Source organism: Cnephaeus nilssonii, assembly GCF_951640355.1.
Source record: "Cnephaeus nilssonii genome assembly, chromosome: 15".
Classification (NCBI taxonomy): Eukaryota; Metazoa; Chordata; class Mammalia; order Chiroptera; family Vespertilionidae; genus Cnephaeus; species Cnephaeus nilssonii.
This window is the reverse complement of record NC_137086.1, coordinates 45,518,495-45,806,852: the sequence shown is the minus strand read 5'-3', so window position 1 is coordinate 45,806,852 and position 288,358 is coordinate 45,518,495. Positions and strand designations below refer to the sequence as shown.

Below are 288,358 nucleotides of genomic sequence, written 5' to 3'. Positions count from 1 at the left end.
CAGAGAACTTGTGAGGCAGAGGGGAGAAGGCCCGTCTCAGGCCCGAAGAGCACCTTTGGGAGACTTCTGGCCACGCCCAAGAATTTGGGCCAGGAGCAGTACCTGTCAAAGTTGCCTGTAAATCCACTGGAAGAGGGGAACTTCCAGCACCCTGGGGCTAGGTACCTCCTAAACCAGGGGTCCTCAAACTACGGCCCGCGGGCCACATGCGGCCCGCCGAGGACATTTATCCGGCCCGCCGGGTGTTTTTGCCACCGCTGCCTGCCCTGCTTAACAGCCAACTTAGCAGTGTGCATAGGAATTTGTTCATAGTTTTTTTTTTTAAACTATAGTCCGGCCCTCCAACAGTGAACTGGCCCCCTGTTTAAAAAGTTTGAGGACCCCTGTCCTAAACAATGCCCTGTAAAATTCTGTGGATAGATATCAGGCCTGGATAGCTCCTCCTTAAAGCACTGGTTAACTAAAAAGTAATGATATGATATGATATGATATGATATGATATGATATGATAAAATTAGCCAACAAAGGCCCCAAAGATAAAGAGAATAATTTGAAGACTCAGAAAGAATAAATATTTGCAAATTAGTTGCTATAGGAAACAGAACTTAAAAAATAAAAAACCTCTGTTTGCGTGTTCATTGACACACCAGAAGCTCCCTGGGGTCAGAGGTCGAACATTGTGATCAGCCGCTAAGCACTGTCAGTTTAACACTGTGAGGGAACTCGGCGGCCCCTGCTGGGCGCCTGTGAGTGGGACCTGTCTGTGCTGAGGCGGCAGAGAAAAGGCAGCAGGCAGCAGGGTGATCAGGTGCAGCTTCTGGAAGCTGGGGAGGGGGTGGGGGAGCTATAAAAGCAGAGGAAAGGAGGCAATTGCTTTTTACCCAGGAAGCAATTTCTTTTCTTACCTCCTCACACTTGTCATACCTCTGACACATTTGTATTGACTTTACACTGCACAGAATATTAAACTTCCTGAATTTATTTGTATAGGGTTTCCTATCTGGAGATCCTTTATGCTACTACACGGGACTGTTGAGCAGTATTTCTTCAGTCCTTCTTGGCTTTTGCCCCAGCCTGGATTTAAGAGAAAACTAACACACAATCATCTCTAGCACTGAGGGTGAGACAACAGTGTTGCTATTTCCTTATGGTATGTGAAGCATTGCACTAGGCTTTTCAAATAAGAATTCACAAGTAATTATCACAACAACCCACAAGGCAGGTGTGAAAATCCCCACTTTGTATGTTGGGCAGCTGGCTCCCAGGAAGGAAGCGTGATTTGCTGAAGGTCACATGAGAAGGGGATGTGAACCCAGGTCTGCTTTACCCCAAAGCTCTTTTCTGTCAGAACCCAACTCCGTCAGTACAACACACACTCAGGAGTTGATGGTATTCTCTACAACTTCCCCATCTTCTGGTTAAATTGGTCTCTTAGGCAGAATTACAGTCCTTAATGATCCCTTAATAGCTCCCTTCCCTAAGTCCCTTGGGTCAGTTTGCTGCGCCTCTTTGAGCCTGCACTCTGAAATTTACTTTTACATTGGAGTACGTTTTCTCTCCTTGCCATCTGCAATTGACTGGTGGTTACTAGGCAATTATGAGCCCATTTTCATTAGCCCATTAACAATTCACTAGGCAGAGAGGGGAAACATTAGGTAACATTAAGGAGAGAATAATATGCCCCTACTTCCCGGTCTCTGTCACAAAGGAAACTTAAAAAAAATTATTACTCAAATCAGCATTACTCACCTTGATAAGTAACCACATTCACTAGATGTGATTTCAAATGATTTTCAAAGAAAATCAAATCCACTTTCAAAGGGCAAAAATTTGGCATAATACAGATATTCAAAAAATGCAATATAGGTTCTGAAAGCAATTCAAAGTTAGTTCAAAAATAAAGTCTGAGCCATGATGGTGTGGTTGGAATAAACAAAGTCTTTCAAAATGAACAGGTTAAAATGCAACATTTTTAATACAAATTTTCTGGCATGTTATTTAAAACTTAGAGTCATTTTCTTATTTTTTTTTACTCCCTGAGAGCTAGTATCTTTCCAATAAATGTTATTTAATGTCTAAATTGGACAGAGTTGGCATATGTTACTTCCAATTAAAAACACTAATTAATACAAAATTTCAAACCTAAACATGAGGTGTTCAAGTGACCTTAAAATATGACCTTGAGCCCCGGCTGGAGTGGCTCAGTTGGTTAAGAATCCTGCACACCAAAAGGTTGCCAGTTTGATTCCTGGTCAGGGCACCCACGTGGGGGTGCATGCAGGAGGCAACAAATTGATGTTTCTCTCTCATATCGATGTTTCTCTCTCTCTTTCTCTCTCTCTAAAAAAAAAAAAAAAAAAATGACCTTCAGTATAAAACTTGTCTTACTTGAGGTGTGGAAGGAAGCCAGACACTGTGGGTCACTTTATTGTGGCTCAGCTCCATTTAGCACACTATAGAAAAAAATGGGTGATACTGTTAACTGTTTATTGGGATTCAGACCATACTCTTCTCACATGGAACTTAAGGGCACTTGGCAGAAAATGTCAGATGTTGGCAGCTACTTGCGGTTTTCAGCAAGCATGATATTCAAAATGTGGTTTTAGTAGCTGGTGTATCCCTGGGCCCACCAATCTGAATGGCTGCCAGGTGTGGAGCTGGACCCTGAGGCCCTTCCGGACCCCCACACTGAACCTTCATGTTGGCTGTAGTGTCCTCTAGGAGGTCTTGAGAAGGGGCCAGGGCACCAGGGAAGGGTGGACGGCAGTGAAGGTGATGCCGTTGTAATAGCCTGGTTATTATTTAACAAGAAAGGAGGAAAGGGGAGACCAAATAATATAGGCATGCCATTTACACAGCTTTGCCAAAAATCTGCATTTTGCCCTAGCCGGTTTGGCTCAGTGGATAGAGCATCTGTCTTCGAACTGAAAGGTCCCAGGTTCGATTCTGGCCAAAGGCACATGCCCAGGTTGTGGGCTCGATCCCCAGTGGGGGACTTGCAGGAGGCAGCCAATCCATGATTCTCTCTCATCATGGATGTTTCTATCTCCCTCTCCCTCTCCCTTCCTCTCTGAAATCAATAAAACTATATTTAAAAAACAAACAAATAAAAACATCACAAATGTATTTAAAAAAATCTGCATTTCACATTCTCTAAGTCTGTTCCCCACTGATTGATGAGGGAGGAGACTGGACCACAGCATTTTAGACACATGCCCAGTAAAGGTCTGAGTGACGTGGGAAGGTGTATGCCTGTCAATCACACCTGGAAACAGGTCATTGGCCAGAATAGGTGTGGCCACTGCAAGCTGCCGAAACCTGACTATTTAAACTTCCAAACAAAGGAAGTTCTGTCTCTCCTCTCTCTGGTGTACCGGGTTCCTGTCTCTCCTGTGGCAAGGGGATGCGCTCCCCTGCGCCCATGTGGCTCATGGCCATGTGGGGCTCACACATGGACTGATGGACTTTAATCTGGCCTGAATGCTGACCCACGCCCGGCCGCAGGACAGAGCGGACACTCTGGACACTGGCCTTGCTTCTGGCTCTGCTGGGACCCCGGCTGCACCTTTTCCAGGCTTGAGGGGCCGGGGACCTTGGAACCGGAGGAATGTCACTTCACACAAATGAAGCCTTTTCCCACATCCCATCCTCCCGTGGGGGCTTCTGAACATGCTTACTTCAGCGGTACCCCAAGAACCTCAATCCCACTCGTGCCTAGGAAATCTGGCCCACTAATTCCTCCTGCAACAAAGGGACTGGAAAGGGACTTAAGGCTGTTGCTCTTTCCATGTTTTAACAACAGTGTTGGTCCTACAGGTAAACTGGTTGCATATCACGTGTGGCCTTCAGGAAGATCCTGCCATTATATTGAAAAAGGTTATGCACAGAAAGCCGAGACAGTAAAAGCTGCTGTAATGCATGTGACACTACCATATATAAAACGCAGGAAAATGCCATTCCTCCCTTAATTTTCACCAAAAAAGAAACAATATAAATCAGCCGGCGATGGTAATGGCAATCATCTATTAAGCACCTACCGGAGTTCCCTCTTATTCATGGTTTTCCAGTTACCTGTGGTGAGCCGTGGTCTGAAAATATTAAATGAAAAATTCCAAAATAAACAATTCGTAAGTTTTAAAGTGTTTCCATTCTGACCAGTGTGATGAAATTTCACACACTTCCACCTGTCCCTTCTGGGGTGAAAGCCATCCTTTTATCCAGCGTCTCTACGCTGTATACACCCACTTAGTAGTGGCTGGGTTATCAGATTGGGTTAAAGCAGGCGTCCTCAAACTACGGCCCGCGGGCCACATGCGGGTGTTTTTGCCGTTTTGTTTTTTTACTTCAAAATAAGATATGTGCAGTGTGCATAGGAATTTGTTCATAGTTTTTTTTTAAACTATAGTCCGGCCCTCCAACGGTCTGAGGGACAGTGAACTGGCCCCCTGTTTAAAAAGTTTGAGGACCCCTGAGTTAAAGTAACCCTTAATAATGGCCCCAAAGCCATTCACATAACTATTATCACAGCATACTGTTATAATTGTTCTATTTTATTATTAGTTTTTGCTGTTAATCTCCTACCTTGCCTAATTTATAAATTAAGCTTGATCATAGGTATGTATGTATAGGAAAATGCATAGTATACATAGGGTTTGGTACTATCTGTGGTTTCAGGCAGCCACTGGGGCTCTTGGAACAGATCCCCTGTGGATGAGGGGGGACTACTTCCACTAAGTGCCAGATGTTAGCAAGCACTTTTCATGCATGATGTCTAATTCAAGACCCTTCACTGTGTCCAGTTTACACATAGGACACTGGGGTTCAGAGAGGTTCAATAACTACCAAATTCCCAGGCAGTGGATGGCAGAGCCAGGTCTGAAGTCCAGGACTGATGAAAATGTGTGGCTTTACCCCATACCACACATTTCCTCTCTACAGGGTGGGATTTCCATCTTTCCAATCAATAGCCAAGGCGACTGGCTCATCTACTGGCCCCAGCACTTTAGGAGCAGATCTGGAAAGAGAAGGCAGTTGAGATGGAACGCAGGACAGTAGCAAGGATGGCACGTTGTTAAGGAAAACATTGATCCCTATGGCGTGCCGCTTTCAGTTTCCAAAGGCCATCTGTGCAGTCTCAGTACAACGGCATCTGACAACAGGCTGCAACTAGCAAGGAGAGTTTTCTCTAATAATCAAGAGAAAGTAAAACTGCAGAGTGCTGAGGGCCAGAGAGGGCCAGTGCATACACACAGCAAGCACGGGGCTGGGTAGGAATGAGCAGCATGTTCTTGGGACCTACCTGGACTAGGGTGGTTCAAAGGTAGATGCCTCTCATCCTTAGCAGGAGCATTGATTGCATGGATTAGTGCTACGGAAGGCTCGGGTGCTAGGAGGACTACCCTTCGGCCTGCCTGAGGGTGTTTTCCATCACCTGCTGAGTGGTCTTCCTGGCTGGCTGCAGAGTGAGGGAGGCTGGGAGGCTGCAGGGAGGCTGAGGGAGGCAGGCAGCTTCCCCTTTCCATTCACAGCACGCACAGAAATGCAAATGTCTTAGGCTGGGGCAAGCTGCAAATTTTCCTTTGCTGATTTCTTTACACCGCTCCCTATTCCTGCTCAGAGCTAATCTTAGAAGTAACATATTTGTGTTTTTAGCAGCCTGATCACACCCCCATGGCCAGGGAAATCAGGGTCCCCAAGAAAAGGAGGCCTGTCCCTTTCTTCTGGGGTTACACCCAGAGTGTTATTAAGGCACTTGGCTATCTCTTGCTTTTAGGAACAAGATGCACTTCAGATATTTATTTTTACCTTACGAAACCGGCTGCTCCAACGAGGCTCATTTCCCCCAGGGGTTCTGGTCTTTCTAGAAAATAAAGGGAAACCTTGACATTTTTCTCTTTGCACAGGTTGGAGACAAATTTATTTTGCAGGTTGACACAAAGGGACCTTTTGTGACATTCTTGTTTGAGGAGACATTTCCCGATCTAACCTTGCCATTAGTCGCACCTATTGGACTATTAGTAGCACATTAGCAGGAAGGGAATGAGAACACTAATTCAACAAGCTGACCTCAGAGACCAGGACAGAGTCAGACATGAGAATGTGCCTTGTCAGGCTCCTAACAAGATTAAGGAGAGAGGCTGCTAAACCAAAGGGAAATCTCACATTTTTGTCAGACCAGACCAGCTCCTTCATGTCCCCTTTGCAGCCTCTGACATCAGGGCTGAGCCCCAAGAAATGGGTGGCTTCACTGAGTATTGCTGAGTCAGTTCAGTTAAAAAATCCCAGTGGCCTCAACTTCCAGTTCAAAATGGCAGCGAACAGTAGTCCCTCTGTGGCTCTTTTGAACTTTGCCTTCAAAGACCCAAGGAGGCAATTTAAAGAAATAGACAACAGCAGAAAATTCAAAGCAACAGGCCGATCCTTTACACGGATCCACCCTAACGCACCATCAGTCCGTGATGTCCCACCCCAGGGGACCCCTGGAGCAGCCTTCACCCCTGGAGCAGCCTTCACCCCTGGATCGGACCTTGATGACTGTGGAGAGAGCCGAAAGACTCCCGGAGTTGAGTGGATTTTTTCAAGTCACTGACTCCGGAATTCCAGTGCATACTTTTCTTGTTACACCCCATCCCTGAGCTGAATTTAGCCGTCAAGATCGTATTTCCACTAGTGGTTGAAAACATCATCTTGCCAGCTCAAGGTAGTTCAGATACTTCTAGTTTGAAGACAATTCAAGATTTAGTCCTTCCTTTTGTTTGTGTCCGCCTTGGGACAAGGTGTGGGGTAGGGAGGCTGAGCTGTCATCCTGTCACGGGGGAGGGAACCTCTGTTTCACAAAGCGTCCTCTCTCCTTGCTGGCCCACCCACACTCATTTCCATGGAAGTTCTCTTGTCAGTGTCTGTGCTTCTGTTTTGGCCTCTGGCCCTAAGGACCACGCGAACTTCACCTTCCTCACCCCCAGCACGGAGCCCTGGGGACCCAGCCCTCTCAGAACGCTGCAGCCTCTTTGGGGCTCAGGAACTCTAGGTTGGAAATGGATACATTTTGGTTTCCTGGGGCCTGCAAGCTACATAATTTGAAAGAACCCTTTGGAGGGGGAAAAAACCCAACATACAGAACTAGAAACAAATGTGAAATTTTACTTAAAATGAGAAGAGAAATAACAAACTGCTCATTAGTAAAAGCTGACATACCATCATCATAAAAATCTAGAAAAATACTTTTAATTAATTATCTTCGTTCAGTAATGTTTTTGTCCTTTATTTCTTTTTTGGCATATCCTTTGATTGCCTCTTATATGACAATAATTTTAGAATACTGTTTTTTGAAATAGATGGAATGGTAATTCATTTGATCTTTAACATGGTTGATAAAACACAGAGCTTCCTATACAGACACACTCTCTCTTGGTAGTATTAATACAAGCTTGTATTTTATCAACACCGAAATTCTGCTAAATTCAATTTTGTATAATTTCCATAGACACAGGGAGAGAGAGAGAGAAAAAGAAAGAGAGAGAGAGAGAAAGAAAGGGAACTGAATATGTTTCTAAAAGGAGAAGACTTCCATGTTGAAAATTTTGGAATTTGGCAATGAGAACCAAATTCTCAGTTTACAATTTTACACATCTGTTGCTTTGGAAAAAATTTTCCACAGGCTAGCTTCTGGTAGCATACATTTCATTTACGATTCCTTTTCCACTACCCACATTTTTCCCCAGGAGTTCTGGGTACCACAGGGCACATTCATATTACAATATGTCCTTTGACTCTGCACCTTCCTATCCTGATGCCAGAGAAGATGGCACAGTTTAAGGTAACACGAGTATTTCTGGGAGCTATTCCCACACCAGGTGGCCGTACATGGAAGCGCCTGCCAGCCACAGCACAGATTCCAGAGTCTGTGGCCACTCCACAGGAGGGAATTGTGACAAAGGGACAGACGGAGAAGAAAAAGACAGTGGTCTGCACTGATGGCAGCTGAGATGCCTTACTCGTGAACACGTTGTTGGGTCCCTCCCAGACTTTGCAAGTGGAAGGCCCAGAACCCAAGCTTCCTTAGCTTCACAGTAACCCTGTGCTGGGGAGTGCTGACTGGGTGAGGCTGCCCTCGGGCACATCTACCCCAACCCTCCCGGGGGCATTGCTTCTGTCATTCAGCAACAATGTTGGATGAGGCTAGCATCTCCTGACTCCGCTCTGACAAGTGAGTTCCAAAGACGCACCCTCTGCTCTCAGATTGGCCCTAAATATTTGCCTTGGATTCCTATCACATGTGCAGCACCTGGAGCTTCAGGCAAGGGCCTGCGTCCATTCTTGGGGAACCTGGCAGCATCCCAGTTCACACTGAACCCCCTCTAGTCTTCCCTTGCTGCGGACTGAGTTTACCTCACTTAGAGGAGAAAACCTTTGCCAGCATACATTTTTTTTAAAATGGTGTATTTTATGTTATAAAGTCTATACTTTTGATTCTCAAGGCTTGGTCTTATTTCCTGTTGAACCAACCCTTTTTTTTTTAAAGAATTCAAAATAAAAATAATCTCTCTCTTATGCACCCAGTTCTTAAAAATCAATAGTACATTGGCTTTCAAGAATATACTCTTTATGGAAGATTTCCAAGTCTATTAAAAAAACGCAAAAGTCAAGAAAGTGGCTCTTCATTGTCTAAGTATTTGCCTCCTTGGAGTGCTGTTTGAAAAGAAAGCTGCCTCTGTAGCATGAAGTGGGGGAGGGTGGAGAATGGGACAGGGAAAAGCAACCTGGTAATAAGTCAGCTTTTGTTTCTGTTCTAGCGCCAGGCACTAGAAAGATTGGCTGGAATTATCGGGCAAATGGGAAAGCAGTAGTATGAGTCAGGGTTTCATTGCACATAAACAGAAAAACATTTAATATAGGAAATGAGATGCTTCCAAATTTTTGGTAAGGTTAGAGAAGCAGGTTCTAGACTGGGTCTCCAGGAGTGAGTTTTGGAATAAAACTGATGAAAAGAACTGCTACTTGTGCCATGATTTGAAAATAGGTGGATCAGGAAGCCACTGTACCCCATGCTGCCTCCAGGCTCGCACACCACTCGGACTCTAACTGGGGATCATGAAGCCGCCTCCAGAGAAGTTGGGAGCAAGCCATTGCATGCTAGTTAGAACGACACCAGCAACATGGGTGCCGTGCATGCTGCCACCTTCCTCCCCTGCAGAACCCCATTCTAAGTTCAGGTCTCACAAGAGTGCATCTGATGATCATCCTAATGTAGGGAAGTCTGGGACATATAATTTTTAGCTTCCCAGCCCCTGTAATAGAGGAAGTCACATGAGGAGGAAGTGGGAAGAGACATTAGTGCCCCAATCTGCCATCTGTCTGCTGGAACTGTGTACAATAGCCCACGTTAGCCCATGATTGTCTCTGGGAGCCTAAGTTCCTTCGCAGACCAGCTCCTGTTCCAGCAAGACGCCCAGGGCACACATAAAAGGAGCATCCATCACAGGCTTAGTTTGTGAATTTAGATTCTAAGCTGCCTCACAGAACCATCACATATCACTGCTTCTGCCATCGATATTTCTGCCTCATCCCTTCTGATTGGCTTATAATCCATCACGCCTTGGTTCTTGTCCCAGGCAAGTGTATGTCTTCTTTCACCTGATGGAAATTTTACAGATGACCCTGTGACTGAGCATCCCATTGAGATGTTCCCGAATATAGGCGTCTTCTTTCATTTCCAACCAATTTGTCTTCACTTCTAGAGCGTGATTTGTTTACAACAAAATCTTGATGTTGGAAACAATTTAGTTTTATTTGTTCAACAATACGCTGAAAAGAAATTTCATTTTGACACCACTTCATAAAATAATGCTCTCCTGGTAGGGTTCTAACCTCAGTGATTGAAAATCTGATTTCTTGAAGACACAACAGGAGAGATTCAGGCCTATTGGTGGTTCGCCCTGTGTGAATCACTTTTCTCAACAAACATGCATCTTGGATACAAAATATGGTGTGGGGTCATGACCCCATCAATTTCTGGAAATTTCAATTCGGTTTATTATGTTATACTAAATGATGTCAGACCAAGATTAAATAAGTCTGTGGAAACAATCATCCTTTAATCATGAAGAAATTGAAAGCTGCATTTTATTCATGACTGAGCATAAATGACATGTTTAGACTTCATTGTTTAGTAAAATTTGGTGCATAAATTAGCTCTTCTCCTAATTTTAGTTTCATTCAGGCATCCCATTTTAATTCCTTCTAATTTACTGATTCTTAGAATCAGTAAAAAAAAGTATAAAGAACATTAATCTTAATCTCACAATAATTTTAGTAAAGGTCCCTTTGAATTTACATGTCTAGGTAGTATTTTCCTTCCTTCCATTGTGATGAGAAATTAAACTCAATGTTGGTGGGGCATGTGGTGGGAGAAATAGACAAAGATTATACCAATGCATGTGGGTACCTGCGGTCCTCCAACAGGGCAGTTAGGTGTCCTTTCTGGGACATTACCCTATTTCTGTCACCTTCCACCACCTGGCCCCAGCATTCAGTGAGGGCTGTGCTCATATGAACTTATCTCACATCCCCCTTCTGACTTCCACATTGACCACACAGAAAACTCTTGTGGCTGTGCTGCCACCTCCTGCACTCCTGCTATTGCCCAGATCAATCTACCGCTCAGCTCCTGCCCTCTGATCTTTGAGGGTGTTCTTGGGGAGTGGGGGTCGGGGGGGGGTTTCACCTGAGAAACTATAGCTGTACTCCTTGGGACAGAGCATCCTACCTCCCTCTGGGTCACAACTGTTACCCACTTTCATCCCCTCTGACTAGAGCATAGCAGAGTGTCCAATTTCCCACTAGAATTCCCTTTCTTGCATGTCCATGTCCACAGGTCCCTTGCATATCAACAAGAACATGGAAACAAGGTGTTATAGGGCAAAGAAATGCTAAAGTTTCCCATATCAGAGTGAAGGGGTGAAGGGTGGGAATCAAACATTTACCCACTTATTTACTTTGGAGGCTCTGTATTTTTCTGCTATAGTTTCTCAGAGTACTGGAGTGATTTGGGAGAAGACGAAGGGTACTGGAGTGCCCTAGGAGACAACAGTGCTGCTAGTCTTGTCCTGACAGTGGATAGGACGGGGAGTTCTAGAATTAGAACCTGGAGCCCGAGCCTCCAATGTTAAGTCCCCCCTACTGATCTGTTCGCTCGCCCCAGTGGCAGGCAGGGAGAGCATGTAGTGGGCTCATCTGCTGCTGGGCAGCAGCTGGGAGATGAGGGGTGGGGATCTGAGCCTGGGAGAGGGTGACTCCAGCGGGTGTTCCTCCTGCAGCATCACTGGCTGGCTCAGTGTCCTCACCTTGTTGGTGCTGTGCCTCCCTGGTGTAGACACACCTGTCTTGGAGGAGGATCTCCCATGCTGCCCCCTTCCAGTCAGTCTCCTGCTTTGCTGGCAGATGTTCCTGATGTCTCAGCTGCAGCAGCTTCCATAAATTAGCAGTGTCCCAGCCATTCATTTCCAGGGGCCAGCTCATCAATGAGAGGCAGAGGACTGGGACCCCCAGGGCAATGCTCAGTAGAGCAGGAAGGCAGAACTCAGCCATAAGCCAAGTGCCTTCCAATGGAATCTCCCTTGGTTGTTGTTTTTATTTTTAACTAGAGACTCGGTGCACGAATTCATGCACTGATGGGGTCCTTTGGCCTGGCTGGCAATTGGGGCCATTGGGGCTGGCCGGTGGGGGAAGAGGGGTGGGTGGGTGTTTAGGGTCCACAGGAGGTTGACTGTGGGAGTGCACTGACCACCAGGGGGCAGCTCCTGCATTGAGCATCTGCCCCCTGGTGGTCACTGAGCATTATAGCAACTGGTTGTTTGGTCATTTGGTCATTCGGTCACTTAGGCTTTTATATATAGAGAATATTGAATAAAAAGTAGGTTTCCCTAAAGCTCCAAGTCATAATTTCTGCTCATTTGGGCCATTCAGAATACATCTTTATCTCTTCCAGAAGGCCATTGTAGCTATTATTATTCCTTTCTGGAATCTCATCCTTAAAGATTTAGAATTTGTTTCCTCTGGTAGCTCCAATGCCCATGAGAGTGCCTGATACAAACTAATTACAGAGCCAAATCTTAGTTGAATGAATTAAGCAGAATTCAGATCGTCCATATCTTAAATGTGGTTTTCAGTCTCTCTTGGTTAAATTCTTTTATTCCCATTAAGTTGTGGCTTTTAAGAGACCAAATGTGGTCTGACTAATATCTCTCTTTGGGTATCATATCATGAATACCACTTGAGATTGTGTTAATTTCTTTGGCAATCTCATCACTCCGCAGACAAATATTGATCTCTCTGCTAAAACCTCAATGTCTTTTTATAGATGTGTCTGCCGGTCCTGACTCCCCACACTTGCATTTGTTCAGTTGCTCTTTTGGGACCCAGGTATAAGACCTTACATGAAACTTCATTAAATTAATCTTGTTAGATACAAATGCAACTGGTTTGGGATCCTGATTTAGTCTTTTTATGTATTTATGTCTCTATGCAGCTTTATGTCATAGACAAATTTAATCAGCAAGCTCTCTATTTCTTTATCTCAGCGATGGGCAGGTTTCTATGGCTATACGAAATATCCTTCCAAGCTGAAGTTAAGCCAGTTGACATTTGGGGCACATTCTCTCATTAAATTACAAATTCCTTTATTATTACCCAATACTTTTCCATTTTATACACTAGATTATCATATATCTTATGGGGCTTAAATATATATTGGCTGTATAGCTATGGAGGATGTAATTGAATTTACTCCAGCAGCCAGTCTCCCTCCCTTCAAGAATAAAATATAATGGGAAAATCACATTCATATTAAGGATGACAACTATTTTCCTAATTGCTCCACAATCTGCCCAGTGGCCATGGTCTTCAGCCCTGTCTTTGGTGGAAGTGGACCTCTGCATTATGGTCTCCTTTAGGTATCTCCTGCCCAATCAGCTCTTAAAATGTTGGGGTTCTCTAGGACTATTTCCCCAAGTATGATTTCTTTTCCCTCTTCACACCCCAAATCTGATACAGCAAAAAGTCCCATCAGAATCACCTCCAAAATACATCACAAATATGACTTTTTAATATGATTGCACTGCTATGACTCTGGTTCAAACCACCTCTTCTCTCACAGTCTCCTTCTTACCTCTTACCTCTCCACCCAGAGTTGATCTGCCACATGGTGGCAAAGAGATAAAATTGAATCACTTCTCTGCTTAAAGTAACATTCAAATCCTTGTTAGGACCTACAAAGCCCCAAATGATCCTTGCCTGGTTATTACTTAAAATTTTTCTCCCAGCCTCCTTTTTGTCCCCATGTTCCAGTTAGTTGGCTCTTCTTTCTGCTCCTCAACTATGCTAAGCATGTTCCTCTTCTCAGGACTTCTGCATATGCTATACCTTCTGCTTGTAGGACTCTTACTTGAAGATCACTTAAAAATTATTACTTTTCAAATACTAAACCTCTTAATGACTACAATCCTATATAATAAAAAGCTAATATGCAAATTGACCGGATGGTGGAACAACTGGTCACCATGATGCAACTGACCACCAGGGGGCAGACGCTCAATGCAGGAACTGCCCCCTGATGGTCAGTGTTCTCCCACAGGGAGAGCGCCACTCAGCCAGAAGCCGAGCTCACAGCTGGCGAGCAGGGAGCAGGTCTAAGCCATCAGTAGGACATCCCCTGAGGGCTCCTGGACTGCGAGAGGGCACAGGCCGGGCTGACGGACCATCCCACCCCCTACCCCCGAGTGCACAAATTTCATGCTCCGGGCCTCTAGTTTAGCTATAAAAAGCCTGGATTTTAGAATTATCCTCTCTCTCTCCTAGACCAAATCAAATTTTCAGCAATACATCATCTTGCCACTAATGTTATCAAGAGAAAGATGGCATTGTGGCATTGATCTTCTAGTTCACATAACTTTTGTCCCTTATTTTAGAGGCATGATACTGCTCTTTAATTTAAATAGGTAGGCAGGTAGACAGATAGAGGTAGATAGTTATATGTTTTAAAGAACTGAAGTTATTGTCCATGCTCTCAATGCACTTCATCTAGTCTTTGGTGATCTCCAAACATAGGCCCTTACCTCTTGAGGAAAGAGTTCTCCACTGTAATATTTAAACTTAGATTCTACCTGGAAATTAAAAATTATTAAACATAAATGATGTTTATATTACTAAACAGAAAATTTTACGAAACAAAAATTTCAGCCTTTCCCCATTGGAGGAAGAGACACTATGTATAGCTTGGTCTACCATCTGTTAAGTCTGTTAGTGACTTGGGCGCAATGAAAGTAAATCATAGAACCCTGAAGCTAAAACCATTAGGACCATGAACACACATACTGGACTGTTCTGAGATGTGCCTGGTATCTGTCTTCCTTTGTCATTTTTAGGCCAAGTTAGTCCTACGTAAATGTTCAGCAGCCAGACTATGCATGCTGGTTTTGAGTTATGCCTTCTCTTTATCATATATTCTGTTTTGGGGACCTTCTCTTCCAACCCCACACCTACCACAATGTTATCTAATATATACTACAAGCACCAGGTGCAGTGTCTGAAGTATTGTCATATCTGGCATATTCTGATACTTAGCTAAAGGTTCTGGTCACTAATTCCACCATGTATGTGTGTGGGGTTGGGGATCCCCACACCAATAAGCTATTCTTCAACACCAGGTGGGTGTCATACAGTTCAACTCAATTCTGACACTATCTACCTGGACAGAGCAGCAGATCCAATAGGTTAAGTGCTCAGTCCTACAAAACTGCCCTCCCCTCCAAATTTAGGCACTAGTCATAAGCCCATGTTATCACCTGTGCTTTTGACCTACCGGCTATAGATTGAAGGTTCCCACACCCCCCTCCTTGGGTTTAATTAATTTGTTAGAGTGGCTCACAGAACTCAGGAAACTTGTTTACTTAGGTCAATGTAAAAACTGTCCAAACCTGTATAGAATTTTTATAAAAGCCAAATTGATGATATATGCCAGGAGTAAGATCTCAAATGCTCAGGAGAATAACAATTTTTTTAGTTTCTTTTATGCTTTTGAAATTAAGGAGAAGACCTAAGAAGATTACATGAAGTGGGAAGAAAGCAAGGCAGTGATTGGATTACACAAGAGTTAAGATTATTTGCTCTGGCTCTGGCCCGTGTAGCTCAGCTGGTTAGAGGGTCATCCTGATATGCCAAGGTTGTGGGCCCGATCTTCAGTCAGAACACAGACAAGAAGCAACCAATGAGTGCATAAATAAGTGGAACAATAAATCAATGATTCTCTCTCGTCCTTCCTCTATAAATAAGTAAATAAATACATCAATAAATGTTATGTGCTTTCTTGCACACTTTAGAAGGAGGGATCTGAAAGCGCGGTATTAGAAGATAGGGTCTGAAAGGGGTCATTTCAAAGTTGTATTAACCTAGATGCACAGGAACAAAAGACAGGGATTACTTAAAGCAAAGATAAGCCTTTGGGGTGGGAGCGGGTCAAGGGGTGTAAAAGGGGACATCTGTAATACTTTCAACAATAAAGATACATTTTAAAAAACAATTGAAAAGAAAGTTAATATGCCTGGGGCAGGACTCACCATGACCTGCCCTATGAGGTTGCTTTTCATAGAATCCCTTTACAACATCCACATTTACTTGATCAGCTATCTATCTATATATATATAAAAGGCTAATATGCAAAGTGTCCCCTTGGGAGCTCGACCAAGAGACCAGGAGTTTGATTGCTCACTATGACATGCGCTGATCATCAAGGGGCGGTGCACAGGTAGCGAGGGAAGGAGGAGGTGGGGAGGTGGGGGAACCCCGTGGTGGCAGCAGGAGAGTGGTGAGGGAAAGGGGAGGTGGGGAACCTGATCAGCCCTGATTGCAAGACAGGCCTAGGGACCCTACCCATGCACGAATTTCATGCACCGGGCCTCTAGTTTGTTATAAAAGAATATAACTCAGGAACAGCCAGGTTAAAGAGGTGCATAAGACAAGGTATGTGGGAAAGGGCAGGGGCTTCCATGTCCTCTCTGAGTGCACCACTCTCCCCACACTTGCACATGTTCACCAGCCCTGAAGCTCTCCTCTTTGTTTTTTATGGAGACTTTGTAATAATTGGCTCCAGTGATTACATCATTGGCCATCTTCAAAGGATTTAACCTCTAGCTCCTCCACCTCCCAGAGGTGGTTAGTTCCAACTTTCAAATCACTGGGTTGTTTTCTCTGGCAACCAGTCTAGTCCTTAAGTCACATAGGAGCTTCCCAAAAGTTACCTCATCAACAAAACCAAAGACACCTTCCTCTTTTTCACTACTCAGGAAATCCCAAGGGTTTCAGAAGTTCTGGGCTTCTAAATGACACTAAAACTGAACATATATTTCTTATTATAAATCACAGCATCACACTGGCCAATATATAATTTTTTATTTTAGGGTTCTTAGGGTCCAAACTTGTGCATACAATCAGAATAAACAAGTGTTATGAGAATAATTCATGGTAAAAACACACACACACACACACACACACACACACATGTTTATAAATATCAATTATATATATATACCGACAGGAAAAAACACCAAAATAGTCCCTATTCCTGAGCTTCTCTGTGAACTTTTTACCACTCTTCTAGAGTCATCAGCAGGTTGTAGATAGAAAGCTCCACCCACCATGCTGCTAGCTGTTGAAGAATGCCTTCCTACAAGTCCATGCCTAGCCATGCTTCTGTATGTCAGACTATCCAGCTGTAAACCCATGCTTGTCTCCTCACCACCTGCTGGCCTTCATTTCTGCTCTTCTTTTACTCCTAGATTGACCAGATGTGGTAGGCTGAATAATGGTCCTCCAAAGATATTAGCATCCAAAGGGGCTTTGCAGACACGATTAAATTAAGGCTTTTGAGATGAGGAGATTATTCAGGATTATTTGAGCAGGCCAATATAATATTAAGTGTTTTTGTAAAAGGGAAGCAGGAGAGTGAAAGACGAGACAATGTAAGCACAGAAAAAAAGGGGGAGAAAGAGGAAGAGAATATGCTGCTAGCTCTGAAAATGGAAGAAGGGGCCATAAACTAAGGAAGGTAAGCCGCCTCTATAGAAGGCTGATTCCCTCCCCGATCTTCCAGAAGGAATAAAGTCTTGACAGCACACTTTAAACTTCTTACCTCCAGAACTGTAAGATAATATACTTGTGCTGCTTTGAGCCACTGAGTTTGGGGTAATTTGTTAGAGCAGCATGAGGAAACTAATACACTGGCTCTCTGGGAAGCAGGATAAAGTGTCTTGGTTAGCTTTGCACCCTGCAGTTTGTGAAACATACATGCACACAAATGAGCTTTCTATTTTTGTAGTAAGAGTTTTCTGCTGGTAATTAGAGAGAACCCAACCACATATAAAATTTTGGTATTCTTGTAGTTGTGAGGAGGGGAAGATGGTGTTTCTATGACAATGCTTACTATGTCCTAACAATGCTAGAGTAAAAATTGCTAGGAATTACAGAATGCACAAAGAGCATTGTCATTAGTGATCTGTGTTTAGGTGGCATAGGTAATAATTAACTTTTCGCTCTGTCCACTTTTAGCATACCTGATGACAGGGAAGAAATAAGGACTTTGGAAAACTGCCAAGTATCATAATTAAAACCCTCACCAAAGGCAAACCCGGAAATATGTTATTCTCCTCTAATAGGAAGACTTCCTGTGGGAAAGGGACAAGGTTAGCCACCTATTCACCTATCAGGAAGGTAAAGATCTGACCCTTGTCCACTGATTTCTCCTTCAATATTTAGCTTCCAGAATATTTAGTTTCAATATTTAGGTTCCAGAACTAGGACCAAAGTGCATTGTTGAGCAGATCCAGGCAGAGTTAGGGGAAGAGTTAGCCTAGGAAGAAAGAAGTAGCAGCTAGATATGTAAAATAGCTTATCTGAAATTATTCACTCATTCAAATTAAGGTGCATTAATTTCTCCAGAGGCTGATGGGATGCTTTGTTTAGGTGGAGTGAGCTAAATGAAGCTGTTCTGTAACTCATCACTAAAATCACTGCCTATCATTTTCATTTCTCCTGGGGCCTTGCCATAAGTAAGCAGATTATGCTACTTGCTACCCAGAGGGTTGATGTGTGCTTGTTTTATTTCTATTTAAATGCAGAACTGAATCCAAATATCGTGGTGATATAATCGCCAGTGTCCTCAGTGGGGGATTTAATTCCTCAATATGTTGGAATATGTCCAAGTTGTCCTGGTGGTACTGAGCATAGATGGATGTGAATGGCATGACCAATTAAGGAACTCATCAATCAGTTAATTAATTAATAAGCACTAATTGAATAACTAAGGAACGCTGGGTTAAGCATTATGGGGATTATAAATATGCATAAGAACTGGTCCCTATTCCTTAAATTATGTAGGAAATACTGAAAGGTCATTATCAGTGCTATTGACCCCCACCTCAATCTACCAATATTAACCACCTATAGCTTTGCCAAGTTCCTGGCAGGCACGCCTATCCCTGAGGGCTCTGGAATCATTTGTTGTGGCCATGCTAACTTGAGTGACAGTTGCATAACTATATTAGCATAGAGACTCTACTTCCCCTTCTACCATTGCTTATGGATTTTTCATTCAATTGGCCTTCTGCCCCACCCAGTGCCTAATTTTTATTTTGCTTGTTTGTTCCTATTTCTAAAATTAATGAATCCCAGCCCTGAAGCCCAGCCCAATCAGTGAGAGGCCTGCTGCCCTTTTAGCCTCTTTGTGCTGGCACTAAAGTGGGGTTTTTCCACCTTGACACCAACATTTAGGGAAGGACAAGTCTTCGTTGTGGGTGGCTGTCCTGTGCATTGCTGGATGTGTGAGTAGCATCCTGGCCTTTATTCACTAGATGCAATTAGAACCTCCCCTCATGGTTATAACCCTCAAAAGGGTCTCTTCCAGACATTGCCAAATGTCTTTTGGTGGCAGGAGGGAGGGGGACAAAATCACTTAAGTTGAGAAGCCCTGCTCTGCATCTTCCCCTATATCCCTCCATTGACTCAGAATGCCTTCTTTGAGCTATGAATCCATGACTGTAATCATGAACTTCTGACCCTTTTCTTCCTCCCACCATTAGAGTAGACATTTGATATTTATTGCCTGAATGCCTGAGAGCCTGCGTACCTTCATCATTAAGTCAAGAACGCTGGGAGATAGATGCTGGCTAGAATCAGACTCAGGTGGGCAGCATCCTTTAGAGCTTGCTGTCTGGTCATGCTTCTTACACAAGTTGGCCTGTCCCTCCCACCTCTTCCATCCCCACCCCATAGAATGCACACCCCCCTGACAACTAAGAACTCTCAGTAAGCTTTGAGATAGGGCCATGCTTTTAATAGCAAACATAAAATCACAGGAAGGTTCCTAACATTATAAATTACAATAAATTCAGACTGACAGATGGCTACCATTAACTGGGACAATTGTGGAGCATTTGTAACTTGAATTGGGCTTTAAAGAAAGGGATGATTTGAAGAAGTAAAAGTGATATAGGGAATGCTTAATTTCAAACATTTAATGTGGAAAAATGTAATATGAGCGGTACAGAAAGCTAGGAAAAACATAGTACATTTTTGAGGGGCCAATGTTATGAAGGAAATGACCCAGACAGGAAGGAACAAATGAAGATGCTCAGGTGTAAAAATATATAAGGCATTTTCAACAATAGTGTGAAGAGCTGCCTATCTGGAGTGACTTATTAAGTAAAAAAAAAAAAAAAAAATGTCCCTTAAAGATGCATCTTTTCTAACAGAGAAGTTTCCTGTATTCTGGATTTCATGTCTGACTTTTTCTTGATAGGGTGACAACCCTCTCTGTTTGCCCAGGACTGTGGGGTTTCCTAGGATGTGGGACTTGTGGTGTTAAACCAGGGGCAATTGCTCATGCTAAATCTAATGTATTTCCTTTAAACAGAGTGTTGGAAATAAAGGTTGATCAGATTCAGGTTGTTTTTATGGCAAGACTATTGCATAGGGGGTATTGGGTTTTTTCATCAGAAGACATATAATTTTTGTGTGTCCTTTTGAATTCCATTGCAGTTACTGATGCTCAATATCTAGGTTCATTAATATTTAATATATTGTAATTCATTATCCTGTCTTCTTTATTAGTAAAATACTTGTACAAAGAGAAAAATCCCCCATCTAATATTTTATTCTTTCCTTTTATTTACCACTTTTCAAAATAGTATGTTGATTCCCAAGTATTCTTTAAGGTTAACTAATCAGAATTCTTTTATATGCTTATGAATTCATGATTTTAAAAATATTTGATGTGTTTTAATCCACTGCAGTTATTTTCCTTTGGATACTCAATTTGTCCCATCTTCGGCTCTAAGGGCCTTTTAAAGTGGGTTCCTAAGTCCTTTTGACATGGTATCATTAGTCATTCATGGTTTTTCTTGCTGTCTGTATGACCATTTGTTTGGGGTCAAGAATCAGCCATTTCTCTAAGTAACCCTGGTGTTTTTAATGGAAATGGTATTATAAGACTATAATCTAGCTGCTAAAGATATTTATTGCTACTGGGTTGGTCATTATGTACTTTTTCAGTAGACAGACAGGGCTAGGATTTTTATTTTTATTTTAAAAGATCACATGGTTAATGTGATCTTTACACATCATCAAAACACATGATTAATTTATAATGATACTTTCCATTTTAACTCAGGATACAGCTTTTACTTAATCTCTTCTATCTTATCCCTTCTCCCATGCTGAGAATCCTGATTTCAACAGCAGATGATAGTAGATTTTCACTTGATTAGTCATTTGTTTTATCTCAGAATATATACACTACAGTCTTAGAACACCAGTATCAATTTCTACAAACAATATGATTACTGAAAACAATTTAAACATATTTTGGAGTAGTTTTTGTTTTTAGACTATATCCCACTAAAGTTGTAGGGTCAAACTGTTGTATTTAAAAGTCATTTGGAATTGTTTCTCTCCTAATTAGTTTCTTAAATGCTTTACTCTTAAATAAAAAGGGACAAATTAAGATCACCAGTTATTTTTTTAAAAGCTTTCAAGATTAACAAAAAAGCATATTAAAACAAACGGACAAAAAAAAGTATAGACATTTTTTAAAAAGAAATTGAAGTGTTAATTGATAAAACTGAGAAAATATTTCAGAATGTGATTTTTAAAAACCCAAAAGATATGAGAGGAGAAAAAAGACAGAGGTACAATATGAGAGATTCAATCAGTAGAAATTCTAGAAAGATCAGAGAACATAAAGAGAAAATTGCTAGTGAACTTTCCAGAATCAAAGGATATATGTTTCTAGGTTCGAAGGGCTCATCAGAATGCTCAGAAGAATTTAAAAAATATATCGAGATATATCATAGTACAATTGTTACTTCAGATGCAAAGAGAAGATGATAAAAATTTGAAGAGAAGAAAAATCCTATATAATAAAAGCATAGTATACAAATTGTTCCCTTGGCCAGGAGTTTGTCCTGGAGTTCAACCAGGGGGCAGGGCCGGCCGGGGGAAGGGAGGGAGGCACCGGCCAGCAGCTGGCAGCTGCTAGGGACCCTACCAGTGCACAAATTTCATGCACTGGGCCTCTAGAAGTTTTATATAAATAATCTGCAGTCAGAATATCAGACTACTTAATAGTCACACTAGAAACTAGAAGACTATGAAATAATGCCTGCCAAATCCTGAGAAAAATTATTTCCAGCTATTCTATGCCATTTGAATTATAAACAAATGTAACAGTAGAAACAAGGATATTGTTAGACATAACTAAACATTTATCTGTTATGTACTCTTTCTTAGATACTGGAAATGTGTTTTAGAAAAATGCGGGATAAGAATAAGTAAGACAGGAAACAAGAAGTCCAACACAATGAAGAGGAAAAGGATCAATCAAAACAAGATTCAAACAGTACAATCAAGAACTCAAAGAGAGTCCCAGCCTGTTTGGATCAGTGGATACAGCTTCAGCCTGCGGACTGAAGGGTCCCAGGTTCGATTCTGGTCAAGGACACATGCCTAGATTGTGGGCTCAATCCCTAGGAAGGGGCATGCAGAAGGTAGCCGATCAATGATTCTCTCTCATCATTGATGTTTCTATCTATCTGTCCCTCTCCCTTCCTCTCTAAAATCAATAAAATATATATATATATATGTATATTTTTAAAAAAGAACTCAAAGAGATATCTAGAGAAAACATTTCACTTCTAGATTTTCAGATGTATTTAATAATTTGGATAATAATATTGATAGATATTTATCATATTTGTTAAACAGATTTATGGGATGATTTTGAAAATGGGATTTGGAACATCTTTGCATAAATAATTAAAATAAGGAAAGCATTAACTCCAGAAAAAGAAAATTAAATATTCTACTCCAAAGGAAACAGAATATGGCATACTATTTGGCTCAACAGCAAGCATATGTATATAATAATGTAAACACTGTCTTTTTCATAAACTTTATTTTAAAGACTTTATTTTTTAAGAGAAGTTTTATGTTTACAACAAAATTGAGGGGAAGATATAGAGATATCTCATATCCTCCCTGGCCCTATAAATGCATATACTTCTCCATTATCAATACATTGTATGTGTATTTGGAGCAATACCTACCACATAGTAACTACTTAAACAAGTGTTAGTGGTTATCACTATTAGAGACAGTGATTATTACCTGGGGGTCACACAGGGACAAGCTGAGACACAGGGTAGGCTGGGCTGGCTAATAATTTGGTGCTCTCTAAATATATCTTACCTAATAATAGACAAACATGTAAATTGACCATACCCCGCCTACGCCCACAGCCAATCAGAGTGAGTATGCAAATTAACCCAACAAAGATGGTGGGTTAATTTGCATATGCAGGTGCGGAGTGGCGGGGAGGGGCGGGACATCTGCTATGAGGGGGAGTGGGGGCAGCAGAGGGAGCTACAAGAGTGGTGCTCCAGACAGAAGCAAGGACTTGCTGGCTCCCGGGTGGCTGGGAGTGAAGCCAGGGGAAGGAAGGCCTATTCTTGCACAAATATTGTGCAATGAGCCTCTAGTGTGTGTGTGTGTGTGTGTGTGTGTGTGTGTGTGTGTGTGTATATATCCTATCTAATAATAGCGTACCATGTAAATTACCATCACTCCGCTACGCCCACGATTGGGCGGCGGAGGCTGGGGGGCGGGACTCAGGGTGGCCTATCCGGCCATTGAGAGGCACGGATCTGCTGCCACTGAGCGGGGCTACGCTGCCCTGTGCCTCTCAACGGCCAGATCCAGGCCGCTGAGGGGGTCCCACCCCCTGCGCCTCTCAACAGCAGGGGAGACCCCCTCAGCGGCCGCGGATCATCAAAAGTGGGGGAGCGAGCTCTGGCCTCAGTCAGCAAGCCACGGAAACCACGGAAACCCAGCAGAGGATGGAGAGCAGCGACGAGGAAGACATGGAGAAGCACCGCATCCACCTACGCCCCGTCACTCTGCGCACACACTGCACCTCCTGCCCTGTGAAGTCCGGGTTAACCGGCCGCCCCTGTGGGGCGCTTTTTCACCCCAGCCATCCGTCAGGGTCCCGATGGACTCCAAGTGTCGTTTCGGGGCCGCAGTCTGAGGGGCGAGGAGGTGGAGGTGCCGCCTGGGCTGCTGGGATACGTGATGGTGATGAAAGAGAAGTCGGTGGGGAAGCAGGACTTTTCAGCGGGATCCGACAAGGAGGAGCAGGAGCTGGTGGAACCCCTGGAGGCGCTGGAGTGGGACTTCGACCGCTTTATTCGTGCCTCCGCCAGTTTCAGCCGCTTCACCCTGTAGGGCCTGGAGAGCATCCCTGGCCCGGATGCCAAAGTGCATGCAGCCCTGACCTGGCCCAGCCTCGCCGAAGCGATCCATAAACAGGTGCCGCAGGACTGAGAACCAGCGCTTGAAACTGGAAGCCACCGATCCCTTCACCAGCTCTCCACTTTGGATCCACTGAGTCCACCACCCCAATAAATGAGCTCTTTCACAGCAAAAACAAAAACAAAAACAAAAAAACAAAAGTGGGGGACCTGGGTGCCTGTCTGCTCCGGCACCAGGCCTTTCAGAAGCCTCCACCAAGCCGGAGGCTTCTGAAAGGCCTGGTGCATGAGTGGACAGGCACCCAGCTCCACCGTGAAAAGCGAAAGCGTGTAGGGGACCCTACACGTGCATGATTCAATCATGCACTGGGCCTCTAGTATATATATATATATATAATTATTTAGTAAAGATGAAAGAAAATGGAATTTTTAAAAAAATATATTTTATTGATTTTTTACAGAGAGGAAGGGAGAGGGAGAGAGTGTTAGAAACATCGATGAGAGAGAAACATCGATCAGCTGCCTCCTGCACACCTCCCACTGGGGATGTGCCCACAACCCAAGTACATGCCCTTGACTGGAATCGAACCTGGGACCCTTCAGTCCGCAGGCCAACGCTCTATCCACTGAGCCAAACCAGTCAGGGCGAAAATGGAATTTTTTAAACAATGAGTGTATACAAAACTGATTGATTTACTTATTTGGCCATTTCCACTAACTGAAACAGACCTGACGTTCTAGGGGAGTAAGAATGCCAAAACATTTCTGTCCATTTTATCTCTAGTGTTCTTTCTGGTTTCCAAATGAGGAAACATCTGAGGAAGTATATTGAGGGTTATAAAACTCAGAAAATACAAAAATCTATCATTTCCAGTAAATGACACTCTGCAATGCATTATTTAGTTTTGGAATTTCAGTTGAACCAGACTTCTAACTGTTTGCTGACTGATTCCATGCTGAGTCATAAAAATACTTGACAGAAATAGGAAGCACTTACCAGGAGGGGTTCTTTCTCTTCTTGTTTTGTTATTTCCACAAGAAATCAAGGCCTGCCTCTGCAGAAGCAATGCATATTTCTTCAGCCTATTGCAGTGGAGGTTTAATGTCCCTTAGACTAAACAAGTGTCCTAGACACCCTTACAATGACCCCACTCCTTGCTTAGCTTTGAGGCCATCTTACTGAGAGGACACAGCATAATCAATGTGCCTTTTCTAATGGCATCTGCATATGCCGGCATAGAACTCAGGGGCAGCCATGTGGCACATCATGTCAGCATCTTGCTTTAGTTGTAAAAGATTACCTGGCCCGGAATGGAAGATATAAAAACATGTTTTGTTAAACCAAAGAGTAAGAACTCTCTAAAAGCCAGCCCCCATTTTTTTGTCCCGGCCTTTCTTTCAATCGTTAATTGAAATAAAGCACCAGGAGGTTATTAACTATTCCTGGAGCAATGAATCTTAAAAGCAATCAGCAAACCACACTTCAGGAGCCTATACCCCAACATGTTCAAACCAATTATCCAATAAACTTTCCTCCCTTTCAGGGTCCCACTGAAAAGGTCCCTGGAAGTTGAAGTCCTTTGCCATTGTCCCAGCGTGGGGAGTGGAGAGTCTCTCTTTGGTAAGTCTCTCACTGTGCTTCACTTGGTTCAAATCCCAGCTCTACCACATATTAGCTGTGTGACCTTGGGCAACTTACTTAAGCTTTCTATGCTCCTGTTTTCTTATCAGTAAAATGAGAATGGTAATAACACTTTGTGATGGTTTTATGAAGACTTAATCCAATAATCCATGTAAAGTGGTTAGTGTGACTGTACCTGCCACATATCCAGTGCTCGTGTATTTATTCAACAGATACTGAACCAACTATGTGCCAGACACTGCTCTAGGCACTCAACAAGACAGACCAAGAATGTCATGAATCTTATCTTCCAGTGAGGGAGATCACCAATGAACCACAAACAGATTAAATGGAGAAATGTTAGAGTGTGTTAGGAGAAATGTTAGAGTGTGTTAGACAATGATAAGTGATATAAAACAAGAGGGAAAAGGGAGGAAAAGTAGTGCAAGGTGAGGAAACCAGAGGGCTGAGATGGAAGGAGGGAAAGTTGTACTGTTGAATAGGAATGGAGACACCTCAACAAGATAGAAATGAAGCAAAGACTCCAAGGAGCTGATGGAAGAGTTGAATGGATGGCCAGGGGGAGAATATTCCAAGCTCCAACCCAGGCCCGAAGGCAAGGGGGCAGTGTGATGAGAAGGAGTCAGAGGAGAATGGTAGGAGATAAAGTCAGAGCAGTGAGAGGGTCTGATCACTTGGGGCCTTGGAGGCCACTCTCAGCTTCAGCTTTCACTCTGAGTGAGATGGAGAACTGCGGCAGGATTTGGGATGAAGGAGAGGCATGATCTCACTTACATTTTAAAGAAATAACTCTGGCTCTCTGTTGGGAATAGATTACAGGAGAGAAAGGTAAAGTCAAGGACACCTGTTGTTACTGCTGCGTCTCAGGTGAGAGATGATGGAGGCTCTAGCTAGGATTTGGGGTTTAGGGGAGAGGGAGAAAAAGTAAAAGGAGACTAGCCATGGAGGTGGTGAGAAGTGGTTGGATTTGGAATGCACTTTAAAAGCAAACCTAACTGCATTTCCTGAGAGAGTCAAGTCATTCAGCCTGAGCAACTGGAGAGATGGAGTTGCCATCGATTGGAAGGGAGAAGGTTATGAGCCACAAAGAGCAACAGTTCAGTCTTGTTATCCAAGGAATCTTAGCTACTTTTGTTGGTATCACACGCTGCCTCCTCATAGTGTTGCAAATGCGTGTACCCATCTTATCTCTTTCTCCAGATGACAAACTACTTGAGATTAGGGACCATATCATGCTCTTCTTTTAAACCGACCACAGTGCCATTCCAGTGTAGCTGATATGGCTGTATTCCAAATTTGCAACTCACGGCAGCAGCATTCCTGGTACTTGCCAAATAAGCAAAAACAACTACTGTCCAGCCTTTAAAGTCTGATTAGGAAGAAAAGGAAAATCAATGGAGGATGACCTGAATGTATAGAGAACATCCCTTCACGGGCATATAAATAGCACCCCGAGGTTAAACTAGGGCACCTGGAAGCCAGATCCCTAAGGTGCAGCACACTGGAGTTGCTAAAATACTCCTTTGGCAGTATTTTGAAGTGTTGCCTTTGGCCAATGTGGAGAAATGTTATAAGAAGCACCTTTGCTTTTTGTGAAGCTCACATTTCATTCAGAGTAAATACCAAAAGTCTGTACGATGACAAAAAAAAGACCTGAATTTGTCTTATCTCACTTTGTTCCTTGCCTTACACTGCTCAGTGTGCCTCAGACTCCTCAGGCCCCTCCCAACTGAGAGACTTTGTCCCTCTGTTACCTCCATCCATCCCCAGATACTCACTCTCTTTTGCCCTTCAAGACTTTTCTCAAGTATCTTCTAATCACTACCCTTGCTACCCTGTTTGAAATTGTAGTTCCCCCTTTCCCCAGAAGCTCCCATCTTCTGTACCCTGATTTCCTTTTTCTATAGCATCTATCTCCTTCTAATGAATATCTCCCTGGAATGGGAGGCCTACAGGGGCAGAGGTTCCATTTGTTTTGTTCACTGTCGTATCCCCAGCACCTAGAACTATGTCTCTCCATAGTAAGCACTCATTAAATATTTACCGAGTTAATGAATGGCCTTAGGACTAGAGATAACTGTGCTCCTGATAATTGTTTATTTTGTGGGTAATGCAAATTTTGTAACCGATCATGTATCTTCCTCTTCACTTAGACCTACTAGGAAACTTAGAACCGAATTTATAGCACCTGCATAGGGCCTTGCATGCATTTTATGGCTTGCAGTAAAGAACCTCAGCTCTAGATCTGGGGGTCCTGGCTTTGAACCCCAACCCCACAATTTAATATATGTGTGACTTTAGACAGGTTTACTTAACCTCTTTGTGCTTCAGTTTCTCTTGTAAAATGGTAGTGAAAATAGTAACTTACCTCAAAAGAGTTGTCGTGAGGAAAAAATTAGATAGTAAATGTCAAGTGCTTAGAACAGGGCTCAGTATATGGAAAACAATGGTTTGCTGGTATCATTAAGATGGCCAACCATCTCAGTTGGCCTGAAACTCATGGGTTTCCTGGATGTAGGATTTTCAATGCTATGAACAGGACAGTCCCAGGAATGCTATGTTACCTTTTTACACTGATATTTCCCTTTGTGTCTTTTTGTTTCTTGTTTTTATTTACTTTATCTTGCTATACAGATTTCTTAAAGGTGCCTTACATTCTTTATGAAACAAAGTACAGTATGAGCAAATCATACATGCAGTCACATGCAATGCTGTGCACATTATATGCCTCTAACTAATATTAATAAACCATTTGCTTTATAAAATAAAAATGAATGAATGAAGACCCAATCATTTCTTCTCCAACAGGGTTTAATTTCACTCTTCTCAATACTGTATGCAAAGCAGAGGCAGAGATAACAAAGCCTGAAAGACTCCACCATGAACAAGTTCAGTGTCATACAGCAGCCATGAGATTATGTAAATGAAAAGACCAACACCCTTAAGTGACACACAAATGTTGGTTGATGTTATTATAGCAATCTGGTCTTATGATACCCCAAGGCTTCTTGAATAATCAAGAAGTGTTAATGAAATGAGACCACGCATTGTAGAAATACAATGTAAAGTGAGCGTCTGCAATCCTCCACAATTTTCCCATGTAATTAGCTTCTTTATGATTGCCTTTGTTGGCATTTTCTCCTCCTACATCTTTGTGAACATCTGAAATTTGAAACATGTGTCAACATCTTTCTTAACACAAGGTTATTAGGATTCTTAGAATGGCTATGTGAGAAGCTCTGCAGACTCTCTCCTCAGCAAAACAATTATAACTGGTGCCTGGCCAGCATGGCTCAGTGGTTGAGCATCAACCTATGGGCCAGGAGGTCACAGTTCGATTCCCAGTCAGGGCACATGCCTGGGTTACGGGCTCGATCCCCAGTAGGGGCCTGCAGGAGGCAGCCAATCAATGATTCTTTCTCATCATTGATGTTTCTATCTCCCTCTCCCTCTCCTTTCCTCTCTGAAATTAATAAAAATGTATATATTTTTTAAATATTATAACTGGTGAAAACTATTTAAAATACTTTTAAGTCCCTGAAATTGTCTTAAGGGCATATGGAAATGGAGAAATATTTATTTAAGAAAATCTAGTATCTTCATAGGAAGAGTGGGAGTCTGTGCCATTTGGGCCATGGTCTGCTGCTTTCTCTGTCCCCCAGCTCGGCATGATGGAAGCTCTACGATGGGCAGGTGAAGCCAGGAGCACAGGCTGCCTCTTCCCTAGCTCCAAACCGAGTGCTATGGTATCAGCTCAGGAGGAGCAAGCCGCAAGAAATTCTCATCCCCACCCCAAGCCCAGGCTTCCTGTTGCAGGCTGTATTTCAGGCAAGAGCAGCTGTGAGATCTGGGGCTCCCTTCTTTCACTTAGTCCCTACTCATAGGGAACTTCACTGTGTAGGAAGAAGAGAATAATGGCCCAATTGACGCCCACCACAGCTTGCTCATAGGATGGAAGTTTTATGCCAGGAGAGGTAAGCCAAGGAGACCAGAGACTAATGCCCCTACCCAAAGCCTCATTCATAAAGCACAGGTGTCACTCCAATAGCTGTGGACCCCTGTTCCCACCTCCAACCATATGATCGTCTCAATAGAATCAGAAAAAGATTTTATAAAATCTAACAACCTTTCATGATAAAAAAAAATCAACAAACATGGAATATTGGGACCTTGATCAATCTGATAAAGAGCATATATGAAAAACACCCAGTAAATATCACACTGAGTGGTAAAAGCTAAATTCTTTCCCCCAGATATCAATAACAAGACAAGAAGGTCCACTCTCACCATTTTTATTCAACTTGGTTCTAGAGGGTAATCTAGTCATGTGTGCATACACACACACACACACACACACACACACACACACACACACACAAACACACACTATAAGTCATCCAGGTATGAAAGAAAGAAGTAAAACTATCTGTTTGTAGCTAACATGTTTTTGTATATAAAAATTCTTAAGAAATCCACCATAAAACCATTAGAACTAGTTCAACAAGGTTCTATAATTTTAGTTCTATACATTAGGAATAACTAAAAAAAGCAGTTCCATTTACAATAGTATCAAGAATAATAAAACTCTTAGGAATAAATTTTAATAAAAGGTATAAAACTTGTACTCTGAAAAGTATGAAATGTTACTGAAATTAAAGAATTCCTAGATAAATGAAAAGACATTTATGTTCATTTATTAGAAGACATAATTTTGTTAAGACGGCAATATTCTCCAAAGTAATCTAAAGATTTAACACAATCCCTTCTGGGTATATATTTAAAAGGAAATGAAATCTGGATCTTGAAGAGATTAATTGTAAATATATATGCACTCAACATTGGTGCACCTAAATATATTAAGCAAATACTAACAGATTTGAATAGAATAATTGGTAGCAATACAATAATAGTAGGGGACTTCAATACAGCACTTCGAAAAAAGGAGACATTACAAGTGATTCCACGGAAATACAAAGGATCATAAGAAATTATTATGAACAATTATATAAAAAAATTGGACAACCTAGAAGAAATGGATAAATTCCTAGAAATATAAAACCTACTAAATCTAAATTATGAAGAACAGAAGATCTGAAAAGGCAAATTACTAGTCAGGAAACTGACTCAATAAAAAACCTATTGACAAAGAAAAACCTAGGACCAGATGGCTTCTCAGGTGAATGCTACTACACATTTAAAGAAGGATTATTACCAATCCTTCTCAAACTCTTAAAATTTTTCGAAGAAAAGGGGCCATTCTCAAACTCATTTTATGAGGCCAGCATTACCCTAGTAAAATAGCCAAACAAGGATACTATAAGAAAAAAAACTGCAGGCCAATATCCCTGATGAATATAGATATAAAGATTCTCAACAAAATACTAGCAAACTGAATTCAACAGCCCAATAAAGAATCATACACCATGATCAAGTGGGACTCAGTCCTGAGATACAAGGATGGTTCAACTACATAAATCAATAAACGTGATAAGAAAAATGAGTAGAATGAAAGACAAAGTCATATGATTATCACAAAGAGGCAGAAAAAGCATTTGACAAAATTCAAAATCCTTTCATGACTTAAAAAACACACCCAAAAAACCCCTCTAACAAGTTGATATAGAAGGATGTTAGCTTCCATGTAAACCGACAGCTAACATCATACTCAACAGTGAAAGGTTGAAACTTTCCTGCTATTGTCAGAGCAAGTAGACTAGAGAAAAAAATATAAAAGGTATCCAACTCAGAAAGGAAGAAGTAAAATTGTCTCTGTTTGCTGATGACATGATCTTATATAGAGAAAATCTTTAAAATTCCACCAAAAAACCTGTTAGACTTAATAAACTAATTCAGTAAAATTTCAGGATAGTAAATCAACATATAAAAATCACTTGTGCCCAGTCGATGTGGCTCAGGTGTTGAGTGTTGACCTATAAACCAGGAGGTCACAGTTTGATTCCTGGTCAGGGCACATGCCTGGGTTTCGGCCTAGATCCCCAGTGTGGGTTGTGCAGGATGTAGCCAATCAATGATTCGCTGTCATCATTGATGTTTCTCTCTTTCTCTCCCTCTCTTAAATCAATAAAAATATTTTTTAAAAATTTTAAATCACTTGCATTTCCATACACTAACACAAAATATCTGAAAAAAAATAGGGAAAACAATCCCATTAACAATAGTATCAAAAACAATAAAAAACTTAGAAATAAATTTAACCAAGGAAGTAAAAGACCTATCTACACCAAAAGCTATAAGAAACTGACAAAAGAAATTGAAGAATATAAAAATAAATTAAAATATATCCTGTGTTCATGTATCAGAAGATTTAGTATTGTTAAAATGTCCATACTACTCAAAGCCATTTATAGATTCAATGCAATCCCTATAAAAATTCTGATAGCATTTTCTACAAAAATAAAAAAATACTAAAATTTATATAGAACCACAAATAACCCAAATAGCTGAAGCAATCTTTAAGAAAGGACAAAGCTGGAAGCATCACATTTTCTGATTTCAAACTATATTACAAAGCTATAGTAATCAAAACGGCACTGGAATAAAAACAGGTACGTAGACCCATGGGACAGAATCAGGAGCCGAGAAATAAACCTTTAAATAAACAGTAAATTAATATTTGGCAAGAGAGCCAAGAATATTCAGTGGGGAAAAATAGTCTCTTCAATAAATGACACTAGGAAAACTAAACTTCCACATGTAAAAGAATGAAATTGGACCCCTATCTTGTGCCATTCACAAAAATTAATTGAAATTGATAAAGGACTTAAACATAAGACCTGATACTGTAAAATTCCTAGGAGAAAACAAAGAATAAAAGTCCTTGACATGAAAAGGTGATCAACATCTCCAATCATCAGGGAAACAAATCAAAACCATCTTACACCTGTTAGAATGGTATTATCAAAAAGACAAGAGATAACAAATGCTGGCCAGGATGTGGAGAAAAGAGAACCCCTGTGCATTGTTGATAAGAATATAAATTGGTACAGCCACTACAGAAAAAAGTATGAAGGTCCCTAAAAAAATTAATAGAACTGCCATATGATCCAGCAATCCCCCTTCTGGGGGACATAGTAGTAAACAAAATAGACATAGATCTCTGTCCTCATAGAGTGGACATGTTAGGAGAGGAGACAGGCACTAAACATACAAGAAGAATACATTTTAAACATATAGTGTTGCAAATTTTTCAGTGAGTAAAGTCCTTGCCCTTTTTTTTCATCAAGTATTGTCTTTGTCATCAAGTATTTCTATCTTTGTATCTCTGGTGCCTAGAGATCCTAATAGAAACGGGCTGAACGTAAATGGGCTTACAGATATTGCAAATACTCATGCTACCCACGTCATTCATTTTGGAAGTCTTTCTTCATCTCACATGCAGAGTGACTAGACAGAGAGATTTCCTGGTCTAGCAGCAGTTTCTCCTCTTCCTCTCACCTATTCTGGGTTTTCAGAACTCAGAATCAGCATTGCAACACAGGAACATCCTTACCTGTGTGCTCAGTACCTTGGACTCCCCTGAAATTTGCTACAGCTCTGTCTTTCTGGGTGAAAGGGAAAACACCCTCATGCTTTCTCTCTGAATTTCCATAATTTATTTAACGTTGAAAACGTGACATAATTTTGTGACTTCTGATACTTCATCACAGGATGTACCATAATGTATTCAACTAATTCCCTATCGTAAAACATTTAACGCCCTCCCCAATTTGGGTATTTTAGATAATGTGAGGATGCCTCACAGCATAAAGTCTTCCTTTTGCCTTTGCAAACCAGCTGGAGTCCCTTTCAGGTGAGTTTCCCAGAGGTGGGGAATGATTTGCCCTGAGGTCTTCAGTCTACATTTCTGTAAATTACAGAATTACTATAAGCTTTGCAACTACATTTAAAAAGAAAGAAAGAAAGAAAGTTGTAGAGTCCCTTTACCAGACAGCCCTGACAGAAAACAGGGCAAACTGAGGAGTGTTTAAAAAGTGGGAACAGAGTTTAAGGAAACATGTCAGACTAGGACAATTCCCTAGGGGTAGTAGCATTGAGGAACCATTATCAGCCTTTCATCTTAAGAGGCAAGGAGAGGAAACAGTTATTAGATTTCATTCATTCAGCAAATATTTATTGAACGCATACTATGCGCCATGGAAAATGTACTAGTAGATGTTTAGGTAGGCAGTGTTACATTGCTAGTACCACCATTTTTGTGATCAATGCAATGATCAAAACATACACTTTATCTCCTTTAATCCTCCAAACTGTCCCTGAGGAAGGTAATATTAATATGCTTCTCATTTTATGGATGAGTAAATCAAGAATCAGAGTGGTTAAGTAACTTGCTCAAGTTTATAGAGCTTGTATTTGGCAGAGCTAAAATGTACGTTTGGCTCTAAAACTTTAAGCCGCCACATATATTTCTTCTTCCACATGAACCACTGCTAAGAAAGCGGGAGTGTGGTGACCCCTACCTTTGAGAAATAAATGTGGCCTTAGAAAGGGAAGGCCTGCGTGAAATCTTTATAGATTAGCTGTACTTTATTTAGCAGGTTGTGAAATTGTTTTTTAATCCTCTGCTGGTAAGCACACATGCACTCCTAGTTGTAGCTGGATTTTCTTGATCTTCTCAACCATTTATTTATTAAAGATCACCCTGCCACAAGCAAATGCAGCCATCCCTGCATTCTTTTCTCTAAAGTGTTGGAAATACACAGGCACACAGAAGGGCCCCACTAAGTCCCTGTTTAATTCAGCTACTCATCAAATTCCAGCATCTTTGAAACTAAGCTCAACCATTAAGTAGCAATCCCAGAGATACCAGAGATCTCATGAAAACCACACAATTAGACAATCCTAAAATCCTAATGAAAGGAATGGAATGGACTCGCCTATTTAGCCATTAGTTTTCACCTTAACCCCAAATATTACAAATAGAACATGTTTCTAGGCAGTGATTTTCCTCAACTCCCAGGAAATTTTAAATGTTATTGAAAACGTTTGCATAAATCTTTTCAGAAATCAGCTAGGAATATTTATTTGGCAAAATGGTATCTGAGCAAACTATTTCTAATAGTGTGGTGTGTGTGTGTGTGTGTGTGTGTGTGTGTGTGTGTGTGTGTGTTTACAAGACTTTATGGTTTTAAAAATAACATGCAATCTAATTTATAAATTATAGATGTCTATTATGATAGTTTTAACTATATTTAGAAAATAAACAAATCATCCAGGGTTACACAGCTTAATATTAGAAACACTGATGTAGAGCCTACTGCATCTGAACCTTAGAACAATCATCTCTCCAGTCCACTACAAACCTAGGAAAGCAGACTGGGACCCGTCATGTATTTTACTTGGGGCTAATGAATCTGTTAATAGGAAAGCCCTGAAGCTAGATAAGCTGATCAGGCTCATGATAGATGATAGACACACAATTACAGAGGCTAAAGAAAATAAATTTGCCAATAAAAAGATAAAAGGGCTGAAGAAGAGTGTGAGCTTTATGTTGTTTGGTAATTGCCTGGAAATTTTTTTAAAGACTTTATTGTTTGAGAGCAGTTTTGGTTCACAGCAAAATTAAGAGGAAGGTACAGAGATTTCTCATATGCGCCCTGTCCCCACACATAAATGCCTCCCCATTATTAATATCTCCCACCAGAGTGAAACATTTGTTACAATTGATGAACCTACATCGACACATCATCATCACCCAAAGCCCATATTTTATCTCCTCTTTTCCAACATTCAACTTCATTTCAGGTTCATTGGATAGGGTTTCTAGAACAACATTAAATAAAAATAACATTGGCTACATTCTTAATTTTGTTTTCTTTTCATAAAAATTTTTCTTTGGAAGTTACTTTTTGCACTGAACTCTTTAATCCAGTTGGGATTTGTTTTGTTCTGTAATTTAGGTAAAGGTATCATTTGATTTTTCCCTAATAGTTAATCCATTGCCCCAGAGCCATTTATTGAATTATTCTTCCCTTTCTCATTAATTTGTGATTTAACTTGTATCATTCTCACTTCCCATAGACAATAAAAATTATCAAATTAATCCTATTTCATTACCTTTTATCTATTGCTGTAAAACTTTCTTTCACAAAGAACTAGAAAAAGAAGAACAAATTAAACGCAAAGTTAGCAGAAGAAAGGAAATGATAAATATTAGGGCAGAAATAAATTAAATAATGAAAAAGATAGCAAAAAATCCATGACATGAAGAGTTAATAATAAAAAAAAGATAAACAAAATCATGAAACCTTTAGCTAGACATCAAGGCAAAAAGAAAGACCCATAACAAAAAACAGAAATCAAAGAGGAAACATTACAACTGATGCTATAGAAATGAAAAGGTCATAAGAGTCAACTATTCACAATTATGTTATCAAGTTGGATAACCTAAAATAAATTAATAAATTTCTAGAAACATACAACATACTAAGACTGAATCATGAAGAAATTTTAAAAAATCTGACACACATTTGTTTTGTTTGTTGTTGAAAGAGTTTGAGATGATGAGTGTTAATTTTTCTTTAAATTTCTGGTAGAATTCAACAGTAAAGTCATCATCTGAAACTCTTTTAAAAAATTGAAGAGAAGGTGCCACTTCCAGTATTATTACCCTGATACTAAAATTAGACAGATATCACAAAAAAGAAAACTACAGATCAATATGGATGGTTCAACATATGAAACTCAACTAATCAATGTAATACATCATATTAACAGAATGAAGAAATAAACCACATGATCATCTAAAGTAATGCAGAAAAAAGCATTTGACAAACTTCAGCACCCTTTCATGAGAAAAACATCAAAAGCGAAGAACAGAGTGAAATTACCTCAACACAATAAGCTATATATATAAAACTCACAGCTAACATCACACACAATGGTAAAGAAGTGAAAGCTTTTCTCTGAGATCACAAACAAAGCAAGGATTCATCTTCTTGCCACTTCCATGCAGCATGGTACTGGAAGTCCTAGCCAGAGCAATCAGGCAAGAAAAATAAACAAAGACATTCAAATAGGAAAGGAAGAAGTAATATTGTCTATTCACAGATGAAAAGATTCTATATGTATGTAGAAAATACTAGTAATATTCTACACAAAAACCTGTTAGAACTAATAAAAAATTCAGCAAAGATGCAGGATACAAAATCAACATTAAAAACCAGTTGCATTTCTATAAACAAATAATAAACAATTTGGAAAGAAAACTTTTTAAAAATTAGCTAGACATCAAAAGGAATAAAATATTTAGGAATAAACTGGAAGCAAAGATCTTATATATTGAAACTATAAAATATTGGTGAAAAAAAAGAAAAGAAGACACAAATAATGGAAAGAAACATGTTTATGGATTGGAAGATTTAATACTATCAAAATACCTATATTACCCAAGATGATCTACAGATTCAATGCAACTACTATCAAAATCCCAGTAATATTCTGTACAGAACAAAACATCCTGAAATGCATATGGAATATCAGAGGCCCCTGAATAGTCAAAATAATCTAGATAAAGAAAAGCAAAGCTGGAGGCTTCACACATCCTGATTTCAAAACATATTACAAAGATACAATAATTAAGACAATATATGCTGGCATAAAGACAGACATATAGACCAATAGAACAGAATAGAGAAACCAGAAATAAAGCCTCATGTGTATGGGCAAATGACCTTTCAAAAAGATGCCAAGCCTACCCAGTGGGGAAAGGACACTCTTTCCCACAAATGAGGTCAGAAACACTGGATATCCACATGCAAAAGGAAAAAAAAAGGACCTTTACTTTATACCTTATACAAAAACTAACTCAAAATAGATGAAATGTGAGACCTGAAACTATTAAACTCTTAGAAAGCTTCAGAACATTGAAATTGGCAATGACACCAAAACACAGGCAAAAAGAGCAAAAAACAGACAAATGAGACTACATCAAACTTTAAAACTTCTGTGCAGCAAAAAATAAAAAACACCAAAGCACCGATATGTATAGTGCAAAGGCAATGTATAAAACAGGAAAAAATATTTGCAAAACTATACCTGATAAGGGGTCAATATCCAGAATACCTAAAAAAACTGCTATAATTGACAAAAAAAAATCCAATTTAAACAATAGATAAAGGACTTAAATAGACATTTCTCCAAAGAAGATACACAAATGACCAATAAGCATCCTATATAATAAAACCCTAATATGCAAATTGACCGAACAGCAGAATGACTGGCGGAACGACCAGTCACTATGACAGGCACTGACCAGGGGCAGCTCCTGTGTTGAGCATCTGCCCCCCGAAGAGGGAGATGACTGGTGGTGGTAGCGATCAGGGGACAGGGCCAGCCAGTGGGTGGTGCCAGCCAAGGCGGGTGGCAACAGGGGCACCCCAATCGCCCTGCCCACCGGTTGCCCCACAGATCAGCCCTGATCGCCAGCCAGGCCTAGGGACCCTACCCTATATATTTGGAACAGTCTCTTAGATTTAAAAATTAAAACTTGGCAAGGCTACTCTAACACTGAAAAAACAGGATGATGCAGCGATGACATGCATGAACTCTGGCTTGCACATTTTGTGGTCAGCCCTGATTCTGACACTTATAACTGTGTGACAAAGTCAATTACTTAACTTCTCTCTGCTTCAGTTTTCCACCCATAAAATGGGGAAAATGATACTACTGCCTCAGAAGGATCATGTTATGTACTATTTTTTATAATCAGGGCAAAAAAATGTAGCTGCTCATACAACAGCAAGATGTCTTTCACCTGTATGAAAAGTATGGTCACTGGTGCATGCAGCAGGCCTGGGCCTAAACCAGCAGTTGGATATCCCCCGAGGGTGCAGGTCAGGCTGAGGGACTCCCCGACCCCGTACACAGATTTTGTGCACCGGGCCTCTAGTCTGAAAGGATGCTCAACATCATTGATCATTGGGGAAATGCAAATCAAAACCACAGTGGGACATCACCTTATACCCATTAGGATGACAATTATTAAAAACACAAAAGCTGTGAAAAAATTGAAACCCTTGTGTACTATTGCTGGGAATGTAAAATAGATGTAGCTGCTACAGCAAACAATATGGAGTTTTCTCAGAAAATTAATAATAGAATTAATATATGATCTAGCAATCCCATTTCTGGGTATTTATCAAAAATAGATAAAAACAGAATTTTGAAGAGATATTTGTATAATCATATTCACTACAACATTATTTGCAATAGCTAAGACATGGAAACTACCCAAATGTCCATCAACATGTGAATGGATAAAGAAAATGTGAGATATATATATATATATATATATATATATAAATTATTATACTTAAAAAAGAAGTAAATACTAATCACATACTATAACATGGATAAACCTTGAGGATATGATGTGAAGTGAAATAAGCCAGTCGCAAAAAGACAAATACTGCACAATTATAAGAGATCTAAAACAGTCAAACTTCTAGAAACAAAGTAGAATGGTGGTTGCCAGAGTATTGAGGGAGGGGGAAAGAAAAAGAATTCTTCAATGGATATAGAATTTAAGCTCTGAAAAATAAAATAGTTCTAGATATCTGTTGTGCAATAATGTCCATATAGTTAACTTTACTGTATACTTAAATGGCTAAGGTGGTGAATTTTATGTTATGTGTTTTTTACTTCAATAGAAAGATGCTATATCATTGTACACATATATGTTATATCCATAAATGTATCTAAATTTACATATATATCTATGACAAGTTAGCATGAAGAAGCAAGAACACCCTAGCCAGTTTGGCTCAGTGGATAGAGTGTCAGCCTGCAGACCAAAGAGTCCCAGGTTTGATTCTGGTCAAGGGCATGTACCTTGGTTGCAGGCTCTTTCCTGGCCCAGGTCCTGGTCAGGAATCCTGTAGGAGGCAACCAATCAATGTGTTTCACATCAATGTTTCTCTCTGTCTTTCCCTCTCTCTTCCACTCTCCCTAAAAATCAATGGAAAAATATCTTCAAGTGAGGACTAACAACAACAACAAAAAAAAAAGAAGCAAGAAAAACATGAAACCTCTAGCAGAATATGAACAAGTGACATAAACTTGCAATTTAACCCTTTGCACTCGCTTGCTTTTTTTCTCGAGCTGCTACCGATGCTAACCATGTCAAGTCACACTCGACATCCAAGTGCAAAAAGTTAACTCCTGAAGTGGTAAAAATAAAATCTGTCTTAACTTGTAATCAATAATGCCAATTAAAACTATTTTAAAAATCAGAAATCCTGGAGTGATCTTAGACTTTGCCTTTTCTTTCATCATTCTACCCCTTGTGCAACCATTGTGAGTGAATTTATAATACTATATATAATAAATATATATAATACTATATATATAATAAATATATAATATTATATGGTAATATTATATACACATATATTCACCCAAAATGACTGTACATGAGGGAGAATGGTGAAAAGAAATTATATATATGTGTACATATATGCCATTTGAAAATATCTCCTTCCATAATTTCTTCAATGAATTAAATTTTTTTAAATATATTTTATTGATTTTTTACAAGAGAGGAAGGGAGAGGGATAGAGTTAGAAACATCGATGAGAGAGAAACATCGATCAGCTGCCTCCTGCACATCTCCTACTGGGGATGTGCCCACAACCAAGGTACATGTCCTTGACCGGAATCGAACCTGGGACCTTTCAGTCTGCAGGCCGATGTTCTATCCACTGAACCAAACTGATTATGGCATATTAGATTTTTTTTTGCTAGTGATTTTATATTAACTAGAGGCCTGATACACAAAGATTCGTGCAAGAATGGGCCTTCCTTCCCCTGGATGCCAGCACTGCCTATGCTCTGGCTGAAGCCGCCTTTTTGCTCGGGCCCGGAGCCGTCTTTCCACTTCCCACACTGCCCAGAGGCCTGGAGCGGCTGTGGCACTCAGCACCTGCATATGCAAATTAACCTGCCATCTTTGTTGGGTTGATTTGCATACTCACTCCTGATTGGCTAGTGGGCATCGTGAAGGTATGGTCAAGTTGCATCTTACTCTTTTATTAGTGTAGATTAGAGGCCCAGTGCATGAGATTCGTGCATGGGTAGGGTCCCTAGTGGCTGCCGGCTGCCAGCCAGGGCCTCCCTTCTACAAAGTGGCAGTGCTGATGCTCATATGCTCCTGTTGGTTATGTAAAACAGTCTTAACCCTTGTGATGTGTGTGTCTCTGTGTGCATATGTGTGTGAATGTAGCATAAGGCAGATGTTTGCATAAGCTTTGACTGCCTATTGCTTACATGTCTATGATATGTATGTATATATAATATACATGTAATATATGCGACCTATAAAACGCAAAGCAATAAGACTTTAACATCCTACCTAATAATAGACAAATATGCAAATTGACCGTACTTTTGCTATGCCCACAATTGGCCAGGAGGCGCAGGGGGGGGGGGGCGGGACTTGGGGTGGCCGGGGTGGCCGATTGGGCCAGCGGGACACTGAGCTCGCGTCACTGCTGGCGACGCGAGCTCAGCATCTGTGCCATGGCTGTGCTGCGGCACAGAACGGGCCTCTGAGGCAGCAAGCCCATGTCCCGCCGTGGACCATCAAAAGTGGGGGAGCTGGGTGCCTGTCTGCTCCGGCACCAGGCCTTTCAGAAGCCTCCCCCATGCCGGAGGCTTCTGAAAGGCCTGGTGCACCAGCGGACAGGCACCCAGCTCCCCCGCGATCGAAAGCAAAAGTGGGGAGCAGGCTGCTAGCAGTGTCCGCGGAGCGTGGTAGGCTTTGCAGGGCAGTGGATATGGCCTGGATGGCAGGTTAGGCCTAGAGAACCCTACATGTGCATGATTTAATCATGCACTGGGCCTCTAGTAATATCCTCTCTAATAAAATGGTAATATGCAAATTAACCATCACTCCACTACATAAGCCACACCCACCAGCCAAGCCACGCCCACCGGCCAATCAGGGCGAGTATGCAAATTAACCCCAATCCAAGATGGCTACACCCACAGAGAGCAAGGTTTCCCAGGTAACAGAGCAAGCCAAGCTTTCCTTAGCCGTTGCAGGCCTAAGCCTCCACTCAAGCTACAAAGTTTCAATTATAGAAGGTAAACAAATTGAAACAAATGGCGGCAGAATGGAGCTTGAGAGAGCAGGCCAGGGTTGCTGGCGGCAACAGGGGAAGCAAAGCTTTCTGCACACCCTGGCCGGGCTCACCCACTTAAGGCTACAAAGTTTCAATTGTAGAAGGTGAATTAACTGCCACAGAAATGGCTGCCGCCCCGGAGGGAACAGCAGGCTTGGCTCCGCTCCAGGCTACAAAGTTTCAATTGTAGAAGGAAAATAAATCCCAGATACCAGGGCCTCTGCTTGGGTTGCCAGGGGGCTTGGCCGGCCTGCAAACCACCACAGGCCCCTCACTCAGGCCGCCCCACGCCCCAAGGGAACCCCACTCTGATCAGGGACACCCTTCAGGGCAAACCAGCTGGCCCCCACCCGTGCACCAGGCCTCTATCCTATCTAATAAAAGAGTAATATACAGATTGATCATCACTGCAACACACAATATAGCTGCCCCCATGTGGTCAAAGATCCTGCCCCCATGTGGAAACAAGATGGCCACTACAAGATGACCAGCAGGAGAGGGCAGTTGGGAGGCACCCGGCCTGCAAGGGAGGACAGTTGTGAGGGAACAGGCCTGCAAGGGAGGGCAGTTGGAGGTGATCAACCCTGCAGGAGAGGGCAGTTAGGGGTGACCAGGCTGGCAGAGGAGGGAAGTTGGGGGCAAACAGGCTGGCAGGGGAGCAGTTAAGCATCAACCAGGCTGGCAGCGGAGTGGTTAGGGGGTGATCAGGCTGGCAGGCAGAAGTGGTTAGGGGCAATCAGGAAGGCAGGCAGGCAAGCAGTTGGGAGCCAGCAGTCCTGGATTGTGAGAGGGATGTCCGACTGCCCGTTTAGGCCCAATCCCACCAGGATCGGGCCTAAATGGGCAGTCGGACATCCCTCCAGGAGTCCCAGATTGGAGAGGGTACAGGCTGGGCTGAGGGACAACCCCCCGCCGTGCACGAATTTCGTGCACCGGGCTTCTAGTATAAAATAAAAATTGTGAAAATGCAAGCATATATCAAATATTTAGTAAACATTTCATTATTAAATAAGAATGCCTGGGTACTAACAAATACAACTACTAGAATATCAAGTTGGTCTTTCCAACAGGAAATGGATCAATTTCAGATGACCCTCTTGTCTGCAAGTATGGTGTTCATTTCCCAAGTGTCTTAGGTAGATAAAATAAACATAAATTTAAAAAAGAAAGTCTAAAATATGTTGTTGTAAGTTTCCACCTAAATGATAACGCATGGTAATGTTACCTCATAGAAATTTTGATCTCGAACTCATTTCAAAGGAATTCTTTCTCTACTAAGATGTACTGGGAATAGCAGCTTTATAAGGTGATACAGTTCATCTAAGCCATGGCAACAGATCAACAAAACTTTGTCTCAGGACTGAGCATCTGGGATTTGGAAACAAATGAAAGAACACTGGACTTAAAATAACCTAACTCTGTTCTAGAGCTGTATCCACTACTAATCTGTTTGCTTCCTCGGTCTCACTCAGTTTTTCACAATAAAAAAAGAGGCCAGATGCCACAGTTCCTCCCAGTAATAAAAAAGTAAAGGCTGTAAGAATCACTGGGTCAAGAAGCATCACCTTTACTTTAGTTCTTTTCAGTTTAATGAAGAAATGATGCTTTGTCACAGTGACTTACTACTGAGCCTCAATTTTCCAGGAAATTAGTTCAGAAGCCAAGTGTGCTCTCACCTTTATCCATTACCCCTTCCCCATCCCAACCACAACATCTTGTAAACATATCTAAGAATCCTCATGCTTGTTCAGTGGAGTAAATATTTTATCAGTGATAAACAGTCTGTCTTTTTCACTTTTGTTCTGCTTAGTAATTCAGGATTACGTAGCTTCAGCCTGGGGTCACTTTTGAGTGAAGAGCCAGATGTTTCTGAAAGGTTGAGCCTTATGTGGCTTATCACTAGTTGTAAATATTAATATATCATGTCCTCAGTGAACACGGCCAGAGCAGAGGATGCTTCCTTGAGGAAATTGCCACTAAAAGCCAATTCAAAAATATTCTCAGAGAGGAATTGCGGTGGCAGGGCTGTGCGATTTAAGCATTAATCAGCTCATGAGAGTGTGTGTGACTAAGTCAGCTCCCCATCGTGCTCTCTCAGACTCCCACCCCAGACTTTTCCTTCCAAGCAGATATCAAGATTCATAATTATGAATCTATTTATGGGATCCTTTGTTTAATGTCTGTCTAACCCACCAGCTTCCTTACAGGCAGGCATCATGCTTGTTTTGCTCAGCACCATGTTTCCATTGTCTAGCTGAGTGCCTGGAACATAGTAGGTTCTCAGTAAATATTTAGTGAATAAATAAATAAAAATCCTGTAAATAGGGAGCTCTGACCATAATTTCCTTTCTTTCCCAATTTTCCAACTCTACGCTATTTGCTTCTCTAAAGCCCAAGGGGCTTCTCAGACTGATGGGCTCTAAGTATAACGATTTAGACTCTTTTGGAGTCTCCACAGAGAGAACAGCTATGGGTCTCTTTCCTCTTGAGAAGGACGTGTGTCAGGAGAAGAGCATCACAGCCTAGAGATGAGACTCAAAAAGCAGGGAGAACTTGATGCTCAGAAATCGGAAGTAGAGAGATTTAACATTGTCCTCACGTGAGCATACAAGTTGCTTGAAAAGGGGATATGCATGGACTGAGTCTTTCTTGTCTTGCAAACTTCAAGAGCACACGTTCTTGCACAGGGAAAGTGGCCTCAGGTTCCTCCACAAAGGACTGACAGTTTGCCTCTACAGACCCCTCTGAGCCATGGCGAGCAAACAAAGAAAGTAACTACCAACCTAATGGGATAGAGAAGCCAAAGAGAAGAAAGAAGAAGAAAAAGACATGCTAGTGGAGTTTTCACATTCAACCATGACAAAGTAATCACACCACAGAGTAGGGTTTGGCAAACTTTTTTCATAAAGGGTTTGATCGCAAAGAAACAGTTGGAAAAAAGGCAATCATTAAAGAGAAGCTAGGAGAAAATTCCCCGGTGATAAGAAACTCATGAGTCTGCAAACGAAAAGGACTCACCAAGTTCCAGGCATGAATGGGGTGAAGGGGTGGAAGGGGATGGGGGTGGGGGGAGAAATCTCATGCCTAGGCATATCCTGATAAATTTTTCAAACATTATGTATTCGGAGAAAATCTTCCAGGCTTCCAGGCAGAAAGAACAAGTTGCCCTTCAAGAGAAAATAATGCTGTTGGCATTGAACTTCTCATCTGCAACACTAAAAGCTAGAAGATAGTGGACCAATACTGAGAGAAAATGCTTTTAATCTGAGAATCTTTAACAAGCCAGGGTATCATGGATCTTTTGGGGATAAGGGAGATATCTAAGGCCTGTCATAGGAAGGAGAATATGTAAGAATTGAAAGAGCATATCATCTAAGTATCCTTGTACCCCACAAATGGAACCTGCCGGAAACCAAACATTGTCACTAATAGAGAAATGTGAAAAGGGAATCCGGAAAGCTGGTCAACCTTAATCGCTCTGAATGGTCGGAGCTAGTCACTCATTGTTTAGTTGAGACATTGGTAGTTAAAGCAACTCTCACCTGTTAATCATATGTAAATTCTTGCTGATTGTCTATTATTGGAATTTCCTGCCTAAAGGATATGGGTGTATCTCAGAACCTCAATAAAAGGGATGGCAAAGGCCAGAGCAGAGTAGTCCTCCCCCTAGAGGTGGACTCCCACCTGGCCCCCCATTTTCCCAAATTAACTCTTTTCCAGTCTCTTTTCATTTTGTTTGTGGCCTTCTCCAGAAACCGGAACCTGAACAGGAACCCTGAAACACGCAGGACATGAAAGGGGATCCCACAGGAACCTATTTGACATAAAACTCCAAAGAAATAGAAAACAAACAAAGGCAAAGACCCCAAGATGTAGTAAGAAAAACAGAAGAAGAAACAATGATTGACCATAAATCACTCTCCATTCCTCTCCCTCCTTCTCTCCTTCACTCTCTTCCTCCATGTCATCTCATCTCATGTTATCTCATGCCATCTCATGTCATCTTATGGAAGTGGAATTTTTGGACTGGAACCCGGATTCTTTGTCCGCCAGAGTCTAAGAATGAATCCACGGACAGAAGGTGGTATAGCAAAGGTGGAAATTTATTAAAGAACAAGTACAGACTCCCACTTGGGGAGGGGGAAAGAGTCCCCCAGAACAGACTCCCACGTAGGGATGGGGAAAGGGTCCTACTGAGTTCCTTTTCCCTATGGCTTATAAAGGCTGCAGATCCTGGTGCCTTGATAGCCCCTCTGATTGGTCACTATTCCCCTAGACTGGTTACTATAGTAACTCCTGGGCTCAAAGGTCAAACCTCACAAGGAACATGTGAGGTTCTCCCCCAACTCCTTCCTTATTGTTTTCCTATTCCCTTTGGGCTTTCTTCTCCTTCTCCTTCTCCTTCTCCTTCTCCTTCTCCTTCTCCTTCTCCTTCTCCTTCTCCTTCTCCTTCTCCTTCTCCTTCTCCTTCTCCTTCTCCTTCTCCTTCTCCTTCTCCTTCTCCTTCTCCTTCTCCTTCTCCTTCTCCTTCTCCTTCTCCTTCTCCTTCTCCTTCTCCTTCTCCTTCTCCTTCTCCTTCTCCTTCTCCTTCTCCTTCTCCTTCTCCTTCTCCTTCTCCTTCTCCTTCTCCTTCTCCTTCTCCTTCTCCTTCTCCTTCTCCTTCTCCTTCTCCTTCTCCTTCTCCTTCTCCTTCTCCTTCTCCTTCTCCTTCTCCTTCTCCTTCTCCTTCTCCTTCTCCTTCTCCTTCTCCTTCTCCTTCTCCTTCTCCTTCTCCTTCTCCTTCTCCTTCTCCTTCTCCTTCTCCTTCTCCTTCTCCTTCTCCTTCTCCTTCTCCTTCTCCTTCTCCTTCTCCTTCTCCTTCTCCTTCTCCTTCTCCTTCTCCTTCTCCTTCTCCTTCTCCTTCTCCTTCTCCTTCTCCTTCTCCTTCTCCTTCTCCTTCTCCTTCTCCTTCTCCTTCTCCTTCTCCTTCTCCTTCTCCTTCTCCTTCTCCTTCTCCTCCTCCTCCTCCTTCTCCTCCTCCTCCTCCTCCTCCTCCTCCTCCTCCTCCTCCTCCTCCTCCTTTCTTCTTCTTCTTCTTCTTCTTCTTCTTCTTCTTCTTCTTCTTCTTCTTCTTCTGGATGAAGGGCTTCCTTCTCTTTATTTTGTAAATATAGACCTTTTGTTGTTCCCAGCTCCCTCATTCTATGGAAATGTACCTATTGCAGCTTTTCAGCTTCCCTAGTCTATGGAAATATACCTTCTGCTGCTCTTGGGCCCTGTGCTTCTTTCATGGTCCTCTTAATTCCTAAAATTTCTAAAATTTCCTAAAACCTGTCTTTTTTCACCCCTAAAAATTCCTGTTTCATTATGTCATGTCTTGTCATTTATGTTCCCCATCAATCTCACCTCATCTATCACAGGTAAGGATGGACTTGTGTAATATGAGTGCTAAATAAGAACTCTTAAATCAACAGAGAAATCTAATAAATGAATGTTAAATAATATCAGCAAACTTAAAAGTTGGGGGTGGATGTAGAAAGAGAGTAGCCATAGCAGAAGCATTTTAAATGATTTACCTAAGGAAAGGTTAGCAGTAGGAGATTAGGGGAGGAAGTAAAATTATTTAAAGTATTTCATGCTGTTTGAGTTATGTGGGAGACAGTAAACAACTTGATAGGACAAATGGGCATTTGGGTGGAGGGGATAGTTGATGTGCAGGAAAGAGTTAACATAGCAAGTCTGACTGCTAGCCTTTGAAAGGCATGCTTACAAAAATTGGCCCTTGGGGGCATCTGATAACTTGAATTTCAGAAGGGTTCCCGTTACCCTTACTAATAAGAGTGTCTCACTGTTTATAAACTGTACAAATTATCTGGTTTATGCTGACCACCTGCTTTTTCTGTGGGAGTCTAAAATTTTGGTGTGTACTAGACAAAAGGTGATTACATGACCAGTCCCCAATAAAACCCTGTGTGCTGAGTCTCTAGTCTCCCTGGTAGACAACATTTCATATGTGTTGTCACAACTTTTGGGGAGGAATTAAGTATATCCTGTGTGACTCCACTGGAAGAGAGTTCTAGAAGCTTGTTTCCTCTCCACTCCACCCCAGGCACCTTTCCCTTTTCTGATTTTACTTTGTATCCATTTGCTGTAATAAGTGATAGCCATGAGAAGCACCTAGCAAACTATTAAACCTGGGGGTGGTCGTGGTGTTATATTGTAAATCAGAAGACGCCTTAATCAATAAGCCAAATTTATTTGGAGTCCTGTTCATTTCACTACGGCTAGCAGGCCCAGAGGAAATCTTGCTTCTCAAATTCTGGGGCCCAATATGGTGGAAGTCTCCCTTATTTATATGTTTTTCAGCTTTTTGTTTTCCAAATTTGGAATGAAACTTCTGGACCTTCTGAGAAAAAGACCTGTGTGCTGGGACAGGCTGTGAGACCATATCTCAAGGTCTGGCCTGGCGCCAGCACTGACAACTCTCTCTGGAGCATAGTTTATGGCCTCTCTGGAATGGGAGTAGTCTTATTTTTCCCTATTATTTAAGCAAGCAAATGTTTACAGAAGCCAGAATAGCAGGGTTAAAATTTTAAACAGCAGTTTTTACCCAACATGGAGGTTACTATGCTTCAGTGGGACCCCCAATCCAGTTGATATCTTCTTGGCTGTATAAAAATATAGAAAAATATAGAGGCCATTTATAAAATAAACACAAAAATATGCTCACTTGTGTGCACATGTCATGGCAGAGACTAAGTACATCTTGTTGACCTCTGAACCCCCAGTGACAAGCACAGGAACTGGCATGTGTCTGGTGAAGACACATATTTGCTAAATAAGCGAATCAGCAATGGTTTCTCTAATGACAAAAGTCAATTCAAATATCTAACAGAATGTACCATACCATCCTATTTTTAATGTACTAATGGGTCTTTCTGATATTCATAAACATATTTAAGCTTATATTCTCTAATTATCAATATCAAAAATTAACCAGTGTCTTTGTAAGTTGGGAATTTAACAACAGAATTATTTCTTCTTCTCAGGACAAAAGAAGAAAAGTTGTGCTAGCATAAGTCTTATCCTTTGCCACACAAAAGGGAAAAGGAGCTTTGAAAAAAAAAATTGTGACCCAATAACTTTTCACTTAGTCAGATTCTTAATAAGGGATGATAAAAGTGTTTTAAATTCTCACTTATGAAATAAATCAGTATATATTAATATCACCTTGATTGCATTAGACAGGACAAAATGAACAATGCAGTAATGGTATTGTATTATTAAAAAACTAATGGTGACTAGAAAATTAGTTAAACAATTATATGTAATAATTTTATATTTTGATAAATTGTAAATGTAAAATAAATTATTAAAAAATTAGATATATTTGCCGAAGCCGGTTTGGCTCAGTGGATGGAGCGTCGGCCTGCGGACTCAAGGGTCCCGGGTTCGATTCCGCTTGGGGGCATGTACCTTGGTTGCGGGCACATCCCCAGTGGGGGGTGTGCGGAAGGCAGCTGATCGATGTTTCTCTCTCATCGATGTTTCTAACTCTCTATCCCTCTCTCTTCCTCTCTGTAAAAAATCAATAAAATATATTTTAAAAAAATTAGATATATTAACCTAAATTAATAAGATTAATTTGGATTAATATTCCAGACAACATAAATGAAAACTTCATACTTGAGAGAAGAGCAAATGGGAATAAAAACATTAAACTTTCTAAATTTTACAAAACAAAGAATAGATTTAATTTATCTTTAATGTTTAAAATATGATAAAATAAGGCTAATAATATTTTTTACTTCAAGGTATTCATTAATCAAATAGCAATAGAAGGTGAATATTTCACATAATTGGAAGAAAAGACAAAGAATAAATAAAAGAGTCAATGTAAAAAAAAAACTCAGGGGGGAAATAGCATGAAATAAAATGACAGGGTTATTAGTATTAGTAATAGTCAGCTTATTGAGAATTTATTACATTTAAGAAACTAAAATCTATATATGTTAATTCATTTAATCCTCACAATAATCCTATGAGTAAATTAGCATCTTAAGTGACTTAATATTAACAAAGGCAACGAAATTATTAAAATATAAAATAACAATAAATTGTATTTCTCTATTTAAAATAAACAAACAACCCTTATATATATGTAGATATATATTTCAAAAAAACTGTATAGGCAGTGCAATAAAATGAAAAAAATGTAGCTCAGTTGGTTAGAGCAGTGGTCAGCAAACTCAGTCAACAGAGCCAAATATCAATAGTACAACAATTGAAATTTCTTTTGAGAGCCGAAAACTGACTTCTGCGCATGGGCCACGAAGTTTCAATCGTGCTTTACGTGCGCGCCTGCACGTGGTATTTTGTGGAAGAGCCACACTCAAGGGGCCAAAGAGCCGCATGTGGCTCACGAGTCACAGTTTGCTGACCACTGGGTTAGAGCATCATCCCAATATGCCAAGGTTGTGGGGTCGAGCCCTGGTCAGGGAACATACAAGAAGCAACCAATAAATGCATAAATAAGTGGAACAACAAATTGATGTTTCTCTCTCTCTCTCTCTCTCTCTCTCTCTCTCTCTCAAATCAATTAATAAAAATTAAAACAAATGTAGACAAATCCTACACATTTATTACAAAGATGTGGTCTGAAATTGCTATTATGGGCCATTTAGAAAACTACAAGAATACTTTCTTATAAAGTGATATGTGCAGTAAGAACTTCAATAAGTCAAAACTTTGGTTTAATTGTTTAACATAAAAAATTAAATGAAGTTAAATGAAATAAGCATTCAAATGAACAAGCCAGAAAATAAACTAAAAATTATGAAAAGATGAAAAATGGATTAATAAACACAGAACCCAGAAAAAGTTTATTAAAAAATAATAAAACAATTGAATAGGTAGATAGATAGATTGAGCTGTCTCTCAGAAAGTCAATAAAAATGAAAACCCCCAGCATGTCTAATCAATAAAAATGAGACCACCCTAGCTGGTTTGGCTCAGTGGATAGAGCGTCAGCCTGTGGACTGAAGGGTCCCAGGTTCGATTCTGGTCAAGGGCACATGCCCGGGTTGCGGGCTCGATCCCCAGTAGGGGGCATGCAAGAGGTAGCCAATCAATGATTCTTGCTCATCATTGATGTTTCTCTCTCTCTCTCTCTCTCTCTCTCTCTCTCTCTCTCTCTCTCTCTCTCCCTTCCTCTCTAAAATCAATAAAAATATATATTTTAAAAAATAAAAAATAAAAAAATTGAAATGAGACAGAAAAGTCAATAAACAATATTAATAATGGCCAGGGATGAAAGCTATAGAAAGTGTAAGTGTTAATATCTTAAACATATTAATGTGCTTCTAGAACAAATATAATCATAATTTGCTAATTAAGGAAGGAAACATCTAAATTGACTAATATATATGAAATCATTTATAAATATTTAAACCATCAGTAAATTGTCTCCAAAAAAGCTGATGGACCAAGGTGCTTTTTTAAAGGTGAGCTCAAAAGTCCAAGGACCCAAAATTGTCTTGTCTCAGAAACTATTCCAAGAACATTTTAAAAAAAGGATAATTTCTCAGTTATTTTTACATAACTTTAGCATAAAAGTAAGACTAAAATAGAACTTTAAAAAATAGTTCCAAATATAGATAACAAAATCCAAAATAAATAGTTGTAAATCAAATACAGCAAAAAATTTAAGAGTATTTATTCTATCAGTTCCAAAGTAGCTTCAAATTTTACAATATATTAACATAATATTGTCATATCAATAGCCCAATGAAAGATAATATTCCACATAATCTTTTCTAAAAATGTTTTTATTGATTTCAGAGAGAGGAAGGGAGAGGGGAGAAAGATAGAAACATCAATGATGAGAGAGAATCATTGATAGCCTGCCTCCTGCACACACCCTACTGGGGATCAAACCTACAACCCAGGCATGTGCCCTGACCTGAAATCAAACCATGACCTCCTGGTTCATGGGTCAATGCTCAACCACTGAGCCACACCAGCTGGGCAATATTCCATATAATCTTGATGACAAAAGTTTAGTAAGCTGGGAATAATTTCCTTAGCATGTTAAAAAATTCCATATGATATATGAATTAATATACAATTATTTAAATATTTATGATATATTATAAATGCATTCATATATACCTATATACTCATGTATGTGAAACATATTATTCACATATGAATAATACTTGAATTAATGTAGAAAAAATTCATCTAATAATATCTAAACATTCTGATGTTTTCTTTCCAATCTCCATTGCGATGAAAAGAAAAACACACCAGATTTTTTTCCATTGAAAACAAGAATAATCTCTAAAGTGATTTAACAGAATTATGGACATTCAGATAAATGAACTAAGACATGATAGAGATAAGTACCAGTACATAATTAGGAAGGAGACAAAATATGTCATTATTAGATATTATGTAAACATATGCCCCAAAACACAAAAGCATCAACTTTGAAAACCCCTTTGAACTGAGCATTCAGTAGGCCTGTTGTATGCAGTATACTAGTAGGTCAGCAAACTTGTTCTATCAAGGGCCGAAGAGCAAATACCCCAGGCTTGCCAACCAGCCCACTACTGCCACAACTTCTTAACTCTGCCTTTGTAGCACAAAATCAGCCACAGACAATATGTAAACAAATAGACATGGCTGTGTTTTGATAAAACTTTATTTACAGCCCTAGCCAGCTTGGCTCAGTGGATAGAGCTTTGGCCTGTGAACTGAAAGGTCTGGGGTTCGATTCTGGTCAAGGGCACATGCCTGGGTTGTGGGCTCGATCCCCAGTGTGGGACGTGCAGGAGGCAGCCGATCAATGATTCTCTCTCATCATTGATGTTTCTATCTCTCTCTCCTTCTCCCTTCCTCTCTGAAATCAATCAATCAAAATAAAACAACTTTATTTACAAAAACTTTATTTGAACATACAAAACACAGTTATATTTGCCCTCAGGTTGTACTTTGCCAATCCCTGGTCTATAGTATACAATATTGATTATTTTTTATTCAAAGATATTTTTTAGTATCTAAGACCAACTTAAAAATAGAAGAAAATGACCCCAATTGAAGCAATAACTACACATATGAATTCTCAATAATAACCTTAATAAGAAGTGTGGGAGACCTGTATGAAGAAAATTACCCAAAAATGTATTTAAATTACATAAAGAATGACTTGAACAGAGAATAACAGGACAGTTACAGTCTGGAAGAGAGGAGGCAGTATTATAAAGATGCTAATTCTTCCCAAATGAGTATTGTGTTCAACGTTAATTCTAATAAAAACTCCAAGAAGGGTGGAATCTGAAAAAAAATTATATTAAATTTTGACTAAAGAATGAAAATAGCAACATCTAAAAAATAATAATAATAGTAAAGGGGAGAGAACAACTTGCTCTGCCATATAGTAAAACAGATTTTAAACACTGTAACATTTGAGACAGTATACTTCTGGCAATAAATCAGATGTCTAAACAGAATAGAAACTGAAAATGCCCAGGCAAGCTGAAATTATGCAAAGTAATCTCAATAATCAATGGTGAAAATTACAATTTTTCTGTGAAGTCTAAAGAATTTTGTAAAAAAAAATTTTGTCAAAACGTGAAAAACTCTCTTTTCAATTATAACTGCATAGAAAAATTAAGGGGGGGGGGGAAACACTGATCTTTATCTAGCACACTGAAACTTAGAACATTAGCAACATTGTGAATCCGTGTTTTATTTCTCTGTAAAAAACTTTTCAAAAGTCATTTGAACACTGCTTGCCATCTTCCCATGGTTCATCTTATGATACCAAGCAAGCATCTTTTCTCTACCTTGCCAACCTTTCACGCTCCTTCCTAAGTTTGGATCCGTTAGCACTACTTTATCCCTTACCCTTTCAATGTTGTGAAATATCTTCGAGTTCATCTGATGTGGAGTTGTATGGCTAGCATCACTTTCTCCGGGGCATCTCATCTTTTTGTCACACCCTTTCTTCCTCTATGCCATTAAATTGGCATTCACCAAGTTCCTCTGGCTGCTTATCTCATTTCTCCAATGGTAGCAGCGTCAGCGTTCCTCTGATTCCTTTTATAACGTTGCTATGTTCAATTCAAACCCCACTTCTAGTGTTATCACTTCTTATTTCTTTGTTGCACTTTCATCTTTGTTGGTTAATTCCCTCTTTTGACTGTTCAGTTTTATCAAATGTCACAGGTGCTTATCGCTTGGAGCTAAGGAGGCAATATAAGTACATACTTTACAGTCTGTGCATGAGCTGAGTAACAAGTGCACAGTGACTAGGCAGGGAAGGCTTTGAAGGAGTGTATGTGGTCGGTCACTGATAATGATGCGCCTCTGTTTTTTACCTGGTAATTTATAGACGGAAGAGCTAGCTTGTACTTCATACAATTACTCACACTTTGTATACCATGGGAGCTGGATTATAATCGTGTTGTTAGAGGGTTAGTGTAATTTCACCAAACCTAGTAACTAAAATCCATGCATATCAGAACTGTGCAAAGCAAATCCAGTGTCTGTGTCTGTCTATGTGATTATCATAATTCAGGATGGGAAGGAAAAGGAGAAAAATTATATAAGAGATGCTGGAACAAGTGATAACTTATTTGGAATAAAGTAATACTTATATCTGCTACACTATACTCCAAAATCAATGTCATGATGTTTGAAAGGTTAAAAATAAAATAATCAAGCTATAAGAAAATTATAAGTGAGATTAAATATACTTAGAGATTATATAAATTGAGGTATAAAAAGCTCAGAATAATGTTGTTTGTAATGGTTGAGCTCCTAACCAGTAAAATTTATTAAAAAGTACTTTTTTATATATCATCTTAAATTATCCTTTCAACCATCTTGAAATATAGCTAGCAGAGAGCACATGTGTGAGAATGTCTTTGTTCTTATGAGATACAAGTTGAAGTGTTTAAGTGTGAAGTATCTTTTTTTAAATATATTGTTATTGATATCAGAGAGGAAGGGAGAAGGAGAGAGAGTTAGAAACATCAATAATGAGAGAGAATCATTGATTGGCTGCCTCTCCCATACCCCCTACTGGGGATCAGCCCGCAACTGGGGCATGTGCACTTGACCAGAATCGAACCCAGGACCTTTGAGTCCACAGGCCAACGCTCTATCCACTAAGCCAAACCGGCTAGGGCAGGTGTGAAGTATCTTGATGTCTGTACCCAACTTTCAAAGTTTAGCCAAAAGAGATGTACATCTACATATATTAGTAGATGATATATAGACAGTGAGATAAATAGCAAATAACAACATATTAACAGCTGACAAAATTTGGAAAAATATAGGATCTGTAGTGTATTGTATTAATGAATACTTAATCAAAATTTTGTTTGTAAATTCTGTATTTTATTGCTTTCTTTAATGAGATCCGGCGGGGGTGGGTAGGGGGAATACATCCATGTGAACATTAGTTTATTTTGTGCTATTAGCGTTAAATATTTACTATAGTCCAGCTGTCTTTTAGAGGGACAAATGCTTTTAAGGGTTCATGCTGGAAGCTCTTTCTCTTAGTTAAGAGCTAAAGGAAATAGCTCTGCTCCTGAGAATGAGAGTGCTCATGAGTTTTTAGTAGTTTGGTGGGGGCTAAAGCATCATTTCCCAGTGTATAATCTCTTACCAATTAGGAAGTCTAATACCCCTGCTGGTATGCATAGCTCAGATACTATTCAGGGCCACACTCTGTCCTGGCATCAGAACAACTTTAACCAAAATTCCATTTTGATTCTCAAGATCAGATAATTCCATCAACTCATCCTCCTATCTGACTAGAGACAGTTACTTCCTGTTTGAAAATTCATTGTCTACTCTCTGTGCCCTGCTCTGATGGCAAGGGGAGCTGAATCTATGGATTGCATCACCTGGTGTCCTTTGCCCACTGGTGTCCTTTGCCCGCTGGAGGGAAGAAGGGGAAAGGAATCGGGTATTTATTTCCCACTAACTCCCTACTTGGAGTTGCATTTCTGGCAGAAGCATTATCCTTCCACACTACATTAGGCACCCTCAGCCCCACTTCCATGGGCAATTCTCACCACCCTCCTCATGGTCCTTTAAGCCTGGGAGTACAATGGCTGTATCTGTTGCTTGTTTCGGGTGCTTTGACATTCTTTGTTGGTTCCCATAATCCTGCCCACACCTCAGTGAATATTCCTTTCACTCAAGTCTCTTCAATTGACTGATTTGTATCAAATTATATTGCCTGTCAAGACCCTGGCTGATACATTGGTCATCTTTCCTTTCCTTTACCATAAAACCATACCATGCTCAATTTCCTATACTTGATATATACCTTGCACCATTCACCTAACTCTTTATTTTAAAATATATTTTTATTGATTTCAGAGAGGAAGGGAGAGGGAGAGAGAGAGAGAGAGATAGAAACATCAATGGTGAGAGAGAATCATTGATCAGCTGCCTCCTGCACACCCCCCACTGGGGATTGAGCCCAAAACCCTGGCATGTGCCTGACCAGGAATCAAACTATGACCTCCTGGCTCATTGGGTTGATCCTTAACCCCAGCCGGGCTACCTACTGATAACTCTTACACTTTCCATTGTGCATGCTAGAGAATCAGGCAATGGTTAACAAATCTTTCTCTATCTTCATTTTCATTACAGAATGCGTACTCCCCGCCCCTCAGCTCAATTAAAAATGACATCTCCCCTGATGGTACTTCTTTCCTTATAGATTTCTGTGAGAAACAGCTCATCACCCCCACACCTGATATACAAGAACAGGATTCCCAGTTATCTCTTTCTCCCCACAGCTGTTTGTAAACCAGCACCCCCACCACCATCATATAAAACTCATTTTTACTTTAAGACTCCTTGCAGTTCCATAGTAGCCTATTTTCCTTTTCCTCTATCATTTACCTGTCCCTTTATTCTTTGAGAATATTGCCGTTTCGGTCAAAATCATTCTCTGCTGTCGTTACCCTAGATGACTGGAAAGTTCTTTGATCCAACCAATGTCATTCAAGTTCACCCCCATTTAACGGCCTTCCTGGCCCTTCCTCACTCCTTTCTCGAGTCACTACAATCTTTGTTTCCGTTGTCACTTCTCCTTACTCTGGCTTTGTTCCCTCTGCCTTCCTCTTACACTGGGCCCAAGTGAATAATCCAGGATAATCCCCATATGAAGATCCTTATCTTAATCATATTTGCAAAGTCCTTTTACCACATAAGGTAACATATTCACAGATTCCAGGGGTCTGGACATGGACACCTTTGGGGGGAAGTGATTGTATTCAACCTCCCACAGTGACCTTTCCTCCTCCTTCACAGACAGACTACAGGCACCAGGGAGGAGCTTCCCCAGTACCATCCCCTCTTCCCTGGGGACACATTCATTTATTTTTCAGACTCATCCTGGCCTCTCTCTTTCCAGTTTCAATGGAGAAGGTGTTCTTCCACCAGACGCTGACCTCCCATCTTTTTCTGTAACCCAAACTCCTCTACTCTATTAAAGTGTTTCACCTTAAATTCTTCCTTGTTTGATATTAATATTGCTACCTCAGCTTTCTTTTCATTTACTTTTTGCTAGTGCAGCTCATTCTTTTATATATTAAACTTTTTATGCCATCATACTGTAGCAGTTAATTCTGTAAATACCTGGATGTTCAAAAATATACTAAGGCCTGTATCACATGACATAGGCGTCCCTAAAAGTCACCAACCACACTGTGTGAAACTGGGCCATAAAATAATCACAGGGCGTAGGAGAACAATGGGGTTAGAGATACAAATACTCAAAAACTCCATCAGTAGCGTATTTTTTTTTAAAGATAGAAAAGAAGAGTAGTACAGTTTTGTACATTTTAAACCAGGCATAGGGAACCTTATTTTTCTGCCAAGGGCCATTTGGATATTTATAACATCATTTGCAGGCCATGCAAAATTATCAACTCAAAAATTAGCCTGCTATGTTTGGTCAAACATTTCATTAACACACCCCTCATGCCTTGGCAAGGCCAGACCTTACAAAAGGTCTGGGCTGGATGTTCCCCACCCTCTGTCAAGAAATACAGAAATAGTGCAATAGATTCGGCATTGTGCCTTGAAAAACACCTGAAGCTTGCATGTGGAAGTGGCTGCCAGAAGGGTTGCAGCTTGCCAGTTATAAGCAGGGTTACCTGGAATCAGAAGGAAAGTTGTAACATCACTGTGGGTGGGTGTGGCTGGTGACACGGGTGGTGGTGAGTCCAGGAGCTGACGATGTTTGAAGCCTGTGCCTTCTCTGGGTTCCCTACACAGCTTGGTCCAGCTGGGTGACGTTTTCTAGTATTTTTCACCAACAAAATCACACAAAAAGCAAGTGTGAAACGTGCGCTATGCTCCAGATGCCCCACAATATGTCAATCATGTTGGAATAAATTCCAATTTCTAAAACAGGCATTATAGCAAAATTATCTGTATGTTCTGCATGCCTCTATATTCTTTTTTAATCATACATCTATATTCCAATCGGCAAGTTTAAATGTGCATTTTGTGTGACTACTGATATATTTAAGTTAATTCTACCATTTCACTTTGTGTTTTCTATGATGTTATTTTTCCTTTTTCTCCCTGGCATCTGTTACATTTATTGAATTACTTTCTTTCCCTTTTCCTTTACTGTTTTGTTTATATTCTTTTGTTGCCACCCTTGAATTTAAAAATCCATTCTGTACTTCAAAGTTAGTATGCCTACCACCCTCTTGCACAAGTACCTTAGAGCATTTTAACAACCCCATCTTCCATATTATTGTTTAAAATGTAATTTCACTTTGTTTTTAAACTCTCTTCATTTTTGTTATATTTCCTGGTCCATCATTACCAGACTTCCCACTGCTTTTTACAGGTGTCTTTGTTCAACTATTATTTCTTGCCTCTCAATCTCTTTTTCTGAGTTCAATTTCCTTCTTACTGAAATATATCCTTTAGCAACTATTTCAGGATGGGCTTGTGGGCAACAAACTTCATTATGACAATATTTGGACTTAGCCCTTCCTCTTAGTGGTCATTCAACTTGACATAGAGTTCTGGATTTCCTTTCCCCCCTCAACACTTAGAAGATGGGTTTTGTTTTTTTTTGTCCGTGACATCTGCTGTTGATAAGAAACCTGCAGTCAGTCTGATAGTCGTTTCTTTATAAATAACCCGTGTTCTCTCTTTTGTAGCTTTTAAGAGTTTATCAATATCCATGATGTCTGCAATTTTATTAAAAATTGTCTAAGCATAGATTTCTTTGACATATCCTGCTAATGGTTTGGTGTATCATTTCTCTCTAAAGATTCACACACACATTGGAAAACTGTTCACCACTATTCCTTTCAACATTCTCTCTCCCCCGCCCTCTCTAGTCCTTCTTTGAATTCCTTTCAGGCGTTTACAGAAGCTTCTCACGAGGTTTCCTTATCTCTTCATTTCTCTTTCCGATTGCCCATTTCTTTATCTCCCTGTGCTGCATTCTGTGTCATGTCTGCAGATATTCAGTTTACTAATTCCCTATTTAGCTATCTAGTCTTATGTTGAACCTATTTAGACAGTTTTTTATACAGTTATTTTCCATTCTTAATGTTTACTTTATCTACTTGTTCCTTATTCATAATGTTCTACACTAACCTTAGTATTTTTAATCCTTCTTTCATTTATTTAAATCTTTAAACAGATTTATTCTAAGCCTCTTTCATAATGCTCCACTACCTGTGCGTTCTGTCATTCCTGCCCTCTCCCATTGTCATGTAGGGACTGCCCACCCTCCTGTGGTCGCCTCCTGTTTCCTGCTGTCCAGCAGCGATGTTTCCCACAGGACACCTGTCACAGAGACACCTACGCAGCACTGGCGTGAGATGCTGATTTCTTAGGAGTTACTCTTTTCCCAGCACAGTTCAGAGCTTCATGCTCATTCAGAGATATGCTCATTCTTGATGCCCAGGTTTATACAGGGTCCCATTTCAGCACGTAACAACTTTAGATCTGACATTAAATAAATTAGCCTCCAGCCCTAGCTGATTTGGCTCAGTGGATAGAGTGTCAGCCTGCAGACTGAAGGGTCCCGGATTTTATTCTGGTCAAGGGCACATACCTGGGCTGCAGGCTTGATCCCCAATAGGGGGCATGCAGAAGGCAGCTGATCAATGGTTCTCTTTCATCATTGATGTCTCTATCTCTCTCTCCCTGTCCCTTCCTCTCTGAAATCAATAAAAATATGTTTTAAAAACAATTAGCCTCCAGAGGATTCCTTTACCCCTCTAGGCCCTTTGGTGTTGTTGACTCCGCACAGTGGTTTAGGGTTTTCTCTTCCTTCTGACCCCTGAAATTTTACCTTCTTTTAAAGCTTGATCATGTATTTAAAATAAACTTATTCCAAATTATCTAGCATATAGTCCTTTAGATAGGTAGATGATAGATAGATAAGTAGGTAGATGATAGATAGATAGATGATAGATGATAGATAGATAGATAGATAGATAGATAGATAGATAGATAGACAGATAGATAGGAATAGAGATCTTCCTGTGTCTTCTTTGTTTGCCACATTCACCAGAAGTCTTTTCAAATACCATTTATCTGTGGCTGATCCCCAAGTCTCTATCTCCAACCCAGATCTGCTGACTGAGCTCTAGAACCATATCCCACCACCTGCAAATCTCCACCTGGACATGGCATAATCACCTAAACCTGGCATGTCCAACATTATTTTTTTATATTCCCCAAGTACCAGCTCTGAAACTCTTGTCCCCATTTTCCTATATCCATAAGTGACACCACCCCTGGCCAAGGTGCCAAATCTAAAACCCTGGAAGTCATCTTTTCCTCTCTCTCTCTCTCTCTCTCTCTCTCTCTCTCTCTCTCTCTCTCCAGGGTCAATTTCACTGAGGATGACTGACCATCTCAGTTTTACCAAGACTGAGGGGTTCCCAGCATTTTGGACTCAGTGCTAAAATCAGGAAGGTCCCAGGCCAACCTGGCCAACCTGCCCACCTTAATTTTACCCCTAAATATTTCTCAAAACCCTTCACTTTCCTTGTTTCCACTGCTGTGCTTCAGACAACCTCAAGCAATAGGATTCCTTCAGCGGCTCTTCCTCTCATCTCCCTGCCTCTAATCTTAGCCTTGCCCATACAGTCTTCATATTTTTGATAAAATGGTCTTTTATGGACAAATAAGTCTTCATATTTTTGATAAAATGGTCTTTTAGTCTCAAGTTAAGTCATCCACTGGCTCTCATTGTCTCAAGGACAATAGCTAACTTTATAACATAATCCACTGCAAATCTCTCTAGAATCTGACTCCTGCCTGCCTCCCCAGTCCCATTGCTTGGTCTCCTTCCTGCCCCATGCACACACTCCAGTCATATTGAATGACTCACACTTCCTCAAATATGCCATGGGATTGGGTGCTTCTGGGCCTTCCCAACAGGCTGCCCTTTTAACCTGGACTACTTACTCTTCTTAGACATTTTACCTGGTGATCACTTAATTTTCATTCAAAAATTCAGCTTCAAAGTCACCTCTTCAGGACAGCTGTTTCTGATCCCCTTCTCTACCCTTGCTTGAATAAAATGTCACCTTTGCATGCATCATAAATTCCCTGTGCGTGCAGCTCCCAAAGTATTTATCTCATCATGTTGCAATTATTTTTGTACTTCTCTATTAGACCATGGAATTATTGAAGAAAAGGGGTGTCATTTCTCCTTTGTAATTCTACCGCTTAGGATATACCCACCACATGTTCCGTGAATGAATAGGAACTAGGAGCTAGAGGGTTTGAGAAACGGGCTTGGCCTTCCATGAACAAGCCACTTAATTTCTCTGGTTTCAGTTTCCTGACCTCACTTTGCTTGGCTGCTCCTTCTCACCCTTCAGGTCTCAGCTCATATGTCATTGGCTCTAAGAAACCTTTCCTGATTCCCCCCCAAGGCAAGGCTAAGGGTTGCTCTAATGAAATCCCATAGCACTCTATGCTGCCCTGTCTGTCTGTAAATCCCATTAGTGGAGGAGTCACTCCTGTCTTGTCTATCTCTGTATCCCAGCTTTGAGCATAGTGCCTGGCACATTGCGGATGGTCAATAAATAACTGTTGGGCTAATAAACTATAAATGACAGGGCATCAAACAGAAGAAGATGATCTCTGAGATTCCTTCAGGCTCTAACCATCTGTGATGCAGAGATGAAGCTCTGTATTTCTCCAGTGACCAAGAGGCATTTCATGATGTTCGCTGCTTTTGAAAACTACACTCAGTGTCATGGTGTTAGCCATTGCCGAGGCCAACACACATTCTCTCAGGTTCTGGCTAAAAGTGGGGACATTGAGAGATACTGGGTAAACAGAAACATGGTTGTCTAACAGTGAAACAGAGAGAAGGAACCCTAACAGCAGATTATGTGTTTCTCATGAGTATAGACGATGATGTATCTGGAAGACCTGCTGCCAGCCCACAACAGGCCACCTAAGCATGGGGAAGGCCACAGATAGTCTGAGCTTGTTCACTCCGGCTCCTCTGCCACAAGGGACAGGGCAAGCCCACAGGTCAGCTCCCACAGGCAGAGCAAGCTCTCTGTGTGCTCAGCCCCTGCTCCTGCCATTGCTGACCTGGAGAACCTCGCTGTCTCACTCCACAGGCACCCCCACTCCCACCCCCAAGCCTCCCTGGAGCTCTAGACTTCAATCTCCTCACTCACTTCTCACTTCCAAAAAGCTCTGCAGCTTCTGCCTCTCTACCCTACTTTCCCTCTGGCAGCACACTCTTCCATATTGGAAAATGGAGACAATTCAGTTATAATCGATGGCAGAGCCATCTTGTTTTTTCTATTCCGATATTAATTTTATCCTTCCTTAAAGAGTCACTTCCTGTGCCCACCAGTTATCACCAGGGCTTCCTGCCCCCTTTCCTCCAGAATACAGCTCCTTGTCAGAGTAATTTTGTATCTGAAGAGAATATGGGTGATTAAGCCTTTGCTAAATATTTTTCTTATTCACCAAAAATCATTTTCAGGCCAGAACTCAAATTTTCAAATGGCCAGACAAGATTACCCTTTTTTTTTTGGGGGGGGGGGAGGATTCCGTGGATCTTAGAGATTTTTCTACTTATTATTATTGCCATCGTATTTGATTTCTTACACTTACAAAGAAGTATGTTAATGTAGAATACGTGTTACAATAAATCTGTGTCAAAAGGGCTAATTTTGGAACTCCTGGGGATAGGTGAATGATGAAAACGAAGAAAGCATTGAGGAAAAATAGAAATTACTCCTGTGGAGGCTCATGTGTGAATCTTGATGAAAGAGTGAAAACAAATGGAAGGAGCTATTTTCACTGACACATTGTGAGACATTGGCTTGCAAAGGAGTGTCACACAAAGGGACAATGCCTCGGCTTCTGCATAGACTTGCAGTCAATGTGGCATGTTGGAGTGAGGGACCTTTGAGGCTGACTGCTCACTGGTGGGCAGCAGAGACCGAGGACTGTGGCAACCCTCATTAAGGAGGGCAGGAGTGAAGAAAGACACAGCAAGCACTATGTGGGAGCTGACAGGATTTGTTAATAAGCACCCATGAGATAGTCTCTGGAATTTTCTAGAAATAATTGCAGAAGAGTTGGCTGGGCTAGTGGTCTTTTTAATAATGGTTGAGGCCAAGAACCATTGTAATGAGGTTTATTGTAGTTAATACGACCGTGCAGTCAAGTGCGGCCTCTGTAAACAGAGGTTATATTTTGGAGGATCTAGTCCATGGTTATTGAATTCTGATGGAATGGTCATCTCTATAACAAAATAATCATGATCCAGAGAATAGAGCCAGGAAGGCATCTGCATCATGACTGCCCAACCACTGGCACAGTCATGCCTTAAAATATGTGCCAACTCCCTAGGATGAGGTTAGTCTCATTCAAGAAATAGAAACAATGTTGAAGCTACTTAATTTCCCAGAAAAAAACCAACACTGTTTATATCTTGATATATCCAATTTAGAGTAGGGCGCTCACAAATTTGCATGAATGGCTTTAGATGAAAGAAGTGTCAAATGAAGAGAGGTCCTAGAAGCTATGTGTAAGCCAGCATCAACAGAAACCAAATTTGTTCATTTCTTTTAATGGAGTCTTTCCTGTAGCTGAAAGAAAGACACATAAGAGCAAATAAGTCTAGATTGATCCAAATCCCCTGCTCTATCTCTCTGGGCAGAATTCCCTGGAGGAACCTCTGCAACAGGCAAGAAGGAAAGCCTTGGAGAAAAGCAAATAGCACACCAAATCTGCATGTTTGCGGACTCAGTGACACCCAGTTCATACAGAAGAAGGTTTTGGAATTGTGCCTACAACACCCTACCGAGATGATGCCTTGGTGGCAGATCCCTGAGGCAGGAAGAGAAAAAAAAATGATGGAAAGTCAATGTTTTCTGCGCTAGAGGTCATACATACATAGCCTCAAGGTTACTGCAGCCTTTGTGTGACTGTTAAAAAAGCAAGTGGGGATTTAACACTGAACCAAGATACAGGCAATACCACCCACCGACTAGATCTATACCAAAAGTACTAAAAAATAAAGTCAGTGAAGAAAGGCCAGTAATTGGAGACTGGCCAAAGCAGGTTTATTTGGAACCTGTGACAACAGAGGCTATGAATGCTGGCTTGCTATTGGGGACACTGAGATTCTATTAAAGTCTTGAGGCCTCTTAAGATTTTCACTGTCACTGTTAATTAGGAAGAGCAAATGAAGAAATGGAAAAGCATAAGAACAAAGAAGCCCTGCTTCAGGCTTCAGTGGTTGAAGTTAAAGTGAATGTCCCAGCAATTCGATATCACACTGGGTTATTACTCTTCTTGGGGAATAGGATCAATCAAGCCCATCCTTATTAAGAGGGAGCCTCCCAAAATACACACCCATGGGCACACGTGCACGCGCGCGCGCACACACACACACACACACACACACACACACCAGCACACTAGCAGGTTAGAGATCCAGAAAAGAAATGATGTTGCAGTTCAAAGCCAAAGGCCATCAGCTGCAGAATTCCCCCTTGCTTAGGAGAGATCAAGCTTTTATTTTATTGCTTTCAGCTGATTGAATGAGGCCCACCCATATTATGGAGGACAATCTGTTTTACTCAGAATCCACTGATCTAAATAAATCTCACCCAGAAACATCCCAAATAATATTTAACCACATATCTGAGTACCATGGCCCAACCAAGTTGACACATAAAATTAACCATGATAGTATATATACTCAATTTGTGTAGGTAACCTTAAACTATTTTCCAAAGTGGCTGTACTACCACAGGGTCATTATGGATGGAGGCCTTTAGCTTCTCATTAAGACGGAGTTGATACTGATAAACAGCTTATTTTTTCCCCTCTAAGTTGAATAGCTCCCCACACACAACACCCAGAGAAGTGCAAGCTAAATTAAAAGAAGGCCTTGCCTGTTAATACTCAGTGTCCAGTGTAATTTTCAAGTATTTTCTTGAAAACATCAGGCCAGGCTTCTACTATAAAACATTGAAAGAATGAGGTATCTGTGACAGAGTGTTGGGGTTCCTACCCATGTTTCCCATCAGTGAATGAGACCACAGTCCACACAGTTGCTGACCAGAAACTTGTGTTTTATCCTCGACTCCTCCATCTGTTTATGCTGATGAACCATTAATTCTTGTTGACTTTGCCTCCTCTGACTCTCTCAAAGACATCTGTGTCATTCTATCCTCTCTGAAACTACACAAGTTCAGGCACTCCCTTGCTGGGTCTACTGCAAGAACATCCTAACTGGACCCCTGCCTCAGGTCTTACCCAATCCAACACCTTCTGGACTCAGAAACCAGAATAACTTTCTAATAAATATCTATTAAATTATCACTCCCTTGGTTAAATACTCTACTTTGACATAGAATAAATCCTGCCTCCAGGATGTGTTTTATAAGGTTTAGCATGATGACAACCTCTACCTGGTTTTTCTTTTTTAATATATTTTTTATTGATTTCAGAGAGGAAGGAAGATGAAGGGAGAGATAGGAACATCAATGATGAGAGAGAATCGTTTATCAGCTGCCTCCTGCACACTCCCCATTGGAGATCAAACCCACAACCCAGGCATGTGTCCTGACTAGGAATCAAACCTTGACCTCCTGGTTCATAGGTCAGTGCTCAACCACTGAGCCACCATGGCTGGGCATACCTGGTTTTTCTTTATTTCCTTCTCTTACTTACTTCTTCCCATGTGGCCCTCAGAAAGGTTCAACCACAGAACACTTTGTCAATACCACAGATGATTCACTTTTTTCTAGCCTCCAGGCTTTCACACAAGTAATCCCCTCTACCAGGAAAAATCCTTGCTCTCTCCATACTCTTCATATGACTTGTTCCTCCTAATCCTTCAAGTTCTCAGCTAAGCAGAGACAATACTTTGTGTTCTCCAAGTTCAGTTGTATATTCCTTCTTCTTGGGCACACTGAAACGTAAACTTCTCAGCCCTAGTGATGTTAGGTGGAGCCAAATTGCTAGCTTTTACCAATAAAATGTGATCATAAGTGATAGGTGCCATTTCCAGCCTGAAGCAGTAAAATCTTCTGCCCAATTCTTGCATCTCCTGGTTTCTCTTGTCCTGTCAAACTCAAAGGCCTCATATTGAGAGGGCAGATCCATAGATTGAAGAAGCAAGATCTCTGAGTGGCCATAAGGGAGCTACCCAAGCATTCAGCAGGCTTTGTGAGCAAAAGTCAAGAGGCATTTTGTTGCACACTAAGTTTTAGGGATGTTTGTCATCATAGTATGGTCTAGTATCCTCTGACTAATACAGATAATGGTGTCAGGAGTTGGGTATTACCATAGCAAAAACAATATATATGTGTCACTGGCTTAGCAGATGGGTGGCAAAAGTAAGAAAATTGACATTCAAGGCTGGAAGAAATGTTAATCCATGCTATAAAGTAGAAAAATATTTAGTAAAATTGTTGTCTGTGATTACTTGGTAACAACTCCCTTAATGAAGTTTTGGCTCTTGCAGAAAATGTTGAAAAGAAAAGAAACTTAGTAATGTGTGTTCTTTATCATTTGGCTGCATTTGGCAAATATTATAAAAGGAGATGAAGTCAGGAAAGGATTAAACAGCAATGAAAGAAAATAGATAGCTCAAAAATTCTTGACTTTGAAGAACTAGAAAAGCCTAATTCTTTTATACCCAAACAGGAATACACGATGTTAAGAAAGTCTTTGAGTGGCAAAAGTCCACTAAAATTCAGTCTCGTCGGAGGTCAGATTAAGTGTGAAGCCTTTCCACAGAAGTTTAAGACAGTCTCCATTAAGAGAGTTTGGGGGATGATAAAGAAAAATAGCAGATATGAAAACTCTGTCTTGCATAGAACCATGAGTACAGGTACAGACACAAGGAACTAATTAGAATAAAAGAAATACGTTTCTGAAAGAGATGAACTATCAAAGAAACAAATGATAAAGAAAAACAAAATCATGAATGTTCAAGACTTAAAATGACACTTGAGTTCCCATCTTACAGGAGTGACAGCTGTGTAGTACTCGAGGAGGGTATACTCCTCAACACTCAGTTCAGATGTGGCCACAAAGGTAAATGAAAAAGGAGACACTCCAAGAAGATAGGAACTAGGAGTCACAGGGTGCAATGAACCACGGAGCAGGATCAGGGTCTCATCAAAGAATCCTCCTTATCCTCCGGTCAGGGTTTCTCAGCCTTGGCACTACTGATCTCTTGGGCTCTTAATTTTGTGTGATGCGGAGATGTCCTGTGCATTGTAGCAGCATCCCTGATCTCTACTCACTAAATGCCAGTAGCATCTCTTCCCCAGTTCTGAAAACCAAAAATGTCTCCAGATATTGCCAAATGTCCCCTAGGGGCAAAATTGCCCCTGGTTGTGAATCACTGCCCTAGGTTAAGGGAACCCTTAAGTCTGGCCAGCAGGATTTCAGAATTGCCATGGACTAATGACTGCTGTGTGTTTCCTATTCTTCTCTTTTCCAAATGAGAATGTTGCAATTTTGGTTTCTCTATCCTATTTTACTATCACATATGGGTATAGGGTGAAAGTATAGACACTTGCCTATTTTTAGTTTCAAACCAAGAGCATCCACACGCATACCTGATTTTCCAGAGTTCCTAGACTCTTGCATTTGATGCATTAACTGGATGAGATACTAAATTAATATCCCCTGGGGAGTTTATTCTATGTGTGGAAAGAAGAATAAATGAATATCTGGTGTCCTGGATATTGTGGAGAACATAATGAAATATCTATCGCCTGCCACAACCTTTAAAGACAATGTTGTGCACTCAAAATTCTGTCTCACATTTCTCCTTCCTGGGCACATAGTAACTACACTTCTTCTCCATCTCCTTGCAGCTTAATGGGGCCATGTAATTAGTTTTGACCAGTGAAATGTGGTTAGAAATGCTTCTTGCAAAAGCAAGATATAAACTTTTATTGGGTTAAGCCACTGGGATACAGGGGCTGTTTGTTACTGCAGCATGGCCTAGCTAGCACAGATCTCACTCCCTTTGTGAAGTCTGCCCTGACTCCCCCGCTCTGGGCCAGGGCCCCTTTTATTCACTCCATGCTTCCTCTCTCATGGCATTTATCATGCTATATTATATTTGCCAATTTACTTGTCTTTTTTTATTGAAAACAAGGACTACACATCTTATTTACCGTAATATTAGTATAATTACTAATTTTATGTTGGTGAGCAGATTATAGAGAAGTAAAGCCAGTTGTTTGAAGTGTTCATATTCATGGAAATAGTAGGAGATAAAAAGCCTTGATTCTGGCAAACACTAACCCTTTTAAAAGTTGTGGCAGGTGACAGATATTTCATTATGTTCTCCATCAATCACAGTAGTCTTTCTACTAGAACATGGAGACAAGTAGGAAATAAAATAGTACCCACACCACTTTCATTCCAAGTACCGTTCTAAAAAATTCCATGATCTGAGTTCAGACAGGTTTAACTTTGATGACCTTTCAGCTTCTGAGACGTGAAGGGAAGTACTCAAGGTTGGAGCAAAACAATTTTCTCCACAAGAATGTGACCTGGGGCGTGTTCAAGTCAACCTGCACTCCATAAAGCTAAATGACTCAAGAGCATTAAAGAAAGGATGCACTGACAATTAATGATCTGAGGAATCATATTAAAAAAAAACGGAGCTTAACTGGATCATTACCGAAATCCACAGACCATATGCTTTTTCAACTGTGATTGTGAGAAAGATTCTAGAACTATGTGAATATGGGTGGAGTACCACACTCGTAATGATCTGATTAAATTGATGATTACACAGCACCCTGTGTACGAGATGCATTGGATTACTTGATCGGAAGCCAGCAGTTCCCTGTGATACTCTTTCAGAGCCGATATATCAGATGCATATGGCTCTTGAAGATAAGCACAAAATAACCTTTATTTGCCTGGAAAGCTTTTATCCATTTAAGAGGGTGACTCAAGATTTTCACAGTCCCTCTTAATTTTAATGCCAAATGGAGAAGGTGGCACATGAAAAAGACTACTCGAAGACACACACACAGAAATGCACTCGACGGGCAAAGTCTTAAATCACCTGGTTGAATCTTTTTTGAAATGTCTGTGGCCAATGCCAGTTTTCTCTAGACTGTAAAATACATAGTCGGTATTTAGTCGTCCAGGTGAGAGTGGGAACTGATCCAGCAAAGATGTCTGCTGTTACCTTCTGGCCATGTCACAAGTGCTACTGAGAATTAAAGGCCTCTGTAAAGTTCTATGAGAGAATGAAAGGGCTTTGTGGAATTTTAGCTCTAAGAATTGTGAGGCAATATTTCAACATGAGAAAGTTCTTTTAAAAATCTAACTCAGAGGTATCAGATCCAAGCTGGGTAAATAGCTAGGAAATGAGGTCAGAAATGTTTTCGTGGGTTTTTTTTTTTTAACACTGTGAGAGTAGGAAGAGGAATCTGAGGGCTTTTAATGCTTCGCTGGCCTGCTGGCTCCGAAGCCTCTTTTTTTGTAAAACTGTATTAGGAAGATGGAAGGAGTCAAAAGCTCCTGGTTTTGCCAGCAGGTGTCTGTCAGATAGCATGATTTGATACTTTGTCTATAGGATAGACATTTTGGCTCTGAAGTGGGTGATCCATTCTCTTTATAAATACAGACTGACAAAATATTCCTATCTATGTGCTGAGTAGTGCCAGCTTGTCACATCAGAGAGCCAGTTAGAGTCTAAAGGTCATCAAGGTGGGAACAGATCAAGACCATTAAATCTGAAGCATCTCCCGGCTCATCTTCCATGAGCTATGGGGGGCTGGAAGTAAACTCAAGCAGTTTTTCAGCCAGTATGCACTGCTAAGCCCAGCTAATAAAGCTGGTGGTGGAGGGAGTATACTTGTATAGGTAATTTCTGTACTTTATGCTAATTTTTTATATAAACTGAAAACTTTTCTGAAAATAAAGTCTATTAATTTGAAAAATTGCCATACTTATTAATAAACAGGCACTGTCCACTGCCCAATAACTGCTTCCCATTCCAGCCAATCACCTTGACACCTCTTCCCTCAATGCTTTTACCTTTTCTTAAGCAGTGGCTAAGAGGCTGAGAAAATGAGCAGAGTTCCATTCAGTTTCGTGGGGTTGAAAAGATAAAAAATGGAGTCCAGTGCCCACAAAGAAGAAAGGGTTTTTGTCAATGTCCAAGGTATAGTTTAGATTCCCAATGAACATTATCCTAGGAGTAATGTTGAACTGAAAATAACCAGCCCTCACAAAGATTAAACTGTCATTTCCAATTAGCTCAAGCCCTGATTGGATTAAAGTCATCCTAACCACATGCCAGGAGCAGAAGTAACTCCTTCTTGGGGGAATAAAACATGGTCCAATGCCTCAAATCATCTCTATGATTTCTCAGACACATTTCCTGTTACACAATGAAAATAACTAAGCAAAAGTCAAGAATTGACCAAAAATCAAGAGAAAGATAGACAATGCAAACAGACCCACAGGATATTCAGATATTGGAATTATCAAACATGAATATTAAAGAAGCCATGATAAAGTTTTTAAGAAATCAAGTAACAAGATGGAAAATTTCAGTGGAGAACTGAAAACTGTTTTTAAAGAATTAAAAATTAAATATGTTTCACAAATACTAACCAAAATTAACCTGGAATAGTAATATCAGTATTAGACAATAGAGAGTAGGAGGTAGAAAATGTTACTGGAGGCAAAGTGTATATATATAATCTTAAATTCATATACAACTAGTGATATGGCCATGATGAAATATACACTGAGTGGCCAGATTATTATGACCACCTGACATTTGTAGGCAAATTAGCCGTACACTGCATCGTATGGGATATGGAAGCCAAAGGCCTGTTCGAACACCTTTGCTGTCTGCAGTTACAAAGATAAAACATCTCCAATTCGCACAAAAACACAAGGATTGGATAGTCGAGCATTGGAAAAAAGTCATGTGGTCCGATGAATCACGTTTCCAGTTGGCAGAGTGAGAATTTCGCGGAAACAGCATGAAAGTATGCACCCCACATGCATGAGTACAACCCTTCAAGCTGGTGGGGGCAATGATATGGTTTGGGGCATGTTTTCCTGGCATGATTTGGGCCCTTTAATTCATGTGGAACACCGTCTGAATAGCACAACATACTTAAGTATCGTTGCTGATCAACTTCATCCTACTATGTTGATGGCGTATCCCAATGGAGATAGCTTCTTCCAGCAAGACAATGCGCCATGCCACGGTGCTCGTATTGTGTAGGAGTGGTTTCAAGAACATGAGGGAGACTTTACCTTGTTTAGGTGGCCCCCTCAATCACCAGATCTCAATCCAATTAAGCATTTGTAGGAAGAAGTTAAAAGAGCCATCAGGCAGCTAGTTCCACAATCATCAAATCTCACAGAACTGGACAGTGCCTCACATCACCTTTCAACATCTCCTGGAGTCAATGCCAAGAAAAATCACCACAGTATTGAAGGCAAAAGGTAGCCCAACGAAGTACTGATGGGGTGGTCATAATAATCTGGCCACTCAGTGTACACTAGTAAAGCAAAACCTGATAAGATTAAAAATGTCTTTTTCTTTTTCACCCCAACAACTGTATACATTGAAATTCAGAGGAATCTAAAATTAAACCATTAAAATTAACCGTTGAATTTGCCAAAGTCACAAATACAAGGTCAAAATACAAAGATCAATTATATATCTGTATGTAGCAACATTTAGAAAGTAAAATTTGAAAAATTACCACTTACAATAGCATCAAAATGATCAAACACCTAGCAATATATCTAATAAAAGATGTGCAAACCTTCTATACTAAAAATCATAAAACTTAATTGAGAAACATTAAGATCTAGATAAGTAGAGCTATACTTCATTATTGGATTAAAATATTTAATATTGTAAAGATATAAATCCTTTCCAAGTTAATCTATAGATTCAAAATAATCCTAATTTAAATTGCAGCAGAGTTGGACTCTTTGGTAAAAATTGATAAATTCTAAAATTTGTGTGGAAATGCAAATGGCTAAGACTAGCCAAGAAAATGTTGAAGAAAAAATTGGAGAATTTATACTACTAGATTATAAGACAGCTTACTATAGAGAGCTTTAGTGGTATTGGGTCAAGGATATCTAAAAGGCCAATGAAACAATCCAAAAATAGACCTTCACATACAGGGATACTGGATTTATGGCAGAAGTGGCACTGAAGAAAATAGAGAAAGAACATTCTTTTAATTAAATTGTTCTAGAATAATTGAATATAAATAAAGATGAAAATGAATCTTAGCCCTCTAGTTCATTCCATTCATTTATAAGTAGTTTATAAATCTAGATGTAAAAATTAAAACAACCAAGTTAATAGAAGATAATAAGAGAACATCTTTATGATCTTGGGATAAGCAAAGATTTCTTAAAGCACAATAATCATTTACTAAATAAGAAAAAAAAGGTAATAAATTGAGATACATTAAAATTAAGAATTTCTGACCACCAAAAGACAAACCACATGATAAGATTTTAATACATTAACTGACAAAGGATCCATTTCCATAATATATAAGGAACTCTCACAAATCAGTAAGGAAAATGAACCTTCTTCTTCTTCTTCTTCTTCTTCTTCTTCTTCTTCTTCTTCTTCTTCTTCTTCTTCTTCTTCTTCTTCTTCTTCTCTTTCTTCTTCTTCTTCTTCTTAATGAGCAAACAACTGGAAGAAACACTTCACAAATTTATATGAAAAGATGCTCCACCACAATTCTTTCATTCATCAGTGAAATACAAAGTAAAACCGCAATGGGATACCAGTCATGCATACTTCACTGGTCAGAATGGCAGAAATTAAGACTAACAATACCACTCATTAGTAAGAATGTGAAGCAGCTGGAAAACTTAACTGTTGTGTGTTACTGTGGGATGTAATTGTCACAAACAATGACATGCTTATAAGTATTTCAGAAAGCTGAGAATTTAAAAACCCTATGACCCAGTAATTGTATTCCTAGGCATGAACAATGTGATTGAAAAGAGTAATATTTTTCTTATTGTTAAAAGTGAAAACTGATCAACTGTTCATTAACAACAAATGAATAAACTAGTATTTTTGAATAATGATTGCTATATGGCAATGAAAATGAATAAACTCCTGTTACAAACAACATTAATGAATCACACAATTATAATATGGGGTGAAAGAAGCTAGACAGGTATAATTCCATTAATTTAAAGTTCAAAAACATGCAAATGGAATCTATTGTTTACAGTGGTTCTCAACCTTCCTAATGCCACGACCCTTTAATACAGTTCCTCATGTTGTGGTGACCCCCAACCATAACATTATTTTCGTTGCTACTTCATAACTGTAATTTTGCAACTGTTATGAATCGTAATGTAAATATCTGTGTTTGAGAACCGCTAGCAGGGTCGCCTAAGACCATCGGAAAACACAGATATTTACATTACGATTCATAACAGTAGCAAAATTACAGTTATGAAGTAGCAACGAAAATAATTTTATGGTTGGGGGTCACCACAACATGAGGAACTGTATTAAAGGGTGGCGGCATTAGGAAGGTTGAGAACCACTGTTTTAGAAGCTAAGATAGTGGCTACCTTTGGAGATGACTGAGAGAGGGCTCAAGGGGGGTCTCTGGCATTCTGGTAATGCTCTATTTCCTTTTCCTAGGCTCTGTTTATGCAGATATGTTTAATCTCTGTGATTTATGGAGTTTTACACTTATGATGTGGACCCTTTTCTGTATAGATATCATACTTCAATAAAATTTTATTTCAAAAGATATTCATTTTCATTTCAAATATGTCAGAGATGGTCATTAACTTTTCTCCTAAAATATTTTCCAGTAATGGGGCAGAACTACTTAAATAGTTAAAACAATGTCAAAGGTCTGAAAATGTTCTTCAATAATTGAAAGTAGTGGTTTCCTTGAAGAAATGAGAGGCATACAAAACCTCATAAAAATGTTGTGTCTGTAAAATCATAGAAGTCTATGAAAGATGCCAAATAGCATATGTAGTTTCAGCATTTATTTTTAAAATAAAAGAATATACATATACATGCTGAAGCTAACCTTCAAGTACAAAGCCTATAGGAAACTGTTCATAAAAAATGCAAAACTCTCCATAGAAGCACTTCCTGAAGAATCTACTAAATGAGCTTCTTTAACTAAAAGGTCAATGCAGAAAGTTCAGCAAAAGGACTGATGGTAACCATTAAATACATTTTATTCTAGATCTAAGAGCAACACAAGATATATGTGGAAGAATAATGAGTAAATGTTCAATATTTTGTCAAAGTAGAAATAATGCAACTTTAAAAATGAGAGAAGGCAAGAAATGAAAAGGAAAACATATTATCTGAATATGTTAATTAAACAAAAAAAATTACTGATAATTATTCATTTTGTACCTACAAACACAGCATGTTAGAATGGTTTAATGTAAGAGGAAAAGCTCATCGATTGCTACTGGGTAATGATAGATGGAAGACTCAGGGTATCATTTAAAGTGCGTAAACCAAATACAGTAAGCCCTTCCTCAATGTTATCAATAGGTTCTTGGAAGCTGTGACTTTAGGCAAAACAATGTAAAGAAAACCGATTTTACTGTAGGCTAATTGATATAAACAAGAGTTAAGTTCCTACTGCCTATTTCTGGTCACAAAAACATCTCCAAACTTCTAAATATAGACCCCAAACACTTCTGATATCAACATTGAAACAAATGTGAGCCACATATACATTTAAGAAAGATTAATAAAAACAAGTCGCGTGATTAATTCCCCCTCCATTCTCCTTTTCCGTATTTCTAACTTTAAAAATTATTATAAATTACTTTGATATAAAAGAAATGGATAAATTTTTTAAATTAAATATCTTTCCAGGTCATGTTATGGAGCCACAGCTGAACCAGGTGAACCTAATCCCCATTCTTTCTCATCATAAACTGGTGCCAAGAATGGGTAGAAGAGTAAGGAGAGCCTTTTCACAGTTGTTCCTGAGCAGGAGCTAATGCTGTCTGTTGAGTTTCAGTGTCTTCCCAGATTCTGGCATGATGCCTCCAGTGCTGAGAGATGAATGAGTTTCACAGTAATGCCCTATAAATAAATAGCTGCCTATGCAGAGTTTAAGGGGATGGCAAGGCCCCCAAACAACCAGCCATCAGAAGAGTCTCAGTTACCCCAGGACTGAGAAATCATTCTGACTGGGGAAGGCTGAGGAGCTGGCTCCATGTGACAAGGTGAGCCACTTCCATGAGCTGCTAACTGCATAAAACAACCTGCCCCTGAGAAGGAAGAAGCCATGATGCTTAGGTTGGCATGCCATTAGGCATGTTCAGGAGCCAAAACAAAGGAACAAACATTTATCACCAACAAAATGAATTTTGTTGAGAAGGCTTATTGGTTCACAACTTCAGGAGAACCCCGAGTGAAATTCAAAACTGGTCCCTGTGAGGAGAGGGGAGAACAAAGACAATGGCAGGCCACTCCAGATTGGCAAGTGGCAGGTTCAGTAAGAAAGGGAACTCACATACAAGGCTTGTCATGAGTGGGCCCAAGGTGAGTAGATCTCCACACGCTCATCGGAAATTTAAGAGTTTACATAGAGGCCTTAACTGGGTCAGTCACATATTCAGCCCAGATGGTCTCAACAAAACATTACCCTCTCAAGGCTACGTCCTTGAAAGAGCTCCTAGAGTCAAAATAGTGAGCAACATACATTCCAAGGACAGGAAGTCTCTGATTTCCCGAGTCCTACTTAAGGGTCAATGGGCAGTCATGTCCTCCCAATGACCTCCTCCATCAAGGGTTTTGCAACATGATAGTTTTGTCATTTTCTGGGAAAAACTAGTTTTCATAATTTAAGGGAATCACTTCAACCACATTGATGTTATAGTACAGGTCTCTAGAAGTATCCCTGATTTCCCAATTTTATAGTTTCCCTTTTAAACATTTATTTTTAGTAAGCATTAAAGGACAATGCATTTATCATAGAAGACTTGGAAAATAATAAAGAAAACCTTAGTTGTCTCTATGCTACCACTGTGAATATTGTGATGGGTCACTCTCCAGCCTTTTCATATGTAATATATGTAATAATCTTTACAGAATTCGCATCAAATTATAGACACTGTGTGGTATTTTGTTGCTTTCAAAAAATCTGCCATAAGCCCTTTCCCACATCATTAAAGTAATGCTGAGAATATGATTTTAACTGCTGGTTCACATATGGATGTGTAACGAATTATTTAACCAAACTTTTGGTGTTGAACATTTAATTTGTTTACATGATTTGCTGTTACGTACAAAGTTGCAGCAAACCGTCCTAAACAAAACCCTTATTTCTTTAGAATAGAAACTTAGAACTAAAATCACTGGATCAAAAGGATAGATATTGCTTTAAGGCTTCTAAAACCTCATTCAAATTGTCCCCCAGAGAGAGATTATACCAACTTACACTTTTACCCACAAGGATTTGCTACCAAAGCCCTAGTAATAATGAATGTTCAATTCCATGGGATAAACTAGAAGACTGGTTCAGGATTTGAAAGTTTTGGATTCCATCCATCAATTTATATGGATCAGGAGAGCAAATACAAGGAGGCAAGACCAACAATGAAGTATTTAAAATCTACCAGCATAAGTTATACTTGGTATCACAGTTTTCTCTCATTTTTTAAATCTCTGTATGCTACTATTCTATTTTGATTTTCACTTATTTTCCTGAAATTTTAATCAGAAGTTTTATTTCATAAGTTTAATTCTTTATATAATAAATTATATTTTCCAAAAGAGTCATTTTGGGGGGGTAAATTTTAATGTTCTATTGTCTTTAAAAGGAAGAATAGTTTTGAGTTAATAAGATATGATTAAAAACCTTTTCTAATTGAATCCATTTCATTCATGACCTAGGGAATTCTTAAACACTCACTGTTTAGGAAGTTCTGAACCCCATGCCCTAGTCCTGGGAACCCAATAAAGAAAATGGCAACCTATTCAAAGGTGCCTGGTATCCAGAAAATACAAAACTGGACAATCAGGAAATGTGCTCAGCTAAGAGAGAGGCTGAAACAGGTTAAGCCCTGAAAAAAAACTACAATAACAGTAAGTGTCCTTAAGGAGATTCCGGTGCTGAAAGGGGGAAACATGATCTTCAGAAGCTAAACAAAAACATTTTACCTAAAATAGTCAGCATCTGTATTAAAAGACCTAAAGGAATGGCTTAGAAAACAGCAATTTTTAACAGGTGTGCTGCAAGAATTTTTTTTTTCTGCAAGAATTTTTAAAACATGAAATACCTAACTATTTAGTGAGGGCGCTGACCTCTTTTCCCTTAGATTGTCAAACAAAAATCTTACTTCAGCCAACACAACAATAGTTGTCCAGTATGAATGAACCAAATTATAACTAATTTTTCATCAGATTGGCAAAAAAAAATATCTCTTTTGGTGTGTGGAAGAATTTCAGTAATTAGTTTATGTGTGCCATGAGATGAAAAAGGTTGAAAATCACTGGCTTGGAAGATCAAGTGCAAGAAACATATCTGAGCACAAAGCAAAAATATGAAAAAGTAACCATGAGGAAAATTTTAAGAAGCTTATAGAACTGGTTTTGAACACTTTTTGTTTTTTTACTACAATCCATGGGGGGCTGGAGGGTTACATTAAAAACCTGTTTACATAGAGTTGTAATGAGAATAAAAGTTTCACAAAATAATACTTACCCTTGCTCTATGTGTTACGCATGCTGACATTTTCTGTTCTGTTATTTCTGTTTTCAAAATACTAGTCACCACCCAGGGGTCAAGGGTCATTTTTAAACATTTAGAGGATGGGTCCAGGAGTCCTAGCACGTCAACAATAGGAGTACCAAAAGGAGAAAAAGGACTGATGGAGAAGAGGTAATAATTTCAAAAAATACTAGAAGATAATTAACTAGTTTCATGTTGGAATTAAAACCTACATATTTCCAAAACTTGCTGAAGAGAAGACTGACCTCAAGGTATCCGGTAAAAACACAGATCACTGAGCCCCAACCCAAACCTTCCAAATCAGGATTTTCAGAGGAATATGATCATATGTTTATATAACAAGCAACTCAAGAGATTCTTGTCATCTAAGAAATTTGGAAAACACTAGACTGATTTTAAGCTCCTAAAACTTTAAAATGCATGCAAGTCACCTAGGGTCTTATTAAAACACAGATTCTAGTTTAGTAGTTAAGTATTGGCCCAAGAGTTTGCATTTCCAACTGGCTGCTGGGTGATGCTAAGACCACTGTTCAGGGACTAGGGCTAATATTTCTGGCCATAGTTAAAGATAAGATGCTTCCAAATTCATTGTTGATGCATAACACTAATACCAAAACCTGAACAAGATAGAAACAGGAAAAAAATCTATACATCAATTTCACTTAGGAAAGTAGTTGCAAAAATGTTAAATAAAACATTTTTAGCAAATTGAATCCAGCAATATATCAAAGTAATAAAACAGCCTCTGACCCAGCAGAATTTATGCCAAGAATGCTAGAGGGGGTCAATGTTTGGGTCAGTGTTGGTAATTCTATCCACTTAATCCATTATGTCAACAAATTAGTGAAAAAAATTAAACAAGCATATCAACAAGTTCTAAAAAAAGGCATTTTAAAATTTAAAAAAAAAATAGCCCTAACTGGTTTGGCTCAGAGGATAGAGCGTCGGCCTGCGGACTGAAAGGTCCCAGGTTCGATTCTGGTCAAGGTCATGTACCTTGGTTGCAGGCACATAGCCAGTAGGGAGTGTGCAGGAGGCAGCTGATCAATTTTCTCTCCCATCGATGCTTCTAACTCTCTATTTCTCTCCCTTCCTCTCTGTAAAAAATCAATAAAATATATTTTTTAAATAAATAAAATAAAATAATTACAAGACATTCCTATTAAAACTTCAAGGTAAAGTAAAGTAGAAGGAGACTATTTAAACATAAAGGGCTATTTAACAAATTTAATATCCAATATTACCCTAAATGATAAAAACCAAAGCCATCTTAACTAAATTGAAAAACTATATGGAAATACCTGCTATGATCATTTTTAATTTAATATTGTATTGGAAGGTAAAGGAAATTCAATGAGACAATAAAATGCTAATGATGTGATGATAACTAAGGAAACTCAAGTAAAAAACACTAGAATGAGTAAGAAATTTAGCAAAATGGCTAGAATACACACACACACACATACACATACACTCACAGAGACATACACACAAATATATATACATAGAAGTGAATAGGTTTTCTTTGATCTAAGATATAAAAGGAAACATATTTTACATACAATAGAAACAAAAACTATAAAATACATAGAAATAAATGTAATGAAAAGGCTGGATCTATTTTAACCAAAATCATAAAATCTTTTTGAAAGGCATAAAACAAGACTTGAAGAAATGAAAAGTCACACCATGTTCTTGAATTTTACAAAAACTTAATATAAAAAATGTCAATTTTGTGAAAATTAAATTCCAGTCAGTTCCAATGAGAATACTAATGCAGTTTGGTTTTCTAAAAATTGAATCAAAGTTTAAATGTGATGTCCCAAAATAGATAAGAAAGGCATGAAATGAGCACTGGGGTGAACTTGTCTTAGCAGATATCAGAATATTTTATTCTTGTATTAGACAAAATAAACTATATCATGGTAGGTAACACATTAACCTCAAACCTTGACACAACAAAAATTTACTTTTGCTCATGTTGTATGTCCATAATGATTTAGTAAGGGCCCATGTTATGTAGCCACTCAGGAATTCAAGATGACCAAGACCTCTCATCTTGTAGCTGCATCATTTCAGATTTAGCAGGAAAGGAGACAGAGAGAATTCTCTCTCTCTCTGTCTCTCTCTCTCTCTCTCTCTCTCTCTCTCTCTCTCTCTCTCTGTCTCTCTCTCTCTCTCTCTCTCTCTCTCTCTCTCTCTCTCTCACACACACACACACACACACACACACACACACACACACACACACTTCTATGCTTCTGCCTGGAAGTGACACATCCTATTGACTTATTGGCTGAACTAGTCACAAGGCTCTGCCTGACTGCAAAGGGGGCTCGGAAAAGTAAGGCTATATATATAGTGTTGCTATAGGAATAGACAAATGGATCAGTGGGAAATACTGGAGAACATAAATATTAGATCACACATATTTAAAAATTTAATCTATGACAAAGATAATGGAAAATGGATGGAGCTGTGAAAACTAGCTAACTAAAAAAGAAAAGTAAAATTTTACACAATATAAAATAATGAACTCCGGGTGAATTAAAGACCTAAAGGCAAAAAAAAAAAAAAGAAAAAAGAAAAAAGAAAAAGAAAAAGAAAGAAAGAAAGAAAGAAAGAAAGAAAGAAAGAAAGAAAGAAAGAAAGAGAAAGAAAAGGAAAGGAAAGGAAAGAAAAGAAAAGAAAAGAAAAGAAAAGAAAAGAAAAGAAAAGAAAAGAAAAGAAAAGAAAAAAGAAAAGAAAGAATAAAAAGCTGTCAAGAAAATATAGGAGACTATGCAAAGAATTTGGGGAGACTTTTAAAAACCAAAATGCTATTAAAACCCAAATGCTAAACATAAAAATTTGGTTAAGTTTTTAGGGCAGATATATAAATCAAGGGATAAATAATAATATTAGAAAAACATTTGAAATGTTCATGATGGGCCAAGTGTTAGTACCTATAATATACAAAGAGTACTTATTTTTAAAAAGTGACTGGGAGATACCCAACAGGAAAAGGGACAAGAGATGTGAGTAGGCAATTTATAGAAGGGAAAATCCATATAGCCAAAAAAATCTTAAAAGAAGTTCAAATTCTCTAGTAGTCAGGAAAATAAACACTATTTATTAGAAATGTTATCATACTTTACATATTTTAGACTGACAAAACTAAAAAGACCTTTAATACTTATTACTGGAGTAGATATGGGGGAAAGGGGTAATTTAATTCCTAGTGAAATGTAGCCATGTTACACCCTTTGGGGAGGCCAACTGGCAACATTAAATAAAAATAGAAATATATAACACATATATGTGCACATGAATATAAATATAAATAAATATAAACATAAACATAAATATAAATATAATTCATTACCTAGCAATTCCACTTGAAATCTATCCCATATATACAAAACATCAGACTGTGGAGACACATGTAAAGATGCTTATTGTAGCATTGTCTTTAGTAGCAAAAACTGGAAGCAAAGTGATTTTCATGATTAGGAAATGGAGTGTATGGTGCACCCATAACATCCTATCTAATAAAAGGATAATATGCAAATTGACCATCACCCCAACACACAAGATGGCTGCCCCCATGTGGTCAAAGATGACTGCCCCCATGTGGACACAAGATGGCCGCCACAAGATGGCCAGCAGGGAAGGGCAATTGGGAGGGACCAGGCCTGCAAGGGAGGGCAGTTAGGGACCATCAAGCCTGCAGGGGAGGGCAGTTAGGGGTGACCAGGCCAGCAGAGGAAGGAAGTTGGGGGTGACCGGGCCTGCAGGGAAGGGCAGTTGGGAGGGACCCAGGCCTGCAGGGGAGAGCAGTTGGGGGGGACCAGGTCTGCAGGGGAGGGCAGTTAGGGGTGACCAGGCCTGCAGGGGAGGGCAGTTAAGGGTGACCAGGCCTGCAGGGGAGGGCAGTTAGGGGCAAACAGGCTGGCAGGGGAGCAGTTAAGCATCAATCAGGCTGGCAAGGGAGTGGTTAGGTGGTGATCAGGATGGCAGGCAGAAGTGGTTAGGGGCAATCAGGAAGGCAGGCAGGCGAGTAGTTGGGAGCCAGCAGTCCTGGATTGTGAGAGGGATGTCCAACTGCCCGTTTAGGCCCAATCCTAAACGGGCAGTCGGACATCCCTTGAGGGGTCTCATATTGGAGACAGTGCAGGCTGGGCTGAGAGACAGCCCCCCCCCCCCCCATGCACGAATTTCATGCACCGGGCTTCTAGTAAGAATATAAAAGAACTAGAGGCCCAGGGCACAAAATTCGTGCACGGGTAGGGTCCCTGGGCTGTCTGCCTGCCGCCAGCTGGGGTGGGGCAGGTCAGGGGGAGGAGTCCTGGGTGGTTGGCCAGCAGGGCCCACCCCCTGGTCAAACTCCTGGTTAAATTCCTGGTCGAGGGGACAATTTGCATATTAGGCTTTTATTATATAGGATGAGTTAAATATCTATTTATTGACCCTGAAGCATCCAGTTTGGAGTGAGAAAAACAAAATTCAGACAATAGTGAAAGTCCTATATTTGTATAGGCTTGCATGCATGGATATTGTGTGTGTTTGCATTTCTTTTACATGGTATGAAAGAGCCTGAACAAATTAGGAAAGTCTCATCAGGATTTCCTTTGAGACTGGTGGGCCTGTGTTGTGTGCCAAGGAGGGAAGTCAATAGAAAGGATAAGGGAAAAAACATTAATTCATGGTGGAAAAAACTCTCGTATAGTATCTTATCTAAGGAGCAATGCTAGAGAAGGTTTCCCCTCAGAGCATGTGTCTAAACCAAGGGATACCTTCTGCTACTCTTTGACGGAGGCTTTTTTTCTTTATGTGAACCCATCATAAACATGCCTTGGTGTGTGTGTGTGTGTGTGTGTGTGTGTGTGTGTGTGTGTGTGTAAGAAATTAATTTTAGCAAATCATACATATTTCTAAGACATGGCTGCTTGCCATGGAGAACCAGGAACAGGGAGGAAAGTCACCCAGGCTAGCCTCATCACATGTCAGGGTGGAGGATATGGACTGTTGAAGGCCACAGTAAGAAATGTTGGCATTCCTCTACGTGAGCTGGGCAGTCCCTGAGATGTTAAGCAGAGTGACATGGTTTTACATCTAAAACATCTATCTGGAATATTCTCCTTTTCACCCTCAGCCTTAACACATTCTCCAGGCTTCTCCACAGACGTAATTTTCTGCCCTCCTCCCTGATTCCCTTCATTATCCAGGTTAGGTGCCCCCACCCCATCTTCTCCTCTTATGCAGTGCCTAGAACCTTTACTCATTGTAATACCACCAGAAAGGGAGTGGGACTGAGGGGGGTCTGGCCCAGCACAGTCGGAAATGTGTGGGTTCTAGATTCCGTGTGGAAAAGATTTCACAACATGAGTCCAGATGATTTTGAGAGTACATTTATTAAAGCTGGGGGCAATGAAACAAAGGGCTTAGGGTAGAAGAGGCAAGATAACAGGAGTGAGCCTACACTGAGCTGCCTAGATTCAAGAATGGAAATCAGAGTAACAAGCGAGCCACACTGGGCTGTGTGGACTCAGGAAACAAGTTACAGAGGCAAAAGGAGAGTCCTTAGCGACAGATTCAGAAGGTTAGCCCAGGACAAGCTGCTGTTACCCACTGCGCCCCTAGTTGCAAGTCTTATGGGCACCCTTGGAGCTCAGGAGAAAGAAAGTTAAAGTATGCGCCTAAGGAGAGGAGGGGCATGGGGTGTGCTCAGAAGAGAGTATGCACTGGATTCTTTGCCTTACGGGTTCTTATTTGTTTTCTAAAGGTGGGAGTTTTAGGGGCGTCTCAGGGGAAGGTCTCAACAGAACACTCAATAGCTTTTCAGGTGTGTCCTTTAATGTGCTGGTGCTTCAAAAGGAGTTTGGGATCATTCTCTGGTCAGCCTCGCTGTTTTACTTTTATCTTGGATTTGTCTGGCTATAACTGGGTTTTTGTTATTTATTCCCTTGACCTCATCCGTTCTGGGGCTTGGCTGGCACTAATGGCATTAACTGGGTCTCTGTTATCTCTCTCCCTGACCAGGGTGATTTAAGTTACTCGCTCTCTGATTGAGGAGAACAGGTATAAACCATTTGCTCCTAAGTGTCTCTGGTTAGGGAAGATAAGATCTAGAAATTTATTAGCAGGTTGTCAATTGCTCTGCCTTGTTTAACGATTTTGTTTCAGTTTCCCTCATTCCGCTTGCCAGGGAATTTTCCTAACTTCTTTTTATCCTGCCTCAGTAATACTGTGCGTTTGTGTAGTCGCCTCTTTTTCTTCCCAGATTGTAAGTGCTTGCGGGCGGGACTATCACCTGCACAGCATCTGGGTCAAGATAGCAACTTGCTATACTGATGGAGGGTAAATGAAAAAATCCTTTTTTTTTTTTTTTAGTTTATGTTTTCTTTCTTTCTTTCTCTCCCCCGCCCATTCCCTTCCCCCCCCCCCCCCCCCCCCCCCGGCCAAGCATTGAGTAATGTTCCGTTAGAAAATGTCAGCCTGCCTCCACTGAACAGGGAGAAAAAAAAGAGAAAAGCCGCTTTATACAACTTGGGAGGAAACAGTAAAGGTGGACAGGGACATGCACCCTCTCTCTGTGAAAGGCCCAGCGTGGCAGGGGAGGCGTTCCCTTCGCCGTCCCCCTAAATAAGGGGGCGCCTTCTCTTCAAGGCCTCACCGGAGTTTTCTCCTCAGGGTTAGGGGCTCTTGGAGGAGCGAGCAGTGTCAGACACAATTCCTATAATGCTGAAATTCCAGGCTTCAACAAAACCAGAGTGAGCTTGCCGATTTCCCGCCCCGAGAGCGGATCCGATTTTAGTTCGAAATCTGGGCAATACGTTTCTAAGCTTTAAAAAGCTTCCCGAGGCGTGCCGTATGCGCTCGGTGGAGACGGGCGCAAGCAGGCGGGACTAGCTCCTAAACCAGAGTGCGGGCTTGCCCCGACCGGAGCCTGGTGCCCGCGTCCCACAGCGCCGCGTCCCCGCCTAGCGGTAGACGGCCCCCAGGGAACCGCACGTCTCTGCCAGTCTGGCCGGGACGCGCTCCAAACCTCAGCCCATCTCGGCTTCTCCAAACCCGGTTCGCGCCGACTGGCAAGCCCTTCCCACCTCCTCCCAGTGCCCAGTACCAGCTCTTGTACTGGGAGACCAGGCTTCCTTCGAAGCCCGCCAGGGAGGGGTGCTAAGGGTGGCAGGGGTTGCGGGAAGGGGTTGGGGGGTGGGGGGAGGCGGGCAGACCTGCCCTTCCGTCCCTATGCAGACCTGGGAGTGGGAAGAACCTCACCCCCTCCCCACGCCACCCAGGTCCCCGCGGTGGTCTGCAGGCCCGGAGGCGTGGAGGCTGAGGCGGCCAGGTCCCCAGGCGCCGAACCCGAGCCGCAGTGGGTGCTGGCAGAGAGCCCAGAGCCGCGCTTCTGGGCGACACGCTGCGTGTGGGTGGCTCCTGCGCTCACCACGCTTCGCAGGGAGCTGAACTCAGTCCCGCCGGCCTGCGTGTGGAGGCTCAGCTGGCGGGCTCAGCTGGAGTTTTTCATGGAGCGAGGGGCCAAGCTGCAAGGAGGCTGGGGAGGTGTCCCCAAAGCTTAGAGCCGATCTCTGCTTCCCAGGAGAATCGGCCCGCCAGGGAAAGGACCTACGTATTTTGGAGGTGATTTCTAAACAGGACCTCAGGAAAGTTTTTTTCCTTCGGAAACCCGGAACCAGGCATCCCCCCCCCCCCCCCCCCCCCTCGCTTCTCCGTAGCCGCCAGAGCCAGCGCGCGGCGCACTCAGGCTGGTGCGCGAGCTGGAGCGCGGCCGGGGGCTCAGCACGGGCACGTCGCCCGCACACTTGCCCAACTCCCACAGCCACAGACAGGCGCCTCTGCAGAGCTGTCTCAGCGCCCCGGGCTGCCCTCCCTGGAAGTTGAGTGTCGGTCATTGCAGCTCTTTTGCAAATCCTTCCTTTTCCTCTTAGGTTCCAGCTGCAGACATCACCCTCTCCCCCCCCCCCCCCCCCGCCCCCGCGCGCGCAATTACTCCGATGACACCGTGCGCCCCCTGGCGGAGGGTGTGGGGCGCTCGGCTTGCAGACTCCCACAGCAGGTAGCTGCAAAAGGCGTGGTGGCTGCGACGCCGGAGTGAGGCAGTTGCCAACAGCTGGTGCAGCTGCCGCGCTGCGCACGGGGACTGGCGAGTACGCAGCCCAGGTCCTGCCCCTTCCCGGTGACGTCTCTGCAGCGGGCTATAAAAACCTCGCGCGCAGCCTGCCGAGGTTCTGCTAACTCCCTAGCCCAGCAGGACCCGAGCCAAGAAGAGCCTGCGAAGCTGCAGGAGGTGGTGGTGGCGACGCTGCAGGAGGCGGTGGCGGCGGCGGCGGCGGCGGCCGCAGAAGCAAAGGGAAAATGTCCAGCTGCACACGGAGCTCCAGAATGCCAGCCATACACTCAGAACTTTTATGGGTCGCACTGTGAGGGGCACCCTCTAAGCCCCAAGTCCTCACGAAGCACAGAGCGTTGCCTACCCCGCTGCAGGCAGGCAGGGGGAATACGAGTTGTAAGCAGCAGCAGGTGCAGAAAGGCGGGGTCTCCAGCTTCCCGGAACCGGGACCCACAGAATTGCTTTCCCATTTCCAGCCCAGCGCAGAAGGTACGCTGTCTCCAGATTGCCGAACTCAAATGCCTCCTGAAGCTTGAAAGTGGAGGCATTCCGTGCCAGCAGGGGCAGCCAGACAGCTCGCCAGAAGCATTCTTCTCCACAGCGCCAAGGGTCCTGCTTGCAAGGAAAGAGCCTGCAGCTTTCCCGTCTGGGTCTGGGTTCAGCAGGACCCTGTCCCCTGGCGCTGGCCTCAGCACCCCGCTGCCAAGGGGGTGCGTGTACGGAGAGGACAGCTTAACCACCCAGCCACGGGATGGATAACGTCCTCCCGGTTGACTCGGACCTCTTCCCAAACATCTCCACCAACACCTCGGAGCCCAACCAGTTCGTGCAGCCAACCTGGCAGATTGTCCTTTGGGCAGCTGCCTACACGGCCATCGTGGTGACCTCTGTGGTGGGCAACGTGGTGGTGATGTGGATCATCTTGGCCCACAAGAGAATGAGGACAGTCACCAACTATTTCCTGGTGAACTTGGCCTTCGCGGAGGCCTCCATGGCCGCGTTCAACACGGTGGTGAACTTCACCTACGCTGTCCACAACGAGTGGTACTACGGCCTGTTCTACTGCAAGTTCCACAACTTCTTCCCCATCGCCTCGGTCTTTGCCAGCATCTACTCCATGACGGCCGTGGCCTTGGACAGGTGAGCTTGCCCTTCGTGGGAAGGGGAGAAAGTGTCCACAGAGGGCGATGGCTTTGCTATGGGGCTGCCGGGGTGGGTGGTGCCTGGTTCAAGGTGGAGGGTCACCTGTCCTGGGGTTTTTACTGACGGCCAGTTGTTGATGGGGGCACTTTGTCTTATCTCACCATTTTCTTCTCTAGTTCCTCTTTCCTCCCCCGCCCCCTTCACCCATCACCAGTCTCCTCTCCTTTCTTCACAAAACTCCCTTTTCTCTTCCCTCTTTTCTTCATCCCTTCCCTACTCATCTCCTGGACACTTTCCTTTCAACTTCTGCTTTGCTTCTTTCCATATATTTCTTCTCTCGTTTGCCCTGAAAGCTTGCAGGGGCTAGCCACGCTTGGCCAAGGTGTGTGTTCCTGCCTGTCACTCTGCATACCCCTGCAGGCCTGCTTCGGGGACAGAGGGGGCGCAGCCTCTGGTGCCTTCCAGTTTTAAGTATGCCTAGCCAGAATTTCTCATTTTTCACTTTTTCCTGAAGATTCAGGAACTTGCTTCTCCCACCTCAACTTTCCAATGTTATTTGGATGTGAAGAGCATTTCATTGAGTCAGAAATACTTAGAATTCTAATTCAGCTTCCTCTATTCAGTTCCCACTCAGAAATAAGAGGCAGCACTCTGTTCTTAAGGCGCTCCACAGATAGGGAGCTTACCCAGGAGTTTTTCTAAATTTATCTCGTAATGTGAGGTCAATGTTGTTAGCCTGTCTGTATCCACAGAGAACTGTGCTTGGCAAAGGCAACTGCGAACTCTGTCTTTCATGCAGCCAACAGGTTAGGATTGCAGGAGCGGATAGAACGTGATAAGGTTGGCATCTTCGAATACAGGGGCTAGTGCTCTGGAATGAATGGCCCCCAGGTGGCATGATGGAAAATTGATTATTAGAACACAGCTCTGTTTGTATTGACTTTTTTTTGTGGGTGTCCTACGTATCTCTGTGTGTATCTCTGTGTGCAGCCGTGCTAAATGTTTACGGGGGATGTGGAGGTATGTTTCAAACACCTGGCACCGTGATTTTAAAACGGGTTCTTTGATGGCCTTGCTGAGATAAATGAATGTGAGAAACCCAAAGAAGGAACTAGGAGAAAAACTTTTTTAAAAATTCCCAAACTGTTAAACCTTTTGCATAAAGATTGTTTACGATTTGCAATCAATTTGAAGTTGTTTTTTCCAGCTTGTATAGTGAATGAACACTTTTAGGATCAGAGAAGGCTGTGTGTCCTTGGCGGTGGGGTCCAAATGCTGCCTTCTAAGTCCCACAGACACCTCCCTCCCCTTGTGCAGCTCGTATGTGCCCGATAGGTTGTGTGTAAGACAATCTGTGGTGAGTCAATTTTATTTTAAATGTGGAGGAGAAACCAATTACTCAAAGTGGGAGTGAAGTGAATTCTTTTGTGAATGTACCTTTTATGCCACTCTGGTTTTCAGTTATTCAGTTTGCTGGGAGTGAGGTATACTTGTACATCTTTCTGCACCAATTTACTCCTGCACCTCAAGCAGCCCCCCCTTAAACTTAGAAAACCCATAGCGTGATATATGACCGCATATAGAAGCAGTGAAAACTGGTACCTTATACACACTCTCTGGATGCTCCCTAAATTAGAGGGGAAGTTGGTATTTTTACTGCGTTGGGACCTGTGTGAGCTCAGGAGACCTGTCAACCAGTGTGAGCACCCGTGGGCAGCTCTTCTGCTTTGACTTCCATAGAAATGACACGTTCCACAGCCCTGCTCTTTCCCTTGGAACTTGGAAGGTTAGGGCAGGAGTCAGGGTCAACGTCTTCACAGTGGACTGGGCATGAAGCTACCTCGACTCTGGCATCTCAAGCTCCACTGTTTTATCTAGATGGCAAATCACAGACAGGACCCCGACCCTGCGTGACCCCTGCTCAGTGAGGCCAGAGGGTCTCTGGTGCCAGAGCTGAGGGAAATGACAGCACCGAGAAATGTCTCCATGTCCCTAATGTACAGATACAGTCCAGGGAGATTATCAACGACACGCTCAAGGTTAGAGTTCAAGGTAGAGTTAGGGAGGAGGTGTCAGGGTTGTGTCTCCAAGTCTCCTCCCCCAACTATCTCCCCTCCCACTATGTTCCTTCTATTTTTCCTTGCTCACCTCCTGAGCACACAGCGAATCAACCCCCTCAGGCCCTCTGGAGGATGTAGCTCCCCAGCATTTGTGGTCATCCCTTCTCTCCCGAGAATGTTTTAGAAAGGAAGGGCCTTAAGCCCTCTCCATGAGTGCTCGCTCCCTTCTCCAGCAAGGCAATGCTGGCTGTGAGAAAATGCTAAGCTACTTTTTGTGTGTTCCTTGAATCTGTCACAGATAATCTTTGAATCAAGCCTTAAAAAATGAAAGCAACATGTTTTTTTCAGATTACAAAATTGAACCTCATTCACTGCAGAAAACTGGAGAATGATGAGACACAAAAATACAAATCAACCACTACATCCTTATGCAAAAAATAACACTTGTTAGCATTTGGATTTCTCTTATGACTATTACACTACGTAACTGAGGTCAGATTCTATATAATTTCATAGCTTGCTTTTTTCTGTTGATATTAATGGAAAATATTAATAACATTTCCCATGTTATTAAAACATCTTCAGTAACATAATCATAATGGCTTTCTATTATTCCATTATATGAATGTGCTATCATTACTTTAAGAATCCCTCTACTGTTGGGTATTTAGGTGATTTCTAGATTTTTTGCTATTATGATTAATACACTACTATACATTTCTGCATGATAATTTTGTTGTTGTTGTTATTTAATTTTCTTAGGATAGAGTCCCAGAAGTGGAACCATTGGGTCAAATGAAATTAATTTTTAAAAAAAGTTTCCTCCTAATTTTAAAGGATTATAAACTCTGAGCAGAGCAAGGAACATGTCTGTCCTCTCTTGTTTAGTTTATCTCCTCAGCACAAAGCAGAGTACTTGGCACCTCACAGTTACTACATGTTTATTGAATAAATGAATGAATAAGATAATACAGGTTTCTAGAACATTTGAAAAAATGCATACAATTATAAAGAATATGTAAAAATTATTTATAATCCCTCTCTGACAGATAAGCAGTCAAAATTCTGGAATGGTAGTTTATACTTACTTTTTTTGTGTTGTTTACCACATACGGTCACTCACACTTTAAGGATAAATCTGGGGCCATAATAAAAATAGTTTCAACAGTTGTTTGTTTTGTTTCTGAACATCATATCCTGGGCATTTTTCATGTCATGAAGTAGATTTAATGGTAGGATTTTTAATGGATGCATTCTATTGCCTGGCTATAATAATTTCTTTAAGCATTCCTCTATTTTTAGATGTAATTTGTTTCCATTTGTAATGATTACAAGTAACTTTGAAATGAACATCCTGGGTATAAATCTTTGAGAACATCCCTTGTTCTTAGAAGAATCTCATTGAAGTGGAGTTGCTGGGTCCAACTGTCTTGATAAACTTTGCCAAATTTCCTTCTGGGTCCAAAATATATGCACAGAAAAAACACATCAGCAGCAGATTTTAGTACTAATTTAAATCTTTTCTATAATATTTCTATAGAATGGGTAAGAGAAAGAGATCCCCTTTAGAAGAATACTTTTTTGTTTGTTTGTTTGTTTAAAATACATTTATATTGATTTCAGAGAGGAAAAGAGAGGGAGAGAGAAATAGAAACATCAATGATGAGAGAGAACCATTGATCAGCTGCCTCCTGCATGCCTCACACTGGGGATCAAGCTTGCAACCTGGGCATGTGCCCTGACTGGGAATCAAACCACCGCCTCCTGATTCATAGGTTGGTGCTCAACCGCTGAGCCATGCCAGCTGGACGGAAGAATACTTACTTATTAGAGACAATGGTTACATAGAATAAAAAAGTTGCAGAGACAAATATACCTAAGTAAGATGAGGTCTACCTCTAATTAAGCTCTAACATCAAGGATTGTACTTTTTTTTTTTGGCCAATACCGGTTTGGCTCAGTGGATAGAGCATCGGCCTGCGGACTCAAGGGTCCCAGGTTCGATTCTGGTCAAGGGCATGTACCTTGGTTGCGGGCACATCCCCAGTAGGGGGTGTGCAAGAGGCAGCTGATCGATGTTTCTCTCTCATCGATGTTTCTAACTCTCTATCCCTCTCTCTTCCTCTCTGTAGAAAATCAATAAAATATATTTTTTTAAAAAAAGGATTGTACTTTTTGAAACTCTACAATTCTCCCACTTTAAAATAAAATGTAACTTTTTTTTCCTATTATAAAAACCAAAAGGTGTGCGTGGTGTTTCATAAAATTAGAAGTTGGAGGACACTGAGAGGTGACACATGCATTTTGCAGGGGCTGGTGATAGTAGCCAGTTTTACTATTATGGGGCGGCACCTAAGAACAGAGGAGGGGGACTAATCCCTAAGCCCCTTAAGAGGGGCTATAGGAACAAAAGGTAAACTGGCTTAGCACCACGCACACAGCAACAAAAGGCTCAGAAAAGCACCGGCCTGGTATCATTGCTTCTGCACCTGGTAAGGAGCAAGTATAATTTCAGTGACATGAAAGGGGAAGGTTGCTCATTACTGAGACCGATTCTGGGTGTGTTGTGCTTGAGTGAAAGGAAACATCCACACAATGATGGCCTCTGGACAATATGAAACATGGTCAGGACCAAACATATCATTGCTCAGACAGGGAGAATGGTGAAGGCAGAAGGAATGGACTCTCTTAGAAAGTAAAAGAGGAACCAAGAGCAAAGAAATGCATATATGACATTTGTTTGAAAAATGCCCAGGATATGATGTTAAGAAACAAACAAAGAAATGCATATATGAAATTCTGCACTCTGATACCTGGAATCCATCCCACTCTGCCCCCATCATACTCAGCTACAAGTCTAAGCAGCCTGCTGCATTCTGTTCTTGAACCTCACCTTGTTGTCTAGACTTGGATCCCATTGTATAACGCAGAGCACTCCTTCCCCACCCAGAGACCAGGCTTAAATTCTAGGATCCTTTGCACTAATTTAGATGGACCTTGAGACCCATGACCAAACACTCCTGTGTTGCTGAGAATGGCCATTCCCGAGAAGCTTGTCCACCACAGCTGCCCTATCTTTTCAAATCAGGAACCTCGAATACCTGGGATGACATAGATCAAACTCGTTTGTTTCATCTTGGATGGGTCATTTAGGCTGCAGGACCTTTCCTGAAGAGGTTCTATGCCCATCTTCTCCTTGGAGCTGCACTGGTGCACTTGCCACATCCTCCCTCTATTCATGAGAGCCTTCAGTATCCTGAATGGTCAAGACCTTTCATTTTAGTTAGTTAGTTAATCTCTGTGTGTGTGTGTGTTTTTAAACTGTCAGAAACCAAAGTTAAATTTTGGGGAAATAGAGCAGTTATCAATATGAAATCACATAATACATACATAAGACTTTTTAACTATTATTGTTGTTATTATTATTATTATTATTGAATTACCAAATGATAGAATGAGAGAGAAACATTCACTGTTAAACTTAGATAAGACCTTCAGATCATCAACGGATAATGCCACCAGGTAAGGTGATATTTCCTGACTCTGGGTCTCATGTCTTTCTTCACAGGGCTTATGCTACATATTGGGGCAAATAAGACTGATTGAAAGATAACTACAATGTAAGGTGTTTCATATGGGTTGTACTGACAAATTCTATAGGAAAGGAGAGAAGGAAGTAATGTCAAGCAGTGATGATCAAGGAAGACCTCAAAAGATGGCAATTGAGTTGGGCCTTGAAGATTAGATAAGATATTTAGAGAGAACAGTAAAGAAAGGTGACATTATAGGTAGAAGAAGATATATGACACAAGTGTGGAGGTAATAAGTTGCAAAGTGTTTGGGGAGAATGACAGCCTGACTCAACTGTAGTAAATTCACAAGTGAATAAGGGAATGAATGAAGAAGTTGCTGGGAAGAAAATGAGTACAGTTTTTGTTGGATTTGATATGAAAATATAACACTTAGTTGGAAATGCCCAACAAGCAACTTGAGAGGTGGGGCTGGAGAATGAGAAGCCTGGAATCAAACTGTAGATTTAGGAGTTTTCCAAACAGAGGGGCTATTGGAATTTGGAAAGTAGAGAATATCTACATATATGTTTCCAGAGGCTAAAGATTCCCAGGAATGTCCTACCAGGCAGTAGCCGGGGTGGGGAGGGGAGGGGGGAAGGGGAGAAATAGGTAATGATTTAGTGGAGAAATCAGGATCTGTAGAATGACAAAGGTTAAGAGAGGTGACCTGTGGCTTGTCATATTCATTAGTGTCATAAGAATCCAAGGGTGATAGCCCTGGATTTGGCAATTAAAGAACATTGGTGACCTGTGAGAGATAGTGTCAGCAAAGCATAAAAGCATAGAAAGGTGGAATAAAATTAGACAGCAATGAGGGGAATGGCTCTTCCTCATCTATCTATCCATCAAACTATTACTGAGCACCTACTATGTGCCAAATGCTGAGGGTATAAAACCCTACCTTTGCTCTTTTGCTCTCAGTCTTTGGGTATTGACAAAGTCATGAACACCATTATAACCCAATGCAATTAATGCCATGCGGTTGGAGCTTGGAGACAGAGCAGAGAACTACCCTTGAAAATATAGGAAAGACTTACTGGTAAAATAAGAAAAGGGAGAAGAGGAAAAGGAGGAGGAGACGGAGAAGGGGAGGAAAGAAATAGCAAAGTACAAAGAAGACAATGTGGACTTTTAGGTGTTGTTGTTGTTTTTTAATTAACTTCAAGAACATTGGCTTGGGAATTTTCAAAATGATTTGTTAATGTTTGTCATTTGGAAACTGGACAGAAGGTTTCATGCTAATAAAATTGATAAAGACACCTTACATTGCTTGCTCTCCAATCCATTGTCTCACCTAATCCTCAATACCAATGGGGATTCGGTTTCTACCTTGGGAAGACTATTAGGCACAATTTCTTTTAGCATTGACCTCCCACTCTCCACTCCCTCATAGCTGGGAGGCCTGTGCAATTTGCTTTCATGTGCCTTAGCCAGCTGCATACATCTCCTGCTCAAGGTGGCTTTAGATGCTATGTCACCTAAGGAAAGCTGTCACTGAAGGCAGAAAAGTGATGTGAGGCCATTAGAAACCCTTTTGACAAGTTTCCACTCAAAGCAAAATCAACCCCACAAACACAAGTTAGACAGGGTCATGGTAAGCATGTCAAATTCTGCTTACATGTTTTCTCAATTTGTCTCGCTTGTTAAAGTCACTCAGTTTTGAGTCATTACAAAAGTATTCGTTTTGTTGAACTGAAATCTTCCTCTGATTTTGGGCTGCTCCTTCTCGTCTAAAGACTTCTGTGAGGCTGTCTTGCCTGTGCATCCCTCCTGAAGCTTCTCCATCCCTGGCTAACTGTCTGCTTCCTTCATCTTTCCATCCTGGTTTGTATCTACTGGCTATTTTCATTTGTTAATGGTCCTCTTCCCTGAGAGGTTAACTAAGGCCCAGAACTGAGCATTACCCCAATACCATTACTTTGTCTCTCTCAACCTGCCGTCGGGCTGCCATCCTACCTGGTAACTTTCTTGTCGTCCTAGATTTAGCTCAAATGCCACCTCCACTAAAAGCTGATCTTAACCTGTAAGTCTAGATGAGGTGCCTTCTATCTATTCCCGTGTCGTTTATCCAGTGAGGTTGTAACAGTCTGTAATGTGTTGGTCTCTCCCACACCTCCCTCCCACTAAGTTGCAAGCACCATGAAAACAGGAAAACTTCATTTGGTTCTGTTCCCAGAACCAATGAATCAGGCAGACTGCAAAGCACACCTGTGATACTATGCCTTGAAGCAAAAGGAAATTGGGCCAACTATATGCCTACTATAGAGTTTTGCTAGAAAACTCCATGTTTCTAGAAAACTACATGTTCTAATCCACACTTGCCTCTTCCACCCTCTATTTGACTGGCCCCGCTGGATTCCAGATCCACGTCCTGCTCCTGACAGGTGTTACACCCCAGGGGACACCTCTAAATGGGGAGGCGTCTATCATTCCCACCTTACTGAAGTCTATCCAGGCATGCTGGAAGCTGAGACGTTTCATAGATCCTTTTCTGGCCCAACTCTTGTCACCTCCCTGGCTTTGCCTCCAACACCCCTACTAGCTACAGGAAGTGCACTGCTTTCCTTGTCCTTTCTGAGGCAGAACCAGCAGAAGCCTACCCACCACCCCGCCCTCCAAGTCCTGTGCCCACAGTAATTATCTGAACACCTAGTTCATATATTAAAATATTACAGACACAGGAAAATCTGAGCAGAGTGGCCTGAGAAAGTCACAGACTTGGAGGACAGAATGGGGAACTGGCTTACATTGCCCAAACCTCCCCTCTTGCCACCCTAAGGCTGTGATTCCACCCCGTTCGGAGGGGAAATATGAGGCTCTATGGATGAGGAACCCCGGGGATGAATAGATGCTTTAATGATGTCCTTGAGACGCCTTTCAGCGTGAGGATTAATGCAGCATATGAACTGCTCCAGGAACTTTGTCTAAGCAGCCCTGAGCCTGATTCCTTGCTCTTCTCATAAAATTCTTTACTTGATTTATTTTCCAATTAAGCTTTTATTACTATATCTAATACTTGGGACTCTTCATAGGGTGCCTTTTATGTCCTTTGTTTAAGAGTGTCCTTTAATAACCTCACATCTAGCCTTTGACAATGCAATTTGGTGTCGGAAAGAGCTCGGACGGTGGGTTCCAGCAGTGGTTCTATCACTTACCAGCTGTGTGAACATAGATACTTCACCTCTCTGGGCCGATTTTCCCACCTGATAACAGGGATATAATAAAACTTTCCCGGTGGGGTGTTGTTTGAGGAGAAGACGGAAATGGAAAGAGATGGAAAGTTTCTGATTCATTGCTTGATAGTCAGTAAAAGCTCAATTAGGAGTAATATTATGATTGCTGATAAACCCTGACACACCATTATATTTATTATTCATATACATTCCTTATCAGCATCCTCTTGGATTCCGGTATAACATCAACAGCGTAAAACATTTATATCTCTCCCCCCTAAGATTATAGTTTAAAATCCTTGTAAGTGGGTCAGCGAACTTTGAGCTGAATGCTCTCCAGCATCCTTCCCCTCTGTGCAGATGCCCATACCCTCACCAGTAGCCCATGATTTGGATATACCATGGTCCAGAAAAATCCAATCATTTCCTTGTACACCACCTCCAAAACCATTCACTTTCCACATCCTGTATGTCCCAAAGTCACCACCCTCACAGGGAAGCACCATTTGCATGGTTAGTGTCTGAAGGAGAACTTGGCCGTAGCAAACGCTCTTACAGCTGCATGTGTTTTAGTTGATATTCAATTTGTTAAAGTTGTTTCTTTCACCTTTGAACACATCTTATAAATCTTGGACGTTTTCTTATAAATATAGTTTATGCGTGTTCAAGTGTCAAACATTCATTTTCCCTTATCTTTTGACTGATGCCCAATTGGCTCTTAAACATGAGATGGAGTCCTTCCTCCTAAGTAGTTTAACATTTTCAAGCTTCATCAATCAAATGATCTTACATATTTCCAATTACCGTAGTCACACATTTTTATAAACTTAACAAATCCAATCATCTTAAAATGTAAACAGTGCCTATAAACTTGATTATTAATCTCCCTAAATACTTTAAATTATAATCATAAATGTAATGCATCGGGTTTAAAAAATATTTTTTTGAATCCCTAACAGGATGACTTATAAAGAGGAAAAACAAGTTTTCCTCAGGACTTACATAGTTCTGGTAAATCAAAACCTCTAAATTTAGCCTATTAAATTCTCTTAGAGCATTTCAACCGCCTAAGAATTAAACTTACAGATTCAGCAAATGAGGTTCTCAGGAGCATCTAAACATTGATTACAAAATTAATTAATTAAATCCTTCTAAGTATTTCGATTCAAATTACAAATCTAGTAAGTCGAATTCTCTAATGTATCAGATTCTCACTTCCAGCATATTAAAAACAAATCACACACAAATTAACATACAACCTCATTCACCCTTCCTACATAGAAGTACCATCTTTTCCTTGTCTATTTACTTTTCAAAAAATCCCTTCCCAGGGTTACCAAGTTACACAAGCAGAGGTGGCCCAACCATCGCCCTAAGGAGCCGCCAAGGTTCTATAACCAGGGTTGAGTGGGAGATCCGAATCCAGGTGTGCCATTCAGGGGTCTTGCCCAGAGCTGTAGCCCAGTGCCCAGTGGGGGCGTTCTGCTTGCTCAGTGGCCCACAGGGCCCACCCGCACCTTGCCATTTTGAATCGATTCGTCCCAATGTGCTATGTATCTCCTTGGTTCCCTTCAAGTTTTACCCTTTCCCACTTCTCATCTTCACATTTTATCATTCGAATTACACTGATGGAATCAGGCAGCCTCACTCCACCCCTAGTTCACCTCTGACTGTTTTGCTACCTGAATAGAATTAGCTACTACTGTACTCTCTGATATTTTACCTTCTTATCAATCTCCATTTCAGACTTGATCATGGACATGGGTGAAGTGACCCCCAACATTCACCATCTGTCCTGGGTCCTTCAGTTTCTTTTCTGAGACTTTGAAGTCATATGTAACCAGCATTTGTCTGAGTGTATCCTGTTTCTCCACATGACTCATCAAAACTGGAGGGGTAGGGCCTGTGAGTTTTGACAACCCCGGGATCTCGGCATGTTTCAGATGTGTGCCCGGAGGCGCTGTGTGCCTCCTACGTAGCAGGTCTACGCAGCAGCGTCCACTCCCTTGGCATGAAGTCTTCAGAGGTGGGGCCTTTCTTCCTGGAGCGAGGAACCTACCTGGTACCCTTGCGTCCTCCAACTGGGTCATGAGATGTTCTTTCTTCAGATCAGCTGGGTTTCTCCTGTGAGGAAAGAGTCTTCATGGCTTTTTCATAGCTCGGTCCCTTCCCTTCCCTCCCTTCTCAGTGGATTTCAGATAATAATAATAATAAATGTGATGCTCTGTTCTAACAGCTCAATCCAGTGCCCTATGCTATATGTGAACTGTTGAGCAGCTGCCTTCACAACTCACACAGCTGCCTGGGCTCATGCAGGATGGGTGCTGAATGGTCACGCGAACTACCTCCAGCCCACTCTCTCTATCAGAAAATATAATTGACACAATTTTTTCCAAAATCTCATGTGCATATTTAGTGGCATGAAGGGAGATTAGGAGCATAAGCTTAAATACCCACGTTGTGTGATTTATTAATTAATTTGATTTCACTGTGGAGAAAGGTCCTCTTGAATAATTAATATGTTTTCCTAAGAGGATTTGTCTGATTCTGAAAATGTTTAAACAAAAGAAAATCCCACAGACAGCTGAAATACCCTCCTAAGTAGTCCCAAGGAGCCAGAGGGCCTTAAAAATGCCCTAATTCATGACAAGAACTAAAATAGAAATAGTCACCAGGGTGAAATACAACTAGTTTGCTCAACAGTTTAACTGGGCTCTTCAAAAAAGGAGTTAGAGATGATAACCTAGAAAACCGTGTGGCTGAATCCTCAGTGGGGGGCATCATTTAAATTTGTTCTCAAAGATGGACCAGTTCAGTTCCTTTCTCTTCCCAGCAGGAATGATGAGGGGTCTGGAAGTTAATAAAAGACTCAGAATATGAGCCAAACCACAGCCACCAGGTGTTTTTAGTGGCCCAGTTAAGGCACTGCCAGCCTAAAACTCTGCAAAATGCAAAATCAAACAAAAACTAGCAACAACAACAAAACAACTCCCAGACAGACAAAAGTATGGTGATTCCCAGAGAGAAAAGGAGGTGGGGGGAGACAGAAGGAGGTAAAGGAGGGGTAAATGGTGATGTAAGGAGACTTGACTTGGGGTGGTGAACACACAATACAATGTACAGATGATATACTAGAATTGTACCCCTGAAACCTATATAATTTTATTACCCAATGTCATACTAATCCTATGTAATAAAACCCTAACATGCAGATTGACTGAACAGCGAGTGGGACAACCAGTCACTATGATGAACACTGACCACCAGGGGGCAGACACCCAATGCAGGAGCTCAGCCAGAAGCCGGGCTCACAGATGGCGAGTGCAATGGCGGTGGCGGGAGCCTCTCCCGCCTCCGATGCAGGTGGGCGGTAAGGAGCAAGGGGTCCCAGACTGCAAAAGCCCTGGACTGCAAGAGGGATGTCTGACTGCCAGCTTAGGCCCAATCCCCAGCAGGCAGACATCCCCTGAGGGGTCCTAGACTGCGAGAGGGTGCAGGCTGGGCTGAGGGATCACCCCCGCCCCCCGTGAGTGTACGAATTTCGTGCACTAGGCCTCTAGTAAATTCAATAAAAAGGAATGCCATTTAATAGCCTTACACCTAGCCTTTGACAATGCAGTTTGGTGTAGGAAAGAGCATAGACAACGGGTTCCAGCAATGGTTCTATCACTTACTAGCTGTGTGAACATAGGCAAGATACTTCACCTCTCTGGGCCTCGATTTTCCCACCTGGTAACAGGAATATAATAAAACTTGCCTTGTAGGGTATTGTTTGGGGGAAAGAAGGAAATGGAAAGAGGTAGAGAGTTCCTGATTCATTGCTTGACATTCAGTAAGAGTTCAATTAAGACTAACATTATGTTCATTGCGAATAAACCCTGAAACACCATTATATATATATTATTCACATCCATTCATGTCTCAGCATCCACTTGTATGCGGCATAACAGCAACAAGGTAAAACTTTTATATCCACCCCCACCACTAAGATGATAGTTTAAAATCCTCCTAAGTGGGTCAGCGGACTTCATGCTAAATGCTCTCCAGTGTCCTTCCCCTCTGTGCTGATGCCCACGCCCTCCCAGAAGCCCATGATTTGGATATACCACGGTCCAGAAAAATAGAATCATTTTCTCTTACAACATCTCCATAACCACACATTCACTTTCCACATCCTGTACTAGTATATGAGGGCGGGGCATGGGGGGGGGAGGGCAGAGGCAGATGTACTATCCTCTTCCCTTTCTGGCCATTTCCCTCCAATAATGTTCTAACCAGATCAAGCCTGCATGAAGGTCCTCCCCAATCCTGCCTCACAAATGAGTCTCAAATTACTGCTCAGTACTCTTCCCAGCCCAGTCCAATTTAGTAAATTGAGTTGAACCAAGAGAAGAGTAGCTGATGAAAATCACACAAAGGTGGGAGCCATCTGAGCCCCTAAGTCCCAATTGTGTTCTAAAACGGAAATTCTAGTTACTCCTTGAGCAGGAAAGAGTTTAGAGCATCAAGACAAACTTAGCCCCGGGGTCCTGGGATTTAGGCGCCACAGCGGTGTCCAAGAGTTTGGCCCCCTGTATGCAACCACGGAGACTGCTGGGCAACATGAGGGGCTGTCTTCCCGAGCCCCTGATTGCTGCTGAAAGACCCTCTTCTGCCATAATTAGAACAGTCTCGGCCCTGAGGTGCCATTTGTGGTGAAATCTGCATTTGTGTGTCTGAGTAATGAAACAAGGTTGGGTTTGCTTATGTTCTTCATACTTCTTTGTAAGCCACTAATTCTCTGACAAATATGTCATAATTGCATAGCTTGGAAGGGTATTGTCATCAGAAAAGACTTTGGGTCACAGTCCCAGCCCGTCCTAAGGGTCTGGTCGGCTGAGTTCAGAGCAGCAGGGCAGTGCAGTCCTGTGTGGACGGCCAAGGCTGATTCTTCGTGTCTTCAGCACCTTCGTCAATGGATTTGTGCTGTTTACACATCCTGGGGCCAGGTTTCCAAGAGCTGGGCTTTCTGCCAGGGTCTGCCTGAACCCACACTTCATCTAGAAGCTTGGGAACGTTTCTTTGCTCTTTCCTCTCTCCCTTTCTCTCCACCGAATCAAAAATTTCTTGCTCCATTTTTCTCCCAACTCCTCAGCATTTTGACAGTAGTATGGCTTCAATAAATGTCACTGAGGACAAATGGGAGTTGGAGCAGACAAACTCCCAAAGCTGTTGTGTATAAAACAATTGAATAATAGATTTACACAGCAATATTTAAAATGTAAGGTGCTGCGATTCTGATTAAGCAGATGAGTCCAGATAGAACCTGAAAAGATTCTTTAAGCCTCCCTATTTAGGTATAAAACTAAGCTACTATAAAAAAATTGAATATATTTGACATAGCATTTATAAGTTTAAGGTATACTTAAGCTACTTTCTTTAGAAAAATATCTTACCATTGAAAACTATCTACACAACTGCAAATTTCCTTCTGAAAATGTTTAATGTACATATTTTAAAACTATAAAGCGTTACATTTTCATTAAGGAGAATTAAGATCTTACAAAAAAAAATTAGTATGATGAAGAACAAACACAAAATCAACCCTCATCTCACTGCCCAAATACCGCTATGTCAATTCTTAGGAATTATTTCAATACAGGACTTTTTCCCTATGCATAATATACAATTTTTAAAATTTAACACAATAAAGTACAAAACATTTCCTGTAATTCAATGCTCTGCATGATTATGCTTAATGGTTGCAAAGTATCATAATTTCAATAATCCCTCATCCTGGGACCTTGCAGGTGTTTTTAGCTTTTGCTACAAGATAGAGTTTGTGATCAATATGTTTTATGTAAACTTGCACACATGCATGATTATTTGGGTAAATCCTTAGAAGAAAAGTCTATTCAGAGTGATGGACTTTTGAAGGCTTTGGCTTTATTCTGCTAAATTGGCCTTCAGAAAGCCAGAGCGATTTAGCAGCACGAGTCAGAATATCTAGACTTGTTGTACAGGAGTGCTCCCCTCCCCACATTCCTAACAATTTTTAGAAATACCTTTTCCAATTTAAAAGCTTTAAAATGCTGCTCATGTTTGCAGTTCTTACTAGAGAGATGGAATATTTTTGTGTATTTACTATTCCTTTATATTTCACTTTGTGTGTGCAAATTACCTATTCATGACCCTAGGACATTTTTAAATTAAATCTTTATTTTAAAATTACATATTGAATTACAGAAATTATATGTTAAGTATATAGCCTTCTGACTGTAATATGCTGCAAATATTTTCCATGTTTCTAGTTGAAATTTTAATTTCCTTTTCAGTGATTATCTTAACTTTGATTATTTTTTATAGTTCCACCCACCCACCTTTTCTTTTATGGTTTCTCCCTTTCGTGTTATACTTAGCAAGGCCTTCTTCGACTCAAAAGTAAATAAATATGCACAATTCCATTTGCTCTTATACATTAGAAGTTTTACTTAAATCTTTAATTCATTAATAATTTAATTTAGATTTATGAATCTTTAATTCATAAATAATTTAATTTAATTAGGTTTTAATCTAATTTTTAAATGCTATATATGTTTATGCTGTTGTCCAAACATAATTTTCAAATAATCATTTCCCTACTGATTTGAGATGTTTCCTTTGTCGTATATTGAATTTTATTAATACTTGGGCTGTTTCTGATTTACTTTCTGACTGACTATTCTTCTAATACTACAGACATGGACTTATACACCCTGGTAAACTCCAGGTTCATTATTAAAAATCCCCCTATTGAAAAGTCCTGTTGCAATTTTTATTGGAAATGTATGTGTTAAATTTAGAAATTAACTTTAAGAGGAATTGTTAGAATATGAAGTTTTTTTAATGTATAAATATGGTGTATTTTCTATGTATGTAAGCTTATATATTTTCTTTTATATTTTTGTATTTTTCTTCACATAGTCGCTCACATTTCTTTAAATGATTTAAAATTTACCATTGTTGGTTGCTAATGAAAATGCAATAATTACCCCAGGGCTGTTTTCTAGTGGGTTATTGTTGGTGCATTAAAAAGCTATATTGATACTTTGTAAAATCTTTTTAAAACCAGCTAATGAACCTGTACAACTGAAGTTCTAATGTTTTCCCTATTTTTCCTCAGATTTCCCCAATAATTAGATATTAGTCTATAAGTCATTATCTCTTCCATTTTGTATGCAGTGTCTGTGTCCTTTTTACTATATCTTTCAGAACAATGTTAAAAACTGGTGATAGTAAGCATCTTTTCTTATCTCTGATTTTCAAAGAATGTTTCTCTTATTATTGTTGTTAAGTGTGTTGCCTGTTAGTTTACAATAGACATTACATCATCTAATTTCTAGTTTATCAAGAGAGATAATCAGATCTTGTTATTTCATTTACTGGTTCTCCCTTTGGCATTCATCAGTACCTTTTTCTTCTATTGCCTAATTGCTTAGTTTTCAGCTGTTCTAGAGCTCCTAGAATAAACAGGAGTTGGTCTTATGCTTTGTTTTATTAGCACTGCTAGATTTGCTTACTAATATTTTATTTTGTTATTTTAAATATATGTTTATTGATTTCAAAGAGGAAGAGAGAGATAGAAACATTAAGAGAAAATGAGAGAAAATCATTGATCAACTGCCTCCTGCATACCCCACACTGGGGATTGAGCCCGCAACCCAGGCATGTGCCCTATGACCGGATTTGAACCCAGGACCCTTCAATCCACAGGCTGATGCTCTATCCACTGAGCCAAACCAGCTAAGGCACTTACTAATATTGTATTTACATTTTGCATCTTTGCTCTAAAGTATAACTGCCATTTTGTGTGTGTGTGTGTGGGGGGGTCTTTTCAAGTTTGGTTTCAAGGTTCTAAGTAGAATAAATATTTTCTAAAACTTATTCTGTTTGCTGAAATAAGTGTACTTTCATGAGAAGCTTTTCTTCCAATCAATTTCCTGGAAGATATTGCTTCCCACTTGTTCTCTATTTAGTTAGCACACAGTAGTGCAGCAGGTGCTTGCATTTGTTGTTTTGTTCAGTATTATTTCATTACAATGTTGATGGGATGCATAGGAACTTAACTCTTGTTTATATCAAGTAGCCTATGGTAAATTGGTTTCATTTTACATCATTTTGCTTGAAGTTGTAGAACCTACCCATGACCATTAAGTGAGGACTTGCTGCTGTACAGGGCATACCTCAGGCCATTCAGGTGAAGCAAAAGAAAAAAAGAAATAACACAATAGGTTGATTCAGAAAACCAGTGGGAGTGAGGTCTATACAGTAGTTTGCAGATTTTACTCTCAATTGAGGAACCTCACCAGCTAATGATATAAACAAAGAGAAAGGACCCCAGCCACGCACTTGTGAGGATGATCAATGCAAATGCCAGCCCCTGGCAGAGCAGGGAAGAGCCCAGCCGTGAACCTGAGCGCACTGAGGCTCCTTAGCTAGAGAGGGAGGCTGAGCCTCCACAATCCATCTTTTGTCTGCCACAATACACAGTGTTCCAGGAAAGACACATACTTGTGGGCGGACACAGATTTTGACAAAATCCAGGAAAAATGTAGCCGGTAAGCAAAATATAGCAGTGCAGACTTTTTCAGCTTGCGTGTACTTTTTGTAGGACTTTTAGCAAGCCTGTGATTAATAAAACTATTTAAGGACCTCAGTAATTAACATTTTAGAGAAAAAATTAAACATTGCAATTTTAAAAAATTAAACTTAACTTTTAAACATTTAGTTTTAATTTTTCCAGACTCTATCTTCTATAAACAATATGAATAAGGCAAGCAAGTAAATACTATTGTAGAATAAATATAAATAAACCTCATTTTGTGGTTCAAAAAATTATTATACATACAGGCTACTGGTTTCCAATATGTTATTGTTTTTAAATTATTTATATTGAATATTAATTATGCTAATATTTATTATTTATTTTAAAAAGTATGGCGCATGCAAACAATTGATACTATTCAATTACAAAAGTATAATGAGGATATTTTCTATGTACTGTACAGACATTGAAAGGTTTCCATGATATATTTTCTTTTTAAATTTTAAAAATATTTTTATTGAATTTATTAGAGTTACATTGGTTAATAAAATTAGGTTTCAAGTGTACAATTCTATAATACATCATCTGTATATTGTATTGTGGGTTCTCCACCCCAAGTCAAGTCTCCTTCCATCACCATTTGTCCCCCCTTTATACTTTTCTACCTACCCCCACCCCTTTTTCCCTCTAATAATCGTCATACTATTTTCTGTGTCTATGAGTTTGTTTTTGGGATTAATCCCTTCACCTATTTCACCCAGCCCCCCAATCTCCCTCCACTCTAAAAGCTGTCAGTCTGTTCTCTCTATGTATGAGTCTGTTTCTATTTTGTTTTTGTTAGTTTTTGTTCATTAAATTCCACATATAAGTGGAATCATATGGTATATGTCTTTCTCTAACTGGCTTATTTCACTTGGCATAATGCTCTCCAGGTCTAGCCATGCTGTTGCAAAAGGTAAGATTTCCTTTTTTATGGCCAAGTAGTATTCCATTGTGTAAATGTACCACAGTTTTTTTATCCACTCATCTACTGATGGCCACTTAGGCTGCATCCAAATCTTGGGTATTGTAAATAACACCGCAATCAACATAGCCAGTGAGTTAAGAGAACTAGTAGGTGAGGTATCTGGAAGCTAAATAAGAAAGTGCCTACTGTGCCATAAGCTGCTGAGAGCTTAAGTAAGATGAGTACTACGACTGGACCATTGGATATGACAAGATGAGGTCAACACTGACCTTGACAAAAGTGGCTTCAATAAAGTGGTGGTAAGTGACGGGGATAAGCTTATAGGAGACTATGAGGGGAGAAGTGGAGTTATACATGGAAAAAGAGAAAAAGTTACTAGTCAGAAGGAACATTAGTTTAAGAACGGATTTTTTAAGGAGGAAGAAGTTACAGCATGTTTGTATTGTGATAAGAATGGGGCACTTGAGGGAGAGAAATTTATGATGCCGATGAGGGGAGAATGTAGGAGCAAAGCTTTTGAGTAAACAAATAGGAGTGGCTCCAGGGTTGGTTTTCAGAAGGAAATGAGACAATACATTACAGAGGAACAATGGACATATGGGTAGAGATGCAGAGAGGCTGGTAGATTTAATGATAAAATCACATAGTTCATTTTTATTGCTTCTGTGTTCCCAGAGAAATGGCAAGGTCATCAGCTGAAAGTGAGGAAAGAGGAGGTGTTAGAGGCTGAGAAGAGAGAAAACAATGTGAAATGATTGTGTTGTGGAGCTGGAGAGGAAAGTGACTAGCATTGTAAGCAATATAGAAGCGCCACTTGAGATTTATGAATTGGCCAGAGAACCTGGAGATCAGTTAATATATGTGTGTTTTTCTATAATGTAGGCTTGGAGAAGGCAGAGATTATTACAGTGGGGTTTTGACAGATGAGTGAATTAGAGAGAAGGAGGAAAGTGGAATCAAGGGCATATGCAAGGCGTGATTATAGGGATGGACCATGGAATCTAAGCTGGGTGAATAGAGAAACAAGAACATGAGGGGGTTATAGGCAATAAAAAATGGTAAGATCGATAGACTGGAGATCCTGACAAGTAAGAATTGTTGGAGTGCCAGAGGCATGAACTGAAAAGATGGGAGGTGATAGAAAGTAAGAGGTTTGAAGCATAAATTTTGGAAATTGTAAAGTTACCAGTGATAGAATCCAGGTAAGGAGTCACCACGAGAGTGGAAGACTAGCAGCAAGTGGAGGAAATAAGCCAGGAAGTGAGGCAGGGAGTTGGGTGATTATGTATGTAGATATTACGATCACCAAAAGGGAAGAGAAAAGGTTGTGGGGAGAAAGACAGTGAACCAGGTGCTAAAATTGCCAATGGATGAGGGAATGAGCAGTAGACAGGCCAGGGAATGGCTGCAACAAGAGAAGCAGGTGGTGTAGTCCGACACATGTGTTTTAAAGAGTTCGGGGTTTAAAAGTGGGAGAAGGAATGGTGGAGTGGAGGTGGAGGTAAGGAGCAGTGAGTACATCTTCCCCTGGTCCAGATTCCTTCTGTGGTGGGTGGTCTGTGGAGTAAGAGCAGCCACCACCTGTGAGGATTGCAGTGGTAGAAGTGATACCCTGAAATGGCCAAGTTTCAGGTAGCAAAAAGGTGAGGAGAGTTTTGTAGAAAAGGGTGAGGATTTTTTTTTTTTTATGACAGACTATGTGATCCATGGGGTTGGGAGAGTGGGAGGGTGCATCGGACTATGAAATTGTGTGGAGCCATATTGGAGAAAAGAGCCAGGGTGGTAATTGTTAACTGGAGAAGCTCAGACCTCTGGTGGGGGTTGCCTACACAGAGAAGTTAGGAGAGATGGGATTGATCCTGGTGGTTATTAAGAGGAAGGCCCAGTTATATTCCTAACTGGAGCTTCCTCCTTGCTACGGGACACTGAGACATCATATAGTGGCACAAAAGGGCAGAGGTCTTATCAGGAGCACTCAGACTCTGTGGAATTGCCTGGAATCCTGTTGTGAGAAGAAGGTTTTGCCAAACTTTTCTTTCAGAGAACTTCCTGGACAGTTCATGATCTTGGGAGTAGAATACTTCCCAGAACTACAGGCTAGGTCATGGGGGATTGCCTGATGCCCTTAGCAAGAAGAGATTCAGTGGAGTTTTGAAGGAGACTGAAGGCAGTGAAATCCAATGCCCAGGTGATAGTGCTGGCCAGGAGAAAAGAGATTTCTTCAACTGAGAGTAACCTCAGATGAGTCTGAGGGATACACATCAAACTCAATGGCCAACTTTTTTATAACTATTTACAATACAGAAATAAAATTCATAGATATTTTAATATACCAACACACATATTTTCAATGGAAAAAAAATCAATGTAATGTCTTAACTATATTATAAAAAGAAATAAGAAAAAAGAAATTTATAATAAAATAAAATGTATTCCAATATGGAAGTGCTCAGGCATATAGTAGGATATAGAACGAATGTGCTTACACCTTTATTTAGAATAAAGAGAATGCAACAGCAACTGATACAGGCAGATAGCAGTGGCTCAGAACCCACAGTTAAAGCCTTAAGTCACGAAGCAGGATAGGAGGGTAGGCCTGAGAGGAGAATGCTACTTGGAGCTTTGGAGGGCACTGGGCAAGGCTTCAGGCATGTGAGGCCCAAGCAGTGCTGAGTCAGCTCAGGGTTGACACTCTCAGGGCTCATCGACTGAGTCCTTTAAAAAAAAAAATAGTAATTTGTGTCTTCATGGTAAAGCATAAATTATTAAATTTGAATAATTTAAATTATTCAAGCATATCCTGTGGATATGCTAACTTATAGAGCACAAGGGACTTTGCATATGTGATTAAGTTAAAGGTCTTGAGATGGGGAGATTGTCTGGGCTATCTGGGCAGGCCTGGTGAAATTACAACCCTCATAAATGAAAGTGGGGGGCAGGAGGGCCCATATCAGAGAGAGAGATCTGAAGGAGCTATGCTTCTGGCTATGAAATTGTGGGGGGGGGGGGGGGGGGGAAATTCATGAGCCAAGCAATGCAGCAGCCCCTAGAGGCTGGAAAAGGCAAAGGAATGGATTCTCCCCTAGACTCTAGGGCCTAGAGCCTCCAGAAGGAATGCTGCCCTGCCAACACCTTGATTTTAGCCCAGCAAAACCCCCTTCAGACTTCTTACCTAGTCTAGGACCATACAATCATACATTTGTGTTGTGTTAAGTAATAGGAACTTAGTTTACTTTGTTATATAAACATCAGAACAAGGTTCTGTATTGGGGAAATAATAAGCATGTTTCTCATCTGCATGATTGTCTGGAGGGACAATCAAAACATATCGGAGTGTGGGACAGTATTCCTTTGTGCAGGACGGCACCACTCATTGCTGGACACCCAGCATTTTTGGCCCCCGTGTGTACATGCCAGTAGCTCCCCCAAATCATTGCCATAACTAACACACACCTTTATAAATATTTACTTTGCAAAAGAAAGTACCTGTCACTGAGAAGCAAGGAGAGGGAGGGCCTTCATAGCCCAGGATTTGTTTGAGCTAGAAACCCATTTCCAAAGACACTTTCATGGCCTTAGTTACTCAGCACTCAGTAGCCTCTCAGCAGACACTTTGCAGAGTAAAAGTCAATAAACTATGGGTATTATGATCAATCAATAAAGACTGCTAGTTGATCCCTTAAAAAACCTGAAACCTGTGTTTAATCCCTGCTCATCCTCTTCCCCTGAAAGTGAGACTGAGCACAGAATCTCCATTTGATTATAGAAGCCATCACAATCCATAACTTCCTAATTTCCCAGGGAGGCATCTAATGAAATCCCCAACCATTATAAAAACTCACAAGTGGGGAGAATTAATGCAATTAAAATGGAAAAGAAACAATTTTCCCTTCAGTCTCCTGGATTCAGTCTACTATGGAGTATGAGGGTGGAAAAAAGAGTCTTCTTTTATATAACACCCCCTCCCCCGCCCTCAGCAGCCATTGGGTTCTATCTGCAAAGGTGATAGGCCTCTATGTCACAGTGGATGCAATAATATCTGTGCCACTAGAGAGTCCAGTGGGGGATTCTTGATATAACACCCAGAGAAAGGACCCCAGAATTAGGGAAGGTAATGTACAGATTGGGAACCATGACACAGAAGTCCTCGGGTGGGAGTGCAGCATGGGAGTGAGTGAAGAGTCAGGCAAGAGAATTATTGCTTCATTCCTGACTCCCCAGTGCCTGAGCACAGTGTGTAATTAGCCCTCACCAGAGAGACTAGCATCAGCATATTGTTTAGCACGTCAGGCATCTGTCCTCTGGGAAGGCCGCATGGCTCAGTAGGATGCGGGAGGATAAGGCAGCTATTACAGAACTGTTCTCTGCATGGGAAGGAGAAGCTCTGATTTCTGCCTTCCTCTCTGCTTAAGAATGCAGTTTGATCATTACCAAGTCAGAGGATGTTCTTTTCAGGGAGGGAAACATATGATAAAAATTCTTTCAAGTTAAAAGAGTAGATAATTATTGTATAATTAGACCAAACATCACCTTATGATCTGCTCGCTGCTCACCTCTACGTGAAGGCTAGGAAAGGAGTTGTTTTTCTCCGTTTTGGGCTGGTTCTTTGTGGAGAAATCAGCTGCAAAATCCCCCCAGTCATTTCCATCCCTCCTTTAGTTTATCCAGATGCATTTGTCAAGGAGATCAAGAGCCAACTTCCTGAGTGGAAAATGACCCCCAGGTATTATTCAGGATTCAATAAAGTAACACAAAGAGAGCATTGAATAGAGGTGCCACGGAACAGACTGGAAGCACTCATTGATCAACAAATACTGACGACTGGCACTTAGGTTCATCCAGCAGCCAGTTAACAACCTCCGACAAAGCCTCTTCAGGATTTTAGCTTGCAATACAGGATTTAGCAAAGAAGGCAAACTTATGGAAACCTGCAGCAGCATTGGGTAGTAAAGTTAACAGCTGAATGTATGCCAATCTATGGGGAGCAATCTTCACTTGATGGCCAGAAGTTTACCAAGAACTGTGAGACAATACGTTTCTGTTGTTTAAGCCATCCCATCTGTGGTACTTTATTCTGGCAGCCCTAGCACACTAATACAAGCACTTCCTTTTTTAAAAAAAATTTTTATTGATTTTAGAGAGAAAGGAAGGAAGAGGGAGGGAGAGACAGAAACATCAATGAGAAACATCGATCGGCTACCTCCTATATGCCCCATACTGTGGAATCGAGCCCAAAACTCAGGCACGTGCCCTGATGGGATTCGAACCAATGCATGGGACTACATTCAACCAACTGAGCCACACCAACCAGACTAATACAAGCATTTTCTTATGCTACCATGAGGAAATGGGTGTTCAACCTCAGGGCAAGTCATTATTTTCTGAGGTGACCAGATAATGTATTCACCCCAACCTCCTCCTCACTTGAGAGCCTCCTGAAGGACAAGGGGAGGCTGCAGCTCCAGGGCGCAGGTAGAAGACGAAAGGGGACAGGTATTAGCACCTTAGATGTGTGTTCAGCCCTTTAGGGAAAACATGGCAGGGAGTGAGGAAGGAAGAGTGTTCAAAGAGCTGTTGTTTCTCATATTTCTCTCAGATCAAAGCACTATGTGCTCATAGAGAAATGGCCTTTTGGACAAGAGACATTTCCACTTCTGTTCAGCAAAGCTATACAAGATTAACACTTGCTTGTTCCAAAACTTGGGCAGAGACTGTTTAACCTGCCTTCCAAATTTAGATTCTAGAAGGGATTTGTACCTGCTCCCAAATACTTAATGGACATAAATACTTCATGTCAAGTCCAGATTTGGTTGGGTTTCTATTCAAGTAACCAATATAGGCTTTATAAAAAGATTCTATAGCACAAGATGATAAAACCATTCTTCTGAAGAATTAAAGAAAATGATTATTTTATTAATTTTGCACAAGAAAGAGAAAAATCAGAAAATAAACACATTAGTTTCTCTGAATATACCAAAAAAAGCCTCTAAAATGGGGACATCAGATGAGAAGAAAAATCAAAGGGTCAAGATAAAAAGGATCTGGCTGACTGAGGGGAAAACCACAAGGAGAAGAAAAATGCAATTTCAGGATTAAAATTTCACTGAAGGTCATAAAAAGCTGAACTGACACAAAAAAGTAAAATGAGTCACATAGAAGAAAAACACAATTTATTCTAGAACAAAAAGAGGAAAAAGAAGGAAAAAATGAAATTTGGAAGAGGAGTTATTAGTTATGAAAAATACAAGCCAGAAGTGCAGCTTTACATACCAGGTATTCTTGCTAAAAGAAGCTAGCTTAGCATAAGTCCTTGCTGAGCAGAATCTACTTTCCAGAATCTTCTTAGAATGGGCTCACCTATTCAAAGTAACATAAATGAAAAAAATTTATACTCATTTATAAATTTTAACTCTTTAACTCTTGGTAAGTTATTGAATTCTAAGTTAAAATTTTTAAATCCCTTTATATATTCCAGCAGGAAAAAATTAAAGAGATCTGAAATAAGACAAAAATTACACTGACCCCAGTCTTCTGGTCGATGGCAATAAATATGAGATAGCAACTGAGCAATGTCTACGTAAAATTCTTAGGAGAAAAGATTATGACAATTATTTACATACATTATAATTCATGTGTGAAAGATATTTTCAGATATGCAAGGACTTTGAAAATAAAACAGCTGTGTCCTTTTCCTAGATATAAATGAAGTCAATGCCAAGACGACCAATGAAGAAATGAATCAAAATTAAAAACTCAAAGGGGGAAGAACTGATTGATGATGAGAATTATCTGTCAAATATGATTTTCACCCAGTTGCTATCTGACAGTGAAATTGGAAGCAAAAGTTAAAATTGAAAAATATGCCTTAAAAAAGCTTTATATTTTATTGAACACAATAATACAGTAATAATTTTCAGTAGTAGAAAGCTAGGATTTAGGTAAGATTTGGAAGGTGGAAGTAGGTGTTTGTCATAAGAAGTAAAGCCCTTGTAAATTAGATTATTGCTGATTTAATAATTAAGAAATATAGCGTAAAGTGTATTTTACCTTACTCTTGTTTGATTTATTTTTCTGGGTACGAAGGAAAGATATTTTAGGGAAAAAAATCAAGTAAGAAAAAAGTCTCATAATTTCAGCACCCAGAAACAACCATTACTACTCTATTTACATTTCACCATTGGAACTAGGCTGCCAAACTTAGAATGTTATAATCTGCTTTTTACTTTAATTAAATAAATTATTAACCAATATGATTTTTAATTACTCATAACAAAGTATCCCGTTTGTATTAGTTTCCTATTGCTGCTGTAACAAATTTCCACAAACCTTAGTAGCTTGAAACAACACAAATGTATTACCTTTCAGTTCTGTAGGTTAGAAGTTGGACAGGGGCTAGAAGGAAGGTGTGGGCAGAGCTCTGTTCTTTTCCGACTCTCTAGAGGAGAATCTGTTTCCTTGCCTTTTCCAACTTCTAGAAGCAACTGCATTCTTGCTTCATTACCTCCCTCCTCCATTTTTAAAACCAGTGACATTGACTCTCTCTGACCATTCTCCTATGGTCATGCCTCCTTGGACCACAGCTGAGAAAGATTCTTCACTTTACAGGATACTCCCCCCTTTTAAGGACCTTAATTTAATCACATCTAAAAAAAGTTTATTTGCCCTGTAAGGTAACAAATTCACAGGTTCCTGGGATTAGGACTTGGACATTTTGGGGGCACAGGGAGCATTATTCTGCCTACTACACTATGTATGGCCATGATTCATTTAACCAATTCCCTTTGGTTGGAAATCAGTTTCGAGATTTTTAAAATAATAAGTAAACATTCTTTTATATAGTTGTGTACAAAATGAGTCTTTCCATGGAACAAATTTCTAAAATTGGAATTCCAAGTCGAAGAGTATTTTCTTAAATGCCAACGCTCTTGACAAGTTGTTGAATTTACTTCCTGAAAGATCTAAACTCATTTCTCTCAAGTGATGCATGAAAAATACCTGGTTTTGCACCTTGGCAACTGGGAATTATTTATCTATTTTTTTTTATATCTGGCAAATTAGTAAGTTAAAAAATGGTATCACATTATTGTAACAACTGCATTTCTTAGCTTACTAATGAACTCAAAATTTTTTTCATATTTCCATTGGCCACTTGTATTTCTTAGGTTTTGAAACTGGTTTAATTCCTCTACTTATTTTTATATTAGGGTTTGCTTGCTTAATTCTTAAACTTATTTGTACGAGTTGTTATTATACTAACTATATCAACTCTTTAATATAAGGTCCAAATATATTTCAAGTCTGTTATTTACTTCTTAAATTTTTCTAAGGTACTTTTTGACATTCAGAGGTATACGTAGTTCATCTATCAAGCATTATTTTGCTATAGGTTTTAAGTTTAGAAAGTTCTCTGTTAAGCATGGAATCTCAGAGGGAATGTGGGGAGGGGAGGTGGGCAGGAGTAATCAACTAAGGACCTTGTATGCATATATGCATAGCCCATGGACACAGACAATAGGGCGGTGAGGGCATGGGGTGAGGGGCGTGGTGGGCAGGGGCAGGCTGGAGGGAGTCTATGGGGGAAAAAAGGACATATGTAATACTTCCAACAATAAATAATTATTTTTTAAAAAGTTTTCAGTTACCCCATGATTAGATATTTATTTATATTTTCTTATAGTTTTGGTATGTGGTGAAGTAATAAAATATTTTTCACATAATTTACCAATTGTGCCATAAAGTTCTTGACAAAGCATTCCTTTTTTCATAAATTTATAATGTCAGGGGTATTTTTATACTAAATTCTTATGTATAGCAGAGTCTGTTTCTAGGTACTTTATTATAGTTATTTGATCTATCTTTCTATCCTTGTATTGATACAATACTGTTTTAATAATTAGGGCTTTATTTTGATATCTGATTAAGTTGGAAGATACCAATCACCCTATCTACAAGTCATGCTAATCTCTCTGTTTCTCACTTACTGGACGTGTGCCAGTTTATTCTCCCAGATTCATCTCTCAGATGAATCACTGAGTCATGGTCTAAGAAAAATCTTCCTATAATTTCTGTTGGAACTGCATTAAAATACAAAGTGATTAGGAGATAATTGATTTCCTTACCATGATTAGCCCTCCATTTTTAAGTTTTCTATATCACCTCTGATAAACACTAAATGCATTCATCATACAAATGTGCTGCACATTTTACTTAGATTGTTTCTGTACTTTATCTTTTTGTTGCTATTGTGGGGAAAAATTATTACCATATGTATTCTAACATATTATTATTGTAAAAAATTTTTTAAATCCATTATTTAGTATCTTTGCTATACCAGTTACCACCCTGCATTAGCTTAACTCAAAAAAACAACAACACAGAAACAAACAAAAACAAACAAACACCAAGGCATATCACATAACCCAAAGGCAGGACTGCAGCTGCATCTGAGAATGAATTAGAACTGGGCTTTCCTGTCTCTGGGCTCTGGACCTCTGTGTATGTCTGCTTCATCCTTCATTCTCTCTCCCAGCAAACAGCCTACTCGGATAACCTGAACCAAATAAAAGAGGAAATCATTGTTAATAGCATCCAAATTTTACATTTTGCAACTGTAGCCACCCTCAATCTCTAGCCACCTCACTTGCGGTGCTCTCATTTCCTCACTCCTTCTCTCTTCTAAACTTGGGAAGAGACTATGGCCAGGCTGACACTAGTGTATTTCTGGAAGAGTCAGTGATGGTCCAGAGGCCAAAGGTCAATAAGGGCATATGGGGGCAGGGTGGGGGTGCTGATCCCTTGGTCAACAGCCAAGTAAGTGTCCGTCACAATCCTCCTGAATTTTCAAATTAGGCAATTATGTTATTGTATTGAATTGCTCAAAGCATCTACTGTATAATGTTAAACCATAGTAGTAATAATAGATATTCTTAACTATAATAAGAATTATAACTTTATCATTCTGTAGGTTGTTTGCTGACTTTGGATGCTTTCTACCCTGTAAAGGAAGGATCTGCCCTAGATTCTAAATTATATCAACAATGGATATTTTAAATTTCTGAAATCCATCATTTCTGGTCTCTACCCAGATAGCCACATGTTGTTGTTTTTTTCTCCTATAACCTAATGAATGTGGCATTTTGTTATTAATGAATGTGCTAATATTAAATCATTCTTGTTTTAATTAAGCATGTGTACCTGCATGACTATGTGCTTTGGATGGCCCCAGAGTCTCATTCCTCTCTCCTCACACTGATGGGAAAAGTATACCTTCAGGGAGGGTTCATTTACATGACTCTTTAATTAAAGGACAAGGAAGAAAAGGAGATTTGTGTGCTTCTTAATAGATGTAAATTGTTTGAATTGACTCAGTAAAGTATAAAGTTTTGCTTCTGGTTAAAGTCACTCTGAAAGGGCTGAGCTTAACCGGAGAGTTCACTGTATGACTCGGGGGTACAGGAAGCATCAGGTGGGGAGTAGTTCTGCCAGAACATGGCTGTCTTCCTGCCTCCCTCTGCTCACTGTGATATCAGACGTGCTTTACGCTAAAGGACAGAGATCTGGAACTAAAGGCGCTGCCAGGGTGAGCAGCAGAGTTACCAGGGGAATGCCCATCATGAGAACGCATTCTTCAGGTGTAAAGGAGTCATAGGCCCCTCCCAGGCTACTCTGCTCTGATGTTCTGACCCAGAGAATAGACGGTGGGACACCACCCTCAAGTAAGCATTATCCCTTGACTATTCATAAAGAGTTCATAACGAACAGGCAAATCCCTCCTCCTCCTTACTCTTTCAATGTCTTTTACTCCAAAATGCCCAGAAGTGGGAGTTGTGGCCAATTTATGCTGAGACATTTTATCTTAGAGGTTTTCCTTGTAGGAATCCAATCTGAACCTCAATCTAGCTTCTCACAAGTCAAGTCCCTTTGCAACAATAATAAGACTTAACACTGATGCTCATGCAATTCATCCAGGTTCCTTCTGGTGCTGAGTCCAAGGCATCCACCCTCCTAACTCAATACACCTACCGCAAGGGGAAGAGCCATGAAATTCCTGAGCAGGACTGATGCTGGTTCAGTATCAGATTGTCATGGACCCAACCTCATGCCTGGCTTTCCCCCACAGCATCCTATGTCTAGTTTTTAAAAGAGTTGATGGAGCTTGAGACGAAGCATTTTCAAGAGCCTCTGCTAGAAGCCAAGTCAAGGCTTGAGCTGGACCAATTGGGAATTAGCATGGTGGACCAGGAGCCCAATAGATAGGGTCTTCTTGCAATTTTAGGAGCCAGATTAATTACAGTCATGGATAATTCTGCATAGACTATGATTTGTTATCTGACATTATTCTCGTGAATTGTTATTGCAAATGTTTTATTTTAGCTTTTTTGAGTTGAAGAAAAACTCATGAGGGCAGACTGATGACTCATTAAGATTGCGCCCCATGAAATGAATTTGGAGGCTTTACCGCTTTTCCTTTGTGTTTATATATCATGGGAATCATGGGATCACGATACCTAAGGAAGTATACCTATTAAACTGCCTGGGCCCAATGTCTTTTAACATATATTTATTTCCTTTTTCTCCAAGATTACTGTTCTTTTTAGATTGCCAGTTTATGCTTCAATAGGTTTTGGTCATTTGTATTTTCCCAGAAAATTATCTATCACATTTGCTGCATTCAATTTTTATGATTGTTTTAACATTTTTTTTAGATAACGTCTTTAATCCTTACAAAATGATTCATTTAGTTCTCATTATTTCTTTCTATTATACTCATTCTGTACAATGTTTACAGTCACTCCTGCCCTTTTAGTTTGTATTTGCCTGATTTGTCTTTGTACATTTATTTCTTTATTTTTTAAAGGCATGTGTTTTTATTTCAAGATTAGGGTGACAATGTTTATGTCATTTAATGAAATACTCCAAAGAAATATTTTGTACAAAATATAAACTGGTTAACTTGTACAGATAAACTTAAATGATTCATTTTATTTTATTGTTCATTTCTTTAAATTTTTTTTCCAATTACAGTTTAAATTCACCATTACGTTGTATTAGTTTCAGGTGTACAGCATAGTGGTTAGACAATCATATACTTTACAAAGTGCTCCCCCTGATAGTTCCAGTACCCAGTTGGCACCATACATCATTATTACATCAATATTAAATGGTTCATTCTAAGTTCCATTAAATAGAATGAATAAAGTCATAAAGAGTAATAATGCAATACTAGTATAAGAGTCAATATCACTCTCCCTCCTCCCCTTCCTACTAAGACATCTGAATTTTTGTACTAAATAGACTGTCTTCTTCTAAATAAATCATAAAATGATTTGAATAAAAACAAAATTTAATGTCATATTTTTAATATACTCGTGCACCAACTTTCTGAGAACAAGGCATTAGGAAGATCAGTGTTCAGTGTTCCTATCTCAATTTTCCCCCTATTTATCTGCTAAATATTTAATTAAAAAATAATAATAAACCTGGCAACATTTGCCTTTTCTCTACTAAGTAATCAATGTAGATTTGCATTGTGAACATGAAATTAGTTATTAGGACTTACATAACTGCCATTTTTTAGAGTTTGTACATTTTAGCTGCCATGAACTGATTCACATTTTTATTCAAGGCAAATATTTATAGGTCCTAAGGAACTTGAGCCCATAGTGAAGCACAAAAAGCCTGTTAGGGTAAGAAATCAATAGCAGATGCAATAGACAAACCCTGGATTCTCAGTAGTTTATTTAGCACAACAGCTCATTGCAGCACAACAGCTAATGCCTTGTTCTCCCAAAGTCTGATGTAAGTCCAAGGGGCCTCTCCCCCACCTGGTGACTCAGGAGCCAGACCTCCCTCTATCTTGTGATATTATCATTTCACCATGTGAATTCCGAGGTTTCTATGACAGAATAAGGGGTAAAGTGGAGGTGGCATATCAGTTCTTAACTGTCTTAGCCTAGAAGTGACAGGCATCACATGCACTCATTCATATTTTGTTGACTAGACTTAGTCACACAACATTGCATAGCTGCAAAGGGGCAGGAATTGTAATCTCTCATAGGACTAAAACAGAAACTAACTGGATATGGGAGCGCACCAGTAGTCTTCCACGAGTGATAAATATATAGTGCTTTAGACTGTAAATGGAACCCAGCATGGAATTTTAACAACCTTGAAACATCAACAAAATTTCTCTGAGTCATCTATCGTTAAATAAAATGGTAACATAAAATTAATGTACAAAATGATCTTAAGTTTTAAAAAAAAGTTAGCATCTTGAGTGTCATCCATACATAAACAGTGCCCCAAAATCCTAAAAATATAATCATATTGACCTTCCATTGCAGGAAACTGTATACCCAACCAAGTCATGAAATATAATTAAATATGCCTGAGCTAAAACAGAGCTCAAATAAAGCTATCCCTTTGATATATTTTTCACTTCTATCTGAAGCTCCTCAATTTCCAATGGCATCTTTTATTGTTCCAGTCCTAAGTTTTTCTTTTCTAAAATAACTTAATATTATAACTAAATATTCTTTGCAGGCACTGGCTTTATTTTGGTATTATTTGGGGATTCAGAACCATTGGACATTGATTAGTTAAGGTAAGCTACACTGTGTGCTTCATCCACATATACATACACAATTTGTCATTTTTCTTAAAGGAATAGTTAGGTAGGGTCATGAAAACATGCAATACTTTGGGATGCCTTTGACCTTTATAAATCTGATTATGTAAACAGTTCAGGGCTATCTTCTGAATGTGTAGGTGTCACAAAGGAATAACATTTTATTCTAAAGTGCACTTTCAGAACATTCTCTGGCTCATATACTGCAAAGAGACTTCCAATATACTCCTGAGTGATATTAATGGGAATATTTCCAACATTTTTTTCCTTTTTTTTTTTTTTGGGGGGGGGGGACAGTCTCTACTTGTTGGGTTGCTCTGCTTCCGTTTTGACATATCCGTCCAATATTTACTGTGAGTTAGTGATTACTTGATTCACCCACTTGCTCTTGACCCAACATTGCCATGTTTTCCTCTGCAGCTGCTGAGGAGATATGACTCAAGTCCATAGGCTAAATTTGTACACAAGGTGCCCATCTTTTTACTTGCAACTTTTCCTAGGTAATAGTTTTTTAGGAACTCTATACAGTTGTTTATATGCTGCTGATCTTTCAGGGTCATTTTCTTTTAGTAGAAGTGTTTTATCCATTAATGTTTCTTGTGATAATCAACATGTCTGGTCTGCTGCTTCTAGTTTATATGATTTTTTTTCTTGTTATTTTTTTTCAGTTTTCTTTTTTAAACCCTCTTTGCTACATGGACTATGTTTTCTTTGACTTTGTTCCCTCTAGTGATTTGAAAGTTATGTGATCTGTTATTATTTTTCTAGTGGGTAATTTTACATTTAAACAATTTACTTGAAACTATTCTTATCACTGCCAATGCCAAGAATAAAACTGTATTTATTGGCTATCTCTATGAAAGATTAGCATCTTAGCATGCATTTTTAAATCCCCTTCTTTCTCCCACTCTCCCAGGTTTTTAATTACTTTTTTCTGGGATCAAACCTTTTTATTAAGGGGCTTGGTTGGTGGGTCAAAGGGCTGGGAGGACAATGAGATCTAAAGTCTTCAGCTGGGCTGGGATCTTCCTAGCCTTGCAGTAGCCAAAAGCTAGGAATGGAATTTTAATTCATATTTTTATGCTTTATTTTATATTCTTTTCAAGAACTATTTTTAACATTTGTATCAAGCCTTATAACAATATTACAACTTATTAATTATTAAGCCTTAATTTTCTATTTAAATGGCTGCAATGTGAGCCATAATCTTTTTAATCAACAACTTTTTTTTTACTATTCTGAATTGTTGTTCTCCAATTAAATAATGTCTTTGAGTGGTCTGTTTTGGGGTTTCTGTTGTTGTTGTTGTATTTCAGGGATGGTATTACTGGTATACTTTCTGAGCTCTTATGTTCCTGAGAAGTTCTTTCTGCAGCCTTAACACATGAATAACAACTTAGGTAGACAATTCTCAAACTATAAGATTTCTCTTTTTGTAGTTTTATAAATGTGTCTCCTTTATTTTCTGGCATTATAAGAAGAGGGAATTTTGAGGCCAGCCTTGTATACTTTTTTCTATAGGCAAAATGTTTATCTTCTTGAATGGCTGATAGAATTCTTTCTTTACTCTTGAAGTAAGAAAAAAATATATCAGCTATCTCTAGATGTGTCTCCCTTCTCCCACATACATTGATTTTGTTTAAAATAAGCAGTCCTGGATCTTTATTCAATTCAGGAATATCTTCCTTCTGTTATATCTTAAATCATCACTTCTGTTCAAATTGTTCTACTATTCAAGAATCCCAATTTCCTCATTATTTTTTATCTTGTTGTTATTTTCCTTTTCATTCTGGAACAACTTATAAAACTGGTTCATTCATTGATAATTTGCTTTTCTGCAATTTACTTATTGTAATGTGGAATTTAATTTTGTAGCTGCATTTTTAAAAAATATATTTTTATTGATTTCAGAGAGGAAGTGAGAGGGAGAGAGAGATAGAAACATCAATGATGAGCCACAAATCGGGCATGTGCCCTGACCAGGAATCAAACCCTGACCTCCTGGTTCATAGGTTGACGCTCAACTGCTGAGCCACGCTGGCTGGGCGGAAGCTGCATTTTTTTACTTTAAAGGTGTTTCTCACCTCAGTCTGCTGGGGAGACTTTGTGTTTCAAAGGAAAGGATCTATATGACATAACTTTATCAAATTCCCTCTCACTCTTTTCTCCTGCACATAAGCTTCCTTGGAACTTTGGCTGATAGAAATATTTTCTGTTTCCTGGCATATCATTGAGGAATACTTAGAGTTTCCAGTATTATAGAAACTCATTTTGGGGGTTTTTCCCCATAATTTTTTCACAGTAAGTTACAGGAGAGAAAATTATGATTTATTAGATTTTTTAACAAAAAGATAATACAACAATTAACCATTATTTAGGTTTAACTGGGTTCAATGTTTACCAATTGATCTTTTATACCATACCTTTCCTATTTGAATTCGTTACTTTGATTTGTGTCTCAGTTGGCCCAAGTACTTAATACTTTAAGTGATGTAATAGGGAAAGCTTGTGTTTGAGATCTGCTTTTTCAAACCCTTATAGATCTAGAATTAGTTCATAGCCAATCTGGACTAGAAATTAGGTTTTCTATTTCTTGCCCTTTCCTACCAAATTAGCTACTTTACTTAGCCCTCTAAAAAAAGTACCAATAAAGTTGTTTTTATCAGCTTCTTGTTATTGTAGAATTAAATGAGGTAATACATCCAAAGCATTTAGTACAACACTTAGTAGAGGTTGGTGCAACTACTATCTCTGTTTTACAAATGAGGAAGCAGACGCTCAGAGATTGAGATGACTTCCTGGCAGCCACACAGCCGGTGAAGGCAGAGCCAGGGCTGGGACCCGGGACCATGTGAGTTCAGAGTTGAGGCTCCGCTCTCACTAAATAGCCACAGAGCCAGCATCTCACTGATTCCTCTTCAGTGCCGCTTCCTCTGCCATCCTGGGTATGTTCAGTTGAGGAGTACTCTGCTTTCAGGGTCCAATGGCCAAAGCAGATTATGTTGCAAACAGTCAGCTGTCTCCCAGGGCTACACCACACACTCAGCAGGCATTTCCACAAAAATTAATTGATGAAAATATATGGCAATCACCCAAAGCCTGACAAAAACAACGTTTAGCCCTGCTGTTAAAAATTAACAGATTCTGAGGTTAGAACGTTGTTTGAAGCCTGGAATAGAGATGCCCCATCCCCTGCCCCCTCTTAGGATCACTCCCATTTTTGCTATTTATCTAATTAAATCTGTATTTTATCTTGAAAAGGTAGCTGCTCTGGTGCTGCCTCTTATTATAATCCCTTTTCTTAAGCCCGCCCCTGGGGATGCACAATATGCCTGTTCTGCCCAGGAAAAGGCAGAGGAAAGGAGTCTAGAAACCTCTCAATGGCCACTTTGCCTACTTGGAATTATACTGATGAGGTAGTTACCCGGATTAATGCTTTTCCAATAAATGCCCAGGCCTTTACCCAGCTTAAAATTTCAGAGACATTAACCTGAAGTGAACTGATCCCAAAGCAGAGATGAATGTTACAGAACCAACTTGGGTCATAGTTAGAGCCTCAGATTCTCTCTGTCCTCACCTATATGATCTCAGATAAAATTTTTTAATAGCAAGGCTCCATTTTTCTCATAAGAACAAAGTTGAGACCTAATTCATGAGGTTATAATGAGAAGTGCACAAACCCATGTGTGTGTTTGCAAGTCCTTTGAGAAACAAGCTCTGATCTAAACATTTCTATGGGAACTTGGTCTCAAAATGCTTATTTCCCTGTCTCTAAGCAAAAACACTGTAAATTGCTTCGTTGTTATGAATTATTTCTCAATAATGAGATTTCTCATTCAGGCTTCTTCCCGCATCTTCCTGATAATGGTCAGTAGACAGAACTGAAAGAACAAAATGAAATGTTTAACTTGCTTAAGACCTGCCTCTTTCTGAATAATATATATATGAGGGACAGTTCCATGTGGGTGTGAGGGCAGTGCATCCCTGGTCCCCGTGCCTGGCCTCTGCCCTGGGGTGGGGGAGGGGTTCCCACTGATGCCACTTGTCATGGTCCCGGCTCTGGGCTATTTGGGGACTCCCTTCTTTGGCACATTGTACATGAATAGGTAAGGAACCAGGTGGGTGTCATTCTCCTTTTTCAGCTCTTTCCAGTACTTTCTCTCTGATCCTACCAAGCCAAATTCTTATTTAAAACACCTACAAAAGCTTTTTTTACCTTGCCTATGAAAGGCTTACTTGTGGAAACTGAGTCCTCTATTTGGGGAGTGTAGGAAAGAGAAGTGTGGGTACCTATCCAAGTCGTTGGGCGGCCCTTGCTTCCGTGTGGATGGTGAGGACTACAGTGGGAAGATGGTGCAAAGGAAAACTGGTGCAAAGGAAAACGTAAGGAACGGTGATTTGTTCAGACATGGTTGGAGCCTTCCTTCAAGGCTCGGTTACCAGTTTGCTCCAAGGTATTGTCCTTTCCTCCTTCACTTTCCTTCTTATCCTCCTAACCCCGTCCCACTACCACAAACTGGAATAAAATCTGAGGAGCCAATCCCTTCCAGGCGCTGTTTCCAACCACCCTTGATCCAAGGCAGCAGCTGGAATGCATTGGACAGATGAGTCCTTTGGAGAGATGGATGGAGCACCTAGCTCCCATTTCCACTCCCCCATGGGAGAGGGTGGGGTGTCAGCTTCACCGTATGGACATATGCAAGCTTTCTCGTTTTTTTATTCATCTTAACTTAATAGAAATGCAATGTATCCTTACCTTACACTACCTCCATACCTCCTTTAGGAAAAGACTAAATCTGAATGAGCATAACAAAATACAGTGTAGAAATACAAATGAAATAAGGGTTGGGAAACTTTCTGGAAAAGGTCAGTGTTTTTTGTGTCCTAGCAAATTACCATAAACTGGGTTGCTGAAAACAGAACACTTATTTTTCTCACAGTTTTGGCGGTCAGATGTCAAAAATCATAGTATTAGCAGCGCCACGTTCCCTCCAAAGGCTCTCGGAGAGAATCCTCATTTGCTTCTTCCAACTTCTGGTGGTTCCAGGGGTTCCTTGGCTAGTAGCTGCATAATTTCAATCTCTGGCTTCACTGTCATAGGGCCTTAGCCTCTGTGTCTGTGTCGTCTCCTCTTCTCTCTTTCATGAACACTTGTCCTTGGATTTGGGCCCCCCCCCCCCCAATAATTCAGGATGGTCTTATCTCAAGACCCTTCATTTCATCTGCAAAGACTCTTTCCAAATAAGGTAACATCATGGGGTTCAGAGAGCAGGGCAGTGACATATCTTTTGGGGGGCCACCAATCAACCCACTACAGTCAGGTAGTAAATATCTAAGGCTTTATGGGCCATAAATGTCACAACTACTTTATGTTCCAACGCCACGACTCTACCATTGTAGCTAGCATGAAAACAGCCACAGACAACACATAAATAAATGTGTGTGGCTGTCTTCCAGGACAGCTTAATTTATGGACACTGAAACTTGAATTTCATATAATTTTCACATTTTATAAAATATTCTTCATCTTTTTTTATTTTTCACCAGCCATTTAGAAGTGTAAAAACTGTGCTTGTCCACATCCACATAAAAAATAAGCCACAGGCCACATGTGGGCCACAGCCTATAATTTGCTGATCCCAGGTTAGAATTATAGAATATATTTTAAGGTATCTTGATTTCTTTTTTAAGATCTACAATAACCTCCTAATAAAACCAACGATCTTTTCTCTGCCTTCGGCATTCTAAAGGTTTCTGTGTCTTTTGACACACGTGATTGCTCTCCTTTTCAAAAGTCTCCCTCCAGCCACGTGGATATGATAAAATATAAGTGTAGCCTCACAGGAAATGCGGTGAGGGAGGGTACTATAGTGACTTCCATGGCAGGACGTTTACGTCTATCTGAGCTATGTGACCCGTTAGAACAAGATATGGTGAACTCTGTTGAAGGAATAGAATGTTGCACAGGTGAGTCAGGCCAGCTGAGCTGGTAAATGTGGGGTGGGATCAATAGGGCAGTTGTGAGGCCCTAAATTAGAGAGAGATAGAGACAGAGAGCAGAGAGAAATGGTGTAAAAGGGAATGTGAGCAATGCAGAGGGGAGGTAGGAGAAAGAACGGAGAAGAGAGAGAAAGATAAAATGAGTTTGCTTGTGGCAGGAGAGGAAGTTCAATCCAAGTAATGCTAAGTGAGCCTGAGGCTGATTAGGCCACAGGAGGAGAGAGGGCAAGTAGAGACGGCTTAGAGCTGATGGGTTAGGACAGAGATCGGCAAACTGCAGCTCGCGAGCCACATACAGCTCTTTGGCCCCTTGAGTGTGGCTCTTCCACAAGAGCCTGGGCGAGTCTATTTTGAAAAAGTGGCAGAAGAAGTTTAAGTTTAAAAAATTTACCTCTCAAAAGAAATTTCAATCGTTGTACTGTTGATATTTGGCTCTGTTGACTAATGAGTTTGCCGACCACTGGGTTAGGAGATGAAATCCCAGGAATGGAGAGAGCATCCCTGAGGGCCAAGGTTAGATGGGCAAGGATGCTGGGGCTTGGGGAGAATTTTTGAATTCTTTGGGTTTGTTTTTGTTATTTTTTAAGTGGAAGACAAGGTGTAACAATCTTCCAAAATAAAAAAGTTGTGTTGACCAGTCCTTTCTCTGGTATGGAGGGGTGGGGTCAGAGAGGATCCTGCCTGGTGTGAATGTGGGCGGGGAAAGGAGTGGGGACCGCACAGGCTGCCAGGAGCAAGGGGAGCCGCCACCTCCGTTAGAGCAGGTGGGCCAGACGTGGCCTCTGAAGTCAGCAGCCCAGCGTGGGCCCGGAGTGATGGGGATGCAGCAGGAGCCGCTCAGAGCTCGGAGAGTGCTTTAGAGGACTCCTCTGACAGTCTCAGGGATGCAGGGTGATGGACAGGGAGAGACTGCAGCAAGAAGACCAGAGAGCACAGGACCGACCCCTTAGGAGCCTCTGGTCACAGTCCAGGCAGGATACCTGAGGGCCGGCCCTCAGGCGTGAAGGGGCGGGGAGAGATGGGCAGCCTTCTCAGGGGACACCAGGGCTGGGGGCTGACAGGCTGGCATCTCTCATTCAGCTGTACTGGGTTTGGTCCTGAATCCCCCACGCGTTTTACTTGGCTGATTGTCTCCCTGGGGCCAAACTTCCAATTAGAATTCTCCCAGAGTCAGCCGCTTCAGCAATGCAGTCCTCCCCCAAGACGTGCTCCGTCTGGAGGGTCTAACTGCTCCCCTGAGGGCCCCTGGGGGGTGTTGTTGTGTGGGGTGTTCTGGGAACAGGATGTTCAGGCCTCGGCGTGAATAGTGTGACCCGATCGTTGGTTCTGAGGGGAAGCACGCGAGGAAGGCAGCAAGGGGCTGAGCCTTCCTGTGAACCTGGCACTGCCTGGGCACTAGCAGGGGGCACCGGAGGGAGCTTGTGCTCTGCACGGCAAGCCCCCACCCCCACTCTTCAATTAATTCCATAACGAGCGAGCTCAGCCTTTATCGAAACCCTACAGAGGGACTAGACCCTTCCCAAGGCTGAGGATGTTTTGATGCAGCTGAGCCTGCCCCAGTCTCTTTGTTCAACACCCTGAATAAAGCTGAACAGTGCTGTCCCCAGTCAGCGACTCCAGTAAAAAAAAAAAATAAAAATTTAATCCTCACCCGAGGATATTTTTCCATTGATTTTTAGAGAGAGTAGAAGAGAGAGGGAAAGACAGAGAGAAACATCGATGTGAAAGAAACATCAATTGGTTGCCTCTTCCCTGGCCCGGAGCCCAGGTCACCACAGGCCCATGCTCTATCCACTGAGCCAAACTGGCTAGGGCTCCAGTAAAAAGTGTAATGGGTATTTACACAGGCTGATACCCTAGAATTAGCATGAGTAGGTAGTGCGGGGAGTCAAATTCTTGCATGTAGGAGTCAAAATTGTCTCCTCCATTTTGCTTCCTGAGTTGTCCTGCCTACATCTTTTGCCCTGAAAAGGGTTAACAGCCCCGTGGACTGCAATGGCGAATGGGCAGGGGGAATTTTAGGAATCATGCTGTTGCTTCTCGCCAGGAGCCCACAGCTACTCTACAAATTAAGAGATTCGTTTTAATAGTTTTTGTTCTGACTCTAAAAATGAATCCTGGATCCTTAGATCTGCAAGAGACACCGAGGATAGCCAGCCAACATCAGTATTTGACAAATGGGATCAGTGATGCTCATAAGGGAGACCTGTCCTGGGTGAGTTACCCCATGTCAGTGTCAGGACAGTGTCTTAGCAGCCATCTTTCCCAGGGTTCCCCTGAGCTATAGATGACTTCAGAAGAGGCCTGTCACTTTCTCCTTCTATGCCATGTCATGGTGTTTCTTAGATTCAATCAAGGTGATTATGACCATGGTGGCATTTCTATCCTGCTCTCCAGCTGAGCTTTTGCCTAAAACAACCTTAGGGGACGAGGTCTTGGCCTCATCTTTGTTTGGGATTAATAGTCATCGGTCCACCTGCTGAGGACGACAGATATGGTGTGTAGTCCACTCCCCCAGAGAGCACCTGTCACTACCTCCTTAGTAATGAACTACCCACATGGGAGTAGAGTTGTGGTGATTATGAGAGCTGAGATCTAGGTCTCTGTTTAGTGGGATTTATCAATTGTTTATTGAGCACCTACTGTGTACCAACTGCTAAGCTTGCTGCTTTCAGAGTTAGAAGGAGTCAGACCCCTGACACTTCAACTCGTATCCTTTTGACTGAACTGGAAGGTTGGGTGGCCCTATTCAGGGTTCCCATAGCACTTTGAACACACATTTATTCAAGTCCTTTTCTCACTGTCCTAGAATTAAGTGCTACCCTGCTTCTCTTCTTTCCTAAACTCCCAGCTCTTCAAGGGCCACTCAATGTCATTCATCTTTGTGAACCTTTTCCCTGGGTAAGTGCCTGACATTTAATAGATGCTTAACAAATATACTTTGTAGGGATGGATAAAGGAAAGAATGAATGTGGGGCTGAGCCCATTATGTTATGACCATTTGATAGTTGTCACTGACATGTTCCCACCGAGGGTCTGGAGAAATGTCAGCTCTGTGGCCATTTGAGATCCCAACAATAGGGGGGAAGAACAATTGAAATGTCAGCTGGTTTGGGCCAGGTGCCAAGCATCTCGGGGTTATGTTTGGTGAGGGTGCTTTCCAGCTAAGTTCTGGGAAGGAACGTGGTGTTTATTTAAGGGCTGGCATCTACTTAGACAAACAGGAAGACATTCTGCCACCGAACCTGATTGAGACTGGAATTCTGCTCTCCATCCGATGCTGAAACAATGCAGGGCATTGCGAAACATTTTCAGATCCGTTGGCTTCCCTGGCAGCTGAGTTTGGGTCGGTGCAGAAGCAAACAGCAGATCATGTTTCTGTGTTAACAAGTCGGTGGCACCTGCCTTGATGAGACATTGGACAACAGAGGGGTCGATGGGGCCATTATCTCAATGCCATCCTCTCTAATACACTTCATGTTAAAATAGTGTCTGGAAGATCTCCAGAGCTAAAAATAACATGTGTCTGGACAGTGGTTTATAGTTTATTATAAAACAGTTCACCATCATTACCACACTTTTTCCAGAAACTGCAACTCTACTTTATAGGTGAGAAAATTTAGACTCATAAGGGTTTGGTGACTTCTTCACACAGTAACCGGTAGGTTCCATGCGTACTCTCTCCTCTGTGGTTATTAGCATCCTAAGAACTTCAACTAGCCTCACGTTAACTTTGGCACTCCCCAATTCTACAAAAACTATTCTTGCCATTGTAATCAGCCATCTCCTAATGTGGACTCTTCCATTTTTTTCTTGCCTGACCCTCTATAACAAATGACCCTGTGGACTACTTCCTATGCTTAAGGCTGTCTTCTTTGGCTTCTATGACGCTGCTCCTTCCCCATGTTCCTCCTTTGTCTTAAACCACACCTTCCCAATCTCATTTACTGGCTCTCTGTCAACTCATGAAGGTTGGTGTTCTCCAGGATTGGCAGTTGGCCCTTTTCTTTTTGCACTCCACATTCTCCTAGGGGATCTCATCCATGCTCATGGCTACAACCCTTAACTCTACAGTGATAACTCCCAAATCTCTGTGGCCAACCCACCTCTCTCATCTGAGTTCAAGATACATATCCTATCTGTGTTCTGCATCTCTCCATGTGGGTGTGCAATATGAGTTTCAAATTCCCACACTGGAGTGTTCTGACATTGCAGTATTAGGTATGCCCATTCAACAGACTATAATGCTTCTTCACTTATTCAAGTTTCTATTATTTCTTTCAATGAAGGAATGCTTAGTAGGTTTCTTAATATAGATTTTACATAATTCAGTAAGTGTTTATTTCTAAGTATTTATTTCATGACCATTGTAATAGGATCTTGTTTTCATTATGTTGTAGAAATGGCTATGGGGTTATATAGAAAAGCTATTGATTTTTACACATTTATTTTAAAAACATCTTCTGAAATCTCTAATTAGTTTTACCTGTTTTGCAGTTAATTAATCTTTGGTTTGGTAGATAAGCGACCATCTGCATAAAATGATAGTTTTCTCTTACTTTACAGTATTTATGCCTCTTATTCCTTTTTCTTATCTTAATTGCATTGGCTAACATGCTTGGAACAATATTACCATTGGTAATAATGGTCATTAGACTACTTCTGTTTTTCATCATTAAGTTTAAAATCCTTTCACCATTAATTTTATTAATGACATGTCATTCTATTTCTATTTTTATTAGTAAAAAAACATTTGATTCTTATTAAATGTCTTTTAGTTATCCAAAGAAATGATTATAAGTTTTTTTTATCCTTAGATCTAGTCATATGATAAATGATAAAGTTCCTAGTATTAAATTGTCTTTGTAGTAATTTTTTCTAGGAAGGACCCATTTAATTTAAGAACTTAAAATTTCACTCAGCTCAAAGGACTACATTCTAAATTTATTAATTATTACTTCTTCTAGAATTCCTATTATACTATACTTTATCTCCTAAACCTACCTCCTCATATTTCTTACATTTTTATTTATTATATATTTTTTGTCTTTTGCTTCTTGGATTTTGGAAAATTTCTCAAACTGGACTTTTGAGTCATTGTTAAGATTTTCTTGCCAAAACCGGTTTGGCTCAGTGGATAGAGCGTTGGTCTGCGGACTGAAAGGTCCCAGGTTCGATTCCGGTCAAGGGCATGTACATTGGTTGCAGGCACATAGGGGGTGTGCAGGAGGCAGCTGGTCGATGTTTCTCTCTCATCGATGTTTCTAACTCTCTATCCCTCTCCCTTCCTCTCTGTAAAAAATCAATAAAATATATATTTTTAAAAAGATTTTCTTTACTATCCAATCTGTTAATCACTATACCACCTGCAAATAAAAATTTAAAACTAAAATTTGAACTTAGAAATTTATAAGGTAAATTTACATTTAATTTTTTTTAATGTTTAAGAGCAATATTTCCTGATGTCAGGTTGTTGCTTTTAGATGGGGTGGGTGCCCAAATCTCAAGTCTCATTGAAAATGTGAATCAATTTTGTTTTATTTCTGGTTTTAACCTTACTTCTTGGAGTAAACTTCCTTTAGAGGAGAACATTTGTTCTGATTCTTCAGATGTGTTTCCTTCTTTCAAACTACTAAATAAATCATTTCATATATCTGGTGATTTTTCTGTTTGCCCATCTTTCCTGAGAAAGTCCTGTTTAGTGTTGGGAGGTACAATGGCTTGCGTCAGAGATCATGGGAATACTTATTCAAATCTTAAGTCCAAGGGAAAGAGAAAGGGAAAAGTCTGCAGCATTAGTTTGTAGCAGTGCAGTTGGCTGTGAGGATTGAGACAAGGTTACAGCCAGAGACATTTGCACAAGAGAACCTTGTGTGGGGCTGAAGGATTCCTTCCAGTCCACAGTGAATTCCACGATTTAATCAGAGCCCCACAGGCTGTGCCCACACTTTAATTAGCAAACTTATCAAGACCAGGAGGGCTCTATCAGCTTTCACTGTATTTCCTGAACACTTATGAAAGACCATGCCTTTGTCCCTTTAGTGGCCCCATGGAGTCCTATTCCAACTTAGAATTTTCTTTGACTGTGGAAACTAGGAAAGTAATTATGACCAAAAGCAGTCCCATGGCAGGGAGCTTCTCTGTTAGCCAGTGCAGACCACTAGCACCACATTTTTACAATATACTAGACAGCATGATGCTGTAAGTGCTTGGTCTCTAGAGCTAGACTCCTTGGCTTCAAATGCTAGCTCTACAACTAGCTGCAGGACTGGTGGACTTAGTTACCTCCTCGGTGCCCCGATTTCTTCATCTGTAATAGGGGAGCAATAATAGCCCATCAGTGTAGATAATGACACTACCTTGTGAAATACCATGATGCTAGCATTCCAGACAATAGATACACCCAGCAATGCTCAGTCAATATTAACTAGTGCCAAAGTGTCAACACTTCTGGTGCAAGGAAGGCATCCTTCCCTGATTACTCTCTTTTTATTTTATTTAAATATATTTTTATTGATTTCAGAGAGGAAGGAGAGGGAGAGAAAGATAGAAACATCAATGATAAGAACAAATCATTGATTGGCTGTCTTGTGCATGCCTCACACTAGGATTGAGCCCTGATCAGGAATCAAACTACGACCTCCTGGTTCATAGGTTGACACTCAACCACTAAGCCATGCCAGCCAGGTTGATGACGGGATCATCCACCTTTATCCATTGCTCTCTTTTTAAAAATATTTCTTAGGAAATTTTAGAAAGAGAAGAGTTAAATATGTAGACACAAATTTCCATCGTGTTTTAGAAATTCTAAAGTAATCTTTCTGAAACAAAAGCTAATCCTTTCACTCCCTGATTTAAACCTTTGAGTAGTTGTTCATATCAAAGATGATAAAGTTAAAACTCATTGGTGGGCCCTGGCCAGTGTGGCTCAGTTTGGGGACCGGCATCCCATGCACTAAGGGGTTGCTGGTTCAATTCCCGGGGGCAACTAATTGATGTTTCTCTCTCACATTGATGTTTCTCTCTCTCCCTCTCTCTCTAAATTAATAAAAGCATATTTTTAAAAAACTCATTGGTGGTATTAACAAGGCATCTGAGATCTAGCTCACCTTCTGGCCTTTTCTCTAACTTGGTCTTCTCCTGCACCCAGGCTCTGGCTCATCATGGTGGTCCACACCACAAGACCTCTGCTTGTTTGGAGCCTTCCACTTGGAAGCCCTTCCATCCCCCTTCGCAGCACCCCTTATTTGCCCTATTGCAATTCTGAAGGCTCAATTTAGATGTCACCTCCTCTAAGAAAGCCCAGAATTGCACCAGCAAACCTGTCCTTAGGATCCACATTGCACCCAGTGCAGGTTTCTCTATAATGTGTCTGTGACACACTATTCCTACTGCCATGATTGTTGGACTCAACTAGGGAGATTTTTAAAAATACAAATGATGGCTCTGTAAGATCCCAATTCATTAAGTTGAGGGTGGGACCCAGGAATACATATATTTATAAAAACAACTGAAATGATTCTGAGGACCAGACAGGTTTGGGTTAATAATATATCTCTCTGGTAAACATGGGTCCTCTCTGGTTTGGTCCCCCACCTACTGGTTACTGGTTAACCTGCCTTCCTCTCTGTTTAACTCACCCTCCCCTCTGATTGCTGTCCTCTCTGATTATTTTGTCTTCCCTTTTTGTTAGCATGCCCTTTTCTTTCTAATAGATAGTGATTTTTTTTCAAGAAAGTACCACATCTTATCTCTTATATCTCCAGCACCTAACACAGTTCCAGTCACTCAAAAATGTGTTGCATGAATGAACGAATAATGGAATTGACTCTTCCACAAATGTTTCAGTCTTCAGTCTCTTAGGTGTTTCTACTCTTTATTGTTTGTTGCTTTTTCTCACCCCATTTGACTTTTAGGGACTTAATTGTGGAGCTTAGAAGTGAGGCAGTAACCATTGTTTCTTGTTTGGCAAATATACATCAGACTTGTTTGCCAAACTTCTGTCTTCTTGAGAAAGGAAGCCCTGAATATCAGAGGGTACATTGTATAACAGCCTTCTCCTGAGATTTCACTAGTTGGCAACTTCAAGTTTGGCATGGGATTGGCATGAGGGATGGAAAAAAAAAACTGAGCACCTAGAAAGCAAGAGCCAGCACCTTAAATGGACTTTGTGACATGCTAGACAGGATGTGGGAACAAGGCTGGAGGCTCCAGGGCTGAGCCTCTCTTCCCTCTACTAGCCTTTGCTGGCTGAGTTACTTTAGGCAAGTCATTGGCCACTCTGAACCTCAGTGTCTTCATCCTAAAGGAAGGTTATGAGAATAATATGAAATAATATATGTGAAAGCACCAAATATGGTGCAAGCAATATTTTCTCTCTCCTTTATGTCCTATCTTGGGCAATGGAAGAGTGTAGCAGGACAACAGACAGCAGGCAGAGGGCTGGGCATGGACTCCATGATGAGTTAAGACAGACAGTGGGATAGCAGCTGCAGGAAACCAAAGAGTCCAGTCTAGCAAGCCAACCACAGTTCCAGGAGGCATGGGATAGACCAAGCAAGACGCTTTCTCATTATATCTAAGAGTCCTTATGGGTTTGCTCTAACGGGAGATGGTATGGCACAGTTCCAGCACAGATGAGTGCTCTTTGGAGAAAGGACCACACCTCATTCATCTGTGTAGTCCTCATGTCTAAGAGAGTGCCTGATAGATAGACCACCAATAAATATTGTAAACTGAACAGTGGGAGGACAAAGGTGTAGTTTGACACCGTCTCTCCATTATTCTTTTCCTAGTTCCTCCATCCTCCAGACTATACCGAATGGGAAGAAGTTGAGGTTTACTGAGGATCAGACAGGCCATTTGGTCCATACCTCTGCCTCCACGCTTGGATATAGTTGAGCCACCCCAGATAGAGTTCTGTCTTCTGTGCTGTTCTTCAAGGTGTCCCACATGATAACTTGGAGCTTCCTACTCTCAAATTAAATCATGAGTGATGCAAAGTACCCTTATTAAAGAGATTCTTGTTGAAGAGGCAACGATTGGAGCAAGTTCTGTTTAATGTAGCAAGGAAAAGTTATTATTTAAAGCTCTGACTGTTTTCTAAGGAGGATGGGGCTCATTGTGAGTTGGCTCTGTTGTCCTTAGACACTATGGATGTGGATTTGCAAACTGGAACCGCTGGATGGTTCCACATTCTATAGAGAGCATGACTTGAGGATTCAGTGGAAATCCAAGTGGAGATGGTAGAGGAAGAGAGAGCTAACAAGAAGATGTGAGTTGCTCAATGAGACCTCTCTCTCCCCACCCCCTGCTGCCCCGGTGAATTCTAAATCCTCTGTTCTCACTAGACTCACCAACTCATATGGAAAGCAGTAAAGAGTGAGTTTGCATCCAGATAAATGAGGGGGGGAAATGACAAAGTATGTATGTTTAGGAACTAGTCACAATAGGAACCATGAAAAGAAAGACCATGAGAATCCCCATATATCATGGATAGGGCTTTACCAAAATTAACAAAATTACAAAACAGAGTTTCAGCCAAATTAATCTGGACTACTGAAGAGCAAACAGTCTCAAGTGCACACCTGCATCCTCTGAACCTAGCATCATTCTAGATTCCACAAGGAATGCATCGCTAACATGCAACCAGGTCCTTGTCCTCAAGGAGCCTGCAGTCTCATTGTACAGACGAGACATAAAGCCACTGGACACGTGCTTTCAAGCTGCATTTAAGTCTCAGTTAGAGGTGATTATAGAAAGGCCTTGAGGCCCTGGCTGGTTTTTCTCAGTGGTTAGAGCATTGGCCTGCTGACCAGGAGGTCATGGGTTTGATTCCCGGTCAAGGGCAGGTACCTGGGTTGCAGGATCCCCACCGCAGTCGGGGCATGTGCTGGAGGCAACTGATGAGTCTCCCTCACATTGATGTTTCTCTCCCTCTCTCCCCTCTTCCCTCCCTTCCACTCTAAAAATCAATGGAAAAGTATCTTAGGGTGAGAATTAACAAAACAACAACAAAAGAAAGGCCTTGAGGAGGTTATCCTGAGTTGAGTCTTAGGAGGGAGATGACAGGATTTGGTTTGGCAGATAGGGGAACAGCCTTTTCAAGAGCTCTCTTTCTGGACTAAAGTCTCCTCATCTATCAGGTGAGAACAATATTAACAGACCAGCCAGGCAGTGGCCAAGAAGACTAGAGCAGTTCTGCCCACTGCTCATTTAAAGCACGTGCCTCCCATAATCTGCCTGTGTGAACCTGGCAGCCAAATCTGGCTCTGCTTCTCCTTATAATGACTTTTAAAGTCATTTCTTAGGTGGGCATTTACCTGCTTTCATTCTTTTTCTAAAACAAAACAAACAAAACAAAACCCTTTATGTCACTTCTAGCATCCCACATGTTCATCTGCCCGTGGCCTTTCTGAGTTAGCTTGAGTGGGGGGAAGGCATGCCCATACAACCATTCTGCACACAACTAAGGAAAGTAAGCTACTCTGAGAAATCCAAAGTTGTAACTTCCAAAGGCTAATGAGTGGAATTGATATTTTTATTTCCACTGGGGCCCAGAAAGGTAGAGATAATCACACAATATCCGGAAAATGTCTGCTCCATATGATGGGACTTCAATTTCCATTTTAATGGAAACATGTTGATTTGAAAGAACTAAAAGCAGATTTCTGAATTATATGTCTTCTCTCCCCATTAACAACCTGGATGTGCATCTAAATTAATGGGCTCCATTTTATTCCTGTTTTTGCTCCAAGGCATTGATGGAGCTGTTGAATTACCTGACATCTAATCTTTCTAGTGCTTAAGTCTTCGCCTCATTGTTTCCCCCTCCTGAATGAGATGTTAAAATCTTGGCTATGTCTCAAAGAAACTTACAATTCAGGGTTTTATTTCTCCCCCAATGGAGCCTCTCAAATCCCTTATCTTCAGCTCAACAGGAAGGAGATTACTTTGTTACCAGACTATTGAAAGATGATTTACTTGTTTATGTATGGGGAAAGAAAGCTCTTGAATATTCGATTTCATAGACAATAGTTCCTGCTTCTCTATGTGGGGAGCCAGTGTGGATGAAGTGGGCAGAATGATGCTGCTTTCTACAGCTTCACTGAGCAGGGAGGGAGTACACTGATGCTCGTAAGTCAGGCAGAGCTAACTGGACCCATAGTTTTGCCTTGTAGTCATGGCAGGGAAACACAAATGCTGTTCTCATTTTAGTAGAAAAATTACAGATGCTGAAGTCAGACGCCTAACTGCAGCCTAATAGGCATATTTACACACCTGCCTTGCCCTAATTCCTCACTACCAATGTGACCTTGGGCAGATAACTGAATTATTTTGTACCTCAGTTTCTTTATAGGTAAAATATGGATGATAATACCTGGGTGAGGGAGCAGTTTATAGGAAATCAAAGCCATGAAGAGCACAGCCCAATTTGTTGTGTCCTGAATTAATGGCTTAAACAAATGTTAATTTCATTTCCCTTTTCTTGAGAAGGCTAAATCAATTCTTTAATTGTTTAGTGCAGGCATGGGCAAACTATGGCCAATGGTCCAGATCTGTCCAACCACTTGTTCTTATAAATAAAGTTTCATTGCGACACAGCCATGCACGTGCATTACATGTTGCTGTGACTGTTTTCCCTCTACAATGGTGGAGTTGAGTAGTTGCAATAAGTCCATATGGCCCACAAAGTCAAAAGTATGTACTGTGGTCCTTTAAGAAAAAGTTTGCCCACCCCTAGGTTAGCAGAAGGAGCTGGGTTTTAGAGAAAGAGATTCCAATCCCAGCTCCTATGTTTAAGTATGAGTTGAACAGGAAAGTAAACTTTCTGAACTAAAGTCTCCTCATCTATCAGATGAGAATAATATTAGCAGCCTGGAAGGGCTGGGCTGAGCATCAAGCAATAGAAAATATATAAAGTGTCTTAGTACTATGTCTGGTTCTTCCTACTCCCCCTTGTAATTGATAAATTGAAGAAAAGACAAAAATCATTAATTTGGAGTAAGTAGAAGCTTTGAAAGTGATCTGCTTCAGTCTGGGAGCTCTTCAAACATACTGAATTCCAGGCTTCCTCCCGGAAATTCTGATAGGTCTAGAGAGGAGCAATGGTATATAACTTTTGTTGATGATCCCTGAGATCACTAATGACCAACCTGGTGTGGGAAGCAGTGACCTAGTCCACGCCCAACACTTTACAGGTCAGGAAGCCGGTCAGTGAGTACAGAGCCACCGCAGCCTCCGAGGCCCCTGGTCCCAGGTCAGAGGCAGTCAGAGTGGCATGGAGAGCTCAGACCACCTGCCTTCTGCTCATCACTCCCACCCGAGCAAGGAGACATGCTGAATGAGCTTTTGATGTCTGCAAGGCTTCATCCAGACCCTTAGCCACCAGTACCTTCTTTAGTAATCTTGAGGCCTGAGGACAGAGGATGCTGGGACTTCAGTTTTCTGAGCATCATTCCTACCTGCCCATAGCCACATGAGTACATGAAGAGGGAAGGCAGAGGGCCTAAGATGACCCCAAAGCTGTCATGCACCAAGCAGAGTTTACCAAGCCAGAGTGGACTCTTCAGGATGCAAAACAGGCCACCCCACTCCTCACCTCAAGAACATGCAATGGCTTCCTGTTTGCCATCTGAGTGAGGACACACCCTCAACCTGCCTACTGTTCTAGAGCTAGGCTACCTAGGGATTCAAAGTGCATAGTAGCCACATAATCATTACTTAATCTCTCTGTGGCTCAGTTTCCTCATATGTGAAATATGGGTCACAAAGCATTTACCTCTTTCCACAGGACCTCTGAACTGGGAAGGACTCTGCATACCCCTTCCAAAGCATGGGTTTTGGAATCAGAGAGAACTGAGGGTTAGGGGCTCCATCTTTATATTTTAACTTCCAGGCTGCCATCCAGTGATGGGTCTATTATAAAGACTAAATGAGTTCACATGTATAAAGCCCTTAAATAGCACCTGGCACAGAGTAAGCACCAATGGTGTTAACTCTTCATCATCTCAGCCATTCTCCCTCTGGCTCCCTGTGTTCCAGTGCCTTGAAAGTGCCAATCTCTCCCCCACCACAGGCCTCTGGACATGCTGTTCCCTCTCCTTCCCTAGTATGACTCCACTCCTCCTCCCCCTGTCACTCTTCACCTACCAGATCCAACTCCCCTTTAGGTCTCAGCTCAAATGTCACTTCCTCAGACTCTCTTTCCCTGAGCCCCAAGACTGTCCTGATCCCCTTGTTGTGTAACCTTAAGGTCCTTCTTCAGAGCACTGACCACAGTTGTAATTGGATTACCATCCGTCACCCTCATAGGATCAGAGTTCCCTGAGATCAGGGGTGGTATTTATGATCTCTGCCTCTACATCCAGTCCCTGCCATAGTGCCTGGCTCTGATAGGCAGTCAGTAAGTATTAGGATGAAAGAGTGATTTCCAGGCTGCCATCCAGTGATGGGTCAGGACCACAAAAGTGGCCAGGGGAGACAAAGCTCAGGAGAGGCAGATTTCCCACCCTTTGACATGACTATAGCCCAGAAGAAGTTTGTTTGCCACAGCATACAGTTGTGTGGTACAGTCCAAGTCTTCTTGGAACACAACCACAGCTGGTTGGCACTCCCCACCTGCCTGAAATGTGCCTGTTCAAACACCCCTCAGTTTTGAGTCAACAAAATGGAGCACCCCTTCATGGGCAAGAGACCATTCTAGTCCTATAGGCTATTCTACTTGAGTAACGACCACCTTCCTTGGGAAGAAGGCAAAGGTTCGGGCTAGGTAGCTTCAGCCATGGGTCGGAAGCAAAGATCTCATGAGCTTGTTCACTCATTGCTCTGCCCGAGGTGGAACTGTCTCATGGCACACAGCATCTGGCACATAGGAGGTGGTTCAAATAAATAAATGCTGATGTTAAAGTCTGTTACTGGGTCATTCCCAGGGGGGTAAGGGCATGAGTGGGGGGGGGTTTGAGAAGATAATGGGGGGATGAGGACACATATGTAATACTTTAATCAATAAAGAAATTAAAATGCAAAAAAAGAGAGAAAATGTTAGCAAATCAAAGAACTAATTAAACTTCTTATGGCAGCTCAAAAAAAAAAAATAAATAAAAAAACAGCCCTGTCTTTCCACAGGACCTCTGAACTGGGAAGGACTCTGCATACCCCTTCCAAAGCATGGGTTTTGGAATCAGAAAGAACTGAGGGTTAGGGGTTCCATCTTTACTTTTTAACTTCTGTGAGACCCAGTTTTCTCACACACTGTCAAGGGATTATGTGATGGTAAATGTGTTCATCTTTCCCAATATACCTCTCTGCTGGTGTTCAGAGTCAGAGCCATTTTACTTGAAGCTATTAAGTTGTCTTTGTTGTATTTATGTCCCGAGCAACATTTGTGAAAACCATCATTGTGTACTCAGTATTCTGCAGCGTCTTAGCTCAAAGATCCCATCGTGAACAAACATATTAAAGATCAGGGCTGTGGGATATAAGGACAAAGACATCCTAACATCTCAAGCTTTGGAGGCTCCTTTGAGCTAAAGTTCTCCACCTGCAGCTGGATCTCTAAGGAACATTTTCCCCTTATACCTAGAGGAGGGAGGAAATTGGAGGTAGCACCATGTGTGGCCATTCTACCTACATATCTAGGATTCTGTTTATAGAAACTCTATTTTATAAATACTAATATTAAATAACTTGTAGGAGTGGACTAAAATAAGCTGTTCCTCCTATTAGAAAATGTGGCCTTGCTATTAAGCTCTGTAAAGACGTGGCACATGTTGTTTGACATCCTAGGGATTTCAGAGATAAGAAAATGCTGGGAAAGCCAGCATTCACAGGAGACCCAGTGTCCCCCACAACACCAAAGTGGTCCATGGGGATTGGTATCCAAGCTAAGCCTTGAGCTCACCCACTTACTAGGTCAGGACAGCTGCCTTACCTCCTTCTAAGGGTGCAGTTGTACAACCATCACTTCTAATTACTTCCCTTGGGTCCAAGAGCAGTTGGTGCTTTTCAATCCAGCAATGCTCCAAATTACAAGCCTCTCATAGCAAAGCTGTATTTCTTCCAATGTCTGTGTGCAGCCTCTCTGGCTCTAGCCTGAGTTCATCACTCTCATAGGCCCTTACAAAAACAGCAATAAAGGAGCTCATAAATACCATCAGCCCTAGTTCTCCAGGCTCTAGCAGCTTGAGATCTGGCTTCCAACGTGCATATATTGACCAAATGAGTTGCCACTGCATAATGAGGGAACCTGCAATCACCGAGTCCTTAATATCTGCCCTCCCTTTCTCCAATAATCTAATGCCACATTTTAGGTTCTGTTACTTACAGTATCCACTTACAAGAGCTAAATTCTGTTGTCAGGATTCAGAGCAGATGAGGGTACCTGAGACCTGACTGCTATTTCTTAAACACAATTGATTATTCTATTATATTCAATTCACTTCCAGAGGGAAGTTGTTCGACACTCTAAGAATGCCAGAGACATGCAAATGCTGGACTTACCTGAAAGCCAGTAGCTACAGAAGGACAGGTATCCAAGAAGCCATCAGACACCTGGGTCCTTCTGTCTTTCTGCTATCCCACATGTGACTTCTATTATCAGGCCACTTCGTGGTCCAAAGTGACTGCTGAGATTTCAGTCTTTACATCCAAAGTCTAGGCAACAAAAAGTTCTAGGGAGAAGGGAAGGGAGAAAGGTTCATTCTCTCTTGGAACTCTTACACAACCTTCCACTTACATCTCTTTTGAGAACTTGAATTAGGGTTTTGTAAGTAAGGAAGAGGGGATGAACAAGGTTGTGGTGGGCCACTGCCTGGCTCTGCTCTAGAAAGTGGTTAGGTATCATATCCCAGAGGATGGTGCATGGGATATCTGAAATAAAAGGCATCATGCTCTGCATATAAGCATAACCAACAGACACAGACAGTAAGGGGGTGAGGGCATGTGTTGGAGGGTGGGAGCAACTGGGGAAAAGTCAACGGGGGGAAAAGGAGACATATGTAATACTTCAAACAATAAAGAATGTAAATTTAAAAAAACAAAATACATAAGGGGTAATTACATTTCACAGATATTTGCCAGGAAACATAAATTTAAATTTTAGTCAATATGTTAACTGAAACAATTATGTTTTGAAGTAAATATATAATTAGCACACAAAAGACAAAAAAAAAGAAAAGGAAAAGGCACCATGCTCAGAGAATAAGGTGAGTGGGATGGGCCACTGCTTTCCCAGAGGAGAATGGATGGTTGCCGACTTATTGAATGTACAGTGTGAACAATTGTAACTGGATGAGTCTTGACTACAAAGGCATCTTGATGCTACTAGAAATTGGACCATTACTATTTCAGGTGTCTTACTAGGATCCTCCATCCTCTTCCTAGGCCCCAACCCATCTCTAATCCTTTAAAAGGAGCCTGAGAGAGATAGGGATAATGAAGGGGGAAAGGCTTGAGTAAGAAATAATTTTCTGCATATGACCTGAAGTCAGAAAATATTTCTACATGTGGACCTCACCATGTTAAAAAAAAAAAAATCAAATCTGTTGGACCCAACTATCCTACTTCATTTCAAGTGGGGTTCCCATTCCGTGACATAGCTGCAGTGAGATTCCAGGAACCACTTGGAATATAAACTATCCAGATCATTGAAGACAATAGCTCTGAAAATGGCCCATAGCCATCTTTGTCAGTTGGCCGTCATCCACTGGCAACCACTCAGCGTACATAGTAAAAATAAATAAATAAACAAACAAACAAGCAAGCAAACAAACAAACAAACAAATGTAAAAAGAAAGAAGGAGAACATTGGGAGGAGAAGCAGTGAAGCCAGCCGGGTGGCCATGAAACAGAAACAAAGGCATCGAAGCTGTTCAAACAGAGTCTTTAATCTGTTTGAGACACCTGTTGCCTAGGCACAGAAAAGGCCTTGGAAGGTCAGAGCCCTTCAACACACAGTGGGAGGAGGGCTCATGCCCCCACCTTGGTCACTGTAAAACTGGGCAAAATTATGATCTTTTCTGTTTGCAGTTATTGTTATAAGTAAAATCCCATTTTAATGAATTCTGTTAGCTCTCTAAGTTGCTTTTTGGAAATAGCGGTTGGTACTAATGAGTTTGTTGCTAGAAATCACTTCCCTGAATTTTTAAATGTGGACATGGGATGGAAGTATAGATGTCTCTATATAGTGAGCATCCATTGCCAAGGCTGGACCCAACTCAGCTCCTCACCATTGCTTTCCTGTGACCCTGGCAGGGGTGGGGCTGGGCTGCCTAGTCTGGAGGATGGGGTCAATGCTGTGTGGACACAGAAGCACCTGCCCTCTTCCTCTTTCACCTAAAAATGCCTGATGGCCACATCTAGTGAGAAGAGAGAAGAGCAGAAGATAGAGTCCTTGGGCATCAAGCTGTGTTGGTAACAGGGTGACTTTAGTTTTTTCCCATCTGTATTAGCTCTTCTCCTATTTTCTGATATAGACAGTTGACACCTTTTCAATCTTATGTAAAGTCTTATGCAAAATCAGCTTCAAGATACGGTATCCCCTTCCCCTCAACTGGAATTCTTCCCTTAGCTCTTCCAATATAGAATTTCTGGACCCACCACTGGCTGTAAGCACAACTTGGCCTTACACTTGAACTTGATTGTTCATGCCACCTCTCCAGGCCTTTGTATCGTCATGTATCCAGTGAAGGGACTGGACTGTCCAACCTCTAATTATCTTCCCCATCCTAAATAGTCTGCATCACCACTGAGGTCCCATGTACCATCAGCAAAGAATTAACATGAACACACTCTCCCGATCCCTGGTCCAAGTTGCTTCTAGTATAGTGAGTTACCCTTGACCTAGCAGTTTCTCCTAAAGGACTATATAAATTGGTAGATAGGACATACTTATCTGTTGAAGTCCCTGCCCAAGTCAGGTGTGGGCACCATAAGTTCCCTAGATAGTTGGCCAGCCATTCTGCTCTGCCAGCATCCACCCCAATTGTCTATGATTTTTCTAGAGCTCTGAATGTGGCATGATGCACCTTGATGAGTTGCCTCTTTCTATTATGGAATGCCCCTACAATACCTCATATAACAATTGCAAGTCACTAGTTTTTGTCTTATTTGATCTTCACAGTAATCTCATGAGATGGAAAAATTAAAGTGCTTGTTATGGCCCAGCTGATGTGGCTCAGTGGTTGACCTACGAACCAGGATGTCACGGTTCCCAGTCAGCGCACATGCCTGGGTTATGGGCTCGATCCCCAGTAGGAGGCATGCAGGAGGCAGCCGGTCAATGATTCTCTCTCATCATTGACATTTCTATCTCTCTCTCCCTCTCCTTTTCTCTCTGAAATCCATAATAAATAAGTAAACGAACAACTGCCTGTTGTGAATCTGACCACCTCTGATGGGATTAAGGGGACTTTGAGAGGTGCCGGCTGAGAGGTCCTATAAGATGAGACAGGAATATTTTCAACAATACAGATTTTTTTAAAATAATAATAAAACAAAAATTTTAAAAAAAAAGATGGGACAGGGATCAGGGAAGGAATAGACCTCACCAGAGCTGGGAGAAGTGGCCCAGCTCCACTTTCAGGAGTGAGACTCGCAACAAAACTTGTACTCAGGCCACACAGAACATCTCTAGAGACTGCTCACCAGTGAGGAAACTAAGACTTGGAGAGAAGATGATTTGACAAAAGCTCACACCAGGTGGTGGCAGAAAAAGAAAAGAGAAGAACTCAGTTCCTTCTGCCTCGCTGTTGGAAGAGTTTTCGTTTTAGTTGTTGCACTATTCTAGTAAGCACAAATTTGGCGCCTCCTCTGCTGTGGGCTGTTATCAAAATGAAGAAGAGAGGGCCAAGCCCTCAGACGCACATCTCCCGAGGGAGCAACCACCACAGGCAGGAAGGAAGGCACAGAGGTCTCTGGAAGCTTGAGGAGGCTGTGCCCTGCCTGTCAGATGACATGTCTGGGTCCCTCTCCACAAGGCCCATGTCCCGCCAGCACCTGCCCTCCAAGTGTGCTTCCTTCTTGCCTGGGGAGGTGCTTTTCTCTGCCTGTGCATCCCCATCTGCACAGTGTACGAGCTTGGTCCTCTGACAATACCCACTAGTTCCTGCTGTCACAACAGTTCTCTGGCAAGCCTCCAACAAACATTCTCAGAAATGAGATTTATACAAAAGGCAGTGAAACAGGATGCTAAATGGAGGGGGTATCATAGGAGAGGCAGGGGAGAATAAACTGGGCTCCTCCTTCACAGAAGCTGGTCTTGGAGGGAGCCAATTCATTCCTGCAGGGAGCCAATTCATTCCAGTCATCCTTAAAGTCATCCAGTTACAATGTGTAGTTGGTCAAATTTTAGCGCCCATTTTCTAGCCTGGGACACCATGTTTTAGCAATTATCATGCTTAAATGTCTCATGGAATTCACACATGGGGACTGTGGGGATGAGAAATACTGCTCCACTTTATTTTTTCCCTTGAAATACTATTTAAGTTGTAAATTGAGAACTTCCGTCCTTGACAACAGCTATTAAGCTGACTCCACTGCGTCATTGGCCTTTTGCTATTTGAGTAACTTTGGGCGCCTGGCACTGGATCCAACCTGTCCCACTGACAGTTTAGGCTGCTATAAGCGTTTGGTACCCTGGGTTCCTGGGTTTAAGCTGGGTGTTGAGCCTCTAAGAAGACACTATGGTGCCTCTGGGCATAAAGTGTCACAAAGATGTGGAGGAGACTGGCCGTGTGTCCTGTGCCCACTGCACCAGGCACTGTCTGTTCCCTTCTGGCTTTTATCTCAGTTAGCCATCACCACCCAGTAAATAGTCCTTCTTTGCAAAGAGAAGACTGAGACTCTGAGAAATCACTTCAAGAGACATTAAGTAGCTGAAAAAGCAAAAAGTAAGAACAAAGGGAAGCGAGAAAGAGGTATGGTCTGTGTCGGAGCTCCATGGGAGGAGGAAAGGCATAACTCAGACAGGAGGGGTCTGGTGCTGGGGAAGGCAGACTGAGGCAGCCCTCCGTCACAGCAGGACGGGCCACAGGGTGGTCTGTAAACTCAAGCCTTGGGAGTGTTTACTTTCTGGAAAGTGTGTTTCTCTCTCTTGGATTCTGGCTCTGTTTGGCAGCCCTGGTCCCAGCATCCTTCATAAGTCCCCTTGGAGGCTGGCATTTTCTCTGGGCACTTTCACCAGCAGGAGCCACAAGATTCTGTCCTTCCTCACTCAACCTCTATCCTTGTTTTCCCATCAACATGTGGAGGGAGCACCTGGCCAGTGTGGCTCAATGGTTGAGCATCGACCTATGAACCAGGAGGTCACTGTTTGATCCCCAGTGAGGGGTGTGCAGGAGGCAGCCAATCAATGATTCTCTCTCAACATTGATGTTTCTATCTATCTCTCCTTCTCTGAAATCAATAAAAATATGTATTTTTAAAAAATTTAGATACTCCAAAATGGTAATCCTACCCTATTTCATACCAGTCTATTATGATACACAATATAAATTGTTTACTGAAAAATAGATCTATCAAATGATTCTTCACCCAAGGCAAAATATTCCTAAAAGCAATTTAAGAATTTCAAAATTAAATTGTGCATACCAGAGAGATTTCATTGTTTATCTTGCACAGTTCTCTTGATTTTATAAGAAGAAATTTCAGTGTCTTTATGTTTGCCAGATTTGTATTCAAAAATTGCAATTTTATAAAAGCTTCAGAAGCTAAAATTTTGGGATATTCATTGAAAAAAAAAGTACACTAATGATTTTCAACTAATTTTAAACAAGATGCATCTAAAATTTAGAGTACTCAGTTACAAAAAGTTCAGCACTATTACTTAGGTCAATTTATAAGAACATTTGTCAAAGGTTCAAACACTTGTAAAATCCTATTAAAATATGCTTTTGTATTTATCATTAAAAAATTTAGTTTAGTTACTCTACAAAAATTTTTGTAAATTTCAACAACTATAGCTTCTAAATTAACTGTTAAAATATCACAGCTTGTTTAGACTGTGGCAAATTGTATGTGTCACAACCTCTTCCAAGTACATTTCTATTTCATAAGTTTCTTAATTTAGTAAGGACATTATTTTTACCATATTGTATTCATATTAGTATCAAAACAAAACAATTTATCTTCACTATTGAAGTCTAAAATTAGTTTATGATAACATTCAAAACAATGTCAGTTGTTTCACCTTCCAAATACTTGAATCCATGAATTGGAATAAGAAAGAATTGAACCATTATTGTAATGAACTGATCTCCTATTTAAAAAAAACCAATGACACTGATATAAAATTAGAAATCATTTATCTATTTGCCAATTCTTCTGCTAACTGAGCCAATGTATTAATAGCTATCACTTGAACTTTGTTTGTGTACAAGAAAAATTGGAACTGAAAAAGAGTGAAGTTAATTAAGACCAGTCATTTAATCTAAATAAAAAGTCATGCTTCACAGAATGGTGGGCAAGCACACCATCTGCCCTGCATATAGTAAATCAACATCTTTGGGCCCAGTCTTAAAGTAACTACTAACTTTTGGGGGTAGGTGTTTCTGCTTCTTCAACAAATTTGTGTCTTCTGGTTTACACATATTCAGTTTTAACACTTGGCCCCATACAAGGTAAATGTCTAAAAATCCCTTTGTTTGGGTTATACATTCATCATTAACGTTCATGAAAAGTAGAAATCTAGTCCTTAATTTTTTATTAAACCTATAATTATTGCCAACAAAAGATTTTTAACTCAGAAAGCTCTATCAATCAATCAATTAATAAATAAAGTAAATACTATACAATAAAAGGTAAAATCACTGTAGCAAGGATACCCAAATTATTCTATACTCTGTAGAATGGGATTGCTCAACCTCCATCCTGCTCATGTTAGTAATCATTTACAAGGCTGCATGCAGACAGAGGACACCGCATGAATAACTGATAATCAAGTGGCCAACATAGTCAGCATCATCCAACAACGGTCCCACCACTACCTGAGTCTGAATATAATTCATTTTTTCATTGACTGTCTGCCCTGTGTACTTGACTGGGAGACATTACCAGGGTCAGGATGAGGATGAAGCAAGTGAGGCACTCACCTGGGGTATAAAATTTAAGAGGGAACGAAAAAAAAATCAGCAATCAAGACAATAATATTTTAATACAAAATTTAAAATAGCAAAATTAGTTCAAAAATCTATGTTGAGCTAAATATCAACATTTTCAATAAAAACAAGATCCAATGCTGCCCTTATACAGCCTTGACAGTGAATGGCCCACTCACATCACCCCAATCCCAGCCCATAGAGCCTCCTTTATGGGGTGAATAAAAGAGATCTGTGAGAGAAGAAAGACGGCCATTCTCTGAAAACCCCACCCACCCACCCTTCTGTCTTAGGTATCCCTGCTTTAAGTTTTCTGCTTTGAAATTAAAAGTCAATCCTATGGTCATCTGAAACCATGCCTGTCTCTCTAGGGAAGACGGTGGCAAGTAATCGGGGAACCAAGGCCTGAAATGGGAGTTTCAGCCCTGCAAGAAAGAAATCTTGGATATTGCTCACACATACTTCAAAATTGGTCAGAAGAAAAACATTAATTAACTTATTATCAAGGCCACACTGCATAAAAAGAGGAAAAAGTCCCATCTCAGATAATGGCCAACTACACTTTCCTACCTAGCTGACCGGAGAGGGTTATTTAATTCTCCAGTGAGAGTGAGGCAAAAAAGCAGTGCTGACAATGCCCTAAATGCGAACTTCCTCTCATTATTAAGTTGACACTAAAGCCATAAAGTTCAATCAACTCAATTATTTTTCCCCCCTTGTTAGTAATTAAAATCTCAAAGTTACATTCCAAACTCTCTTCTCTGCTTTCGACTGCCACTGGAGCAAATGTGGCCCCATCCGCACTTCCCCAGTCAAATTTCTATAAACCTGAGTCTCTCGTGTGTCACTATACTTTGGGTTTTAGTTCCAAATGTCCAAAGTGGGAATGTCACCAAAGAGTGGAGTTTGACCATGGCGTCATCTTATGGCCCAGGGTATCTGTCTCATGCATATCAGGCTCAGGAATGGTGTCTCCAATGCAAGTATGAACACCCTCTACAGGAAGAAAGCAATGGTATGTGGTGTGCCAAGCTCCTAAGTGGCTGAAGTTAATGCTTGGCAAGAACCTTCAAGATGGGAAGGAAGAGGTGTGTTCCTTCTCTTACTTTCCATCGCTCTATGGACTGGTTGTCATTTCTCCTCTCAGAAAAGTTGCATGCTCTGTCCTCCTGCTTCACCCCAGCTACTCCCACTCCCGGCCCAGCACTGCAGGTTGGGATTTCTATTGGGAATCGCAGCCTCCCCTTGATCAACTGACTGATACTCCTGGTGTTGCTCCTTCCGGGTGGTAACCAGCGCTCACCCACATCTGGCCCATCTCTGCTGGCGGAAACACTCAGGTTTAACACTTGGTTGGGTTTCCCACATCTAAGATTCATTTGATGGCAAATCTCTCACTTGAACTATTTTCAATCATTTCCAGATGGTGTTTAGAATGGCAGCGAGCTTTTCCTTAATAATGGTCACTGTAACAGAATCAGATGTATTTCTTATAACACACCTCAGTTGACTGAAAAGCAGAGGATCATTGGGCCATTGATATAGTTTTCTGTTTTAAAGGCTGAGTCATCAGGGTTTGGGGTGTTTTTTAGGTATAATTTACATTCGGTATAAGTGCAGTGAAGTTTCATAAAGGCATACCATCCAAGTTGACCATGCCCCTACAAAATACAGAACATTCTAATTTCTATCACCATGAGTTAGGTTTGCCTGTTCTAGAACTTCATGTGAGAGAAATCATGAATATATACTATGTTCTTGTCTGGCTTTTTCACTTAGCATAATGTTCTTTGATATTTGTCCTTGTTATGTGTGTGTGTCCGTATGCATTCTTTTTACTGCTAGTGGTATGCCATTGTATGAATATATTGTATTTTTTATCCATTTGCCTGTTGGTGGACATTTGGATTGTTTCCAGATCTTGGAAATTATAAATAAAGCAGCTATGAATGTTCCTGACAGGAGACTCTGTATCCGAACCATCTTTAAACCACACAGACTCTTCAACATGTGTGCGGCAGGGCAGACTGGACAGCAGTCAGCTGCATCCCTCCTTCAGTCCCTTCTAAATTGTTACAGGCTCTTGGTTCCATCTGTCTTTGCATCCATTTCTTATGATCTTACTGACTGCTCCCTTGCTGTCAGCTGGCACTTTTTTAAATGAGTCCACTGGCAATGCAGAAACCAAAAACTTATGCCTTATAGAATTGTGGATAACATTGCAACAAGGGCTTGAGGGGCTCTGCCATTACCAAGAATGCCTTGGTAGTATGTGAATGCTGGATCATCTCTGTGGGCTGCTCCAGGGCCTCTCTGGTTATAGTTTTGTGAGCTTGAGCTTAGTTGAATAGACAAAGTTGCTGCTCAAGAGATCTGGCCAAATAAAGTGCCTAGATTTTGGAGATTAAAGAAATGTCCTGGGAGAAAACCCCAACTGATGGAATGTTATTGATCTCAGGGAGAAAGGCTGTGTGGTCCCTGAGATAGAAGATAATGGGAGGGAAAAGGACAGAGTAGCCTCTTGTTCATAGGAAGAGCCAGATGGTGATACCAGAAAGACTGAATTCTGCACAGTTCCCAACATATTGGCCAATGCAGAGTTTAATCAACTGATACGTATTGAGAATTGACTCAAGGCTTTAATGTCAAGACATGGGAAATTCTGACGACTCAGGTCCAGTAAGGTCACTCCTGTAGGATGATCCTGGATGTCTGTATAACAGAAAACACAGAGCAGTAATTATTCTCACACACGTTCAGACTGAAAGGAATAAAATTATAATGTGTGTGTGTGTGTGTGTGTGTGTGTGTGTGTGTGTGTGTGTGTTTCTCCTGCTGCATTTATTTTTATTCCAAATCCATTTACAGAAACCCTGCTATGTGCCAAGAAATTTGTATATTTATTTACTCAATTAAGCTTTTGTTGAGTATTTACTACATTTACTAGGCTCAGGGAGGCCAAGGATACTGATAGGAATAAATCACAGCAACTATAAACCTCAAGGTGTCTGTGGAGGATGAAGAAAGAAGAGGCAGATATGATATGTAAATAAAGTGAAGTGTGGTTAGCACAAGGTTAGAGACCTTCACAGCAGTAAAGACAGGGCATCTAACCCAGCCACAGGACTTGATGACTGGGCCAAGCCAAGACAATAAGTAGGAGCCAGCCAGGAGATAGGAGGAAAAACATCCTGGGCTCAGAGACCACTGTACTCAGACAAGAGGCAAGACTCTGGGTTATGGCTGGTGGCTGAGCACCTTACTGACTGCTTGTGGGCTGTGAGATTAACCCCCAGGGAGCTCCAGTTTGAGTCCTCCATGTGTTAGACTATGGATTGGCAAACTAAGACCCAGGGGTCCAAGTCCAGCCCACCACCTGTTTTTTTTAAATAACATTTTATTGGCACACAATCATCCCCAATAGTTGTCTTGTCTACGGCTGCCTTAGCACAACAAAGGCAGAGTTGAGTAGCTATGACAGAAACTGTATGGGCCACACAGCTTAAAATATTCTCTATCTGGCTCTTTACAGAAAAATAAAATTGCCAACCCTTAAGCTAGACTAACTACAGCAGCCATGCTCTCAGCTGTCACCACTCCTGGTCATTTAAACCCAGGAAGATACAGTCCTTTAAAGGGAACTTGTACCAACACAGGAAGAAGTGAGTGGGGGGTAAAGGAGGGTGGGGACTGGAATGGTGGGGAACGGCTGTGGGAAAAGGGCATGGTAGGACAGATTTCCAGGTAGAGGAAAGACGTCCTCTCTCCGGAAGATGTAGGGCTAGTATAGGAGGAAGCTGAGAGGATACTGCGCTTGTCAGAAGACTGGGTTATTTTCCCCCATAAAGTTGTTTCACTCTGCCTTTAAAAAAAAAAACTGTGCAGCCTTATATTTTGCCAGATTTAGGGGACTACATGGAAAGTTCTTTTTATAAAGTATAATCATGTAAGAGGAAGACAGCACGTCAAGTTTTTCAGCTGGGAGGCCAGATACAATTCAAAACAGAGCCAATGGCCCTCCATGGGACTGGAACAACCTGCAGTGGAGAACAGAATCCACACAGCCTCCAGACCCCTGTCTCTGGCTGCCTGATGATTAATGCGTAAACTAGGAAGACGTTTCATTGACTGTCTTCCAGTCCCATGAGCACAATGCAGTCGATAAATATTTATTGAATGCATTTTCCTAGGGCTTCACAGCACTGGCTCAGTGATAACTTATAATCTAATACACGAGAATGGTTCGGCGTGGTTACAAACAAATGCATGAATGTGTAAAGGAATCCAAGCTAGAAATGGGCAGTAGGAAAGAAAAAAAAATATGCTTCCATCTGTGGACAAAGTAGCCAAACAGTCCTAGCTTTGGGGTAAATAAGAATGAAGCATGTCACACAAACCCTAGAAATAAAGATTGCAATAGAGAGAAAAAAGAAAGGGGAAAAAATAAAGAAAGGAAGGAGATTTACAAATGGCTGTGTTTCTGAACAATAAAAATATATACATTTTTTAGAAGGCAATCTTTTTTATTCTTTCTGGCTTTATGTGGGTAATACTTTCATGTGTCACTGAAATGGCTCCTACACTCATGTACCGGCAGAGAGTTAACTGAAATGGGCTCCCAAATTGCCATTTTTGCAATAGAGATAAAATATGGCTCTCTGCCACCATTTGGAGCTACAGTACCAATATACTGATGCAATCCTCCCTAAGCCCCAGTCACATTAGATTCTGAATGGTGTATTGCCAGCTTGGGCAAGGGAAGGGGTATTAGGGTATGTTTATTTAAGACTGAGCATTGCCCTGACTGGTTTGGCTCAGTGGATAGAGTGTTGGCCTGTGGACTGAAGGGTCCCAGGTTCGATTCCCATCAAGGGCATGTATCTTGGTTGCGGGCACATCCCCAGTTAGGGGGTGTGCAGGAGGCAGCTGGTCGATGTTTCTCTCTCATCGGTGTTTCTAACTCTCTATCCCTCTCCCTTCCTCTCTGTAAAAAATCAATAAAATTTATTTTAAAAAATAGACTGAGCATTTATCCTGAGTTAAAAGCAAATTAAAATATTTGAGATACTATTAAAAGCGGGCAATGTAATTAGCACGTTCTCCCCTGGGCATCCTCTTTAATTCCCTGAGAAGGCTGAGAATGCACAGCCCGCAGTGAGAGCAGGAGCCTGGGCGGTGCTGAAAAGGAAAGGCATCCTCATGGGCATGTGTCCGGCTTTGTAGGGGAAGAAAGATCTTGCCTCTGGAAAATGATCCAATAAGCAAGCCTACAAGTTTAACACAAATACTCAGAGGTTCTGGCCATGACCATCCGGGAATTGGAAAGAAGACAAGACAGTGTTTGCACAGGTCCACCTTTGTTGGCTCTGACTTTGAGGTTCCCCCATCCACTCAGCCCCACAGCTGGAGAGGAAATCAATGCTCTATTGCTGTCACATGGCAAGAAAGAGACAGATCCAAGATGGAAATGAAGACTTCTCAGGGTTCTTTTCAGGAAACCATCCCAGGAGTGGGAGGTCTTCAAGCCTACCATATACAGGACCTCCCTTGGAAGTAGCTGTGGCCCCTTGGAGAAACCTAAAGAAGACAGACAATGCTTGAGTCACAACATCATGAGGGTTGTTTTTGCCCTTTTGATGTTCTGTAGATGGAACTTGGGTCACGGGCTCTAAAGCCATCAACTCAACCAGGGAAACTTGCCCAGAACTTTATAAATTACTCCTCACCTCCAATACAATATATTTTTCAAGTCTCTTCCTAATTTCACTCTACCTTGACTTCAAGATCATCTACCTTCTTTCCAAAAGAGACAGAAGGATTCTGGAGTTCCTTTCCTGGAGGTTACCATCACTCCTGATCATCTCTGTAAAAGCTGCCCTGAGGCATCCTCATGCATTGAACACCTTCAGTTGGCATTGCTCTTAGAGACCAGAGAAGGAAAGCGTAAGTCCCTAGCAAGAAAATGTGGGCAAGGTATTCTAAAGTTTAGGATGCTAAAAGGAAGCTCAGGAAGGCCTTCGTAAAAACAAAGACATCAAGCTTCCTGGACACGAAGCGAGATCTAATCACAACATGGAGAAGGGAAGGAGGCTCTGAATGCTCCCTGCCCTCCAAGCCAGATACTCAGGCAGGCTCACCCCAAATTCAGCTACACATGCCTCTTTACTCGCCTCCAATAGTCCACCTGCCATTTCAAGGCTTGATTACCTCTGCGGCTTTCCTAAGGTTCTAAGGAATTTACCAGATTACTGCTGGAGGTTGAACATCCTACTGTCACATTGTGGCTGATTATTTATGTGCCTTTTCTCCCTGGAGAAATTAGAAGCTCAGAGCCCAGAAGGAAACGCTGTGTTCTGCATGTCTCAGGTGCCCAGTGTGAATGTGTGGCATGCATACTGATTGAAATTGCTTTACTTGTAACCCAGTTCTGTCCTTGAGATCCTAGAAGTCCAAAGAGTGTAGAGAACGAATTATGTAGAATTATGTGGAGGCAGCTGACACCTGTGCTGCTGTCTACTCATTTCTTAAGTCTCCATTGACCATTCTGTCCCTGGAAGCCAGAAACACCTGTGTGTCTGAGAATCAAATGCACCATTCTGAGGATTTACCAGATAATATTTAAAGCCCAAAGGCAGTATAAGACCTCATTCCTACTCTGAACAAAAGGCATGCATATTTTAAGGAATGGATCCATACACTTTGCAAGAAAAATACACAAAAGATTATGCCTTTTTAAATGGAGGAGGCAGCATTGATGTGATTATAACTAATATGAAATGTTTCTTATTCCTAAAAGGTACGCTGTCCCTCAGAGGCTGCACACAAATTCAAATGTTTTTTAATTGAGTGCCAGGTCCCAGGTGTGAGAGATGGAGGAAGGCATCATTCACTTGGCTTCCCCCTTCCTCTTCCTGCAAGGAGCTTTAATGGACCCTGTCCTTTCACAGGCTGTAGTGTGTCTGGCTCAGCAGGTGGAGACTTTCTTCCTTCTCCTGAAGCATGGGTTGTTATCACACACTCTCTTCTAGATGTTCAAAGAATTGATGAGGATATCTCCAGGAACTGTTGTGTTGTGTTTTGTATTGTTTTGTTTTGTTTTTGTTTTTTGTTTGTTTGTTTGTTTTGCTTTCTCACACATACATAATCACTTTCCTTCAAATTGTATGGGCTGTGGAGGATTGCTAGCCTTATAAATTGCCACTTGAGGACTTTAAAAACTACTGTTTCTATCACCATTATTCCCTACTCCAAAAAGGATAAAGATAGTCTTTATATTGAATACAGTTATGACCTTGGTTCTTGTTTTCTTCTGATTTGCTGTAAGCCACTGACCTATACTTGGACATTGTGTCCCTAACTTCAGCGTTTCTATGATGAAAACTTGTCTCCTGGAATGTTGCTCGATGGGATCTGAAATAGAAAATCTGCCTTATTTTTCTTATGAGTTTTAGTTATTTTATGTCATAAGAATCATAACGCTTATGGATAGACTATGAAAGAGGTATCAGAAAATAGTTGTAACAGTTGTGGTGATTGGGGGTGAGAGGGGTGGGTGGAGGTGGAAGAGGGGATGGGAGATAAATGGTGATGAAAAAAATACTTAATTTAATTTTAAAAAAGAAAACAGTTATAAAACTCACCTGGAGTCAAGGGTTTTGGGGAAGTTTTCCTTGGGAGGAACAATACATGATCTCATGTAGATTTTGGTGACTAAATTGTAAGTTTGTCCTTTCCTCTCTGTTCCAGGTACATGGCCATCATCCATCCCCTCAAGCCACGGCTGACGGGGACAGCCACCAAGGTGGTCATCTTTGTCATCTGGGTCCTGGCTCTCCTGCTGGCCTTCCCCCAGGGCTACTACGCAACCACGGTGGCCATGCCCAACAGAATGGTGTGCATGATCCAATGGCCAGAAGACCACAACAAGGTTTATGAGAAAGTGTGAGTAGAGATGACTCCCTGGTGCCTCTTCGCCCTTTCTTGTTCCTTCTTTCTTTTCCCCGTTCTTTTATCGGTTAGGATTTAATGTGGATCTGTAAGCACTCTTCAGTACCACTCTGGTATTGGGTCGATGTGTCCATCGGTATGAGGGGACTACTATTCTGGACTTTGAAAGAAAATCAAAATAAAAGACCTGGATACTGTTCTGGCAGACCCTTTGGGTGCCCTTCATATTCTTCCTGCCTTTTATCAGTGACTCTGCCCTGCAGTGCCTGCATTTCTTTGCCTGGGAACTTCTCCTAAGCCACAGAATGCCATCTGCCCTCTTTGCACAGTGTGAGGCAAACAGTGGGATTTAATCGACCCAGCAGTGGGAGGGTGGGGGGAGGGAGGGATCAATGCTCAGCCAAGAAGGGACATTGAAAATTATTCTTTCAAACAAAACTACAAGCCTGAGCAGGGTCTTGATGGGAGAAAGAACATAGCTTTCCAAGCCGTACAGGACCCAGGAGCACATTCAATCCAGAAGGTTCCCTCAAACATGGGGGGAACCCTCTGAATTAAAGTTTATTATATGAGCTGCTTCAAAAATTGCCATCTACTTCATGGAATGCAGTTTGATTTTTTTTAATCTTTATGGTTAAAAGTATTACATATGTTCCCCTTTATCCCCCATTGACTTCTTCTAGCCCGCCACCGTCCCCCACCCCAGGCCTTCACCTCAATATTACCTGTGTCCATGGGTTATGCATATATACATACAAGTTCTCTGGTTAATCTCCTCCCACCCATCCTCCCTCCCCTGCCTTCCCTCTGCGGTTCGACAGTCTGTTCTATGCTTCTATATCACAGTTCAGCTCTTAGTCGTCACAATTTTTTCAAAGTCACATCACCTTTCTACAAGTTTGGTTTCAAATACGCACAGTTCTTTTAGCTTCCAACAAATTCACAGTTGAACTTGGAAATAAAAGTTTACTTTCCCACAGATCTCTGGGGGGCTTGTCCAAGAAATTAGTGTTTTGCTTTTGAACATTTTGCTGCGGTATGCTTATTAATGAGTAGAAAGCCCCCTTGAGACTCAACTCAGCGTGCTGGGCTGTCCTTTTCGTTGCTCGGAGAGTGTAGGGTTGCTGCTGCTGCTGCTGCGTGTGTGGGTAGGTTTGCTATCATTGTTTATATCATGAATTTTATCCTAAAACATAAGTCCGGAGTAGGGCATGGGATTTTACCTTTTTGAGATGAATAAAATGTTTATGAATGCAGCAGTAAGTTGAAAGAATCCGTATTTGCCATTCATGTATGGGCTGTGATGCAAACGTAAGTCAAGAACGTAGGAAGCTTCAGGTAAACCTACTTTCTGTATGTCAGTACCCTTCAAAATCATCATGTTATAATTTTAAGGAATTTAAATTTTTCCAGCTCTAAACTAAGTACTTGGTTATATTCTCTTCTGTTAGAAATGATTGCCATCCCCATGGTACATGTCAATCCTGAATTTGCAACCAGAAGGAAACTTTGTGTTAAGGCAGGATAATAATGAGTATAAGTAGTTAGATGGGGGATCAACTTTCAGCCATTTCACTCTCTAGTTGAGTCATAATGGTTATTTAAGCCTCTAAGCCTAATAGAGGTACTGAGAGAGACAAATAAGATACGTGCTTTGCCCAGCACCATGCACCTGGTAAGAGTTTGGTGAATGTTAACTACTGTGGTTGGCATTATACATTGACCTGGGTGCATGGGAAGATGACTGGCAGCAGACAGGGTGGTGGGCAGATGCTTAAGCCCAAATCATCGGATTAATAATTTGGGACAGCTAATTATATAAAGAGGTATTTTCTAAAAAAATCATAAGTTGCTGCATTTGCCCTCTCTGGCTGCATGGTGAACCTCTAACCCTGATTATTCATCATTTAGACTGTTTATTAATACATGGATTAAATTAAGCACTATTAAAAGAAGGCAATCCAATAAAAGAACAGGCAAAAGTTTTGAACATCTGCTTCGCAGAAGGAAATATCCAAATGACCCATTAACATATGGGGAGGCCCACAACTTCATTCATCACCGGTGACATGCAAATTAAAACCATGAGATCTTACTGCACACCTACTAGACTAGCAAATGTTAAGAAGCCTGACTAAACTAAGCATTTAGAACTTTTGGTAACGATGAGGGACAATGAGAACCTTTGTAGACTGTTAAGAGAAGTATACATTGATAAAACCAGATTGGAAAACGTTTTGTAGTATCTAGAAAGAAAAAAAAAAGAAGAAGCTATTTATACCCTAAGACCTCCCAATTTCACTCAGGGTAATAACCTTAGAAAAACTCATGGGTGTATGCACCCAAATACACCTAGTATATTGTCCATATTATCAGCATTGTTCTTAATGCCCCAGCCTGGAAATAGTCCAAATATCCATCATCAGTAGGGTAGATTAAAAAAATTTGTGGTACAAGCATGTAACGGAAATTATATAGTTAATAGAATGAATAAAATATAACTCCATGCAACGTGGATGACTCTTATAGACAAAGTTTTAAGACAGGCAAAATGAAAGCGTATCTTTAAGAGTGCATAAGTAGGTTGTAAAACTATAAATGCAAGCAAAGAAGTCGTCGCTATGAAAGTGAGGACCGTGATTTTCTCTCGGGGGAGGGATAGGGTGAGATCAAGAAGGGACACTGAGAAGTTCTTCTGAAGGGACGGCATATTTCCTGAGCTCAGTGGTAGTCGCATGAGTGTTTGCTTAAAGGTTACTTATTATACCAGGTAATTGGATGTATGCCCTTTTTCTGAAATGTATGTTACATGTTTTTTACACTTATAATTAAATGCTATTTAAAGAATTTTGCTTTTACAAGCTGTCAGGAAACTGCTTTCATTGGGATAACCCCAACAGTTTCTCCATAAGAAATGATCTTCTGTGGGCCTTGCCTGGAATGACATTATTCATAAGTACTTACCTCTGATAAGACAGCGTGGACAGGCCCCAGCCATTCTCATGTTTACTTGACCTCTGCATTTTGCCTTGCTGACTCCTATGCTCCAGCCCGCCTGGAACTTTCCCAACTGTCCCAAGGGGGTACAGGACAAATGCTTTTCCTGGGAGGGATGTGACAAATGTTAACCAGAGAATAAGGCCCAGACAGTCTCTACAGCCCTCACCCCTTGCTTCTATATTCATAAGCATGTACCTCTGGGCTACAAAATGCTACAGATAAACTTGGTTTGTATTCTTGCAAAATCATTTAAAACATTATATTATACTTAAAACTATGCATTATGGAGTGCAGTGAAAATTCCTATAATTTCTTTAATCACCCATATTCCCATTATTTATGAAAGGCTCTAACATGTTGATGAATATCCTTCCAGTATTTTATTCCATCTCCATGGAAATATTATTCTTAGTTTCTTTTGATATGTTATATAATCTATATTAGTATTATAGAACACAAAACATAGCATATTACACAAAACATAGTGTATTATGTACATTTTTCTGGATCCTGTTTTTTATTTAATTTAATACATCTTAGAGATCTTTCCATATCAGTTCATAAAGAGTTTCTCTATTCTTTATTTCAGCTACACAGTGCTCCACTTTATAAATATACAATATTATTTAACCAGTCACTTTGGGTGGACTTTGGTTTGTCTCCAGCCTTTTGCTATTACACAGTGTTGCCATGAATAATCTTTACATATGTCATGCAAGGCTATCTGAAGCATAATACCCCCAACAATGGAATTCCTGAATCAAAGATATATGCCATTTTAACTTTAATATTTTCCCTCTATATGGGATTGTACTAATTCACATTTTCACCAGCAATGTGTGAGAGCCCCTATTTCTCCACAGCCTCACCAACAGAGTATATAATCAAGCTTTTAGATTTTGGCCCATTATAGTTAAAATTTGCATTTCTCTTATTAAGAATGGGGTTGAACATCTTTTCATAATTTAAAAGTCATTTGTATATATGTCTTATAATCTATTTGTTTATTTACCATATCATCATCAATTTCCTGGGGCATCAAATATGTTTCTACAACTTGTGAATATAGTATATATTCACATAGATGTGTATGTGTATTTGGCTAATAATCTTGTTAACTAATCCTCTCCTTGGAAAGTTGACTATTCAGTGGTTTCTCTTAGTTGACTAGTAAGATAAAGCATCACGCTTCACAGTGGGATCCTTCTAGCTACATCCATAGATACCTGAGGGGACTGGTCCAGTGTCCTCCACCATCCCCTGGTTATTTTTGCAGTCCACAGTTAGAAAATTATGCTAATGTTACAGCTCATGACAGTGAACTTGTTATTAGTGCCGTGTTGTCATATTTCGTAATTGGTTCCAGCAATAATTAGCAACCAGGCAGCTTAGCCGTGGCTGCTCTTACGAAACTGTGACACAGCTCAGGAAGTCTTATAAATGTGCAGTTGATTGACTGATGAGGAAGAAAGATTTCATGGGTAACCAAGAGTAACTCTTCCTTGTGGAGAAAAAGCACAGTAAAAGAAAGATGAAAGTATAGAGAAGAAACATTTGGCCTTGCAAAATGCGGCAACCCCCTGTTCTATTAAAACTAGGAGGAGTGTTTCCCTGTCTTGGCTGTTGTAAATAATGCTGCAATGAACATAGGGGTGCATATAGTCTTTCGAATTAATGTTTCAGGTTTCTTCAGATATATTCCCAGAAGTGGAATTGCTGAGTTATAAAGCAATTCCATTTTTAATTTTTTGAGGAACCTACACACTGTTTTTCATGGTGGCTGCACCAATTTGCATTCCCAAACAACCCAAGTGCCCATCAATAGATGACTAGATAAAAAAGCTGTGGTACGTATACACAATAGAATACTACCTAGGCATAAAGAGAAAAGAATGAAATCTTGCCTTTTGTGACAGCATGGATGTAACTAGGGGGGATTATGCTAAAAGAAATAGCTCAGATAAAGAAAGACAAATACCATATGATTTCACTTATATGTAGACTCTAGAGAACAAAATAAACAAGCGAAATAGAAACAGACTCATAGATAGAGAACAGACTGACAGTTGTTGATGATGGGACCTAACATACAAAAGACAACAAGGCCCTAATAGTGGCAATGGCATATTTTTATAGGTTTGGGGTATAACTGGTTCTTATAGAGCATTATATTAGAGTTAATACATCCACATTCAAACGTGTTGGGGGTGCTGAGTGAAAAAGGTGAAAGGTTTAAGAAATACAAATTGGCAGTTACAGAACAGTCACAGAGATGTAGATTTCAGAATAGGGAATGTAGTCAATAATCCTATATAATAATAGGGTAATATGCAAATTGACCCTAACAGCAGAATGACTGGTCACTATGATGTGCATTGACCACCAGGGGGCAGACACTCAACACAGGAGCTGCCCCCTGGTGGTCAGTGCACTCCCACAGGGGAAGCTCTGCTCAGCCACAAGCTGGGCTGATGGCTGCCAGTGCAGCAGCTGTGGTGGGAGCCTCTCCCACCTCCTCCACAGTGCTAAGGATGTCCAACTGCGACTTAGGCCTGATACCCGTAGGGAGTGGACCTAAGCCGTCAGGCAGACATACCCTGAGGTCTCCCGGGCTGCCAGCTTAGGCCTGATCTCCCAGGGAGTGGGCCTAAGCTGGCAGGTGGACATCCCCCAAGGGCTCCCGGACTGCAAGAGGGCACAGACTGGGCTGAGGGATCTCCTCCTGAGTGCACAAATTTTTGTGCACCAGGCCTCTAGTATTGTAATAACTGTGGATGAAACTAGGTGGGTGCTTGAAACATCAGGGGACCACTCTATAAAGCACATATTTTTCTAACCACTATGCTGTACATATGAAACAAATATAGAATAATATTGAATGTAAACTGTCGTTGAAGAATTTTAGGAGTGTGTAGTAGCTTTCAAAATTATTCCTAGTCAAGCCCACTCTTGAGGATGCTACACAGGCTCTCCGGCTGCAGTGATCCCGGAAAGCAGGGCAACCCCCTGAGGACAAGAAAGATGAATGAACCAACATTTTTTTTTTATCAGAGGGCCCACCACCAAGGCCAAGAAAAAGTCTGTAATGAGAGTGAAAAATGAGAAAGGCATCCAAAAGAATAAGACTTAAACAGCCTGAGGAATTTCAGCTTCCCTGATTCATTTATTAATATTGGTCATATGTCTTTCGAATTAATGTTTCAGGTTTCTTCAGATATATTCCCAGAAGTGGAACTTTCTGTTAATTAAGCTTCTGTGTGCATAACATTGTGGTGGGTTTTAGCATGAAGTAAGACGTGTCTGTTCTGAATTGCAAATATTACCAATATACTGGGAAGGGGTTTATGTCAGAGAACAGGATCATACACAGCTCTACTTGGAAGCTGTGTGGACGTGGACATGAATGTGGATGTATTAACTCTAATATAATGCTCTATAAGCACCAGTTATACCCGAAAACTATAAAAACATGTCATTGTCAATGTTAGGGCATTTTTGTCTTTCATATGTTAGGATCCACCATCAGAAATTAGCTGAAATATTTCATTTATACACAGTCTTTGCTTTTATTAATACGAATGAAAATTGAAAATCAGCTAACTGACAGAGAGTAAGAGGGAAAGGGGAAATGTTAAAAAATGTACCCTTAGTGTTACTTCTCAAATTTTCCATGTTCTTGATTATTTCACAAATGAAAAAAAAGAAGCATGGATTCTTTGCCAAGCTGCTCCAGGCCTTGGCCAAGGGGGTGTCAGCATATTTGTGTTACCGGGATTGATTATGCTAGCTATTGTAATTAATCTCCCCTGACACCCACTGCTTTTATAGGTATAGCTCAAGGCCCCCTAGTATTGACATTACTGTTGGTGAAAAAACAATTAAACCAAGAGTAAAAAGTGCTGTTGACACTTCAGGGAAAGATGATGGCATAAAACAAGCCCTTAACCCAACTCCCCAAAAGAGAGAGAAAAAAGTAAAAATAGGAGGAGGAGCCAGAGGGGAGGAGAGGAGGAAGAGGAAAAAGCAAAGAAAGGAAAGCCTATATTAATGCAGGAACTAGGAAGGTTGCCATACAATTGCCAGAAATTTCACTCCATTTATAGTAGATATTGTATAGATAGAGCTGAAGAGAGGCAGCCACCAACCGCTGTCAAGAGCAATACTTACTTGAAAGCCCTAATTAGGAGGTGAAAGTATAAGCCTGAGAAAGATGGGAACACCCAACTAGGGATTCCTTTGGGCTATGATCAACTTCCAGAGGCAACTGCCTTTAGACTTAAAGAGAAAGCACAACCGAGCCAATAGCGTAATAGTAAGATCGAATGGATGATTCTCCACAAAACTGTAAATAACTCATTTATGCAATTGGAGGGGGAGAAATGCAAATACTGCTCACGGATTGCATTTATTAAAGGCACTGGGGTCAAAATTTGTTCAGAGAAATTCTTTCAAATACCCTATCAGTTCTTCAAGTGTTCAGAACCATATGGAGGACTCAGTAATTTATTAGACACATTAGGCATGACCTAAATGTAAAAAGCTGACAAAGAGAGCTCCAAAAGCACATTTGCAAGCCAGTTAATTCCATTTACAAATAGAGATGCAAACATCGTAATTAAAAGATACAGCAAAAATATTCAAAATTGTACTAAAATAGCAAGGCTTTGTTTTTGAGCATGACTTTTTCTGGCTAATAAGGTTAGTAAGTTATCAGGATATCTGTTATTACATTTCATCAAATTAATTGGTCAAAGGGAAACATTACATATTCATCTCAATAAATGTCCAAAATAAATTTGTTAAAATGTCATATCTACTAAAGAAAAAAATATAGCTTATATCAGCAGTAATCCTTAAGAACATCAAATGAATAATGGATCTCCTTGACAACAGAAACAAAATAAAAGCAGAATAATTAAGAAATTGTCAGGAATTACATGAAGAAAATGAAAAGTATTATGCTATTTTAGACATTATTGAATGGCATAAGAGAATATTTGAGAAATATATTTCACATGATTAAAAACCTGGAAAATATCTGAGGGTATAAAGCAGTCTCCCTTCTATCTTTACGTAATTCTATGAAGCTATCAGTTTTTCTCAAACTGTTCCCACAAATATGTTTAGGTGGTTGATGAAGAAAATCATTGGAAAGAACAAGTGGATAAAAATAGCTCAAGAAAAGATTGAACAAGAAGGATTAATTTTGCTATTAGCAAAATAATGAAAAAGGATGGTAAGAAGTGACTTGCTCTTCCAGACATTAAAATACTCAGGACTGGGGGTTGAATTGGTCAATAAAAAACAGAATAGAACGCGCACACACACACAAGACTATAATATTTTGTATTTAGTATATGCTACAGATAACATGTCAAATCTATAATCTATAAAGATTATTTCATAATTTTTTCAGAAACCTGATAACCCAAAATTCTGTAGGATTCTTTACTCAATTAACTTTATTTATTTGGGGGGAGGGGTGTTAATCTTAACCCAAGGATATTTTTCCATTGACTTTTAGAGTGGGTGGAAGGGAGGGGGAGAGACAGAGAGAAACATCGATGTGTCACATCAATTGGTTGCCTCCTGCACACAGCCAGACCAGGGCTGGGAAACCTGTGACCAAGGTATGTGCCCTTGACCGGAATCGAACCCAGGAACCCGGGACTCTTCAGTTTCTAGGCCGATGCTCTATCACTGAGCCAAACTGGCTAGGACTCAAATAACTTTATAAATCACTGCATAAACAACCACTACCCTAACTGGAAGAGTCACAATATATATTAGTATATTGAAGCCTTTGAGATGCTTTCCATTATAAAAAAAAGATAGATATTTTTTACTTGCTTTTATAGGTAATATATTCACATGGTACACAAATCAGGACATATAAAAAGGTAATCAGAAAAAGATTTCTCCCTCTGACCACTGTTGTTTCTTTATGCTTATCTTTAGAAGTTTAAATATATAATCTATTGTCTCCTTTCTTAACACAAAATATATAATACATCTTATTCTAGCTTTCTTCCATTAACAATTTGTTGCAGATATCCTTCCCTATCAGTATATAGTCAGTATTCTCATTTGTTGTTTTTCTTTACAGCTATATAGCATTCCTTTGTATGGGAAAAATAATTTATTGCATTGGCCTGACATTACTGTTTAGTCAGACTGCTCCTAGTATTTAGCTTTTCAAATTATATAGCAATGAATATGTTCCATCCACACTGATAAGTTTTGCAGTAAAGAAATCTGACGTTTTTTCTTAAACCTTGTGTTTCCCCAGCTTACTTGGTCATAGAATCCGTCTTTTAATTAACCCTTGTTAAGATCCCACAGAAATATTGTAATAAAACATATTGTGGGGAACTCTGGGATAATCATGAAGCTGTATTCCTTTCCCACAATTAAAACTGGTATAAATTCCAAATAAATTGCAATGAAGTAGAGACTTTCAAAGCATAACACCCAAAGCAAAACCAAAATAAAAGACACTGTTGATTTTGAATACAGACATGGCTATAGATATATTTGTTAAATTCTTTTATCAGGAAACTCCATGAGGAAATTCTGCAAATGACAAATTGAGAAAAAATGCAATGTATGAGACAAATCATTAACTCAATTAACATAGAGGCGCTCTAACTAATCTATAATATTAAAAGCATAATATGCTAACTAGATCGGACATCATTCCAGACGACCTTCCGGACAAAGCTCCGGTCCCCGGTGCCTGCCAGCGGACAGAGGGATGCCTAGGTCCCGGCTGCCGGAGGGAAGCCTGGGTCCCAGGTGCCAGAGGGAAGCTGGTGCCAGCAGCCCGGGGAAGGAAGGCCTACTCTTGCACGAATTTCGTGTGTTGGGCCTCTAGTCAATAAGAATAAGGGAAGGATAAAAAAACTAACAGCTCTTAAAAGAATATGAAAAACTGTATTCAACAGTGGATACAATTTTCTCTTTACCTGACTGGCCCAGGTTAAGCTTAATAAATATGCTATTAATAAGGTTATGATGAAGGTGGGCCTGGGTTTTCAGGAGGATAGGTCGACAATATCTATCAAGGTTTTTAATCATACACCTGATTTGTATCAGCAATTATACTCTTAGAAAGTTATAAGAGCTGGAATGTATACTCAAGACATGTCAACATTGTTTATAAGGTTGTAGAATCAAAACCAAATGCCCAGTCATACAAGACTAATAAATCAATGGTGAGTTCTCCACACAAAGAAAAACTATGCAGTTATTAGAAGTAACATTGCACAAGCATGTTAATTAACATGAAACTATATTCGTGATATTCTGATGAGTAAGTAAAATGGGCTTCAAAAGTCTCTCTCTCTCTCTCTCTCTCTCTCTCTCTCTCTCTCTCTCTCTCTCTCTCTCTCTCTCTTTCCCTTCCACTCTCTCTAAAAGTCACTGGACAAAATATCCTCTGATGAGGATTAGCAACAACAACAAAAAAAGATAGTATGTATAGTACAGCACCATATATGTGTTTTGTAAATTGTATGCACGTACTTACAGGTTTGGGGAAAAGCCTGACAAGATATGCAGCAAAGGTTAATGCACAGTGTATTTACTTTGGAAGTGGAATTACAGATCATTTGAAATTTTTTTGCTTATCTGAAATTTAAGTTTTTCAAACTGAATATAAAGTATTACCAGAACTACATTTTAAAATTCAGTAATGTAAGGCACCCTCTTCTAGAATAAAAATACTATCCTTGGGAAAAAATCACTGGAGAAAGAAAAAAAGATGAAGTAAAAATGAACATTTTAGCACCTAAAAAATAGTTTGGCTAATGGTATAGTTATTAGGCCAGAATCGTTTTCTCTATAAATTATTTACCCATTGTTCTGTGGTCTTTCAGCATTTGGTTTTATAAAGAAATCTCAAGCCACCTGACTTTTTCCATTTTAGATAATTTGTGATTACCTTTTTTAAAAATTTTAATTACCTGCCCTCGGTACTCTGTTTCTCTGAGTTAATGCTATGTAAAAAATTGTTTTCCTCAAGTCTGGTCTCCATGCCCCTTGCTGTGTTACTCATCTCTGTCATTTCCTTCATCTTTTTCCTGGTTTCTGGGTGAATTCTCAAGCATTTCTGATGAAATTGGAAGATCAGAGATGATCTACTCTTCACTGCTTCCATCGCATGTTTATGTCTGCGATGCTGTTTTCCTTTGAAAGCAGTGTTTCCTGCCATTTACTTAGGTGCAACAGCCTCTCACATCTTATTTCAGAACCAAGTAAAGAATTACCTCCGGTTTCCACCTGTTTCTTTTTCTTTTAATATATTTTTATTGATTTTTTTTTTACAGAGAGGAAGGGAGAGGGATAGAGAGTTAGAAACATCGATGAGAGAGAAACATCGATCAGCTGCCTCCTGCACACTCCCTACTGGGTATGTGCCAGCAACTAAGGTACATGCCCTTGACCAGAATCGAACCTGGGACCCTTGAGTCCGCAGGCCGACACTCTATCCTCTGAGCCAAACTGGTTAGGGCTCCACCTGTTTCTTGAAGCAAGACATTTCACAAAGAACATTTCCTTCTTCCCAAGATCGGTTCCCATTGTCGGTTCTGCCAAATATCAAAACATTTTCTTTTTGCTCAGCCTTATGAAGTGTAGCCTGGTGTGGGGAGTTAAGATGGACTCAAAGTTGTAGGGGTCCCTCCTCAACTCTTTCAATGGCCGGTGAAAAGAGAAGGAAGTATGGGTGTGCCGTGGTTTCCTCTTCCCAGCTTCCTCCCCACTGAGGGGGGGGGGGGCGGGGGCTGGAGGGGGAGGCAGCCCAGAGATATTCAGAGCTCTGCCTCCTTGTCTAGTGATTAGGGATCATGTCCCCAGCTTCTCAGGCTAATGCAAAGCTGGGCATTGGTCCTTGAGCTGGCAGTTTCTTACCCTGATTCCTACTGTGCACTCCAAAATTGGAAGCCATTTTTTAAAGGAATCGTTTATTGATTTTTATTTTTTTTTAGAGAGAGAGATGAAAGGGGAAGAGAGAAACATTGATGTGAGAGCATAACATCGATCTGCTGCCGCCTACATAGCCCCCTACTGGGGATCGAGCCTGAAACCTGGGCATGGGCCCTGACCTGGAACTGAACCAACAACCTCTCAGTGCACAGGACAACACCCAACCACCTAAGCCACACGGGTCAGGGCTGGAAGCAGTGTTGAGGTCTAGCCTCACCCATCCCCAGCATCACCCTGAAGCCTTCTGCACTGGGACACCTTCTTTACACTTGTTTTCCCAAGGGAAGTGTATCGATGAGCTCCTGCTGAGTAACAAACCACCCCTTTAAAGTAGCAGCTATTGGCCCTGGCTGGTTTGGCTCAGTGGCTAGAGCGTCGGCCTGCGGACTGAAGGGTCCCAGGTTCGATTCCGGTCAAGGGCATGTACCTTGGTTGCGGGCACATCCCCAGTAAGAGGTGTGCAGGAGGCAGCTGATCGATGTTTCTCTCTCATCGATGTTTCTAACTCTCTATCCCTCTCCCTTCCTCTCTGTAAAAAAATCAATAAAATTTATTTTAAAGTAGCAGCTATTCGTTTTGCTCATGATTTTGTAAGTGGTTGGCTAGTCTGCTTTGTGTCAACTCTGTGTTCTCCCTCAGATGTCTTCAGTCATCTATGGATTATCTGGCTGCTGGATAACCTAGGAACCCTTACTCACATACCCGCCACCCGGAAGATTGCCAGCCGGGGTGTTGGGGGGTGACCGAACCATGTGCTCCTCATCATCCAGTGGGAGCGCTCAGGCCTCTTCACTGGTGGCTGGATTCCAAAAGCAGCAAGAGAGGACAAGCCTCACTGCGCTGGTGTGTTTAAAGTCTCTGCTTGCCCCGCATCTGCGAGTGTGCCTCTGCCCACGCTAACCACACGGCAGAAAATGTGTGCCTGCTTGCCTTTCCCTTGCTGGAGAGAGCCTGGCATCGACTTCTCAGTTCCAGTTCCAGAATGATGACGAGGATTTGCCCCATGTGGATCACTCTCTAAGTAGCCCACAGTAGGGCTACCATGCACCAGCCATGTGACTTTGGGAATAGCACTTTATCACTCTTTGGAGCCTCACTCCTTTCATCTGAAAATTGGGGATAATACTAGTACCTACATCCTGAGCTGTTGTGAGAATTAGATGAAATAGTGCATGCCGAACCCTTAGCATAGTGCCTGGTACATAGTAATCATCCAACAAATGCTAACAGCCACTAATTCTTATGTTTTATTTCATTAGTATAACAATATGATAGATCTTGCAGCACTATTGCTGCAAAAACTTGCAAAAAAAAAAGATGCAGCATTTTTGTTTATTGCTTCATCTCTATCATTCTGATTTCTTTCAAAAGCTATTTTTTCTTCTTGAGAATGAAGCTAACCCAAAGAGTAAAACAAAGCTGAAAGACAAAAAAGGCAAAGCTCAGCCATTTTTCTGACTTTCCGGATCCAGCTGTCCTCGAAGCTCCCATTTTGGTCTCTTCTTCATGTTAAACACACACAGACAGACACACACACAGACACACACACACACACACACACACACACACACACACACACACAACTTTTTTGCTTTTTAGAGTTGAGTTTCTGTTACTGGTAACTAAAAGAGACATGATCCCAACTGTTTAAGGACAGGGCAGACACTACAGTCTTATCTTCAGTGCTTCTTTATTTGTCTAAATTGTCTCTTCCAATAGGGATCATTTCCAGGCTGTGTTTGTTCCTATTTCTTTCTGAAATTGTTCCCCAAGCCCTTCAAACTTCAGTTACTTCTATCACTAGCTTCCAGTATCTTATAACAAAGACATAAACACAGTTTAAATCAAGACATCTCCTCTAGGCACCCTTAAAACTAGGCTCTGTTCTTACCTGCACAGAATGGTCTAGATCAGCAAAATCACCTGGGGTTAGAATGTGATCAAAAAATATTTTTATTAGTAGCTAGGATCGCTGAGAATCTCACTTCTACTCCTATAATAGTTATATTTATTATCAAATTGTTTTCTTTTTTCTAAATTATCCTCAAAGAATAATCAAGTCGTCCTGGGCCTGACTACAGAAGTCCTCCCTATCCCTGGGGGGATGTTCCAAGACCCCCAGTGGATGCCTGAAACCACAGATAGTACCAAACCCCATAAATATTATGATTTTTCCTATACATGCATACATTTTATGGCTTCTCTTTGTCATATCCAAATTGCCAGCATTGCAACGCTTGCTCTTTGGAGCCATTATTAAGTAAAATAAGGGATGCCTGAACATAAGCACTATGATACAAGTTTCTCTCTCTCTCTCTCTCTCTCTCTCTCTCTCTCTCTCTCTCTCTCTCTCCCCCTTCCTTGATCTCTAAAATCAATAAATATATCCTCAGGTGAGGATAAAAAACAACAACAACAAATTACTGCTGGTAACTTAGAATAATGGTGCAGAAAGAGAGAGGTGTTAGAAACTGGGAAATGGAGACATTTTAATACAATTTTCAAAAGAATGATAGATGATCAAAAGAATTCAGTGCTGGGTGAAGTTGCTCTGGAACTCAGCCTCCTGACTGTGGGTCAAACCCACAACCTAGGTACATGCCCTGACCAGGAATCAAACCTATAAAGTTTTGGTGTACGGGATAACACCTCAACCAACTGAACCAACCAGCCAGGGTCCAACAGTAGTTTTTGATGAAGATTACGATGACAATATGCAAGGGAAATAATCTTCATTATTTATAACCTTAATAACTGCCCAAAGAAAATGAATCCTGTTAATTATCAGAGACTTTGTTTTCTAAACATCATAGTGAGTTGGCAACATGAGTTTAGAGATTAAAGCTGGTGGTAGCAATCTGCAAGATTATCAGGGAAGTCTTGCTAATCATTAATGTGGTGTGTGTGTGTGTGTGTGTGTGTGTGTGTGTGTGTGTGTGTGTGTTTTCATTTATGAGAACTGGAAGGTGTGCTGAGTTTTGCGTCCAGGTTGAGTTGGAACAAAAACAAACACCATCTACAGAGTTTCCATTTTGCAAGATGAAAAGAGTTCTGGAGATGAATGGTGGTGATGGTTGCATAACAGAATGAATTTATTTAATACCACTGAATTTTACATTTAAAAATGGTTAAGGCAGTAAGTATTATGTTGTGTGTATTTTACCACAATTAAATATATTTAAACCCACACACGTATGTGACACTCATTTCCTCACTAAAATTTATCCTAACAAACCTAAGAGGCAGGTGTTACTATTCGTATTTAATGGAAGAAAATAATTTGTAAACTGAGGCTTGTAGGATGTACACTGAGTGGCCAGATTATTATGATCTCTGAATGCATAATAATCTGTCCACTCAGTGTAGATAGATAGATAGATAGATAGATAGATAGATAGATAGATAGATATTAGAGGCCCGGTGCATGGGTGGGGCCCGGCCAGCCTGACCAGGGAGAGGGGACATGGGCGGTTGGCTGGCCTGCCTGCTAGTGGAACTCCGGGTCAAGGGGACAATTTGCATATTAGCCTTTTATTATATAGGATACTAGAAGCCCGGTGCACGAAATTCATGCACGGCGGGGGGTTGTCCCTCAGCCTAGCCTGTACCCTCTCCAATCTGGGACTCCTGGAGGGATGTCCGACTGCCCGTTTAGGCCCGATCCCACCAGGATCGGGCCTAAACGGGCAGTCGGACATCCCTCTCACAATCCAGGACTGCTGGCTCCCAACTGCTTGCCTGCCTGCCTTCCTGATTGCCCCTAACCGCTTCTGCCTGCCAGCCTGATCACCCCCTAACCACTCCGCTGCCAGCCTGGTTGATGCTTAACTGCTCCCCTGCCAGCCTGTTTGCCCCCAATTTCCCTCCTCTGCCGGCCTGGTCACCCCTAACTGCCCTCTCCTGCAGGGTTGATCACCTCCAATTGCCCTCCCTTGCAAGCCTGGTTCCTCACAACTACCCTCCCTTGCAGGCCAGGTGCCTCCCAACTGCCCTCTCCTGCTGGCCATCTTGTGGTGGCCATCTTGTGTCCACATGGGGGCAGGATCTTTGACCACATGGGGGCAGCTATATTGTGTGTTGCAGTGATGATCAATCTGCATATTACTCTTTTATTAGATAGGATGCACTGAGTAGCCAGATTATTATGTGTTCAGAGATCATAATAATCTGGCCACTCAGTGTATGTAACCTGCCCACAGTCATACATTAGTGAGTGGAAGAATAACTTCTTCCCCATATGACTGCCTTCTGCCCAAGAAACAGTAACAAGGAGCCCCCAAGAGGGTCCAGCCCAGCCCACACAGCAACCGGGTATCACAGCCAAGCAAGAAAATGCAATTGGATTTCTCTTCTCTAGTTTTGGAATTCATTTCAAAGATCAGATCACCACATATCTGCCACTCATAGCCAAGGGTAACATAAAAGAAATATGAAACAAGAGACTGTTGAGAAGGGGGAAAGGGGCACAGGTTTGAAGTTAGGCAGCCTCAAGATAAAACCCCAGCCCTGTCTCCCTAAGAGCCACTTAAACAAAAATTTTGGTACAGTTCTGAGTATTAGTTTCCTCATCTGTAAAATGTAGTGCCTCCTTTATAGGATTATTAAGAGAATGGGAAATCGTGTAGTTGAAGGAGCTATCAGGCAGCTTGAATGGTAATTGTCATTGTTATTGGACATGGACCCTGCAATCAAACGGCTTGTGGTCTCTGAGAATGTAAAATCTGGGGAGGACTTGAATACCATCTAACTCAGCTCCTATTGTAAAATGAAAAAAAGTGAGGTTTAGAGTGGTTGAGTAATTTCCCAAGGTCACCATTGAGCTATGGCAGAGTGAGAAGTGGAAGCACAATGGGAAATTATTTTTCCACCACTAAGCACATAAGAAATAGAGGGCTACAGAAAGAATTATATCAATCACTGAAATGTGTGGGATAAACCAATGTGCTCCATGAGCCATCAGGAAGAGGCAGAATCAGTGCAAACCAGAGCCAAGAAAGAAGGTTGGGAGTTGATGGAACTTGAAGGGAAACTAGAATGCAATGGACAGAGGAAATGCCCGTGCCGAACTTACATTCTAGCAGAGGAGGACAAAGAATAAACAACAGGTAAACAATAAATAGGTAAGTTATATAGCATGGTAGAAAATGAAAAGTGGTATACAAAAAACAAAAAACAAACAAACAACAACAGTAGAACAAGGGAGGGGTCAGATAGGAGGAAAAGATTAGTTTGCACTTTGCTGTAGGATGGTCATGTCATTGAGAAGTGACCTTTGAGTAGACCTGAAGGTGGTGGGAAGTACATTCATTAGGAAATGCAGTGGATAAATTCTCACACTGTTCACATGGACAAAACAATGCAATGTAGACAATTAGGTGAATGGTGATGATGATGATTTTGATGATGACAATGGTAATAAGCTACCAAGTAACTCGCTGTAATTTACAGAAGTTTATTTTTTTAGTATTCATAAAACCCTCCTTATGTACTGTGGGAATGGAGGCAGACATGAAGTGGTGGTAACAAAACCAAAGCCTCTACTCCCAACTTTCCTTTCTCTGCTTCCAGCTTCCACATTAAGAATTTAACCAGCCAAAACCGGTTTGGCTCAGTGGATAGAGCGTCGGCCTGCGGACTGAAAGGTCCCAGGTTCGATTCCGGTCAAGGGCATGTACCTTGGTTGCGGGCACATCCCCGGTAGGGGGTGTGCAGGAGGCAGCTGATCGATGTTTCTCTCTCATCGATGTTTCTAGCTTTCTATCCCTCTCCCTTCCTCTCTGTAAAAAATCAATAAAATATATTTTTTTAAAAAAAAGAATTTAACCTTTCTCCCTAGCCAGCTTGGCTCAGTGGATAGAGCGTCAGCCTGCCGACTCAAGGGTCCCTGGTGTGATTCCGGCCAAGGGCACATGCCTGGGTTGCTGGTTCAATCCCCAGTAGGGGTCGTGCAGGAGGCAGCCGATCAATTATTCTCTCTCACCATTGATGTTTCTATCTCTCTCTCCTTTTCCCTTCCTCTTTGAAATCAATAAAGAAATATATTAAAAAAAAAAAAAAAAAAAAAAAAGAATGTAACCTTTCGCCCTGGCTGGTGTTTCTCGGTGGTTAGAGCATTGGCCCAGGCATGGAAGAATTGTGGGCTTCTTTGGGACCCATACAGGAGGCAACTGATTGATGTGTGTCTCTCTCAAATCAATGTTTCTCTCTCTCTCTCTCTCTCTCTCTCTCTCTCTCTCTCTCTCTCTCCTTTTTCCATTCTCTCTCTAAAAATTGATGGAAAAAATATCCTTAGGTGAGGATTAACAGAAACAAACAAAAAAGAATTTAACCTCTCTTGGTCTCGCTTTTCTAATCAAAGCAATGATAGCCTCTGCCCCGAGCAATGTGTTCAAGTGGTTAACATTTCATTCCCTTGAAACTTGCCAAAGAAGATCTCTACATATGATTCCATTTGATGAAAGGGCTCCACTTATATTTTCAAAGTTTGAAAACATTGCCCTAGTACCTATGGTCTCTCCTAAGTGAACAGATGTTTTTGAACAGGAAAAATGATCTTTTTTTAAAAAAAAAAATCTTTATTGTTGAAAGTATTACATATGTCCCTTTTTCCCCCATTGACCCCTTTAGCCCACCCCAGCAATGATTTTTAAAGAGGGTCTCAACCAGCCAGAATTTCACCTTAAGTAAGCTGGATGCCATGTCTTGCTGTTTTCAAAGAGGAAAGCCAGAGGGAGCCAAATGGAAGATTAGGGCCAAGACTCATAAGAAAATACTTTAATTGTGGTAAAATACACATAACCTTGATGTGATCTTGTAAGAAGAATCCTGGAGGAGATGAGGGCGAGCCATGTGCACATTGAAGGTGGCATTCCAGGTAGAAGAAACCAAATGCAAAGCTGAGAGGCGGGACATTCTTGGCTTGTTCAAGGAACCAGAAGGAAGCCCGTGTTGCCAGAGTGGAATGAGCAAAAGGGAAGTAGTAAGAGACAAGATTGGGACATGGGAGGGGGGCTGGAGGGGTCGGTGAAAAAGGTAAAGAAAGTAAGAAATATGAATTGCCAGTTATAAAAGCAATCATGGGGATGTAAAGTTCAGCATAGGGAACATAGTCAATAATATTGTAATAACTATATCTGGTGTCAGATGGGTACTAGGCTTACCAAGGTGATTACTTCATAAGGTACATAAACATCTAATCACTATGTTGTACATAGGAAACTAATATAACATTGTATGTCAACTTAGAACTAAATTGGCAATTTGCTGTAAAATAAGTAGTAGGGAAAAGAAAACCTACTTCTAACTTACTTGAATGGCTTTTATTTTCCCTCTTAATTAATAAGATATCCAAACTCTTTAATTAAGCTCCTCAATTGAAAACAAAAAAGAAACAAGGTTGAAGAGGGCAACTACATGGATTTCATCTTCCTTCTGAGTAATTCATTAAAGGATTTTTTCCTCCCAATTATAGTGAGATATAATTGACATAAAACATTATATTAGTTTCAGGTGTAAAACATAATGATTCGATATATGCATATATTGCAAAATGATAGCCACCTAAGTTTAGTTAACATCTATCACCTCAAACGGTTACAAAAATGTTTCTTGTGATAAGAACTTTTAGGATTGCTCTCAGCAACTTCCAAATTAGCTGGCAACATTTAAATATACAATACGGTATTTTTAACTATAGTCAACATGTTGTGCTTTGCATCTCCATGCTTTATTTATTCCATAACTGGAAGTTTGTATCTTTTGACCATCTTTACCCATTTCCCCAACTTCTGTGCCCACCTCTGGCACAGACCATTTATACTCTGTTTCTATGAGTTCCATTTTTTAAGATTTCATATGTAAGTGAGATGTATTCATACAGTATTTGTCTTTCTCTGTCTGACATTTAACCAAGGATAATGTCCTCAAGATCCACCCGTGTTGTCTCAAATGGCAAGGATTCCTTCCATTGTCGGATCTTAAGCAGAGAAGTCTCATGGTTGAATTACATTGTGACACCAGCACTTGGGATTGCAGTGTTAAAATAGGGAAGCAAAGGCAGGAGCAGGGAGGCGCTGGCAGTAATTCTGGGAAAAGATGGCAGTGACTTGGGCCAAGGCGGCTGCCCGTGGAGGTGGTGAGAAGTGGGTCTGCTTCTCGAAGGAAGAGCTAGCAGGTTTTGCTGGTGAAAAATCTTGCATTTAGGCAAAAGGCAAGTCATGATGTACCTGCTACATAAAATTGTGGCAGGTGTGATCTCTGGGGCATGAAGAACTCTCTAACCAGTGTTCTCATCTGGAACTCCGTCCCTGGCCCCCAACCCCCTGTGCTAGGCTAAAGAGGGGAGCAGGTAACGAGCCTTCCTGAGAGCTAACGGAGCCTGTGCTGGCTTACGTGGGTGTGTTAAAACTAGAAATCACTCTAATCAGATGGAAAAGTGCCTCCACATGTCCCCAAAGCTTGATGTTTTCCATGGGAAACTGCCAGACTAGCCAGAGATGGGGGAAGAGTGTGGAAAGGGAGGGAAGGACCCACAAGCAGCGGAAACGGAAGAGCTGTGGCGAAGAGGGAGAAGGCTTGAAATCTAGAGAGAAGTAGCTCAGGCCAAGGGAATGAAGAAGGGAAGAGTGATTCAAGGTTTGACTATAACTGACCTGCCTAACCCCCACATGTGGTCAGCACTCCCCCCAGTGTGGTTCTGAGCAGTCTGTGGGAGGAGCGGGACAAACACATTTATGAATTTGTCCAGCAAATATGTACTGAATCTCTAGCCCTGGAGACACAACAGTAAACAAAACAAAGATTATCCCCACCCTCCAGAGCTTAAAAATCAAATGGCAGAAACAGGTATCAAATATTCACACCATGACATGAACCATCTCTCGTCAACTGTGATGAGCACTTTGAAAGACAGGCCACCCTGAGGGCAAATAAAAAGTCTGGAGGCTTCAAGGAAGATGGCCGGAGGAGAAGCTTGAAGGATGACTTGGTCTGTGAAGAGGGAGGGAAGGAGGACTTCTCCCGAGCAGAGAGCCGTGCAAGGAAAGGCCCTGAGTCTGGAGGCAGTAGGACCTGGTCAGGGACAAGGACCAAGGCCAGCCAGGGTGGCGGGAGCAGGGTGCAGGAGAGCGTGGCCTGAGATGTGGCTGCAGAAGGGGACAGGGGCAGGCCAAACAAAGCCTTGCTGGCCATGGTGACAGTTTGGGTCTTTATCCAACCATCTGTCTACCGATTGGAGCTTCAGGTTTTGGGGCCAAACCAGGAAGCAGAGGTCAGCTAGAGAAGCAGGGACCCAGGTGTGGGGACTGCAGGTGAAGGAATTTCACTCCACCCCAGAGGAGAGCTCCCCTTGGCAGGATTCCAAAAACAATCCCTGAATGCCTGCCATCGGGGTCAAGTTCCTTCTCAATGGGTAGCTCTCTTCCTAACTCCATGTAGCACTTTGCTATGTGAAAATACTGCGAATAACGAGGCAATTAGAATTCTGAACCTGCTAGAACTGTGACAGGTGTGTAATAAGAGTACCAAAAATGTTTCAATCCCTCCAGGTGGACAGACTAAGTTACTTAAAGGACCAGGTCTCAACAGGGAAGGCGATTAGGAATGACAAGTCGCTGAACAGAAATCCAACTATTTAGTGTTTAAAATGGCCAGCGGTGGGGGTAACCTGGATATACAGCTGGGGAAGTGTTGACTAACACAAAAGGGAGTCTAATCACAGATTTCGGCTTGAAGTTGTTCGGGATGATGGAGCTTTTTTAGGCAAGGGTGTTAATTAGTTTCAATTTGAATTTATACTTCCACAGTTTTTCTCAACAGTAAACCTGTCAAATATATGTGGTGAATGATAATTGTGCTTGACAGCCATCTATTAGTGGTGTCTTCCAAATACCCCAGAGAGATAAACATTGTTTTGCAAAGAGGTGTTTGCAAAGGCTCGTCCTTGGTAGTACTTAGGGAAAAGCTACTGGGATCTCTTTTCCTGGCTCTGTGACCCAGGTCATTTAATTCATCTGTCTAAACCATCACTGCCTGATAGAAATACAGTGTGGATTACAAATGCAAGACACTTATGTCATATAAGGTATTTTAATGGCTACATTTTTAAGAAGTAGAAGAAACAGGTGAAATTAATTTTAGTAGTATATATTATTGAACCTAATATATTGATAGTATCATTTCAACATGAAATCAATATAAAAATTATCGGTGAGATATTTTGTATTTGGGAGGTGTGAGTATGGATGTGTGTATATTTGTCTTCAAAATATAGTATTTTGTACCAACAACACAGCTCGATTCCATATTTCAGCTAGCCATATTTCAAGGCTCATTAACCCCGTGCGGCCGGTGGCTACCATATTAGACAGTGATGGTTTCTTCTGTCAGACTAAGGTTTTCACATCTTCCATGTTACATTGACAATGACTTCTACAGTTGCATGTTGCATGTTGAATGGACAGTTTCCTGTCATCCTGGGAAAGATGTCTCAAGAATACCTAAATCTGCCACTGTTGTCGTAAACTCACATACCAAAGCTGAATTAAGCATTCCCTCGCTTTTGAAACTCCCCCATGTCTGATTATCTGCCTTCTTTTCGGCCCCCATGGGAGTTCAGTGTTCTACTCCAATGCTGGCATGCTTCCTCCTGGGCACATAGCACAATGGACTGGGTGTCTGAGACTCCCCAACATGTTCACTCATTTATTCATTCAGCAAATATTCACTGAGTGTCCAATATGTGCCAAGAGCTGCGCTTGGCCCTGAGGATAAGTCACACTTAATCAAACTGATAAATTATAAATCTTCCAAGAAAGTCCGTTTCACTCAGTGATGAATAATGGAAAGCTTTATTTTAACAGATAGAAAAGTGCATCATGGAGTAGAATATAAAATCCGCATATGTTATAAGATAAAATAGGAGGCTTCACATCAAAGTCTAGGCTTGACATACATAGCTTAGGGCTATACCCATGGGTTACCGGCAGGGCGTCTGTTCCCAGTTCCTCTGCTACAGGAAGAAGCTGTGATCAAAAAACCTGAAAAGAAGTAACAATCACTCCCCCTCCTCATCTTTCTCTCCTCAACCCAAACAACACAGAATTGTCTGAATGACTTTGTCGCAGCCCAGTGTCAGCCTCGCTCTGGGCTCAGGATCTCCAGGAGGTTCTAGTTTTAAGGGAGACGAAACTAACTCCAAAACTTAGTTCACAATTAAGTCCTAGACTGGGTAGTGCCAACTGGTAACGCCCATGTGCACTAGGTTCTCTAAACAATGCTGTGCCTGCTGATGGTGCAGATAAACAATTGCAGAGCTGATCAGAAAAGGGAGGTGGAAGAAACTTGAGAAGGCTCCATGGAGGAAGCAGGCCTGCCTTTGGTAAGACATGAAGAACAGGTTAGGAATGTAGCCAAATGGGGGAGTAGAGAGAGTGGCTGGGGCTGGAAGGAATCAACAATGACTGACTCCAGCCAAATCACCCTCAGGACCTCCAGGACATAGCTCAATCATTTGTGCACCTTGGAATTCTTTCCCAATCTGCACAGATACTTCAAGGCAAAATTCATCTCCCACCTCCTAGGGGAAGTCCTCCCTGATGTTTGCAGTTTGTTTCAGTAAGAATTCATTTCCTCCCCATCTTAAGATCCTGAAGTGTAAGTAATACACATGCAATAACCATGTGCAAGATTAGAGAATAACGACCTCCTCCAGTGCTGTGATCTGTGGGCAGATCAGCTGAATTCCTTCCAAACCAGCTTCCCACAGTCTTCTCTGCAGCAACGGAGCCATCATGCAGCTGCTTAGGGAATGTAGTCTCTCCCTTCTCCAATTAGAGTCGCACTCAGGCTTGCCGCTGACATTTGCAGGCCAGAGACAAGAGTGCAGCCTGAAAAGCACATCTAAATATTTAAAGTTGTAAATCAAGCTAGCACACCATTAATTAAAATCTCTATCTTCTGATCTTAAAAAAAAAAAAAAAGACCTTAATACTTACCTAAGCCTTTTGCTCCTGGGAGTTCTTTGTGGAAACAGGACCTTGCAGGACAACCAGGCCCTAGCTCTCACCCTGCCCACTTTCCTTCCCACCCTTCCCTGCCCCTTCCCAGAGAGGGCTCTCACACATGTCACACCCCGTCTCTACATCCAAGTTTTTTCCACATCCAGTCCCCAGAAGCAGCTGCCCCTTGGCCACCCCCCAGGCAAACAGGCAGCATTGTCCACCCTGGGGGAGACTGAACCAAAGGAAGAGGCCCAGACAGGCCCTAGAATTGACTCTAGAAAATTCCAGGGTCCCAAGTACAACAGTATGATGAGGGTGGAGGGGTCACCTATGGGTATGTCTTCTTGACCCCAAGAATGATATAGACACCTCACTCTATGGGGGAGGGCTTAGTCATGGAAGGGCCTAAGTGGGGCCCCTCTAGCACAGGACACAGCATAGTGACCCCTACATGCCTGGGTGTAAGAGTTGGGTTGGCAGCACTAATGCGCTTTCTCTTGACACAACTTCACATCATTTGTTATACAGTCTTATTCTGTTTCCTGAGTTTACATCATCCAGGGCAGACCTGGCTCTTTGTATTCCTTCTAGCACCTGTGGTGTGATGGACTGAAGGATTGATGCATTGGCTGGCATACCATTGTTCGCCCCAGCAATCTGCCCTGTGGCCTGGAATAATGACCATCTCCTAATTGGATTTAGGAAGATGATCCTTCCCTACCTCCTCCTGACTAATTCATCCATTGTCCTGCCATCTTCCCTATTTTCATATCTGGTTCCTACCCCATGGCTTCCCTCCTCAGAACTTTCCCATTCAGGTGTCATGGCTTCGGAAGTACAGTATGTGTGCTACCATCAGGGTTAAGGAATAATTACATCCACAACAATTACAACTGGGTGCGTTGTTCTGTTTCACTTTCCTAAATACTTTTGCATCAGTGATTTCTACTTATCTTCACAACAGCCCGAAGGGGCAGAGGGACTCCTGTTAACCCTGTCTGGAAGTATGACAGGATAAAACACTTCCGCAAGCTCACAGGCTCAGTGACTGGACGAGCCAGAATTGAAGCCCTGGTCTTCTGTCCTCTAGACTTCAGTGTTTTCTTTCTGAAACCAAGTGATGGCTCAAGACACCGCACCAGCTTCCAGAGAAGTTAATAATGCTCTTATATGGTGGGTAATTCACCATATATCCAAAGGTCTGAGTTAGAAAGACTATGAAATGTAGCTATAACTGGCTCAATGGACCAGTGATTATGTGAATATTGAAAGGCCAAATGAATAGCTATTTCTGACCACACGGATGGTGCTCAAGGGAAGAGATGACGGTTGCATGTGTGTGAGTGTTTTCTGTATGTGCTCTGTGTGTGTTCAGCCTTTTGGGGATTTATTCTTTTCCCAGGATGGAGTGTCTGAGCACTACTTTTTCCTGTGAGCACATTCAAAGAGACATTGCATGTTCCAGACATTTGAAATGTGCATTATATTCATAAATATTTATGCCAACTTAATTAGAAAGTTTTAATTGCATTTTGATATCTAATTTCAGTAAGAATTACCTTTGTCCCAATCTTTAATATCCTGAAGTGTAAGTAACAGACGAATAACAGTCTTTTGAAGATTGGAGAGTAATGACTTCCTCCCGCGCTGAGCTCTGTAGGCGGATCAGATGAGCTTAATTACTTCAAAACCAGCTTCCGACAGCCTTCTCTGCACTTTGTGATGGAGTGACTTTCTGGATGTTACAGCTGCTCAGGAAATGCGGAAGTTTCTCCATTTTCAGTCTCCCTCCCTCTAGATAACCCCAAAGGCCACCCTGGGATCATTCTTCCAGAAGGGTGCTGCAGTTGGGCCAACCTCCTGAAGAATAATCTCTCAGAAGATAGATGGAAATGACTTACTCCAAAGTGAGACCCCCAAAAATGTATTAGGTCTAGAAGCACAGGCTGGACTTTTCCTAAGATGTACATGAATCTTATGTGAACACAGAGGGTGAACACCAGGAGGTAGAAAATCACAAGGTATTCTCGGCAACAAGTTGTCCAGTGACTGGAGACCCATGGTCCAGTACCACTGGTGTAAAGATGCAGTGAGTGCCCTACCTGGATTGGCTCGGTGGAGAACAGGGGACAGGGCAGGTGGCAGCACTGGATCAAGTACAAATTAAACATTTGAACTTAAACCAGTAGAAAGGAACCCAGTTTGGGGAGGAGAAATCTGGCAAGAGTAGGGAAAATAGAAGGGAGAGACTGGACACAGAGAAACATGCTAAGGAGACTTATTATAATAGCCCTTTCGACCATGATGGACAACACTCCAGCACTGGCCATCTGTTGAGACAGAAAGAAATGTATATGAAGAGGGAGTAAAAGGCTATTGTGGGACTTACTTTGGGTCACTCCAGAGAACAAAATTAGGAGCAATGATGGAAGTGACATGAAGGCATGTCATGTGGCTTCCATCTAAAGACAACTTCAGGGATAATTACCACTGAGAAGTAATGGTATAGGTGCCTTGCATGGTGGTGGGCTCCCGGACATTGGTAGAACTTCAAGCACAGGCAGGATTTTGATGCTTTCATAGATTTGTCAGAGAGCACGTGGGTGCATGATTCAATGTCTGTTCACTTAACACTTTAGAATTATTTTGTCACATTTTCCCCTTTATAATTCTGAGAATCTCCAGGGTTTGTGACTAAACTGATAAATAGATGGTGGAGAGAGGCAGGAGACAAAGATAAAGATCTCTCATTTACCCAGAACCTCCATGGTGCTGAGCACTTTCCACACAGCATGTTATCAGAAAATGAGCAAATGAATCAAGAACATTCATGGTTTGAAAACCACTTAGACTTACTATTTGCTTTTCTGATGATCAAAGAAGATCTTTCGTTCCCCTGAGTAAAATCCCTACTGGGGCCCTGGTTGCATCATGTGCGCCATGGTGTTGGAAGTGGCATGGATTGTGTAATCAGAACATGTTGGGTAGGATGTGGGAAAGTGAACTAAGATGCCATGGGACATTTTGCCTAGTTGAGGATCTTATTAGAAAGGAGAAATGACAAAATGGAGGTAAGGGGGAACTAACAGAAATTAAATGCATTGTATTTTGAATAATATTAAGTTTTTATGACGTCCTTACATGAGCCAGGTACTCTGCTAGGCATGTTAAATGAATAAGGCCATTTATTCCTCACAACCTGTGGTAAGGATGGGAATAAAGCAATCTCCACTTTCCAGGTACATAAACCGAGATTCAGAAAGTTTGGAACATTAACCAAGATCATGCAACTTACAAAATCATGTAAAATCCATTACTCTCAATTCAAACGAGACAATGGGGAACCCACATGGAAGCTGGACAGGAATACTGGACTCCCGATTCAGTTACTGAAGATTGTACTCATGACAGCTCTGGGCCACTCTCCCACCCTCCTCCAATCTGAACAGTGCCAGTGCCCTGCTCCAATAACAGCAGTCACACCCGTAGGAAAGTTGTTCATTTGATGTCAGAAGTTCCAGATCCTCCAGAAGACATGATGCCATAGATATGAATGAGCTTTCCAACCGGAGTTAGCGGGTTCCAGTTTGATTACCAGAAAGAGATGAGCACACAGCTGGGACTGAGTAAAATGGGGAGACTGAAGGAGAAGCAAGTGGAGAAGATTATTTATGGGTTATGTTCCTGAAAGCCTTCCTTGAGCCTTCTTGTCTGGGGAGAGGCCCGACCCCACGCTCCATGATGACATGTGCTCCCCCATCACAGCACCTTTATACCATATTATATTGCATTATCCACTGACCCTCCAAATTCCCAGTCAGCTTCAGCTACTGAGACTTGCAATGCAGAAGAACTAAAGAGAGCAGGGAATTGGTCTGTGTTGCACATTGCTGTATCCCCAGCATCTCAGGCCTGCCCTACAGTAAATACTCAGGAAGTATTTGATATGTGGATGTAGGAATGAATGAATGCAGCCACTGACCTGTTGACCACAGGGTTCTGCCTCATGATAGCCTGCTAAGTATCTCTAACTGAGATATTTGTGTATTTCTGTTATTCCCATGTCAATCGTCAAATATTTGTGGATTTTTGTTGTGCCTATGTCATCCATTTACCAACAACCTCTCCTTCCTTCTAGCCCCTTCTGGAAGAGTTCCACCTTATAGGGAGAAAAATTCACAACAGAACCATCTGACCTCTTACTAGAGATGTGCTAGCCACTGTAGGCTGGGTGTAGTAGATAAAGCACAGTCTCTGATGTCAAAAGACCTGAGTTTGAATCCTGTTAATACTATTATCTGAAGTATTCCCTCTCTGAGCCTCAGTTGTCATCAATAAAATTAAAATAATAATAGGAGTGTATTGAGAATAGTATGAAATTACTTGTATAAGAGCATCAGGAACCTGGTAGGCACCTGGTAAATGTTAATTCACCACCCCCTTCCTACAGAGTAAAAGAGTCAATTAATGAAAGAATTATCTCACCAAAACTTAAGAGTACTCAGTTTCTACCAGAGCTGGGAGGTCTCAGAGGTTAGAACCCAGTCCCATCACTTGATAGATGAGAAAGAGATGCAGCAACTAACCCAACATTGCACCAGCGAGTGACTGTCAAGGCCAACAAACCCAGCTCCTATTACCACACCGCTGCTGCTCAATTTGTCCCTTTATGCTGCACTTGGAATTGCCACTTAGGGAAGCCGCACTCCCAGCTTTCACAGATGGCCTCTTCCATGTTTCCAGGGCCACTTGCCCTGTGTTAATGCCAGCCTCCCAGCAGTCAGCTTGGACTGACTTCCTCACTCTGTCACCTCCTAATTGACTTCAAGAGGCAAACCAGACATGCAATTCCCAGAAGCTGGACCTACCAGACTGTGCTTTTGCTCTGTTAGCCCTTCAGCTGACCAAGAGGTTTAGAAGTCTCTGTATATTACGTGTAAAGCTTCCTAGAATGAGAAGGCGGGGGTGGGGGGGGGCGTTGTGAAGTGGCATGGTCAGCTAAGACGGGGCTCAGAAGCGTCCATCATGTGACAAGACACTGCCTGGCATGGATTGTGGGTATTTCATGGAATTCTTACTCATCTGGTCCAGTGCCTTCTCTTCAGATATGAGAAATGTACATCTAACAAGAGAAAAAGACTAACTCAAGGTCACATAGGAAATTAGGAGGGACAGAATAGCAGCAGATTTAAGCACAAACCTACATCTACCACTCACTTGCTGTGTTAAAATATCTTACCCACCCATGTTATGAATTTATCCATCTCTCCTAGTAAACCTGTTGAGTTTTGCTGGATACCTAATGAAGTTATATTATACAGATTCAAGATAATCTCTTGATTCCTAATGTTGGATATAGGATATTAGATATTTCTAATTTTTGCCTTAATGTCTGTTTGTTTGATGTGAACAGTTACCTCTTTTTTGGAATATCTTCTTCTGTCCTTTTACTTTCAATCTTTCTGTGTTCTTGTGTTTTATGTATGTCTTTTATAATGAGTATTTAGCTGGATTAGTTGTTGTTTGTTTTTAAAATACAATTTTACCAGCCCTGTCATTTAACCAGTGAATTTAGTCTTTTTACATATATTGTGATCATTGACATATTTTGATTTATTTCTACCTTCTTATTTTCCTAAAGCATTTATTATATATTTTTGCTTTTACAAATGGATGTATATGACATATATAGAAGTAATGGGGCATAGTAATAATTTTAAACACGTGAATCTAACAATCATCTTGTGAATTAGATCGTTATTAAGCCATAGAAACTCTCTCTGCTTCCTGCTTCCTTCCCATAGGTGGTCTGTATACATTTCTAAGCAATAGATTGTTTCATTTTGCTTGGTGAATCAAGCAAAATATACTGCATGTAGTGCATGTAGTTTTTATGATTAATTTAACATTTTTGCTCAACACTTTGTTGCTGAGATTCCTGATGTTTTGTATGCAGCTGTGGTTTATTGGTTTTAACTGCTGCACATTATTTCATGTGTAAGTACTCCATAGTTTATTCATCCATTCTCAACATTGTCATCACTTGGGTCATTTCCAATTTCTTGCTGTTATGAACTTTTGTGTATAATTCCTGAGGACCAAATAGAAGAGTTTCTCTAGGGCATATAGCTTAAAATGCAATTAACTTGGGTTTGCACAGGTTCAACCCTATAAATTAATGTCTATAAGATAACTGTTTCCCAAAGTGGGTACACATTCCAATTTATACAATGACCAGCAGTAAATAAGAGCTCCTGTTGTTCCATGTCCTTACCAATACTTGGTGTTGCCAGACTTCTTTTATGCCTGTCTAATAAATGTAAAATTCTATCTTGTGTGGTCGTAATTTGCATTTCTCTGAGGCAAGAGACAGTTGTTTTGAGCAGGAGGGAGTGATCAGCTGTGCGCAGCACTGCTTCCAGCTGTGTGATTAAATGGGTCACCCCTCCTCAAGATATCTGCCTTTCACTATGGGACAGTGTGTTGACTTAAAGAAATGACTCTTAAATAGTGTCCAATCAGCCCTCTCACAGGCCAGTGGAAAAGGAATGGCTGCGAAGAGGAACAGGCTCACAGCACTCCCACATCCAGGGTGATCAGCCATCTGGTCTGCCTGGAATCGAGGGGTTTCCCTGGATGTGGGGTTTTCATTTTAAAACCAGGAAAATCCCAGGCAAACCAAGACAAGTTGGTCACTTACGCACACTGCACCCATTGATGCTCCCCTACCCTGTTAATCCTGCAATATTTTATTCCATGAGAGGAGCCTCATCTCTGTGCAAACACAGCCCATAACAGACCCGGCAGATGGCATTTTATCGGCTGCCATCCGAAGCCGCATTCTCACCTGAAATACTGCCCCACGGGACCATTTCTGTTCTTGGTGGATAAAGTGAGTGAAAGAATTTTATTTCTCATTTTAAAAGAAAAATGTGGATCACATTGCATTTTATGTCAGTGCATTCCTCAGTAAGTGTGTTCCTAAAAGTCCCTATTTCCCCAGGCTGGGGAAATGTGGTGTCTGCAAAAGACATCTCAGAAATGATACAGGCCTCGGGGCCAACCTGCTGGGAAAGTCCGCCACATGCTGCAGAGCCACAATATGCGAGCCTGCCCCTTCCCTACGAGGCCTGGGTACACCCAGGAGCTCCTGATGGATCCCTCAGTCTAAAAGCAGAGCTCTTGCTAGAGGTGGAGTTTCAGGGAACAAAGACAACAGGGACACACACACACACACACACACACACACCCCGCTGTCAGTCTTTCTCCTCTGCAACAAGTTAGAACAGCACCAGCCAACGCTGGTGTGGGTGGTTTCTCACCTAGCAAATAAGCTTGGTGCTCCTGGTGAGCTGGGCTGGCATCAGCAGGAGCCCATGGTACAGCCGCACTAATTGTGAAAATATTTTATACTTCCCTCCATTTGGTAAATAGTATAACACAATAAGTGGTCAAAAAAGAAATCTATGATAATAAAAACGTAATATGCTAATTAGACCGGACAGCCGAACGACCTTCCAGACAACCTTCGGACGAAGCTGGGGCTGCGAGGGCTGAGCCCCTTGCACGAATTTCGTGCATCGGGCCTCTAGTAAATAATAATAACGAATTAATAATATAAAATCTAGTATGTGTAGTTTATCTCAGACACTGAACTTGCTCTATGACTTCAAGACATGGTTTTGATTTGGGCAGAGCGCAGAATGGCAGGTGGGAGCTGCTATGGGTGACCTTTATTTCTTTCAGGGCTTGTAATCTTGGCTTCAGGTTGGGGAGAAAAGGGCCACCAACCTAGATACAGAATACGTTCTCCTTGGCTCCCCGTGTCCAGCAGAAAGGGCTCTTTGTGAGGTTTGGGAGCTTTGCTGTGTTTAGTCGTGTGCCTCTGGGTGAGGCGACCATTCCTATGTGAAGCTGTGGGAAAGGAATCTGCCTAGAATCCCATTAAATGGTCCGAGAATGAGTATCTCAAGAAGTGGCAGGAGGATGCCTTGTCCGGTACCCCTACATCCCTTGTGACTGGTCTCCAAACAGAGAAGCCTGTGTGAGCCCGAGCTCCCCCAGGTCAACGGCTCCCTCCTGCCAGACCAGCCTCAGTGGGCGCCCCCCGGCTGCAGACAGGGAAAGCACCTCACCTGTGTGCAGCCCCATGCCCTCATCCTTTATTTCCTCTTGTTTCTTCCCCTTGTTGGTCTTGGCCCCACTTAGAAACGGGGCTTAGAAACTTTGCCGCTTACTGGCCAACGTCATCATTGTGTGTGGCCCCCTTCTCAGAGGGGAGGTCAGACGGGTGAGGCGGCTACAAGCCCTGGTGAGCAGCATTAGCCAATCACCACCTTCTCACCCCTCATTCTCCGCCTCTTCTTGGAACAAGTCTGAGGTTCACTCTGGGAGCTTCCACACACAGGACGCGGGAGTGGGCTTTCCCTGGGGAGCTGGGCTGTCACAGTGAGCACCTGACCCAACCGGGGTGGTCTGAGAGATGGAGCTCACTGCACTGTGAGCAGCTAGAAATGAAATCAATTGGATCAAAGCTCATCTGGAGGGTGGCTGCAGGCAAGGAAGCAGAATGATGGCCCTGGGGCAGTGGTCCAGAGCCTCTGCGGTTCCAAACCACCAGTCTGTGCGCCTGCGGGTAGTGAGGCTTCTCTTTTACTGTAGTGAGGTCTTTGCATTGAAGGTCTGCCTTTTAGGGTGAGATTTTGCCCTCACTTCTCTCTTGTTAAAATACGCTATTGTTGAATGTGGTGGTGGTGACAGTAGTCAGTAGCTTCGTTTCATTGAGCTTAGCTGAGGTTAGTTTTACTGTCTTTTCTTGGCACAATAAGTGACTGGGGAAGCGTAGCCTACATCAGTCCCCAAATTTGGTTTAAAAATTTCCATGAAATGCAGAAGTCTGGCAACCATAGATCTTGAGGATTTGGGTGAAAGAGTCCTGAAGTTGGGCTAAAGCCATCTTCAGGTCACCAGCTGTGTGCCTGGCGTGTGCAAGGGCGGGGCAGGCATGCGCATCCTCTGACGGACAGGGCCTCACTGTGGAGCGGAGTGCCCCCTCCTTCCAGGCTCTCGGAGTTTGATGTTAGGAGGCCCTGCATTCAGCCAACCAACCCTCCTGGAGCCAAATCTGATTACGGGAGCTGCAGCCTATTGATTTGACCAGCACCAACATCCAGTTTGCTTAGCAGTCGTATTTCTCCCTTAAAATTATTTACAAATCAAGTTCCCGAGAATGTGGTTAGCATGCCAGTGCTTCCCAGACTGTGCACACTGACAAAGGAAGGTTCTGGGGCTCAAGGACTGGGGCACCCCCTGTGCTGGAGAAAACTTAATAAGGTAAATGCCCTTTGGGGAGTCTCTTTGGGGTCCCAACCAGCCAGCTATCCCCAGAGACATCTTTGAGCACCAGAGACACCCATTTTTTTTCAAGCTGCAGCAAAATTCACTGGCGAGTCTGTCTCTGAGAAGGAATTTGGACGGCTGCCCTAAATGAGTCGCCATCCAAACTTCAGCTGTTGTAAGCAGTGAATTTTGGTTCCCTCTTAGAGCACTGTTTTCTCCACATGTAGGAGGGGCCACCTGCCTCAGAATCATTGAGGCACTTGTTAAAATCCATGTTCCCAGGCCCTCTCTCCGAATCTCTGTGGTAGGACCCAGGAATCAGTATTTTAAAAGCATGCCTGCAGTTAGAAGGAGGGGGATGGGCCTGGGTGGAAAAGATGAAAAGTAATAAGAGAGTCAAACTTCCAGTTATGAAACAAGTAAGTCACAGGGATGTAATGTACAGCCTGAACATAAATATAGTCAATAATGCCGTAATAACTTTGTGCGCTGGCAGTTGGTTACTAGACTTATTGGGTGATCACACTGTAAGGTAGATGTTGAATCATTCTGTGGTACACCCAAAAATAATATAATATTGTATGTCAGCTATAGTTCAATTCTATAAAACATCATGCCCACGGTGATTTTTTTTTTTTTTTTTTTACAAACCATGTTCTGTTTGAGAAAAACTGCCACGGAGACGGAAGGCAGCAGATAGGTTTTCATATGGCGGGAGAAAAATCTCTCATCCGTCTCCTTCTAGACCCAGGAAGCTGCCTTCTTTTTTATCCTTCAAAACATTTTTTGTTGTTATTGTCAAGTTGGCAACAAAATAGGTTTTCATCAGAAAATTGTACTCAGGGTCTGGAGTAAACCTGGCTTCTTAATCAGTTCAGGCTGCTGTAACAAAATACCTCAGCCTGGGTGGCTTAAAAAAGAACATTTAGTTCTCACGGTTCTGGAGGCTGGGAAGTCCAACGTTAAGGTACCAGCCGATTCCGTGCCTGGTGAGAACTCTCTCCCTGGTTTGCAGGTGGCCGCCATCTTGCTGTGTCCTCGCGTGTCAGAGAGAAATCATCTCCCGTGATGCTTCTTATAAGGGCACTAATCCCATTGTAAGGGCTCCACCCTTGTGACCTAATTACTTCTTAAAGGCCCCATCTCCTAGTACCATCCTATTAGGGGTTAGAGTTTTAACATGAATTTGGACACAAACGTTCAGTCCATAGCAGGGTTCTTTCTGGAGCCACAGTGAAGAGCAAAGGGCTCTTGAGATTGGACCCTCACTGATCCCTTTTCTGTCCTGATATCCTGGGACTGGACAGAGGGGAAAGCAAAGAATGGTCTGCTCCGTCCACCTTCCCAAGGTTCCCTCAGGTGGGCACCCTCAGGCCTCTGCTGTATGAAGACATTCAGCAGAGCACAAGCACCAGCCACATGACTGGGCACACCAGGAGGGGTTACCTGAATGGTGTCACAATGAGGGAGGATATGTAATTTGATAGAAATGGGGGTGCTAAACAGTCTCTGAGCCCTTCAAGGCTTCACTTACCCCCCTAATCTGTGGTACCCTGGGGCCTCCTGGGAGACCATTTCCATAGTATAAAGCAGAATGGTAGAATGAAAAAAAAAATTAAGGATCAGGATTTAAATCCCAGCTCTAATCACATCAGTCAAGGAATTTCTGAACCTCAAATTTAATTGCAGAGTTGAGATCAGGAAACCCCACCTTACCATTAAGCAGGGTAACACACGATAATTGCCTAGACTTCAGTTGGTGCCAAATGAAAGGTTGCTGAAGAAATGTGTTCACCAAGGTGTTGTTCCCGTGGCTTTCAATGGTCTCCATGGCCCATGTCCAACCTCAGCTTTCCCACCTCATATTCCCCTTGTATTTTTTCCCCTCTTACACCTGGATCTCCCAGGAATACTAGCAAAAGTCAGGACACCATGCTAATGTGGCCATCTTAGTTCATGCTACTTGGCAACCTTCCAGAACTTCTCTTACTGATGTCATCAGCTGCCTTCCTGTGGTCGGTCTCCTCAGTTCTCTAATCCTGTCCTGTGTCCTTGACTCAGCAGATGACTCATGACAACCTCACTGAAAAAACAGAAAGTCGACCCTTTCTTTCCTCCCTTCCCTCTCTCTCCCCCTCTGCTCTTGAGTGCTCTCCCTGCCCCTTCTGAGTTATCCTTGGCTAACCCCCTCTTTACATTGCCATTGAGTTTTTGTCTCTCACCCACAAATCCATGCAGTGCTCTCCACAGCCTAAACAGTGGATGCACCCCTCCTCAGCACAAATATCTATGCTCTGCTTGCTGTAGTTATTATTTTCATTGACATACTCCTTTGTTCCTACTTTCTGGTTTTTGTCCCCATCCTGACACTGCAATTGCTCATGAGTGACGTCATTATTGTCAAATCCATTGATCTGTTCCCAGTTCTCTTCCAATGTGGTAAGAGCGTAAGAGAAAGCTAAGTAGGGAGAATAGGAGGGAACATTTCCTGAGCAGCCACTATGTTCCCAACATGAATCTGGGCACTAGTTAGGTAGTAGGAATGGAGGGTGAGGATTATATAACAGAGGGCTTGAAATGTCGTGTGAAGGAGTTTGTGCTTCTTCTGGTAGGCAGTTGGAAGCCTAAACAGGGAGGGCATTTGTATCAATGGTCAGAGCTGGGTTTGGCAAAACTTAATCTGTGGTTGCTCATGTAGGGAGTGGAGAAGAGAGATACTCCTGGTCTCTGCATTCAAGGAGCTTGCAGATGACTTGGAAGATAAAGCTAATGTGCATGAAATGAAGAACTGTACAAGGCACCAAGTAATCAAAAACTAAGTAGCCCTAGCTGGTTTGGCTCAGTGGATAGAGCATCAGCCTGCAGACTGAAGGGTCCCAGGTTTGATTCAGGTCAAGGGCAGATGCCCAGGTTGTGGGCTAGATCCCCCATAAGGGGCAGGCAAGAGGCAGCTGAACAATGATTCTATCTCATCATTGATGTTTCTATCTTTCTCTCCTTCTCTCTTCCTCGCTGAACTAAAAATACATATTTTAAAACAAACAAATAAAAACCTAAGAGATGTTAAGTGGTCTGGGAGATCCACTGGAAGGATTATGAGGACCAGACTGGCCCAGAGAAGCTCATAGCATCAGGAGACAACCCTTGAAGAAGGGTAGGAGCTGGGTTGGCGCCAGAAGAAGGGAGAACATCCCATTGGCATAAGTAAGTCCACTGAAGGCACAGCATTGGCCCCCCTGCTCTCCTCTGTAATAGTTGTAACTCATCCCCTTCCCTTTGCAGTGCAATGGAGTGGGGGCTAACAAGTTTCAAAAGCCAGGGAGTAAATATTTTTTTAAGTTTTCCAGGTCCTGCAGTCTCTGTCACAACTATTACACTCAGCCATTGAAGCAGCAAAGCAGCCACAGACAATACTTACATGAATGGGCATAGCTGTTCTAAGATAATTTTATTTATGAACACTGAAATTTGAATGACATAATTTTCTCATACCATGAAATAATATTCTCCTTTTGATTTTTTCACTCATCTAAAAATTTGAAAACCATTCTTAACTCATAAATCATATAGAAACAGCTGGTGAGCTCATTTAACCTGTGGATGACAGTTTGTGGTCCCCGCAGTGGAACCTTTGGAGTCAGGGGACCCAGGTCCGTGTGTGACACCAGCACCCCCACTCACCGGATGTGCAGCTATGCACAAACTACCTGCCTCCCCTTGTCTCAGCTTCCTCACCTGCACAGTGGAGATAAGATAGCAGCATCCATCTTCACTGGTTGTTGTGAGGATTAAATGAGTGGTAAGTCTTGAACTGATGAAACTTACCCAGAGGCATGGAGGAGACAGAGTGCAGAACACAAGTGTGGTTGGAAAAAAACTTGAAGTTTGTAGTTGTGAGACTTGGGGTCCAGTTCAAGGTCTGCTGCATGACCTTTGCAGGGCAATCTCATCTTATGTAGAGTAGGATGATTTTACTCACTCTGTGGGGTACGTGTGTGTGTTGGTGGGGGAATGACATCATAAATATGATTGCATTGGTAAAAGTTAACCAGGCTCTCTGTCACCCACTGCCCAGATCTTGATTTCGTATACTATTCTCCACTAAAAGGAACCAGGGCTCCTGGGGAAATGGCTGATTCAAGGACAGAGCCGGTGAATTTACAGAATAAGCCTGGAGCACCTTATATTTCTAGAAAGGAAAAAAAGAGCTCAAAATATATATATACACACACACACAGGCAGCAATCAAAACAGCTTCCAATGGCCAAAGCTGGAGCAATGAAAGTAAATGTATTGCATTATGACCCGCAGTATATAATAAATATACATGAGTCTATATTGATCCATATATAAAGGATTGAATAAATAAATAAACAATGAAGAACAGGCAAATCTCGCATGCAAAGGAATTCCAAGTAATTTATATAGAAACTCCACCTTCAAGGAGGGGAGCATAACTCCCTAATCCTTAAGTGTGGACCACGCATATGACTTTCTTCCAAAGAGCGCAGTGTGGAATGCTGGATGGGAGTGGGGGAGGGGGGGACGGGGCAGAGGAGTAGCTTTAGAGTGGATAAGTCTGATAAATGCTACTGCAGTCAGGTGATAAAGGTCAACACCAACAGTGATAAGCTATACTGATAGCATGGAACCTTTATATGATGTGATGAGAATGACACTTTACCTCTGTGGTCTCCCCCCACCCCCCCCCCCAAAAAAAACATATCCCAGACTAATCATGAGGAAAACTTTAGACAATTCACAGCTAAGGGTCACTCTGCAAAGTCCCCAACCAGTAGCCGCATAACTATCATGGAAAATCTGAGAAACTGTGGTTGGGATCCTGGAGCTGTAAAAGAACATTAGCTAAATCCTAAGGAAAGCTGAATAAGATATGAACTTGAGTTAATAATAATGTAACTGATATTGGTTCATTAATTGTGACAAATGTACCATACTAATAAGATGTTAATAGCAGGAGAAACTGGCTGTGAAGTACATGGGCACTCTCTGTATCATCTTTGCAACTATTCCTTAAATCTCCTACTATTCTAAAATAATATGGTTTTTTAACTCTATATTAATAAATACTTATATATTCAAAATTAACATATGTTTACCATACACGTGGCATCCCGTATAGTTTTACAATCCTTTCCACCCAAGACAATGCTAATCTCTGCAACATGGGATTCTTGGGCCCATTACTTATGCTCTGGCAGGGTGAGCTGCCTTACACAGCTCCGGGGTTGTTCATGAGTCAATAGTCTCTGTGAATGGTGTCCTGAAATTGTGCTGAGTACCATAGTGACAGTCACTTTGTAATCTTTGTACCTGAGTTTTATCATCCACAAAACAGAGATTGCTGTTGGGAGACGTGACTCAGTAGATATGTGTGAATAAAGCATTTAGAATGGTGCCTGGCATATATGAGCACTATATCAGGGTTAGCTATTAATAAGGTGGTGGTGGTGGTGGTGGTAATGATGATTTGGAGGCCCATCAGTAGTAAGTATCTATCTAACCCCTTTAAGGACCATCACAAGGGCTATTTAGTTACCTAATAAAAGGCACATGTACACTCCTTATACCATATTCAGCCTGGATCCTCTTGGACCAGGATCATCACCACAGTGGATTACCATTTTAACCAAGATGCTATCTCCACTAAGTCCCTACTCTTCCTAAATACAGTGATTGTGTTGGGACTGGGGGTCCTTACTAAGAGAAGGGGCTGCAAGACTGGGTCTGACACTGTGGCTGGGGGGCATCCCTTACCTTCACACCCACTTCTATTTGCATGCCCTGCCTATTATGTCTCCAAATCATACCCTGAATTTTCCTAGCTCTCTCCAACCAAGCTGTGCCTGGTGGGGTGACCTTTATGTGTCAGCTTGGCTGGGCTACTAGTCAAACACTGTGAAGGTATTTTGTAGACGTGATTAGCATTTACAATGAGTTGACTTTAAGGAAAGCAGATTACCCTCTATGACGTGGGTGAGCTTCATCCAATCAGTTGAAGGCCTTAAGAGCAAAAGCTGAGGTTTTCTGAAGAGGAAAGAATTCTGCCTCAAGACTGCAACATCAACACCTACTTGAGTTTCCAGTCTGCCTCCTGCCCTACAGGTTCTAGACTCACTAACTGCCACAATATTGGGAGTCAACTCCTTAAAATGAATCTAGTCTATCTACACACACACGCACACACACACACACACACACACACACACACACACACACACACACACAACACTATCCTGTTGATGCTCCTTCTGTGTGTCCAGCTTATTCAGACCACAGAGCCTTGTGTCTGCTCTTGTCTCTGCACAGGCCACCTACCCTACACCCTTCATGTGGCTGCCTTGACCTTCAGGAGAAGAGTCTTGGAGTGTGAGCCCCAGATTCCCTACCACCACTTTCCTTTGTTGCTTTATGTGCATAACTCATTTATGGTTTTATATTTATTTGCTGGTATATTTCTTTATAATCTGTCTTCCCCACTATACTTTAAGCTTATCAATGGCAGGTTTCATGTCTTCTTTATTCACCACTATATCCCCAGAATCTAGTACAAAGTTGGGGTTCATGAACAATTCAGTGGCTGAATTGGTGGGGCCTGGAGGCAACTATACAGCTCTTTCTTCCGCATGTCCCTCACCCATGACTGAAGGTACTGCCTCGACAGAGGGCTGGCCTCCAGGCGGAAAAGCTAACTTTGCTAATAATGCAACCCTCATAAAGCTGAAACTTACTTGATTCATCATCTAAGCAGAGTCAAGTTCATGAAGCCTAGTTTAATAGGCAAAAGTAATAAAATAGAAACTCCATTAAAGATACCCATAACAATTGTCCACAGCATAACTACAAAAAAAATCTGCCTCTGCTTATTTCCTACTTACTGCTGTTCCCCTCCCACCATCCCCAGTGAAAACCTCCTTTCCACGTCCAGCCACGTGGACTTTCTGTCTCTATTGTATAGAACAGCTTAGCTTTTCTCCCATCAATAAAGACACCTTTCTAGTAAGAGAAGATTGCATGAAAGATGGTTCAGACATTACAAGATTCAATTTGGCCAGCTCGGGGGAGGTTCGGAAAACTGTCAACACTCCCACATTAACAATGTTTGTCTTCTTACACACAACTCATAGCAGATTTCACATTGATTAATGAAGTCTCCATGATAATTTCTTGTGAGATGTAAATTGCATTGCACAATTTGTTAATGGAAGCTTTAGATTGGCAGCCTGTGTACCTCACGGCATAATGGTCTATTGTTCGTGGTGAAACTATTGGCTGAGAACAAAGAGTGGGGTGTTTGTCTTTCTCACATATTTCAGCTAAGCAAGGGTTTCTTTGGGCTCAGGGTTGAAGAGAGGAAAAGGCTGTGGAAATACAATAATGAATCCAGACATAAACTGGAATCCAAGACTTGGCCACATTCCAAGTCACGCTTGTAGACAAAATTGAATTCTGGGTCTGGTGGTTTAAGCGATGCTATTTTTCAGTAAATTATCTGCCATTATTAAAAGCCATGGACAATTTTGGGGCTTGGTATATGTGTTCATTCTTGAAAACCTGTGGTTTCCCCACTCGTGGCATTCTTCTTTCTGAGTTCATCTGAGCAGAAAGACAAAGAAATGCGAAGGGTTTAAAGAGTAAAGGAGAGATCTGTTTTCTATTCTTATTTCAACCCTGAGTGACTCCAACAAGGCAATTACCTTTTCTGTACCTTAATTTTTCAATTTAAAATGAGGTTAGCAATCTCTATCTCTTACCTCAAGTCCCAGAGGTGATGAGATGAAGTCAGATCCACTTTCCAGAAATACCTTTATAATGAAACTACAGCACATAGAAAATGTGCAATTTCTACATATTCTGCAAGTCAGTGGCTGTTTCAGTTGTACCACACTTGATACCAGATTTCTTCTGAAGAAGATTTAATCAAAAGGGAAAAAAACGGGCCATTATCTGGCCATTTACTAGTATTAGTAGATGTTGAGCTAAGATGTGCCTTGTGTGGAGGAATTACCTTCAGGGCATGAGCGCCATGAGTCTGGGCACTTCGTCCAGACTGGGGGACGTGAATGGTTAGTAGTCACAGGCTATTGTGACTAGAATTGTTTTGATTATTTGAAGTGCTTTTTCAGACCTCAGGGACTAGAAGAAGTATAAAACCAACCAACACTCACATTTATGCTTCAACGTATATCAGAAAATGCTTACTGATATCAGTTGGCACTGATAGAAGCAGTTGTTAAACAATGCCTCACCAAAAAGAACCATATTTTATTTTATTTTTAATATATTTTTATTGATTTCAGAGGGGAAGGGAGGCAGAGGGAGAGATAGAAACATCAATGATGAGAGAGCATCAGTGGGAATTGAGCTCCCAACCCGGGCATGTGCCCTGACTGGGGATTGAACTGTACCTCCTCGTTCATGGGTCGATGCTCAACCACGGAGCCATGTTGGCCAGCCCAAAATAACCATATTTTAAATGCTCAGGAGAATGATAGAGTATGAACGTCAGTTCTGTGCGTGTCTGAGCTCTCCTCGGCTCAGTGTTCATCACAGGCTGCAGCAGCTCCTCCAGATCTGTCCCCGGCTGCTCTCCCCGCAAGGAGTATCCCACTGCAGTGATAGTCTGCTACCCCAACCTCAGCAGAGGAGCCTAACACAATAGAGTTAAGAACTATCTGGAGGGGATGAGTATGAGTGTGTTTTATCAGCAAAACACTTCTCAGTGCCCACTGAAAATCAGGAAAACATGTCACAGGCAATATGCAGTCTTATTCTCAATGGATTGTAATAATCCAAGGAGGTTTGCAAAGCTCATGCTACGTTGGTAAGGACTGGACCAAGGTACATATTGGAAAATAGCAGTATGAAACCGGAAGGGTTTGGGGTGGGTGTGCAGTGTGCAATGCATGTAAGCATATAAAATACATGCTGCTTTATTGGTGGGGTACTGAAGTGCCAGCAACCTAAATGAAATAATACATTCTGATGGGGCCAGGTGCCAGCTGCAGTTTGGCGCCACCTGGTGGCGGTTGTCTGTTCAGACTTCAATATCTGGCCCTGTGGCTGGTTGGAGCGTCCAGAACCACATGGGGATGATGATGTGATGTCATCTGCCAGACTGGAAACATTGACCAGGGAGCAGAGTGCAGATTCAGGGGCTCCCTCACTGTCTCCCTGCTTCTTGAGACAAGGTCTCCCTCTTCACCACAGCCCCTATGCAACCCAAGGTAAGAACTTTAACCCACCACGGGAACTTTGTGGTCACCACCATCTCTGGCCGGCCCACTTGGCTCCACTCAGGAAACCAGTCCTCCTCCTTCATGTCCTCAAAGCCCCACTGACATGGAGTTGTTGCCTGAGGTACGTCCTACAGACGATTTGGGGTGTGATTAGAGAAATTACACAAAGGATAGGATCGTATGGTCTTTGAATTTACTCTCAGGCACCACGGTTCCTTACAGTATATTGAGCAGTCCTCATCACAGGAAGTTTCTTACTGGCTGTGTTCTTTTACAAGTCCCTGCTTTCAACCCTGGGGAGTCAGGATCTCTCTCTCTCTCTCTCTCTCTCTCTCTCTCTCTCTCTCTCTCTCCTCTTTCTAGCTCTCTTTCTTGTTACCTGGTACTCTTAATTCTTTTTTCCTTATAGAGACCAATTTAGCATTTTTACCCCACCCCAAATTATGCTTCTAGCCTATCTTCCCTTATCCCAAAACACAATAATGTCCTCAGCCAAGCCAACCCGCCATCTAATTATTCTTCTGTCTCGGTAATGCAACGCCTGCAGAAGCTTTACACTTCAGAGTTTGTTTTTCTCTTAACACATCCATCAAATAAATACTTCAGTGTTGGTCCAGCCACCTGCCTCCACCACCATCCCTGCCCTGCCCTAAGCAACCTGGAGGAAGAGGGGTGTAGGTGAGGGAGTTGAGTGTCTTCTACTGGAGTCCAGGGTTTAAAGACCTCTTATTAGAGCATTTCCAAACTCTGGGGCCATTCCTGGCAGCACATCCTTCTGAGGGCCTTTGTCTTTGCCTGAGCATGCTGATCAAGAAAGAATCTAAAGCAGGGACATAAGGCTCTGGGCAGATCAATGGCATCCACAGCTAAACGTCAGCATGAGCGTCGCTGCTGGGGTGGGCCAGTGAATTTTCCATCTGATATCTTCTGGGGAGCCAGCTCCACAGCCTGGCTGCAAATAACTAAATCCATCCCCTGACCCTTTTCTTAAGAAATGTGCAGGTCTGGAGATATTTTATTCTATGGAATTGAGTAAAATAATAAGACATTTATACTGCCATAGATAAAAGATGTACTACTAAGCCACAACAACGGAAATGTGCAGATCTGGCACCAGAAAGGAAGAACAGATCAAAGAAACAGAACAAAGGCTGAGAAGCAGAGCCAAGTATACTAGTGTATGTGACTATATAAGGTACCAGTGCAACTTCAAACCAACAAGGAAAGGATGGTGCATCCAGCAGTGGTGCTGGGAAATTTGTAAACAATTGTTGGAGGAAAATAATGTGGAGCATTTTCTCATGAGTCTCACCCAGTAAATCCCTGAGAGACTGAACAGTTAAATGCAAATAATCAAATAAATAAACAGGGGCTTCTAGGCTCCTGTTTTTGTGATTTGGGCATGGAAAGGGCCATTCTAAGTATAATAAGATAGAAGGCACAAATAGTCCTTACAAATCAGTAAGGGCAACATGAACACTCCCAATGTAAATTGAGTCAGTTATCCAAGCAGGCAAATCACAAAAGACATGACAATGGCTAAACAACATAATTGCAAACTTTTGATTTACAGTGGATCGAGAATATTAAATGTAAAGTAAGGAACCATGCATAAATGATCATGCTGTCAAAGACTAAAGACATGCTGATGCCCAGAGCAGCCATGCAGAGGAAAGAGAAACTGCATACAGCGCTGGACGTGGTAGAAATTGGCATATATTTTCTGAAAAGTGACAGTACACACCAAACATTAAATACACTTCATTACAACCGATTAATTCTTGGCAAATAAGAATGAGAGCAAAGACATATATTTGATTTTAATGATAGCATTAATTAAATATCAAAACATAGTAAATAATTCAAATGTCCAAATTAAGAGACTGGCCAAATAACCTCCATAAAACAGAATATTACAGTCATTAGAAATTTTGTCATAGAAATGTATTTATTGACCTAAAAAAAAAAGTTGTGACATAATGCTAAGTTTGTAAAGTAATCAAAAGTATGCTTGTGCATGTACAAATATAAGTGTGTGCATAATGATAGAGGAAGATGTTAATCAATTTCATTAGAATTTTATTTCTAAGTGATTGGATTATAGGACATTTTGAAGGTTTCCTCTTCATGCTTGTCTATCATTTCAAATCCACAGTGAGTAGATAGAATTTGTAGTGAGAAAACTATCGATTAAAAAATGAAGTAGTCCTTGGCTCAGTGGATAGGGCATCAGCCCGTAGACTAAAGAGTCTCGGGTTCGATTCTGGTCAAGGGCATGTACCTCGGTTGCAAGCTCCATCCCCAACCTCGGCCAGGTTGGGGCACCTTCAGGAGGCAACCAGTCAATGTGTCTCTCTCACATCGATGTTTCTCTCTCTGTCTCTCCCCCTCCCTTCCACTCTTTCTGAAAATCAATGGAAAAATACCCTGAGGTGATAGATGATAGATAGATGATAGATAGATAGATAGATAGATAGATAGATAGATAGATAGATGATAGATAGATAGATTTAAAATGAAGAAGTAAGAAGTGCTCAGGCCTCCAGGCTGTCTGCCTGCAGGGCCTGCATTCAAGCAGGTGCCGGCACACTCCCCTGGAGAAGCCCGCAGGGAGACTGCTTGCTTGGCTGGGGGATGGACCAGGGGAGAATCCTAATGTCCTTCGAAGCCTGAGATGATGTCTTTCCATGAAGTGTTTCCTTGGTGCCAGCTCTGTAAGGCGGATTAAAGAGGAACACCGCCAGGCTCTGCCTCCAAGGACGATATCATCCAACCAAGCAGGGACAGTAGAGAGGAGCCTGGAGAAGAACACAACCGCGTTCTGACAGTGACTGCAGAAAGCTGTGTGCTTTATTTCCCGTCTTATTCACCTGAGGGAGCCCTGTCGACCGCCAGGGGGCAGCACTAAGTGGGGTGGGGATTTTGTGAACCCAGTATTTCCATGAATTAAATAATGCGCCTGAGCAGTCTGTCTTGATTGGCCACCCGTCCTGAGGGAGGCCGGCTAGGGCGGGAGGCGGGGCATTACTGCCCAGCGTTTATGGCTGGATGCAGTTGGCAGAGGTGTGATCCTGACCCATCGCTGAAGAACAGAGCGAAGGGCATGTGCTGCTCGGTAAAATGGGTGAGGAGCTGGGAAGGGCTCATTCCCCACCTTTTCACACAGACACATGTCCTCCTTTAACTGTGGCTCTCCCCCTCCCTTTCATCTGCCTCTGCTTCCTCACTTCCCACCTGCCAGCCACCCTGCTCTAGCCTCTGACCACCCATTTAAACTGAATCCACTCCTGACCTCCCATTTCCAAAATCATGGAGCACGCTCCAGTTATCCTCCTTCCCCTTGGACAGCTCCACAGCCTGGACTCTTCCCCGCTCCTGCCCCAGCCATGACCATCCTTCTTCCCTCCTGCCCTGGGCTTGCCACCTCCCTGCCATGAGCCGGGCCTCCCCCTCACCATCCTGCATCTCCTTGTCTTCTGATGATGTGGGGACACCTGAGGGCTCTCATCTAAATCTAATCTCCAGCCTAGGTCTGTTGTCCCAGCTCCAGCCATCCAACCGCCTGCCCTAAGGTCAGCATGGCCAGAAGTCCAACAGGCCTGCTCCTCCTCCCAAGTCCCCACACCAGCAGCAGTCAGCCTCACTGATGGGGTAAACTCTCCCATCAGCAGCCAGCATTTCCTCAAGTTACAGCACCCCTTGAGGCCCTTCTCCCCCTCCCCATGTATCCATTCTGTCTTGGCCCGGGATTGGGTCATTGCCACTTCCTGTCTCAATCCCTACACAACATCCTAAAGGCTCAAGCCTTGCCCACCTCCATCCATGCCCCACCATGGCCAGAGCACACGTGTCTGATCAGGTCACTTCCCTGTTTAAAACTACTTCATTGCCCTGGCCGGTGTGGCTCAGTTGATTGGAGCATCGTTCTGTGCACCAAAAGGTACAGGCTTGATCCTCGGTCGGGTGAGTGTAGGAGGCAGCTGATCGTTGTTTCTCTCTCACATCAATGTTTCTCTCTCTCTCCCTCTCCCTTCTTCTCTCTCTAAACTAAATATCAATAAAAACATTTTTTTTTAAATACCTGCTTCATGGTTTCCCATAAACTTTGGAATAAACTACAAACTCTCCAGCCTTTCTTGATTTGGCTTCTGTCCACCTTTCTGGCCAAGACTCCTGACACTTCCTCACAGCCATACTTCCTCCGTCTGAGCCACACCACAGCACGCTCGCATGCCAAGGCCCCCACTTGTGCCTTTGCACTTGCTGTTCTCCTTACCAGTAGCACCGGCCTCCTGCTTACATACAGGGGCCTGGCCTAGCAGCACCTCCTCCAGGAAGCTGCCCTCATCAGCTTGAATGAGGGACTTCTGCATGCTCATTACTCTCTCTTCACGTAGTAACAAAACACCTATTGTATTTCAGGGTAGTTTTTAAATTTTTATATGTTTATATATTTTTTATATTTTATATATACTAATAAAGGCCCCTGACATCCCCCTCCTCAATGTCTCCACTCCCTTTGAGGAGATACCTACTGTCAATCACTTCTCTGTCTCCACCACAGACTAAACTCCTGGGGAAAGGCCAGGGGATGCTCCTCTGCATCCCCAGCCCCAGCACAAGGTCAGGCATATAATTATTAATTAGCAGGTCACCTCCAACCGCCCTGCCAGGGGTTTGGGATTGGGCTCTAAAGTCTGGAAGTAAAAGTGAACTAAGAAATATATGGGTTTTGCTTTCCTTTACTACAAAGAAACCCTGTTTACCAGCAGAGAAGATAATTTTTTGGCTGGAAGTAAAAAGTCAAGCAGGTATCTAGCACCATGCTTGAAGAAGACACAGCCTGGGGGTTGCTGGAGGAAGAGTAGGAGGATGAGGCTTCTCAGAGCGTGTCGAAGGAGGGATGGCAGAGAAGGCCAAGATGGAAAGAGGGCTCTGAGGAAGGGCGTGGTCCCTTGAGTTTGCAGGACCAGGAGGTGGATTCAGCTTGTTGCTCGTGGCCACGGATGAAGTAGTGAGCGCTACAGGGCCACAGGTTTTCACTCAGTTTAAGGAGGAAGGTGTCAGTCACAGCCAGCATCAGGAGGCTCAATGACAGTGGCTCAGCCCTGCTGCACAGAGAATCCCCGGGGGAGCTTCTATAACTCTGATGCCCAATCTGTGCTGCGGACCGATTCTAAATGAGAAGCTCTGTTGTGGGATCCACACATTGGAATTTTTCAGTGCTCCCAGGTGATTCCAATGTGCAGCCACGATTGAGAGTACCAAGCTACAAACTTGAACTTGCACACAAATCATCAGGTAGTCTTGTTAAAATGCCCACTCTGATTTGGGGCCATCAGGGTGGGGCCCGAGAGCATGCATCGCTAACAAGCTGCAGGGTACCCCTAATGGAGCTGGCTTTATGGCTAGTAATAGCGTGTCACAGGTGTAGGAAATAGGCCCCTGTGATCCATCTTCAAAATAGTCAACTTTTAATGGAAACGGTTACTGAATTTCCCCAGGGCAAACAGAATGTAGGGAGGAGGGAAGAGGATATAAGAAAGAAGAAGCGTGTACGTGAGCTAGCATCATGATGGAAACCCCTGAGGCACCCAGGATGAAACACCTCGTGCCAGCCTCAACTAGACAGAGGGAGGTAGAGACAACTAGAAAAGGCCTTAGCCCATTTTTTTAAATGGCCCAATAGGAGACAATAAGACCTAGGTGGCATATGAGGAAACTATTAACCCCATAGTACTCAGCCAGTGAGGAACTGGAGGAGGGACTCTCGCACCCTAGGGGATAAATAGCCTGTGATTGCTGTTCTGTGTGTGCCTGTACAACCAGACACCCACTCATGCAAGAGCGTATTAAAAGTCTCGTTTTTGCCATACTTCTGTCTCCGAGTCCGTTATTTGAATTCAGACAGGTGAGCATTTCTCACAACAGGGAGTGTTCAAGAAAAGATAGAAAATTATGACATACTAGAGGCTGGGTGCACGAATTCATGCACTGGTGGGGTCCAGCCAGCCCACCCCGATGGGGGCCAGCAGGGGTGGGTCAGCTGGGGCGAGGGGCTGCAGGCATTCCGGTCGTTCCGCCATTCAGTCATTTTGCATATTACCCTTTTATTATATAGGATGGATATTGCAGAGAGGGCTTATGCATTGAATGCGGGCTGGAATTACATCAACGACCTTCAACCTCTCTGTAACAGCTGAAATCTCCCAGCACCACCCCCAAACAAAATTACCCACAGAAAGTCAATATATAAACCCAGCAAAGCAGAGCTGTCTCATAGAATGAAGGTAGGGAACCCAGATCCCTGCCCTCTTGGCCTCCCCACCCCACGGCACTTACTGTAGAGTCTCCAGTTCATTAGAAGACACCCCAGGTACTATTTAATAAGCATATCTATCTTCATGCCAAATGCTGAGGATTATTTCAGAAACTGGAACTGCTGCTTCAACGATGAGGCGTCTCCAGCCTTGTGAGCCCTAAGTGAACCTGGATTAGTGAGCATGAAGGTATTAAGGCGTTGAGGACAGGAGACTCTGCAGGATTTGGGGCTGTGTTCAGCAAGTCTATCCTGTAAAATGTGTCAAGCCCCACTTGCTGCTTAGAGGAGTAAGCTGGAGGGAACAAAGACACACAGCTGTTGCATGCACATTCCTTCTGAAAGCCCTGGTAAGTCCATTGGCAGGACTTACCGATCAAAATCAATGCACGTCTCATCAAGTGGGAACCTAGCGGTCCCGTCTGTCACTGCCTCTTGCATTCACTCCTGACGCTTCCTCTGGCTCACTTCTGGCGCATCCCTGACCCCTCGTCCCTTCCCCCAAGACACATATTAATCCTGAGAACTGAGAAAATACTGCCTGGCAGGAACCTAGGGAATATCAGATTCAAGAGCCCAAAATGCATGGAGCTGCACAAAATAAGATTACACTGGGTTCACTGAGCAGCCCTCCAAAATACTAATTTCAGCAAGAAATAAAAGAACAGAATTACTTCCAATTATCTACAAGGATATGGTAAAATTTATCCAGAAAGGTGTCAAGGGGGGAATAAATGTATTCATTTTCATATTTTTAAATTATGGAATGTCATTCATTTGGCCTACAGTCGGTTAGAATTTTTTATGACTTAGACATCTTTTGGATAGAGTATTTTCTTTGTAAAAGGAGTTTATCTGAGCACGATTTAGGAGGCTCCGAAGGAAGTGACAATACAGGGGGGCTTTGAGCTCCTGCACAGAATGGATGCGCTCAGCTCGCTGCGTTGCTGAATCTGTGGTTTGTTACTTAAAAACTCCTAAAGTGTCTTCAGGTTGCAAATTTTAATATTCAGAGAACTGGCTTTGAATATTAAAGTGTGGGGCTTTGCCGAGAAGTGGTTGAAAATGAACGGAGTGTCAGTAAAGGAGAAATTGAGTGAATAAGTGAGTTATTTTTATTGGAAAAATTTCACTGTAGAGAATAAACATAAACAGAATGGAAGAAAATATCCTTGGGTTAATTTTCTTCAGTGACAAGAAGCTGGTTCTGGCGTCTGTATTCTAATCCTAACTCCTCTTTTTACCAGCTATGAACTTACACAATTTAATTAACTCAGCTTTTCTCCTCTACAAAATGGGATCCTGATAGTACCCACCCCATCGTTTGTTCTCAGGATTAATAAGATAAGGCTAGCAAAGTGCTTGACATTGTGCTGGTCACTCAGTGAGGTCAAACTCCCATTTGTATGAATGCTGTGAATATTGTCATTGACATTATTAGCACAGAGTAAGCCCCCCAAAGTATTAGCAATTATTGTTATTGCTATTAGAAATGTTGAGCCTCTTCATTAAACTCTCATCAGGGGAACGGGCTATAACTAGCCAGACATGCCAATGACCCCCTGAGGAAAATATCTTTTCTCAAAATTCAAAAAACTTATGTGAACATCTTACTTAGAAGGAGTCTTGTCTGAAACAGAAAAGGATAAATTATGCTGTTGTAGCAAACCCCCAAAATCTCAGTGATTTAACACAGCAAAGGGTCATTTCTTGCTCATGACTAGTCAAACTCAAGTCAGTTGCCTTCTAAACTCCAAGCGATGACTCAGAGACCCAGGCAGCTTCCATCTGAAAATATATTTTTAAGAACCAGACTTAGAAATAGCTTACACTTTGTGGCTTTTTCCTACCAATCCTAAGCTAGGATAAGTCTTCTCTTTCTCCTCCAAGCTAATTATTCTTATATCTGTGACTCCATTTGTCAAATAGAATGAATTAGGGTGGTTCTCCTCTGAGGGTATTAGCTGGTCTGCATCCCTGCACCAAAATCGAGCCTAAATGTAATCTGAAAAGTATGGACAGCGTGGGACAATCACCTCCTCCTTTCTAGAGCATATACTTATATGAATGATGCCTGGGGTTGCATACTTGTTTTTGTTTTGTTTTGTTTTTTGAGGGAGAATGTCAGCAAGATTGAACTTTATGTTAACTAAAATTGCCATGGGTATACAAGGGATTCAGTTCTCTTTAATCAATATTTGTTCTTCTTTTTTCAACCTGAACAGGAACCATCACTTTGGAAAAAGTCCACTAGAAAAACAAAGTTGAAGAGATACGCTTTCCCTCGATTATCCATTAACATATCATCTACTCACCCACTGTAGGTGGCAAGCCTCCCTCGGGTGTGTCTTATCATCCAAACTTACCAATGGCAAATGCTGAGAAAGGCAGCTGTCAAGCCTCCACCACCCCTGTTGTTTCTTAGAATGACCCCTCCCATCCGCCTTGTTGCAGGTACCACATTTGCGTGCCTGTGCTGATCTACTTCCTCCCCCTGCTGGTGATCGGCTATGCGTACACCATAGTAGGAATCACGCTGTGGGCCAGCGAGATCCCCGGGGACTCCTCTGACCGTTATCATGAGCAAGTCTCTGCTAAACGTAAGGTGAGCAAGGGGCAGGAAGCACCTAACCCACGCCGGCACAGGCAACAGGCTCACAAGCAAATGGGCCCCAGAGCCTCAGGAGGCTCAGGAGGCTCAGGCTCAGCAGGCACAAAACATCCTTGAATCCAGGGAACAGCTATGGAGGAAGAGGGAAGGCATCCTTTTTCAATGTATTGGAAACTTAGGTCTGCCTGTACAGGCATGACCTTGCTTGCACCTTAAGAGAATTGCAGCCTGTCAAGCCATTCACACACACAGACATACACACACACACACACACACACACACACACACACACACACAATATTTAACTACAAAAGCATTAAAGAGTTATTCAGTCCTCTTATTATTATTTATTTAAAGTTTGGCACAATAATACATTTACTTGGTGCAAACATCAAAAAGTATTAAAAGGAACAACATAATGATGGTAGAGAGCAGATCAGGGGTTAGGAGGGTTCCTATGGGGGAGGGGCTGCCTATAAAGGCACAGCATGAGCTTCTTTGTGGTGATGGAGCGACAGAGCAGCTCTGTATCCTGATTATGGCCGGGTTTCAGCTCATCTGTACATGTGATAAAATTTCATAGAACTATACACCCCCAAAAGGAGCGTGTGTAAAAACAGGCAAAATCCAAACACCGTCTGTAGTTTAGTTTCTAGCCTGGCACGAACGCCCGTGTCCTGGTTTTGATCACGTGGTATAGTTAAGTAAGATGACATCACAGGAGGAACCTGGGAACTCTTGTACTGTTTTTGCACTTCTTGGGAGTCGTAAATTATTTCAAAATGAAAAGTAAAAAAATATATTAAGAGTTTTACCATGAAAAGGATCCCACCCGGTTCCCATGTGCATGCACACACTCACTGCGGTAGCCATTGGTATTTATTTCTCATTAATCCTTCCAGATATTATAATGCATTTATAAGGCAAATAAATGTAAATTATTTTCTTTCTTCTTTCTTACGCAAATAGTAAACACACACTTTCTATCCTTCACTTTTTTTTACTTAATATCCAAAAGACCTTCAAAAATCAATACATAAAGAGCTTTCTCATTCTTTTTTTTTTTCTTTTAGTGCATCTTTGCATAGCATTTCATTATGTGGAGGCTAGAAAGTTCTCACTGAGTTTGGGGGGAAAGAGGGGAAGGTCACATCACCCCGTGTTCATAAAACCTTGTAAGTCCCCTTTAAACAATAGATGCTCTCTTGGGGCAGCTGTCCAAGTCCTATCCCTTATCCTTCCTTCCCGCTGAGACTCCAAGCAAGAAGCCTGCCCTAACTCACTGCTCTCACTTTTGGTGCTTCCCACTTCCTGGGTCTTTCCCTCTTGAACACCCGTTCCCCTTGGCTCATTAATCTGGTCTCCCTTGGCTTCTCCAGCCATTGTCCAAAGGATGATATAACACGGTGATTCTGGACCATGAGTGTGCATCAGAATCATTGGAAGGAAGGACTTGTCAATCACAGAATCCTGGGTCCCACCCCCAGAGTTTCTTATTTGGTAAGTCTGGGTGGGGTCCAAGAATTTGTGTTTCTGACAAGGTCTCAGTGATGGTACTGACACTGGTCCTGGGGCCACACTCTGAGAACCACTGATATAACCCAAGTCCTTTGGTGCCACATAGAAAAGGTCCTTCTTCTTCCTCAAAAAGGGTTTATTATAAATACTTCTCCCCCTAGACTGCACTGTGTGCAGTGAGACAGGGAGGAGGAGAGAGAAAGTAGCCATGAGAAAAGGATTATGTGCTGCTGGTCTCACCTGCCTTGCCCTCTTGCCAGGTGGTCAAGATGATGATCGTTGTGGTGTGCACTTTCGCCGTCTGCTGGCTGCCCTTCCACATCTTCTTCCTCCTTCCCTACATCAACCCAGATATCTACCTGGAGAAGTTTATTCAGCAGTTCTACCTGGCTATCATGTGGTTGGCCATGAGCTCCACCATGTATAACCCAATCATCTACTGCTGCCTCAATGACAGGTGAGGACCCCATCCCCCAGACTCTTTCCAGGGGCCACAAAACCATCTGTCTATATAACCACCAAACAACCAACCTAAATGAGCAAACCTGGCTGTGAGACAAGAGAGGGTGGTGGGGACTGCAGCAAACTAATCACCACAGTACTCAGTCCCTGCTGATTATCACCATTGCAAGAATGTAAGACCAGAGTGCACATATTTTTCTTTCCCAAGAGGAAACAGAAATCCATATTGTTGTGTGGTATCTTCTTACTTTTAAACACTGGCATCTAAGTCAATGGGGGAGGGAGAGGGTGCAGGTAAGAAAAAACCCTCTGTGGTCTCTGTGTACAAAGCAGGTCCACAAGTTGAATCCAGTTTGTGGGCAATGAGTTTGCTCACACTGCCCAATGGAATCATTACACAACGGGGCTGTGCATGGAGACAGAGAGACAGAGTCAGTGTGGGACTCAGATCATATGAGGCAAACTACAGGAACTTGACTGGCAGAAAGTCATCTTTCAGACGGTGAACTACTTGAAGGAAGGGACTGACTCTTGTCGTGTTTTTACTGCACAGTGACTAGCACAGCATCGTTCACATAGTAAACCCTGGTGAATGTTTTACTTTGATGTTGAGTTGACCAAAGTTGGCTGCCCCGCGCCAGTGGAAGCAGCATAGTTCAGTGGCTGTCCTCAGAAAAGACATATGTCACCTGAACCTGGGTTCTAGTACTGGGTTTGACTTTAATGACCAACCTTTACACCTTCTGGGCCTTACTGTCTTCAGTTCTCAATTAATTTAAAAAATAATAGCACAGTATCAGGCCTGGGTGCATCCATGTGTTAAGGAGCTGACGCAAAGCTGGGAAGGTGTTCTGAAAGCAGACTGCCCTCCCCAGGGTCACCTCTCCACCTCTTTCCCTCCAGGTTCCGGCTGGGCTTCAAGCATGCCTTCCGGTGCTGCCCTTTCATCAGTGCGGGCGACTACGAGGGGCTGGAGATGAAATCCACCCGGTATCTCCAGGCCCAGGGCAGTGTGTATAAAGTCAGCCGCCTGGAAACTACCGTCTCCACAGTGGTGGGGAACCATGAGGAAGAACTGGAGGAGGGCCCCAAGGCCACGCCCTCGCCCCTGGACCTGACCTCCAATGGCTCCTCTCGCAGTGAGTCCAAGACCATGACGGAGAGCTTCAGCTTCTACTCCAACATGCTCTCCTAGACCCTGGGCCTCCAGCAGAGGCAGCCACCGTCGTGTTTGTCTTGCTTCACTTCATGCATGGATAAGTCCTCGATCTGGAAACCATCAGAAACACCCTAACACTTGTGAAAGGGGTCAGAATGGTTTAGGAAAAACATTCCATCCTGGAGTCCGAAAACCTGGATTCTTCCATGTCGTTGCCAACCCCATGCTGTGTGACCCAAGGCAAATCACCAAACTTCTCTGAGCCTGTAAAACGGGAAGGTTAGACTTGATGTTCTCTACAGTCCATTCTATGGTTCTAGAATAAAGTTTGGCTGCGAATGAGCACTCATTTCAAGATGAATCCTGCAATGGAGCAACAGACCCAACTGATCTGTTTACCTGGAGTCTCTGTCTTACTTCAATAAAGCCATTCTCAGTCCTGCTCAGATTACCCTCCTTTCGCTGGTGGATGTCTTCATTTGATAGCGTGAACAAAAGAAGGACCCACAGAAAATCTGAAAGAGAAATTTAACCCCGTTTTCCGAGCATCCATGAAAAGAAGACAAAGTCTGCCCCTTTTTTGGCATCTCAATATTTTAGGGCATTTAAACATCATGGGATTGAGAGCCTCAGATTCATCTGCATCGTGTCCCCAGTAACTGCCCTGAGCCACTAACTGATGCAGGCAGAAGGTGTCCACCGATACTAGCCAATGTCTGTCAGGACCAAGAGTCAGGAGAGCTGTGCCATAGTTCACCTGTCTGAGCCTCTCTTTCCTTATTTGTAAAACTATGGGACTGAACTAGATCATCTAAGTGTCCCTTCAAATTTCCAGTGGTTTAATGAGCGTATGAGTTTTTTGTTTGTTTCGCACACACAAAAAATGGTGGTCCCAGAAAGAATAGGAGAAGAGAGTGAAGTGACTTAATACTCCTGGAAAGTAGCAACTGCTGCGACCATGTGTCCACACCCACATCAGACATTCTCTGATTTATCCTAAAATGTGAGTACTTTTTTCTCCCGGAAGGTTGTAGCCTTTAACACAGCTGAGGACTTGGTGTCAAAGCCTGCATCTCCCCACCAGGTTTTAGCAGACTGAGCCTGCAGCCGGAGACAACATCAGGGAAACGAATTCATGGGCTCCCTGCTCTGGCCTTTTGGTGGTCTTGGGACAGAGGCACTAGCTTTGCAGTAACATCCCACATGTGCTCAGATGCTCAAGGAGCAAAGGGGCTGCAGCAGCACCTCAGGGAAGAGGACACCTTCCATTTTCCCTTTAGACTCTCTGAATCTCCCCTCTTGACCCCAGGGCTTTGCTGGCCTCCTGCCTATAAGAAGTGGGAAAGCACACTGACCCTACAGGACGGTTCATCTACCAAGAGCCATGAACTTAAGGCTTCCTATCCCAGTATAGCTTAGCAGTGATGGCGAACCTCTGACACGCGTGTCAGTGCCATTTCTGATGACACGCGGCCGCTCAGGCGGCCGCATGCCGGGGATGAAATATTTATGTTATTTAAACTATAAATATCGCGAAATAATGTTTTTTCCTCAAAGGGACACACTACCCGAGTTATGCTCAGTTTTTTGGCGAAGTTTGAAACACCAAGCTCAAAAGGTTGCCCATCACTGGCTTAGGGATTTCCATCAAGTGAGCATGCAGCGCCTTCCTGTCTTCCAGATTCGTGCTTTGTCCCATTGTGGCTGAAAGCAGAAGCCTCATGTCACATCTGTGAATGGCCTCCTTATTGTATGAAGAATGGAGGCACGTGTGCTGCATCTGTGGTATGGAAGGAAAACAGCACTGCCCACAGGGTTTACAGCCTCACCAGCCCTGCTGGCTCTAACTCTACCAGGCCATGGCAGGCCTTGGGGGTTGGGGAGGGGGAAGGAAAGAGTGGGGTTTAGCAACAGTATAAGCCAGAAAGACCCAAGAACTATACTCTTCTAAGCCTCATGGGAAGGATCAAATAAATTGAGTAAAGCCAGCTCGGTGCAGATATATGAACGGAAGACATAATTTACAGGCTACAGAAGTCAGTGATGAAAGCATTAGTCAGACTTCCAATAAACAATTGTGCCGTGTGTGGATAATTCTCTTCCAAGGGTCATAGAGAACCAGCATGATTATGAGAAGAACTTAAGAAGAAAGTGTCAAGGACTTGGGGACATCCTCTTTATGGAAGAGGTTGGAATTGAATTCAACAAGAATTATTGAGTACCTGCTCTGGACTTGGCCCTGAGCTGGGAACACATGGCTCCTTCCACTCTTGAGAGCCATGGCTAGCCCACCAGTCCTAGGCGGTCGAGGCCACCCAGCAGACGTGGAGGCAGCTGTGAAGCCAACTCTCTCCAGGATTCTAAAGACTTAATATGTGTAATTGAGCCAAGGACTGAGACCTTCAGAGAGCCTTTTGCAGTGAGAGTTCTCTGAGATCACTTGAAGGAAAGCCACCAGGCAGTCCAGGGGACCTAGCGAGACATGGTTGGACAACATCGTCACTGCACATAGAGGGAGGGTGGGATGGTGCTGAGCAGTTTCAAATATGGCAAAACATCCCCTCTGAACCAGCCCAGCAGGCCTTCCTCAGACCCACTCTCCACACCTATGTAACTTGTAAAAAATGTCATCAGCTCCCACACGTAAGAAACACCATGATTGCATGGGCTCGTTCTTATAGAAATGTGTCACCCTATGTTTATCTTCTAAGTGTTTCTCTGCGGCGTACTGTTCAGTAGTAATAGAATATAAGACATCATGGGGCCAGTCTTTGTTATGTTACTTCCAAAATATGGGATTCAGTTGCTGTCAATGTGTTCTTTGTATTGTGCCAACCTCTCCTCCTCACTCTTTCACAGAGAGGAGCTGATGTACACCGTGAACTCACAGTCAAACCATAGTGACTAGGCGGAGAGGGGGGGCGCGGTGGAGAGGGGGCAGGCCTCTATGGGAGGAACTAAAGGGCAGGAGTTTTTGTCCTCTCCCCCCACACACACCATAATGCTGAGACATGCTGGAAAGTCCTTTCTCTTGGAAGGACTGGGGGACTTCTGCGAAAAGGGGACTTGGGAGCTGACCTCTCTGATTTGGCTTTCGGGGAGAATCCTGTATGTGGAACAGAGTCATTCCTGAAGTTCCCATTTTCCAGCCTGGGATCCTGGAAAGAATTTCCATGCAGAAATAAAGTATGTGTTTGACTATCTCATGCCTCTGCCTCATCTCCAGGGACCCTCAGTGCTCTACAGGAGATTGAATGGGGTGGTACTCTGAACCCTAATAATTTGCATAGTCAGAAGGAAGGAACCCAACATCCAGCGATCTCCTAACCACGCAGCAAAATGAGTTGACAAAATGTGGGAACTCTTTCCAAGTGGGGGTCTGGGAAGATAAAGTGGGATGGTCTGAAGTGACAATGACGTCACCTGTGAGAAGAGCTGTGTCAGTTCAGGTCCTCCAAGAAGCAGACCCAAGGCAGAGTTAGAAGTGCAGGAGACGATGGGTAGAACTACCTGGGAAAGATAAAGGCGGGGAGGAAGCTGGAGTAGGCAGCGGAAGCTTGAGACCACTGTGCAGATCTAACACCTGTGGGAAAGGGGGAGGGGAGGAGTGGGCAGGAAGAGCCTCAGATGCAGGACAGCTCTAAGAAAGTCTCAGCGTGCCAAAGGGTGCCCATCGAGAAGGCCTGCATTGGCAGAAATGGCTAGGCCTGGTACTTCCCCTTGCTCGGTCACTGTTGGACGCTCTCTGGGGAGGGAGTGGTGTGTGTTTGAACACCGTGGTGGGTCCTGAAGGTGCAGCAGCTGGCAGCCATCAGCCAGCTGCACTCCCACTGCCAGTTCTCTCCTGAAAGGAGATCTGGGCCGGACCCCCCACCCCTCTCCCAACTGCCACTAGAGCTTTGGTTAAGGCCCCTGTGTTTGGAGACCCTTGGTAGGATTTAAAACTTCAGTGATACCCGTTGTCAGCCCTGACAACCTGCATCCAACCTCCCAGGGAAACCCCGTCCCACCTTACCTCTCAAGCCCACTGCCTCAAAGAAGAGAGAAGCAGCTGATAGCGGACTTGCAATGACGAAGACTGTAGAGGCATTGAAAGAGGGAGTTGTGAGGAGACCATACTCAGCTACCCAATGTATTCTGTGTTAGAAACAAATAGGTAAAGATGTTTCTATTTAAACTAAGGCAGATTACACTGGGTGCCTGGATAAGCTTCAATGAATCCACAAATCCCCTTCAAAATCCCTATAAATCATATGTTAAACAGTGTGTGTGTGTGTGTGTGTGTGTGTGTGTGTGTGTGTGCGCGCGCGCGCGCGCGCAGTAAGGGGTGCAAAACCTGAGTCTTCTCAGAACTCATTCACCCTTGGCTCTCCAGAGAAGGAGAGAAACTAAGCTATTTATAGGAGAGGGGTGAGGAACCAGGAGTCCGTCAGAGCACGGTGAGAGGTAGATGAGCCCCAGGAGAACTGGAGTGGCTGTCAGGAAACTGGAAACAGCTTTGGAACAAAATCATAATTCACCTCAGGCTCCCAGAGGAGTTAAAGCTGTAGAATGTCATTACAGATGTTGGTGGCGATAAAAATACCAAACTCATGATTAAGAGGTGTGTTCACTCTTCTCCATGGAAAGATGAGTACTCGTCAGTGGAGGAAAGACTAAGCTTAGTTATAGGTCAAAATATAATCTCAGCTGTGGATATAGACACTCCTGTGAAAATGCAAGGATGTTCCACTTACTTCTGTGTAGGTAGACTACACACCGTGGACACTTGGCCTGAGGAGCCACCCTGGCTTTGGTGATAACTCCCCCAGTGGCTCCTTGAATCCCTTTCATCGGGTGTTCATCCCTTTCAGCTCTGGAACCCAAGAGTGAGGATTTCAGTCAAGGCCCCAAGCCAAGGTGAGCCAGGTAGAACACACCAAGAATGTTCCTCTGCTCCATCTTCAAGGGTGAAGGGAACATCTAACTGCAGGAGGTACTTTCCTAAACTCCTCAGGCCAAGTTCTGAGGTGCCCTCATGTATTTCTACCCAGTTCAGGAAAAGAGGGAGGAGGAGAATGAGGCCTTGGAAGGGCTTCCTCATGAGCTACAAATTCAATATACAGTGGTTGTCATCTTCTATCCTGGCCACTCTCTCAAGCAGAGCAGCTAGCTGAGAACAGGCTGCTGATTAAAAACAAGTGACTAAAGGACATCAACACTGACATGAGTCTGGTGGGCAGGCTGCCCTGGCCCTGGACTCTAGGATGGCACCCTAGCAGCGTACATCCTGCCAGCTTCGAACATTTTCATACAGACAAGTCCGAAGCCAGGTCCTCTGCACTGTGTACGCACGTGTCTTCTCTCTCTTCTCTCTTCTTTTTGTGTCCAGTTTCCTTTTGTTCTCCACTCGTTAGTCCAACATTGTTCCCATCCTTGGAAGCCTCTCCTAACCCTGTCCCTGCTGAGACCTCTAGGCTTTCTCTCCACTACGCTGGATGTGCTCATTCATAATGGCAGGATTTGGTATGCAAGTTAGAGGACACCATCCCTAGCACATCCCCTTTTTCCATCTCCCCAAAGCCCTCATTGCCCACTTCTGGTTTATACCCACCCATACTTTCTCTTCACTCCCTAGTCCCCACCTCCCACTCACCCACTTTCCCAAGTTGAGATGGCTCTCAGAGAAGGGTTCTTGACTTAGTTCCGTAAGAATCAGTGTCAGATTCAGCCTCTAGACTGAGCAAGGAGAATAGCAAATCAGAACAATGCCAGGTTCCAGTGCTGTTGTCTCCTAAACATGCCAACATAGGGATTTGAAGAACAATGTTAGTGCATGAAGAGGCCATAGACAGCGTGGAGGAAGCAGGGTGCTCACACTGCCTGTGAAGCACTTTCTAGGTTTGATTTCTCTTCTGCTCTTTGCTGACTCATTGATCCATGCCCCTTGCCCTCTTGTTCCATCACCACCACCAGTACCTGTTTAGGTAGAAGTGTCTGATAGGGCAATCACTACTCCTCAAAGGTGGCAGCCACAGTGGCCTAATCCAACTAATAAAAAACAGATGCTGTTAGCCCGGCCAGTGTTGCTCAGTGGTTGAGCATTGACCTGTGAACCAGGAGTTCATGGTTTGATTCCCAGTCAGGGCACATGCCCAGGTTTCGGATTTGATTCCCAGTAAGGGTCATGCAGGAGATGGCTGATCAATGATTCTCTCTCATATTGATGTTTCTATCTCTCTCTCCCTCTCTTCTTCTATGAAGTCAATAAAAATATATATATTTTTAAAAATAGATGCTGTTAGGGACCATTATGAACATGGTTTTGTTTATTTGTTTGTTTTTAATTCTCACCCAAGGATATGTTTTTCATTGATTTTAGAGAGAGGAAGGAAGAGAGAGAGCAAAAGAGAGAGACATCGATGTGAGAGAGAAATACCCATCAGTTGCCTACCCTACATGACCTGACTGGGGATCGAACCCACAACCTGGGTATGTGCCCAGACCAGGATTTGAACCCACCACCTTTCAGTGTACAGGACACTCCAACGGAGTCACACCAGAAATTTGAGGATAATCCAAACACTTGCACAAGAAGAGACACAGACCTTTTCAATTATTTTATACCTATGAGGATATGGGAGCTGACAATTCAGCTTCATCCACTGAATATTCGCCTGGAACCCATGTTACAGCAGGCACTCTGTGAGGGATGTGTAAAATTCCAATAGCACATGGTCCTTGACCTCAGAAAGTTCACAGTCCAGAGGGGTGGACAGACGTTCCATATCCCAGTGGGAGGAATGTCACAGCAACAACAAATGTTGTTAAGAGACAATGAGGTCTTAAGCCCCATGTTTTCTGCATGGCAATGCACACACGCTCACTCACAGAAAATGTTTCCCATCCATTGAGTTACTTCCAAAACCTTCTAAGTTCTCATATCTGATGGACCTATGCTTTTTTCAGGGTTGTGAAGTTCTAAATTCCTTAACCATGCATCCCCCTATTGATGATTTTTTTAATTGATTTTAAATCCTCCCAAATTAAAATCCAGTCCCTAAGCAGTCCCAGTAGAATGTGACCACCACCTCTACTGCCACCTTTCTCTGGGTTCTACCTTAGGGCCGCAGGACTGCTCTCTGCTGCCCTCTGGAGGAATCTCTTTATAAAAGTGCACAGGTTAAGCATTCAAATGAAGCACCAAACACTGAAGCCACATGCACTTTGTCAGCAGGTGGGGAACTCCCTTGGAAGTGGCCAGGAGTCAGTGCTGTGACCATGATTTTCCTGTACCTGGGCACTGTTTGGGTTATAGATTCAAAGAAAGGAAGATGCACAATAGAACATGCAGGACCTGGAAATAGGGATTTGTCGTCATCCTATCTAATAAAGAGGGAATATGCTAATTGACTGTCACACCCTCACAAAGATGGCGGCACCCACAGCCACAAGATGGCAGCGCCCAGTCCCCTCAGCCCTGCCAGGGCAGGAGGCATGTGGCACGGCTGGGCCTGCCCTCAGGTGAGTCTGACCACTCTGCACGCCTGCCTCTGGAGTCCCCCAGTCCCTTCAGCCCCCCAGGACGGCCCGAGGCACAGGCAAGCCTTGGATGGCAGCTGCCCAGCCGAGCCTCAGGTAACCAGGGCTGACTGAGGCTTGTGCTGCTGGCAGTGGCAGCAGCAGAGGTGTGATGGGGGCTTCGCCTTCCCCTGATCACCGGGTCACCTCCCACCCCTGAGGGCTCCCAGACTATGAGAGGGGGCAGGCTAGGCAGAGGGACTCCCCCTCCAGTGCATGAATTTTCATGCACCATGCCTCTCGTGTACATATAATCACTTCTGCTTCTGTTCTCACCAGAACTCCTGATCCAATCATGAGAGCTAATCATGAGGCTCCACAATGGACCCCTCATGCACTTCCCCCATTGTCAGAATTAAAGTACAAAATTTACACTTTCCAGATTTCTAGTCATGTGCCATAGCTGCCAACTCTCAGGAGGCCCCATTGAATTATGTTCAGCCCAGGATGGAATAGTTTGTTTTCCCTGAGTTCCAAAACAATTCTCAGAGTATTTTATGGGAAAGCACTTTGTTTTTATACAATCTTAACACTGAATCCAATTTTTTTTTTACTTTTCTTTAATTATTTACAACTTTCCTCTTATGTTCAACTCAGATTCATATCCAAGCAAAGGAAGTTATATATGCCAGAGGAGTGTTTTGATGTACACAATGAAAGAGGAGAAAGAAGGTCAAAACACAATGAAGGCAAAAGCAGAAGGAGTTGGATATGTTTTCTTTTTACCATGAGTAAAGAAACTGTAAACCACAACTATCTCTAATTTTATCCCTCTTTAGATCACAGATGTGGTGATATTCCATTAGACATTGTGATGATGAGACAGGACCTGGGGTGTGGTGGGCAGAATCTTGGGATGTTCTTTCTTGGCTACAATAACAGAGCAGGGCTAATGGAGAGGTTCCCAGAAGCTCACTTTCAATCAACATGTACTGAATCCCAAGAAATGTTCCCTCACAGATGATGAGTAATTTCCACAGAAGTGACCTTGATGCTCTGGTACTCTAGAGATAATCTCCAGTGGTCCTCATGACAAGAAATATGAAGCTTCCTCCAGGCCCTCATTCATTCACTCTTTGATCTCCGACAATACATCATGACCTGTGCCAGGCATCAGGGATGCATAAGAATGAAAATACATGGTTCCCACTTGTAAGAAGCTTTCAGGTTAGTTGTGAATCAAATAATCCCACAAAGGAGGGTATAATTAAACCTGAGATAAGGATGATTAGAGGGGATCTTTTGTGAATGCCTGCTACAAAGGAACTGGACCCAGCATTTGAAACCAGAGAAGTCTTCTCTGAGAAGGTGAGGCTCTGAGGAGCAGTGAGACAAAAGGAGGGAAGAGCATTCCAAGCATTGGGAATGGCATAGAGAAAAGCCTGTGACGTGTGGAAATATGGCATATTCAAGGTATTGAAAAACAAGACCAGTGTACTTGTTTTTCCTGGATGGAGGTGGGAGGGAAAGTAGTGGAGGATGAGGATGGAAAAGAGGGAGGCAGGGAACTTTGGAGAACCTTATGAGCCTTGATAAGAATTTTTGGTCTTTGATCTTACAGCAAAGTAAGTCACAAAAAGATTTAGGAGGTGATAGGATCAATCTGCTTTTGGAAAAAAATCTCTTGAGCTGCAGGGAAACCAGTTAGAAGCTGATTGCTATGGTTAAGTAAGAGGAGATGGGGGCTTGGACTAAATTGTTGGGTGTGGGTATGGGTATAAGTGGAAGGATTTGAGAAGCCTTTAGAAACTATATGAGAAATATTTATCTAGTGATGAACTGCCCTGGTTGTGGGGAAAGGAAAGGTTTCAAAAGTGAACTTGCTATTTCTTTTGTTGTTGGATATTTTTCTATTGATTTTTAGAGTGAGTGGAAGGGAGGAGAAGAGACAGAGAAAGGGAAACATAGATGTGAGAGAGACACATTGATTGGTTGCCTCCTGCATGCGCCTGACCAGGGCTGGGGATCACGCCTGCAACCAAGGTACATGCCCTTGAACAGAATCAAACCCAGGACCCTTCAGTCCACAGGCAGATGCTCTAACCACTGAGCACCAGTCGAGGGGGCGGGGGTTGCTATTTCTTGCTTGTGTAACTAGTTCAGTGATGACACCATTTACTAAAACAGAGAACATTGGGATACCAAGCTTGGGGAAGGCAGAAATATAATGAGTTTGGTTATAAACATGTTGAAAGTGAGATAACTTTGAGACATGAACGGAGATATCAAGTAAGCAGTTGGATATTCAGATTTAGACCTCAGGGAGCAGTCTGGCTGAGGGCACCAATTTGCAAGTCAATTATAGATGAGTTGCTGCAATGCTCAGGAATAAGCTAGCCAAGTGTGATAGTATTGGGTAATCAACTGCAATATTTAATAGCTGGGTAGAAGAGGAATCAGATAGTGCCTAGAGAGAGATAGAGGAGAAAATACAGGAAATGGTGTCTTGGAAGCCCATGAAAAAGAATATTTCAAAAAGATGTTGAATGCTGTAAACAAGTGGAGGAAGAGGAGATGTGGAAAATGCCTAGTAGGTTTAGTGATGAAAAGACCAGTGATGACCTTAACAAGAGCTATTTGAGTGGAGTCCTGAGATAGAAGCAGAACACAGCGAGCTAGGAAAGAAATGTTCGATAAAGAAATAGAGACCAAGCCTATAGAACTCCTTCCAAAAGCTAGGTTAGCAGGCAAGAAGGAGAAGGTAGTAGCTAAAGGGAATGTAGAACCAAGGAAAGTATTTTTAATTTGTATTTGTTGTTTAATAGAAGAGATGTGAACAGCCCTAACCAGTTTTGCTCAGTGGATAGAGCATCCGCCTGCAGATTGAAGGGTCCCGGGTTCGATTCCGGTCAAGGGCATGTGCCTTGGTTGCGGGCACATCCCCAGTGGGGGTTGTGCAGGAGGCAGCTGATCGATGTTTCTCTCTCATCGATGTTTCTGACTCTCTATCCCTCTCCCTTCCTCTCTGTAAAAAAACAATAAAATATATTTTTTTTAAAAAGAGAGAGAGAAGAGACATGAACATACTTCAATGCCTACAGGTATGATCCTTTTAGGAAGGAGCAGCTGAACCAATGATGTGTTTCTCTCACATCGATGTTTCTCTCTGTCTTCTCTCTCTCTTCCACTCTCTCTAAAATCAATGGGGGGGGGGGGAAATACCTTTAGGTAAGGATTTAAAAAATAAAATGAAAATAATAAAGTAACATCAGAATTAACTAAAGATCAACTAACACTAAGTCATCCTGAGGTCTTTTCCCATGCAAGGTTTTTAAGTACCATTTCAAGTTTTTTATACATTGGTCTATTCCTATTTTTCTTATTTTAGGATCCATTTTTGTAAATTATATTTTTACTAGGAAATCACCCATTTTCTTTAGAATTCCAATTTCTTGCTACAGGTTCCTCTTACTCTTTTATTTTCTCCTCTACTTGTAGGTTTCTACAGAATCCATAATTTTATTCACTTTTGCTCAGTTTTTTTCTTAATCAGGCTAGATTTTATTAATCTTTTTTGAAGGAGAGTATTTATATTTATTTAAATTTTCTGCTTCTTTTCTATTATATTCATTTTAGCTTTCATCTTAATTCCCTCTTCCTAATTTCTTTCAGTTTACTTTGTCACTTTTTTCTAACTTCTTAAGGTAAAAACTAACTTTACTTTGACATTGTTTTCTTTAATAATGAAAACAATTTATATATTTCCTTCTGAGTACAGTTTCCTTTGTGAAATTTGGGTTTTGGTAAAAAGTGTGTTTCTGCTATTGCTCTATAGATATTTTATAATTTTGTTTTGATTTCTTCTGTGTATAGTTTATGGTCTTCTTTACATTACTTTTAACTTTATTGGATTAAGACAGGAGAATGTGGCTTTTACAATCTGTTGAGGTTTTCTTTGTGGTCAAATATGACTGAATTTTGTAAATATTCTATGGGTACCAAAAAATGTTTTGTTATTGTTATTTGTTTGAGAGATATTAGATTCTATACATAGCTATTACATCAATTTGATTGCATTATTTAATTTTTATGTCATTCCATATTTGTTATATACCAGATTTGTCCAATTCTGAAATAAAATATTAGCCTTCCACTAAAAAAAAAAAGAAGAAAGAGCAGTTAAAAATATAGGAGAGAGAAGAGACAATTGATAGCAAACTATTTCTGAGAAAACAGGACGATGATATGAAGAGCACAGCTGGAAGATGAAAGACAAAGAGTGTAGATAGGTTACAAGATTCAAAGGGTAGAGATCAGAAAAATTCCTCTAAGGGATGGTTTTAACTTTCTCTGAGAAGCAGAAAGCAAGGTCACCTACTAGTAATGGGGCAGGAGGTTGTGGAACTAGGCTGCAAGATAATAGATGGGGGAGCATAGAGAAGATTTCAAATCATCATTGCAGATCCCCCAAACGCTAATTCAATTGTTCTGGGGCGGTGCCTCTAAATCTACTTTAAAAAAAAAATCCTCAATCTGAGGGTATGCTTATTGATTTTTTTTTAAGAGAGAGAGAAAGAAACATCAATGTGCGAGAGAAACATCCATCAGTTGCCTTGCATATGTACCCCAACCAGGTATTGAACCTGCAGCCTAAGTGTGTGCCCTGACCAGGAATCAAATTTGTGACCTTTAAGGTGTACAAGATGATGTTCCAACCAACTGAGCCACACTTTGAACAAGCAACACAACTGATTCTAACACAAGAGGTTCAGGAACCAGACCTTGAGAAACACTGGCCAGGATTTCTGGATATGTCCCCTTCTACATCCTCATGTGAAATTCACCATCAAGAATTAAAGAAATAAATGTTCAAAGAAGATGGTATTGGTGCACATGATGGTGATCTGTGTGATCACCACATGGCCTCACTCCCCCAGGAGGGCTGTTTGACTAAGGCAGCTGTGGGAGAGCAAAAATTTCTCCTCTGCCCTTCTGGGTTCTGATGACTGGTCTAAGAATTAAATTGACATGAGACAGATTAACAGGAGAAAATCAAGTTTAATTTTGTATGTACAGGGGCTTCATGCAAATATGAGGGCCACAGGCATCAGGCAATCAAAGCCTATATGCTAATATCAGCTAAGGAGATGGGGGTAGTGGTCTAGGACTTCAAAGGGAGAAAAAACAATTTGCAGGAAGATGGAAAAACAAATGTTCGCTAAACAAATGTTTGATGTGCCATGCAGAGACAATGGACACAGAGAAGACTTTGAACAAACAGATCTAGCTAAATTTCCCCCAGTCTACTACATCTAGTCATATTCTTCATAGTCATCTCTGGTGATAGTTCTCTTCCTGAACTAAGCCCTCTACCTAAATTATTTTAGACAGTTTATGGGGAGCTAAAAGTTCTTCCTGAGTCTCTTGGACCTCATTTATCTCCAGCTCAAAATAATCCGTATGCCCAAGTGGCACATTCTGGAGAGACTGTTCTGAACTGCTACACAGTTCTGGACTCATTCTTGACCTTATGCAAAATTTAATAACTCTGAGTTCAGTTCTGAGGCAACTCAACATTAACCTGAATTAGTATTTTATTGTGACCTTAGGCCCTAGTTCTAATGGGTAGGATTGTGTTTTAGTAGGACTATGTCCCACTATACTTAACCCTTCCATTCCCAGAATTACCATGAATTACAGAATTATTATCCAATTTTCTATGAAAATTCCAAAGTATGACCCTCATCAAAAAATAGCAATACATGAGTATGTACACAATTAATCTAAAAACTGAATGTAGTACTTAAATATAAATGTCAAGCAAGATGGATCAGAACCACTTTACCCAGTTTAATTTTTTATCAAGTTTTGAAAAAGCATTGTAATTATGCCAGTATCATACATCTTGACACATAAATTGTTTCTGTCCATAAATTTGAAGATTAAAGACAGATCAGTGAACTCTACCGAGGATCTAACTTGGTTTTGGCCAATTTCTTGAGGAACTCGCCTTCACTCTTTTCTTGGCTAACACCCCTTTATCCTTTAAATCTCTGTTCAAGTGCCACTTCCTCAGAAATGTCACTCTCCACCCCCAACATGAATGGGTCCCCAAAATAGATCTGCATTGTATTGTCTCTCACATCACCCTGTTCTTTTCCTTTGTGGTGCTACCACAATTTGAAAATATAAATTATTTGTATAATTTTTTTCAAGTTTATAATATCTACTAGGTTGTAAATTCTGTGAAAAGCCTGTTAGTTTTGTCATAAAATATATACCCATTTCCTAGCACAGTACCAGCACAAAGGGCTGATTTTACTATAATTAGATATGTCCAGTAAGTATCAACTGAATAAATGAGTGAATAAACTATTGAGATAGAATGATGTTTAATAGGGGTTAATAATATTATAGCCGTCTTTAAAGTCTATTCATTCCTCAGACTCAATATTCAATTAAGAGACTCAATCTTGAAATGTGTCTCTGGAGTAAGGCTAGCAGGGGGCTTAATACTGCTGGCAAGGGAATGACTCATAATCAAGAGGAAATCGTTGGTTACCCTTTTGGCTAACACCCTTTTGGAAGATGGGTAACATTCACTTTGAGTTTTCAAGGGACACAAAGAGACTATATAGCTCAACATTAGATGGTCCACAGATAGTGGTGTGCTAATAAAAGTTTAATAACTGGCTGTCTGGTGAAAAACAATTATAGCATTTTGTGGAATACTACCTCCACAGTCAATTTCAAAGTACCAATAATTTAACACTCAGCTCACTAAATTTCTCAGGCATTGACAACGGGCTATCACAAGCTGGTATGGGCCAGTTCAGGACACCACCGCCACAGACATATAACTGAAGTGCTGAGAGTGTTCTAATCACCATATCCTCTGCCATGTTTGATGATATAAAATCGTGGTGACTGAATTAAGGAGTTAGAGCAGATAAAATGTCTTTCTGAGGGGAAAAAAATCTGACTTTTTTTTTATTAAGTTATTATATGTGTACATATCTTACCATTGCCCCTCCCCCCACTCCAATACATGCCCTCACCCCCCAATGTTTTGCATCCGTTGGTTATTCTTATATGCATGCATACAAGTCCTTCGGTTGATCTCTTATCTTCCCCACCTCTCCCTAACCTTCCCCCTGTAATTTGACAGTCTGTTTGATGCTTTACTGTCTCTGTATCTATCTTTTTGTTCAAGTTTATAATGTTCTTTATTATCCATAAATGAGTGAGATCATGTGGTATTTTTCTTTCATTGACTGGCTTATTTCATTTAGCATAATGTTCTCCAATTCCATCCAGGTTGCTGCAAATGGTAAGAATTCCTTCTTTTTTACGGCAGCATAGTATTCCATTGTGTAGATGTACCACAGTTTTCTGATCCAGTCATCTGCTGACGGGCACCTAGGCTGTTTCCAAATCTTAGCTATTGTAAATTGTGCTGCTATGAACATAGGGGTGCATATATCCTTTCTGATTGGTGTTTCTAGTTTCTTTGGATATATTCCCAGGAGTGGGATTACTGGGTCAAATGGGAGTTCCATTTTCAGTTTTTTGAGGAAACTCCATACTGTTCTCCACAGTGGCTGCACCAGTCTAAAAAAAAAAAAAAAAAAAAAAAAGGAACCCTCGTGCACTGCTGGTGGGAAAAATCTGACTTTTAAAAAAATATCTTTATAGCTCATCTCCCTGAGGTGGGCTGACCTCCATCTGGGGAATAATACTGGAGAAAAGCTTTCAATTTTAATAAAATTATATCCACTACCTACAGACATTACATACACATTAGGAAGTCAACTCTAGCCCATCCTTGTACTGCTTCCAGAGCAACACGCAGCGATGGCCCTCTAAGCTCTGGTCAGTCCAGCTTTATTTTATATCCAAACAAGAGAACCTAAGGCAGTGGCTCTCAAACCTTTGTGACTGTCACTTAGCCAGAGAAAGCAACCATGAGGATAGCACACTGGGACAAGCACATTTTGAGGGGATCATGCAGACATTAACGTTAGCAATACTATTGATGTAAATATAAATCATAACCCACTATAGGGTTAACCTAACAGGCCTCAGAAAAATAAATTAATACTTTAAAAATCAAAAATAGTTGCCATTGAAAAACCCAATAAGCTTGGGCTACTGCTAATGAGGAACCAATAACCAGCCATCCCTCTCTCTGGTCTTGTCAGCACTGCGGAGAAGCCAGATTTCTTGTTAGAATAATGAATTAGGATCCTCAGGAAATTCTAGTAGTATGAACGTGAGGTTTTCAAATATCATATTGTAGTAACTCTCATAGTAGTTACTAGTAAGCAACTTACTAAAAATTTATGGGGTTGCATGACATTTATCTATAAAAACTTAGATTTTTATATTGGCCCCTGCTCGAGACTTAACTTGATGCCTAAGAACCATATCTAAGAATTACTGGTCTACAAGCTGTGCAGTTTCTCTAGGTCCCCTCTGTTCTGTCCTTTGATGCAATGAGGACACCAGACAACCCCACAGTTGGACCACCTTAGCTGTGGCTCCTGTTGGCCGTCTTCACTGAGTTGTGTTAATGGCATGCTCTTGGCTAGAACTGTTTCATGAAACAGCTAAATTGCCCTAACCGGTGTGGCTCAGTGGATAGAGCATCGGCCTGTGGACTCAAGGGTCCCAGGTTCGATTCCGGTCAAGGGCATGTACCTTGGTTGCGGGCACATCCCCAGTGGGGAGTGTGCAGGAGGCAGCTGGTCGATGTTTCTCTCTCGTCGATGTTTCTAACTCTCTATCCCTCTCCCTTCCTCTCTGTAAAAAAAATAAAATAAGTAAATGAAATCCACCTCTGCATTTGCCACAAGTCACTGTGAACATTATCAATGTTTATTAGTACATGTAATTTGTATATAATTTTTATATAATCATAATGATGATAGTTAATATTTGAGTTTACTATGTGCCACTCACAATTCTAAGGGCTTTGCATGTTTACCTTCATTTAATCTTTGCCTATCCATAGGGAGGAAGGGACTATTACTAATTCACAGTGTCACGCCATTCTCTTTAATCTCGGCATGAGAATTTATTTTAGACTTTACTGCCAAGAAAATTTCAACTCTTTTGGGAAACTGGTATACTTCCTCCTTCCTGATCATGAGTATTGAAATAATTATTGCTTGCCTTTTATCCCTGCATTCCAGGAAATGAGCAGTCGAATTTGGGTCTCACACACAGGCTGGTGCTGTCTTATCATTAGTGTACTAGTTTCCACTTATTTGTCTTTGTTCTGACTTTCCATTTCCATTTTATTTGCTTTGTTGCAAATGTTCTTGCTACTCATTGCCTCATAACTCTCTGGAAAAAGGAAACAGAAATAAATTTAACTAAACAAACAAAAAAATAGCTTGAGTGTAATCTGAGAGCATCATGTCTGAAGGACCAGTGACTGAAGTTTGAGAACAACAACCTCGCCACTTGGGATAAGTTTGAAACCATCTGGAAGCCAAATATCTTTTCCTGGACCTTACAGGATATGGTGGCTGTTCATATATTTTTGAGGAGAATGGAGTTATTGGATCTTATCCATGGGGAGCCCTGAGAACTACAAAAAAACAAACAAAAACTTTTGACCAGAGCATCAGAGATCTTTAAAGAGAGTGGAAACATCCTACAATGACAGAAACATTCCAGAAGCAGGTATCTTTGCACATAAGCATCTATTATGTGCCTCTCACTGCAATGCAAATTCATTATTTAAAAGAAAATTATTTATTTATAAAATAACTGGACCGTAAGCATGCATGTGTTTCTAGGACTCAAGGTAATTGTGGTACTCCTTTGCCCCTGACAAAAGACCACAGCTGTCCATAAGAGTCAGCATATGAGAAAAATCTTTAGAAGAAAAAATGCATTCAGAATAAGCAAGGCACTCCACAACCCTCTCCTTTTATCTAAAAGGGATTCAGTATTGCCATTTTGCCTCAAGGGATGGGTCTAGAAATGCCAAGGTATTTCATCCTGGCAACTAAGATAACCATAGAAATACATTCTTCTCGCCCTTTAAGACTCTTAAATTTCCTCAGGAGAGATGGTTTAAAGTTTAATAAGAAATGGCATTTACTATCCAAATTTCAGCAGGAAAAAAAAAAAACATTTGAAGCACAAACTGAGAGAGAAAGACATTGAAACCTGCCAACATTAAAAGATTTTAAACAGAGAAACATGGCATGATCACATTTCCATTTTAGACGAGATCGGGCGCGTTCAGGGTGGTATGGCCGTAGACCACATTTCCATTTTAGAAAGATCCTTTAGCAACAGTGGACAACTGTTTGGAGGAAGACAAGATTAAAGGCAATAAAGGTAAATAGGAATGTTTTCCAGAAATCCAGATGATAGATGCTAATGGTCTAAGTTAGGAAACTAGTTCTGTGGTTGGAAAAAAGAAAATGGGGAGGATTTTATTGATATGTGTTGGTGAGAGACTATAGGTAGAGAAAGGGGGTAAGGGAAGAACCCAGGAGAATGCCTAGGTGTATCGGGCAGGGCTCCAGGAGGAAACAGACAGCACACTCAAATCAGGATAAGTTGAGGAGGCTAATATATGTATTGTTGCCCTAGCTGGATTGGCTGAGTAGATAGAGCATCGGCCCTCGGACTGAAGAGTCCTGGTTCGATTCTGGTCAAAGGCACATAACTCAGTTTCAGGCTTGATCCCCGGTGTGGGAGGCATCCATCAATGTGTCTCTCTCACATCAATGTTTCTCTCTGTGTGTCTCTCCCTTCCCTTCCACTCTCTCTAAAAATCAATGGAAAAAATATCCTTGGGTGAGGATTAACAACAATATATATAGTTTCTAAAGTGTAGGCAGGGTGCACTTCCCCAGCAGTAGAGCTAATATCAACCCTAGACCAAAGGGCACAAGAGAAGGGGGCAGTCATTGGACCCGGAAGGAGAGGGCTGTATGATAGGGCTGCCAAGACAGGAGCTGACCTCGGTGGAACAGCACGGCCAGGCAGAGGCCAACCAGCAGGCTGAATGGAAAGTTCTGCATATTTCAAATTTCTATAGAAATTGCCAAGTTGATGTTTCATTTGTTTCCAGAAGGCTGTTCTATATGCTTTTTCACCAACAATGTAAAAGAGTATCCATTTCTTATGAACAACATATATTATGAATCTTTTAAAAAATATTTGTTTAATTTTATGTGTTAACTTGGGTAAGTCATCATACTTAAATATTTGATCAAACACCAGTCTAGATGACACTACGAAGGTATTTTTTAGATGAAATTGACATTTCAATCAGTAGAGTTTGAGTAAAACAGATTACCCTCCAGGAGGTGGGCAGGCCTCATCCAGTAAGTTGGAGACTGTGAGAGAAAAGCATGGAGGCTCCCAGGGCAAAGGGAATTCTGCCCCGAGACTGCCTTTGAGCTGGAGCTGCAACAGCACTTCTTCCCTGTGTCTCCCGCCTGCCGGCTGCCCTGCAGACTTGGCCTTGTCAGCCTCCAGGCCATCACATGAGCCCTTAAAATAAATCTATTATCTTATACCTATGGATGAGGACAGTGGCGGGGGGGGGGGGGGGGGGGGGCAGGTAAGGGCATGGGGTGGGGTGGGAACTGAGTGGAGGGGAGTTATGGGGGGAGGAGGGAAGAGGAACATCTGTAATAATCTTAACAATAAAGATTAATTTTTAAAAAATAAAAATAAAATGAGTTTGAAAGGAAAAAATAAATAAATCCATTACACACACACACACACACACACACACACACACACACACACACTATTGGTTCTGTTTCTCTGGAAACCTTCACTAATACACCTATTTAGTGAGGAATTATGTCTCAGCTTAGTTTCAGTTTGCAATATCCTGATCATTAGTGAAGTTCAACGTTGTTTCATAGGGTGTTTTTTTGGTAATTTTTCTGTTATTAACCCTCGCCCATTTTTCTACTGAGCATTTTGACTTTTTTCTTGCAGAAGCTCTTCATGTATTTGTATGTTGATTTGTATCTTTCCTTTGTAAGTTGTAAATATTTCTCCCAACCTGCCCTCCCTCTGTCACTGACAATGTGAACGTTGTGGCTTCTGAGCTTAGAAGTGTTCAGAGTCCCCAAGAAAAATGCCTGTCACCTGTCTGCACACCCACACCCAAGCCTGGCTGGAGTTACTGTTCTTCTAGGCTGGTTTCTCCATCATTTAACTATGTCTACCTTCTATCTTTTAGGGATTTTCCATTTTACAGTGCTTTTGTGGATGCATTCTTTTCCTTGTCCTTTATTTTGCTATTTCAAAAGGATTTGGAGATGGCAGGGAGGGAAATGTGGGAGTTTTGCTGCCAATATTGAACCAAAAACTGAGAGAATCACTTAACAGTGAAAGCAGGGTGAGAGTTTTCAAGGTCTCTAGGGCTCAGCTGATTATATTTTTTAAAACGCATTTAAATGTAACCATAGAACGAACCCCAAACCATGCAATAATAGAACCCCAAGCCATATCATTAACTTTCCATCTAGCCTGGCCCTGCTGGTTTGCCTCTGTCTGGCTGTGTTATTCTGCCCAAACACAACAGTAGCGTGCTCTTTTAAAAGTGCCTAGTAAGTGGGATATTGGACAAAGAAACCTGCAAGAATATGCTTTTGGAAATTGAAAAGTTTATCATAGAGATGCGGCGAGCAATCTCTGGGGGAGTTAAAATAATACACAATTAAGACCAATTTTTTCCTTGTTTGTATAAAGTTCTGCTGTGGCTTTTCATGAAACAGGAAGAGCTATATTTGATTGTTGATATTATGTATAATTTACAAACAAGAACTAGACATACATGAACTCAGAGACACAGCACTACTCTCTGAACATAGAACAACTGGGAAAACTCTTCACAGATACGAAGGGACAAACAGCAGGTTTCCAAACAGTGCCTGGCATGGGGAAAACAGCATTTATGGGTGAGATTGGAAATAGGCATGAGATTTGCCTCCTGAGTTAGAAACATGTAGCCAATTCCACTCCCGTCCTCTGCTAACAAAGCAATATATGGCAGAATTCTAGGATGACTGCTTCATGTGCCTGTCGCCCAGCCCAATCCAGCTAGCTCCTCTCCATTTTCCTTTGGGAAAATCTTGAGGAACTATCAGGCATATTTTCCACCCTCCTCTGACCAAGGGGTAGGTACATGATGCAAGTTGGCCAAAGGAATGGCCAGAGAATTTCCAGTGCGAAATGAAAAAGCACTGAAATGGGATAACATACAAAAGTGAATCACTTTCCTGTATACCAGCAATGAACAGTGGAATTTGAAATTGAAAGCACAGCAATGAATCAGGCAGCATCCCAGCTAGTGACTAAACAAAATGGAGGGTTTTATAGGAAGAAGGATAGGGCAAGGGAGCTATTAACAAAAGAAAAGAAAGGATTATTTTTTAGACCCAGGACAGCTTCTTTGGGGAGAAGGGTGGGGGACAAGGGGGAAGGCAAGGGTATTTATCATGCAGATTGCCTCTTCTTTCTGTGAGGCATAGATTGGGCTGATGTGACAGATTAACCTTACAGGTGCTTGACGGGAAAATTCCAGACTGGTTGGTTAAGATTACATTTCTGAGAAAGGTTGAAACTACAATTAGATCAGGTATTAAATCTAGGTTTGGTATCATGGGCTTTTAATATGAATGATGCCATTTCGGGCCTGTGATTTTCTCTTTAATAGTATAAAAACTAACAAATATATACAAGATCTATATGAGGAAAACTGTAAAACTCTGATTATCAAAATAAAAGAATGACTAAATAGATGGAGAGGTACTCCATGTTCATGGATAGGAAGATCCAATATTGTCAAGATGTCAGTTGTTCACAACTTGATCTCTAGATTCTCAATGCAATCCCAATTAAAATTCCAGAAAATTATTTTGTGGATAACAACAACATAATTCTAAAATTTATATAGAGGGGGAAAAAAACAAACAAGAATAGCCAACATAATGCTGAAGGAGAACCAAGTTGGAGACTGACACTACCCAATTTCAAGACTTACTATAAAGCTACAGTAATCAAGACAGTATGGTATTGGCAAACAGATAAACAAATGAATCAATGGAAGAGAATTGAAAGCCCATATATAGACTGCCTTGAAGAAAACTAAAGTTTTAATAAAATGAAAACACAGGGTCCCTTGCTCAGCAATTATTAAGAATATCAAAATGGCAATAGCAGAACATTCAACCAAGCATGGGGCTCTTCAAAGCAGTTACATGCCCGTGAAGCCAGCCCCACTGCCCACTGGATTCCTGGGAGGAAAGTCACAGGGTGAGGAACAGAGCTGAGTCATGCCCTCGGCAGAGCTCCATGGGGACGCCCATTCATTCCCGCCACCAGAACACAAGGACTGCCAGGTTGCTGCCCTGGGCTTTCCAAGGCCTTGGTGTCCTGTTCTCCAGCTTCACCCACAATTCTGTGAGGTCTCACCGCCTTCCAATGAATTCCTCTTTGGTTTGGTTTTGCTTTGTTTTTCCTTGTAAGTTTCTGTGGCCTGCACTAAGCGAACCTAACTTACCAAAAAGTAAACAAGTCACTCCCACTTATTGGGCTTTTTTTTTTTTTTTTTTTACATAATTCTAGTCATGGGGGATAATGCAGTGACAATCAGTGAGCTCCCTGCTCTCACAGAGCCTCCTTAACATAACGTAAACTAGAAGTAAGCCTTGCTGATGTGACTCAGTGTTTGAGTGTTGACCCATGCACCAAGAGGTTGTTGGTTCAGTTCCTAGTCAGGACACATGCCCCAGTTGCAGGCTTTGGTTTGGTGACTTGGGGGAGGATTTAAGGAAGCAGAGATTCGCTCAATTCAGAGACAGTCAGAAAGTGTAGGCAATTCTGTAGTTGTGTATCTCAACATATCTGATCTACAGGGAGGGCAGACTAGGGCAGGGAAAAAACTGTAGTTGGGAAGGAAGCAACAGTCATTCCTATGAGTGAGGATGAGGGAGTGCTTGGAATTACGTGGGTTGCCCAGTGGTCCTGTTCTTGTCTGAGTTTACATAAAGTTAGGAAGTGGCCTTGTTCTGTCTCACATCATCCCAGTCACAGAGTGGCCCAGTCTGATGTCGGTGTTCTGTAGATTGTTTATGTCCAACAGGTAAACATGACTCAGCCATGGTGTCCAGCGACCTCCTAACAACACCAAAGCTAACTGGGTCAGGCCAGTGTCAGAAACTAATTTTCCTTTCTCAGATATTATGAGCATTAAAAATAGTAATAATAAAATAAAAACCTCAAATTCTACAACTGCAAAGTCTCTGGTCTTTGGGAGACTAAAGTATCAAAAGTCTGAGCTCAATAGAGATGAATTTACACAATGTGAATGGAGCCGAGGGTGGGCTCCACCATCTCTAAGGTAAGTAAACACACACCCTGTGAGCACACTGCTGGTGCAGAAGAGGCATCCTGCCTGGGATACACACAGTAAAAAAACTTTTTTTTTCTTTTTGCTTATTTCAAATGGTGTCATTTTGTCATTGTTGCCTAAGACTGATCACCCCCCAGAAAGGGAAGTTCTGCAGAACAAATATCCACTATCACCCTTCAGGGCCAAATCCCTGCATACGAGACATTCAGTTCAGTAAAGATGCCTAGAATGGTCATAATTTGGATGACGGTATTCTTCCACAGAGAGAATGCTGAGAAGTGTGGCTATTGTGCCGTAGCAGGTGTACAGCACGTGTTACATCAATAAGGTAAGATGAACAAAGAGAAAGGGGAAAGGCAGCAAAAAATAGTTTAAAGAGAGAGAAACAGTGAACGGAAAGAGAGCAAACAGGAAATGTCTCTTCCCAGTGGTGCCAGCTCTCTCCAGGCCTGTGGCAAGTTGGTGCTGCCCTATCCTGGGTGCCTAGACCTCACTCCCTTCAGTTCTCAACCATCTGCTCAAAGCTGGCAGACCTTGGGCTCCCAAATGCCATAATTATTCCTGAGCAAGTCCCCCAGATTCAGATGAAAGAAAGACTGAATTTTTTAAAATGTATTTGTTTATCTTTAAGTTAAATTTGTTAAACTGGTCTCTATTTTGAGATTATACCTATTGTTTTTATATTAGTGTTTTAAATAAAAGTTCAGTTTGGGGTTCTGGAGTTTTGGGGAATTTGCTTGAAAAGTATAAAAGGTTGACCACTGCAGATCATTTCTTGAATTATTTGGGGGAATGAGGAGGAGATCTATGAAATTCAAAAGGATGAAGTCACTAACTTAAGGAACAGAATTCTATTTTTTAAAGTCTCAGAACACTTATAGATGGTAGTATCAGAAGAAATACACAAGAATGTAAAAGAACTGCAATAAAGTGATCAAATAGCTTGTTGGTTTCTAATCCATATTTTTATTTTAAAAATAATTTTGTTTTAGTATAAAATTATATATGTATATATTCATTATAGAAAAATTTAAAACTAAAAAAGAAAATTTTAAGCATTCATTATCCCAATAAATAATGTTATTATTTAGCAATAATACCTACTTACATTTCTGGGTATTTTCTTCCAGGTTCTTTTTCTAGCACATATACTTTTGTTAGAAGAGTAATGTTTTGAAAATTATTAATAGACTTTTTTGCCTTCTCAGTACATGTTTCTAAGATTTAGTACAGATGAGAGCTAGGAGGGGAAAAATGAATCAATATTTCCAACACACATAAAAGGATTGGGCAGCAAAGCAAACGCCTTGTAAGCCCATTGTAAGGCTACAGAGAACATGTAGTCTGCATTCCTTTATTTCTCTCTTTAGCAGATCGAAGTCTAGACTTGACTTAAGTGGACCATAAAGATTCCTGTAAGAAGAGGAAAGAAGGTGCCCACTTCTCTCAGGGCCCAAGGCATTGTGGGAAAAGGAAGACAGAGAAAGTGAAAATTGAGAGATGTGTTCTGATTTTACCTCACCCAAGATTTAGCCCAGAAGAGAGAGGATTGTCTTATAAACCAGAAAAAAATAAATGCTAAGTAACCCCCCAACCCCACTACATGAGTGGTAGAGGTGACATGAAGAGGACTCAGTCAAATATAGACAAAATAACCATAATTTTATTTTCTCATTTGATGCTACACTTTTTTTTATTATTGATTTTTAGAGAGAGAGGAAGGGAGAGGGAGATGGAGAGAAACATCGATGTGAGTGTGAGAGTGAAACATGGACAGGCTGCCTCCTGCATACCCCCTACTGAGAAGCTAACCGGCAACCTTTCAGACAATGCCCAACCAACAGAGACACACTGGCCAGGGTGATGCTACACTTTTAAAATATATATATTTAAGAATAACATTATACTTAGTTTTGTATCTTCCTTTTTCAATTAAAATCAAGTTATAACCTTTTTCTCTTGTCAGTACAAATTCTTTGTACCAGCTGAAACCTGTTTAATTTTGTTAGCTAGTATCACCCCAATAAATTAAATAAAAAGGAAAAAATAAATTGCATATTTTTAAAAATTCTTTGTAATAATTTTTATATTTTCAAAATAGTTAGCTAGAGGATTATATGCTAATTTGTTTAACCATCACCCAATTTAGGTTTATTTTTCTAATTCTATTATAAATAATAAAGTGATAAGTATTTCTGTTTATTTCTTAGAAATGGAAAAATCTAAATTAATGAACATTTTAGGATTCTTCGTAAGTCCTGTCACATTGTTTTGCAGTAATATGATACTAAAATTAACAATTAGAGCAGCAGCAGATGAATGAACCAATTTTACCAAACCTACAGTAAATATTCATCACAGGCCCATTATGAGCCAGTCATTATTCTACATGATGGGAACGCACTAGTAGGCAAGACAGAAAACGTCTCTTTCCCTAGGGAGCTTTCTTATACGGTATGTCATGGAGTAAGTGCCTTGAAGGAAAATAGAACAGGACAAAAGGACAGAGATGCGCTCTGGCAGCCCCTGAAGCTAAATCAGGGCAGTTACCTGTTTTGTAAATAAAGTTTTATTGGAACACAGCCACAGCCAGTCATTTTCGTATTGTCTGTGACTGCAATGGCAGAGTGGAGTAGTTGCAATAGCGACCATATGTCCCACCGAGCCCCATGTGTTGTTAGCACAGTCTCTCGGGGTAGGGAAAGTCCAAAGTCACCTGGAATGCTACATTCGTTATGGTAGGCTAACTACCGTGACAAGTTGACCCCAAAATGTATGCTAGCTCAGACACAGTAGAAATGTATTTTTTGATCACTTAACGGAAGTGGGTATGTGAATAGATTGGCAGGTCTTTCAGGGACCCAGAATCCACAAGGCTTTGCTTTCTTTAACTTTTGGCTCTCAGGTCACTCTGGGGGTTGCCTCTATTCTGGCCCAGTCAGAGGAACAAAAAGCATGATGCACTAGCAGTCAGCACATGTGCGTCACTGCAGATTGCCCAGGACCAAACCAGAGAGGGGCGGACCTGCATTACCACCATTTGTCCACCATCCAGAACTGAAATATCATTGCTGTTATGTACACATAAACAACTGTTGGACATAGAAATCGGGACTCAAAAGAACTGTTGGCCCAGAAAGAAACTCACTATAGACTGATTCATTTGCCTCTCAGCATAACCATTATTGCTTGTCTCATTTTCGGTTCATATAAGTGTATTCCTAGCATCACATGAGCTCACTCACCTAGGGGAAAAGATGAACAACATAGACTGAAGAACAAGAACAGCATTGATCAGACTGTCAGACCTCAGAGGGAAGGTAGGGGAGGGTGGGGACAAGGGAGATAGATCAACCAAAGGACTTGTGTGCTTGCATATGAGCCTAACCAGTGATCACGGATAACAGGGGGATGGGGGCATGCGTGTGGGGGGGTTTGGGATGGGAATGGGGGGGTTGATGAAAAATATGTGATACCTTAATCAATAAAGTAATTTAAAAAAAAAAAGCATGATGCATTTCTGCATGGAAGGTTTTATGGGCCAGGCCCAGAAAAGGCACATCCACTAATGCTCCATTGGCTACAACCCAGCCTCATGGCTGCACCCAATCACATGGGCTACTAGAATATGTAGTCTCTGTCTGCTCAGCCTTCCCAGTTCTACACGATGGAGAGGGCAGGACACAGGTTTGGAATGGGGGAGGTGACAGTAGGCTATCTCTGTCTCAGACAGGACACAGTTTCCAATTTCCAACCAGTTGGCAATTCATTATTGTTCTATTGTGCATTTTTCTTAGACATTTATAATTCCTTCTCTCCAAATTCCCTACCTTCATATTCTTTGTTCATTTTTCAATGGAAGTCTTGGAATTTGTTAAATCACTCTTATAAGTACTGAAATGATTCAAAGTCACAATCCCCATTGGTTGTTTTCTTTTTCACATAGTTTTGAAAAGTGGAAGATTTTTAAATTTTATGTAAGCAAATCTATGTTTTATCCTTTGTAATTCCTTCCATTGTTTTCTATTGAAAATCTCTTACCTATTCAGTAGTTAAATACAGATCCATCTGTTTTCTTCAAGTTTTTTAAGGCTTTATATATACTTTACAATGAAATTCTAAGTATATTACTTTTGAAATTAACCAGTCTTCTCAGCACAAATTATTAAATAATTCATCTCTTTATTATTGGTTTGTAATACTTCATTTACTATACATTAAGCTATTTTGTATTCTAGAATAAAGAAGTCTATTCATGTCTTAAATCAGTACCATGAAATTTTAACTGTTATAACTTTATAGTCTTTTTATATATCCTATTTCTATCTGGTAAGGTAAGTCCTTCCCATATAACTTCTTTTCCAAATATTTCTTTGCTCTATTTGCTCATTTGTTTTTTTATATCTATATTTTTTCTCCTTGCAAAAGTAATACATACATATTTTTACTTCAAAATATACTATGTGAAAATAAAAAGAATTTTAGGTAACTTTTATAATTATTTATTAAATTCATTTTAAATTTTCTGTTAATTTTTATGTTTATATTATATCCATAGATTAATTTGAGAAATTAACATCTTCACAACCTTGAAAATGTGCCTCATTTGTTCTTTTCTGTTCTTCAGCAACACTTTTTGGTTTTCTTCATACAAATCAAGTACATTTCTTATTAATTTTACTCCCAGGAATTGTATATTTTTAATAGTATTTAAGTATGATATTTTTCTCATTTTAATTGTAGCTGGTATTTTTTAAAATAAAACAACATGTTTTTTGTTTGAGTTTTTGTTGTTGTTGTTGTTGTTGTTAATCCTCACCCAAATATATTTTTCCATTGATTTTTAGAGAGAGTAGAAGGGAGGGAGAGAGACAGAGAGAGAGAAGCAGAGACACATTGATTGGTTACTTCCCACACACTCCCCAACCAGGGCTGTGGATTGAGCATGCAATCAAGGTGAGTACTCTTGACTAGAATCGAACCCAGGACCCTTCAGTCCACAGGCTTATGCTCTATCCACTGAGCCAAACCAGCTAGGGCTGTAGCTGGTTTTGCTGATACATTATAAAACTATTAATGTTGCATCTGGCTATATAGTTTTTCAATTTGGCTTCCTCAAATTTTATAGAGAAATTATCACACCATCTGAAAATGATTTATTTTTGTAAATAAACTTATAGCTTTTCTTTATTATTTTCCTTTTGAGTTCTTGCCTTACTGTATGCCCTAGAACAGTGTTGCCAGTCCATGATCCACAGAAACCTATGTACCATGAATTTGAAAAATGCTAGATATTTTATCTTCCTCTCATAGATTCACAAGTTACACTTGGGAGCATTAAAAATTATATGGTAAAGAAACCTAGTTAAACTTATCTAACCTTGCATTACTAGTACACCTAGTACCCCAGAAAACATCCATTAATATACCGCAGGACAATGGCGGTCCCAGTCTCAAATATCCTCTTCCCACAAGCATATGTTCTTTTAGCCTTTCCTAGCTATAAATTCTATAGTCACTACTGCTTATAAAACCTGTGTTCATGGATTAAAGTTAAAGTAACTCTGGACAACAACTTCCAAGCAATCTTGAAAATGGTTGTGATAAAAATGCATCCCTTGATTGATTAATGTGATATATTATAATAGTTAACTTTATGTTTTCTTTTTTTTCTTGAATAGACTTGACAGAGCTTTATGTAATTATTTGTTTGTTTAAAAAGAGTTTTCTCTTTCATTTATTAACTCTACTAGAGGCCCGATGCACAAAATTCATGCAAGTATAGGCCTTCAAAGCCCCGGCTGCCTCACGGTTGTTCCGGAAGGTCATTCTGGAAGGTCATTCCACCGTCTGGTCTAATTAGCATATTAGCTCTTTATTATATAGGATAATTTTGTATGTTTTATTCATTAATCCTTTGCACTCGCTTGCTTTTTTCTCAATTCCTTTATTCTAATGCTAACCGTGTCAAGTCACACTCGACGTCCGAGTGCAAAAGGTTAATTTCTGCTTTTATTTTTCCTGTCTTCCTCCTGCTTCCCTTGAATGTGCTTTGCTCTCATCTTTTCTAATTTGGGGAGTTGAGTTCTTAGTTCATCTATTTTTATATTTTCAACTACATATCAAAGTGTATGAGATTTAGCCAAATGCTAACATACTCCTATTACTAGAGAAAGAAAAAGGTGGGGGAGAGGGAGATTAAACCATTAAATTTCAGGCTCATACTTCTGTCATAGAATACAATGCAGTAATTAAACTTTTCTATTGAGGTATAGAAAACCCAAACACCCAGATTCCCTTCAACTCGGGGCAAATCAAAGTCAAAGACAGGCACAGAAGCTCAGCCGAAACGAATGTGCATCATCAGGGACTCTTTGGGAAATAAAGTTTAAGATTGCAGAGGCTGTGTTCATTTGGGTTCCTCCAGAAGCCAACCTGAAGCAAGAATTCCCAAGGAAAAGGTTTATTTAGGAAACAGTGGCAGAAAACACCACTAGGGGAGTGGGGGAGTGAGCTGAGGAAGGCAGGAAGCCAATACAAGGAGTGTTATCAACAACTTACCACTGTGTCCACTGGAGCTTGATTCTACCGTGGAACTCTGGGAGCCAGTGCAGAGCAGGTGCCTGCGGGTTGTCCCACCCAGCAAAGAGGGAGCTGGGGTGTTTATATAGAAATTCCATCAACTCCTAGCAGTTGTTTGAGGGCTGCTGAGGTGGAGGCCACTTGCAGCTTGCACAGGAAAAGCCCACAGGTAAGGAATGCAGATGCTGGCAGTCAGACCAGAGGTTGTGATAAGCATGGGGGGCTAGCTAGGTGGGGGTGGAGAGGGCGGGGAGTGTCCTGACTACTGCCATAAAGGCATTGGATTTCCTTCTCTTCAACCAGCTACAGTGTCTCACCCAGGCTTGATAACAGGACCTGGAGTTACTTATAGGCTAATTTGCTTTCTAGGAGACATAAACCTTTACGAGGATTTGTTTCCAGTTTAGATAAAACCTATTAAAACCTGATCATCAGAGAAGCATCCCAGGGATGCTATCCAGGAGCTGCAAAGCCGCATGGGAGCTGGGGAAGAGAAAGGTCCTTTTTCAAAGTGAAGACACATCAGAGACCTCTGGGGTGGACAGGGCAGTAAAAAGGCAGAGGAGGCAAATGGCATCTTCATGGCAATTTTATTGGCTTAATAATTGCTTCACTCTTCTAGGGCCTCCTTGTGTGATAAGACCCTAAACCACAGTCTACAAAAATCATTTATCTCTTCTAGTTCTAGTTCAATCCAGATGACCTTGAGTCCATCTCTTCACTTCTGAACAGGGAGGGAAATAAAAACTGCTACACCCGGCAGGAGCTGTAACAACTGGCTAAATGGAGGGAACGCCTCAGGATTCATAAGTGCTTACTAATAAAAGCACTTATGAATAGTAGTTCTCACAAGAATTGGTTCAGCTTAATTAGTGTGGCAATCTGTTCTCCAAAGCACAATGCAAATGCAATATAAATAAAAGGGATTTGACCCTTATTTTTTATTGCCAATTTCCCAAGAGTGAAGATTAATAAAATCACGATTCAGGTCAGCTGTCTTACACTGATGGATTTACTCTCCGAAGTGATATTTCGAAAATTAAAATGTGTTGCCATCAATACCATGCCCTTTTAAAAAATGCAGTTTTCTTCCATTCATTAGTTGAGTTTTATAAACTGCTTACTATTGCCACAGTAGAATAGTCACCAATAATATGGGCCTTTCTTTTGCTGCATGGAACTCTGAGTGGATACCATCAAAACGCTTTTCCTCTGCAGAAAAGATGTTACCTATGCAATCATCACCCGGCCTTTTGGGTGAATGGCTTCCTCAGCTAAAGCCTTCACAATTTGCGATTTTATGTTTTCTGTCTCATTTCTGGCGATAAACAATGATGTCCCCATATAACTCCTTTCCTGATTTCAGCTTAAATTTAGAGGCCACAGGAAGATGGTGCAGGACTCGGTTTCTATGCCACCTAGATCCATCCACATGCCTTGCTTTCTTTTTTTAAAATATGTTTTTATTGATTTTGGAGAGAGAGGAAGGGAGAGAGAGAAACATCAATGGGCTGCCTCCTGTACGCCCCCTACTGGGGATTGAGCCAGCAACCCAGGCATGTGCCGGCAACCTCCTGGTACACAGGAAGACGCCCAACCAATTAGCCACACCCTCCAGGGCCACATGTCTTGCTTTCTGGCCCTAGTGACAGCTTGTGACAGTGAAGCCAGGTCACTACTGCCCCCACTGCCACAGCCTGGGGTGTTCCAGATACGGGGTGCCCCTGCAAAGCAGCCAGCTGCTTGGAGAGGCCAGGTGACATAAGCTAGAGTCTGGTGGAGTTACACCCCGTGGGGTGACTGACCAGTGGGAGACAGAGTCTGTCTCTCCCTCTGGATGAGAGGCAATGAGGCTGTCTTCTCCCATCTGTCAACCTCTGTCACCCACATTTGCCCACCTGACCTGGCAGATTAGTCTGGTGAACCTTTCTTCCTTCACCTCTCTGTGTATATCCCTTCTTTGGCCCCGGGCTCATAGCATTCCCCACACCCCAGACAGGACAGCGGTTAGGGGTGTGGGCTCTACAGTCCCAGGGTGTGTTCAAGCACCACCTCTGTGACTAGATAAACTACTTCTCCTCTCTGTGCCTCAATGCCTTCACACGTATACTGGGGTTGAAATAGCAGGGCCAGTGAAATGGGGCTGGTAGAGGACGAAATGAGTTAATGCATGCAAAGTGCTTGAAAGATTTCCTGGCCCGTGAGTGCCAAATAAGTGTAGTTCACATTACTATTCATTTTCTAGTCATCTCCATGGGAGTTTTTATTACCCATATGGATGAACCATCCCACACATTAGCCTTACAGTTTGACCATCTTAGCTACACACATAGATTCCCCCAGCCCACTCTGATTGAGGCACGGTCTTAGTCTACTTGGGCTGCGTGACAAAATATCACAGGCTAGAGGCTTAAATAATAGACATTTATTTTCTCGCAATTCTGGAGATTGGAGTCCATGATCAAGGTGCTGGCAAATTCCATTTCTGGTGAGAGCTGGCTTGTAGACAGCCACCTTCGCCCTGCCTCTTCACATGGCCTTTCCTCTGTGTGCATGTGGAGAGAAGAGCTCTTTGGTGTCTCTTCCTCTTCTTATAAGGACTCCAAGCCTATTAGACTGAGACCCACCCTTATGACCTCCATGGAGACCCTACCTCCAAACATCATTATTGGGGGTTAGAGCTTGAACGTATGGATTGGGGGAGGAGGACACAATTCCATCCATAACAGTCACACACTTCTAGGGTCACAACCTGCAACATGCCATGATCTGGAAACGTGAGCACAACCATGACTTCCTGTCCTGCGAGGTCTCAGTGCCCTCACTCTCCCCACATCTACTATCTGACTACCCTGATTTGTACCATTTCTCTTTATCATCACCGCCCTAGCTCCCTGCTCATGCCCTTCTTTCCCCTACTCTTCTTGGACCTCACAACTGATACTCCATAAGCCCCTGGTCTAGGCATTTCAAGATCACCACTTCTGGATCATCTCCAAGAAACGTGGATTTGAGAATCCACAGGTGGACTTCTTAGCCACATGCTGTCTCCCTAAGTATTGACATGATGCCCAATAAGATGTCACCCATTCTGGAAGGGGGATCCCTGCGATACTAAGAGGAGTACAGCAATCCAGGAGTCTATCGGGTACTGCCAACAGTTTATCCCTCAATTCTCTGCCAGGACCGCAGCAAAAGAAAACAAGCCATGGAGAGAACTAGCCCTCATCATCTACTGCAGCTTGTGAATAAAATGGGGTTCCTAATCCCTGACACCCCTTAACTGTCCTGCTGCCGAGAAAATTATGAATCACGCTTAACATTCTCCGCCCTCCTCCCACCTTCTACTCATCCTCAATCAGCTTCTCTCGGCTTCAGCTTTCTCATATGTAAAAATGTAAAAAGAGATACCTCTTAGGAGACAAAAGAAAATCACATCGGATAATATATGTAAAATAATATCTAGCCCAGTTGCTGAAACATAATAGCCCCTCATTGAATGCTAGTTATTACCCCATTTCTTGATCATTCCCATAGTGTTTGCATTTTATGTATTCATTTTATATTTTAAAGAACATAGTAACACTACATTGGGTGGAATGTTTTTAAATCACCAATAATTTCACCACCTAACACAGCTATTTCCCATTTTATGTGTTCCCTTCCATTCTTTGATTACATGATTATGTATTTTTAAGGCACTGCAATCAAGAGTGTGCATAAAATTTCACGTCATTATGTTCCTATATTGCTATGATCTCCATAATTAAAATTTTCATGACTGCATAATATTTTATCAAGAGAATATAGTACGATTTAATTAATTATCCTAGAATCGAACAATTAAGTTAGTTCCAATGTTTCCCTATTATACTAAGAATGGAGTGTAATAAACATTTTTGTGTTTATTACTTTGTTGCCTTATTTGGGATTATTTCCTCCGGACTTATTTTTGCAAGTCGAATTTCTGTGTCCAAAAAAAATGTAATTATTTTTGGAGTTCCTGATGCATTTTGCGACGTTGCCTTCAAAGCCTTTCCAGCCTCCTCCCCTGCAGCAGGAGTGCTTTCCTGGGAGCCGTGCATTTTTACAAAGACGTTTGTTATTCTCCAGTTTTAAGTGCTTAGGAGACGTTAGAACAGGAGTGGCCAACACCCTTAGGCCACTTGAAGGCAGTGGGTCCACAGTTTCATTTTCATGTGGTAGTATTTTCCCTGAAATCCCTACTCTCCAGAGACAGCCACCTTCTCCCCTCTATTTCTAGAGCCTCCTTTTCTGGGCCAACCTTCAGTCCTCCTCATCCCCAGGTGCAGGCTCTCTTGCTGATCATGTAGCATAATGGTTTGGGACATGAGTTTGATTTTATGGCTGCTCTTGTTTCTCAAAATATAGGCTCAGTTCTTCTGGGTAATATCCAGAGGAAAGGAGATACCAGAAGGAACAGGTGGACAAGGCCTCCTTACCCAATGACACTTTTGTGGGGTCCCAGAATCCAGGAACAAGTCCTTAACTTTGCAAATCCCAAAATTCCGTTTTGCCTGATCTCTGCCGTAGGCGAAGGCCAGAAGAAAAGCGGATTCCCTCAAACCCAACCCAGGCAAAGTGGTGACTTTTATTAATGACTAGAGGCCCGGTTCACAAAATTCGTGCACAGGAAGGGGGGTCCCCTCAGCCCAGCCTGCACCCTCCCCAATCTGAGACCCTTTGGGGGATGTCCCTGGGATCAGGCCTAAACCAGCAGTCAGACATCCCTCTCACAATCCGGGACTGCTGGCTCCTAACTGCTCACCTGCCTGCCTGCCTGATCATCCCTCACTGCCCCCCCTGCTGGCCTGGTCACCCCCAACTGCCCCCCTGCCAGCCTGGTCGCCCCTCACTGCCTTCCTGCTGGCCTGGTCGCCCCATGCAGCCTGCTAGTCAGTCATTTGGTCATCCCTCACTAACCCCCCTGCTGGCCTGGTCGCTCCACGCAGCCTGCTGTTCGGTCATTGCTGTGAGGGCATCCTGACTAATTTACATATTATCTTTTTATTAGTATATATTGGAGCATGCAGATAATGTACAGATTCGAGAAGTTGTGCTCCAAAAAGGATCTGAGAGGAGGAAAGTAGTTCATTACTGAGTCATTCAGTCTGAAAGAATGGAGGAAAGTAGGAGTTAGCCACTTGTTAACTTGGTAAGATAGAGAGACCAGGGAACTAGAGGTTGAGAAGTAGAAACTTGAGTAGGTATGGAAGGGAGGATAAAGGTGAGGAGTCTGCATGATGGGTGAGTGTGGTGCTTGGGTAGTGCTGCCACTGGGGCTGAGGGCACAAGGACATGGTAGAGTTGGAATGTCAGTGGAAACAACATTCAGGCACAAGATAGAAGGAGGATTTGTAACAGCAGCAGCTGTGCCCAGAGGAAAAGTCTCCCACTGCAATTCAAAACAGGGTCCCTGTCTGAAACCAGGGCCTTCAGAAAATAAAGAGGTCAAAGGGTACTAGAAGGTCAAGTGGGACAGGATGTAAAACTAGGGAAGTGTGACCTCTTCAGGAGGGCATCACACCCCCAAGATAGGGTTGGGGCCACTTGCCTATTGGGAGGCGAGGGTACACCCGTAACGTTTTGGTGAGCTATAGTTCCAGGGCAGTTCTGGATTGGTAATGAATATAGCCATCCTTTGAATAGCCCAAGCAGAGATCAAAGTGGACAATGTCCTGAGTGTCAAAGGAAGAGTATCTATCACATACAGTGACCTGAGGGGCAAGACTTTCGTTGGGATCCAGGTGAACAAAGGTCATTGTAGGTATGAATCTTGCTGGTCAGCACACTGAGCCACCCACCCCTGGCTGAAACAGGCCTTCCAGGTGTCACTAGAAAGGCACAAGCCCTGGAGTGGGGCTGCCTCAGGCTGGCCAGTAGTGTGAGGGTACTTAGCTGTGCAGAAAAGATTTCACAGCATGAGTCCAGGTGGTTTTTTAAGAGTATGTTTATTACTTTTAAACTTCTGTCTTCTGGCTGAGAGGCACTCCTCCTGTGGGAGCTCACTGACCACCAGGGGGCAGCTCCTGTGTTGAGTGTCTGCCTCCTGGTGGTCATTGTGTGTCATAGCAACCAGTCGTTCCACCATATGGCCAAAACCGGCTCTCCAACATCCCCCAAGGGGTCCTGAATTGCAAGAGCGCACAGGCCAGGCCAAGGGACCCCATCAGTGTATGATCGGGGAGGGATACAGGAAGTTGACCAGCCAGGATGGGACCACGGGAGGACTCCAGGGCATGTCCAGCCCATCTCGCTCAGTCCCGATCAGCCTGACCCCAGCAGCAAGCTAACCTACCGGTCAGAGCATCTGCCCCTTGGTGGTCAGTGCACGTCATAGCGAGCATTTGAGCAGCCTTAGCATATTATGCTTTGATTGCTTGAACGGCCAACTGGATGGCCAGACACTTAGCATATTAGGCTTTTGTTATATAGAAATATATTTTTAATTGATTTCAGAGAGGAAGGGAGGGATAGAAATATCAATGATGAGAGAGAATCATTGATCAGCTGTCTCCTGCATTCCCCACACTGGGGACAAACCAGGCATGTGGCCTGACCGGGAATCAAACTGTGACCTTCTGGTTTATAGTTTGAAGCTCAACCACTGAGCCACACCAACCAGGCTGGATTTCTGTTTCCTATCTTCCTAAATAGGGTGATTTAAGCTATTTACCCTCTGGTTGGGAAAGAGAAGTATAACCATTTTCTCTCAAGTGTCCTTGGTTAGGAAAGATAAGATTTTGCTATTTACTAGATGGCTGTAAACCGCTTGGCCACTTAATTATCTGTCTCAGTTTCCTGTTGGAGAGTGGGAATTTTTGAGCATGCTTCCAGAGAGGCCGTGGATAGAATTGTCAGTGCTGACACTAGGCCAGGCCTTGAGATATGGTCTCATGGCCCCTTCCCAGCACATAGGCCTTCTTTCATAAAACACTGTCAGCTTTCTGAAGAACAGGATGACCTTGTGAATAACATGGTCGTCAATGGCATGACTCTGACGTTGCTTGGGAAAAACTGTTTTGTCTTGGGTTACTTGTTCTGCAAAAACCGGATGTGGTTAATGTGCTTAAAAGTGGTCCTACACAAAGGGTCCCTGCTGCTCTCTGGTCTCCCTGTGTGGAGAATGGCAGAGCAGTCGCCGGGTCGCCCGGCCGCCCGGCTAATAAAGGCTCCCTAAATTTTAATTTGGTCTGGGCTCCAGTGGTCATTCACTCGCCTTCGCTCCACAACATTTCCCTATTCCACTTGTCCTAGCTTCCTAGCCTGTCTGATGGGCATTCTGTGTCTTCCAAAGCACCTTGAGGCCCCGAATCTCCTTGGTTGGTTCTGTGATGCTTAGGTGTCCTGCAGAGTCCTCAATTCTGTAGTTCTGGGAGGAAGGTTTGGGGTGAGGAAGTTCCCAGAGACAAGTTGCCTTGCTCTCTCTTTCTAGGATAGAGCATCTGCCTGTGGTTCATTTTGCCTGAAGCTCAGCAGATGGCACACAGTTCGGGGGAACACTCCAGTGGGAGTTGGGCAGAGAAAGCTAATCAACTGGGGAGAAACGTTTGACATTTAAATAGGATAATTTGCTTTGAAGGACCCAAATTATCCATAATGGAATCATTTCCTTCCTTGTGGTGAAAGTCAAAACAACACTTTTCTCAGCTACTCCCAGTCCTGGAGGGCTCTATCCGGAACGCAGAAGATTAGCGTGGCAGTTTGTAAGGTAGATCCTCTTTTTTTTAGGGAATTCTGGGATTGTGGTGAGAGCATGCTTGTCAACTGAAGTATTTATTTCTGCCATGTCCCAGACACTGTGCTAGTATTTGGGTTTGGCTGCAAGTAAAAAAAATCCCTCATGGACAGTGCCTTAAATGATGAAGCCCTTTAATTATCTCACAGACTCAGAAGTCTGAACATAGGCAGTGCCAAGACTGGTGCAGCTGTTCAACCAAGCCAGCAGGAACACAGATCTTCCCATTTCCCTCCTCTGCTGCCTTCAGAGAGGCAGCTGCATCCCCCTTCATGGTTCCAGATTGGCTTCCACAGCTCCAAGTATCGCAACCTTTTTCCATGCTATGGACTGAGTATTTGCAATGTGATAGTATTGGGAGTTAGGGCCTTTGTGGAGTAATGAGGTCATGAGAGTGAAGCCTCATAAGTGGGATTAGTGCCCTTATAAGAAGAGACAGGAGACAGATCATCTCTCTTCCGTGTGAGGACACAGCAAGCAGGCCACCATCTGCAAACCAGGAAGAGGGTTCTCACCAGAAACTGAATTGGCTAGCATCTTGACCTTGGACTTTCCAGCCTTCAGAACTGTAAGAAATACATTTTTTGTTGTTTAAGCCACCCAGTTTATGGTGCATTTGTTATGGCAGCTCAAGCAGACTAAGATATATGACAAGATCCCAAAGAAGAAGGAAAAGATAGAACTGTTGTTTTCCCTAAGAGGGGAGATCTTTCCAGAAGACCAGAACTGGATCACATGGCCATCTGTAGACCAATCACTGGCAAAGGAGAATAGGATTACCTCACTGGCTTAGACAGCTGTGGTTCATCCCTTGGGGGCGAGCACAGTACCCTGGGGACCGAATTGGAACTCAATCACTAAGGAAGAGGTAGAGAAGCCAGGGCGGAGGAAAGGCTATGCACACCATTTGCCACAGCCACGCACATACGGCACTGTGATGAACATGATAGGCATACCATGGAACTTACAGTTTAGTGACAGAGATAGGCAGGAAACAGCCATTAAATATATGGCCTGAAATCACTATGAATGAAAATCTGGGTTTTATGAAACAAAATTTCATTGAGATTAGATGGTAAGGTAACCTCCATCATCCAGTACATCCATCTTTCATTGTGTGGCAGCAAAGTGGTTTGCCAAGCCACCTGTCTCAGAAAAGGTCCCCTGGTTTAAAGTCAGTGTGGTAGGCAGAATAATGCATGCACACACACACACACACACACACACACATACACACGAATATGTCCATGCTGTAGTCCCAGAACCTGTGAAATGTTATCTTACATTACAAAAGGGACTTTGTAGATGTGAAGCTAAAGATCTTTAGATGGAGAGATTATCCTGAATTATCCAGATGGGCCCAATGTAAATACCAAAGTCTGTATAAAAGGAAGGCAGAGAAGATGTGATGACAGAAGCAAAGGTCAGAGTGATGTGGCTACAATCCAAGGAATGTGGGCAACCTCTAGAAGCTGGAAAGTGCCAGAAATACAGAGATTCTCCCCTAGAGTCTCTAGAAGAAACACAGTTCTGCCGGCACCTTGGTTTTAACCCCATATCAGACTTAGGACCTCCAGAACTGTAAGGTAAATTGGTATTGTTTTAAGTCACTAACTTTGTGGTAATTTGTTAAAGCAGCAATAGAAAACTAACACGTACACCCAAATTGTTCCAGTTCAAATTCTTCACATCTGTGTCCACCTATAAATACCTGCAGATGAGCCCAGCCAGCGTGGCTCAGTGGTTGAACTTCAACCTATGAACCACACATATCTACAGGGCACATGCCCTGGTTTTGGGCTCAATCCCCAGTGTGGGGCGTGCAGGAGGTAGCCAATCAATTATTCTCTCTCCTCATTGATGTTCCTAATCTCTCTTTGATCTCTCTCCCCCTCTCCCTTTCTTCTGAATCTATAAAAATATATATTTTTAAAATAATAATAAAATGAATAAATACCTACAGATGAAAGCCAGAGAAAGCATATCACCTGGGAACTTGGAGGAAAGAGGTCATGTCAATCATTTTGAACAACTTTAATCTAAGGGCAGCTGACATAAACGGTTATGTTTTTCTCTCTAAGCTGAATTTCTAAGTGCTCATCATCAGGCATACGTAATAGAGGGCATGATTTAAGATGATAACTTTCCTCTTAGAGAAACATAAACAGCTAAGAGTATTTTTCCAGCAATTCTCTAAAGCCGATGCCAGTGCTGGGCATACTCTGTCTCCAGAGGAGGATCCAGACCTGTAGCTCTCCTGTGAACCATGAGTACAAGTCAATCTTAACCCTTCCCTTGTGAGCTAACATGAAGATCAAGAGACAGATACTAAGAAGGTCTTTGTGGAACTCAGGAAGGTAATCAAATGAGAAAAAGTTAGCCAACCTGCATCATTTGGGTAGAGAACTATTATCATAACACAAGCCTAAAAGATGATAAAATCAGCAAAAATGGAAACTTTAAATTAAAAAAAAATTACTAACATGAAGAAGTACAAAATCCCAATGAGCAAACACTCCCGTGAAGGGCCTAATATTTAAATTCCTAATATTTAAATTTAAAGGCAAAAGCCTTTATCTCCTCTCCATCCCTCCCTGCCCAGCCCTGCACCACTGCCTTGGCACGGATTCTCGACATTTTTTACCTTGATGATGAAATAGCTTTATAACTCAACTTCCTGCCTCATCACTTTCCAGCCCATTTTCCATTGCCATGTGTATTTTTAAAACATTGATCTTATCACATCACTTCCCTGCTAAAAACAATCTGCTGACTCTCCACACCAGGCACCTGGTAGAAAGTGTAATATCTATATATGGCACCTATTTCCTCAGAGATTCCAAAAGTCAGTGCTCAGGCCAGGGTCAAGCACAGAGAACACTTAGTCTAATGGTTCTTCCCCAAGTTGTCAAGCTTTTTAAAATAAAAACCTTGTATCAAAGTATCAGTATCTCAAAGGTTAGAAATATAAAATGCAGGCCCACCATGTACAGCTGTGTACAACTGATGCAACCATTTGGCATGGCCCTGTAGAGATGTGTGGTTTTTGAAAACTCCACAGGCATTTCGCCTACATGGCCAGGGTTCATTCAGTCTCTGCCTTAGACTCGCGCTCTTTGGTTTAAGCCGCAAAGTCAAGCCTCAAATTAAAAGATGGGAGCATAATAGAATCACTAAGTACATGGGTTCTGGACTGTCTTAGCTCCTCCCCTTACTGGTTGAGCAATCTTAAGTAAGTTTGTTGCCATCTCTGTGCATTGTTTTCTCATCCTCAAAATGGGATAATGATGGTACATAGCACACATGGTTAAGAGGATCAAATAAGATGATATCTGCATGGAATCTAGATTGAGGTCTGACACAAAGGAAGCAATTCACTAGGTGTTGAATTTTGATATTATTCACCTAGATCTGTGAGCAACGAGTGAAGAGATTTTATTCAATTATTTTTGAGAAAACTTTTATTGAGTAAAATAAGTACCCTTCTATTTCTAGTTCCCTGAGAGTTTTTTTAATCACAAATATGTGTTGAATTTTGTCAGATGCTTTTTCTGTATCTACAGAAATAGTCACTTATTTTTCTCTGTTATTCTGTTAATATAATTATTGCATTGATTATTTTGAATATTAAATCAAACTTGCATCCCTAGAATTAAACCCTACTTGGTCATGATATATTATCCTTTTTTTAGGTTGTTCGATTTGATTTGCAAATTGTCAAGAATTTTTGTGGCTATGTTCTGAAGGACATTAATCTGTAGGCCTTTTTTCCTTATAATATCTGTCTGGGCTACATAAACCTTCTCTGTTTTTAGGAGTCAGTAAAGGAACCCTTAAGGGGATAATCATCCACAACAACAACATCAAAATTTTATGAGTCAGCCATCAACTGCAATATATACATTTTTTAAGTACACATGGAACATTTACCAAAATTGAAAATATACTAGGCCACAAAACAAGTCCCAATCAATTTCAAATGTTTGAAATTAGGTAGACTATATCCTCTAACCACAATGGAATTATTTTAGGAAGAAAATAATTAATAAAATGTTTTAATTAGAAAATTCTCAAAATAAGCAACATATTTCTTTAGAGAGAAAAAAAATCCTGGGTCAAAGAAGAAACCATCATGGGAATTCTGAGTGGAATGATAATTAGAATATGACATATCAAAATGTTTATGATGTAGCTAAGTATATATATCAAAATATTTCAAGTTATTTGAAAAAAAACACATCAGGTTAAAATATAATCAAAGCACTTACTTCCTGGTACATGCTAAGTACAGCAGGTCCTCAAATAAAGTTGAATCGTTATAACATTGATGAGGAAAAAAAAAATCAATTCCTGGCCGGGCCACTGTCTATATGGAGTTTGCATGTTCTTCCTATGTCTGCATGGGTTTTCTCCACGAACTCCGGTTTCCTCCCACATCTCAACACGTGAATTTGTCCCATTCTGAGTGAGCATGGCTGAACGGGAGTGGCCCCTAGATGGGAAGATGTCTTGTCCAGAGTTGGTTCCCCCCTTGTGCCCTGAGCTGCCAGAACAGGCTCTGGCCACCTGCCACATTGTCCTGGAATCAATGGGTTGGAAGAGATTTCTCTCTCTCTCTCTCTCTCTCTCTCTCTCTCTCTCTCTCTCTCTCTTTGTTTTTTGTTAATCCTCATCCTAGGGATTTTTTGTTTGTTTTGTTTTTTATTTTTATTTTTTTTCAGAGAGCTTGGAAGGGAGATGGAAGGGAGAAAGAGAGAAGCATGGATGTGAGAGAGACACGCCGATTGGTTGCCTTCAGCACTTGCCCCTACAGATCTGGGATGAAACTGCAGCCAGCTGCCTGCGCTTGATGGGAAGTCGAACCAAGACCCTTCGGTGTGCAGGCCCAATGCTCTATCCTCTGACCCACGCTGGCCAGGGCCTATTAATCCTTCCTAAATTGATGTACAGTTTACTTTTATTTCAATATTTAACATTAAAAAGTGTTTGGGGTTTTTACTTAGAAGTTTGGTGTGTTTTTGTGACCAGAAATACACTGTAGCAACTTAACTCTTGTTTACATCAATTAGCCTAAGGTAAAATTGGTTTTGTTATACATTGTTTTGTTTAAATTCACAGTTTCCAATGATGTTAAATGAGGACTTTATAAGTGTTAGCCATTATAATTATTACCTAGCTTAGAGAAAAGAAGAAAAAAAAGATGCTGTATGTGCTATTTGGTTTACTACAACTTACCAGATACTCTGCATTAGAATTTGGGTTTAGAGCCCCCATAAAGTAATAAAATAACAAATTTTTTAATAAAATGAAGCAAAGAACAATGATTAAGATGGGCAGGTCTACAGCTAAGCTGCCTGGGTTCTACTCCAGGATCTATTTTTGACAAATTATCCAATTGCTTCAGTTATCTACTGCTGATGATCCCAACACTCAAGGCTTAAAACAGCACCACCTTACTGCACACAATTTTGTGGGTTGGGAATTCAGGCAGGGCTCAGCAAGCAAGTCTCTGCTCCACGTGATGTCAGCAAAGGCCCCGGCATGTGGTTGCATCCAGCTGGTGACTGCGCTGGGCTGACAGATCCAGGATGGTCTCACCCACAGGACCAGGCCTTCTTACGGCTGTCGGCCAACACACTGTGGCTCTTCGCATGGCCTCGCTCCATATTGTCCCTGTACCATATGGCCTCTCTCCAGCAGGATAGCCTGGACTTCTTTACATGGGAGTCGGTACTACAGGAGTGAAAACATACACTGCAAGGCCTCCCTCGGAACTGTACCACTTTCATTGCATTCTATTGGTCAAAGCAAGCCACAGACCACTGCTATTCAAGGAGAAGGGAAATGGACTTCACCTCTTGATAGAAATGACAGAGTCACATTGAAAACTTGGAGGAATAGCCACCATCATCTTTGAAAGTAGGGGACCTTGAACAATGTACCCAGGCTTTCTCAGTTTTCCCATCTATGGGGTGGGGGGGAATACTAGTTCACCTGGGGGGCTTATTAAAAAGGGATTCCTGAGATACCCCCAAGAGTTTCTGATTGAGCAGGTCTAGGGTGGGGCCCCCAAATTTGCCTTTTAAACAATTCCCCAGGTGACGCTGATGTTGCTGGTCTTTGACCACACTTTGAATAGCACTGGGGTGGTATACAATAGACATTCAATGACTGTCTAGCTATTTTTATTTTACAAGGAAAAGGAAAATAAAAATGATTATGGGCAGTTTTGCTATTTAGTCCCTGAAGGCACAAAGAAATAACAGTTATTGTCTTTCTTCCCCCTGACGGAGGTTGTTTATGTGTATAAAAAACTTTTGAAGCGGGACTGAGTGGTGGTGAAGCGTTTTCGTGCTGTGCTTGGCTGAGGACCGACCAGTGATGGGAAGGCCTCCCTGAGGACGGGTTTGGAACTATTCAGTGACGCATGGACAGACACTAGACAAGGAGAGGGTGTGCCTTCCAGGTAAGGGGAAAACGCATGAATAGAGGTCCATCCGTCACAGTCACTGTGCATGCTGTTTAATTCAATGGGTTCTGTTTTTAAATCAGGCAATGTGGCAGAACTATAAGAGAATAAAAGATTATTCATTCCTACCCAATCCCCAGGCCCCCATTTTTCTCCTCTAGTATCAGGATGCCAAGCTTTGTCAGCTCCACTGTATCCTCGGCCAGCCTGGGCCTCTCCACGTTGTCATGGTAACAGAACACCCTCATCTCTCTTGTGTTTTTCTCACAAACTATTCCAAAAAAAAAAAATTTGAAATGCCATGACACCAGTATCTCTCTCATTTCTCAGCTGAATTTCTTTGAAAACTGCATGTACTCAATAGCAGATATACTACAGGTTCTTAGAGATGGGTTCTCCCTTTTGTGGGTAACCTTTGTCAGAAATCCATCCCTTTGTGTTTTGAAGAAATGTATGGCCTTGTACTTCAGCTCTGGGAGACCTTGACATTCCCAGACTAAGTCCTATGGCTTTGAATGTATTTCTATTTTCGCAATGAGAAAGAAGTGTACAAAGTTTTAATACCAAAGTTATTCCATCCCTATGCCACATCACCTTGCTCAATAAAAATCTCCAGACAAGGAAAATGAAAACATAATTTACCTTCATTTCTGATACTATAAGGATTAGTTGGGGCTTGTTTTTGTTTTTTAGAGTCCGTTCTCATGGTTTCATATCATCTATTTTGATTTAAGAGAATCTTTAAAGTTGTGTTATTTATATCACACATGTCAATGGTTCTTACACTTGAACCTACACTAGAATCACCTAGCAGACTTTCTGAACCACAGATTGCTGCCATTTCTGATTTAGCAGGTTTGGAATGAGGCCTGATGATTTATATTTCTAACAAGTTCCTGTATTGATGCCGCTGGTTTGAAGAACACACTTTGAGAACCATCGAGGGTCGCTGAGGCCAGTTAGTAAGGCTGGAAATGATCCACAATTGGCAAACTCCTGGAGTGCACTTCTGCATAGCCTGTTAAAAGCAAGGGCAGGCGAGGAAGAGGCTCTCACAATACTTGTGATTCCGTATCTACACTGCCCCCGCCCCGACTAAATAATGAGTCACCTGAAGCAAGTCGCGGAAGTTCTTTAAGCCAGAATTTGACCTTAAAAAATAACATCCCTGTAACCTTGCAAAGTTATTGTTCCAATTAAAAAGAACAGAGTGTGGAGGCTGCTCAGTCTGCAGAGAACCGCCATACAGATGCAAGTTGTTGCGATGATGTTGCCAAGACTATTTCCATAACTGTTGAAGTGATATTCATCCTCGAGGTCACCTTAAAGGTCACCTCCTCAGGAGCATGGTCCCTAATCCCCACAGATGGAATTGATCCTTTTTTCATCAGAACTCCCACAACACTTAGTTTATACCTCTCTTTGGATGATTTTTGTCAGGTGTAAAATGTGATGAGTTGCATGCCTATCTCCCCCATAGATTCTGAGCTTCTAGAAGACAGGGCACGTGTCTTTTTTACTTTTCTGTGCCCCACACCCTGCCTTCATTCTTAGCATGGTGTTGTGCACTTTTAAGAATTTAATAAATACTTATTTGAACTAAGAAATAAGTAAAAACATTCATATTACATATCCCTGACTTCAGATAAGAGGATAACATATACATAGTACATTCTCCCACTCTTCCTACATGACCTCACCTTCAAATATATATAACATATATGCTATATATTATATTTAATATGTTATATGTTATATTACATGTATAAACATGTAATAAAGAGTGAACTCAAGAAACTAATACTTGAGGCCCACATGGTTGGCCTGAGCTGGGCTTCCAGATCCAGCCTGGCTCCCCAAAATACTATGGTCCAGACACCCTCAAGCCAGACTCCCTGGAAGATGGAAGCAAGATTGATAGTGAGCAACTCCCCCTCCCCAAACCAGATGATTGACTGCTACCAGGACCCTCCCAAGAGAAGATGCTACAGGACAGGGATGGCCAGACCTGGGACCGTCCTTGATAACATGGCTCCCAATGCTGTGCTGTGGGCCTTAGCCTTGACCATGCAAGCCTAAGTGGGGTCAGAAAAACTAGGATTAGTTAGGATCTATATGTCTTCACCTGCCTTAGCCTCTAGAAATCTACAACTGCAAAACATCACCCAACACCCCGTTCCTTTCTTGAGGATCTTGGTTATGAAAAAAGACTGGGTGGAAAGTGAGGAACAAAACACCATATTTTTCATGAATCCCATCCAGGAATCACTAGATGCCTTTGACTAACCAGGAAGCTCCCACACTTTGTCATTTTCTTGGCTGATGGAGTGGGAAAGCCTGATGAGCCTCGGCCTGATGAGCAAGCAGATGACCTGCCAATGAGCTTGGCCTCAAGCTTAGAAAGGAGCACCGATCAACTGCACAGTCCTGAAGATAACAGCTCACTTCCTTCTCTCCACATCTGGAAGCATCTTCCCCTAGGCAGCGTCTTCATCTGAATCCTTCGCATGGGGCGCAGAGGTTAGGCTCTGATGGGTAACCTGGCAACATTGGCTGCAGGAGTTTGAGACAAAGTAGAAGAGACTGTTCCTTCAAACAGCACAGCTAGGGACCTCAGCCAGAGGTAGCCACGGATGAATCAGAAGATTCTAAGACACTCAGGGTTTATTAAAAAATGGGTGATGCTACACTAGCAAGCATCCACTGTGGTCTCCAACCAAGATAAGGGTATATTAGGAAAAACTCATCTGATGGCAGACAAAAATTTCTTATTATTGTATAATGTCCTGCTGGACAGCACTGGTCTAGACTATGTTTGAAATTCTCTAGGCAGCGGATGATAACTGGGGCCCTCTCGTCACCTGGGCCCTGAAGGCAGTGGTGTGACCCTGAGCCAGGTCCTCACCTGGTGGAGCGAACAGGCCTGCGTGCAGGACTCCCCAGGAAGTCCCTGAACTGGCCCAGAGGACAGCACTTGCCCATAGGAGAGTAAGTGGCTAAAAAGGAACCTACCAAGTAAACACAGGAGAGGCATCATCTTCCCCTTTTGCAGACAATGCAAAATTCAGAAGTTCTTTCAGAATCTCTGCACTGTTGACCCCACCCAACCCCATCCATTCCTTAGAGGACTTAAGGCCAATTGGCAATGCCAAAAGGGAGAGAAGAGAGACAAGGAGCACCTCCAGGAAGATCCTATTCCTGTACCTGCCTCCAGGCATACATCTTCCCACCCAGAGACTTGTGTTTTCTTCTCTTTGAAGAAGGATGATGCCAAAGCTCCATTGCTCACTTAGTAGGACTCTGGATTGGGGATCACAATGGTTGCTTGCTAGTGTAGCATCAGTCTTTTATTAAAAACTAGAGGCCCAGTGCATGATTAAATCATGCACGTGTAGCTGTCTGTCCGCTGGTCGGACCCGGTGTGGCCGGCAGCTCCGAAATCCCTGGGCCCCTAGGGCGAGGCGGGGCGGGGGCGTGGTCCTCCAGCAGCTAGAGCCCAGGCTGGGGTCTTGCCTTCGCCTCCCGCCCAGGAAGGCTGGGGCCGCCGCTGCCTCCTCTGCCTTCCGGCTCCCTCATGAGCCCTCCCTCAGCCAGCCCGGGCTGCGTGGAAACCCGAGTCCTCTGCAGACACCGCCACGCGCTCCTGCGGCCCAACTGCCGCCAGACTCCTCCCCCAGGAGCCGCGCCACCCGCCCGCCTGCCCGCGCTGCCTCATCAGCCGGAGCCTCCAAATGCCTGGCTTGCTGCCCCAGAGGCCCCTTCTGTGCCGCCGCTGGTGACTCAAGCTCAGCATCCTGCCGGCCCAATCACCACCAAGGCCACCCCAAGTCCCGCCCCCTGCGCTTCCTGCTGTCCCAATCGTGGGCATAGTGGAGTGATGGTAATTTACATATTACCTTTTTATTATGTAGGATTATATATCATATTTCTTAGAATCTTCTGGCTACATCTTCACAACTCAATCATCCTGTGGGATAGACACTTCTGTTTATAAACCCGTTTGGCTGTTTCATATGATTGTGTCCCAGCCCAGGAAATTCGTGGTTCCCCCAAGCAAGTGCCAAGACATCAGAGCCAAAGTAGTGATTTGTTTGTGGCATTACTGTGAAGGCTAGAGTCCGGATAAACCAGGAAGATAAAGGTATTGAAACATATATATGCATATGTTATCAGAGAAATGCGTGGATGGTCTTTCTCCGTTGCTAGTGGGAGTGCCACTAGAATAAGCATTTGGGGTGCCACTAGAATAAGCATTTGGGGTGCCACTAGAATAAGCATTTCTGGAGGCCCCCATGGGTGGGTGAGATGTGGTAGAAATCTTTATTTTCATGGAATTACATCCCTCAGTTTCTAAAGTCCCATTTCCCTTACACCAGTCCTGGAAGATGTGCAGCTGGGGATTCAGCAGAGCTAGAAGCAAAGCCAGTGACCAGGGTTTCCATCCCATGGAGGAGCTGGGTCCGGCATAGCATTAGGCTGGTTGCCGTCCATTAGCTCATTGTGTGTGGGGAATGCAGGGGAAGCAGGAGAGCACGCCCCCTGCAACAAGAGCACAAGAGCAACAAGAGCGTGAACTCCCTTGTTTAGGAGCTAAGTATCTTTCATCTTCCATGCTTGCAGTGGCCACTCCTATTCTGGCCAATGACCTGTTCCCAGGTGTGACTGACAAGTGCCTTCCCTGACACCCAGACTGTACTGGCATGTGTCTATTCTTTTCCTATCCAGTCCAGTGGCTTTGCAGCTTCCTGGCAAAGCTGCACAAATGAATGCCCATAATATTTGGCCTTCCCTTTGCTTCTTTCCAGTTAATTAATAACTGGGTTTATTACAATGGTATCACATACACATATGATTCAGAAATAATAGATTCAGATAAAAAACCAAAGTCCAGGACAAAGAATGGAGCATAGTAAGAAAACAGAGATGTGTGCAAATGAGGAGCCCAGGACCCCCACTGAACTGTGCCTGGAGTCCAGCCTGTCAGGGTGATCATCTGCCCACAGTGCTTCTTTTTAAGTCTTTTGGCCATAACAGTTAGTCACATCCTGGACCCAATAGATAGATATTCCTCAGAGATACTGCAGGTTCAGTTTCAGACCATTGCAATAATATGAGTGTCATGATTTTTGCTGGTGGAGGGGTCTTGCCTTCAATTTGTAAAAAGCACAGCATCTGTGGAGCACGATGAAGCGAAGCCAAGTAAAACATACAATCAGCAAAGCCAGAACTGCATCCGGGCTTTTCTCTGTTCCCCTGCAATCCCAGCACAGCCATGTCCCTTCCACAAATCCTCCACCTGGACTTAGGTTATCCAGCAACCTCACCTGCCTGGAATACAGCTGAAAGCCAAGCCTGAAGAAATCCTATATAATAAAAGCCTAGGTGGCGTCGCATGACACCCTCATGCAACGTTGTCACAAGATGGCCACCACAAGATGGTCACCACAAAGATGGCCACCACAAGATGGCCGCCACAAGATGGCCACGTGCACAGCAGAGGCGGGGCCGGGCAGCCGCTCCGCGTGGTGAGGCCTGGGGGTCCTGTGGCTCCGCCAGCAGGGTTGTGGTTAGGGGGTGATCAGGCTGGCAGGCAGGCGAGCAGTTAAGAGCCAGTGGTCCCGGGTTGTGAGAGGTATGTCTAAATGCCGGTTTAGGCCCAATCGGGTCTAAACCGGCAGTCAGACATCCCCTGAGGGGTCCCAGATTGGAGAGAGTGAAGACTGGACTGATGGGACCCCTCCCTCCCATGCACGAATTTCATGCACCGGGCCTCTAGTATAAGCATAAAGGCCTCCAACCAACCAAAATAATGGTGTTAAAGTTAATGTACTCTACTTATGGGATTAGTCTTCAAAGTCGCGTTCAGAATTTATCGATCTTATTTTATTCCCCACAGCAATAAGGTTAACTGTCTGGTTTACCATTCCAAAGCAACGGGGAAGCAAACACTTAGGAGAGGAGACTCAACCTTACAAGAAACAAACATAAGATCAACTCACAAAGCACGCATTCAGGCCATTGGGTAGAACATTAACCCTTCACTTTGTAACAGTAGCTGCTGGTAATTCATTACAAAATGATGAAGTTATGCCAGTGTCCTCTGTTGAAGTCACAGATTGGTGGTGCACAGGAATTCAGAGGTCACAGGTACTGGTGTACCTGCTAAGCTCTCTCTGTTTTGTTTTATTTTTGGTCTTCTATGTTAACCTTGAAGAAAGGAGAAAGAAGGTGCTTTCCTCTCTCAAGACCCAGAGGAGACAGAGGCCCTGACTTTGCATCTTAAGCTGAATCCTGCAAAATAATGATCCCGTCACAGAAACAGAGGTCACCAGGGGCCGTGGGGAGCAGGCAGGGGAAGGTACTGTTTAATGGGCATAGAATTCTGTTTAAGACGATAGAGAGAAAAAGTGTTCTGGGAACGGATAGCCGTGATGTATGCACAACAGTATGAACTGAATGCCACTAAGCCATACACTTAAATAGTCAGAATGGTAAATTTCATATTATGTATCTTTTACCACAACAAAAATCAATTAATTAACTAATTAAGAAGAAAAGCTTGGCCCAGCCACGGGGCTAAAGACAGAGGTGAGGGAGAAGGACACCTCCAGGAAGGACGTCTGGGAGGCCTGGTCTCTCCCATGCAGTGTGAATTGTCCTTTTCCGCGTTATAATTACCGCCTGTTCTGACCACATCGTCAGTGGCAGCCTGCTTGCTCTGGGCTGTTCTTCAGGGAGAAAAAGGTGATCACACTGGGACCACGGGGCAACAGATCACAGTGGTCACCCGGAGAAACGGTGACAAGAAGCACAGACCAGCAGGGCAGCTCTGCCCAGGGGCCAGAACATATGATACGGAGGACACGTGACATGTGCCGGAGCCACTCAGGATCAGCCAGGGACGGAGTGGTCTCTAATGCTGGCCCCTCAGAGGCCCACGGACGGTGATGGAGAGCCTGAGGCTGGACATTGCTACCAGCCTAACCTCTTCCCTGACTCAGCCTCTTCTCAAATCCAAGCCTGGCCCCCCTGCCCGCACTGCGGCACTGGCAGCCCCATGGGCCCAGCGTTGCCCAGGCCTCCTACAGCTGAAACCTCCTGGTCATCTTCCCTCCCACAGTCCGTCCACCTCCCTCATCCCCACCCCTCCTAGAATCTTCGCCTCCTCACTCACAAGCCCCGGGAAGGACCACAGTGTCCAGGGTGGCTGTCAACTCTTCCTCAAGCACAGAGCCGCCCTCGCGAGCCCAGAGCACCGTCCAATATGGTCTTCTCAGCTCTGTTGGTCACCAGGGGCTAAAGCACACTCAGGAGCATCTCACTCCCCAGGGGCCTTAGCCTTCCTCCCCCGGGTCCTGAGGGCCATCATTATCAAACGCAGCCCTTGGATGTCTGCTGTATGGGACAGGGTGAGCTGCTCGGCTCTGGCGCGGCTCCTGGCGAGCCCTCTTGGCACAGCTGAAGGCTCTAACACCAGCCACAGGTGCTGCTTAACCGCTTTTCTTCCAATTTAAGACCCACTGGATACAGCCAGGCACAAGGTGCCTCAGTCAGTCAGGGCCCCCGCAGACTAAGCTGAGAGGACACATGCAATTTTGGATCATTTGCGGGTAGTTTACTAAACAGGCTGTTTACAAAGGTGCAGGCAAGGAGCATGGGCCTCCAAAGGAATAGTGCAGTGTCCCAAAGTCAGAAACAGCGTCCACTCAGCCCTAGGCCTGAAGGGGTGAGGAAGGGTGTGAGTAAGGGAACCCGAGGATGAGGAGGCCACATTGAGAGGGCCAAGAGCTGGGACCTTTTTTTTTTTTTTTTTTTAAATCCTCACCTGAGGATATTTTTTTCCCCCATTGATTTTTTAGAGAGAGTGCAAGGGAGGGAGGAGAGGGGGAGAGAGAAACATCTATGTGAGAGAGACACATCAATCGGTTGTCTCCAGAATGCGCCCTGACTGGGGTCAGGATCAAACCTGTAACCGAGGTACGTGCCCTTGGCTGGGAATCCAATCCATGACCTTTCGGGTACACAGGCCAACGGTCTGACCACTGAGCAGAACGGCCAGGGCGAGCTGAGACCTTTGGTCCACAGATAAAGCGATCCCAGTTGGTCCCACTGGGAGAGAGAAATGAGTACACTGCCTTCACTCTCCGTCCATCTCCTGTGGAGCACCTCACTGCTGAAACCAACCAGCAGCTGGAGGGCAGGAAGCCCACTGCTGTCAGGCATGCGGGTCAGCTTCCCAGGGCACAGGGCAGCGTGAAGGGTGGACGTGGATGGTAACCAGTTAGTGCCCCTATGGTAGCTGAGCCTCGCTCACCGGCATGGTACTAGCTACCATGTACAGAGTGGGACAGGGAGAGAAGACTAACGTAACCTACTTATGCCTTACAGAGTTTCAGACCCAGACACTGAGACACAAACCCAGAGGAGAGAAGGAAAGAAAGAAGGCAGATTAAAGAACTGAACAAGCCATATTTTCCTCCCCACATTCTCATACCCTCAGCACTAGAGACACCCCACTCGCTCATCCCTTAGTCACTCCCTACTGGCTGACTTCCCACGCAAACACATAGCTAACAACACAAATTTTTTTAAATCAATCTGTAAAGGCATAAGTAGGAAAACTTGTAGAAAAATAAATATAAATGACTTACAAACATACGAAAAGGTGCTCAATCTCATTTATTATTTATGAATTGCCAAGGCGCTATTTTTTTTAGCCCCTCATACTGGCAGAAATTAAAACATCTGATAAAATATACAATATTTGCATGGTTATGAGGAAAATGCTGATAGCAATATAAATTGTGCGATTTTTTGGAGGTGTAATTTAAGATTGATATACTGGTTAATTTAGCTATCTTGCTTCCAGGAACATATTCTTATGGATACCCTCCCCCATGCAACCAAAATACAACAAGGATAGTCATTGCAACATTGTATGTAAAAGCAAGGATTAGAAAAATCCTAATTGTTTACCTATAGAGGAGTGGCTGAATAAATACATACAATGGAATACTACATAACAGACTTAAAATAAGTATATTTGTGTGCTGGTAAGGAGACCTAAGATATATTATTGGGTAAAAAAGCAAGGTACAGAACAGTAGGTATAATATAGCCTTATTTCTGGAGGCTTATGGTAGGTATGGAAGGGGGGAGATGTTTTGGATGAAGCCATAATCGTTGCAATAGGATGCATGAAAAGTAAGTTCATTTCCCCCACCATTTCTGTTTAAACTCATCCTGTAAATGTTTTTTTAATTTTTTTTTCTATTGATCTCAGAGAGGAAGGGAGAGAGAGAGAGAGAGAGAGAGAGAGAGAGAGAGAGAGAGAGAGAGAAACATCAATGATGAGAGAGAATCATTGATCGGCTGCCTCCTGCACGCCCCCTACTGGGGCTCAAGCATGCAACCCAGGCATGTGCCCTTGTCTGGAACTGAACCCAGGACCCTTCAGTCCACAAGCTGACGCTCTATCCACTGAGCCAAACCAGCTAGGGCTATTCTGCCTCTTTTTTCTGTGAATTTGTTCTTTCCCAGCTCTAGGATAACATTGCTGGGAGGTCCTATAGTTTTTCAGTCGACCCTAGATCATTGAAAAGCTCTCTCCCAATCACCAACACCATTATGTTCAATTTAATGAAAAACTCATTTTGGTCATTTAACAATCCATCCAGTGTAATAGCTAAAACTCCAGTCTAGTCCAATGTAACACTTCTCCCTTCCATGGTCTAGGCCTGCTGTCTGGAGGTTGGTGCTGTTGGAGGTGAGGGGGTGGGGGACCACAATGGCTGCTTCTCTCTCCCTCAATCACTTCCTGGCTTCGGTTTAGGATCCATCCACCCCACATTGGGGTGCAGGGGAAGAGGGCCTGCAGAGAGAGGGTGGTCTTTGCAGAAGGTAACGGAGCCTGTTTCTCTGGGCATAACAGATGCGGAGTTTCCAGATGCTGGTTTTACAGAAAGCTGTTCCGGGTTTTGATTTTCTTTTTTTCCTCCCATTTTGGTGTTTCTCCACTGTGGACTGATGGCTACAGACCCCTTGCCGCCAGAGCTGTCTCTTGTCCAAGTGTGGAAAACCTCCCCCAGCCCACAGGTTTACTCTGCTGAAATCTCATGGTCCCACCAGGAAATCCTCTTAGGTGGGACTCAAGGGAACTCCAGGCTGCTCCCCAAACTTGACAGAATCCATATCTGATCCCCCAGAAACATGCACCTTTGCCCAACAGCTCCTGAAAGTGCAGCTCAATACAAGGTATCCACCTCTCCTCACTCAGCCCCCAGATTGGACAGTTCCAAAACAGCCTTTTCACCTTCTCCCAGTAGAAATAGATTTGTCTTCGTTTCTGCAATAGGGTCCACCTCTCTGGGAGATGACCTTGAAGCCCTGCTCACTGGGACAAGCACCCTGACAGCATACTCCAAAGACATCTCCCAGGCTCTGCACCTCCCACTACACCAGAGGGAGGGTTGCTAATGCAGCCAATCCTCTCTTACAATCCCTTAGCACAACCTGTAAAGGTGCTTGAATCAGTGGAAATAGAAGGCATCTACAGTGTTGTTGCAAACCTTTGGGCCTCACCCAAGAGGGAGAAAAAATAGCACTTCAACATCTTATTCATATACATATTCCCATGTATAAGGGAAAACTTATCCTAGAAATAATCCACAATAATAAACTCTGGGGGTAAACTGGGGGACAAGGAAGAAAGGGAAATTTACTTTTCATTGTATGCCCGTTTATATTTTTAAGCATGTTTATAATGTCATGTATTACTTTTTAAACTAATCAAAAATCTAGTTAATACATTCTAAGATATGAGGACTAATATAATATTGTATGTCAACTGTAATCTATATATATAAAAGCCTAAGCGACCATTATGACCAGTCACTATGATGCGCACTGACTACCAGGGGGCAGATGCTCAATGCAGGAGCTGCCCCCTGGTGGTCAGTGTGCTCCCACAGCCAACCTCCCATAGTCCCTCCCCCAGGCCAGCCAGCAGGTTGGCCAGCCCCAATGGCCCTGATCAGGACTGGGCAAGATGGCCTCAATCACTCTGATTGCCCGCCAGGCCGAGGGACCCCACCCATGCACGAATTCATGCACCAGGCCTCTAGTTAAAAAACAAAAAATAAAAAATAAGAGGAAGATTTGTATACCTCAAGATCAAAAAGGCTTCATTGATACAACAGAAAGTGAAACACCAGTTACAAAGTATATTAGAAGGCATGATCTCATTTACAACAGAAACCAAAGAGATAAAATACAAGACATGGGCAAAATCTGTCAGAAGTAAACTTTAAAATTCTACTGAGGAGCATAAAAAAATAATTGAATAAATGGAAAAACATACTCTGTTCTTGAAAAACGCAACAATTTAAAGTTATCAATTCTCTCTAAATTAAACTATAAATTTATATGATCTCAATAAAAATGCCAAGTTTTGGGAGGTGCAAGGGGAGAGACTAAGAAAACTAATTATAAAGTTCATATGAAAAAAAAACAAAAATGAACAATGGGCCAGGAAAACTCTTTTAGACCCACCAGATAGCAAAACATTTGGTAGTGTTCTGGACATTAAAACCATTTGGGAGACTTTTGAGCAAACACAACCATTAAAACACCACAAAATGACAGTGAAATAATAAACAAAAGTGTAAACCAAAAGTCCAAAGAGAATGGGAGGAACAGAAGAAGCTATAAACTGGGTGCCTTTTCACCTTCATCAAGTAAAGGAAGATAAGGATGGGAAGGGGGTAGCCCCTACAGACTCCAGGAATTCTCAGAGCATGGAGGAACAATGTTCTGAGGAAGGTAGGATGAAGCAAGAGACTGAGAACATGGAGCTTGGTTGAAAGTCTTTTTACAGGGAGATCAGAATCCTGAGTGCCTTCCCCAGCCTGCTAAGCTAAACAGTGTCCCCTACTCTTCCACTGGATACCACAGATTATTCTTTGGGGAAACAGCAATTGGAAATTAAAATGACTTTTAACCTAGCATCTAGCCTATACTCAGCCAAACTATCAAGTCAACATGAGGCTTGAATTAAGACATTTTCAGACATGCAACAACTCAGAAAACATACTGTCCTGGGGAAGTGCCTCTCAAACTCTTCTCAGCATAGGAACCACCTGAAGATCTTAGTAAATTGCATATTCTGATCCAGAGGACCTGAGAGTCCACATTGCTAATAAATCCTGGAGATACTAGTGCAGCTGGTCCCTGGACCACACTTTGAGTAGCAAAATAGCATACACTGTAGCAGTTTTCAACGTATGGCCAAGGGACCTCTGGGGGACCCTGAGATTTGGAGGGGGCAGGGATCAGTAAGGTCTTTGCTTTTCCAACTGCATAACTTTGCTGAGACTAGACTTTCTTCATACATTTCAACTAAAACAATACATCGTGAAAGGTGTGAACATCCAGCTGTCTTCTATTAAACCAGAATTAAGGAAATTTGCAAAAATGTAAAACAATACCTCTTTTCTCAGTAATGTTTTGTTTTAAAATATATATTTTTATAAGGAATTAACACTTGTGTCAATATGTAATGTGTCTTATTATTGTTATTTTGACATGAGTTAATGAATATTTTAAAGATTTCTTAAATTTCTAACATGGTAAGTATCAATAGATAGAACCACTTTGTATATCAACAAATGTTTTTGGGGCTCCTCGATCAAAGGCTCCTGAGACCAACATGTTTGAGAAAAGTTGCACTAGAGAATATGCTCCAGGAGAGGGCAAAGGATCTTAGACTCCGAGGCTGGAAAGATGAGAGAGGAGAAACCAAGATGGCAGCATAGATAAGCACCTAAACTGCTCCCTCCCACAACAATTTCAAAACTACAACTAAAAGACAGAACAGACATCATCCAGAACCACAGGAAAGCTGGCTGAGTGGAAATTCTACAACTAGAAGGAAAGAGAAAAGCTCACGGAGAATCAGAGGAGCTGCAAAGGGCTGAGGTACAGAGACACATGTGCAGAGAAGAAGGGCGGCTGAGTGCCTGGCTGGCTTTCTCTGGTGGGAGGGGGAAGGAAGCCAGACTACACTGAACCTCAGTTCCAACTGCACTGAACCCCAGTTCCAGCCAAAACCCCATGGACCCAGGCTCATAGAGGGGGAGTCTGGACTGTGAAGTAGAGAGAAAGGCACACAGAGACTCGGAGAATCTGGGGAGCCGCGGCGGACAGGGGTCTGGAGGCGCGCGCGCACGCGTGCATGCAGAGAAGACTTACTGTAGAGGTTGCAGCAGGCTTTCCCTAGCAGAAGGGAGTCGGAAGCTCCTGACTGCACTGAACCTCAGTTCCGATTGCACTGAACCCCAGTTTCAGGCGAGCCCCTGGGGACCCACGCTCTTACGGGGGGAATCTGGACTGTCAGGCAGAAACTCAGGGGAGCCGCGAAAGGCAGAGGTCTGGAGGCGCACGCGCAGGGCAGGGCTGACGGGAAGCCAAGACTGTCTGCTCAGCCCTGAAACTCCGCCCCATCCAAGCTGAGCACAGAGGCTTTTGCAATTTTGCAAGTCTGGTCCTATAAGGCTGTCTCCAGCACAGAAGGTCTCCCAGCGTAGACACAGCTGATACTCACAGCCAATTGGCCTGGAGGTCAACTCCTCCCAGTGATGCCAACAACAATCAAAACTTAACTACAACAAGGCTGTACACACAGTCCACAAAGGGGTGCACCAAGAGTGTCCACCTCAGGTAACTGGGGAGGCCGACCCACTGGGCCATATAGGAAACCTAGCACACAAAGCTACTCTACCAACTCAGGGAAGCAGCAAAAATGCGGAGACAAAGAAACAGATCACAAATGAAAGAAATGGAGGAAACAAACTACTGGATATAGAATTCAAAACCACGGTTATAAGGTTTTTCAAGAATTTCCTGGAAAAGGCCGATAAATTTAGCAAGACCCTCGAGGATATGAAAAAGGACCAACTAGAAATTAAACATACACTGACTGAAATAAAAAATATTATACAGAGACCCAACAGCAGACTAGAGGAACGCAAGAATCAAGTCAAAGATTTGAAATACAAAGAAGCAAAAAACACTCAACCGGAAAAGCAAAAAGAAAAAAGAATCCAAAAATTTGAAGATAGTCTAAGAAGCCTCTGGGACAACTTCAAGCGTACCAACATCAGAATTATGGGGGTGCCAGGAGAAGAGAGAGAGCAAGATACTGAAAACCTATTTGAAGAAAAGTTCCCCCACCTGGTGAAAGAAAGACTTACAAGTCCAGGAAGCGCACAGAACCCCAAACAAAAGGAATCCAAAGAGGACCACACCAAGACACATCATAATTAAAATGCCAAGAGCAAAAGACAAAGAGAGAATATTGAAAGCAGCAAGAGAAAAACAGTTAATTACCTACAAGGAAGCACCCATACGATTGTCAGCTGATTTCTCAATAGAAACTATGCAGGACAGACGGGAGTGGCAAGAAATATTCAAAGTGATGAATAGCAAGAACCTACAACCAAGATTACTCTAGCCAGCAAAGTTATAATTCAGAATGGAAGGTCAGATAAAGAGCTTCACAGATAAGAAAAAGCTAAAGGAGTTCATCACCACTAAACCAGTATTATATGAAATGCTGAAAGGTATTCTTTAAGAAGAGGAAGAAGAAAAAAAGTAAAGATAAAAATTATGAACAACAAATACATATCTATCAACAAATTAACCTAAAAATCAAGTGAATTAAAAATCTGAGGAACAGAATAAACTGGTGAATATAATAGAATCAGGGGCATAGAAAGGGAGTGGACTGATAAATCTCAGGGGGAAAGGGGTATGGGGGTGCAGGAAGAGACTGGACAAAAATCGTACATCTATGGATGAGGACAGTGCAGGGGGAGGTAAGGGCAGAGGGTGGGGTAGGAACCGGGTGGAGGGGAGCTATGGGGGGAGGGGAAGAGGAACAATTGTAATAATCTGAAAAATAAAGATTTATTAAATTAAAAATATATATATTTGAGACATAAAAAAAAAGAATTAAAAAAAAAGATGAGAGTGAAGCCCAGGAGAGCAGCTGTACTAGTCTTCTCTGCTGATGTAGAAAATTACTACACACTTAGTGGCTTAAAAAAAAACGCAAATTTATTATCTCAGTTTTCACAGAAGTCCAGGCTCAGCATGGCTTAGCTGGTTCTCTGCTTAAAGTCTCATGAGGCCAAAGATCAATTATATCTTTAGGCCCTGGGGATGGCTCTGCTTCCAAGCTCGCTGAGGTTGTTGGCAGAAAACAGTTCCATGTGGTTGTATGGCTGAGGTCCCTCATTGCTTGGGGTCAGGCTCAGCTTTGAGCAGTCACCCCGATTGCTTGGTTCATGGCTCCCTTCCTTTATCTTCAAAGCCCCTAACAGTAAGTCAAGTTCTTGTCACGCTTCACATCACTCTGACCTCCCTTTCTGTCTTGTCTTTCCTTCTACATCTCTCTGAACAACTTCTCTGCCTTCCCCTTCTATTTCTAAGGGTTCATCTGGCTATACTGGGCCCACCAGGATAACCTCACTGTTTTAAAGTCAGCTGATTAGTGACCTTAATAACATCTGCAAAGTCCCCCATAGTAGCACCTTGACTGGTGTTTGACTTAACAACCAGTGGAGGGGAATCTTGAGGAACATCTTTACTATTTTGCCTACCACAACAGCAAAGGGGAATTTTCAGATGACAGCTGGTGGTTGGTCTAGGCCCCAAGCTGTGCAGGTTAGAATAGACAGACTGAGGAATATGAAAGAAATAGAAGGAGCTGATACATCTGAGCATATCAAAAATCTTAATGATACATAGATGTTAGAGTTCTTGGATAAGTTTAGCAAGAAGCTCAGAGATAGCTAAGCAAATGAAAAAGCAATGTGCTCATTATTCCAGAATGTAATAAGAAATTGAAAAAGAAAGGAGATTCAATTATCATGAACCTCTTGGTTTGGCAGAGCACAATCTTTGCTCATAATGTAAACACTATTGATTTAACAGCAAAAGTCTATATGACTATGGTCTGGCCGGTATGGCTCTGTGGTTGACCTATGAACGAGGAGGTCAAGGCACATGCCTGGGTGACAGTCTCGATCCCCAGTGGGGGGATGTGCAGGAGGTAGCTGATCAATGATTCTTTCTCATCATTGATGTTCTATCTCTCCCACTTCCTCTCTGTCATCAATAAAAATATTTTTTTAAAAAGAAGGTTGGAAGTCTAACAGCAAACTGGTAACTACCTATGGAGATGGGGGGCTTAAGGTTGGAGCTTAAGGGTGGAGCTGGACTAAAGGAACTTCCACTTTTTAACCTATCTTCTGTGTTGTTTAAATTTTTATACGAATCATAGATTCAAATACTACTTTTTTAAACTATAAATATTTTGATGCAATTTTTTTCCAAAAAAAAAAATTTTATTTGTCTTACACCAGAGGCCGAGTGGGGGCAGTGTGAAGCAGGCAGACCCCGACCCACCCTCAAGGAGGTGGCAGTCTGACGGGAGACAGGGAACCCAAGACTGACTCCGTGCAGACAGCCCTGTGCTGGAGAGATGGGACATGCAGGAGCCCAGGGCAAGGGCACCTTTCCTCACCTGGAGGATGGCCAGGAAAATGAGTGGAACTCAGGAGGCAAACTGGGAAGAGGAGGAGCGGGGCGGGGGGGGGGGGGGGGGGGGGAGCGGGGAAGGGAAGTACAGCAGGCAGAGGGAACAGCATCTGCCAAGCCCCAGAGACCATGGCTCCCTCAGGAAATTAAGATTTTAGCTAGAGCTCTGGGAGAGGAGGGAGGGGAAACAGGAATAGACAGGGGGCAAGGTACCATCACAAAGACCTGTGAAGTCTTATTAAGCAGGTTGGACTTGACCCTGAGGGCCAATAGGTAGTCACAGAGGACTTTGAGCAAAAAGGGCTCATCGAACTTGACCTTTAGCATGATCCGTATTAAGCACTTTCTCCGCCAGATTACATCAGCTGTGAAGCAAGGTGTTCTTATTCTCAGTGTCATGGCTGCAAGAGTTTCTTTTATTTTTGAGAACGCTGGGCAGTGTTTTCCTAGCATCAGCGGAAGGAGGACCATGCATCCGTCTGTCCCAGCTGGCGACTCCTGGCTTTCACTGTCACCGTTAGTAGACACTTTTCCCCAGGGCCGACTATGCCATCATTCCTAAGCCACTAACTATTAAAAAAATAATAATAACAAAAAAGAAATACAAATTTAAAAAAAGAAAGAAAAACAAAATAAGTAACATGAGAATCAAACTCCGGGAAAAATCCAGCCCTTGCCAGAAACTTCGTATCAAAAGAGGAATTCCCTTGTGGAGTCCTGCTCAGGCAGGTCTGTTCCCTACTCCAGGCCCTGCAGGGCCCCCAGGGCTACATTCATGAACATACCATCCTCAGAGCCTCAAATCGTCCATGTTAGCACAGATATAGATTTGCTGGCACCTGCTGGCATATTTGTTCTCCTCTTCCCATCCCTCAATGTCATCCCAGCTTAGGGTTTCCTCTTGGCTTATGCCCAAGTGGCGGCTTTTAGGCCACTGTCTCTCTCTCAGGCTCTGAGCTTGAGGGTTGTCAGTGACAATGAGCTCTCTTGGGAATTTTCTCTCCCGAGTGTGTTATGTCTGACATTATTCTCTGTTAGGACACACATTCTGACATACAGACCTTTGCACTTTTACAAAGTGCTTGGTGAAATCACTGATTTATGTCACTTGCAATTTAGGAATGACAAATAGGAGAAAAACCAATGTAGCTTCTTGCTTTTAGCATGCACCATATAGTAACAGTGGCAAGAAGAGGAATCCAGAAATTATCCCCAAGATTTTCATTTAGCGTTTACCTGGGGGAGTATTTCACTATTTTGAAGCAGGGAGAGCTCTAAGTTTCTTTTAGCAGGTAAGGCAAATAAGAAATGTTTTTGAAATACAGTTTCATAGTTGTGTGCTGTGAAATGATGTATTTCTTTAAAATGCACTGAGACTCTCTAGTGAATTATCTTTACTAGTGTCATTTAAAAACACAGAGTTGACCTTCGCTTCGTGACCCTGGAGTGACCTCCCTGCGCTGAGGACAGATGCTCGCACAGGTGCCCTGCAGCACCCTGGTCAGTCTCTATCTTCTCTAATGAGGTAAGACGTGTTCATTATCAGCCTGTCAAGAAAACACCGTGAATTGAAGGGCACAGATAGCTTTTTAAAATCATGTCTCTCTCTGTTTGCTGTACTAGACTCTATTAGGGAATGGGGAGCAAAAAAGGACATATTGTCGGTCTCAGGTAAAAGCTCTCCAGCGTCTCCAAAAGGTCTTTCTTAATCGTCTCAGTGAGTGTGTCTCAGGCTAAGACACCTGGGATTGTAAACAGGTCAAAATGAACCTTTTTCTCAAAAGCAAACTCTCATTAACCAACTTCAAAGTCTGATGTGCAGACACGTCTCCACCTCCACTTGTGGTGTTCCTTTACGTGTTTGAAAGAGCCCTGATTTCTTAGAGCTTTTGTTACCATAGGCGAGCCACATGCAGAATAGCAAGGGCTGCAAGGCTCAGTGAGCATTACTGCAGGCTGACAATGGAAGTGCCAAAGCTATAGGAACCAGACCCACTGTGATTGAACAACTCAACACTACGTGCCCAGCATGATAGTGAGGACTTTACTAGCGTTATTGTGACCTTCACAATGACTCTATGGAGTAGTGACCATTATCTCTAAGGCTTAGAAATGTTAGTGTGCACAGTCCCACAGTTAAGAATTGCAAAGATGAGATGTTGTGGCCGAGACTTATAGATGTCCATCAAAATGTATCTATCATCTGGCCATAATAAGAGGGTACATGATCCCCTAGCCAGAAACAGTATTTCCTCACTGACCTTGCAACTAGAACTGGCAAGTAGGCTAAGTAGGAATCAATGGGATTGAGCTGAAGTAATGTGTGCACCTTCTGAGTCCTCTCCAACTTCAAAGGCAAGACCCTGGTCCTACTCACACTTTCTTTCCCCTTCCTGTGAATTGGAACTGAACTTGGAGATCATTCAGCTTGTGTCTACGTTGTTCTGTCAAATACAGTAACCACTAGACATCTGTGGCTATTTAAATTTAAATTAAGTATAATTTAAAAGTTAGTTCCTCAGTCACAATAGCCACATTTCAACTTCTCAATAGCCACAAGTGGCTGGCAGCTACCAATTTGTAGAACACAGATGTAGAACATTTCCATCATCACAGGACCTTCTATTGGACAATACATACAGGGAATGACAAAGCAATTAAGATGGAAGGAGCCTGGATCCCAGAATGACCCTGTGGAGCACAGCAACCCTGCTAGTCTAGTCCATGAATTGTTACATGGAGGAGAAATGAATTTCTACTTTATTTAAGCCAATATGTTTTGTGGTATATTTGTTTTAGCAAATTAGCCTTTACCCTAATACAGAAAACCAGGAATGTCATTGCCAGGCAATTCAGCATAATAGCCAGTGAATGGTGGTGCTTTCTCATTCCCCCATGGTTTCCACTGCCTAGAGATTGGACTTTCGTGTTTTGAGTTTTGTAGACCTGGCCCATGATGTCCTACATCTTTGGCCTGTGCAGATCACCTTCTCCTCACTTTATAGCTCCTCCTTCCTCCCTCATCTGACACACTGAAATATTTATGGAATTTTATAAACAGGGGCATAATGCAGCTAGCAGATTCTACCAAATATAAACATGCCTCAGTCTCCCCACTCCCCATATCATTTCCTATTGTAAATTTCCTTGTATGTATTTCCTGGCTATACACTATTTTCCAAGAACATATCCCTTGCTTGGCAAGAAAGTAATCTATAATATGGAATAACTCTCACAGGGACTGAAATACTTCCAGTGCATATGGCCACCACATCCTCATCTCCCTTTAATGATGTAATGTGGACAGACAACCCAGAGCTGGAAATGACCCTATTCATTCACAAAGAGAAATCACTGTCACGGTGAATGGAAATAGTCCAGCTCCCCATGATCAGCCCTTCCTCTCCCTGAAGCAGAGCTGCATGGGAAGCCAGGTGAGCATCAGACCACTGCCTAGCAAAGGTGGGCTCAGAACAAAGGGAGTTATGATCCCAGTGTTTGAAGGCACTGACATGCTGGCCAATGGGACCGAAGTAGTCAGAGGCACTGGCCAAGGCTCAGGCTACCTACCTAACGGGCAATGGTGTTTCCAGGACCCCTTCCTCACTTTGAGGATTGGCCAGTGCCCCATGCTGACTGACACATTCCTCTAGATAGATTTTATCAAGTCTAAGTGTACTCGACTTTAAGGTTCCACTGTCAGGGGACAATCTTCCTACCTCTTATTTCCAAATTCTCGGGGAAAGTCCAGCACAGCTTATATACTGGAGTATATTATTATGAGCAAAGGGCTTTAAGCATGGTATTCTGAGCAGAGCCTCATACTGGTTTCCTTTGCACGGCACGAAATCTTCCAAGCAGGGACAACACACTGAGGTTCAGACACCCTGCGTGAAAAAGAAGTAAACACTGTGTATTGCGCTCAATACAATGGTTGGAGAGTGTCTGGGAGGCGTCTGAGGCAAAATCCATAGAAAAAGTTTGTCATTTCTTAGAACACTCAAGAGGAAATTCCTGAAATTGTCACAGCCTTCCCTGATTTGTCAGAAGAGAGCACTTCTACCAAGTGGTGCTCTAAGGATGACTACTTCGCCAAGGGCTTGGGAGCCAGCCTCTCTCTGCAGGACAGAGTGCAGTTAGGACTTAGTTATAGGACACTAAATAGCTCAGTGGCTGCAGGGGCTGGGCACTATCTTTGCAACTTTGTTGTAAATCTAATATTATTCTAAAATAAAGTTTATTTACAAAACGCTACAGGACTGAGTATCTGCATTTTTCTAGGGAGATCTATGAACTTTGCATCATTGATCCATTTTCAAAAATATTTAAGACCCACTGTCCAAGGCTTCCTGCGCTTTCCTTAACCACTACTTCCTACATAGTCTGCCTTCTTCCTGCTGTCACCACCTTCCCCTCAAAAAACAAAACAAAATTTAGCCAGGGGCTAGGGGAGGGGAGCGTGGGAAATTACCGTTTAATGGGTACAGTTTCAGTTTAGGAAGATGGAAAATGTTCTGGAGATGGATAATGGTATACAACACTGTGAATATGCTTATGCCACAAAACTGTACACTTAAAAATGGCTTAAATGGTAAATTTTATGTTATGGATATTTTACAATTAAAAACTAAAAATAAAGAAACTGCTACTGATATATGGTATCATATAGATAAACCTTGAAAATATTATCTACATGAAAGAAGCCAGGCACAAAATACCACATATTATGATTCCACTGAGATGAAAATGTTCTAGAATGGTGGTGACAGTTGTACATATCTGTAAATACACTAAAAAGTATTGAAATACATACTTTCAAATGGTATGTGAATTATATCTTAACAAAGCTGTTAAATACTTGAATTCATTTTAAATCTAGCAACACATTTATTTGAACTTATGAAGACCTTAAGTGGTATCCAGCAAATTCTGGAACCAGATTCTGGTGACATGCTGGAAAAGTAAGAACAAATGAAAAGATTGAGATTTAGAACAGATGGCAGGGCCGATCAAGAAGGTCTGTGACTGGGCATGGCAGCTCTCCAGGCAAAGGAGGAGAACAAAGGCAAGAATATGAAACACACTAGCTTAAAGTTGATCAGAAACTTTTATTCTGGTCCCTGCATTCATTAAGCAACCAACACAAATCATTTTCTTTGTCTCTGCCTCAAACAGCAGCAGCTGCATCCAGACAGAAATGGAAGACACAGCCATGGAAGACCTTATAGAAAAAAGCTAGCAGGTTATTCTGGCTTAAGTAAAGTTAGAGCAGGAACATGTATAGTGCGACTTTCCAAGGACTCTGTTCTTCAAAGCTGAGGCCTGCAGAGGGCTAGCTGAAGGATGCAGGTGAAGGCTCACAGAAGTTCCAGCTCAGTAATCAATCCAAAGTACCTAAAAAGACAAAGAACAATGTATCAAGCAAGGTGCCTCAAGAGCTGGGTGAGCATAACAAACTGGGCAAGGTTAAAGTGGAAGCTGCTCTGGTGCTGGCAGTTCTCTACAACCAAAACACTTGTTTAGAAGAATAGCCATCCAAAGATCCTGGGGGGAAACAGTCAGTGCAGAGGGTGGGCAGGGGGGGATTAAGCAGACTTGTCTGAAGAGTTAGAATGGAGTTGGGAAAGGCCTAAGAAGTTACTGTGTTAGTTAGCGAGCACTTACGGAGACCATACAAGGGGAGATACAAAATACATGAGATAAAGCAAGGAGTTTATAATTTTTTGAGAAACTTTCAGTTCAAGATGGGATATTGAGCTCACAATTTCTATGTTCTAGCCTCTCCTACCTAAGATTCCATTCAAAAGGGAAAAAAAGCTTAAAAAAGACATAAATCACCTGGTGAGCATGGCTCAGTGGTTGAGCATCGACCTATGAACCAGGAGGTCATGGTTTGATTCCTGGTCAGGACACATGCCTGGGTTTTGGGCTCAATCCCTAGTAGGGAGCGTGCATGAGGCAGCCAATCAATGATTCTCTCTCATCACTGATTTTTCTATCTCTCTCTCCCTCTCCCTTCCTCTCTGAAATCAATCAAAATATATTTATTAAAAAAGACATAAATCTACAACAAAGAATTGAGGGGGTGGGATCTATCAACAGTTAAGAGATTTCAACAAAAAGTTAGTTGAGTATCAGAAATCTGACTTATGTATATTTATCAATAATGTAGAGGGGAAATGAGCCTAGAATGAGCACAGAAGGAGCTGCAGCAGAGGCAGGAGCCCATCGGCCTAGGAGACCCATGGGGAGGCTGCAGACTCAGACCCCAGGAATGGTGGAGACAGAAACAGCTGACTCCGTCTCCCCACAACCCTCCCTGAATGCAGCACTACCAGAAAACAAGACTGTTAACCTAACTTGGCAGGAAAGTATCAGAGCTTTTAAAGGACCAAAGGAATTATCTGGAAAACTAGCCAGCTCCCCACAGTAATGCTCTCTGCATTCTGGCCTTTGGGGGATACGACCATAACATCTCAAGAAAATTGCCAGGCAAAAGACAGACAGACAGACAGACAGACAGACAGACACACACACACACACACACACACACACACACACACACAGTTTCCAAAGTCCTTCTTATTCCCTCATTTTACGATAGAATGAAAATCACCAGTCATGTGAAGAAATCATACACGTGAGAAACCAAAATTTACTTTTTAGAAAAAAAAAAAGTGAGAATGCAAATTTCTGCTAAGATCAACTGATAAACCTGATTAAAATTTTTTTTAAAAAAAAAATCTAGGCTTTACCTAACCAATGGACACAGACAACAGGGGGATTAGGTCATGAGGGGGACGTAGGGGGGGGGGGGGTAATGGGGGAATAAGGACACATATGTAACACCTTAATCAATAAAGAAATTTTTTAAAATCTAGGCTTTAAAGAAGCTTCAAGAAAAGGAAAATCCAATATGCTGAAAAGGCAAGAACACAAAGCAAACCCAGCCTTCAAAGCTAATTTCCCCCTGAAGGCATTTGCCAATCCAAAAAACAGAGCTGAGAAACTGCTATGATTTTGGCAGGCTCAGTGAACCAAGATTCAAATCCCAGACTCAAGTGGGAAGGTCTGATAACCTGACCACCCGCCCCCCCCGCCCCAGCCCGCTCCCCGCCCCCCCCACACACACATTATTTAACACTGGAGTCCCAAATGGTTAAACTCTCAAGTAAGGCAAAACCAGAATTAAATCAGCCCCCTCACAGGCCTGCAGTCACGGTTCATATCACCAGTGATCCAAGCATCCTCAAATCCTGAATTTGGATTAAGGAGATTCCGCACTGATAAATGCCCCTAGGTGCCTTGCAGAAGCACATGAAAATCTTTGGAGAAAGATCTCATTATATAGGCCTCAAATTATCCAACAAATAATACTTCAAATCCAATGAACCATGTACTGATATAACTAGGCAGACAGAGAAAAAAGATCCTGAGACTGTACCAACAGAAACAGTAGACCAAAAAAAAAAGAAATACTTCAAAAGGCTTGGGTATTAATGGGACACAGACTATAAAACAATTGTGCTTATGTTTAAAGAAATAAAATGCAAGCTTCAAAATACCTGCCGAAAGTACAAACAACAGTGACAAAATACATTTTAAAAATAACCAAATAGAATTTGCAGAACTGAAACATATAAAAACTGAAACTAAAAAAAAACAACAAAAAGTTTAAAGGAGATAAGGTCACTGAAGAGAGAGCAAACTGCAAGGTCAGAAACATTACACAGAATACATCATGCAGAGGCAAAATTATGGTTGCATTTTAATATCTGTTAATCATGCAGGGGTCCTCAAACTACGGCCCGCGGGCCACATGCGGCCCGCCGAGGACATTGATCAGGCCCGCCAGGTGTTTTTGCCGCAGCTGCCTGTCCTGCTTAGCAGCCGGGCCACAGTGCGCATGTGTGGAATGTGCGCCGCACTCTCCGACTCCCCTCCTTCTCTCTGAGGGACAGTAAACTAGCCCCCTGTTTAAAAAGTTTGAGAATCCCTGGTTTAATGGGAATCCCAAAGAAAAAGGAGATAGAGAAAACAAACCAGAGATAATATTTCAACAGTTATTGGCTAAGAATTCTCTAGGACAGATCCACAGATTTAACAACTCTCAGCATACCACATTAGAAATCTACACCTAGATACATCAAAGTGAAACTACAGAAATATCAACGATAAAGAGAACATCTCAAAAGCATTCAGAAAAAAATAGAATAACAAGTAATTCTTCAATGGAAACCGAAGTAGACTGATAGCTTCAATGTGCTAAAAGAAAAAAGAAAAAGGCAGCTACCAGAAGACCCAATCTAAAGGAAATTCTAAAGGATTTACTTCAGAAAGAAAGAAAATGATCACAAATGGAAGATCAGAAATATAGAACGGAAAGAAGATAGTAGTAAGTATATCGATAAATTTACATATCATTGACTGAATCATTGCAATACAACGATAATGCCTTATGGGAACCAACAAAGACAAAACAAAAATCCCTAACGATAACATGTGTGGCAGAAGAGGGACTTATAAATGAAATTAATGGATTCTAAGATCCCATATTGCTGAGATTGAAAGGAAAGGTGCTAAACACTGAAAGCTTTCCCTTTGACATCAAGATGCTTGGCCCATGTGGCTCAGTTAGTTGAATGTTGTCCCATGCACCGAAAGGTTACCAGTTCAATTTCCAGTCAAGGCACATGTCCGGTTTGTGGGCTCAATCCCCAGAAAGGGGTGTGCATGAGGCAGCCGATTGATGTTTCTCACATTAATGCTTCTCTCTCTCCCTCTCCCTTCTGCTCTCTTTAAAATCAATAAGAGCATATTTTAAAAAAAGATGCTTGCTGTCACTACTACTCAACACTAATTGAGATACTAGCCAGTGCCATATGGCAAGAAAAAATTTTAAAGATAAGGATTTTTAAAAACTTCTCAAAATTATCATTATTGGAAGATATTACTATGTGATTAAGGAAAGCCAAAAGAATGAACAGATAAATCATTAGAATTAATAAGAGTTGAGCAAGAGACTAGGTGCAAAATTAACATATGAAATCAATTACATTTCTATATACTGGCAATGTTTTATAAATGACATTTTTAGGAAGATACCACTAACAATAGCATTAAAAATATTAAGTACTTAGGGGAAAACATCTAACAGTATATGTCAAGATTTCTTCAGGTAAAATAAAAAACTTAATTTAAAAAAATTAAAGATCTAAATAAATGAAAAAAATATACCAGGTTCATGGACTGGAAGATACATTATTGTAAAGATATCATTTCTCCCCCAAAGTAATCTATATGCCATTATGTGACAATACCATTCATATCAATATCCATTTTTGTGAAATTTGACACGCAGATTCTAAAATGTACATGAAAATGCAAAGAATCAAAAACAGCTAAAACACTCAAAGAACAAGGTGGGAAGATTTGCTCTCTTGGATAAAGCTCCTATAATTGAGACAGTGTGGTACTGATATGGAAATAGATACACAGATCAATAAGAGAGAATAAAAAGCCCAGAAACAGCCCTAACCGGTTTGGCTCAGTGGATAGAGCGTCGGCCTGCGGAATGAAGGGTCCCAGGTTCGATTCCGGTCAAGGGCATGTACCTGGGTTGCAGGCACATCCCCAGTAGGGGGTGTGCAGGAGGCAGCTGATCGATATTTCTCTCTCATCAGTGTTTCTGGCTCTCTATCCCTCTCCCTTCCTCTCTGTAAAGAATCAATAAAATATATTAAAAAAAAAAAAAAAAAAAGCCCAGAAACAGCTTTGATTTATAACAGAGATAGAACTATAGAGAAAATGATATGGACAAGTAGACAGCCAAACAAGAAGGGAGAAAAACAAAAAGAAAAAAACTGGATGCCTACCTCAAACCAACAGATGAAAAGTCAATTCTAGTTTTATGAAAGACTAGAGGCCCGGTGTACAAGATTCGTGCACTGAGAGGGGGGCCTCCCTCAGCCCGGCCTGAGCCCTCTCACAGTCCGGGACCCCTTAGGGGATGTCCACCAGCTGGCAGTCAGACATCCCTCTCGCAGTCCGGGACCCCTCGCCTGCAGAGGCGGGTGAGGCTCCTGCCATTGCCACTGTGCTCACCAGCCGAGAGCCAGGCTCTGGCTGAGCAGTGCTCCCCCTGTGGGAGTGCACTGACCACCAGGGGCAGCTCCTGCGTTGAGCTCCTGTCTTTTAATAAAAAAAAACAAAATATCCAAAAGAAAAATAGAACAACCCCCCACAAAAAAATGAATATGCATATGGAAAGATGCTCAACGTCACTAGTAATGAGGGCAAATTAAAACCACAAGGCAATTTCATTGACAAAAATTAAAAACTCTGATAATACCCAGTGCTGGTAAGAATAAAGAGCAATGAGAATTATCATATACTACTGGTACAAATGTGAATGAGGTAATACAGGAAGTTCAGCAATACCTACAAAAGGGAGATACACATATCCTGTATCCGTGGAATTTTATACATACACATACACATACACACATACATACCCAGAGAAACACATATAAAAATATTCATAACAAACTGTTCATAATAGCACACACCAAAAAAAGGTTACCCAAATATCAACATTAAAATGGTTCCACTGTGGTATTGTCACATAATGGCATGCCATACAACAAAGAAAATGAAAGAACTAGATATATGTGTAACCACAAAGATGAATCTTATAAATGAATTAACCTAAAGAAAATAGCTATGAAATGGATGCTGACGAATGAATACGTCCAGTTTAGTTCTATTTGTACAAAGTTCAAAAAAATACGAAATTCAATCCTCATATTTACAGATGCATGCTTATGTGGTAAAATTATAAAGAAAATCAAGAAAGTAATTACCAAAAAGTCAGGAAACAGTTATGTCAGAACAGGGCACGGGAAGGAATATGATGGAGAAGAAATATATATGGAGTTTCTGGGGGCTGACAATAGTCTATCTCTTTGCCTAGTTGGTGGTTACAATGTTGTTTATTTTATTATTTACTGTCTTTACATTTGTTCATATTGTATTTCATAAGGAAAAACTTACAAGAATATACATATATACATTTATTTGCATAAAATATCCAGATAACAGTGACCTGCAGGGAAGAGACCTATTTGAAGTATTAAGAAACAGAAAGAGTACACAGGAAGACTATTCACAGTACTGTTTTCAAATTCTACACTCAACCTACAGATAAAGCCTGGAAGACTTAATTCTGACAATATAAAATGTCATCAGCCTCAACAATGTCCAAGAATAAGTGTAGATGACACAAAGCAAGAGCTAGAAGTGGGCTAAAAGCAGGAAAGGAAAAGACAGGTGCAGCAACAGTCATACTTTACAAAGAGTGGAGACAAGAGAAAGTTGGGTACAACAAAAAATGGACACTTTGGTGTGTTATATAAACTGTAAAGGTAACAAAGGAACTAAAAATAATGATACAACTACCAAAAAAAAAAAACACGCCGAAACCGGTTTGGCTCAGTGGATAGAGCGTCGGCCTGCGGACTCAAGGGTCCCAGGTTCGATTCCGGTCAAGGGCATGTACCTTGGTTGCGGGCACATCCCCAGTAGGGGGTGTGCAAGAGGCAGCTGATCGATGTTTCTCTCTCATAGATGTTTCTAACTCTCTATCCCTCTCTCTTCCTCTCTGTAAAAAATCAATAAAATATATTAAAAAAAAAAAAAAAAAAAAAAAAGGAAGGCCCTCCTAGGTTTGGCTCAGTGAATAGAGTGTCAGCCTGCGGACTTAAGGGTCCCGGGTTCAATTCCCAGTGGAGGGCGAGCAGGAGATAGCTGATCAATGATTCTCTCTCTCATCATTGATGTTTCTCTCTCTCTCCCGCTCCCTTCCTCTCTGAAATCAATAAAAATATATTGTTTTAAAAAAAGGAGGAAGGGATTTATGGGGCAGTATAGGTTAGCCCAGTGGTCGGCAAACTCATTAGTCAACAGAGCCAAATATCAACAGTACAACGATTGAAATTTCTTTTGAGAGCCAAATTTTTTAAACTTAAACTTCTTCTAACGCCACTTCTTCCAAATAGACTCGCCCAGGCCGTGGTATTTTGTGGAAGAGCCACACTTAAGGGGCCAAAGAGCCGCATGTGGCTCACGAGCCGAAGTTTGCCGACCATGGGGTTAGCCAAATCTTAATTTATCATAGCAGGAATTAATAACATCTGCAGTTGATGAATCAAGGAGGAAGCATATTATTTAGAAATATGAGTAACCACCTGAAAGCTAAAAACAGAAGCAAAAGGGTGAGAGGCAACAGCTGCATTTCACTATAGCTATTAGGTAACTGATTTTTTGTTGTTGTTAATCCTCACCTGAGGATATTTTTCCATTGATTTTTAGAAAAAGTGGAAGGGAGAGGGAGAGACAGAGAGAAACATTGATGTGAGAGAGACACATCGATTGATTACCTCCTACACGCACCCCGACCAGGGCCGGGGAACCTGCAACCGAAGTACATGCCTTTGACCAGAATTGAACCCAGGACCCTTCAGTCCGAGGGCCGACGCTCTATCCACTGACCCAAACCAGCTAGGGCACTATTTGATTTTTAAGCACGAATATATATTGCCTTGATTAAAAAAAGAAAAAGGTAATTTTCTACTTAGAACATACACTTCTAAGGACATAAGAACATTTATTTTAACAGGTACAAAATAATATAATATTGACTAAATCGATAGAGGCTAAAATGGTCAAAATTCTGATATATTAATGTAATATAACAGAGGATTCAATTACTGAGATTATTCCATTGGAAGTGAAAATGAACACATCTACCACTCAATAAATGGCATTTACTAAAAATCCAAGCTAAGGTGCCTCATTAGCGCAGTTGGTAGCACATCTTTCTCATAAAAGTCCAAGCTAAGCACTATGCCATGGAAGAGGGTGGGACGGAAAACTGCATTAAGATCTCTCCACTTCCATTCCTGGCACACTCCAATTAACTTATTATCCACAGGGCACTGGTGTTATATCTTTAAAATGCAAATCTGAAGAGCTGGTAATTAAAAATGAGCAGGTAAAGTAGGGGCCCAATATTTTTGATTGGAAGACTAATAGGAAGTCAGTCACAAGAAGTTGCCTGCCTTACGTAGGTAGCTAACAAGTTATTTTTAAGAATAATGAGTACATGAACAGAGAGGCTTAAGAAAATGCTATAAATTAAGAAGATACTTGAAGGTGGTCATGGAAATTTATCTTTGAAGACATTTAAAAGAACATCTCAAAACGGCCAGGAGCCTAGATTGATATAAAAATGCAAAAGAAAGGTGTAAATATAATGAAATAAATACATCAAGAAAAGATTTTGGATGGTAATAAGGCTTGAAGGAGGTAATGAGAATACCTTTGTATAGTGAAGTCAGAAATAGTTCTAAAAGAAGGTAGCTGAAATGAGATATTTCAAATATTTGCTATTTCAATTACAAGATTTAGTTAGTAAACCTGAGTTCATCTAAAATTCCTAAGAACAGCTGAAACCGGTTTGGCTCAGTGGATAGAGCATTGGCCTGCGGACTCAAGGGTCCCAGGTTCGATTCCGGTCAAGGGCATGTACCTTGGTTGCGGGCACATCCCCAGTAGGGGGTGTGCAAGAAGCAGCTGATCGATGTTTCTCTCTCATCGATGTTTCTAACTCTCTATCCCTCTCTCTTCCTCTCTGTAAAAAATCAATAAAATATATTTTTAAATAAATAAATAAATAAAAATAAAATTCCTAAAAACAAACAGATATAGGTAAGTATGGAATCTCTCAAGGCAGCAAAATAATCCCTTAACACAGATTGTTGAAGAAAAAAAGGAACAAGAAGTACCCTTTAAATGTTGGCAATTGTTTCTGGTTTCTAGCATTAAGAGGGGAAAGATTTATACCTAGGACAAGATCAAAGTGGGAATTAAACTTCAGAATCCACCTACCTCCACTTCGATCTAAATTTCCCATTTCTTTATGATTAACAATCCTCAGGTAGAAGTTCTAGTTTCCCAAGGAAACTGAAATTTCTAAATCTCACCAGATTTATCAAATTAGTTGTTCCTATCTATAGGAAGTAGGGATAAAGAATTATCCCTACACAAACAAAGAAGAACCATGCATCCATTTTATATAAGGTTTTGAACTCAGATCATTAGCACAGAAGAGACAGCTAGAAATAATTACCCACTGGTAGAGAACTTACCTTCCAGAAAAGCAAATTCATCCACAGCTTCTATTGCATTATCTGAAACACAAGGTAAAGGGACACCTGACTACCTCTGGTCATTGGGACATCAGCCCCCACAAAAAGCATAACCCACAAACTGAAGGAGGCTTTATGCAAACCAGGGTATTTATAAAATTTGTCCCTTTGCTAACTTGAAATCCATTTCTACTCCACCACCAAATCTTACCTATCAGCTCTCTCTCTACAAGAGTAAGAAAGGCCTGGGCAAATACTGTTCAGTAAAGGGAACCTCTTTGCTCTGAGTGTCATCAGAGAAGAGTTTAGCAATATAGCAGGGAAAGTGAATATACAATATGTGAAAGCGTGCACATGTATGATGGTTACCACCTAGAAAGAAAACTCAGAAATCAAATCCCCAGTTTCTAGGGGGAAAAGAAATACCAAGCCTGGCACAACCTGGCAGAAAAAATAAAGAGGTCCAGTCAGGTTTGGCAACAGCTAGACTCCTTTCATTCTCTGTCCCAGCATCACACCAGCCACCCAAAGCATAGAGACTCTAAACGTAGGGCTTTCTGGCACGATGGCAGCCCAACTGAAATCATAGACAGAGACCCTTTGGCACCTCTCATTTTACAGTGATGCCTTCGTAACCCCTAAGAGGGAAAGCTTCGCCCAGCCTCCTCTGCAGCAGATACCACAGGGACACCCTACCCAAATCTCTCCTCTGGAGGGTTTTCCTCTTTCCTTGTTGAGCACAGCAGTAGGCATCTTTTGCAATAGTCTCCACAAACAGCTCCTGTGAAGCAAACGGGAGAGGTGTACAGTAAGCCCTCACTTAATAGTCTGAGACTTCAGGCGAAACGCCATATAACCAAACCAATTCTACCTTAGACTAAGTGATATGAACAACAGTTCAGCTCCTATGGCACCTCATCCACATTACATGGAAAGGATGTGGAACAGATACCAAGTTATCTGAGGATCTGCTGTATTCGTGGGTACTGGCACAATTTTTGAGAGCTTCTATTTGTGAGTAGGGGGAGGGTGGAAAGGGGGCTCGGGTGCTTGGGGAGGTCCTCAGGGGAGCTAAAGGTTGCCCTGGACTTCATGAAGGTGTATCCCCCTTTCCCTTACCCCCATGACACGTCTCTCCTCCCTCATTTGTAAATCACCCCATTCATTCACTAGAGACTCCTACAAGGTCTGTGGTAGACACTGGAGATGCAAATTAAAGGTGGTTGTCCGAGCCGTCAGGATTAAGCAGGTGTAACAAAGTAAAACTACCGTACACGACCCTTTTACAGTCTTTCCTCTCTACACTCACACCTCCCAATGCGTCCCCAGCACCTCCCACTTCCGGCTCTTCGGGACACCTCGTCGGACCCTCCTGCTCCTCCACCTCCTCCATCCCAACGCCGGCCCACGCCACCGCTAAGCCCCGCCCCACGCCGCCGCTAAGCCCCGCCCCACGCCGCCGCTAAGCCCCGCCCCTAGCCAAGCCCCCACCCGCGTCCCAGGGCCCCTCGCGCTCCCGCCGCACCGCGGCTCGTGCCAGAATGAAGATGGCTTCCTGTCCCGCGAGCGTCACATCAGGGTCCGCCTTAACCAAGGCCTTCACTCGCGCCAGAGGCAGCCTCGAGAGACGGGCCCCGGACACACTCGTCGGACCTTGCGGCTGCGGGGCCGCTGCCTCCCCACCGGACCCCTCCTCTTCGCGGGGCGGCCCGCTTCCTGCAGCGGCCGCCGCCATCCGGCCCGTAGCGTGCTGCGCGCGGCCCCCGCCTGTGCGCGCGCAGGCAGCGCCAGTCCCTTTCCCGTGCGCGCTGGAGGCCACGCCCTCTGTGGGCGCGGGGCCCCGCCCCTCGCGCAGCCCCGCGCTCCGACTTGGAATTCGGCGCGGTGTGTGGTGGTGGTTTAATGTAGGTCCTGCTGCTTCTCGCTGCCACTGGACTAGTGACCTCCTTTTGGGTTCCGGGTGACCCTCCGGTGCCGTCCGGCCTAGTTGAGCCCGGGCACCGCCCCTTGGTTGGTGAATATTGTGGCTGGGAGGTGCTGGTGCCGGGACAAGCGCTCAGATCAGGAGAAACCCAGACCCGGCCCGCTAGAGTCTTCGTCAGGTCAACGCAGATCGATACCCAAGGCTGCAAAGGGCAAGTGTCCCCCAGGGAGGCCCGGACTCCCCAGAAGGCCCAGCCCGCCGGAAGAGAAGAGGGAGCGAAATCTGGACCAGCTTCAGAGAGAATTAGATGCTCTTGCGGTAGGGGTAGGACTTGGACAGGCAGAAATGGAAGAAGTTCAGTCCGGACAGAAACCACAAGAAAAAAGTATACAGGCTGGAAAACATGACGTGGCCATCACAAGGCATCCACATTTATTCGGTCACGTCTTGCATCACAGCATTGCTTCGCAAACTTTGTTCACAGGATCCCTTTTTACTCTTAAAATGTATTGAGGACCCCAAAGAGCAATAGGTTATATTGATATTTATTGTATTAGAAATTAAAACAAAGTTAAAATATTCATTTAAAATAACTAATACGTTGCATGTTAACATAAATAACATTTTTATGATAAGTAACTTCTTTTAAAAAATAAAAGTTTCTGTAAGTTTTCATAGACTAGATACTTCTGCTGCTTCTGTATGTTAACATCACTTTTCATGTAGATCTGGAAAACACTCCATCTTCTTGAGGGAATGAGAATGAAAACAGCAAATAACCTCTTCATATTTGTAACTGTTTTCTCTCTTTTCCACAGCCAGTGCGGCTGGAGAGCCGGTCCAATTCCTGAGTAGAGGCGGCTGGGGATTGAGAAATAAAAGAAAGAGACAAGACACAGAGATAGAAAGAAAAGCTGGGGCTGGGTGGACCACTGCCCTCTTCTGATGGAGAGACAGTGACCCAGAGCCAATGCAGCCAGTTTATATTATACCCCCAAATACCAGGAAGTTTCACCAAAAGATCAAGACAAAGGAGATTATTTGCATTCTTGAGTAGGCCCTGAGCATTCCTGGTGGTAGGCTGGATTTAGATATCAAAACCCACTTCCCCACACCATGGGCTGAAATGAAGGTCAAGCTGACAACACCCTTGCCCTTTTGGCAAGGCTTGTTCCCAGGGCAAGGCTTTGCCGACGCCACTGGGTTCAGCTGACAATAATTAAAGAATGCCCATGTGCCTTCCCAGGGGGCCCTCAACACATATTATTAATGAAACTGAACTGTAACGGTTCCTTTTAGTGTCTTTCTAGAGACACCACCAAGCTTCCTCCCAAAGCCCTAGCAACAGCCAGGCCAAACCATATCGGACTAGTCTCCACAGCTAGAGTTTGTGCAGATCAACTATCCTTGCCCAGCAAATGAACTTTTAATGTAAAGCGGCCTAATACTTCACCCTCCGATCATGCTAACTAGCCATTTTCTACACATGCAATAGGAAGAGACATGAAGCCTGGCTGCCCTGCATAGGAAAACCAAAGACTTTCTGAAAGACTCCCCCCAGTCATCTCCTGCAACCGACCCCTTCCTCTCCACCATAAATAGCTTGCTGGTGGGGAGACTGATTTGAGCTTAGTCTCTGGTCTCCTTGTATAGTTGCCTCAAAATGAATCCTCTCTGCAAAAGACCACTGCCTTTTCAGTTGTGCAACGCGCAACGAACCCACTTACCTGGATTGGTTACATTAAGAAAATAGTTTTGTCCCTGGCCAGGTGGCTCAGTTGGTTGGAGCGTCGTCCTGTACACCAAAAGGTTGTGGGTTTGATTCTTGGTCAGGGCACATACTTAGGTTGCAAGATCAGGAGGCAACCAATGTTTCTCTTTGACATTGATGTTTCTCCCTCTCTTTCTCCCTTCCTCTCTAAAATCCTCCAGTAAGTATAAAAAAAAGAAAATAATTTTTACTTCATGGACCCCTAAAAACGGTCCTCAGAACACACCCCCAGTGTTCCCCACACCACACTCTGAAATGTACTGGCATAGAAGAAGAGTTGGTATTTGCAGTTACAGGTTTCTCCTAA

At 41.9% G+C, this 288,358-nt stretch overlaps 2 protein-coding genes and 1 pseudogene across 4 annotated transcripts; 2 read left to right on the top strand and 1 right to left on the bottom strand.

Moving 5' to 3' along the window:
- The first annotated feature begins 23,438 nt into the window (after positions 1 to 23,438).
- On the top strand, positions 23,439 to 24,043 carry LOC307111654 (ribonuclease H2 subunit C-like; annotated as a pseudogene). The gene has a single exon. The product of its transcript is annotated as a ribonuclease H2 subunit C-like (transcript).
- A 62,141-nt stretch (positions 24,044 to 86,184) lies between these two features.
- Positions 86,185 to 212,724, top strand: TACR1 (tachykinin receptor 1). The gene is made up of 5 exons (XM_079792652.1): positions 86,185 to 87,176; positions 154,982 to 155,176; positions 206,539 to 206,689; positions 208,474 to 208,670; positions 209,579 to 212,724. The coding sequence occupies exons 1-5, from the start codon at positions 86,788 to 86,790 to the stop codon at positions 209,868 to 209,870; spliced, it is 1,224 nt and encodes a 407-aa protein (XP_079648778.1). The 5' UTR covers positions 86,185 to 86,787; the 3' UTR covers positions 209,871 to 212,724.
- Positions 212,725 to 274,843: 62,119 nt separating this feature from the next.
- On the bottom strand, positions 274,844 to 286,270 carry POLE4 (DNA polymerase epsilon 4, accessory subunit). 2 transcript variants are annotated; one of them, XM_079792467.1, is made up of 4 exons: positions 285,882 to 286,269; positions 285,053 to 285,137; positions 284,357 to 284,398; positions 274,855 to 275,543 (listed from the first exon to the last, which is right to left on the bottom strand). In XM_079792467.1, the coding sequence occupies exons 1-4, from the start codon at positions 286,089 to 286,091 to the stop codon at positions 275,530 to 275,532; spliced, it is 351 nt and encodes a 116-aa protein (XP_079648593.1). In that variant the 5' UTR covers positions 286,092 to 286,269; the 3' UTR covers positions 274,855 to 275,529. The 2 variants fall into 2 exon arrangements, with proteins under 2 accessions (XP_079648594.1, XP_079648593.1); XM_079792468.1 differs by lacking the exon at positions 284,357 to 284,398 and having other exon boundaries at positions 274,844 to 275,543; positions 285,882 to 286,270.
- Positions 286,271 to 288,358: the final 2,088 nt, after the last annotated feature.

Excerpts from the sequence above, each read along its gene's own strand:
- TACR1 (XM_079792652.1), top strand. The coding sequence starts at position 86,788 with ATGGATAACGTCCTCCCGGTTGACTCGGACCTCTTCCCAAACATCTCC. Across the intron at positions 87,177-154,981 it reads ACGGCCGTGGCCTTGGACAG|GTACATGGCCATCATCCATC; the intron begins GTGAGCTTGCCC and ends TCTCTGTTCCAG. Across the intron at positions 155,177-206,538 it reads AACAAGGTTTATGAGAAAGT|GTACCACATTTGCGTGCCTG; the intron begins GTGAGTAGAGAT and ends GCCTTGTTGCAG.
- POLE4 (XM_079792467.1), bottom strand. The coding sequence starts at position 286,091 with ATGGCGGCGGCCGCTGCAGGAAGCGGGCCGCCCCGCGAAGAGGAGGGG. Across the intron at positions 285,138-285,881 it reads TCATTCTGGCACGAGCCGCG|GAGCTGTTTGTGGAGACTAT; the intron begins GTGCGGCGGGAG and ends TTTGCTTCACAG. Across the intron at positions 284,399-285,052 it reads CCTCCAGAGGAGAGATTTGG|ATAATGCAATAGAAGCTGTG; the intron begins GTAGGGTGTCCC and ends CTTGTGTTTCAG.